The sequence below is a fragment of the Eucyclogobius newberryi genome, unplaced genomic scaffold (assembly GCF_026437365.1).
Source record: "Eucyclogobius newberryi isolate DKJ021-1_F unplaced genomic scaffold, fEucNew1.0.hap1 SCAF_2, whole genome shotgun sequence".
In the NCBI taxonomy this organism is placed as follows: Eukaryota; Metazoa; Chordata; class Actinopteri; order Gobiiformes; family Gobiidae; genus Eucyclogobius; species Eucyclogobius newberryi.
The window spans coordinates 31,926,914-32,215,271 of NW_027315834.1; the positions used below are offsets into that span (position 1 = coordinate 31,926,914).

Sequence of the window (288,358 nt, forward strand, 5' to 3'; positions counted from 1 at the left end):
TCATGTCCATACTATAAGTGCTCTCACTGCAAAGTGTAAGGATATGGTTCAAGGACAAAATCACAGTTTTTCAAAGGAGGTAGATTCCTTTGTTGCCAAATAAGAAACAGTTGGACTATTATCTGCCTTTAGCAGCCCTCCTTCATCGTCCTGCTGTATGCTATAATCACGTTAAACTATGTGACCTCATGACTCCAGACAATGTCAGAAACAGCTCAAGGATACAGCACAGTTTATTGGAATTCGATCTGATGTAATTAAACAGACCTCCCCTCCTCTTCCTTTAGCTGAGAGGCAGTGTATTATAGAAGAAGAAAAAAACAGGTCCCTCGGTTCCCCTCTCATTTCCGGCTGTGTGCCGAAGAAGGGTAATCCAGGGATTGTGCTGTTAGCTCGGGGTGTAAAAGTCAAGTACAATGTGAGCGTAAGGGTTAAAACGTGGATTTAAGAGACGATGACTTACTAGTCATGTTTGTATTGGAATCAGGAGACTTTGTTTCCGGCCAAAGAGAAAGAGTATTTAATGATTTGTTTTTCTTTCTAGTTAAAAGTACACAGATATTCCCATTGGCGCAGTGAAGGATGTAGAAACTACTGGTAACAAGAATGTACACAGACCTGGAGGCAGAAACACTGGTCTGACATTCTTGTTTTAAGTAGGACTCTACAGTGTATTCTGCTTCTGCTGGTTCATTAACAAAACAATACATGTTTCTGTGTGTTTGCTCAACGCTGGGTTATGACTGCAAGCTACCACTAATAACTTAAAGGTACAAAGGTGATGTAATGTATAATTCTTACATTATATGTACATTCATTGCCAAACCAAATATTTTTAAAAACATGGATTCTTACTGTGAGCAGGACCACCTCTCCACAGATCTCACCTGTATACCTGCTTGGCTTGCATTGACATAGATACGTTTATTGCCATATCGTGTTATATTCTTGGCAAAACAATGACATCACCTTGGAGACAAGCGGGTGAAGGCCCGTCTGCCAGAAAAATAACGTAAGCGTTCACCTTAAAGAATACAAAACGTAAATAATACAAATATGACTCTAACTGACAAACACATTCACATTGGGCACATTTTGGTAAAAAGTTTAGCAATTATAAATAATATATAAATAAAAATGATCCTGCTTCCTGCATAGTGACCATTGATGCCATGCTGTGACAGTACGGGACCTCTCACTCTTCCTCTGACTCCGATACACAGTTTGTGCTCCATCTTCTGCTGGACCACTGCCCTGTGAGGCAAAGAGCCACGCGGCCCCATCACACTGTGTGTTGGCCGCTAGACGTCCTGTGGTCCTCCAGGGCTTTTCCGCCACAGATTACGATAGCTCGATGTGGGCGTGCGGCTCCCGGTTTTTAAATATTATTAAGCCTCCCGAAGAAATGTGTGAAAGAACACTTTCATGTGGGAAAATGAAACCTGTAAAACCTACTCAGTCAAATGAATAGAACAGCTATGAAAATGAAAGGAAATTGTTTTTAAAAAGTCATAAGACAATTAAATAAGTAAATAACGGTTAACAAAATGGAACTGATTTCCTCTTTCAATTAACTTACCTGTGCGCCTTATGTTGGGGTTTATTTATCTTTCGGGATTAAGTTCCAATGCCTTTGTTCGGTTAATTTAGTATAATTTAGAGATTTTGATTTACTATGACAGCACTCAACTGGTCACATACGTATTAAACGTCCATTTCATTTGGACATCTTTCTTTGCAGTCAGTGACATCGACCGTCACAAATTAGTGAACAACCAGCCACCATCATTTGGACGAAATTGTCTGTCCAAACCTCTGCATTCAGTATCAAATGAAGGAGAGAGCGTTTGTGCTAGGTGATGCGACAACACAGTCACCACTTTCACCACTTGACACTATGAAATACTGACGGAAGAAAGCTTTTTCCAATAGAATAACTCATTTCACTGTGATTTTGTTCAACCATGTTTTCATTCATTCAGATCAACTGTGTGGAAAAGCACCTGCTAAATCTGCTCTGGTCTTGTGCCATAATGAGCTCTCCTCCTCTCCATCCAGCCATTGTTATCCCCAGTGTCACCAGCTGAAGTCAACTCAATAGCCCTTGAAACCGTATTGGAGATTGTCATGACAGCATTCATCACTGTACAAAGGCATTCTGCAGAAGCCATAATTGTGTGCTTATATGGATTAATGCGATTGAAGTCACACTATTCTTCATTATGCACATCTATTGTGTAAAAGTCCCATCAAATCTAAACTGGCCTTTTCAAACCAAACCCACTGATTAGAATATGGTGGTGCGACATATTAAACAGTCTTTATTTAATATGTTACAATTAAAGCCACACATTTTTTTACGTATTTTTTTATACCCAATAAAACATTCATGTCTCATGTTTGCACATCCCTTCTTTTTGTTGCTCCTTTGCAAGCTATTCCCTAAAACTGTTCTTTAAGTGCGATACATTGAAGGTGGATGATTCATTGGGAGATTTAAATTAAAAACGCAGAAGGCACTTTGCTAATACTGCCATGGTATGGTGCATTGAAATGGGGCTTTTAACACATTTTGACTGATTACCAAATATACATTTTTCTGGTGGACCTGCAGACCATGTGGCTGTGGGCCATACAATGAACATGACTTGCCTTGGAAATGGAGTTATGAAGGACATCTGTCATGACATTTCTTTTATTATAAATATTACCGAAGGAAACAGAATATTGAACTGTGCCATTCATTTTACTGCAGGGTCTTAAACGTCTTTGAAGTTGATTAATTAAATTGGCTAAAATTAAGCCCTTTGACCCCATTAAAGGCCTTTTATTGGGGGATTTAAATAACAGGGACACGCAGTGATTTCACCCTGCTTTGTCACAGTGCAGTACACATTTATCAGCTTTTCTTTCACTTGCATTTAGCTTAGCGACTGCAACATGAGACAAGGAGCACATTATCACATTTGACTGAGGTTTTAGTGGACTTTAGAAGGCGGTTGTCTGTCGTTATTCTTTATAATGTCCCATTATAAACAGGAGAATGAGGAATGAACGAGGAGTCACATTTTTGAGCACATCAATTAAGCTTCCAGATTATCACATTGGGTCCTTGTCATTTGCTTTCGTAGAAAACAAAAAAATGGCAATATGCAGGGCCTGACCATAGACAGACTGTTTGGGAGTTTTTATTCGGTCTCAATCCGTTTAGGGATCATTTAAATACAATGGGCTGGTTCATTCTCAGCGAGCGTGCTGACTTTTCAGATTGGTTCATTCACATTTTACTGTCAGCACTAGGACTAAATCAGACCTACTGTATATTTACTTGTCAGAACTTCAGTGTTGGTTATTACAATATGAAGTGAACAGAGACAGAACAGCAAGAGATCTTCAAGGTAATGAATGAAATCCTATTTAAGATTCAGCTGTAATTGACTGAAACATCAGCAGTATTATGTTTGGCAGGGAAGGTTCTGCTATTAAAGGTGTGCAATGTAAAATGTGCAATGTAAAAACATGCAAAATAGATCAGTTTTGGTGCCATACTTTCAAACACTTTGGGCAAAACAACTCCTTAGAAACCAGCAGCGGACCCCCAGAATATACATAATATAATACTATATTACATAGTGCACATTAAATATAAAGAGGATTTTTCCTTTCTCTATTTTGCTCTAGGCTCCATAGAGGTCTGCACAGCTGTGTGATGCTTTAATTGAAATATAGGAACACTTTCTAAATAGACTTAACATTAGGTGCATGAATGAATAGAGTAGGCAATTTAGTACCAAAGCCCACCAAAAGCCATGATTCACAAGTCATCCAGCTATAGAATACTGTAAATCACTTGCATACATATTACTTGTCTCTCAACAGCATGTTTTCTAGTCATTGTGACTTTTAATTTCCTTCTTTGAGCTTGCATGCTGTGCTTAGATGTAATTGTGCTTCACCAGCTGAGCACCGGAGGAGCAGGACCTGCTGGTGTAATGGAAATGCTGAGATATAACCCCAATGACACACTGACTTTGACCTGTTGTTCCAATGGCTAAACAAGATGTTCAATGTATACTTTAATTTACATTTTTTTATATTACTATAATTAACAAAATATATAACATTGGAGATTAATTAAGTAATTTTAACCAAAAATTACTTACCTGACCTGCTGGTTTTCCCTTTTGGAATGTCATTTGATTGTGTGTCAGAAAGTGCTCCACTGGTTTCCATGGCACCTTCACCAGACTTGTTTGGATCACTTCAGCATTTAAAATGCTCACACCAAGATTCATCTCAACGTAAACGTGCTATATTTAACATTTCTGCATTTTCATTTATTCAATTGAAAAATCATATGCTGAAAAACAAAACATACATTATTACTGTGACCTGCATGTCCCTACTGAGATACGTTTAATGCCATTCTGTGGAACATTCCAGGCAAAGTAATAACATCTCCATGGAGACAGGCAGGTAACAGACCCTCCACCAGAAAATGTATTGTACCTTTAGCAACTATTATAGTACTTAGCCTTGTTTTATTCCTCAATTCCTCAATTCCTTTTGTTCCTTTATTCCTCAACTGCGTCAGCTGTTAACCATGAAACTTTGGTAATAAATTCTAAAATGTGTCACGATAAAAATAAATAACTCTGATCATTAATTCATTGCATAGCGTAAATTCAATTCAGCTTTATTCTGGACTCCTGGTCCATTTTAAGTCTTACCACATGGATTGAAAATATATTTTTGTTAAAACCTGGACAGGTATAGTCTTTTTACTGACTAAATTAATATCTCAGGAAACATTGGAAAACTGAGATCATCTGAATTTCCAAGGGGCATTTCTTTCATGTATTTAATTTATTCTTAAAATATTCCATAATTAAAAACGTAAATGACTGTAATACTTAAGCAATGTGTTCTTCCGCATCTCTTGACTTCCCATATCTAATCTCTGCATCCTTTGTAGATTTCCCCGCCCCCATTTGTGCAAACCAACACCAAAGCACAAAAATAATAAATTAAAGAGATCAAAACCCATAGAGAGAGAATGAGTCAGTATTCCACACCGTGTACAATACAATATCATAGCAAATTAGCAGTTTTCAATGGCTTCCACTGACTACCATAGATTTACAATGTTCAGTTGGCTGCATACCAGTCCTCAATAAATTTGCTTTTTTCCGTAATTGATTTGATAGACAGTGACTTGAATGGATATGGAAACAAAGCAGCTACAGAGATGTGAACAAAAATTAAGTTGGGACTACAATTCAGTGAGAACAACATTTTGCTCACGTCCTACTACTTAAAACTGCCATTGTGATCACGTTGTAAGTCCAATAAGCTTCTCTACAAAGGTACAACATATAAAACTGTTAAATATATAACTTTTTAGGGCCTTCCAAAATACATTTAATGACATTTCTTTACTCTTTCTACTCAGAATTAAAACTTTCTCTGAAGATATTTCTTTGATATGATTTCTTTCCGCCAACAAGTCATCGCCAACACCGCCGCAACTGATAAAAATGCATATTTTTTTGATACACAGTTATACATATGTAGTACCTATATCTTCAGTCTTCAAAATACAGTGGTGGGCTTAGTCTGACAAAAAAAGTCTGCAAAGTTTAAAAGTACTCCAGTTTGATTGGTTCATAAGTGTATCCAACTAGACGCTTTTTTTTTTTTTTCTTTTTTAGTTCTGCTGGCATCTTACAACGTCTTATCCAAAATGTCCGCATGGTTTTATGTCACATGGTGATTGCAGTTTATTTTTCTCTTTGGTCTATAAAAATATGGGAGGTTTTACTCCAGCAGAAGGCCTATTCACAGCAAAGAGCGCCCGCCTCAAAAAGGTGGTCCCACAATCAACACAATCCGGGTATTTCATAGGAATCCCTTTTTGTCCGAAGCCACATATCTCGGTGAGGCGTTTTTTTTTGTCGGGCGTGTAAAGGTTGTCCAATCCACTGTATACAAACGGAGCAAGGGCCACGCGTTGACCCCTCGACAGACAGCGAGATGGACCGGCCAGGACAGGTAGGAGGTGCAGTTGTGGAGGTTGGAACAGTTTGTCCAGTGTCCGGTCGAGGAGAGGGGGGGGAGAAGTGGAGGTAGATCCCTCAAACAACAGTCGCTCCCTGGAGATCCCACAGCCAGCTCTGGTTACGACACCTGTGGATCAGAACAGAGCAAACGTGACAAAAGGAAGACATTATTGTGGTGGTTTTTTTTAACTGTAATACAATGTTGGGACTAATGGACTAATGTGCAAAGTGTTGTCTAAATGACAAGGTTGGATGCGATGAGTAGCTGCAATGGTCAATAATACACACTTTTAATGATCCGCATACTGTAGTTGTGTCTTTGGGCATGTGTAATAAAATGTAAATATATATATTTGTGTGATATATTATCTGCATCATTAGTCTCTGAGAAAAAACGGCATGTATGAAAACGGTGTGAAGAATGTTAGGTAAACATTCCCCAAGCTCTTATCTCTAAGGAAAATACCAAGACAGTTGTAAAAAACAAGTGCTGGATGTCGGTTTAACCAATGAGAAAAGTGACCCGCCTTTTGTGTGTAAAATCCATAATGTGAAATAAAACCAGTTGCAAGAGGGAAAAACGCTGTGAGACTCGGAGGGTGGCTGGTCTCTCCCTTGCAAGCCATACAAAGTCTGACGTTTCTGTGTCTTTTTATATTCTAAATTGAATTATGTTCTCTGACTATTAAGGAATAGCATTGATTTATGTGTAATTTCTTGACAGCATGATACTTCCACGGTGCGTCCAGGTAGTTACTTTATGTAAAGTGGTTTGTCGCGAAGTTGATAACAAAAATATGTAGGAGTTTAATTATTAAACATAATATATTGGCTTGTGCTTTGTGTTTAATTACAATAATCAAGTAAAACATAAATATACTGCATCTAATGAATGAAGTTTCCGTTTGATCAAGAACATTTAACTTTCACCTATAATGTTTTCCGACAAATCCTTCCTCCCACTATGTGTTATAGATGCATCGTCTGAGCAGAGATGTCAGATAATTACAACGCCATCACAAAGGGAATGTAAAAAAATACTGCTTTCTTTGTCAATTTTTTTTAATTTGCGGACTGCAGAGTGGGTGTATGCTGTAACAATGCAACTATCCTAATATGAGGTGTAAAAAAGCATTTAATTAAATATGGATTGTTAGTTATTCCATCTGTTTTCCACCAGTCACACATGTAGTAGCGTAGCGTCTATGCAAAGGAAACTACTTCTTCACCTGTTGCAGATTGTCAAATAATGTGTTGGCGTTGGAGCAAATATGACGGTGTGGAATGATAATCCGCTCACTAAAAGAGTGTTTTTTTAATGGAGGTATTGTCACAGTTTTGCTGGAATCAAATGTGAAGTAACTAACCATTTTGGATAGGTTTATTTCTTGTGGAACTGAAATGTGTTAACCATAATTCACTGATTAGTCCTTGTAGGGGTTGTGTGTTGAAGGTGTACTGGGCCTAATGCAATGAAAAAACAAAACCAAAAAAACATAATTGAGTAAATGTTGATGAGTAAGTGTAAGGCCATGCCAGCTAAAGCAATAACACATGCACGGATACAAACATGTAGTGAACTATCCACCAACATGTTACAGAGTGCTTCATTAAAAACAAACTATGTACTGTATTTCACATAGACATGGTTAAATCAGAACTTTTTCCAACAGAGTTTGCAACACTGACGCGTGTATACTGTACTTTTGTTTTAAGAGCGCAACTTGAATATTTTCTACTTTGCATTCATTTATTCAGAGGAAAAAAGCCTCACAAAGACATTCAAAATATTACAACAAAACACAAACAGTTTTTTTTTTTTTTTATACCAAGGGTGTATTGCTTTTGTGTTTGTAAATGCTGAATCCATTCAAATAGACTCGACATTACCAGAACAATTGTAAAATACACCATTATGCATTGTTTGTGTGTTTTTATTTACCTTTTAACATGCTCTAGAGAACCTTTGGTATGTCGTGCCTTAGTACTTAGCTACCCCACCATTACTAGCAGCAGTGGGAATGAACCATGGAAAAAAACCAAGATTTCTACATGTGATGCAATAATATGAGACTCAGAGCAAGATGACCTAAACAAGAATAATGAAAGAAGTTTTAATGAAGCGAAATACTCCAGATATGTTTTTAATTAGTGGACGATGTTATATCATGGTTAATGTTGGGTTCATTGCAGCGTTTCGCTCAGCTTGTGCACTCTCTCCCGTGCCATCTGACTGTGACATCTTTGCAGAATACTCAGTCTTGGTACACCAGGTATATAATGCAGGACAGGAGACTCGTGTGTCGTTTTTATCGGTAGCCGCACTGTTCACTGCTCCGGTCCCGTGAGTGAAGTGAACAGGAGGTTCCGCCTTTATTAATTGAACAGAGAGTATCCCTACGCTGAACAATATAGTGCTTACATCTCTAACAGTTAAAAGCTCAAAGAAGTCCATTTTGCATCATATCTGTGCTTTAAGTTCACTTCTTATGAACCAAAGCCAAAATACTGTAAATAGAGTAATAAGCAGCACAACCCACTCTCACGCTGAACTATACTGTACGTTCACGAGAAAGCTTGTTGTTTTATGTAACACTGCATTATGTTAATTTTGTCTTCTCTCTTTGCACACTGCCGGTCCTTTTCTCTTCCTCGCGCCCACACTGTTACAAACTGTTCCCATAAATCTCTCCAGCTATCTCATCTCGGCAAAACACAAGTCTTCGATTAAAACTAGGAACCAGCACTACACAAATAAGAGAGGAAATAACACTAAGAAACACTCAAATGCACAGACCCTTAGTTATTCGCATTAACTTCTGTGTATCTGTGCTGCTTACCGAGTGGAGATGCCGGGCTCCGTGTGCAGTTGGCCGCAGCGCCTGAAGTTTAATTCTGGCTTCAACAATTTGTTGACTGTCCTTGACTATCTCACCACCATTTCACAGGTTTTTCAGAAAATATAAAAGTTGTAATTTTACCGCAAAATAATACCACTTTGCCAATGCCTGATCTCCTCCTTAGGCAAGACACTTTCCTAATATAATGGGTGAAATGCAGATTGCACATTTCCCTGCAGTACTTTAAAAAAAACCTGTGTAATAAAACAATCCCAAGCCTTAAGATGGTTGAGTCGGATGGGCAAAGGGGCAATTCCTAAAGCAATACGCAACATCACTGCTGACTTGGAGCAGAATGGAAAACATCTACATTTTGAAGGTGTCAAAAAACAAGGAAAACTCATTGACAAGTTCATCTTTTGAAACAAAGCATTCACTCAATAAAAATTGACGTGTAGCTCCGAGCACTGTATCGGAAACAAGGCAAACATTCGATATGAGGGACATTATGCAGCGCTTCCTGTCTTCGGGGCTAGCGTATAATGTGGAGATGAATAAATGAGATTGTTGTGCATCAGAGTAGAGGTGGAGGCAGCAGCATCTGTCAGTGCGAAGACCACTACATCTATAACACACATACAGCCAGCTGAGAATCACTGTGCAGGGAACATATGGCTCCCACAGGCCCCAGTGAACATGTGAGCAAATTGATTGGACGCACCAGGTCGAGGTTTAGAAACGTCAGAGATGGAGCTTGAGAATCAATGACAATATTGTACCTGCATTGGAAACATATTTTTGTTTCTTTTCAGTTTCTGTCTTTTTTCAGTTGTTTCATGGTTGAGTAAATTATATTCCTCTGTAGCAAATCTGTAATCTGAAGCAAACTCAATTTTATTCAGCAGAATCCCCCAGATGCCTGGAGGTTACTCTGACAATTCAACATTAAAACTGCGCATGAATTTATGTAAAAGCATGTTCCTATCTTCTTGAATTGAGATGACAAAAATACTCTTGATCCCGTCATAAAGGCTTCTGTGAAAAACTCTCAAGAGCAGTGATTAAAACGTACTGCTTAGATTCTAACTTGGAACCTTAATTATGTGAGATACAGACGCTACACTTTGCTGACGAAATAACATGGACAACAATTTTTACAATAAATCTAACATAGGTCTGTACACACTGAGGTGTGATTGAGCCATGAATGGACCGAGGACAATTTTATTATTACCCCCATTCCAATCCGGGAGTGTCCTAGTTTTGAATTTTGAAAAGCTGCTCACCCTATAAAGGCCGGAACATACTACAGAAGTTTTGAGTCTCAAGCGATTTATAAACGTGAAACAAAAGTTGTGAGCTAACAAGAATAGCGCACCTAGCATCCGCTGTTTCCCGTGTTCATAATGATGAGAGCCGTGCACTTTTAATCGTAACATTACTATTATTATGTCATAAACGTGGTTGTGTTTTCTGTAGCAAACATGCAGCAGCTTCATCGATCCATGCAGCATAAACACCGACACACATGGAGCTACATTCTCCTTTTTCTAATTGTTTTATGTTTAAACGATGCTAAAAGGACATGGACGGGAATGCTGCAGTTTAACTTTAAAGCTTTACGAAAGATGGGTAATCATTGTACTTTTTGCTATTTCCCGTGTCTGTATCTCGGTGTGTTAGTTACTCCATTTGCTCCCGAAGCTCTGATTTATTGACTGTTGCAGCGATGATGTTTTATGGACATGTACGACGATCCTAACCCCAGTCACACCTCCCCAAAGACAGGAAGAGGCTAATCGGGGCCGAAATTGGGGAAAATATCTTGTAATATGTTTCGGCTAAGTCATTTTCAAGTAAATATGAAGAAAAACATCTGCACAAATATTAGAAGTACCACAAATTGCACATTGTAGATTAGCTAAACACTGAAAACCTTTGGGAACCGACCGTTTCCCACCGTCAACCAGGTTTTGAGCAGGCTCCCTTCACAATTGACTGCCTTGTGAATATTCAGAAGTGGACTTGTAGTACATTCACAGGGTTCCGCAGGTTAATAAGATATGTGAAATCACTCATTACATCCTCTGAAGTCGGATAATGCCTGAGCAGATGCTTAGATCAAAAATATAGAAACATGTATGCACAGGCCTCCAGACACAAGCCCCCATTCCACATTAAGAGAGTTGAAAGCATGTCATTACATAAAGCGCTTCTTCAGAACATCAAAGAAAACCCTCTGCATCCTGCAAAGTGATCAGAAAACTATTACTCAAGAGGCCGCATCAGAGGACGCTCAGAAGGGTGCTTGAATGTCACAGAATTCTATAACAAAGCAGTGTGGTTAAACCCATGAACACTGTATGTGTGATTCCTTTCATCCTTGGTTGTGAACATGACTGCACTTGAAACTGAAAAGTAGTAGATATTCAATTGTGTTCAATCAATTGCGTTTCTCTGGTTAATCCACCAGTCAATCACAACCGACTGAACTCATCTTGGCTGGTCAGGGAAGTAAAGAAACGCCATATTGGAGCATGCACAAGATACAAGATACGAATCAAAGAAATAATGCTCTACGAATATACAGGAAAATATAACTGCACTGTAGCTGGAAGACGGTGATTACCAGACCATGTCCATAAAAATGATCAGTAGTTTTCCACTGTGTAATTGTGCGTATGTGTTGAAACGTAATGCTCGACTGCACTCGCCGCTTCCTGTATACTCTGTGCATTACTGGATCGAGTGTTGTGACAGTAAATAGACAATAAACTCCTAACGGGGGTTGGGTCTATTTATAGTTGAAATCTGCCGCAGACCTGCTCCCATCATAACACAGGCTATAAACTGACGTTATTGAGCGACAGAGACCACTGCTTTCCACCAAATGTACAAGACTAGGCATTTTTATGGCGCTGTATGTTAAATTTACTGCACTGACATCTCTCTATTTCCCAATCAGGCTTATTCCTTTTGGAGCCAGCGTGGCGCCTTGTTTCATTTATTTCATTTATTATTTATTCGATAGGGACAGATACAACAAACAGTAAGAGTAATCTGATCCGATGCACGTATCACAGGGTTTAAAGCCATGGCTAATTCACTACAACAATCCCCAGAAGGGCTTTTACGTTTACTGCACAGCAAGATGTTTTTAAAGAGGATGCACAAGCAATGCCATTAAAAAAATAAAACATGAAATGACTAAATCTAGAAATAAAGTAATGCGTTTTCCTGGCAAAGCAGCACACATATATTTTCCGGGGTTAAACACTGGCCAGGGAGTTGCTGATCTCATGGAAAAACGAGACGCTAAATAAATATCAAACAGACACAAGCCTTGTTCAATAAGTGTCTGGCTTTATGTGAGGAAACATGTTGTGTGCACGCTTCAGGCCTCACAGCTAACAGGCTAAACTAATTGATTTCCAGACAGATTTTGTGCACATGTCCAAGATTGTGTTGACAGAATATTGAACATTGTGCTGTGCTTGAACGTGAATTTCACCCGACTGTAAGCATGTTATGGTTTTTACAAAATATGAAACGCTCGCGATGGATACGGGCTGAACTAGACTGGCAGCCATGGATGTTGGTGTTGTATCTCTGGAAACCGAACATGTACAAATCAGTAGGTCACGCCGAGAAAAGCAGATTCACCCAAATCGCATGATCTGTGAACGAATATTTTGATATCGTTAGCTGCTCAGTGCATATACTCAATGGAGGTGTTTTCATTATGCAAACAAGTTCTTATGTACAAAGGTGCAAGTGTAGGGAAGTAGTCGACACAAGGAAAGAAATGCCCTTTGCATCGATTAGTCCAATAAAAGTTAACGAGGCGTAGTGCTACAAGAGCTCTCAAAACTTTTAAGAATTTCCATAACCTGACCATGACCCAAATTACAGCCCTAATCAAGTGGAGTGAAAGACGCAAATGATAAGTATAAAAGGACATTTGTGGTTTAAAAGTGCACAATAAAAAGATTCCATAGTAATGACACTGATGCAAATAGTCTTATTGTGAATGAAGATGCCTCTACACTTAAAATTCATCATATTGTTTGACCATCGAATGCGTGATGATGTTTTGTTGTCCTATAGGATGACCAGCTCTGTCCGTGCTGTACCTTGTTTTGGTGCGGTGGTTTGAAGCTGCCTGCGGTGCCAGGGATGGGGTGGAGCAGAGATGGAGCAGGTGGGAGTGTAGGTGCTGGTGGTTGGTGCTATTGGTTGGTCTGTGGCTGTCTGTCAAAGGGTCATCAGTGCTGTCCATAGTGCAAGAGTGTCCGGGGGGACTCTTGTCTCGTCATAGTGCCTGAGGGGCGAAAAGGGAGGGTCAAAATCAGAGAATCCAAACAGTTTGTAATGTTGATTGATGCACTGTTTCTATGTCTACAGTCACAGCACATTCACATTCAGTCAACATCATTGCATCGAAAGTGTCTTTTATGATAACATTTCAAAATCATCTTTCATCCATAGATTTATACAGTAAATTGTAACGTCAAAGGCAGTTTTATGTCCCTATGGGAGAAAGGCATTTTTCAGATAAATGTCCCAAATATGTGCAATGTTTGCCATATTTACACATAAAATGGCTGTTTCATATATACAATTGTCACATAAAGAAAAACGTGTAATATATTTTTTTCTCACTTTTATGGAAGTGAACTACAGAATAATTTATATCTCTAAATGCTAGTTTTTTTCCTAGTCACCTGTAGTGCCTCGCCTTTAATATGATTACAGTTCTTTGACAGAGCTGTAAAGGGATTTATTCATTAGTACGACATTCTTAGACGGTCCACTTTAATTGGGTTTGAGTCTGAAATAAATCAGGCTTTTTTACTCGGCCCCATGCTGTTTACACATAGGAGCCACATCTACAAGTGCACATTCCTTTTGGTCTAATCATTTGATTTTTTTCTGATAACTGAAAAGCTTCAGTGTTCATTAATAATCCTCTAAAATATTGCAGCATATAAGATCACTTCACTTATTTCTCAACGTGACAAATCTGCATTTCAAAAGCTCCAAAAGAAAGAGTTCATCACGTTAATACAAAATGAGACTTCACCATACAATACAAAAAAGAAATACAACATTTTTTTAACTGCAGAATCTGTGGAAGGACTCTTCATACCACCAGTGCATACTTCATTGAGAAACCCAAATCTATCAAATGAAACTGTGTATTCAATAATGCATCATTATTATATCAGCAGAAATGCAGGGGTCATTACCACACTCCTTGTAGTGACCAATACACAAACACACATTTTTGATAAGGTTCGTGAAACATAAACACAGAGGCAATAAGTAAAATATGTGTACAGTTTACACTACCGGTATATATAATGTGTTTTGTATAGCAAAGCTGCTTGGTAGCAGTTGATGTAATTAATCTATCACTTAGCTGACTTCTCTAACACTGTGTTCCAATCATGCCTCATCACTGTCAGGAGCACAGCTAATTGGTATCGTTTGGAGCGCACCCCGTATTTCCTGTTTTACATTTTGCTCTTACCGTGGAGCCAAATGTATTGTGCTGACAGTGAGCCAGTGGTCTGTGTGTGGACATTTAGACTGGACCTGGCAGCCTCTCCTTCACTGCTCTGGGTCCACTTAAGCAGCACAGCTCACTTACAACATCGACCTCCCGCTCCCAGGCCGGTTCAACCCGTCTTATGTCCATTTGGCCCCACTGTCCTTCTCTCCGTGTTTTTTTCTTTTTAATATGCTTTGTTAAATGAAATGCATATCATTTAAAGCTCCATGGTGTAACTTCTTTGCCAAAAATAGACTCAAATAAAAGAATGTACGCACTTAACTGTATGAAAACCTGTATCTTTACTACTTTTACATGAACAGAAAACTCTAAAAGAACCAACCACTATACTTCTGGCAGCAGGAGAAATGGATGACACAAACTGTGCCGACGATCAAGGACTGGACCTACAGTTTAATTGAAATACGAAAAATGGAAAAAAAATGAATAAAATCACATTTGGACTTAATTTCAAAATGGCTTTGGACTAAATGGGACGTTCATTTTTATTTAAATTTTCTTTATTATTTTTCTTTATCTTTCTTTATTGTATATTGTTTTCTCTATGCTCTTGTTGTGTTGTCTTGCTGTTCTCCGTTTAAAAAAAACAAAAAGAAACAGAACAGATTAAGTGTGGATGGAGCTGAGGGACATTTAAGAGCATCAAGTAATTTAGCATTAGCTCCAACACTTTGCAGCTATAATTGCTAATAAAAACAGCTCTCATTCACATAACCAGGCTTTTGATTAACATAGATAAGCGACATCCCATTTACTTTGAGCATTTTATTTTCAGACATGAGGAAATGCGTTATTTGCTCCTCACAGCGCGAATAAACAGCATTGAAGCTCCAGCAGTTTTGCACTTTCATCTTCACGCACCGGTTCAAACCACAACAACATGTGCTCGTCCGTTGTTTTTCCCCTGATCTAAAACATGTCCAAACGCATATCTAATATTTACCTGTCTATTTCTTATTTTGTGCAGATGAAAGCCTCTCCTCGTCTGCTCCTGTCTTTATCGAACTGTGCTGTTACAGATGAGTTATGTCTCCGAATGTGTTATTGGGATGTTTGAGATTTGAATCCAGACACCTCAATCATACGTCCTGAGTTTATATGCATTTTGAAAAACTGCTGTAAATTGGATTCGGTCACTTATTCGCTTTTCCTTCCGTGCATAAAATAGTAATGAATGCGAGCGGAGAGCTTGCTCCATGGAAATGTTCCTTTAGCTGTATTCCACAGCTATAAATACACATGTATCTACAAATGTATCCATCTCCATGTAGAAAATCAGAAGTATGGATTTAACTAAGATCCCATCTCCAGAAAGCTACACAGTGTCCCTTTAAATAGATTATTTAAAATTATGTATTTGCTTTTGATAAACATAAATAGTAAAATAAAATGACCAACCCCTATTTATTTTTTTCATTTATTTAATTACAGGATGGACAATGCATTGACATTTAGATAATATATTGAGTTTTAGGTATATCATTTATAATTAAAAAACCTACAAAAAGAGTCATGTTGTTAGCTATTTTTGCACTTTTGTGATTAATTTTACTGACATTTCACTGTTGTTTTAACACATATCTGTTGGAGTGCAGCGTGGATTTGCATATCATCTGACTATCTTTCTGAATATTGAGATGTTAATTTCTGCTAATCCCTATTTATGCATATCTAATTATTGCACAAGCTCTCAAAAGCTCTTAAATCAAAAACGAAAATCTGGAGTAAATTAGTTAGCTGTATTCACTTGCTGCTGAAATAGAAGACTTGACAGGGAATCCATTGCTGAGTTGGCTGCATGTAGTAGTGTGTAACTTTGGCAGACAGCACTAATAGCCTACAGTCTCTCTCTCCCCCATTGGCATGTCCACGGTGGCCAAGCAGCTGTCTTCTTAGTAGTGATTGTGTTAAAGCCACTGTTGGACTGTAGGTTGCATACATGGGGCCCAAAGGGATCAATTATCTGGGCCAGTACCGGACCTGATCCAAAAAAAAAAAGAGGCGCGGGATCCCATCACACAATTGCAGAAGAAGGAATTGAAAATGTGACCGGGGAATGTTACAAGACCCCAATTGAAAGTGTTTTTCTTCCTTCACTGAACACATGTCACTGGCAAATGTAGAAATGGCTAAAAAGCAAAGACTCAGGGATCGAACCGCCAACAAAAAAACAGGGTTTAATAACCACAAGAAGGGCATTGTTGATTTAGGAATGGTCACCTCATCTGGGCTTCAAGGAAAAGACTGCAGTAAACAATTATGCAATGCTTTTCATCATTAGCAGCATAATTGGTAATTGGTGATAGCTTTCATCAAAATCATTAAAGTAAGTCTGATGTCTCCTGTTGCCTGGTTGTCTTTTGTAATTACCATAATTTTAGTGATCTTGCTCTTGCTTCTGAATTATGTTACCTTACTACTCACAAAAAGCGAGTGTGGTGCACAGGCAACAGGAATTCCAAAGTACGTAATGAGTAGTTCAGATCGCCCTCGGAGCTCTGCAGAGGTGTGGTGGGGCTCCAGATTAATTCTCCAGATGAATCCCTCGTTTTTGCGGGGGTTTTTTATTCTCTAAATTACAGTTTTGTTATGGCGTCTCACGAGTGCAGCTCTCAAAGCCTGGGTTCGATTGCAAGAACACAGCAGAGCTCCTCTCTTCATATGAGGTGCAAGAACACCTCTCCAACTTAGGGAGGGAGGGACCCACGTTCAGGTTCAAGTCCGGATTCGAATCCAGAGGTTTAGGTTCAGGTCCGGACCTAATGAGTCCGGCTGAACTCATGCCATTTTTGCATAATGTTATAACAGCATAACACAAGCTACTTGGCTAAATTAAGTTGAAGACACTTGAACAAGGACGACTATCAAACACAAGGCTTAACTGCAGACTGAAATAAACTCAACTTATCTGGTTTATTCACTGTTTATTAACAGAAGTTACAACTTACAAATCACAAGCTACGAGCTAACACACATTCATGTGTTTTACTTGAGGAACAACTTCCGAACAAGAGCAAGTTGAGTATTGGTATTGGAGCAGCTGTTTCTGCTGATACTATGTTTGTCAAGTGTTTTACTGGTTTGACTGGGCTGTTTCCCACACTTGAAGTTTAATGCCTTTAGATACATTTCCACTCTTTAATTTTGCAGATCCATTGGCATCAAAGTTATGTAAAAACCTTCAAAAACTAGCATAAAAGTCAACTCGAACCACTATAAATCAATCAACTTAGCAGTATCAAAAATAGAATATTAAAATATTTTACACTACACACAATACTCATATTATATCATATTAACAGCATTAAACACCAGACCATATTTAACAACTGTAGAATACAAATACTATTACAAAATATAAGCTCCAATTAATGAATCCAGCAATTAAACAATATTACTTTGACATAGTATTTACTTAGATGTATAAATATGTATATTGCACATTAACCCACCTAAATAAATGCTACATCACACCACAACATAACAGTTATTTTATTCATATTGTAGCGACCCTAGTCTCTAGTGTGTGTGTGCGGTCTCTGGGGAGGAGCTAAGAGCGGGCTCAGGAGACGAGGTGGTTTCTGATGTTCCTGTTCCATCGCCATGGTTACGGCCAACAGTAACCAACTCTGTTCAAGAAATAAAGTGACAACTTCGGTCTCTCGCGTCTTTAAACTCATTGCGCCGGCTTCAACTTCTGCCGCGGGGAAGACGCGTGCGTCGCTGATGGCTCCGGGCCATTGACAGCGATGTCAGTGTTTACGTCTTTTCCAGCGCAAATTTCGCGATCTATGGAAGGTTTAAGATGGTTTAGATTCTAGAACATAAAGAATATAGATTGTGAGATTTTTAATGAGTCCAGAACCGAATCATCGGGGTTTCGTTTTTTTTGGACCTGAACCGAAACGTTTTTACAAGTCCGGATCCGGTCTGTCGTAGCGGTACACATCCCTATCTCCAACACAGCTGTCACCGTTGGTCCACATGCAGTCAGAGCGAGGTGTTATGTTCTATAATCTACTGGTGAAATGAGCGCTTCCTTCTCCTTTCTAATTAAAAGTTGGCCTTAAAGGTGCACTATGTAACGTCTGGTTGAGGATCTGCCACCTGCTTGTCTCCATCATTGTCCGGAATATTCCACAGTATTTCAGCAAACGTATCTTAATCACAATAACTTTAATGTCATACAGTTGAGCATTTTAGAAATAGGATCGCCATAGAGACAAGCAGATGGCAGAACATCCACCACAAAATGGGTTTGTGGTTCCATCCCAGCTCTTATTTCCTCGTCTGTCTAAATGTGGTGTAGTAAACATGGTGGTGGATGGAGAGGCCCACTGGCACAAAAAGGCAGTTCCTATCAGTCATCCTCAGGGCAGCTGTGGCCACAGAAGTACAGTGTAAATGTGTGGAGTACTTTGAGTGTTGAAAAGTGTTGAAAGTTTCTATAGATCCAAGGTATTTAGGCATTGCGTCTTACCACTTTGAACAGCTCCCTTGTGCATGTTTTGAGTTGTCAGCACCCGCTCCCTGTTTGTGTCACTTCGTCAGCATGTGTCAATTTGGTGTCCTCTGTCATCACCTCTTCTCTCAGCTGTGAAGAAGTCTTGATTACAGTAATCAGGCTGTCCCTCTCAGTCCGGGCCACTTGGGTTCATAGCGCCCTGTTCAAAGCTTAAATAGTCCAATCAGCAGCCGTCTAATGGAGCCTATCATTTGTACCTGGATAGATAGTTCACAAGTTTCTTTCTATCTCTGTTTACTCTTTCTGTTTAGAAGTGATTTTTTGGGGAATTTCATTGCAAAGAACTAAACCATGATAGCAATGCAGAACAAGGAATGAAATCTGTGAGAAAGCAAGCCTCAAAGAAGTAACATGCTATAATGAATATATTGGTGAAACTAAATATGACCTTGTGTATACTTTTCAGCGTGCATGTGGACTAAGAGAATCTATTTGCATGTGATTCTTTTTGAAAAGTAAGTGCTAAACCTTTTTGAAACAGCTTTTTGTATATATAATGCATTGTTTTGCATCATCAGCCTACATTGTCTTTTTTCTGATTTAACAATTGTTATGACTCACAATAACTCCTGTTCCATTCACGCTGTTCACCTCTAATAACCCTTTCCCTTCTCTCACTTCTGCCTGTGCTCACAATTGTTTCTGATTTCCATCACTATTGGAGCCCTCTATTTCTCTGTAATGGCACGTTGGCTCTGCCCCGCTCACTGCTGCTCCCTGTGGAGACACAGAGGGAGGTCACTGCAGGGAGATTTGATGTGTTAGTCCAATTTGGTACAGGGCACGTCCCACTGGAGACAGACAGGGCTAAGAAGAGGCAGTGTAGTAAATGACTGCTGTGACAAAAGAGCTGTTCAGATGAGTTAAGGGTGTAAAGAGTGTTTAAAGTGTATGCGTATAGGGACATTTCCCAAACTTGAGTTTGTGCTGCTCACAGAGTGTCAAATACAAGGCCCGCGGGCAACATTTGGCCCGCCCGACGTTTTAATCCAGCCCGCTGAACATTTCAAATTTATATTATAAAAAAAAAAAATCTATTGATTCATAGAACTGTAGTTACATCCGTAACCGTTTTTATCACTAAAACTATACGTCCCACAATGCCGCCGGTGGCCGCCCCTCCCCCTCGCGGCTCTGCCGAGGGAGACGTGCTGAGAAGTGCCGACGCGAGTTGCGCACTTTACAGCACTTTTGAGCAGACGTCTGAGCGAGCAAAAGAGACTTGTGGCTTTAGGAAACACGTGGAAGAAAGAAAGGAGACGGTTTTGTGGACGTTAGAGCAGTGCTAAATGTGGAGCTAACAACATGAAAACTTCTGTGATGATGCTCTGTGAGGAAAACATCCAAACCTCTACAAACCTGGACAGATCAGGACCACAGGTAAAAACACAGGTCAGAGTGTAATACAGTATGAACATGACAGTGTCCATAACCATTAAACTATGAAAATAGCGAGCTCATATTGAGTTTGAGCAGAAACATGTCTGTGATATGAACATTTCATATCAGAAATCACAACAAAAGTCCATGTTCCTGTTCCTCCTGCTGCATGAATATGGACTCTTTCACCTGCTGCAGATTTGTGCAACAGTGTACACAACTATTTCTAGGCTGTAAAAAAGTGATGTAAAAATGTTTTATTTTGTACATTATATTTGGCCCATGATTCAGCTTGAGCGTCGAAATTCGACAAAAGAGTTTGGTTTGATGGAACACTGTGGCTCATGCACTTATTCTATATTTTCAAGGCCAGAGGGGAAACTTAACCTCGTTACTTAAACACTCCCACTTGTATTTTGTGGTCAGTCAGTTCAGGTGTACAGATAACTACAGATAACTACACAGACGTGGAAATGTTGGTTAGAACATTTAAAAGGATTTTTAGATCTTGAGAAGTTTATTTTGTTATAACGTCAAATACAATATTTTTCAGTTCCAAATACCTATGACTAAATGTTTATCTCTGTAGATCAAGTCTGAAGTTGTAATGCACATAAACTGAAGCACAGTATTGGTAAAATTACACTTGTTTTTCTCAATACGTTTCAGTTTATGAGGACAAAAGTTTAGTTTTTTTTTAAAATATATCCAGTAATTGCTTCAAAAACAGCGTAGGCTATATACAGCTCTTTATTTCTTACATTTTTGATTGTCTAAAGCGTCTAAATTTGGCCCGCGGCCCAAATGAATTTGACACCCTTGCTCTAAAGTACTACTACTTATCTTACAAAGTAAGTTTTCTTTTTTCTTTGTTTTCACCCTTTTGATTGTTATCTTTTCAGGAGTTTCCACTCTGCAGCCTGTTTTCTCAAACCAATTAACTTAATGCCCACCTTCACGTCCATTAATGTACAATAACACTCTGCAATTACCTAATTCTCCACATGGATTTATATTATCATCGGCGCAGGGCAGCAGGACATGAGTGTATTCCACACTCAGCAAACATCCCACTGGCACTACTGTGAGTCATTATATGCAACTGTTTCTTTCTGCAAGACTGGGCTTTTTTCACCAAAGCAATTAAAAACATAACATTTCATAATGCAAAGTATAAAACATATAAATGATTGAAGATTATGAGCACATATTAAATCTCCTGATATTTGATTGTAGAACTTTTGTTGCAAGCCATCCAGAACATCCAGACAGCTTCTGATCTAGGAATCTGTTGTTACACGCTGCGCTAAACTTTTTGGACAGATTTGTGAGCGTAAGGATGTTAACAGTGTCCACATCAGACTGACTCATCGGCGCGTCCAGCTAAGAGAATGTGCACTGCAGCTGTTGCCCTAGCACCAGCTGTTATTGGTTTCTGCTGCTCAAATGTTATTTGTGCTCTACAGCTCAGAGAAAACACACTGCATCTCCGTTTTATGTCATTTTGCTTGTTCTACAAACTAAACTGAAGGCCTGTTACCATAGAAACTAAAGAGAGAGGCATCGGAGTGAGAGCAGGCAGAAGTCATTTAGCAGTGTGAGTGATTCTCCGTCCGTGCGCCGTGAGTGTGTGGGCTGCCATAAGTCACTCATTTTGGCAGACGTAGCTTTTATGTAGAACACAGTGAAAATAAAGCGGTCAGTAATGGACAGGCACAAGTGTCCGGGCACAATTAATGTTTCATTATGTGATCCCAGGGGCTCATTTACACTGCTATTGGCTGAAGATGGTTCATCTGAGGAGCTGAGAGGCCCCGGCTGTCATACAAGAGCAAAACCTTTCACAGAAATCAATTATAGGGCCGTGGTCCTCGACTTTTATACACTAAGTACCACTGCCAAAAAGATGAGCCAATTCAACTCATCTCAAAAACCCAACAAGCGCTACATTAGAACTCAACTACCAAATAAGACTCAGTAGGTCAATGCATTAAGGATTTTTTTGACTGCTAAAAAGCAATAACATCTCCATGGTGACAGGCAAGTGGCAGACCTCCCATCAGAAAAGATCCAGACTGCACCTACATTTATAAAGGTTATGCTATTTCACAGCTACCACAGATTAAAAACCATTGAAATGACCTGTGCTGTAACATGCCGGTGTGTGCCTTTGAGCCACTGCTATAAAGTCAGCTCACTCAAAACATCACTGTCAACTATAAGCAATGCACATATCAATCTTTCACCATCTATTCAGAGACATGGGAAAATCCATACACTGTTGTTATTGACAGCAATGACATGTACCTTTCAGCCATTGGTCAGCATAAGATGAATGTGAAGTCGAGAATGAAAATGTCAAATGAAGAAGATTTGAAGGTTACATTTACAAAATAAAATCCGAAAGGGGACGCACATTTTAACAAACATTATTTTATTTGCATTGCTATTGAAAAGGACTTTACTCCCAATCTAATTTATCCCCGTAACAGGAGGAAACTAAAACTCTGTGTACACATTACAAGTATTGAATTCAAATAAACCAGCTTGCAGTAAATGCAAATGTAAAGACAAAAATAATACATTCTGTTCAAATACAATACATTATAAGCAGAGGTAAAATGTTAGTGAAACCATGCTGTCTTTTACCTTGAGCACGTCCCATGATTGTCATGAGCCAGACATTCATTGTCTGGAGAGTGACATATGTTTGTGAGAGCTCTTGTAACACCAGACAGCAGACGCATGGGACTAGCACACACGAGGTGGGGCTGCTGCTTGGATCTAACCTTGAAAACGGCCTACAGGGAACCGGCCATTCGTTTGAGTTTATTTATAATTGAAGTAGGGGACTACACTGTTTTTGTTTTGCATGGAATTGTCCTCAGGGTGTGAAGAGACTTATGTAATGCTTCAAGTTAGCTTTAACCTTACAGCATTTTACAGTAGGTTACAAACTTGTCAGGCAACAAGGACACACTATGTTTGACAGTACAGTGACTATGCAGGTATTCTAGACCATTTCTTTATCGTAACAATGTGTCAATCCGGATTAAATGAAGTTTCAATCAGTTCAAACCTTATCAGGACAAATTCAGGACAACTACTAATCAGCTTCAGCTTTCAGTTTACATTACAAACATTTGAGAAGCAGCAAGGACATCCAACTGTTACTTTGTTACAGCAATATGTGCTAGCTGTGGAATTTATCATATATATATATATATATATATATTTTTTTTTTTTTTTTAAATAATGCATTCAAATTAATTCCAAATTAAGTCCAATGTCTGTCATGATGTCTGTCCAGTCCTTGATCGTTGGTGAGATTTGTGTCAGTGAACAGTGAAAGAAAACAGGAAAGAAACTGTTCTTATGGCGGGAGGTTCTGGTTCGGATGGACCGTGGCCTCCTGTCTGAGGGGAGTGGCCTCCTGTCTGAGGGGAGTGGCCTCCTGTCTGAGGGGAGTGGCCTCCTGTCTGAGGGGAGTGGTTCAAATAGTCCCGGGTGAGAAGGGTCGGCAGTGATCTGACCTGTTCGTCCCAGAGCCCTGGAGACAAGTCAGGTCCTGCAGAGTTGAATGTCTGCAGCTGTTTTGATTGGTCTGTGTTTTTTTTTTTTTTTTTTTTTCAATTCAAAAATAATTTAAAAAAAGGAAAGTCTGCAGCTGATCACCTTTTCTTTCACCTTCTGTGAAAGGAAAGGCATTGTATGCCACTTGTCTCTTGTCTCTATGCCTGTATGTTTCTTCTGTTGTTTTTGTTACTGTCTGTTGTTGTCTGCTGTTTGAATCATCTTTTAATCTTAAGCACTTTGGATTTGAAATGTGCTAAACAAATAAAAATGACTTACTTACTTCTCAGCAGAGACTACAGCGCATTGTGCGCTCTGCTGTAGTCTCTGTTTGTCCCTGGCTGTGGCTTGTCTTTGCTACAGCCGCCAATCCACATCTCTCTTGATACTGCTTTCATTCTTTCAGGGAGGGCATCTGTGTCTCTTGTGCACACTCACAACCCCCTCTTTTGACCATGCAGACCCCCGTGTGAACGTATCTATGTGCATGAACAGGGCCATTCCTAACGCACACGTCATTCTAACATAATATGCTTAATTGCGATAAGAGTCTTAAGCACAACGAAAAAAACAACAATATCTGCAAAAATATAGTGTAACTTACTAACATAAGTAAGTCTGTCATTTCAAAAGTCAAATGGAGTCACTTTTATTTGCCTTTGTAATAAAGCCTTTGCTGTGACGGTGTGTCCATCAAAACCCACTGATTATCATGTTTAGTTAAATATCGTTCATAAATCACTTTTCATTTCATTTTTTGGTGTTTTGGAGGTGTGAAGAGGGCGTGACCTGACATGGGTTCATCCAGCCGGATCCAGCTGCTGGTGGGATTTATAAAGCATATATTACGTGGTGAAGAGCACACAGTGTTTTATAAATCAGGGATTTGCAACAAAATATTAGTGTGTGACTTTTTTTCCCTGTGGTGTCTCTTTTGGACAGGCAGTGCAAATGAGGCCCCAGGTCTTCCATCCTTCAAACATACAGAACACATGTATGGCAATCCCATTGTACATACCATATCCAATGTCAAATTTGGATTGTTACATTTTTTTCCCTTTGCTCGACTGAGCTTGAGTTTCTGCAGGGAGCCGTTACATTCCCTGTCTGTCAAATAAATTAAAATTTTAAAGAAGCCTTGTGAACAGTGACCTGGTGCGGCTGATAGCCAGTGATCTGAATGCTTAGCAGTGAAGGCTGCTTGAACACACTCTCACACACAGACACAGATGAGTGCACTGAGCTGTCGGCCATTTTGACTGGCTGTCACCCAGCGCAAAGCGCCCAACGAAGCAAGCACAGAATACCTGTCACTTCCTGCATATGAGCGTTGTGCCGACAAAGGGAGAAGAAACATACATGCATAGGCCAGAGAGTGGACAGGGAGGATATATGGTACTACATAATGCTACACATGTTTGGGATTCATCCAAATGCAAAAGGGTTGCTGCCCAAAAGGTGTAATGGAATTGTTGCATTTATGTTCCCAGAAGGATTAGACCAAACACATCTACAAATGATTGTTGAAGCAAAGGTTAAAGCAATGAGATACCGCAATCCAGCCAAAGTCTACTAAACAGACTGTACTTTATGTATGTATGCATGCATGCATGTATGTATGTATGTATGTATGTATATGATTCAGCAGCTCATTCATGTTAGTTATAAACAATAGGAATACTCACAAGAGCCTTTTCCACACAGAAACACAACAGTGAATTATCCCACACATTACTAAAGCATGTTTTTTATTCATTTTATTAGCTCAAACCAAAATGCAATGTACTTTAATCCTTCACAAAACTGATTTATTTTTTCATTAGATTTTTTTTTGCCTTTATTACATTCAATGACATTTAATTTGGAAACTAAATAATGTTTTTAAGTTTGAACTCTTTATTGTTTCTAGCCCAGTGAACTGTAATTTATTCAACTTAAAAATACAATTTTACAATGTTATTTTTGTACTAATAAAAATATAATCAAACATAAAGCAACGTTTATTTCCCAATATGATCAGTAGTTTAAATATGCAATACTTTCCTGGAGGTGAGCAACAATGACTTAGATCCTTGATATTACTTCTCTTTACTGAATTGAGAAAGCCAGATTAATGCCACTAAGTACTATAAGATGTGAAGGCTTTAAGACATCTACTGGATACTAGGCGTGGCCAGTATATCTGCATCTAGGCCATGGCAGCTCTCCCAGGTGTCAGGTATAGTAAATGACCACATGTACATGTTGTGTCATATGTGCTTCTTGACGGTAACAACCGAGATGCAATTTGAACATGTAAACAGTCACTGCAGCCTGGACACAGGAGGACATATACTCAGGTTGACGCCAGGTTAAAAACAGAGAAGTAAATACACATATGGCAATTAGTTTATTTGTTTGGACAGTGCATTTTAATGAACATACACGATTCACATGCTGTGGACACGTTCAATTGTCATGGGCTAAGTTCCATTCCTTGTCCTGCATTCACTCTCACAACACACTCTCATTCATACATACTATACTTTTTAGTTTAAGTGGAAATTGGAGCAGCTGTAGGAAACCTATGCGGACACAGAGAGAACATGCAAACTCCACACAGAAAGGCCCCACTCAGGCCCCAGGAGTTGAACCCTGGACCTTCTTGCTGCTACTGTGCTGCAATCAACCAGCTTGTCTCGGTCCTGAAGCTAAACCAGTTCTCCAATAAATCTGAGCTGAAATGCAAGTTTTTAGGTGCAGGGTCCGCCAACTATCTCCATGGTAACATTGATGCTTTGCCAGAAATGTTAGTTTTATAGCTTATTGATACCTTGAGAAACATGTATTATTGCTGTGAATTATAACTTGATCTTGTCCCCATGGTATGGTCGTTTTAATGCCACACTGGGGGACATTCTACATACATCTATTATCTAGCATCAGTGACGGACTCTCGACAGAAATACATAGTTAAGTAGTGCCCCTCTAAATAAAAACAACAATTTTAAGAACTAGACCAAATCTGTACCAAATCTGGGCTGACACAGGTCAACCCAAAATGTCAAGTAAAATGAAAAAAGATAATTTATCTTGTTTGATCGAACATGATTAATTGCAAAGATGATACAGCCAGGTGGTTTTATACCACATATTGAGAACAGCGGAGGAGATATGGTTTACAATTCTGAGCCAAAACACCAGCGAATGCATAACCTATAGTCATAACAACTAAATATTGCACTAAACCTTCGGCTCAGCTCTCTGTGTTTCAGCAAGAAGGCAAAACAAGTAAGTCAGAGGATGATTACATCTTGACAGATGCAAATGCCCCTCCAGTCTACAGTGACATTTACAGCCAGGGCAGCTGTGTCGCCTGCCTCTGGAGTGCAACATCACCAAGACCCCTTTAATTGCGACACTGTACAGAGCAGACAAGGAGCCAGGGCTGTTTACAAAACTTCAACACAGTCAGAGAATGTGAGACTCCAGGTCAACATCCAGCCAACACTTTTATTTCCAACACCAAACAAACTGAAGAACTAAAATAACTTCATCGTAGACCGTGTATATCAGTGGACAAAGTGACCACATACTGTCTGGCTCCAGTCAACTGAAGTCAATCGTTGCTAGCTATAGTTATTATTCAACTGCGTGTTTCATGACAACCAATCAATCACGCCAATCAGGAGCGAGGTTGTAGAACGTACACTCCCCTTCCCGTCCATGCCGCTGCTTTCCACGGGGCGGGTACTTAGCAACAAGCCCTGCTGGCTATCCGAGTACGCTTGGGCCAAATGCTTTATCTGACAGGAAAGGGGCCTTCAAATTGGACAACTGAACTAAATCTGAAGGCGTTTCACCTTTCATCCAAGAGAAAATGTTGAACCTTTTTATTTAAGTTTTACTGCTCTCCACACTTTTATTTTGCTCGTCAGTGCCCTGTTGTACCGGCCTCCCACTCCGATGGTTCAGTGGTGGTTTTATTGGAGCCTGCAGTAGAGATTAAAGGATGCTGGACTCACCGTGGTGGTTTTGACTCTTCCTCCGGGCTGTGTACAAGTCCAGCCAGATTTATTGACTAACAGGTTGCAACCCTCGTCCTCCAAACACGGCACCATCTCACACCACTGCCTCTTCCGAACGATGCTGGCTGCAGGGGAGACACAAGCACACAGGAAATATGTGATTATAGCTGAGCCAAAAATCCAACATGTGAACAAAACTGAGAAATAACCTTTGGACTTCAAAAGACAAGGAGCATTTGGACTGATTCATTGTGCAAAGTTGATGGAGAAAACTATTTAGAGCACAGAATATTGCAATATCTTCATTATGTTTTCATTCAAATAAAAATAAAAATATGAAATCAAATAATAAATCCAAAACCAACAGGGTATAACAGCTATAAATATTGTGGCAGCTCAGAATCATACATTAAACATAAGATTTAAATCTTTCTAATTGTAGGAGGGGGTCCAGAAAAACTCTACAACCAATAATATGATTAATTTTCAAACATTTCATTGGTACATCCAAGATGGCGGAGCAAGCAAGAAATAGAGTCTGACAGACGGAACATGTTATGATTAAAATAGTGAAATGACAGATGGGGCAGGACAGATATGGCAAAGAATTTAACACGAAAAATGATGGGGAAATAGATATGATAAATGCCTTGAGCTATATCTAAATGGCGTGAGCGGTGTGGAAGGGGGTGGAGAAGATGAGATTTTCAGGTGGATGGGGTGCAATGGACTAAAGAGACAATTGAGCGATATGAGTGAGGATGGCAGAGAGACGAGGGGAAGATGGAGAGGAGCGGAGCCGCAGAGGTGAATGGAAAGCCCAGTGATCAGTCAGGTAAATAAAATCCAACGTTACAAATGCGAGATGGCAGCTTGGCAGACATTTTTGCATTCAGCAGCATTCCCAAACCTGGTAGCAAATTCTCACTGCTGTGTTTGTCAATTCATCCCCAAAGAGACAAGAACTACCATATGTCAAATGCGGCTATATTAATCTGAAACGTTCAATTCATTTTTGCAACACAGTGTAATGTGCTAAAGCAGAGTATGTCTTGTTTAGGGAAGACGATCTATCCACGAACAGTATTCTATTTTACAGTCACGCATGTACAGACTTGCAGGGAACCATGGCGATATAAGCGGACGGGGATGTGGCCCGATATGGATTTTTGGAGTCGATACCAATATCCATTATTTTGTTTACTGCGGAGGCCGACCAATATTTGCAAATCACATGCACATCATGTTGTGGTTAACAGTTGGCCTGGATTGGTGATGCTGTGAGCCGAGCCAAGCCAAAAAATCATTCTTGATCTAGACTTTGTTATCTGTGCAGCTTCTCTCCACACTTGGACCACAGTTGTTGTGTTTTTACAGCAGGGGCTTCTCTATAGGTGGCTCTGTGCGCATATAACTCCAGCTTTATAAGTGAGCGAGAATGAAATATGACATTCTCTCTTCTCCTCAATCGGCATTTATCATTTTCAAAGCAACCACAAAATAAATATTGTTCTATAACATCAGACATGTGGAATATTGCTTTTCATCAAGGCAATGCAGAAAGCATCAGAGAGAAAAAAATGAGATGAAAAAAATGGTTGGGCATTAAAAATAAAATAACATTTGGAAGCAAAGATTTTATTTGATGGTTGTGTGTGGAAAAAAAGCTTTTGTCGCTTGTAGATTTACTCACAGAGCGAAGGAAAAGCAACACTGTTACTTCAAAGAAAATGTTTCTCAAGTAGGAGTAGCAGTACTCATACTCAGCGACACATAGATATTAACCTGTGCTAGTGACAAAAACATGTGCTTTAAATGCATCTTTATTCATGACACAAAATGCCCATGTGTCTCTCACCTCAGCGAGATCTGACACAGATCGATAATGAGTGTCACTTCACTTCATGAGCAGGAGGCTGAAGACACGGGCTTGTCTAAACGTGTTGTGTTTATGGCCTAGATTGTCTGTTTGAGAATACAAGTGGAACAGATAGAAAACATGTTGCAGTAAGCAGCAGTATTATCCTGCAATGTTTTGCTCCAATCTCCCTCATTATGAGGCCAAAATAATTAAAATAATTGTTAAAATAAAAACAGCCTTAATCAATGTATTTATATGGCACAGATAAGGCGGTAACTGGTAAAGCAAGGCACTTGAGGGGGAAGGGGCTTGAGGCCCACCCTCTGCACGCAGCTGTAACTGGTGGTTAAAATGTTTAATCTGTAAGTGGTTATAAACTTTAATTTGCCAGATATTAATGTTTCAGTAAACTATTGCTGAAATGTAAATAAAGACAACCACTAAAAGTATTATGAATTAAAGGCGGTATGGACGATTTTTCGGCGATTTGAGAACGCAGGTGGAAGTGCTCATGCGCACTCCCCCGTGCGGACTGATACAACACACACGTGCGTTTGTTTATTAGCGCAACGGAGCGCATCGCATCTCTCGTCTCCCGCAGATTTCTGTCCACTTCTGCGTCAGCTCAAACTGTCTTTCTCCGTTTTCATTTTGCCCCGTACACTGAGGGAACTATATTATGATAGATCCATGCGCTTAGGCACGCGGAAACGTGGGGACGAGCCTGACGTGGCTGCAGGTGAGCGGTAGGTGCGTTTTATGATTGATACGTGGCAGGACAAATGATTTATCCACGCCACGAGGAAATATGATAAAAAAAAATTGCTGAAAAAAATCGTCCATTCCACCTTTAAGTGGAGAAATAGTGACAAAGGCAATAGTGGACTGATGTGGGCCAAGCAACAGCGGGTGTACATATTCTGTGCAGTTACTTTCAGACTGCCTGTTACACCAACTATGGACAGTCTTTGTGGATTGTTTCCGCTGACCCGCACAGCCTCAGGATGCGCCCTCGCAGTGCTCTGAGATCAGTGTAACAAGGACGCATTGATTTGAATCAGTCGCAAGTCTTGCAGGTCTCAAACCACACCCACCTTGCAGTCAGCGGACACCCGCCGTAATGCTACTAAAGAAAACCAATGTCTAATATAAAGGCAGACACATCACTATAGCATACCACATTATTATGTGTTTCAGGAAGTAGTGTTAAAACGTTGTATTCATGGGTTTCAAGTAGGGTAATGAAAAATAAGGACCGCTACCAATGCAAAACGAAATAACAACATTTTTAGGCCCTCAAAACGGCATCCATAACCGTCATTTAAAAGAAATGAATCTACTTGTATACAACTTCGTAGCACTGGAGAGCACTGTAGGCACAATTGAATGCAGTATTAACAGTAGATCTACACTGTACCATGTGTGTGTATGTGTTTTCTGATGCTGAGTCTCTTAAAAAAGATGCAAGGCCCTGTTTCACATCAATAAATCTGCTCTGGGGGCACACTCACGAGCAGCCATAACCTTGCATATGGATCATCAGCAGGCACACTACACTGTTATTATCTCCATAAAACAACATCTATATATCAAGCCATGAAATATGTATACCCTCCCAAGTGCTACACAGCTAAATAATAAAAGTGCCGTGAACACAGTGTCAGCACAGTTAAGTCACAGAGCCAAATTGACACTAGTGTAAAGCATTATTATTGTTGAGTGCTTTCTGCTGACAAGCTACTTGGGGTTGAATTACTTTGTGCTACTATAGCAGGCCTCGTGGCTAGCGATACTAACAGCGGAAAACGTACATGGCTTTGACCTTGGGTGTGCAGGGAAGAATGGCTTTTCAGAAAAAGGATCATGTTATTATTTAAATCAGTTTGTCAAACAGCTTACTCCAGTACTCTATTGTATGCTTCAACACCTGAAAGAATAAAGAGTAGTGTAAATATATGAATTGTTTTTTGTCAGTCAGCGCCACAGAGAATCCGCCGGACGCGCTTTCCACTGACCGGCGGACTGAAACAACAGTACTTTTTGTATTATATTGCATTGCATTATTGGTTCACTCCATATCTAGTAGTGGTAAGTCATTTCTGTAGCCACAGCAGCCCTGGGGCAGACTGACAGAAGCAAGGCAGCCAGTCTGCGCCTGCAGCTGCTCTGACCACCACAAATCAAAGGCGTAAACCGGACATTCGTTTTGGGCAGGCTGGGTGAAGTGCCCTGGACACAACAGTGTACAGTGGTCCAAGCGCTCGTCCACCACCCTGAAGGTCAGAGGATCAATTCCAGTTCGGACCGAGTTCTGTCGTGTCCTTAGGCAAGACAAAAGTTTCTTCCCACACGCCGTCACTAGCTTGAGCAATGCACTTTAACTATTAGGATCTAGCACTTACCGATTAAGAATTATATTAACTTGATCTTTTTGGCTTGCTTGTCCACTTTTTCTTGGTACTTTTAGTGTTTTGTAACTTACGGTATGTCCATTGTTTGTGTGGTTGTTGTTTAGGTGTCTTTCCGATCTGGTTTTTAACTGTAAATGGCAAATAAACTAAACTAAACTAAGACACTTAATCATCATATGAATGTGTGTGAGTGAGATTTGGCATTTTAACTCTGTAGTCAAGCTATTTTCACATTTTAGAATGCTGCTGTTCTGCAGTACAATATACAGATGATGTATATTTCCTTTGGAGTTTTATATGTGTTTACTCACATACATGCTATACTATGAACATATACATATATTCTAAATGCTGTGTTCATGAAACTCAGTCAACGTGGGAGAAGAAAATCTATTTTTTACTCTACTACTATGTTGGTTTTTGCAAAGTTTTTACACTTTTAGTACAAGTTGTCTTCCTGGCACAACGTCCTTCGTGAAAAAATCAATATTGAGTCAGTGTTCCCCAGGGCATTTATCTTAGTTCAGCGTTCTTTTTTGAATTTAAAATACTTCAAAATTACACAAAAGGTAAATAGTAATAGCCATTCACAGTCAGTCGACCTTCAATAACTGTCCTACGCCAGTCCTTCTAAAGAAAACAGTTCAATACCTGCGTGCGACAAGTGGCTTTCAAATCCAGACACAATGGTAATGTCAAATAACAGCTCCCCTCCCCCACTTGTCGACATATACAACATATTTATTATTCACATTTGTTCCGTTTGCTGAATGTGACTTGTAGAGCTCGGCAAATGATGAAGACAAATTTCCATTTTATGTAAATCAAAGGACAAGAAGTTGCTAGGTGTCTGATTTACAACCACCGCGAAACCTCCACTGTTGTAACTGCCGCATAGACACAAGAAGATGTAAAGCAGGGTTTGCAAATGAAAAATGGAAGCCGGAGAGGAGAGGCAGGAGAGAAAATTAGAGGACATATTGAACGCACACCATTCTTGTGGTGAGGAGAAAACTTGTCAGATGTAATAGCCTGCGGTCTGGCTCAGTTCGCGAAAATTTCGTTCTCAATTTTTAATACAATCCATTAGTCTAAATGTATCAAGTGAATGTTGTTGGCAAGGTCATTCAAACGTTTTGTTTGGCCTCTGAATTGCAATCCATGGCAGTGACCCTCGGCTGATGAAGATGTATAGCAGGGTCTGGTAAATATAAGTACAGTAATGAGAAAAGAATATTGCAGGACTCATGTCTGCTTATATGTAATTGTATCAAACTTTTGTGTTACCAACTCAATAGCGTTTACATCCATGACGGGTAAACATACTATTAAATTGACTGTGTTTCTGTCTATACGTAATGGCAAACTACAGTAAATTGCAGGTTTTTTAACACATATATTAACACCTGCTGCAGGGGGAGGCTCATTGGCTCATTGCATTGGCAGCTGAGCCGGTTACTTTGTGCCTGCAAGCCGCAATTGGTCGGCCAAGTTTGTCCAAATCACCGTGATTTTCACTAAATTGCAGCGAAATGAAACAAAAGCAAAGAGCGGCTTGGTGGCAAATGGAAGTGTTTTAATATGTTTGGCAAAGTGGGGTCTTGTGACAAAGGTGGAATGAAGAAAAATAAAATAAATCAGAATAACATAATCAAGCTACAGTGAAAACACAATCACATTGTGCCACGGCTTACAACTATTATTGATTCTATTACCAAAGACATGTGAGTGTGTTTGTGGTTTCAACACACATATCTTGTTTTCCCAATGATTAAATAAAATAAAAAGATATACATGAAGTCAACCATAAAAATCAAGTAATAGTAGTTTATTTTTCCCTTCACTGGTGGTTCTTGGATCGGTTGAAATGGGTCCTGGATCCATATCACGGAAAATACACTGAAAGACACATGCAAATTCTGACCTCTTACAATATTTACCATACGTTCTGTTCTTTCTCTGTTACTGGGAATTAAACGGAGGACTTGCAGAAATTGAGAAATAATGAGCAAAGTAATAAGACGTAGAAGATAGAAGAATCATAGTAGAAACATGCACGATTTATTCAAACCTCTATATGTAGGAGAAAATAAAATAATACAACACACATAGGTCCAAACACAGTTCCCTGAAACGCATTTGTTGCTAAGTCTCAGCTATGTCGAAGTTATTGGCATCAGCAGGAGATAAGCAAGGACTCAAAAAGCAGAGAATATTATTACACCCTTTAAAGGACACTTATCTGTGCAGCAAATGGTACATCAGCCTCATGTCAACAGCCAGCATCTCAGCCTAATGCAGTCTGTCTGAGGGCTCGCCCGGCCTGAGGAATGGCAGAGCAGAGAAAGCAACAAAGCAACAAAATGGACCTCGCGATAGATGAGATCTTCAGTAATAAATGGTCAAAGGCTTCATATGAGATGATGTTCAGATAAGACATAAGGAGATAATTTCACTCCATCTGATACGGGAGGGTGAGTGCAAAGTCAGCACAAAGGCAAGGGCATGTGTAGACGCTGGAAATGGGAGCACGGGACATTTATTTTGACAGATTAATGTATTCACTGATTAGAAGTGTATTTGAAATAGCCATTGTGTCAAATTAAAACAATTGTCATATATAATTAGGGCTAATTGATATAGCAAAGAAAATAAAAATGAATTTGAATTAGGACAGCATAATAACTAAACTGAATCTGTTGTCCTACATAACTTTTATTCACTGGCATTTAACTCGGCATGAGAATTGTGTTTTATATGTTGTTTTTAATACATTTTTATTTTGATTGCACATATTTATTTACTTTTTTATTGTATTTATTTATTAAAAAAAAAAAAATGTACTCTGTGCAGCACTTTGGAGACTTTGTATTGGTAAAATGTGCTTTACAAATAAACTTGGATTAGATTAGATTGGATAACTGGACACTACAAGACAATAAACCTAATAGACAACAGACACATAGTATGTCCACTGAGCTGAGGCTTTTCCGCAATAACAGAGAGAAAGTAAGAGCCATAGGAAGCTACGGGTGCATGACTTGAAGTTTGAGGGGTTGCCATAGTTTCTGATGTGCTCTGCAGTGTGTTCCATCATCTGTGCCTCTGATGCTAAATATAGTCCCCTTTAGAAACGTTATAAAAGAAACAGGAATCCAGGAACATCTGATACTGATATTGACCAACCTCGACATTTTCTTTTTTTTTCAAACACAAAATAAAAAATTCACTGTGAATTTCAGGAGCTTAAACAATGATGATGATATTTAACAAAAAAAATGGTCAAATATACTCTGCTCCAAACCAGATGATTTTAGTGAATTATAAAAAATATATATATATATATATAAAGAGACAGCATATCATTGACAATTATACGTGGCTACATCTCGACTTCGATGGTAATATAACGTATCGTCCAATTTTTGAAAAGGAGCAGTTTATACAAATTAGATGGCAAAGAACTATGCTGGGATGCGTGAGTGGTCAGTATGGAGGGTGTGCATGGGCCAATTGCTGGTGTTTTAATGAAAAAAATAAAGACAGAATGAAAATAAATAAATAAAACAACACAATCCATACACACCAATGCTAATTTCTGAATAAAACATGCAGATACCTTCAAAGCGTTCCCTTTCATCTCTTTTTAATTATTTCTGGTTTACCAAAGTTGTGCAAGATGTAACCTTTGCTCATTCAAGTCAATTCAATTCAACTCAAAGCTATTTGTGGAAGATGGACACCCTCAGACAAACTATATCTACAACCATTCTTTAAAACGCCAAAGTTAGAATGTTCTTTTTCAGTTGTAGCTGGAGTTTAGTTCTCCAGTCATTTAAGTGAATTAGAGTTTGTTAAGAAAGTTTCATTAAGTTTATGTTTAATAAAAACTCATTAAGTCATTCATCTATCGTTAGGTTTATTAACAGTTTCACCAACGTTGGGCTCGTATTTAACTTAAAATAAACATAATATCAGTCATATATAGCATGTAAAGTGTAGTGTGTCCACCTGCGTGTTGCTGCCTGCAGCTCTGTTGTCTGATAGTCACATGGGTTCAAATATTCGCCTTGTGAGTTTATGCGACTAAATTAGTTTCCACCTTTTCAAAATTTGGTTCAATTGTTACACGCATAAAGCAAAATCCACCTCAATCAAGCATATACACTTTGATGCAAATTAAGGTTTCTAAACGTGACAGAGTTACGGTTGCCCTGCTGTGACTGTGGCCCCTGGTGGTCCCGGTGGTCTCCCATCCAAGCACTAGCCAGGCCCAGCCCTCCTTAGCTTCTGAGATCAGTGAGTTTGACAAAGGTTTTGCCAATACTTTGATCGCGAACTACCAGTCGATCTTGGAGGCCGTGGCAGTCGATACCAAAGCAAAGTTTATTATCTGGCGCTAAGTGACAGTAGATACACACGCCGAGCGACCAGTCCGCACATGGAGGTCCCCAAAAGTGAATTATGAGTTACAATCAGCGCGAGGAGCCGACAGTTGTTATTGTGCCTGCTTTCTCAGTGAGTTTCGGCAGGAGCACACGGAGGCCGCTCATCCCAAGCTGTCGACACAAGACAACAGCGGAGCCATAGAACTCTCACATGAAGGAGGAGAGAGAGGAGAGAGAGGAGAGAGAGGAGAGAGAAGAGAGAGAGGAGAGAGAAGAGAGAGAGAGGAGAGAGAGGAGAGAGAAGAGAGAGAGGAGAGAGAAGAGAGAGAGAAGAGAGAGAGAGGAGAGAGAGGAGAGAGAGGAGAGAGAGGAGAGAGAAGAGAGAGAGGAGAGAGAAGAGAGAGAATAGAGAGAGGAGAGAGGAGAGAGAGGAGAGAGAGAGGAGAGAGAGGAGAGAGAAGAGAGAGAAGAGAGAGAGGAGAGAGAGAAGAGAGAGAGGAGAGAGAAGAGAGAGAGGAGAGAGAAGAGAGAGAGGAGAGAGAGGAGAGAGAGGAGAGAGAGAGGAGAGAGAGGAGAGAGAGGAGAGAGAGGAGAGAGAAGAGAGAGAGGAGAGAGAGAGGAGAGAGAAGAGAGAGAGGAGAGAGAAGAGAGAGAGGAGAGAGAAGAGAGAGAGGAGAGAGAGAGGAGAGAGAGGAGAGAGAGAGGAGAGAGAGGAGAGAGAGGAGAGAGAAGAGAGAGAAGAGAGAGAGGAGAGAGAAGAGAGAAGAGAGAGAGAAGAGAGAGAGGAGAGAGAAGAGAGAGAGAGGAGAGAGAAGAGAGAGAAGAGAGAGAGGAGAGAGAAGAGAGAGAGGAGAGAGAGGAGAGAGAAGAGAGAGAGGAGAGAGAAGAGAGAGAAGAGAGAGAGGAGAGAGAGGAGAGAGAGGAGAGAGAAGAGAGAGAGGAGAGAGAGAAGAGAGAGAGGAGAGAGAGAGGAGAGAGAGAGAGAGACGAGAGAGAAGAGAGAGAGGAGAGAGAGGAGAGAGAGGAGAGAGAAGAGAGAGAGGAGAGAGAGAGGAGAGAGAGGAGAGAGAAGAGAGAGAGGAGAGAGAAGAGAGAGAGGAGAGAGAAGAGAGAGAGGAGAGAGAGGAGAGAGAAGAGAGAGAGGAGAGAGGAGAGAGAGAGGAGAGAGAGAGGAGAGAGAGGAGAGAGAAGAGAGAGAGGAGAGAGAGGAGAGAGAAGAGAGAGAGGAGAGAGAAGAGAGAGAGAGAGAGGAGAGAGAGGAGAGAGGAGAGAGAGGGGAGAGAGGAGAGAGAGAGGAGAGAGAAGAGAGAGAGGAGAGAGAAGAGAGAGAAGAGAGAGAGGAGAGAGAGAGGAGAGAGAGGAAAGAGAGGAGAGAGAGAGGAAAGAGAGGAGAGAGAGGAAAGAGAGGAGAGAGAGGAGAGAGAGGAAAGAGAGGAGAGAGAGGAAAGAGAGGAGAGAGAGGAGAGAGAAGAGAGAGAGGAGAGAGAGAGGAGAGAGAGGAGAGAGAAGAGAGAGAGGAGAGAGAAGAGAGAGAGGAGAGAGAAGAGAGAGAGGAGAGAGAAGAGAGAGAGAGGAGAGAGAGAGGAGAGAGAGGAAAGAGAGGAGAGAGAGGAAAGAGAGGAGAGAGAAGAGAGAGAAGAGATAGAGGAGAGAGAGAGGAAAGAGAGGAAAGAGAGGAAAGAGAGGAGAGAGAGGAGAGAAGAGAGAGAGAGAGGAGAGAGGAGAGAGAGGAAAGAGAGGAGAGAGAGGAGAGAGAGGAAAGAGAGGAGAGAGAGGAAAGAGAGGAAAGAGAGGAGAGAGAGGAGAGAGAGGAAAGAGAAGAGAGAGAGGAGAGAGAAGAGAGAGGCGAGGGAGTCAGGCCGAGGAGCAGGAGGAGCAGGAGGAGGAGACAGGTAGAGCTAGAGCGTTATCCTACCTGTTCACGCTGTTTCTGTCCTTCACAAAGCAGTTTGTTGTTGACGTGGCCCAAAGGAAAGCTGACTTTTTCTACGTCTCAAGCCCCTCCTCTTATTATAATAACTAATATTATTGTTAAAAAGAGCTGAGATGAGGTGATTTTAAGCTCAGCCTTCTATTATTCCTTTTCAAAATAGTATTAATGGGTCTAGTCATGTCAAATAACAGATTTCCTCTTCCCTGCTTTATATTGCACGTCCATACATAATTCAATATCATATAATATACATCTATAGGTAGATCTTCTGGCTTTGACAAATCTAAAAATAGCTTGCAACCCTCAAAAAGTGTGAGCACCCCAGTATTACCACAATACCTTACAAAATCCACAATGTCCAATACATCTGTTCTTTTCTTCTGTATCCACCTCTGTATCTACCGGCGTTGCATCAATGAAATTTCCCCATGTGGGACAATAAAGGAATATCTTATCTTATCTTATAATATATTTGTGTTTTTGTGATCCTGTCAATCATATTTATTGGAACCACTCGACCTCCGGGCAGCACGTATTTTCAATACCGTTTTGATACTGACCTTATCCAAATAACTTTTGTCTGTTTCATTTGGGCTATTTGCCCTTGCAAATATCCCCTGTCATTCCCCAATGTGAGTAATTTGCCAAATTTGAGTCCATCATGCCAGTCGTTAGCTTGACTCTATTTTCATCATTTCATTCTTAGTCTCGTGTGTCCGATATTGCCTCACTGTTAACGGTCAATGGACGGCCAGTAATAGCATCTCAAAGGTGAATGAGGAAAAGAGCCTTTAGAGCTCATTTCTACTCTCTCATTCAAACGGACTGCTGCTCTCCAGGTTTCTGCCCTGGTTTGGTGCACTGAACGGATACAGGATATTAAAGGAGTATTTCTCATAGGCCAAATGCGCTGGTTTGCGTTGTTGGAACAAGGAGGTATTCTGTAAACACACTGGATTTAAACATCGACCGCTCATGTTGAGGAGTGCAGTACAAATATTACAGATACATAAACATTTTTTTTGTATTAATTTGAGATTAGCATCACACCCCACACCTATACAGCAACAACATTTCAGTAGGAATTTATGGATCTAGCTTACTTTGTGGTGCACACAAACTCTCTCACTACTGCAGCACATACATGGACAATCTACATCTAAAGCAACATATATTTTATCTTTAAACATGCATATTTTAAATTTAATATGAAAACACAACATTTAAAACTGAGCAAACAATATTGACTATTTTAGTGTAGGCGATTTAATGTGTTTTATTACATCTGCTGCTAATGTCCAACCAGAAAGTAAATGTTGTAAATAATTTGATTGTAAAACTTTGGAAAAATAGGCAATATATTTTAGTAACATATTTACTCAACACTAAGTATAATGTGGGACAATAAAGGATTATCTTATATGAATCATGAGCAGCACTTTATGCGAGATGACATAAAACCTTATGTCTATAGCGTCAGGCTGATTCAAAAGAGCAGGGTACGGTCTGCATCACTGGAAACATATGGCGCAGGAGAACAGGGACCACAACAACATGCATCACGTGAACTATATTCTGTAGCCACATGATGTACAGCATGTCGTCATATCACACAGTCCTAAAGGGCGCATGCTAAATAAAGACGACAACGATGACGAAGAAGCCTCCACTCTGCGGATGTAGCACATTTGCAGCGCACTCACTTATCACTGGGCCGTCCCGTTCCCAACAAAGTCTAACGTGTCCAGAAACAGCCGATCAGGGAATTCTCTGGTGTTTCCACGTGATCTGGACTCTTGGTGAACCACAGCGTAACTTGGTGCTGTGGATGCTTGATCTAAACTTGCAGTGGTCAAGCAGGAAATAGGAAACAGCTAAGCGCCAACTCAAAGAAAAGACACAAATGGGGCCTTTCTTTCTACGTCTTCTTCCGCTGATGAATAAATTACTGAATAAATGCACACAAATCAAATTAAATTTAAATCCGGTTGAACATTTAAAGACTGGCCCAGTGCATCCAACAAAATAATGATGGTGATATCATTTAGGGGACATTGAGTTGGGTATCAAAATGCCTCTTCCTGCTGTTCAACTGTTATTTTTCACACTAATGTTTGACCTGTTTCTGCTCCATCCTTCCCGGTGCATTCCGCCCTCTCCCTGTGCGTTTCCTCTTCTCTCTTTACCTCTTTTTCCTCCTTGTTCTTTCCAGTCTATTTCCCCGGCTGATTCTCATAAGATTATTCCACCCATTTGACGCCCTTGATGAGTATATGCACTAAAAGCTGTCAAGCCCTTTTTCAAAAAGGGCTTGACAGCAAGGGATTTTGGTGAAGTGAATATGTGTCCCAAATAGCAGTTCTGTACTCATGAAACTTCAAGAGAAAGAAATAATGAGATAGCACGTTGACTGACATTTCCAGAACTCGGCCTTGTGTCTTTGTGCATGCAAATATGTGCATAAGCAAAGCCCAGAACCTTATTATTTTACTCCTACTACACATAAAACGTATTATCTACAGCTCAGAAGATCAGAGCTACAATTCAAAACCTTTCATAAAAAGCGGCATTTTAAATTATCCAACTGTAGAAGGGGATTTTGAAATGTGATTTTCAAAGTTAATAAAAGCACAGATAATTGCCGCGTACTTGTTTCAGGTGATGAAGGTACATTCAAATGAGACAGAAATGTTTTACAGGCAGCAGCGCATTGATGATACCAAGTGTGTCCATGTTTTTTTCTTAGCAGTGATTGTTTCATATGTTTTCTTATTTCACATGGCTGGCGGTGTATTTACAGCAGCAGTTCTGTATTGCTAAAGTAATATATTGCATGTTTGCACACACACAATAAGTCACGGAACTTAATTTAATTTTCTGTGCATGTCAACTCCCTCCTTTAATTACAATTCCAGTTTATTAATCTGGTTAATTAGTAGTAGACAAAGAGTTTGTTATCGTAAACTGGCAGCCATGTTCTGTTTATGTGCAGAGTGTGGCTGAAGAGTGAAGGGATTAGAACATCTCAAAAAGACCATTATAAATCTCTTATTATGATAGTTAAATGTACCACCATTTAGAGTTTGGTCTATTATGGTTAGTGTATTTGTTATTTCTTAGTTATTTAACAATGTTTGAGGCTAACATATTCAGCCTATGGTAAATGTTACTTATAAGTTACTTACAGTATAAGACGCACACATAAAGTATAATGCATAATGTATTAGTAGAATCTTGATGTATTGTGTACAAGGTCACATGTGTAGACATTATTTCTCCTGCAGCCCTCGTTACACTGGTGCCATTCTGTGGCTAACCAGCAGCTGCTATGGTGCGCTGTTGCTATGGGCTTGTTTCCCTCGGCCTGCTGCACCTATGTGTGTGTGAGCGCACCGCCAAGACCAGCACATATCGTTCATCCACAGACATTTCGTGACATTTCACAGGCAGCCACTGATTTGCAGACCCATTCACACATACAAAACATACAGTCCACCTGTGTATAAGAACCGAAACGAGAACAGCGGCGAGCCCAAAGGCAGCAGGACGAGGGAAATGTCAGAGCAAACAGGAGTCAGAGGGAAGGAGATCATTTAGACCTGTCTACAGAGACCCTCGCTACACCACCAGTCAACACTTCAGTCTGACTATATACAGCATAGCACCAAGAAGAACCCGTTTGCACAAGCTTATGGACTGGAAGGCTATTGATACTCAACAAACAAGATATTTCACTAAAGCACCACAACATTTCAGAAAATTACTGTATACAAAAGTACAATGTGTATGATGAAGATATTTTTGGTAGCAAACACAAATGATGAATTATATTGCTAAAGACTTGGATAACATTCCATGTCTTAAGTATTATATATAACTGCAAATCATACATAAATCAAAGTTACAATATGGCCTGTTGTGTGTGTAATCTTCAGTGACATTGTTCAAAGTTTGCATATACAGTAAGTCAACTGAGGCAGTAAAGTCAACAGTAAAACACTGGAACTAAAATAGCTTTTCCAATTCAGTTCCAAGTGGCAAAATAAAATGTAATTCTGTCAAGTGTCAACTGTTTCATCCTTGTCCAGTTGACAGACCTCAATTTTATTTCGCCCTGGAGCCCACCTGAACAAGTGAGGGACTAATTCCAACAAATTATATATTTCAGCAAGCCACCGATATATTTTCACGCAAAACAGTACATGTGACTTTGGGCATGGAAGCAGCAATTTGCTTGGCTAATAATGAAGAAACAGCATTATAACACGATTAAAACTACATTTTTGCACATACGTATCTTCTTCTAGCTCCATTGTATCCACAGAACATGTTTCACAGCTAAAACCTGACAAACAAACGTCCTATGGCGCTGACACTGCCCCCTCTCTGTAGCATCTCTGTAAGTAATCTCCATGTGTTGTATTGTTCTACAGGGAGCTCAGTGAGGGCCTGTCGCTCCCTCCTACAAATCACTGCACACTGACACATGCACGTTTCCTCACAGCTCTCCCACTCAGGTGTAGAGGCGGCCCATATGTACGGCACTCTAACAAGCTCCGGGCTCCTGCTGCTGCAATAAATATTCTATAGAGCAAACTGTGCGGTGTGCTCTGAAGAGAAGTAGTGTGAAACTTTCTGCAAAACACCTTTAGGACGAATCACAATATAGTTCACGATGTATACTTGATAGAAGTAGAGGTGCACTTTTTTTTTACATTGCCGTCCCACAGGATTTTAGAACTATATGTACTGCACGTAGGCCTCTAAACTCCTGCCATGGTAACTGTGGTGGATACATTCGGAGTATACTTATCTTTATAACTATAAATATAAATGGACAGACTATGGACAAAATGAGACTTCTATAATGATTTGGGTGTGTCGTGATTTTTTTTTAAAAAAAATTTAGATGCTACGTGTTGCTTGTATTCTTTTTACCGTATTTTCCGGACTATAAGTCACACCGGAGTATAAGTTGCACCAGCCAAAAAAATGCATAATAGAGAAGAAAAAAAAATATATATAAGTTGCACTGGAGTATGAAATAAAGTTGCAAGTGTGAAAATAACAAATATTATCACATATAAGTCGCTCCGGAGTATAAGTATAAGTATATAAGTATAAATATAAGTATAAGTCGCACCCCGGCCAAAACTTTGAAAAAAGGTGTGACTTATAGTCCAGAAAATACAGTACTTTGTTCTCTGGTCTTGTTCTGTGTTATGTGATTTGAATTTAATTTCTTTTTTTTTTTTTATTGAAAACATTGAAAAACATTTAGATACAGATGTGTAATGCCTCAAAATTTAGATAATGTTGTTTTTAACAGATGCACAATTTGAATAGGGAGTAAGAATTATACAAAAATATCTGGTTAAAAATAAAAAAAATAAAGGGCATGAGGTGATATTTTTTCACTTCAGTTTTGTGATTAATTTGACAGACATTATTAATCTTGATTCATTTTTGTGTGATTCATTTGACAGATAAAACCTCAACTAATTGGTCGGATTGACTTATTTGATTGACCATTGTTAAGGATACTCAAAAATATATTAATTGTTGTCAAATTATAATTAAGGCTTTTTATTTATCATTATTTTATCAGAATTAAGTTTGGTTGAATGGCAGACATTACATGCTCCAATCCTCTACTACATATCTACTATTTGTTTTTAAAAGTCATTATAAAGTTAGCCTACTTGCATGTTATTTTTAGAGGTAATACAAAAATAACTTCCATAAAATCAACCCAACAATATGCAACACATAAATAGAAATAGTTAGATGACAGTTATTGTAGATCTCAGTACACAGAATATATTGCATAACCCTGAATGCACAACAGCACAGCAATTTCTACACAGTGCTCCTGATTAAAAGCATATTCACACATTATTTCCAGTTGTGCCTCGCGTGACAACTTTGGTCCAAAGCAAGTCATTTGTGTAAAATGGTTGTTTGCTCTTTGCCTTATTATCATCCGCGGCTGAGTGAAGCGAGACAAAACCGCGAGTGAGTGTCCGCTGCGTCACGTCACTTTGTTTCTATTCATGTCTCCTGCCTTTGTGATGCGCGCCTCTATAACGGAGGTGACTATGTTGAAGCTAATGCTAAACGACACAGTGACATAGTTAGCATAAGTGGAGCACTGCCTCGCGGCTCCAAACAGAAATAAACACGTGGATATAATTGGGTTGTGTATTGTTGAAGGTGTGCGACAGCAGCTCGGGCTGGTAGTGTAGACCTTTTCCTTCAGCCGGAGACGAGTAACGACAGTGTTAGTTACATTGAATTTAATCGTTGTTTTTTTTATTGCGTTGTAATAAAACAGTTACATATAGTTATATTTATTTATTCTATCACTTTTTAATGATTTTTTATTTTATTTTATTTCATATTTTTTTAGCTACTATTTATTGTTTTAGGGCTTTGTTCTTATTTGTATGAGTACTCGTAGTAGTTAATGTGTTTATTTCTTTGTTATGTAATGGTTTTCGGAGCAGCACTTTGGAAACAGTTTGGTTCAGTCTCAGTTGTGTGCGATATAAACAAAGTGGATTGGAATTAAAATGTGTTTAGTTATTCACACAGTTATAAACAATACTAACTGAATAATTCAAAATAAACTTAATATACATCCATCCATCTTCTGCAGCTTATCCGGGCCAGGTTGTGGGTCCGGTAGTTTTTGCAGCTCCTCACAATAAAACGTTTTCTGGACAATGTGTTGAAGTCGATGTGTAAAACCTTTTGCCACTTTTGAACCCTTTGAAACCTTTTCACCCCTGGTCAAAAGAGGGATTACATCAACTTTATCATTTGTATTATTTCCGCCAAACCTGTGCTAATATATGAATTACTGCCGGTGATCGCAGTAGGAGTAAATACATTATGACTGCTGGTGCTTAGACCCTGCTGCCTCCTTTAATTTCTGGATGTTGAGAATTCCTGTCTACTTAGTCTTATTGACCTCTACATCCAGGCTAATCCTCTTTAAATTATGCATAACCTTTTACTTGGCGCAGCTTCCTATAAATCTGCCTATTCCCTGTTTGCTTCCTTGCAAAGCCTCGCTAAACAAATTCCAATTAAGCAAAACAGCAATACGAGCGTGAATGATAATACAGACTGGGTCCCTGAAGAAGATAAGCGCCTAATAATTGTGGTTGTTATGCGTAAGGCGGCTTTCCTCAAATCTGGTTAGTGCATATTACTTGCAGTGCATTTGGTCTTTGCAGGCTGCGTGTTCTCGACTCTATGCACATGTACATCGTCTGTATATTTCAATCACCGCAAATTATGCTCATTACAAGTGTCTGTTAATTAGCATAGGCTTTTCAGATGCTTGTGGTACATTGCCTTTTGTCACTCATATGCAAATGGACCTGACGGGAACCTGGCCCTAAACTTAGTGTCTCTGGCTTTTGTGAAATTTGTGTCATGAAAGGAACAGTCACATTTAAAAGAAAAATATTGTTCATTATTGTATTGTTGATGATGCAAGGCAAGGCAAGGCAAGGCAAGTTTATTTGTAGAGCACATTTCATACACAAGGCAATTCCAAAGTGCTTCACACAGCAGGAAAAATGCATTCAAATCACAAAGAAATTACAGAAATACAATAAAATTAACTAAATTAAAAATTATCAATCCAACTGATTTTCTAAACTAATAAAATCACAAACAAAAGAGAAGAGTGCAAAGAAAAAAATCCTTTCAGTCATATGCGCAGCTAAACAAAACTGTTTTTAGCTTAGATTTGAACATTGTCAGAGTAGAAGCCTGTCTCACATCTTCAGGAAGAATGTTCCAGATTTTAGCTGCATAAAACTGAAACGCAGATTCCCCATGTTTTGTCCTGACTCTGGGCACCAGCAGGAGGCCGGTCCCTGAGGCCCTCAGAGTCCGAGATGGTTCATATGGCACTAACATATCCAAGATGTACTTTGGTGCTAGGCCATGGAGAGACTTATACACAAGCAGAGCTGCTTTAAAGTCTATTCTCTGAGCCACAGGAGCCAGTGCAGAGACCTGAGAACAGGACTAATGTGATCATACTTCCTGGTTCTGGTCAGGACCCGAGCAGCAGCGTTCTGGATGCACTGCAGCTGTTTTACAGCTCGTTTGGAGAGACCAGTGAGCAGGCTGTTACAGTAGTCTAATCTACTGGAGACAAACGCATGGATAAGTCTCTCTAAATCTGGTTTTGACACTATATTTTTGATTTTGGCAATGTTTTTTAGATGGTAAAAAGCTGCTGATGTTATTGATTTGACGTGGCTATTAAAGTTCAAGTCTGAGTCCATTATTACCCCCAGATTTCTCTTTGTTTCTGTGGGCCAAAAACGATTATTTCAGTCTTGTCTGAGTTCAGCTGGAGAAAGTTGTTCTGCATCCACAAACTGATCTGTTGGATGCAGTGACAGAGTGAATCTACTGGTCCATAGTCACCTGCCAATAGTGAAACATAGATCTGAGTGTCGTCTGCATTATTGTGATTGGACACATTTTCACTGCGTATGAACTGACCCAACGGCAGCATGTAGAGGTTGAACAGAAGGGGACCCAGGACTGACCCTTGGGGCACTCCACAGGTCAGGGTCATGTGGTCTGAGACACAGCTACCAATTTCAACAAAGTACTTCCTGTCTTCCAGATAGGACCTTAACCAGTTTAGGGCAGTGCCAGTGATGCCCACCCAGTCCTCTAGTCTCTGTAAGAGGATCCCATGATCGACAGTGTCAAAAGCAGCACTCAGATCTAACAGAATTAAGACTGAGGCTTTGCCCGTGTCAGTGTTCAGGCGGATGTCATTTGTCACCTTGACAAGAGCAGTCTCAGTGCTGTGATGAGGTCTAAAACCTGACTGAAAAACATCAAATGAGTTGTTTATTAAGAGGAAATCTGTGAGCTATTGGTAAACAACCTTTTCAAGGACTTTGCCCCAAAATGGCAGATTAGAGATGGGCCGGTAATGACTCAGTACTGCGGCATCAAGACTGCTCTTCTTTAGGAGAGGCTTTATGACCGCAGTTTTCAAAGACATTGGGAATGTTCCAGATTGAAGCGACATGTTAACTATGTGAGTGAATGGTGCTAACAAACTGTTCAGCACAGACTTTAGAAATCTGGTGGGTAACACATCAAGGCAGCATGTAGATGAACTCAGACTGGTGATGATCTCATGGACAGTTTTGTCAGTTACTGGTGCAAAGTGAGTTAGCTCTAAGTGTCTTGGTGGTTTTAGGGTAATTTTTTGCATTGTGGGATTTATAGCATTTTTAATGCCCTGAACTTTGTCATTAAAGAATAATGCAAACTCATTACACTTGGATGTGGAAATGAGTTCTAACGGCAGCTGAGCTGGAGGGTTTGTTAATCTGTTTACTGTGGCAAACAGGACACGCGAGTTGTTACTGCAGCTTCCAATTATTTCAGAAAAATATCTTTCCCTAGTTCTACATAAGATTAGGTTGTACATGTTCAGCTTTTCTTTGTAAATCTCTTTTTGAACCTGGAGCTTTGACTTGCGCCATTTCCGTTCGGCCCTGCGGCACTCCCTTTTCTGTGCCCTGACCGAATCATAATTTCTCCACGGCGCCTTCTGCTTATTTTTAACCATTTTAGCCTTTATAGGGGCAATGGTGTCCAGAACATTCAAAACACTAGATGTAACAGAGTTCAACAAATCATTTACATTAGAACATGAGACATTTTCAAAGTTTATCATTTTCATAAACAGTGCACCTGTGCCATCACTTATGTGTCTCCTCTGAACAACTGCAGGACCAACCGGAGGTTTGGGAGAAACAGACAGGTCAAAGAAGACACAGAAATGATCAGACAGAGCAACATCGATCACATTAACATTTGAAATATTTACCCCCTTTGTAATTATGAGATCTAGACTGTGTCCTTTGCTGTGGGTGGGGCCTCTCACATGCTGAGTAAGACTGAAGGTTTCAAGGACAGCATCAAGCTCTTTAGCGTTTCTGTCACAAATATTATCAACATGCACATTGAAATCACCTGTGATGACCAAACCATCAAAGTCTGTGCATATGACTGAAAGCATCTCAGTAAAATCATCAATAAAACTTTGGCAGTGCTGGGGAGGCTTGTATAAAACAATGAAGAGAATGGATGGAGACCGTTTTAGCTCCATTTTAAAGGATACATACTCAAATGATGAAAACACCCCAAAAGACAACCTGCGGGTAATTATTTCATATCTAAATTCAGCACAGACTCCACCCCCTTTTTTGTTTTCTCGTGTTTCAGATTCAAACTTAAAGTTGGGTGGAGCAGATTCTATCAGAACTACATTTCCTGTGTTTTTGTCAAGCCATGTTTCAGTTAAAAACATAAAATCAAGATTATAAGAAGAAATAAAATTATTAATTAAGAGATATTTGTTACATAAGGATCTGACATTTAGCACAGCAAGTTTCAGACTAGTTTCAGTGAGACTGGGCTTTATCTTTTCACAGGGAATATGAATCACATTTCTCAGATTGGGCCTGACTCGCATTTTGTTTTTCCATCTCTGTGATGATGTGACTACAGAAATAGCACTAGGGGGGGCTCTTTTTACATAGGGCCCCGGGTTGGTTTGATTTTTAATGTGACAATAAGTCCCGGCAACGCTGAGACCCAGTGCATCCTAGCTCTGGGAGATACCAGGTGAAAGGCGAGGTTGGATGGGTGGTGGGGCTTTTGTAGCCAAGGAGAGTTTGGGACCAGGTGAGAGGCGAGGGGGGATGGGTGGTGGGGCTTTTGATGTCTCTCAGGAAGTTTTTTGTATTTATTTAACTTAAGGACCATCTTTTATTGTAATTGGGTACTTGACGTTTGGGGATATAACACCTTTTTTCCATATTCTTTATTTTAACCCTAAGCCATTTTTTTATTTTTAAAATTAAGAATTACATAATTTTGTGTGAACATCTTTTAAGTTTAAATAGTTTAAAATGTCAAACTGCTAAGCTATTGTGTAACTTTCACATCCTAAAGCTTTCACTCCACAGAACATCACAAAAAGAACTGTTTATTTTGACCTGCAGTTCAAACCCTGAACTCTAGAGCGTTTTAAACTTTTTAAAAACAAGGTTCACAACGTGCTGCAAACAATAAAATCATATACAGTAAAGAAACAAATACAAAGAAGAAGCAGCAATCAAACAATAAAATAAAGAAAGAAAATAAAGCAATAATAAAATCCAATGACAGTCAAAGGAAAGCCATTCCATTAAAGTGAGTTTTAAGAAGATATAAAAGATGAAATTTATAGTTCAAGCCTTATCTCCTCAGGCAGGTCGTTCCAAAGCCGAGGAGCCACGGGCAGAAAAGGCTCAATCACCCTTCGTCTGGAGCCTCGACTTTGGAACAACCAACAAGGAAGTGTCTGAGGCTCTGAGGCTATGGGGGGCTCACAGGGGGGCTCACAGGGGAGTAACATTTCAGAGAGGTAACTTGGTGCTAGACCTAAACAAGCGGACCGGGAGCCAGTGAAGGAGGCTAAAACAGGAGTGATGTGTTCTCGTCTGTTAAAACCAGTGAGAAGTCTTGCTGCTCTCGCTGCTGCTGCATTCTGAACCAGTTGGAGGCGAGGACTGGATTTATTGTCGAGTTCGGAGTGGAGGGAATGGCAATAATCAAGACGGGAGAAGATGAGAGCATTGACGAGCATTCACGTCGTGAAAGGACATGTTTGATTTTGCTGATTGTACAGAGGTGCAGGAAACAGGATTGGATAACTTTTGTAATCAGCTCCTTCATGGTTTTTGTAACTGTCTTTTTGAATAGCATTACAGCATTACAGCATTACATTTCTTATATTGTTTTTAGATGTAATTTAAAGTAGACATAACGTGTTTAATTTGCATAAAGAATGTGCCGGTATACAGTTATGCCAACACCTTTCTTAACCCTCTTAGACAGAAGTGACTCATTTTACAGTTACACAAGGCATTTGAGTGCTTGCTGTTAAAAATACAAAGAAATTAAACAAACCTTCTGTGTAAGCTCAAAACTCATCTAAAAGCCTACATTGTAAAACATCTTTGAGTCTCTTGAAAAGCTCTATATAAAACACATGTATTATTATTATTATTAATTTATAGGAGACTTAAATAAGGCCCAAAGTCACTGGGATAACCTCCAGTCACCCGCAACCCCAAACAGGAACAAGAATGAATACGAGAGACACTTTAGTGCACTGTAGAGTTGAATTTCAGAGGAAGAAAAATAATTGTACAATGTAATACAAATTGAAAAATGAAACTAAAAAATTGTCATCAAGTAGCCAATCGCATTCCCTCTACTCTGAGGACATACTGTAAGCCACCCACCATTGTATTCAGACCTCCTGAGAAAACTTAAATTGTGTAGTTGTAGTTGTGTGGGAGATCATATCCAATGAATAGCCTAAAAAGTGCATGAGCAGAAATAGCCATGTAGTGAATGGAGACGGAAAGAAAGCGTTGCACAAAGCAAATGACCCTTAACGAGCTGTGATGAACGGTGACTATGGAAACACAACAGAGACAAAACATGCACTGCAGAATACCCAAAACATACAAGCAGACTAAATATAGCTCTGGCGTAGCTATTCATCACACAAAAAACAAACTTGAACAAACTTTTTTGAATCAAGTCTAATTCTTGTGTAAAATACCAGTCCTGTGTGTAGAATATCAGTGTGACTCAAGATGCGTAATCTTAAAAAACAAAAAAGAGCCTCACTTGAGCATTGCCGCACTTACAGATGCTTCACTCATCTTAAAAAAATCTTGCGTCTGCTGCTCTCATAAAAGTTCTTTTTGTTTAGTTCAATTGCTTTATCAGAAGCTTTTGTTATTAGCGGCAATTTTTCATGTAGCATCGGGATTATGATAACAGAGACAAATCAGGCTGTATTGTCTCTCTCTTGATGAAATGGAACGGTAAAAGTGCGTTATCTTGATTCTGTCGCTCTTTTGTTTTAACTACCAAGCGTGTGGAGTTACACAGGTAAAAATGCATTTTTTCTACTTTAAGTTGTTTTTGTTAAGATTATTACGAGAAACTTTTCTATTTTCAGAACCATAACATTTTATAAGGTTCATTGACTTATTGTTGACTCCACAGAAAGGTCGCTTGTGCCACTTGTTGAAAGCCTCTACGTAGTAATTTGTCATACGTGGAGATTTACATATTTATTATTTTTATTGTTATTACTATTATTACACATACGCAGCTGACATTTGTGAATGAAAAAAATAACGTATTTTTTTGTGTGGGAAGACAATGCAAATAGAGTCTAATGGAGAATGATGATTTGTTGTGGAAAATCTTAAAAGCAAAAAGCATACAATTTAAATTCACTTCAAGCACTGGATTGGGACCGAAAGGTGCTATTGCCTGTAATGAAACCAAACTGCCCCAGGTGTTCTTTAGTTGACCACATCTGTGCTTTTCAAAAGAATAAAGGCTCCAAATAAATCCATCCTGCTCGTCTGAATTTAGTTTGGCCTGACCACCCCTGTTAAGTGTGAGTGATAGTGGAGCCACAGCTGTGCTTCCCGCGCCCTCGCACCTCACTGCTGTGCCCTCACCCGGTCAGGACCCTGTTTGACTGATGAGTACGCTCAAGCCCTGTTCAGAACTTCAGCACCATGGTCAGCGACATTACTTATCCTGAGTGGGCTGGGATTTGCTTTTTTGCTTTTCTTCACCAATACAATCTGCGTGAAAATACATACAAGAGCAGCAGCGTTAGTGGCAGAAGGAATAATAGTTGTAGTAAAACTATTGGTGGATTATTTTTATGTATTATCATACACACTACACTCAATTGTCCTTGGGTGAATTGGAACACAAACATGGAAGTAAAATGCACATTTTGTATTTCATCAATTAAATCCACAAAGTAATATTTATTTACTTTATTTTTCCTCCATGTACAGTTAATCCATGTACCTGCAGTCAGTTAAAGAACATATGACTATGAATATTTATCCTTTAAACAAAACACAATTCGTTTTGGCTCTTGATAACATTATGGTTGATGGTTAACAGTAAACTCCCCAAGAATAAAAATAAAAACTAGAAAAACATGGAAAGATTGTTTATTTAATGATAAACATAATTATGTTTTAGAGAAATTAGTTATCTAACCTGTCATGTGCACTTTAAAGAACACATATTGTAAATAATTGATTGACTTTTTTGAACTTTTAACCATGTTCTAACATTGTTGCCTCATCAGAAACATACCTGAGGTTGTAGTTGGCTTCAGTCATGCTAGTTTGATTAACTCTGTTCAGAAGGTCTCTCTCCTCCGAGCGTCATGTTTGATATTATACCGGCTCCGAGATCTTCTGCCATAAATTATCATCAGATTTAAATCGCAATCATTACAAATGCGTGGCTACAGTATCTAGTATTTGTTTATCTCACCTATGTTATTCCTTCTGCAGCCCATAGATGGAGCAAAAAGTCTGTTCTTGGCTTTGGAAACACCAGAGTGACATGAAGTCTGTTGTTTTATTTTGTTGTCCTTTAAAATGAGTGGCCAAAGTAAAGGCACTGAAGAGTATGTTTAAAGGCCAATTACGATACAAACAATGCACAATATTTGTCTCTTAAAAGAGTCGAGAGAGATTTGTATAGATGTAACATTCACAGAAGTACCAGTAAAAGCATTTGAATAAGCAGCTGTATCTAACTTAGCAAAGCTTCTGTTCTTTTCTTGTCTTTTGTGTTTCTCTGAGTGCCTTTACTTTGTTCTTTTCACTTGTATTCACTGATGTCACTTCCTACCACCAGCCGCATCAGGAAGCAATCTGCTGCTCGCTCCCACGGGCTCACAACGCCCCCACTAACTCACTGTGTGCCAGGAAAGTGCTGAGTTACAGATCAAATCCGGCCCAATCTGCCTCTACCTTTGATTGTATCTGGGCTTTTTCCTATTTCTATTGGCCAAGTTTAGATGAATGTCCAAAGTTTCAGCACAGAGATGCTTTTGAACTTCCTTTTGAGCCTCGTAATTATGCAGTTTTCTTATTGCTGTACCTGAAATGTTCCACCTTATGACATTTACCTTATGTAACTTTTGTATCTCTATGGAAACAACCAATTCAATCCTCAAAATTTGGGGGAAATATCTGAACGCAATTTTTCCGACTTTTTGGGTGAATGCTGATGTTTTCATAAGGATTCCGGTCAAAGTTTACAATTTAAATGCATTGACCAAAAAAAGAAATTTAAAACCTATAAACTAACATATTCATTAAATAATGTAATGTATTTCAGAACATGTTTTTACGTATCCTTATGACAGATATAGCATTTTTTTTTATGAAGAAGATGTTTGTGAAGGAAATTATAGCCTTTTGCGATTCGCTAATTCTGTCTATTCAAACTGTGAATTTGGATTTGATTGCGATCCATTTTGCAGAACAATTTCCCTTCTGTGCTATTATATATTGTCAAGTACAGTGCATTTGCAAATGATATTATTCTATTGCAAAGAGTATGCCAAGGTTGCTCTTCCGCATCACTTCCTTCTGGGTCTGGTGAGGTTCCTGCCTCATTTTCAACATCTCTGGAAAGAGTAATGACCTGCGTCTAGTTAAAGGTTGTCCAGGAATTTGGATCAGAATGAAAGCCAATTTTTACAAGCACATTATACATATTCTCTTTGTAAAATCTAGTTTCCATAGCTTTACCTCCATCTAGTTAAACATACTGAAAATAACCAAAATTAAAAGGTCAATTTTAAGTTTTTTCATATTTGTTTTATTTTAACTGTGGCATTTTCTGTTGTATTATAACTAATAAATAAAAATAAAAAAAACACCAACAATTGGAAAAAATGCTTGCCATACAATTCCGGGCAAAGTAAATTCATCTTCACGGAGACAAGCAGGTGGCAAACCTTTAATGCTTCACTGGACTTTTTTATCATACATTTGCTCTGCTTACAATCACCACCAAACACATCCATGTAGGAAAGGTATGAAGGCCACCTCTAATGTACAAACGTTCATAATCTTTTCTTATATGAAATGGCATTGCTTTGTGCCTATGCAAATGTCTCATTGCAAAGCGTGGGCATACATAAGGAGGACGAATTTATAAAGAGCCTTTTTTCACACCGAGTCTGGGCAAAACAGCCAATAAAGTAATCTCCCTTTTACAAAAGCCTACCGATGGTAATGAACAGTGTATGAGGACACAGAAGAATAGAGAATGATTACAAGCCTGCGCACTTTATTTTAGATTACCAGACATCGCACGCTACACCAATAACCGGCATAATTAGACATTCTCGGCACACAATAATGCTGTCTTGTAATTACATTTCACATTGTAAGTGGGTTAAATATCTCTCTTGTGCTTCATTTGGGGGGGTGTGCGGATGAGTGTGCTGGGGTTTGAAGTGCTACTCAGACGTCGCGCGCAGCCTTCAAAGCTCATGTGTGCATTTGTGGATGTTCTAGTGAGTTCAGGGTAAGAACGCTAGACTGAAGCCCAGGACATATCAGTGTGCAGTTTGCATGTTCTGCCTGTGTCTGTCTCCCATCCGCCGAAGACATGATCATGATGAATCTAGTGCAAATATCTGGAGAAGGATCATTTTCACGTTGAGGACACACACTGCTCTGCACATTTTGCTGCAAACATTTGCCTATAGCAGATTTAAATTGTTTTTCTTTTTGACTTTATATAGGTTGTTTTATCATTATCCATTGTTTTATGTTGCATCCAATCACCAAAGCAAGTGTTTGTTATTTCTGTTCATTGGCAATGGCATGATTCTGATATGTTTTGAAGGGTGGGCCAGCGAAACGTTTTCATCACACGTTAACATCATAATTACCTAAGCACTGCACTTAATTGTTTTAATTATCATGTCTGATGTTACTGGACACCTATATTTAAAAGGACACTACTTCCTTCTGGCACACTTATTTGTGACTTTATTCAATATATTCCTTATCTTTTCAGTTTTGCAGCACTGTGGGATAAGAGGGCGTATTCGCTAAACAAAATGGCTGTTCCTCCTTCCTCTCGATGAGCATTTGTTTCTAGTTGTCACATCTGTGCGGTCTTTATTTGTCACCTCACACTGCACCGACTCTAGCTCTTGACAATAACAACAGTGTGCCATTCGTGCTCTATATTATTTCTGCCTTCCAGAGGGCTGTCACTTTAACTCAACACAATGCACGGACCCCTCGGAGAACACGGCCATTATGAGGTCCATCACATGCACGAGCGTGTGGTGAAGGGGGTAAGCGGCACCCCGCATCGTAAACAACTAATCAATAGCTCAAATTGTCATTTTGCTTTGGAAGGAAACAAGTTTTTTGGAGGGAGAGATCCACTTTTCCAATCCAAATGAACCGATCAATCTCTGCACTCTCCTGGGGCCTTCCCTGGCAGCTGAGTGGGCCGAAGGAATCCCAGGAAAAGCACCCCGTCTACATTTTGCCACTCATTCCTTATCTGCGCCGGCTCCTCGTCTCTCTTCCCCTCCTGCTAATACTCCCAGCGCTGTGAAAGAATTGCATGTGTCTGTCTGTCTTCCAGTTTGTCTCTCTTTCTCACCACTTCTCTTTTTTCTGCACAACACCGCCCACATAGCGTTCCCGTGGTGCTTTTGTAATCGGGAGAGGATATGGAGGAGAATGGTTTCTACAGTTGGACGCTGATGCTGGTTTGTTGTTTAAGTGGGGGCACAGTGCACTGATGCTGAACAGGACTGGCAGGTGGATTATACCTTGTGCCGCTTTGTCCCTGGACAAATTTAAAGGCAGCCCGACTACAGCACCAAGGGAAAAGCCTTCGCTTCAGGGGAAGCGTGCTCCAGCTTTCTCTGTCTCCCCTGTATTTTAGGTCACACAACTTTTATTGCAACTTAAAACCCAGCTACCTTACCTTAAGTCTCCTTCTCGCACAGTCCTCACACCATCCTTCAACCAGTGCTACATTTGGTGCTATTCATGTATTTTAAAAAGTAATGTGCATTCAGTTTCAGACATGTAAGTCCTACCTAATATAGCCCAAATATCAGTACATATACAAACATAACAGCAAAAAAGAAAATAAAAGTGTTCAGTTTTAAAGCTTTCCTCTGGACTATTTATCTTTTTCCATTCTTGTTTTGTGACAAGCAAACCTTGGACAATCGGCATCAGACTTCACAATACAACTTTGATCAGTTCCATTCTCCACAAGGAATTTCTGATCCACATTCATACAAAGTGATTCAACTTTGATGCCAAAATCACATCCCACATTCATTTTTTATTTTTTCCATTACAACATTTCTGTAATTTGCACATGAATATCTGCCTGGTCCTCTGCACAAGAGCCTGTGGAGGATGAGATCAAGTAGCTGAGTGTGATCGGTAACAAATGAAGACTGGAACACTCTCAGGGCTCTTTATACAATGTGTCCTCCAAGCCAGCTCCACTAGCCCATCATTACACTGCTCTAATGGAATTTAGCTATTCATTGTGCTCGGAATTTGAAACATCAGAACAAAATTGTCACAACGCGTCTTGAATCAACACGGAATTTTCTGTTTAGTGCATTTAAATTATTTGATGCGCCCACTACTGCTGGAACATCAATTTTGATTATTTAGTGACATTTAAAGCATTAAATCCTACTGGGACATTCTGTTAGTATTGTGTTAAGTGTAATCCACAGGAGAGCAGTGATAAAGAGCCACTTTCGACTGAATCACTGCAATTAGAGGCTTTTAAGTGGCACATAAGAACGCCACAGTGTACAGTGTCTTGAAGTACTTTGCAAAGTGGCTCGTGTGAGTTGGTACGTATAAAGTAAGAGAAGATTTAGATGTCTTACTCTTATAAATTTGGTCTACATTTTTAGATGGTTTGAAAACCTAAGAAACAATATAAAATAGATTTAACCAACACATTTTTTCATCCTTTGATCAATATAAGCGTCCATGGTTCTGTTTAGGAGTTTGATTTACCACCGATTGTGTTGAAAACATAGCTCAGATTAAAGTTTGAGTAACAGACCTTTAGACAGAGCAGTGTCTTCAGTTAGCTTAGCAAGGAATGGCTATCACATGAAACCCACAAAGGTTTAAACTTCTTATTATTTGTTTGGGATTGGATTGGCTCCACAAACTTGGTTCTTTCAACTGACAACGATCATGCCTTTGGGGGTGAATAATGGAAAAAAAGTATGAACCATGAACCAAGTCAACAAATCCGCAATCTGACAGTTCAAAAGCAAATTCTACCTAAGAATTCGGACCAGTTCAGTGTTAAACTACAGGAGTCAAGGCTGGTGTGTCTCGTGATCGGTGTACATAATATGCTCCTCTATTGTGATCGCATTCTGGTGGAAATTAGCATAACTCTATTTTTAAGAAATGTCCAAACTTATTATGTAGAATGTTGCGATATCACATGAATACAAGCTAGTGGTAACTCCAACTTTGCTTCCGGCTGAATTTGAGTGAAGCGTGTGTGCACATTATGCCCGTGTGTCATCTGACCCTCTACATGTACAGTGATATAACTATATGGAATTATAAATGTGAAGGTGTTTTTTAACCCTAGTGGAACGGTAGAGCTAATGTAGATAACTAATAAATAAATAAACACATAAACCGTGGATTTGAGTCACTTAAATTCCTCCAACTTTACATATTAGAGTTGCTGAATGGTTCATCTCAATACAAGAAATACAACTCACCTTCCATTCATTAAATTATAGATACGTTATTTGTCTGAAGGACGCTAGTTGTTTACTGTAAATTGTATCTGTTGTTAATTCCATTGAACTACCATAAGGTGTGAATTTGATGAGTATGAAATAACACATGGCTGGAGTACATTTCAGTGGACAATTTGCACACTACAGCCCATACATTCCCAGATTATTACCGTGTCTCCGGCCGGTGGGAGGAAGCCAAGTTAGTCACAGAAACACAGGAAGGACTCGCAGACGACAGCCCTGTCTTTGCCGCTATTTGTCTCCAAAGTGTGACTCAGCGCACCATCCTTCTGCCCCTGTGTTGTGTCGCGGTGGTCTCAGTCACACGGTGTACCACTCCAACACGCCGTGGGATCTGTCTGTCTCCGAAGCACAGGCGCTAACACTGTGCTACAAAAGTGCTTGATTAAATACATGACAACTTAGCACCAAGACAAATTCATCACAGCTAGGCGTTTATGTAACCAACAGCTGTGTGTCCCGTATGCGACGGCCACCACTATTACTATAACCGCCCTGCTTTCCTTTAACGTCCCGCCCGCTGCCCTTGTGCTCGGCTCGTGTACTATATAGAGGGAGGGAAAAGTCAAATCCTCCACTCTCCATCTTTATCGGGACTGGTGTATGTGTGCACCCTGGTGGCCCGCTCCCTTGGGTGCGGGGGAAACTCTGCAGATTGACTTTGTCCTGCCTCCAGAGATGACGTGTCCCACTGGAGTCACATCTTTTTTATGCATTTATCTAAAGTACGCACACTTTTTCACACACACAATGGAGGAAATGTACTATGGGTGTACACTCACATGAATTTATACAAGATAAATAAAAGATATGAATTTGTATAACATTTTGAATTTTGCTTTTTTTATTAAGGACATTTACCGTATTTTCCGCACTATAAGGCGCAGGTAAAAGTCTTTAACGTCCTCAAAAGCCGTCCGTGCGCTTAATAGTCCGGTGCGCTTAATATATGGTTTATTTAACAATCTGCTTTATAGTCTTTTTTTATGATGGTCGTTAAATATGTTTTATGTACGGGGTTTGTATCCATTATGTTACTGCTTTACGTAAATTGTTCGACCGTATGACATATTTTTGTGGCTCAAAAATGAAACATGGATTTGTCATTTGGTCCGGCAGCTTCCCCCCCGCTTGTCGTCATAGAGACAGATAGTTTGAATGTCATACTGTGGAACATTCCAGGCAAAGCAATAACATCAATATAGAGAAGCAGATTGAGGAAAAGTTGCACAGTGCACCTTTAAGTTGGCGGTCACGACACAAGGTCACATGATAGAAAATCAATAAAAACTGCCTTTTGGAATTGTAAATATATTTTGCATTATGACATTATATTTGTATTGTAAAAGACACATAAATATAGTTCATTAGTGTGTACAGGGTGTGCATTTTACATCTTGTTTATTTCCTGGTGACCTTGCATTATTTTCTTCCACAACATGGTCGAATTGTTCATTAATTGCAAACCCTATCATTATGCAAATGACTGTGTTTATATTAATGAGTGTTATTAGTGTTGATGATGAGAGGGTGGGACCATTAGCTTTGTCCTACACAGCTGGTGTCCACTTAATGTTACTGTTAATATATGCTTTACACTTTTCTTCAGTTGTTTCCTTCTGAGCACAATATCTTAGTTTAAATAAAGAAAAGATTTAGATGCACTCATTAATCAAGCTAATTATTTGTGAAAATCAAGCAGAAACGTTTAGTCAAGCAACAATAAAATTAATCAATTCATCCAACAATTTTCACAAAGTTTATAAGGGTAAAATTATTGATAGTAAAATTATTTCCTCAAAGACACAGACTTAAATTAAAGGGGAATAATTAGTACTGTGTCTTGTAATGTGTCTTGTTTTCCTCAATGCACTTGAAAATTGCTCATAAAGTGAAATTAATCCATAAATAAAATGGCATCATTTCACATTCAAAAGTACTACAAATGTGTGTCCTTGGAGTAGAAATGACTTGTATTTTAAGTAACCAAACAGCGCAGAAAAGGAGCAAAAAGAAAACAGGTAACACGCGCATCTAAGTGAAAAAATATATTAAAAAAACGACAAGCCTTTTCTGTGAAGTTATGTAACAGCGCTAAAATAAGATAGCATATGCTCACACTCGGGTTATTGATCTGTGATATAATTACCGAGCATTCAGCGAACATTTAGCCGCCTCACTTACTTCGCTCCATCTCCGATCAAAAACGTGTTCACATTGAGTTTCTTTTGGGGCGGCACATTAGAATGCGAGCGGCGACTGCGATCGGAAGAGAGAGAGAATAAGAGCGGCAACGGATGATTCAATGAAGAGGACATTAATTGTAACCTTGGCATATTTTTTCAGCTAATAGCCAGAACAAAGCACTTCTGGCCGTGATTGTATAGCGTGCGCTGATTTTATTAGCAATAAGGGCATAGCTTGTAATTTCGAGACATTTGAAGATTTCAGAAAGACAATAATTAGTTAAGTATTGTGGACTTATCAAGCATAACATGACCATTTAAGCGAATTAGATATCTCAATTATGGCACACGTGAGAGGAATATACAGTGATGTTAATGCTAAGCAAGCAAAAAATGTAAATATTTGAATGAACTTGGACTGGAATTATGGTCTGCAGTATAACAGCATTTGTCTAGTAGATATAATTCTCAACAAGTTATGTGGTCCTCCTTTTTTATCTATATTTAATTTGTTTTGCTTATTTATTGCTATTTTATGGTTTCATGGTTTGCTTTGATTTGACTGGATTTATTATTTGGGACTAGCTAAATCGAATTGAGCTCTTATTACCGTGTAACTTTTGTTGTTTTTATTGTTTTGTGTTTGTGCAGCACTTTGGAAAGAGTTTTGTTCATAAAATGTGCCATATAACTAAAGTGGATTTGGATTGCAGTGATTTGTTTCATCTAAAACTACATTCCCGGGTTGCTTTTCACACACAGCAGTCGTATGCATAAAAATATCTCCAATTTAAGCTGTGAATTGGGTTGATCATGTGTATTTCTCGCCAAAATGCAAAATTTAATAAAATGTAAAGAAGGTTTTACTAGAATATATAAATGACTAAACAGATGGATCAGTATAAGTCCAAGGGGGCGCTGTAATCAGATTTGTATTTTATGAATGTAACTGAAGTTTGCGACAGAGGTGTAATTACTCAGAAAACAGGGCGGTGTGGTGTGCTGGTTTGACTCGGCCTTTAAAGTGCTGTATCGGCTTAAGTGCTCATACAAAGTGTTGTTCCCGGAGAGAGCACACCTCTGGCCCTGGGTCGGACTCGGACAGATTTGGGGGAGTGATTTTGGGTTGGCCGGCGTCGAGCGTGCCACACACAGCCCTGAGATTTTAGCGCTGCCTCCTCAGTCCTCCATCTATCAACGTGGACATGGCCTCTGCTCTCTCAAATGCCTGCAGCCGCCTCCCATTACAACACAGTTTATCCACTCCTCAGCCCCGGGACAGGTACCGCGCAAGGTTTCCACTTTGGGTTTCGTTTGGAGCAAATGTGGTACAAGTTTTTATGCAATTCTACTGTGATTTTTACCCTTGAATCATGAAAACCAGAACTAGTTCATTTTAAACTCTTTGCAGCGGTACACATGTTTTGTTCACTTAAGTATACAAATTATTCACTACAATGAGTTTATAAACGCTTTTCACAACTTTCTGAGGCCAGGGGGATTTTTGCCGTCACATTAAAGCTAACAACAGCGTGCTAACAGCACACTTCCTGCATTTTAGATGCAAATAGAAGACAATTTTCTCAGTTTCACCCAAACAGCTGTTACTGAATCAAACAGTATCCAGGCAAAGCAAGGCAAGTTTATTTGTAGAGCACATTTCATACACAAGGCAATTCAAAGTGCTTCACACAATGCACAAAGAAATTAAAGAAATTACTCCAGAAAGAAATAAAAGAGGATAGTGCAAAGAAAAACCCTACAAAGAAAAAACTATTACATGACCAAAAATTGGGTACAGCGCATTTAAAATTAAACCCATGACATTTAAGATTGTTAGTTAGATATTCAAATTAATCAAACTCTTATATCTAGAGACAATTTGAAATGAAAATGGTATAGGGTTGTTAATGTCCTCATTGTTATTGTAGAAAAAGCTTCAGTTGTAGTCATCTGAACACTGTTTGATTGCAGATCACAGCGAGTAATGCGAGTTGTAAGATCTGGATCAAGTTCAGCGTTTATGAATCCTTTTCACGGCAAAGTACAGTATAGTAATCAGGGAAACTGGCTCTAGCCCCACGTCTGGAAGAATCACATCACATTCTCCAATCTGAAAACCACCAATCGTCCAATTTATGCTGCTTACACAACAGCAAGATACGGACCTAAGATCACTATCAGTAAAGAGACAAAGCTTAAAGGTGCAATTTATAACCTTTCACGATACGAGGGATCTTATTGATGTGCCTTAAATCTTCCACGTTAAACTTATCTTACTTCTGAATGCATGTTTTTCAGGGTGTTTTTGAGCAATACAAATGTAATGTGATCAACGTGAGCTACTGCGGAATATTCAAAGCAGATCAATAACATCTCCATATTGACAAGCAGGTACTGGACCCTCCAACAGAAAAGATAAGAGAATTCCATTGGCTTTACTCCAAAACCGATGCCTTGGTCGGCGCTACTGTATAAAGACTATTTCTCCACTGCCTTTGTTTGTTTTAACTATGTATGTAAATTCGTCAAAATGTGTGAACTTACGACCCCAGTGATGCAGCTGTGTTTTATTCAACAACGGCGAGACATCTGCAGGTGCTTGTGTCAAGATAAAGAGATTCATTTAAATATCTCGAAAACATTTGTGCAAAGTTCATTTCATCACCTGGGCTTGAAAGTAAAGAGATAACAGTAAACAAATACCTTGCAAATCTAAGCGAAAGGCAGTATTTTAGCGAATATAGATGGCCTTTGAAGTAATTATAGTACCATAAATCTCCATAATTATGCTGCAAAAACAAACAAAATGCTTCATTACACTTATAACCTTGATTATCGCCAATAACTATTCAAGACGCAGCGATCCAGTAAAGAAAGTAGAAGACAAATGGGCAGGAAGATTTATTCTTACGACTTGTTAAAGTAATTGTGGGAGTGAAACAGGATCATAATCAAGTTTACTTTTCTGCCTTATGTGTTTACAAAAGCATTGGCTGCAAATGCTCATATGATTTGATGTAAGGCAAATACAAATGAAATAGCACACGTAACATTTAGCCAAAAGTTATGCCCCTTTGCCAAAAATTCTGATTGCTAAAAACTACAATCGAGCAATTTTTTAGCTTCTGACAACTTGCGTAATCACTGACAAACAGGTGCTATAGTGAAGATCTATCCATTTGTCTCCTCTGCTGTAATCACGATGCTATGGTTATGTCTTCAGAGTCACACTATCTCACAAGCTTTGCCAGTCATTTTCCAAGTCTCCTCAGTTCAATGTGCGACCAAGTCTACGGGGTGTCCCTGAACGGCCTCAGAGCTTTTTGGCTGGGCTCCACGGCTGCATGTTCAAAGTGGCACCAGGAGATGTTTAATCCCAAACAGTAACTTTAGCGCGGGCCGTAACCCAGCGCCGTTCACCAGTTCATTACAAGGATCAGGCGCGGACAAACGGGACGCGGAGGTCGTGTGGATTTACTGGATTACAAGTGAAAAACGACAGGACAGATTGTGCATGCTTCCATGGCAACTTGTACTCATTAAGGTAATAATAATTTCACTAAAACTCACTCAAATCAATTTATGTTCTGCTGTTTCAGTCTTTTTTTTCTGAGGTGTCTGTACAGGTTTTGGTGGTATTCCGAATAGTTACTTGTCTAAAATCAGAGGAATTAAATTTAAGCTTCAAAGTCACTGAATTAGTTAAAAATGTTTTTTATTGCAGCTCTTATAGTCAATGAATGTGCTATTTCCCCTCTATAAAGTGTCATAAAAGTGCTCTTACATATAAATGCATAACAATGTAATTTCACATTTCACAAAATTATATAATACAATTCAATGTGAAAGTATTCTAAGTATTCAAAATACTGTTTAGACCAAGTAACAGAATATGCTCATTAATTAAAAGTAAAATGGTTATTACAAAACAGTAATAGCTGTAACGCAACAAGCCATGCAGTAAAACACTAAATCAGTGGTTGTTGAGTTTCTAAAAATATAAACGTGTTCAAGGTTATTATGCTGTTAATACTACATTAACAAATTAAAGACACTAACAGTGTCCTTACATGACTTCTTCATGTCAGCCTTTCACCTCGAGCACTGGTTTCCTTGTGTGTCTATGTAACTACCACACTCAACAGCAGCCATCTCACTGTTACATCAGCACGGAGCTTTCATGAGCATCAGTAAATGCCTCACCTCCTGGACAGGGTTATTAACACAGAAGGACACTTTTCAGACTTAATCAGATGAAGAGAGAGACTGTGAAATGGAGGGGGCCAACAGCACTCTGCAGCACAAATGATTTATGCTCCCCTGGCGGGTGAAGGAGACACCATTTGTATTCATTTGGCTTTATTTTTATCCCAGATTCATCTTGCCGTCACGTGCCTGCCACTATACTAATATTATTTTGGCCATGTAATGCCCTGTAACCTGCTCTTATAAAAATAATTCCCTAAACTGTGGTATAATACAATGTTTTTTTGTGTGGAATTTCTTCTAATGCTATACTGTGGTTAAATGCATAAAATGTCTCCTGTAATTTATTTTCCGTCTTTAGAATTGTTTAATTATTTTTCAGGAGCTAAATCTTCTTAAAGTAAAAATGATAACAACTTTTTCATACATTGACAAAATACAATCTATGAATGAAATATACAAATTATTTATCTAGTACTATTATAATTAAGTCCTCCAAATGTCATGGAAAACTGAAAGGCAAAACCCTAAAAAGGTCATATGACAGGTTCAACTACACATTTCACTAAAACATATAGTGAACATGATTATCTTTATTATTCTTTATCTTTTGTACCAAAAAAAAATCCAATTTTCAGTGTGAAAATGTTGCTGAAGTTTATATTGTTACTTCCTGGTTGGACATGAGCAACAGATTTGGCAGAGGTAACTGTTACCTAGCAACAATGTTGTAAAGGGCCAAATCCATATAAATTACACAATAGTTATGATTTGATGAATAATAATATCTGATAACACCTTTATTGTGTTAAACGATTGTTCAAACTGTCAGAAAATGTGTCAGTTGCGTGTAAATTGACTCTGATTTTTTGATGGATTGACATAGACTGAGTAATTCTGTTATAAAGTGTAATCTTCAACTTTTATGTACCTTTTTTTTCACAAACTGCAAATGATGATAAATTTACCACAGGGACTAACGCACCAAACAAATCAATCATCAGAAAAAACATGATAACCAGTCGTATGATCTTTAAATTGTTTTAGTTTTGTTATGTTTAGGGTTATCTATCTACCCATGTAAAATGTAAAATGTGTTACCCTTCTCTTTGTGAGCATGGCAGTGATGTGTATTCTATTGTAGACCAAACGGGCACACAAACAGACATCCACATCAGATTTTAAGGGTCACACTAAACCAAAAATGCTCTGCTTTTTATGATTATTGCTGTGAAGGTGAGCGGGCGGGGCAGCAGCCCAAGGACACATGGAACAATTAGATCAGAGCCAACTGTGACCAAAGACATGAGACACAACACACTGCAGAGGACAGGCACTTCACTATGAGCAGTCTGATTGCAATTATAAAAATGTGTTATATATTTAGAATCTGGGCCATTCAATGCACCAAATTGCTTTTAATCCAAATGCAGCTAAGAAAGTATGTGGGGGAGATTAAAAAAAAAAAGATAATCAACACATCCAAGAGTAATTGAATAATCTGAAGCCATCACATGGACTGAACATACTCATCATAATTGTTTCTGCTGTGCACTTTTTAATGAGGATTGTGTGACATGTTTTACCTCTATTTCTAATATAACGAATGGAAACTGTCAATCACTATCTGTACATAAGACTGTAGGTAGTTACAACAGTGCTTATGATTGTATCTCTGGTCAAAGTCTCCAATCAGTTTATTTTTTTAACTTTTTTGACCAGAACGTTTTCCTTTTTTTTTGTTGGCAGATCAGACTTGTGCTTCTCAGTTTCAATGAGAGCTAATCCTACATTCAATGATGTCGATCGATCAGTCTAGACAACACATTAATCCTTTCCATTGCAATGTTTGCTAGAGTTGTTGCTAAATTGTCTTTTAAATTGCGTTAATCATCATATTAGCGAGTGGGGGAGCTGCTAGTACATCCTTCCACCTGAATGCTCCCAGCTGCAGCCATTACAGGTGGAAGCGCTTACACTGTTCAGTAGAATACAACACCAGACACATAAATTATTAAAAGAACAAGCGTTCAGATGAAATTGCCTTGCCAGCCAATAAAGGTAAATTACCAGCGACAAAATGCGACGGCAAGACAGGGGAAAGGGCTGGAAATCACATTGCAATAATGAACAACATCCTTTCTGAAAATGGAGACGAAACACAGAGCTGCACCTATCAGCGCAAGACAGAGAGCGCGCCGACACAACATTGACTACCTAATTATGCATTTTATCATCTCAGTCACAATAGAATGCATTCCTTCTTTAGTCGCCCAGTGTAGCATTGCAGCTGTTCACCCCTGCTTTAATGAGGAAGATAAAGAATAATCACGAGACGCTTATATTTACATCCTCACACCACGAAATAACTTCCTGCGCCGCATACACTCGCCTAATGATACCGCAGACGTGTTTTTGTATATTGGGCTGCAGAATGGGCGCAAACAATGTGCTTTGGCCCAGTCATTAAAATGTGATGGTAATTTAGCAACCTGTACGAATTATATTATACAGAACAACAGATAATTACTGTCTGCATGTCATGGCATGGTACTCAACAAGATGTTCCTGTCCTAAGTTCTCGTAGTTGGAACTATAATTTAATTGGCGTCCATATTGAGTTGGTGCAGAAACAGCAAATAGTGTTTAATCAGTCTGCGGCATCTTGTGTGATTGGTGATTAATACAATACAGGCATTGAAGCGCCAACAAGAAGTTATTAACAGGATCGAGCAATAATGGGGAAAATGGAACCACTCGCCCGTATTGAACAAATATGAATATGTTTATGTTAAGATTTGTTGGAATTGTGATTTAAATGCCATTGTTATGTTATGTTTTCGATGATTGTCTTGATGATTGCATATTTCAGATGGAAACAAGTCCCTACATTAACAGGAAAGACAAACACACACTGTTTTTTTGTAAACTGTTGCCAAAATGTCAAGCAGCGATGTAAAGATGACTTGGTTAATCGATAACTGTCATTATTCAAGTCACAGCATAATTCTAAGAACTAAAAATATATAATTGTGAACATTTTAGAAGCAAACGTAAATAACTGCATGAACCTTTTAATTTTCTTTTTTTTTTCCATTGAGAAAGTTTGATTTCATTACAATGGGAAGAAAAGTGAATAAAGAATCTCGTTTTTTAATGGTGGCAAGGTGAATAATTGTTAAAAAAAAAGTTATGCTTCTTCGCACAATAATACATTTTATTGAATTGTGAAGTCACATTACGGTATGCTTTGTACATGTCTTGCAACAAAGACTAAACTCCTTTTCATAACTCGCTGAGGCTTGTTCAAATTGATTCTTTTTTCCCACGATTTCACAAAAATGTTCCTCAACTGCGTGTTCTCTTACAGTTTCTGCATTTGCGCCCTCAGAGAGCTCGAAACAGCCCTGATAACATTCCTCAGAAGTAAACTCCATCGTCAACTCTTTTCATCCATCTGCACATGCCCATAATATATAGGCAATTGTCTACGAACCAAGAGGTCAAGTGTCTGTCTCCTCCAGGGCTCTCAGCTCCAAAAGGGGAGTCAGTGTAATCACAAGGAGATGAAAGCTTGTATAAGTGTGATCCAGAGAGAAGTAGTGCTCTGCAGGACCCCGACACCTATCATATGGAATCAGCACCTTGTGAGTAATAGGGGTTAAAAAGAGAGTGTACATTTTCTCTCTGCACCAGATGGGATTTTGTGACTTGGACGGCAGCTCGAAGCCAAAGAGTGTTTGACAGAGTGCGCGGACGAATGTGCATGTTCTCTGGCAACTCTTTCAGTCCACAAATGGCGTTTGGGAGAGAGAAAAAAAAAATATGATCGAGAACTGGCAAAGGGTAGCAATGTGAGATTGTAGACATATTCTGGGTTAGAACAGACACAAAATTAGTCAAACAAGATGTGTTTATACATTTCATTCTGAGCGTCAAGCGTGATTTGCAAAATATAAGCGTTATTTTTGTTATTGCTCGTTTTAATATTTAGCTATAGTCATCTTTTCATTCATTCAAAGTTGTCTTTTCAAATTATGTAAGGACGGTTTTCTAGTATCTAGCTTTACAATCGTTCGCAAATGCAGTCGAACACAACCAAAACTGGGACAAAATTGGGGACAAAATGGGTTCAAAACATGACCAAAATCAAGTCCACATCATGACTAAACTGACTCAAAACAGGAAATCATAGTGTGTGCGTGGCCATAGTAGCATACATACAGTGTAGCTCAAGAAGATCATTATGGGGACATTTTATTATGTCAGTTTCAACGAGTACACGGACACTGTCATACATTCAATATTGTGAGGACAGCATCATACCTACTCACACGGAAGTAACCTTCAACAATGACAAACCCTTATTCACACCAAAACTGAGGCAGTTAAGGCAGCAGAAGGAGGCAGCGCGCAGGGCCGGTGACAGAGAGCGCTACAAAAGTGCGAAGTATGGATTTAGCAGGGAGGTGTCGAGAGCTAGATCACAGTACAATCGTCTGGAGTAGCAGTTCTCTGCTTCTCACCAACTACAAGCCCCGAGCCCCCCCACGTTGCAGATGACCGGACATTGGCTGAAGAACTTAACACATTTTTTCCAAGGTTTGAGACCACCCACCCCTCCTTCAACGTGGTCACCTCCACCAACCCCAGACCCCCTCACCTCCCCCACCACTTTCTCCATTCAGAGACAGGATATCCATAGGGCTCTTCTCCCTGTACACAAACTGCAGCACATCCAGCCACGTAAAATTGTAAAACCGTAAAATCCAGTCTGTCTACAGGAGGGAGGTGGACCGGCTGGTGTCCTGGTGCCCCGCCTGGTGCAGTGGTAACAACCTGGAGCTCAATAACCAGAAGACAGTGGAGATGATCGGGGACTTCAAGTAAGTCACAGCCCCTCAGCCCCCCCTCACCATCACAGACTCCCCCCATCACCACCGTGGCTGCCAGCGCAGACGATGGCGCAGATTTACACACCATCGTCTGTTTTGTAGTCTTTGTTTGTCCCTGGCCACAGGATTCAAAATAAATATATTTTTCAGCTAGCATTTGGTGATGACTCAAAACCAGTAGAATTTTGTGCTTGAAGGAAAATGATCTGCACAAGTACATCCAGCTCTTCTCAAAACAGCTATTTACTTCTTGAGATGATAGAACATAAACATTATGGTAATTAACAGTACTAAAAGGAGCTGGTAAACACAATTAACTGTGTGGTGTTGACTTGCATTTGTCAATTGCTGTGACACATTGTGCATCACAGAAGAGTTTCTAATGCAACACAAACATTCAAGCTGTATTTTTAGATGTGCAGAGGGGAAATCAAGGCTACGCAATGTCCCGTAATCAAAAACACGTAGCTAGCTTGTTGCATGCTCAACTGTTGAAAGTATGCATTTGAATAAAGAGGTAGTATGCAAGTGTCTAAATAATAAATAACAATAGTATTCTTTAGAATTATGTTGCAGCATTGGCATTGAACATTAATATTTCAACAGGTAAAAGTTGGTGTATGCATAACTTTGCAAACTATACCTAAATATGGCGAAGATATGTCTTTATGAACTGTGAGTTGAAACAGTAAGCCACGATAAAGTTTTTTTGCAACAGCGGTTTCAGTCTACTTTTTTATTTTTTATTGTGCCCCATATTTCCCTTTTGTTGAATTTTCCGAGTGAGTTGTGTGCAGTGTTTATTGTTGATCCTCCGCTGCATAAAAGAAGGCTTTGTGGTTTATGTCAAGCTGCTGACAGTAAAAGGAACAGGAACAGAAACAGCAGAAACACAGTCGAGGAAGAAACGTGATATTACAGCGATTGAACCAGAGAACCAGCGCTCACAGAGAGATGTCCAAGTGTTGAGCTTTTAAAACAACTCGTTTTCAGATTATCACAAAAGCCAGTTATACAAGAAGTGACACGATTTACCCGTGTATGGAAAAGGGATTAACAGTGTAGTACAGGCCCACCTAGGCAGACGGTGGGCACGGTGTGGGCGGAATTTTGAGTGGCAAACGCAGCAAAAAAACAAAACGCATTCCCATGTCCAGCTGCGCTCATTGATGCATCATAACTGCCGCACTCTGCAGCTGCTTCTGTGACTGTCCGTGTTCATTCAGCTTCTCACTCTTGTGCCCGCAGTGGAATTCCCCCGGTTTGTGTGCGAGATGGAACCGCGAGTGACGGTTTGGCGTGGCGCGCTGTGCTCTTTGAGGTGTTAGTCTTGTGTGTTTAAGCGGCCCTTTGCAGCCACACTGTTGTGTCCTTCTTTCTGTCCTTATCAGGAAACGTTATGACTTTATCCTGGACCTGCCCAAAGCCATGCTAAATCAGGCTGGCATTACAACGTTGTGTGTCATCACATTTTTCTCTTAACGCCGGCCAAACATTTCAAATTACATAATTGTCTGTACTGTGGCTGCTAAAAGAGTCTTATCGTGAAAAGGCCATTGAGTATTAAAGAAAGAAAAGGCTATATTGACATGGTAAGAAGAAGATAAAGTGCAGGTTTCACATCTTACTAAGGCTAATATCTGATAATATTCAGTTCCAAGTAAAAGGGAATAAATAAATTATATTATTATTTCTGTAATCTAAAGAAGATATGTTTCAGGAATAAATGATGAGGAATATTTTATGGGGAGGAAGCCTGCAACTGAGCACCCAAAACAAAAATGTTGTCAACCCCTGTAGTGTGTGGAAATCTGAACTAATTCTGGTATAAGACTTTTCACTTGCTGGTACACTCCAACAATCTTTAGATCGGCTGTTAGAATTGAGACCGCTGAGTTTGGGATTGTGTCATCACATATCAGAGAATCTTAAACCAATGGAGATGTTTGTATGCTGTGTTCATGTGGTCTTGAGTTTATGAGATGAGAAGTTGGGTTATAACTTGCATTCATGTGCTTTTTGTCTCAGAAGATCACTGAGTTTGCTCTTTAACAGTGTTTAATAGAGCAAACACTAAGATGTGTTGTTGTAAGCCTTGTCAACTGCTAAACTAAAACTGCTAAAAACTTGTATATATTTTTTTGTTTTATTTCAAATGAACTAGTTTATTCAATTTAAAAACTTGTCTGTTTTGACCAAAAGTCGAAATATTTGTTCAAAAGGCCAAAAAAAAACCTAATGGCATTTGGAGACATGCAAAGTTAGATTTGAAGTAGTAAGAACAAGTCCAAAACTGAAAAAAGTTACACACATATCCACAAATTGGATTGTTCTAAATAATATTACTTTTTAAGGTGGCAAATCAGTTTATAAATCAGAACAGCTACTCATTGCCATAGGTGTGCAATATAAGGCAAGGGAATGTCTGTAATTTGTGACGTTGGCCTACTGGGGTCCCTCTAAACAGTAATTATGGATTAATTGCTCAGCGCCCAAAGTCTGAACAGACAGAGCCCCGTGGACAGGCTTCGGGCAGGGGGAACATTTCTCTTCCAATTAGAGCAGTGAGGTGGAGCAGGTGAGGGCACGGACCATCAGGCACGTCGGCCCGAGTGAGCAGAGTGTGTGTGTGTGTGTGTGTGTGTGTGTGCAGTGGGGGCGTAACTAAGAGGGGAGCACTGTGGTTTGGGGGGGGGGAGTTTAGACTGAAGTTCATGTACGTAGCCCGCGGCGTAAAACTGACAGTTAGAGTGTCCAGTGTAGACGTAAAACACTAGAGTACAGTTTAAAGGTAAGTGCAATGTCTTCAAGATCAGGTCTAATTAAATTGGCAGGTTCATTTAACAAAGACAGATCCCCTCGAGTATTGAACTATAACATATGTAGATCATTATTTTGTTCTTTGTAAAGAGCAATCCAAAACGTCTTAATATTTTAAAGCCCATTGACCTCTGTTGAAAAGTGCAGGACTGATAAGCCCCGCAGCAGATTTTGTTGTTGAGAATGGTTACAACACTTTGAAATCTTTAGAGGAGACAGATGAAAACAGAGATTTTCTGAGTCCCAAATGCAGGACATAGCAGGATTTCTTAAACATGCATGAATCAATCAATCAATCAATCAATCAATCAATATATAACCTTGGGTGAGATAATGAACACTAACATCGGTGCAAGCTCTAAAAAAAATTATTTAGCATCATAATGAATGTGTTGTTGAATTGTTTTACTCTACTCAAACTAAACTAACTAACTTTTACCTCATCCATCCGATACACTTCTCATTATTACAGAAGCATATTAAGCATTTAACCATGTTTTCTGAAAAATAAAGCATAGAGTTGTGTTTTGTTTCTTTTGCAGATTCTGCATATTCATTGTTGGTTTGTCTCCCTCCACAGAACTCAAAGCACCTCCCTGTGCAAGTTTCATCTTCAGGATTTCTTTAGAGAGATTTGATTTGGAGCATGGGTCAGTAGCATTAACATAAACAAGACAAAATGCATATAGAACATATATTATGTAAACTATGTTCAGGTCACTCAGGCTCAAAATATTGCACAGTCGGCCCATGTTTTAAATGAATTGAATCGACTGGGGATTTAGAGAGTATTTATGTTTGTTGCTTTTACATAAGGGGATACTTTAATGCAGGGAATACTTTAATGCATGCCCTTTTTGATGTTATATAGGTTGTTTTATCATTGATCATTCTTTTATGTTGCATCGAATCACCCAAGCTAAACTGCATCATCCTGGGGGTTGAGCACATGAACTCAAGTGAGATCGATCTTCAGATTCTGTCTCATCTGACTGTCCAAAGATGATCTGTGGAGCACTCAGAGTGGACACAGCCTTACCAGCTCTTTTCCAATCCAAGGATCTTTGATTTACATCTTACAGTCAGATTTACAAATCAGCTGACTATTCCACACAGCACAGACTCAACATTAGCCCTAAGGTCAGTATAATATTTTGGCTGACTCCAAACACTCATAATCTTCTAAAATGAGGGAGGTTCAGAGTAGTTTAGCATTTGCAGACTTTTTATAACTATGTCATGAAGGCAGGATGTATTTATCGCTGCATATTTTATTATTTTAAGATGGACGAATAGAACATTGCAAGGTTAGGATGGTTTAAGTAGTATAAAAATGTCAAATATGCATAATGTAGGACCTTCGCTGTTAGCCATGTCACTTTTTGTTTGCCCTTTAGAGGCTGCTGTGTGATGTTGCGTGTTTGGTGCATTTGTTGTTACCGAGTTGCTCTCACATATTAGCTCCATCGGATTTATGCAGGCGATATATGTGAGGATGAGTGTGTCAAGCCTTGTGATTGGTGCTTTGGCCTTGCTGAGGACGTCACCCCGCAAACAAATGGATTGGCAATACTTCAGCACAAGTGGCCTACGATGGCTCATTACAAACCCAGGCAGAGCATAGCAAGTCAATCCCACGAGACAATTTAAGGTTTAATGGACTTTGTTGTTTGTTTTTTGTTCCAAAGCTTAGTGAAATTACAGGTGATTCATGGCTGTTGTGCATTTAAGTCTGGGATTATTTAGTCACACTTGTCAGAACAAACAGCACAGAGTGTGTCAGAGGCTGCAGGTAGAAGGGTTCATAACAAGTTTATGTAGCAGCTAAAACACACAATACAAATTGCATACGATATGGAATTGCTAGCCTGTGGTTCTTCCAGTTCAGGAGTAAATGCTCATTTATCTAGACACAAGGCAGTACTTAAAATAGTTTGCTTATAAACTCATTTCCCTCCATGTTTATAGGTATGAATAAAGGTTACACTAAATATTCAACAGCCCTCTGAAATGATTATGTAATTATTCCACAATATTAGTGAGGAGAAAAAAATGAATGGCAATCTTGTTATGGAAAAACAAGGCCACAGGTAGCTTTGACCTCGATTTAAGTGCTATTGTAACATTGTTGAATGCTGAATGTTTCTTGAGCACGTTTTAAGCCTGAACTTCAGTGGCCTCCTTCTCATTCAGGCCAAATGAATCAGAATGAAACCACAAGAAAGAAGTGGATGCACAATAGCATCAATAACCAATTACGTTATCACCACTCTGAACCTGGGCACACCTGGGTCCACTCCATCACCGCACGCAACAGATTTATGAAGGCATTGGGCGCTGGCAGCAGGGAATGCTGGGTAATTCTGGTTCATTAGGGGAGAGCAAACTGCATGCTTGAATGCATTATGGCATCTGCATGAGGTCTATCATCTGGGATATTAAATATTTACAGTCAATGTATGCATATGGTATTACTCGTGCTCGCCACACCACTTCTTCATACTTGGTGGCACTAGCATCCATCAGAAGAAGACAAAATAAGCAGCGGCAAATGGTGGTGTTCTGTATTTTGTAAATAATTGCAGCATTCTAATAGGGACACAGAAGTGGAGCCATTTGGGGTCCGGGCTGACAGAGTGGGACCAGTTTGGGAGATTATATAAGACTGTTATGTCTGTACAGTTTGTGATGAAGAAGAGCAGGAAGAGAGTGAAGTGAATTTACTGATCGAAAACTCTCATTTTTTATCTAAAGTAAAATGATTATAATTACATCACAGACCACTCCCCCTGCAATCCTCCATCACTCTAACTTCCCATTTTTTGGAATCACATATTATTTACAGCCAAGTCAAGTTGTGGTAATGATAATAATAATTGCATAATAATAATAATAATAATGGCATGAACTGTAACGGAGTGAAAGCTTCCCAATGATGACCACATGTTTTATTGAATTCAGTTGCACGCAGCAACTTCTTTTTCCCTTTTCGTTATTAGTCAAGTTGACGGACACAAAGACTTTTAGATCCTGTTGTGTACCCTTCACAATAACATATATGGTATTTCAAAATAAAACATTACAGGCACATGATACATTTCACTGTATCCCTTTAGTTTTCATGCAATAATATTACTCACGCATTACAAAATATATTACTTGTAACAGTGTAACGTCTAAATACAAATAGTTACAACTATGTAAGCTGAAACCTCTTACAGAGTACAATCTATTTTCAACGTATAACTATTTTTTTTTTATAAACAAGAATTTTTCAGAACAGAAACCTACATTCTCAAGTTACTGTATTTAATTGTCACTTGTGCTTTTCCACTTTTTGCCCCACATACCGTTTCTTGTAATATAATGAATATTGCTTTTTATTAATTTGATAAAACTCATTATTCGTCTATTTGTTTCTGCAAGTCTCTCTTAATAACATTCCTTTTCTGAACTGTGAAGAAGAATGAATTTCAATTATTAGTCCCCGAAGAGACGGTGGAAAGAAACAGAATCCAAGGTTAATGGCTGGGAAACTTAGTGTAACTTTGCCACAGCACAAAAGCCAGAGCATGGCATTCTGCATTCTTTTTATGCTAATGTGCAGCAGCAGCAGTCAGCTTTTCACCCCACAGGGAAAAACACTGGCACTCTTTGTATTAGATTTCTGCTTGTCATAGAGCAGCACGCATCCGGCTCTATTTGTGTCTGTGTGTACTCCCACAAAGGAGCTGTTTTGATACCAGTCACTCCAGAGGAGCGCCTGGCATTAATAAGCTGCAAATTCAGCTCCCAAAAAGGAGAAAGTGGGAGAATTTTATTTCATTTGGGACTTTGGTTGCCTGTCGACGAAGCAGCGGCAGTTGGAGGAAGTTAGCAATGTTTCTGATGTGTATAGTGAAAGAAAATACTGCTAGATATCTGAGCTGATCTTATTCAGTAGAGTTTTGAGAGATTTTGAAAAACTAACTACTAACAATTGTCAATCGGAAAAAGTCTACAGACATAGAGTGCAGATTGCAGCCTTTTCATAGTAAAATTAACATAGATTCTGTGGAATGTTCCTCTAATACGGATTTGTATCAATTGCACTCAGAATAACCAACAGGAAAAAAACTGAATGCCAGAAGCTGAATCTAAAATAAGAACATTTGCGCCTTAAGGCTAAACCATCAAATCTGTCATCAGCAGGGATATGATATAAGTGAAACATTTATTCACTCCATTCCTTGACTTGCAGAAACACAAGAATATTAAAGCTACACATTTTGCTCATAAACAAGCATTTGTTAATTGGTTTGATGAACATTACTTTAACTGTATTTGGCACTGATTGTCATTTTTGTCGCATGCTTTTATTGTCCCTACCATGTAATTACTCATATTCACGCTTGTCACACAGAGCCTTTTGTTGATTTAGTTGGCACTATTCTTGCTAATCACTCAAATCAAAATATGCCTAAACAGTCTTCTAGATCACAGTGTAAAAGGTAACACCTGTGTCTTTAACAAAAAGAATAATAATCATTGGTTTAGGTAAAGATACTGTATGTTCTTGAGAAATATGGAATGGTTTCTGTCTTGAGTGTGATGTAGAAGTCGCAGCCTTTGCCTCAGTGAAGTGGATCCAGAGCACTTCAGGGTCCGTCCCATCTGCCGTCTGCCACAGCTTCTTCACTCTCTGCAGCCCTCTCTCTGTCCCAGCTCAGACACCAGAGCAGAGGGAACGGCCTCAATAGCAGGAGAATGTTGATATTTGTCACAAAAAGCAACATTCTCCTTTCAATGTTGGGTCAATCTTTAAAAAAAAGTCATAATCAAGGTTTTCTCCATTGATGGTTTACGCTGACTCCAATGGTTTACTGGTCCTGGTTTTGGTTTTGTCATCATTTGGAAAAGTCAATATATTAACTGAATAATGTTGTGACTGTTGAGTTAAACATATGCAATCCAAAATCAATGTATACTTTTAAACCCAAATACTTTTGAGTATGGCATAGTAGCTTATGCCCTCGTATGTTTGGATGCTGAACAACTGGCAACTTGTTTTTTCTCCTATAGATAAACTATTCTAATAAAAAAAACAGAGTCCAGATGACTACAATCTTTGCTACAAGAAAACAGGAACATATTCTTAATTTAATTATTAACTTTAACTTCACGGATAGCTTTACAATGTTAAATTCAACACTATTTTTTCTGAAGCAACCTGAATCTGTTGCAATACAGAGAATATATATACTTGAGGCTTAGACCGCGAAAGGGCTTATTTCCTGGAGCCTAAATGACTTTCACCACAATGTATCAAATTATTCTATTCAGTCACACACAGGACGGCGCTGTAAAATACCTGTAATTTAGAATTCTGAGGATTTATGAAGTACAAACAATAATAAAGCATTTACCGTGCCTTTCATGGGCTGTAGTCGACTAAAGAAATTCTGGGTTGACTAAGGACATACTCTGTGCATCGATGAATAAACTAGAGGATGCATAAGCTCTCAAATCTATTGTGTATCTATAATTTGACCATGAATCTGGACCCAAAGTGCAATGAAAGACCACGGGACTACAGAAGATCAAACAATTACAAATATTTATACAGAAAACCACTTATAAACGGTTTATTATTCTGTAAAAAGACAGATTTAACTCTCAAATCTTAAGGTATCTTGCGACACACTTTCTCCTTTCTGCTGTTGCTAACAAAAACCCTTGAAAATCCACCAAAATATCTAGTCAACTCGTAAAAAATGCAACCAAGACTGAACTAAACAATTAAAAAACTACAGCGCTAATGCCTTCCATCTCATTCAGTGACAGTATCAGTATGCATGGCCAGACGGCACTATTTTGACACTGTTTTTCCCATGTCCTCTGATAACCACAGGGCTAAGCTGCAGCAGCACATGTAGCCCCAGTCCCTTCAGGAAAGAGAGGCCATTGATCAGCCTTTGATCAACGTCGGCATCAAAGCTACTGCAGCCCACAAACACATCCACCTCAGGCAAGGACTACCCGCTGAGCGATCGCTACAGCTGCAGCTACCACCGCCCTGACCCACAAGAATCCCCAGTCACCATTACTTATACGAGGAGCTGGTCATTTCATTGTGATACTCCGAGTCTCTAACCCCTTAATGCAAATCAATACCGGCTCTTAAAGTCATCAGGAGCAGAGGTAAAGAGGACCCAGAGCATCAAATTAGAGACGATGGAGAGGCTGCTCATTCAAGAGAGACTAGACTGTAGTTCATACAAGCAGTTCTGATGGTGGTGTTTAAACTGGGTTATTTTCTATGTTGATATGATTAGAGGTGGGCGATATAAGTTATTTTGTATGTACAATTTTATAGCAACAATATTGTTATTTTTACATAGATATAATTGTGATTTATTTTAGAGACATTTTATATTTGTCTGACAATTAAACCTCAATTTACACATTTGAAAAACATGTGACGTTTCTCAACATTAACACATTTCTTCTGTTGGATCGTCATAATATTGTCTAATTATCATTATCGGAATGCTAAATAAAGATTGATATATGCTTTTTTGTCTATATCATCCACTCTTACATATTTAGCAGTACCAGGCTGGTTGTCCTGGAAGGGTTTGTGTCATTTTGTGAAAGTAAAAGTCTCAGTTTATTATGAGGGCCCCACAGTCTAAACTTCCTGGCTCTGCTCCAGCTCCAGCGTCACCTGGAGCCCTTCTCCTGCTCTTGTGCAGAACAGATCGAGTCTCTAGAAAACACTACAGGCTGCAAACTATTGAGGCTTTCTGTAACATTTATAAAAACACGATTTAGAAATTTGTAAGAAGTGAACTACCACCGTGCGTATTTGGAGTGAGGCCTACTTTTTTGTTTTAAAGAATTATTAATCTAGCTACACAATTTAAGTTACTTATTATTATTATTATTATTATTATCTTCTCAAGCAGCCAGAAATTGTTCCTTGATGAACAAACTGTCCTAAAGTCTTTTAAGCCATTACAATGGCTTGTTAAAGTATACTCCATGGAACTTTGCCAGTCACGTCACAACCACAAACTTAAATAAACTGTATTGGCATTTGTGTGTGTGAAAGAGTAACACAAAGCAGCACACAATTGTGGTGGAAGGGAAATTATACATTTCCAAAATCAAATAAATATAATAAAAATGAAGAGTGCAGTGTGCAAAAGTATTCAGCCTCTCTGAGTCAATATGTTTTGTAACAGCCGTTCGCTGCAATTTCATCTGCAATACTTTTGATTATATGTCTCTACAAGCTTTTCACACCTACAGTCTGACATTTTTGCCAATTCTTCTGCAAAACAGCTCAAGCTCAGTCAGATTTGATGGAAAGTTTTCATCAGATTCTCTATTGGATTTAGGTCTGGACTTTGACTGGGCCGTTCTGTTTGAAACCGTTTCCATTGCAGCTCTGGCTTTATGTTCAGGGTCGTGTCCTGCTGAAAGTGAACCTCAACCTAGTCTCAAGTCTTTTGGAGACGCCAACAAGTTTTCCTCCAAGATTGCCCTGTATTTGACTCTATCCATCTTCCCATCCACTCTGAACAGCTTCCCTGTCTCTGCTGAAGAAAAGCAGCCCCACAGCCTGATGCTGCACCACCATGTTTGACTTGAAATGTTGCACTTTAAACTGCACTGTTAAAATAAAAGTTCAAGTAGTGTTATATTTGCGTACATCTTTCATAAATATTGTAATTGAACATTGTTTATTTAACTATTCAATACTTGTTGCATTACTGCTATGTTTTTTATGCATAAGAAAATCGGCCTTGAAAATCGGCTTTGAAAATCGGCCATCGGCTGACACAACTTGGCATCAAAACATTGGCATCGTCCATAGATAAACCCATATCGGTCGACCTATAGGGTATAGAGTCCCTGTCCACCTGAGCTGTGGATCTCGGCAGCTCCTCCGGAGTTACCATGGGCCTTACTTAGCTTTAAAAATACTTGACTATGCATGTTAATTTTGTCAAAGTGTTACAGAGACTTAACAGAACTATTTGAATCAATCTTCCAAAAATATTTTCACACTTTGTTGGTGTCATTTACAATGCGCTCCTGGAAAGTACAGCGTGTCGTTCAGTCATGGTGCAACACAAAATCTTATTGGCATATAAAGTTTGGCTGCTAGGTTTGCTGTTATGCCCTGTTTGTGCCTTGTAAACATTGCAACAAGATTTGTGTTTATCAAAGAAAATAAATATCCATGTTACTAACGCAGATATTTCCAGTCTAAAAATCACACATAGATTTCTTCATTTGATGAAAGCCTTGCTAAGCCCTGGTGCTGGTGGTGGGATTATGGGCCCCCCGCAGCCACATGTTGAAATGACTCACTGTAAATTTGTTTGGTTTGTGCTTTTCAGGCAGCACAAAGCAGCTCTGTGATCCAGTCGGCTCCACACTGTAGGCTGAGCCACCTTAAGCCTGTGCTTAAAACCAGGCCGACCCCAAGTGCCCCTAAACCATTAACACCAGTCAGCCCCTGGAGATGGCTTAATTTCCACACAACTCCACTTCAGATGTCAAGATTTACACAAAGGTCAAAGTACTCTTTTAATTAAACCACTTAATTAAATGCATTTGGATGGTCGGCAGCAGAAGAGTGGCACTTTTCCCCCATACAGGTTCTGATTCCCAATATAATCTTTGCATGCTAAGAACATTAAGACATTAACATTTTCACAAAGATCTTTTAAATAGGAGCTGAAGCCACTGTGATGTTGAATATATCATGTAGGTCTCTGCTGTAATGTGTTTCAATGGGTCGGAATAGTATGGTGGAATTTGCTGTTTTACAGTCAGATTGTAGATTTGTTGACCTGGTTTATGAGTCATATATCTGTCATTACAAGGCCTATCAATATGAAACAATAACTGGCACAAAGTTCACCATCTTTTTGGCCAGCATAAATAATCAAAAGTTATTTAATTAATATATTTTTCTTCCAAGGGTTTCAGAAAATGGTGCAATATTAAACTCCAAAAGCGTAAATGTTGTCAGTTGATATCAAGGGTGTGATCAAACTTGAACATTCATCACATCAAAATTTGGATTAAACCTAGACCTGGACTAGATCAGGACTAACAAGGAGTTTAAAGGACATATGTTATGCTAAATCGACTTTTTTGAGATTTTAACCATTGTTTTTCATCAAAAACATACCAGGAGTAGCATTTAGCATCACGCTAATCTGATGAATCACGTCCTCTGCCCTCCTGACTATCAAACATGTCCAGTCTGAATTTCCCCAATCAGTGAAATTTCTCAAAATGTCTCCAAATCTGTGCTATTTCTGTGCTAATCCATAAACCATCGTCGGACTTGCTCTGTACAGTTCCCCCATCTAATCACGATCAGTGCAACTGCGTGGCTACCTAGCATCTCTGACAAAACGTTCCGGTTGTTTTTTATTAACCTGTATAATTCCCTCTGCTGCCAGTAGATGGCGCTAAAACACAGTTAGTGCCTTGGGAAACAGCAGAGATGGTCATTTTATTCTCAATAAACATCTTTTAGGCCATATTTTTAGGACATTTAAAGGTAAGATTCCAACAAGTCTGTTCTCACTCACCCCAAATCCTTGAATCTCAGCTCAGCCCCCACCTACCAACCAGGCCCCCCCACCTCTCAACCCCTCAACCCCTCAGACTCTCGGCCTCTTACCGTCCACACAGGCTGGTCTGGCTCTCGTGGTCCCGGCGATCTGGCCCTTCTTGCAGGCACAGCGAGCGGTCTGCCTGGCGATGGTCCTCCGGGGCTGGCTGCTGTCCCGGTCCAGCGTCACTATCTCACATGTGCCCGCTGCCAGCTGGCCTGCAAACGACACGGCACCACATGACATGAGGTCAGAGGAAGGCAGGCCGAGACACAGCGAGCAAGCAACACACTCTGTAATGTCACTGCATGTTTACAACGCATTCATCGTTATGTGTCTTTTTCCAACAGGATTTGTTCTGATATTGGGTACATTTATATGGCCAGTACAAATCAGATAACTAGAATAATCAGATAACCCAATTATATATATATATATATATATATATATATATATATATATATATATATATTTTCCCAGCATGTCATCCACCTGCACGATTGCATGGAAATAGAAACCCCCTCTTCTCTATATGCCATGCTGTGTAATATTGGAAACATGTAGGACGAGGCATTCCATTGGCCACATACGAGTCACTTTTTAGTACAATAATAAATTCAAATGAAACAAACATTTCAGTCTATTTTTCGGCTAAAAGTTACATACGTGGGGTTTAAATGTGTTTTGTTTTTCAAGGACCAAATACAAAACTCAGGTGGTAAAAGCAAGTTCAACATGAGACTGTGATTGATACTCCTGATAATGAATCCTTGCAGCCCTCTGTCCCCTTGTCCTGTGAGAGCAGTCTGTACTTGTGCTTAATTCGTTTTGACGACAGTTGAGACAGAGTGTAATTAAAGCTGGACTGAGGACATTTAGCAGAGGGCCTTGTAGGCAGCTGTGCAGCTCACAGGTGTAGCCAAGTGTGTGAAATTACCTTTACACTGTGGCTACCGAAATACTAGCACCGTGCTATTTCCCATTAAGGGCCCCGTCTTATTAGCACGCACCACTCTGAAGGTAATGTTCCCATTAGCCACCAGCCGAATACTGATGAACTTTATAATTGCAGACTTGCCCCCCATCAGGAGCACTTCGGCAACCTCTCCTCCTGCATGTTTTCAATCAGCTGACCCCTGGCCTGTAGCCGGACCCTTGCTGCTCACAAATTAGCCTGGGTGAAAGAGTATAGGGGCCTCTGGGTGGTGTCATGTGGCGGTTTATTTGGAGCTGATTGTGATTGGCAAGAGGAGCAGAGCTGTGATTAAATCTGGACATTGAGGTGGCCTGGCTTAATGAACTGAGTGGTGAGAGGTCACTCCAGGGGTAATGGGGATCTATCAGGACTTATGTACAGGCTACAGCCATAAAGACACTGGCACTGTTTGTACTGAGATTATGCACCGACTTTAGATGCCTATCAATAGATTTTGGAGCTTGGTTTAAAGATACGTTTGAGGCCATAGAGTTGAACATTCTCAAGCAAAGCGATCAAATTGTCATGAAGACAAGTTGATGGTTTGAAAAGCTACATAGTGCCACTTGAAGACAAAAATCCAAACAATCAGGATTCGAACTCACGACACTGCGGCTCCTCCCTTTCCTTTTTCCCTCTCCAGCATATAATCCTAGCTAACGAAATGTCATAGATTGGTCTGTTTGTATCCGTGCATCCCTCCTCCTCCCTTCTGATGCTTAAAACTTCCTGGTTGGCATCCATCTTGCTTGTCAGTTCCTCAGTTGCAGCTCACAGACTCTTTAGATGTCTTCTATAATGGACGAGATCAGTGCGGCGCTGAGCTAGCATGTGTGAACGTTAACAAGCTCAAAGTTGACACTCGCTCCTTCTGTTGTTCGTCTTGTCGCTGAAGCTCGTTAATTGCAGAGGTTGTCATACACTGTCGTAACTGCAGCCCCAGGCCTTAAATTTAACGTCTCCAAATATATATTGTCTTCTATTGATCATTGTTCATGAAACTGCCGCGGGAAAGTCTAATATTAAACATAATGAGTAGGGGAATAAACAATAGATGTGGCATCAGAAGTGTCTCAATTTTTAATACTTTGAAGTTCTTTGACTCCTAATTATTGCCTCCGTCAATACAGGGAGTAATTGGTCTGTAGCAAGAAGTCCACGTAATGTTTTATATTGCTGATAAAAAAAACAAAAAACATGAAATAGTCTGGTAGCACAATGACCAATGAAGGAAAAAATATGATTTTCTTTAATTCTGTATTTCAAATAAATCACTCAAGAACCAGGCCACCCAAGTAAGATTAAGTAAGTGTTTTTATAATGGACATATTTGTCAGAATGGGACACGCACGGATAAAAATGTAATAACCTCCTGAGAAGCTTTTTTTTTTTTTAATGAAAAAAATTAAACTCAAAACTATTACAAATGCTACACTAAGCTCACTGTATATCTAACACTCAACTGTTGTGTTCAAATGTAAAAATAAATAAATCTAATAAATAAATTACTTTAAACATATTTTCTTAAGTAAGCCTAGAGAACATTAGACAGCAGTGCTCCATGTTGACTATTATACAGTTAATTACAGCTTGATGAAAAGTATACAGCTGAGTACCATATACAGTACTGCCAAACGAAGAGTAAAAACATACCACCAATTGTATGTATTCCTTATATAACTAAAGCAGAATACAAGGACGTTTGAGGACACATTGGTTTTAGACGCTCGATAACTCCAATCCAAACAGCCGGGAGCGTCCCTGTGGCCCTGCCTGGAGACTCGGGCTCCATGCAGCTCACACACACCACCACAGAGTAAATAAACACACACAAATCAGATCTGCTGCTTTCTATTAACCTGAGGGGAATTGTCAAGAGCTATGCGAAACCCAAAAGGATCGACTAGAATGGTTGATGGTCTGGTAATTCTATTTCATTGGACTACTGATTAATGCTTTGCCATTAAGCAAATTAATAAATGGTCCAGCACAAATATGATTAAATTAACTAATTAATTAAGTCATGACATAATCTGACAATGGCACGTGTCTGTATATATTCATCATTAGTATGCTTTATACATCCATATATCCTCTACTTGGGATCTTTACCTCAAAGCCTCAGTACAGCATTTTTTATAGACTAAAATAAAAGTGTGTTTGTTTGTCTTTTATTGTGGGAGCTTTTACTACACTAAATAACTGTGCTTATTATGAGGGGGCTTGCAACTCCAAAAAATTGTCTAGTGCTTGGCCTGAAGGAGGAGCCTCTTCTTGTTTGTTTCCATGGAAATGTTGTTCTTTTGGCTATACTATTCCATTCCATCTATCTCCATGGAGAATGTTCTGAGCTGGTCCAGTTCATGTTCAAAATACAATTTATTAATTGAACCAAATGTGCAGAAAGACTCTTCTCCCCTTCGCCTGTAGAGGTGCTGTGAACAAACATGAGGAAGAGACCCAGAGCTCTGCCTGATCTGTGTCACAGAAACAAACTTGGAGCGGGACTTTTGTATTAATTTGTTTGCCCCACATGTGCACAACCTGCCTCATATGTGCACAACCTGCCCCACATGTGCACAACCTGCCCCACATGTGCACAACCTGCCCCATATGTGCACAACCTGCCCCATATGTGCACAACCTGCCCCACATGTGCACAACCTGCCCCACATGTGCACAACCTGCCCCACTTCTGCAGGCTCAGTGTGAGCTGCAGCCGAGGCAGGATAGATCAAAATGCCCAGGGTATAGAAAATGTGATAAACATCGCAGCTGTTTTATAAATACAAGCTCTGAAAGGTACAACATCATCACATTTACAGCTTCATACTGGCTGAATATAGGCCACTTTTACCATGTTAAAGTTACTTTTTTATGCATTGTTAAAAATTATTTTAAAACATTGTTACGTTTGTAAATATAATCACTGGAAACTGTGATATTTATACATATGGATATGTTTTTTTTTTGCTTTATTTGTTTTATCATGAGCCTCACATGGCTCACTTCATGCTCACTTCATGGTCACTTCCTGGTTTTGTTCTGCTCTCTGGTTTGTTTGCGTTCACAACGACTCACACCGGAGTTTGATTCTTTGGTAAACAAATCCTGATTCAAATCAAAACTGTATTGTGAATGCGCCCTTAAATTCAGAGTGGGTCACAATAAAATGATTATGGTAAAAAAATATAGTAAAAATAGTTTTATTGTTGTAACAAATGTTACAAATAAAAATAAAATATATACTTAGACCCAAGACATGGTCAAATCCCTCCAGAGCCAGTTCCTTGGACTGTGAAGAGAAGAAACACTAATCCTCTTTTCTGGACTGGCCTGATGCATTGTGGGAGAAATGTAAAACTAGGCGCAGCTCTCCTAACGGGGCCCGGAGCTTGTAGTTGTGGTGCTATGATTTATCATGGGCCTTATCTGCCCGCTGTTGTCGAGCGGTTGTCAGCCCGGCCGGCCAAATGGCTGATTAAAATGTATGTGACCACCCTAGAGTGAAATGAAAGCTCCGACAGCGCCACAAGATGGATTCGTGTGGCAGAACATAAAGCCTTAATACCACATAATGTTATTGACATGCTCCTATGCTTTATTATTCCTCTGCTCGCTTCTCGGTGCATTACAATTGCTCAGCCATGCGCGGCAATTTGACAAGTGTCCAGCACATCAACGATTTTCAAATACTATTTTTACCTTATTTCAGATTCTCACTGTCAGAACCAAAAAATTCAATTTATTTTCATTTTACACCGTGTCTATCGCCAACATCTCAAAAGCAAACTTAATAAAAACATAAAACTCAAATCAAGGGAAAATGAAAAAGCAAATGAAATCACATACATTATTGTGCAATGTATATATAATAGCCTGAATGCTATAAAATAAATAAAATAATCCAACGCAACATCTTGACTTTATATCACTTGACCTAATATTATGTTACATACTATGATCGAACTAAGGTCTCCATGTTTTTTTCCACTCCAGTTGTCTGAACGAGGCTTCATAATTATACTGAATTGGTCAAACGTGTGCAGTGTAATCAACCATAGCTAATGCTAACAGCAGCGGTTAACATGCATTTACCGGTAGTTCAGTAATGTAATTACTTTTATTGAGTGCTTTATGATAATTAATTGTCAATCAATAAAATTATGGTTTCATTAAAGTCCATGTAAGTAAAGCTTACAAATAGTGTCTTCATTCTATCTAAAGCAGTGTCTCTAGTGGTTGCAGTGGAAACCAGTCAACTGGCTATAGTTTGTTATTAGGCAAAACATAGTTTAGTCCTGGTTTGGACTGCACTCAAGTCATCTTATCTCAACCTGGTTTAGTCCTGTTCTGTCAATAGTGAGGTTGTGTGTTAAAAAAGAAAACATTTAGTAAGACCATTTGCACAGAGTCCGTCCTATAAGCAAATAGAAGTAGTGTAGGGCCGTGCCCTGATTCATTCTTGTTAAATGTGTTTGTATAACACACTACAATGCCGAGCTTTGGCTCCTCCCTTCTCCCTCGCTCATAAATACATCTCAGCATCAGCATGAAGACCACTTGATGTAAGTGAGTTGTGAGTCTCCGACTGAGCAAAAGCTCTTGTGGCACAGAGCAGATTTTTAGCTCTTTGGAAGTGTTTGTCTCAATCTGTTCAAGGATCACTTAAATACAAAGGGCAAAAGCATGTTAAAAACGTTAAATTAAATAAAACATAGGATAAATTTGCCAGGAGTCTAATCAGTGATCGATTACGGCGGCACACAGACTTACATACAACATATTACATATTAGTAAATTAATGTTATTCTCTGTAATTATGAAAGAAACAGCTGTAATTGACTGAAGCTTCAGCAATATCCTATCTTTTATTAGGTTCTTATTTGAAAAATGCATTTTGTAACTTTTCTGGTGGAGGATGTTTGTCTCCATAAAGCTGACCCCTTGTCTAGAATGTTCTGTATGGCATGTTATATCTCCATGGAGACAATCAGTAGCCATCCAGACCCAGCTACACGTCAAAGGTCTCATTTATAAAGGACAACTTGATGTGGGATTGTGCAGTCGGGTCCACCATATGCAGCTTCTCTTACAGAGTTTTCAGAGACGAGGCAAAAGGTGATCAGCCCTCAGAGGAGAGAAAGAGCCAGTTTCAGGAAGTTTGTGTTCAGTGTACAATGCATTAGATCCCTTTACTTTATATTTGCAAGAAATATAAAAGCCTAGCCTATTACTCATTTAATCACAACTGCTTGTGTGGAATTACAAGGGTGTTTCCGATTCATGTTGATGTTTCATCATTGCGAACCACACAAGTGATGGCTCATTTTGTTTGATTTAAGGAGAAGCTGGACATAAAGTTCCCCTTCCTCTGCCCCACACACACATCACAGTCCCTTTGCACACATCACAGTCCCTTTGCACACATCACAGTCCCTTTGCACACATCACAGTCCCTTTGCACACATCACAGTCCCTTTGCACACATCACAGTCCCTTTGCACACATCACAGTCCCTTTGCACACATCACAGTCCCTTTGCACACATCACAGTCCCTTTGCACACATCACAGTCCCTTTGCACACATCACAGTCCCTTTGCACACATCTCAGTCCCTTTGCACACATCACAGTCCCTTTGCACACATCACAGTCCCTTTGCACACATCACAGTCCCTTTGCACACATCACAGTCCCTTTGCACACATCACTGTCCCTTTGCACACATCACAGTCCCTTTGCACACATCACAGTCTCTTTGCACACATCACTGTCCCTTTGCACACATCACAGTCCCTTTGCACACATAGAGCACACACCGTGGCAGCGCAGTTCTGTCTTTCCACACACACAAACACACACAGCCACACATCCTCACTTTCATTGTCCTTACTTGGTGAAATGGAGGAGTGGAGGAGGCGTGACATGAGGTGAACTCATCTGTGCAGATTTCTGCTCCAGGTGTGATCCGTGAGGAGGAAATCACCTGCATAAAGTATGTTTTATAAATCTGCATATTTTTCTAGGTATGTGAGGTTTGGGTTTTGCCCCCATGTTCTCTTCTAATCAGAGTTCCACTGTTTTAATTACCTCGATAACCTGAATGCAGATTTTTCATGGACCTTTTGACCAATAAAGACATCTGTAATTGAATGAATGTTGAACGCCCTATTGTGGAACATTCCAGGCAAAGCAAACATCTCCATTGAGACAAGCAGGTCGAGAACCCCACCAGAAAAGTTGCATTGTGCAACTGAACAGGATGTGGCTTTTCTTTATTCTGCTCAAAAGGCTCCACTGAAGTCTGCACAGCTCTGCAATATTTTAAATTAAATATGAATATTTTACAAAATAGGCTTAACAATGGGTGCATAGTTTAAATAGACTTGGCCATTGTTATTATTTGTGGACCTGAGGTCCTGATCATGTGCATGTGAATCAATAGTTGAGCCTGAGTGGGAATAAGAAACATGCCAACTTTAGCTCGGGGCCCTCTAAAGGTTAGATCTGCATGTCTGTTTCAAGCCACTCGATGCAATGCTTTCTTTGTTTTATCTTGGTTAGTACGTGGCTTATTTTAGTTACACTTTTAATGAAACGCACTGGTCTCTTTCTTCCTGTTTGTAAGTGAATTCCTTTACACACAGCATTGGGCCTGTGAGAGTGTGCACAGAGGAGTGTGAAGAACGAGCAGGCCACGGCAGGGAACACTGCTCTTTCCACTCCACCGGACCACTGACTTTTGGGTCTGACTTTGGCGTTTGCTGAGGGCACAGTCTCGCTAGCAAGGCTAAAAATATGCAGTGTTAGGCGAGACGAGTTAAACGCTGAAATATAAAATATTGATTTGTGTATTAAGCAAACAATGCTGCCACGGTGCGTCTCTGAGGAGTTGTGTCCGGTCGTAGTCCGGGTGTGATTTATTTAAGAGGACAGCACATGGGCAAGGGCGTTCCCTCACTTCACTACAAAGACCTAATGGCAAAGGCTTGCTAACCTAAAACCGATTCCTTGCTTGGATCTCACTTAACCCAGAAACATGACTTTGAAGCGTGATGAAGCTTGAAAAGAAGCTTTACATCATGTAGAGAAAATATCGTAAGTGTTAAGACAGAAGTTGAGTGTTAGAAGAACATACAAAATCAGATAATGATGTTTTAAAGAGACTTTTAGGTGAAAATGGAAATAGTAATTGGTGCTGCTTTTTGGTACATGATACATTCTTAAGCCATAGAAGCAGTTAATAGTATACATTTAAATAATGTTGTACTAGTATTGTTTCAAGTAATGGATTATTTGCTGGATAGGACATTAAAAGCTATGTTCATTTGAGAGAAAGACAACACTAAACATGTTATACATATTATCATCAACCATAAACTGATGACTCTGCCATGTGATTTAATGTAAAGAATCAACATAATAATGTACATACACTGCACATGTGCCGTTCAGGGCGGCAGCAGGTTATATCCTGTTTGGACAATTCTATTTTCTGATTCTGGTTCTATCTATCTACTTTTTTTGTCAAATTAAAGTAAAACTCCTCTTAATAAAGTATCATTGTGCTGAAAAATAACAAATGCTAATTGTATGCTGGGCAGTTGAAGTGAGAGAAAAAGAGAGAGAAAAAATATGATATTGCAATATTATTTTGGAGATAAAATAAGAATATTGAGTGTATTGTGGTTTGTAACAAAAACTAGTAAATAAGAATCAGAATCAGAAAGGAGTTTATTGCCAATGTCACTGAACAGAATTCCCAAACTAGGAACATTGGTGCAATATACAACAATAGATAGTAATAGTAGCAAAATATATTTTAAAGAAAGCCATGCCTAACATTTAGAATTTAAGAAGGGAGCAAAAATTACAAATAAAAACTAAAACAAAACAAGGGCCTATATTAATATCTATGCACTTTTGATACTTTCACAGTCTGTTAACTATTTGTCCATACTTGTTTTGTGTTTGCTCATTTATGATATTTTATTGTCTGGATATTTTAATCTCAATTACCTCAAAAATACCATGTTGAAATATGTTTTTTCCCTAAATGTCCCCCACCCCTTTTGGGCAATGCCTAAACATGTTTTCTTTGTTATAACAGTGGAATGGGAGAACATGATGAATTGTTTGAATCTACCATTGTACATCATGTTATAATAAGCCTCATAAAATAGGCATAGCTAATACTGGACATCCATTTACAGCCAACGTTGATGGAGTGACCAAAATTAGTCATAAAGATAAAAAGCCCTTGGATTATGAATAAGATATGACAACTCTCATTGAGGCTACTTTTATAACATACATGATCAGCCATAGGAGTCTCAAAGTCTCAAAGCCAAGCCATGCAGGCCAAATGGTTCCATCAAGATAAGCAGCCAGCTATACATTTGATTGGATTGCATTTTATTTGACAGTTTATGGAGAAAGCCAACAGGAAAAAATATTATAAAGTCAAGAACAATCAACATTATGACTAAAAGAACAGTCTGTAAACACCATAAATGCCAAATAACTTCTGACAAAGCTCATCTCCTCTGTGCTACTTCAGTACAGCCCCTCTTACTTTACTGTTCAACTTCTTTATATTTAATTGTAGTCAGTTTGACAAGCCCATCTTTTTTTGAGCTGATAGACTGCTGAAATTTGTTTTGTCAGCCATGTTTAAAAAAAGTATATTGTATTTTTGTTGTAGAGATGATAAATAGATTTACAAATGTATAATCAACAACATTTTGATGAAAAGGCAGGTTTATGTATAGAGCCCAATACTTACACCAAGCAATTCAAAATTAAAACCACAACCCAAACAGATAAAAACATAAATATAGCATTGCATTAAAGGTGCACTATGCAACTTTTCTGGTAAGTGGTCCAGTCGCCTGCATGTTTCCATGGAGATGTTATTGCTATGCCTGGAATGCACCACAATATGGCATTCAATTTGTCCATCTTCTTAGGAACAAGCAACTTTTATGGCCTGTATCAAGCCATTAAAACATCCATAATGAAGGTGAAATAAATGTTGTATATATGTTGTATAATGCCATACTGTGGAACATTACATGGCAAAGTAATGACATCACAGAGACAAGCAGGCGGACACAATGCACCTTCACACAAATCAACAATAATCTATAGAAAGAACAATTATAGTCGCTGCGTCTTCTGGGACTTGGATCCCACGAATGCCAATGCTTTTGTCCAATCGTGCCTGTGTGATATTCTGCTGCATTCAGTTGTAATTAAAACAAAATCAACTTCCTGCGCGGCTTAATGGGGTTTTCATAATGACGCTGGATGCCCCCTTTTCTTTACTCTGACCTTGCACGAGGCACAAAACGAATGGCTTTTTCCCACGAGGCGCAGCTTTTCCCTGGTGCTACTGTTTTAGCATAATAAACTCTCCTTAATAACAGGATGTTGGCTTGAAACAATGAATGATCATCAATTAAAACGGCGAGAGAGAGGCAAAACAAATGACCCCTGTAACCCACGGTAACGCGGAAAAACCTCCCGCACACCCACCCACGCGCACATCACAGACCAATGCTACATCACGGCTGCAATTAAGCACATTTGGCTTCCCCCGGAGGATGTAGCGCAGCGGGGTAATGATGATAAGGTGAAGTTCGGTAAATGTTGCGGTGCTTTTAGCGACTAAAGACCTCTGGGTGAAACTCCCATCATTCCTTGCTGCGTGCACCCTTGGGGGACAGGAACACGGTAGGGTATGTCAGAGCCAGTTAGGTGCTTGATCACGCCTGGCTTTGGTTGAATGGAGGAGAATGTGAGATAATAAAAGAGATGTTAGTCAGGGTTTGGTCTGTGTGCTAAAAAGCGTTTATAATGCAATTCATAATGGAGCAGCACTTGTATTGAAATATGGTCAAGTCAAATGGTAATGACTGTGATGTTAAATATATCTTAAGTAATTAAATGGCGTTAAATGGCACACAGTGGACATTTGATCGTTGTCCAAATTGTAACTGGGCTCATGTAGATTAGTGAAAGGATTCAACCAATACATTAATTAATTTACATTTGTTTTGTTCAATCCAATGCTGTTCTTGACCAAATCATTATAATGGTCTGGACAATACTTTCAGCACAAAAGATTCAAATTAGAGTTTTTCGAACCGTAGGAACAGTTTTGAGCTTCTGGTCCTTTTTTTATTTTTATTTTTTCACTTCCCATTTGATGCATGTTCACACAGAGTATAGGAACTAGGAATTGGGGCCACATTTGAGGACTTTACAGTTAGACCAGGAACGTTTTTGGTATGTTTCATTCATTTTCAGATACAAAGACATTTTCTTTTTTACAGAAATGAAAAAAACTAAAACCGTAAATAATTGTGTTTTATTGTCAATTTCTTAGTTTAATAGCTTTTTGTGCATCTCAGTTTAACAGGGTTTACAGAGCTCAGAAGGAGGAGGATGAAGGAAAACAAATTATACTTTTGTATTCCTAACTTCACTGAATATGTAAATGTTCTAACTTTATAGTCGTTAGACCCACTTTCAACTATTGTTGCCGTAAGAACATAAGAAAGTAAGTAAATGGGTGGTTCCTCTGACTAAATAGGGACTTAGTCATTAGTACTGTCCTATAGTTAACAGTCTAAGTTCAGTACATGTATAAATACGTCATATAAATATACAAATAAGCATACGTTGTTATAGTGGATTTGTTATGGTGGGCTATGTCTGCGTTTTCTTAGCTGCCTCACATTGAAATCTTTATACGTATGTAAAAATGTCCTCCTCCACTGAACCATTTTTCACCGAATGGTTCCTTTCTGTTTGCACCTCTCCTTTCATGGCGCCCCCACACACAGTCTCACAGCGGGAGCGGCTGTCTCCACGACCAGCTTTTCAACCACGACATCAATTGCGGCAAATGGAAAACTCTACTCACCGGTATTTTTTGGAATGTGAGAAATTGGAAATTGGACAAGAAAACGAGCAGGGACTGGAAAGCTTTAGTCAATGGCACAATCACTGTATAAATTGTTTTTGAGAGTTATGTATTGCAGCCACTTTTTTGTGACTTTTGAAACAGTTAGCGTTAGTGTGAGCGACGGAGAAATCAATGGGGGAAAATGTGTAAGACGTATCATAACTTCCATGCTCAGAGACGTGCCATCTTACCCCCTATATTTACCCAAATTACTGTAATAATTGAATTGCGAATGATAAATGAACACACATCCTAAGGTTAGACTGCGCCCTACAAATATAACTGTGATTAGTGTTATTATAATGATTGCATCTCTCTGCTTCCTAATTCACACTAATTAATGATACTGAATAATGTTATCTGAAGTGAAATTACTTTGAGATAAATTGGCATTCGACCTCAACCAATTCGTCACCTGCAGAATATGCAAGTCAATAAGACAAAAGAACGTAAAATATGCTGACAAATGTGTTATTACTTTAGAAGCCGAGCCAAATGCAAGTTCAGGCACAGAATTTGTATCCTTTGCGAATGTTAATGGATTAATAGAGAATAATGCGATGTTAATTTAAAGCTTTTCTCTTCTGGCTTACCAAAGAAATGTCTGTTCATTTTGGGGAACGTTAGATAAATGTATAGCTTTGAATAAAAATGATGATGTAATCGATAGGGCTGGCAGTAATGGCAATACATGTTCAATTGTGACGTCGTCCCTGCGATGAGCTGCCATTTTGGTGATATCGTTAATTCAGTGCTTTTCTGTTTTCTATGCTCAAAAACGGACACCTCCCATTGTATGGGATGGCGGGTGGCGGGTGGATTTAACCAATCACTGTGATGTATCAACTCTCTCAAAATCGTAATGTGTGTAAATGATGCCATGGAAGATATACAGTGCTTTATACGTCCCTGTTGGTTTTGTAACTGTAATTCAGCAATAAGAAGACCATTTTAATGACTGTCCCGCCCATGTGTGGTGGGTCACACTGGTCATTTGGCATACATTGAGCAGACCGCACATATTAAATGCAAGATGATCAGGATGCAGGTCAGAGATCGAGGTGGCATTGGTCCTTATCGCATAAATCCTGTGCGTTTCCTGCTTCTGGATTGCTTTCTGTTTACACTGAAATGGACACACAGGCCACTGCATACAGTTTACACAAATTAGACTGTCCCAAGCTTTGCACAAAGTCCTAATGAATGGGTATTGAATGTGCTATTTTTTTCCTGTTGGCAGTGTTTTTTTCACTTTCACCATTATAGACCCTTGCTTTAGCTATGATGCCTGTGTCGTTAGCTTGACCCACACTGTGCCGCTGAGGCGTGTAAATGTGCCCACAACATGGCCACATTTGCCTCAAATCTGATCAGACAAATGCTGTAACCACTAAGATATTCCGGTCAGTGCCCAAAGATCGACAGGCTGCATTTCAGTGTTTTACTTCCCACTGACCTGATTATAACCTCTTATTTTCTCTGCTTGTAAATGTTAAAGTTATCCAAATCCACTGCATGTGAACCTTACTGAAAGCTTGAAGGCGACCAGAAACTTTGCTCTTCCATCTTTACAAAAGTATTTTTATACAATAGGTAAAGTGCATAAAATAGGTAAAGTGCACAGTGAAAATATATAAATGGATTCAAAGTACTGTTAACAAAGAAACTAAAAGCACCATGAATGTTTTAGAGATTAAAGTCATAATGTTTATGTTTGCAGTGTTACAGTTATATTATCAAGGTGCACTCTAGTTTTTAAAATATCATGTTATTATTTGGCTTATTTGTCTCCATAGAGATGTTATTACTTGCCTGAAACGTTCCACAGTGTGGCATTAAACATATCTCTATGGAGACAAGCATGGCACTGCCAGGTCATGTTACAGGTTAGATCTGTGGAGAATGCATGTTCATCAATGTTTTTAAGCAATAAACCTTCAGTATAATTTAAAAAACAGAGGCTTTTAATGCCATGCTGTGAAACATTCCAGGCAAAGCAATAACATCTCCGTGGAGACAAGCACGAAGCGGATCTCTCACCAGAAATGTTCCACTGTGCACCTTTAAGTTGTTTACTGCCTAAAGGCTTGGTTCGTCCAACAGCTAATTACACTATAACACAATGAATGGAATAATTAACGTGAAGAGGACACGTCATTTTACATGAAGTCCCAAAGCTTTACAGATTTGCCCTTTTGACTTATTTCAGAATTGCTTAGCCAATGTGAGCAGTGCCTGGGATAGTGGCTTTTCACTGTTTAATTATTTAAAGTCCTGAGTCGATATACAGAGGCATCCCCAGTATGACAGAGAAAAACTCCGCATTTTTTTTCTTTTTTACTGTGTGAATAGAAGGACTTCAGTTTTCTTTCCTGAAACTGCAGATGAGAAAGTGGAGGACTCTTGTACACTAGATTGCACACTCAAACTAAAACTCATGCCAAGCCATCAAGGAGAACATAATAACAACACACGGGTTTGGCTTAACTAGACACGTGTGTTCCGGCCTCTACAGAATAGCCTCATTTGCCTCGAGTGGTCAATAACCGTCTGAAGAGGTACAAGAAAGGAACATTGAAGAACCAATAGCTAAAGCTGGCTGTCGAGCTACAGGAGTTACAAAAAAATGAATACCAATAAGGCTACCCCAAATAAATTGTCTGTTTGCTGTAACCCGAGTCAACATTTTTCATCTGGGTCGGTAGGTAGGCAAATTCTTTTTTTTTTACTTTGAAGGCAAAAAAAAAGATCCAAATTTTGTCATTTTTTGAGTCGGAGTGACCACCAGGGGTCAGGCTTCAACAGTCAATGACGGAAAACGTCTCTATCAACCCTATCAGGAGACTAAAGCTCGCGATTTTAAGATATTTCAATCGACCTTTTGCATGCCGCTATCCTTTATTTTGGTAGCTAAGATGAGCGGGGGGAACATGCGGGGGACACGGGCGCCGCCATGTTTGTTGTGATGACGCTGCTGGGCGTGTTTCAATCCCAGAATGCATTTGCGTAAGTCAAATTTCACACCCCGACAGAGAAACACATGTCCTATGCAGACGACAGTGGTGCCGACAAAGGCTAACCAACTTGTTAAAGGCAATATAACGACTCCTACACGCATTCTGTTTTGTTACAGACGCATGTGGAGGTCTGACTTGCATGTGTTATGCGGTGCGTTATCAGTCCGTTGGGATGATAGACAGGTTTAATAGCGTGGTAAAAATATTCAACACGGTCAGTGAGTCGGTGAAATAATTGAAAAATAAAAAAGATTTAGATGCTTTTTCAACAAAATGCTGATATTTTTTTTTCAGTCGGCTAGTTTCAAAACGGGTTGGTCGGGTTACGGCAAACAGACATATTATTTTGCCTAGCCTAATAGAAGCATCACAGTATGGTACAATGTTGATGGCAGAAGTGATCTTAAATTAAAAAAAGAATAATAAACACATCGTTGACTTTAGTTTAGAGACGTGATTCAAGAGTATATGATGGACAGCTTATGCCTGAGGTGTGTGGCGTTGGCAGACACAACCAGCTGAAAGCTAATATTTTCTTGTGTGGTAAAAACAGAGATGGTAAGCAGTTGTGTGGATAGACGAGATGAGAAGAGAGTGACGAGGCCCACGGGGAGCCTCACTCTCACTGATGGGTGTCAACGTTTGGCTGCTGTTCAGGTCAACCATTCCCTCTGAGAACCGGCATCAATAAGGAATGAAACGCAGGGCCAAGAAGATTATGTAACAGTTTTACAAGCCTGTTATTTTTGAATGTTTCGAGACTGTGCCGCGCTGCTTGTGGTATACACCTGGTCCGCTTTTTCCCAGAAGTGTAAGTAATTTGGGGCAACTCGATGGCTCACCAAGCAGAGCACGTAGCAGGAAATTACAGCGGTTCAGCCTGATTCCCGTGCGCAGGTTTACTACCACGAAGAAATACCCCCCCAGAAATGTCCACCCTTCTAATCCAACTGCAGCAGGAGATTTCACTTTGAAATGCAAGATTATACACAGATAATTTAGCATGTCCATTGTAAAAAGATGGTACACTGCAGTTCTGTACAAAAAATTCACAAGCCAGATAAAAAGCAAAGCAGACAGCAAATATAGCTTGGCCTTTGCATCACAGGGGAAACATAAATGCAACACAAAACTTATTGAGAAGGGGGTCTGAGAGTTTAAAAAATATGTATAAAACAAGTTATATATTGTTCTGAGATACTTCTAGTTGACTCGGGGTCACATGAAAACTTTTTTTAATACACTTTGTAAGCTAAACGTTTGTTTTTTAGATGTCAAATGTCAAAAGCCAACAAGCAAACAAAAAAAATAGACTGAGAGGAGTGAACAAATACAAGTGTTTGGCTCTGGGATTGTGGTGAGGAGCTTACCAAACCAAACCTAACACGTCACTGATTTGAAAAAGTAACTTGAGGAGCACTAGATTACACGGGTGCACAAAACTAACATGCAGATTATGCATTCATTTTCCACCACTTGTTCCAGTTAGTGCTCGAGTGGTAAAAATAGATAAAAATAAAGTCTCACTTCTAAGAGATTCAAAAGCATGATCGTATAAAAGTTTGTCTTCTGAAATCAGGTGAAACATTCTCACTAATTGGCTGATTCGCCGCAGAAAACGAACCAACTACCAGGGAGCTTGTCATTTCGTCCCAAACATGAATTCAGCCATTGTAACTGTGTGAGCCGTGTGCCGTGATTAGCAGCTTAGCCAATTTCATGTGCCACATCAGAGAGCTAATAAAAGCTAGTCAGACGGCAAGAGAGGCATGGGGCTGTCGCTTCATCCAGGCTTCACGGCGTAATTTGGGCTTGGAAATAAGGATGTCACTATGTTGGAGCCGGAGAAAGGCATGATGGACACAAAAGGCCTTCTCCTAATCATGGCTAAAATGTGGCTGACAGGAGACTGAAGACGAGGGAACCGCACCAGCTTCACACCGCGGAGTTGTTCACAGGTGGCGCTCGCACATTTTGACGTCCTGTGCCAGGGAGACGCAGGAGGAAATGACACTAGAACTCACTTTTAACTGCGTCTTGAAGCGAGAGAGGTTCTGTTGGAAATGTCGTCTGTGCTCGATATACACTCTAAAATCACCCGTGGTCCCGTTACCTACTTGCACTTTGAAAAACATCAGACTGGATCAATTAGAGCTACTTTCTTCTGGTCTGTTTCAGAAAGAATCAGTTACCCCAGCGTCTTAATTCATCTATTTGTGTCTGAGGGTTAGGGTTAGGGTTAGGGTTAGGGTTAGGGTTGTCTTAATCCTCATTTTAAGGTGGACGGTTCAAAATCTCTCTACACGCAATGTATAGGATTATTGTTTTGCGGTGTACTTTATCTTCCTTCCCGATGTATTTTCCAATCGCTCTGACACAAAGGTCTAAATGGCAAAATTCCAAAACTTGCCACTCGAGGAGCAAACACTCATATTGGCACATCCTTAAATCTCTTTTCAAGCTGCAACAAAACACTTTTAGCAGCATGTAAAACACAATAATCACTATTACAAAGCAGATTGCAATTGTGAAACTCTCTTTGCATGTAATACTACTACTACTACTACAGTCTGTCCACCTAAATACTGCACACTATGAAGTCAGACTATAGAAGATTCAGATACAGACTCTATTGTCCAAGTCTGATAGAGTTCTTATATCCAGTACTAAAATGTTTCTTTTTTATTGTTTCATAAATTATTTGAGTCATATTGCACACATGTTTGCATCTTATACCTCACTCTCAAACCAATCGAAACAATGTGACGCAGGTACTATAGGTCTCTAACTCCCTCACAGCACACGTCTTGCTATTTAAGTTAATATTTTTTGCAAAGATTTACCAGCCTTATCACATGACAACACAAAAATGTCCCAAACCGATTAAAAACAACTGTTAGAATGTGCGGCTGTGATTGGTGCAGATTTGGTTTTGGCAGATGCATTTTTATCTCTACCAAGCATGAGCCAGGAATGAATGAATAAAGTTCAAAGTTGAAAAGTACAAAAAGTGCTTTGTAAGAAGCATTATTACTCCCAATGAATAAATGAGTGAATGGGAAAATGAAAATGAATCTGCCTTTGTTTTGTCCTTAATTGTCATGCTTTAGATTAATTATGTTGGTGCCTGCTGGGCTCAGTTGCATGTGAAAGACAAGCTGCCACACTCATTTCACTGCTTCTCTTAGTCTTAATTCGAAACCAGGGAGTCACAATTGCCCTTGTGCTTTGTGGCTAAATTAGACCATGTGGCTAGCAATGTGATGTCCATTATAAAGGTCACATTTAAAATCTAAATAAAGGACCTCTGTATTGCCAGCTGTTCCCCAACAAAGTCCCATCCATCTGAATTAACTATAACCTTTACCTTTTATATGTGGTATGGAAATAGCACCGTGCCATGAGACAAATATCCCTACAGCCCGACAGATCTGCATGCAAGATTAAGTAGCTTCAACCCAAAAAGGTGCATATAATGTGCTTTGTCATGAAGGAATCTGCAGGCCTTTCTTCTATTGCTCCTTGAAATGACCTCCCTACAAACTGAAAATATTGTCTTCTTTTTTATATCAAGATCACACATTCATTAAAGGTCTGAATTGTACAATCAGCCACTAAATTGTCTTTTTCTCAAGGAATATTGAAAAAAAAAAGTTTCATGTGGCTGTGAATATTGCTAAAAAGAGAGCCATTCTGGGTTCACACTCTGGGAACATTGCACCCTAAAGGTCCCAATGAGGACTTTGGTCTGAGCTGAGGCAGAGAGCGCTCTTCTTCGTCGCCTGAACACCTCGGACTACAGGCCCTTTGTGTAAAAACGCAATTAGCGACGTATAGCAGCGCCATTGTTTCCTCTCTCATTGTATTACAGCCGCATAATTATAGTCAGTGCATCATGAACATGCTAAACGACCATAGTGTACACCACCGTGTTACAGGCGGACATGAAAATAAAAGTGCAGGAAATAGTGAAATTGGTGGCATATTAAATATCGGCTGAAGAAGGAGGCCATTAATAGAAGTATTCCCTCAAGGCTTTTCCTCCGCAGCGTCTGTAATTGGTTTAGTTAACAACTACCTGAATCTTATAAAGACGAGCGCTTTGTTTGGCTAAACTTGAATCATCACGTTTACAAACAGATGCTCATTTATCGTTTGTATAAAGCAGAAAAAGCAACCTTCCAAGAATAATCAAATGATTATTACACTTGCATCATATGGAATATGATAAACATAAAATAGTTTTTGTTTTGTTTTATTATGTATATGTGAAAAAAAGTTAATAATACAGTTTATTTCTGTAAATACATTTATTTTTATTTTAGAACAGTAACACGTATAGCGTAAATGAAAATAATGCAGAAAAAAACTGAATGTTATTCAGGTGCATTTTTAAAATATGAGCACCAACAATGAGATTTGTATCAATTCCCTTCATTACATTGCACGACTCATGTCAGCAAAATTAAATTAAATTGAATGAATAGAAATGAAGGTTTTGTGATTTCTGTCATATCTTTGTGATTTTAATGCATTGTCTTCCTGTTTTGTGAAACACTTTGAATTCCCTTGTGTATGAATTGTGCTCTACAAAAAAACTTGCATCTTACTAATAAGATGCTGCAATGACTTTAGGGCCACATATATTTGTATATAATTATTTCATACAGAACACTTCTTCCCTTGATTTTCTGTGAACATATTTCATACTCCAGTTATACTGAAACAAAAGATGGAGACAGACGAGCCAAGTAGGTTTACCACATTCACTTTGTCTTAGTTATTCCTTTTATTTTATCAGATTTATTCATTTATATTCATGCAGGTAAACCTTTATGTGTTTGCGCACAAAGTTAAAGGGCTGATTTGTACCTATTTTCCATGCAATACATAATAAATTATACATGAAATATCAAAAGATCCAGCATTCGTTTAAAAAGCTTTGAAAATACATTTAATAGAAGTGTGTGTCAGAACCATCAGTTGTCCGTTTAGGCATATACTGTAAAAACATGCTACATTTAATGAAAAAAGCATACACAGCAGGAGTCTGGCAATCTCCCACAGTGAATAACAACTCAGCACCACTTTCCGTTCTTCTCTGCTGCAGCCATCAATCCACTATCAAGGCCGTCATCCGCGGAGTAACACGCTGAATAAATGGGAAGAAAGCACTCCACCTGTCCAAGTTTTCTTCCTCTGAACTTAGAGGAAGGAATTGATCACAACTGGAGCATAAAGCTCTCACAAAGGAAGTCTTGTAAGGCCAGTAAAACATTCTTCAAGGAGCAAATCCAGTTCCGAACAAAGATCATGAAAGCTTATAAAATGCTATCGACTCCAGCACTTTGGGCAATTCTACAACATGCTACATTTTTTTTCCTATCTGAAACGGGCGAGCTAGAGATGTGACTGTATTCCTGTCACATGAAATCACAATATATCGCTACATTACACACCCCCAGGCACCACTTTTCAATAAAAAAGTTGTCGCAGAGGACTCGGTTTCCAATAAAAAAAATGCTACGTTTATGGTTTTGTTTTGGTTGTAAACAAGTGGCGGCGACGCATCGCTAATTTGCATGGTAATATGTCATTTATTGTTATAACTGTGATATATGTTTGCGGCCGCTGAAAAATAAACCTATCAAAAGTTGTAACCGCTCATTTTTCAGCTTCAACAACCAACCTCTGAGACAATTTCACAAAAACCACAAAGCGTAGTCACGAGGGAATATAGGAAACAGCGCTGAGGAATCGCACGTGTTGCCGGGAGAAAACATATGCATTGTAATTCTTTCGGTGACATGCGGATACATCACTGGATTCAAAACGCCCCCCCACCCGTCGCCCGCAAATGCGGCAAAAACAAAAACATAAAAAAGGCAAAGTGTGGTTTATATTTCACAATTCTAGTGGGAGAGGTTGTTTGGCCCAGACATTTACTCATGAATATTTAGACAGTTGTGTTATGAATATGCATAAGTGACAGACCAGGGCTATGAGCGCACAGATTTATGAGGTAGAGGATGGTGATAAAGCGGGGATAACCTGTATACTGGTGTGATATAGCGGGAACAGAAGGGGAGAGGAGGGAGGGAGTTTGTGCCAGTGGACTCACGAGAAGGCAAATGAGCAATCTGGGAAGAATTAGGGAGGTCCTTATGTGACAGTAAAAGTGCAAAGAAAAAAACATGTAGCTGTGAGTGCGGTTGAGCTTGTACAGTTTTGATAGACTGCATTGCACAAAAATGGCAATCGAAACAACCTTTTGGCACGTGTTTGTTCCTTTCTTCTTCACTTCAACCAATCTTACTAGAGAGTTTTCATGTCCCCGTAACATTGTTAACGTGACAGTGTTACAAACGACGTCGTTTTTACCACCATCAGCTCTTTCGTTGGTATTTTAGGAAGCGAAACAAGAGCGATACGAGGCATTAGTGACGCTGATTGGCTAAATTTGCAGTAAAAGTATGAGAGGAGCTCAGATTGAAGGCCTGCAGTGTGGTCGTGCTTGCGGAGGTGATGCTGGAGATCTCCGCAAGCCTTTTCTCAACGGTTAAATGGTTACTGCCTGTGACTGCAACAGCATCGCAGAACGCCGGTTTTAATGCGAGGAACAACTCCAAACACGGCGCAGCAGATGAGCCGGGTCTGTGTGTGAGCGAGGCGTTATTCTACATTTCATCCCAATCATCAATTCAAAAATAATAATGAGGATGTTAGGAGGATAGCAGCTACAAATGTACACGTATATACGATCTTCAAACTTCAACAAACTAAGCTCTTACTTGTGACTTACGCGTGACTTTGACAGTATCAAGAAAAAGGCGTGTAAAAAAGTGTAAAAAAAACGTACAATAACAGGCACCTTGGCTGTTAATTCAAACATTTAATTTTAAGAAAGGAGAAGTAGCATTGAGCAAAACAAAAACAAACCGAACTGTCAGCGAGGAGCAATATAAAAATGGCTGGTGTGACTGTGAAGCTTGTCTCGGCTGCGCCCCTGGGTACACTGTCGAGGAGAGAGAGACACAATCCGGTTTATCTGCGCACAGCCATACCTCACCGTGTGTGTACGGCTTTTAAAGTGTGTCAAACATGATAGCACACGTATACTAGCATCCCATGTGTGCCGCGGTATCGTAATCTTTTTGCCTAAGGTACACAACACCGGAAAAAGCAGAGCAGGAATATGTAGGTATAATTGACTCCCATTGGAAAAAGGTGATGAGATTGGCATGAACGCCGCACACGATTTCCAGGATCCAATTTCAATTCAAACAGAAGTTTTGCGGTGTACATTTCTAATTTTCCAGGTTGCCAAAGTGCTGTGAGAGCCGACTAAAGTGGTGCAACACAATTTATTTGGGTGGATGACATATCACAAACAAATAACAATTCTATGAAAGCCAAGTGTTCCTGGCACGGCTCTCGGGGTAGATAAGCTTTTACGGTAATACCAACCGTCACAAGTCACAATATCAAAGCCATGCATTTGGATAAACTCCATAGGGACCAAATAAAAATGACTGCGTAATATGTGACAGAGCTAATTAAAGTCCAACCATTACTCAGAGAGAAAATGTCTTTTATGAGTCACTGCAAAAGTATTTCATTTAGCTTATGTAACCCTTTTAGAAGCTGCAAAAATGTTCATTTGACTCTCAGCAAACATCATATTTTTGCACAGAGCTAATACTAATCACCGGTAGATCTGCCCTTGAGCGATATACAGTCAAAAAGCAGAGCACTGGTGTAAAAATATCTCCAAAGTGAGTGTAAACAGACACAGAGAAGTCAACATGATTAGCAATGTTAATGAGGAATGCTAATGTGAGCTGCTCGGCAAACGCATACTCAAAATCAAGAAACAAAGCAGGATCGCAATTATCACAAGAAAGTATAGTCAAAATAAGCAAATACATTACGGGATCAAGCCTATGTTTACTGCGGATGAATGAACTCATTTAGCAGCCTGCCACCTGTGTGTCTCCATGACGATTTTATAGCTTTGCCCGGAATGCTCCAGAGTATGACAAACTGATCTATCTCCATGAAGTTAAGAAGGTGACACAACCAACCAGGCCAAGTTCGGGGCCAGATCTGTGGAGAGGCGATAACGGTAAGAAAGCATGTTTTTTCAAGGATATTTGAGCAAAAAAAACACAATGAATTGAAGAAATGCTTGGTGGAACAATCCAGGCAAAGGAATACCATCTCCATGGAGACAAGGAGTTGGCAGACCCCTCACCAGAAGAGTTAAAGTACATATTTAATACCAGCAGATACAAAAATAACTCTGAAATGAATAAAGTGAGTTCCAATCCTGCATGTCCTTCCTTCTCTCTCATCCCCATTTCACGCTCAGCTGTCCTGTCTATTAAAGCCTACGTGCCAACAAATTAAACTGTACTTAACAAAAATGCAAATACCAATACAATAACTTCCTGTTGAACCTAAAAGCACCAAAAGCATTGAGTCAAAACCAGGGTTTGACGCAGTTGAAAACGCAATTGTGCAATCACAAAGGTAGTAGCTTGCAATTGACTCTCTTTATTAAAAAAATGACACTGCCATTCAAATGAGGGAAGCAGGAGGATGAAAAGAGCAATAGGGAAGAGGAAAATGAGTGCATTGAGCTCGGCCATACAAAGAAACTGCTTTGGTTGTTTAAGTGCACTGTCTCCTCCAGCTCCTCTTGAGGACAGAGCGATGTTCAAGGACTTATTTTCTTTATTCAAGACACAATTACCATCATGACTTGAGTCCATGCCGAGTGCTGTATTTACTCTGTGTATATCTTGTAGTTAAAGGCAAGAGTCGAGCGTATGGTCTCAACGTTTAGCATGACAAAAGACAGTGAAAAGGTTATATTTTATGTGATGGAAGAGTAAAGTCATTCTAAATAGTGTCCAAGGGCTAAATAACTGTGAGTATGGGATACAATGATATTGAGAATCTGTAGTTGAAGTTAATATTAAAGGTGGTATGGACGATTTTTTTTTCAGCAATTTTTTTATCATATTTCCTCGTGGCGTGGATAAATCATTTGTCCTGCCACGTATCAATCATAAAACGCACCTACCGCTCACCTGCAGCCGCGTGTGGCTCGTCCCCACGTTTCCGCGTGCCTAAGCGTATGGATCTATCATAATATAGTTCCCTCAGTGTACGGGGCAAAATGAAGACGGAGAAAGACAGTTCAAGCTGACGCAGAAGTGGACAGAAATCTACGGGAGACGAGCGATGCGATGCGCTCCGTTGCGCTAATAAACAAACGCGCGTGTGTGTTGTATCAGTCCGCACGGGGGAGTGCGCATGCGCACTTCCGCCTGCGTTCTCAAATCGCTGAAAAATCGTCCATACCACCTTTAAGGCAGATTTTTTGATCAAAATTAAAATGTGTCAATGTGAAAGCTTGACACACACAAAAAACCTTTCAAAAGCACTGTTTTAAAATGTAAATATACAGTATGCATGCTGACAGTAGCATGTGCATAATGGCTGAGAGCAGAGCAGCCAATGCACTTTAAAAGAGTCTGTGTCGCTGAATCAATGATAAATTATTCATTGGATTCAACAATGGAGACTCATCAGGCCAGCGCTGCTCTTACCTCACCACAGTCTGTCGTGTCCAGACAGGGGCGTGGAGGGTTTGTGAAGGGTGTGCACTGTTTAAACGGACACTACTGAAAGGAGAGGTTTTCACTTTTTAGGATTAGAATTGTTGTTCAAAATGTTTTGCTGCTTTCAAAACTGCTTTTGTCCAAGCTTGAGACATATGTGTGTATCAGTTTCACAGTTCCTCTTGTTCACTAAATTGTATTGGTTTATTTAAACTAATTTTAGATTTTACTGGTTATACACTGAAATTACTTTTTGGATAACTTTTTTCACTCGTACTTGGGAATTAAGGCTGCTAGGCTAAATCTACTAATTGTGACTAGGCAAATATAAAAAAAAAACATCATTTTGATAATCATTGTTATCTGGACAATACAGACACATATGAAAATACCTTTCCATAACAAAGAAAACATTTTTTAAATAAAAATATAAAAATAAAATGTAGTAATAATACACATCTTTTAGTTAAAATAAATTATTTGACTAACTGATAATTGAAAAAGTAATAGGTGACTAAAATAATCGTTAGTGGTTCAAAACCAACACATTGGTACAACTTTAACTACACCTTAATTTGCTTTGACAAAGTATGAACAAAGACTTAATTCATAATGCACAGTTTATTATGCTTTATTCAGGCTTAATAACAACTTAATTAAGAATAGGGTTAGGAATTAGGGTCAGGGTGTTAAATAGTCAATAAGCCAGAATCATTCTTATTTAACTACGGTATTTGTCCACTATGAATCAAGTCTTTGTTTAAGCTTTATTAAGGCAGGAATAAGTGTAGTCATTATAAAGCGTTACCAACACATTTTCTGTTGATTACCCTGCTCTGCCAACCAAATCTCTGTGCTTTAATGATTTTTTAAACCAAACCAAGTCAATTTAAATAGTGAAATACATTCCTGTCTCCCCTCTTTCCTCCTCTGGGTCTCCCCTGTGCTCTCACTTTATAGGGTCAGCTGCTGTTGCATTCATCTTGCTTCTTGCTTCTATGGCGGCCCCTGTATGTGCTGCACCAGGGTCTGTCTCTCTGGTAGGAGATGTGCCAGCTCAGTCTAATTGGTATTCAGCCTCTGTCAGCACCAATGCAGAGCTTGTTAGGAGAAGAAACCCGGCTTCCTTATCTGGAGTTACACAGTGACCGGAGTGAGGGCTGCTGGAGGTCCTAAGGCACTCTTAATCGTGTTATTTTTAATTTCCTCAGATTTCTACCCTTATTTTCTGTGTTAGCTTTGAACACAGCTGATGTTTAAAGACGTATAACAGCAAAGAACGTCTATGGAAACACAATAATCTTCCATTACGCAGTAGAAGTACAGTTTGGGAGACAGGTCGTCTTTCTTTACGTGAACTGTAGTAAAGAAATTGTACAATGGGGAATAACTTATTTGGTTTCAATATAGCATTGACATGGAAACAAACTCATTGATATTTATATAAGGTAATTAAAACATGTACCAACCAAGCCCACTTGTCTGATAAGGGGTGAAATACTTGCCAAATATAGTTTACAATGTATTGAGTGTCTTGTTTATTTGTGGTAATGTTATCTGTAAAATGTTGCATTGTTTTCTGGCTAAAGACTTTAGTCATTTCTATATTTGCCCACATCTGTATTGCTGAATCTGAACACTGTATGACTTTTTGGACCCAGCATGCAGGTACATTTCTAAACTCACAAAGGTTGATACACATAAATAGAAATTTGATAAATGCACACACCAAAGCCCATTTTCACCACGGGCATCCCATTAGCCGGCTCCTAGAATTGCCTCAAAGGGAACATACTATGCAAAATCAGTTTTAATGAGCTTTTAAGCTTGTTACAACAGTGTTTTCTCACATTTATCTTACCCAAAGTTGTATTTTGATTGATACACGCATATTTGAGTAATCATGTATCGTCCTGTAACATCTACCCCCCACATCCACGCCCACATCCCTGTACTTAGTGATTATTTGGGAAAATGTAAGACCTGTAGGATTCTAAAATATCACATAGTCATACCTGAAAAAGCATAATACGTCTCTGTTAATGTTACTGAGGCACAACACACAGAGATACACATATACCTGCCTGTTGTTCACTGCATTATCTCACAGTCTATAGCCCCCCGTGGAGACCGCCCATATCCTGTACATGACTCTATACATCTTCTGCTCTTGTCCCAGTCCTCTCCTGTTCCTCCCCACATCCAGAGGCCACCACAGGGAGACACACTCCACTGCTGCCGCGTCGGGAGGATATTTTTAAGGACAGTGAGTAAAATGCTACACCAGCAAACTAAATGTGACTCCATACAGAATGAGAGTTAATTAAGAAGACTATTTATGTAAATGCACTTCAGCACCGAATTAAAACAGCTAACTCGTTTCAGTGGCTTTAACGCTTGAAGGTAAAGTAAAAGCACAAAATGGGATTTATGTTTTGTCATTTTCCTGGTGACAATTTGAATGCATTGTTTTTGACTTGTTTTGATCTTGGTGTAGACCGGTTTAGAAATGATTTTTGTTTATCGCTGAGGTTTTTTTATCATCCTGTATCGATGCTTTTACTTAAGTAATACAATTGAGTCATGGCTTTAGGTTTAATTTTGAAATATAATTTGTATAACAGTTTAAAGGTTCACTTATAGTAATAGATATAGTTAGTTATAGTATAGTGTTGATGTTTTGGATATAGTTAAGATTTTGGTTCATTTTAGTTCAGTAATAGTAGAACTTTACGTGTAAAGAAGTGGGACTGCAAAACATGGAGCAGAAATTTGTATGCGTGTGCTAGTAAAAAAATAAATGTATACTGTAAATATATTCATACGGACCGTAGGCTATTCAATGCACGTCTCCTAATCTCCACACTTTCACACTTCTTAGTAGGACTTTTCAAATAATGAGGCAGCTACCAGGAAGAAGCATAGTTAGCATAGTTGACCTTCGACCCCCTCTGTTGTGAGGAATTGTATAGAAACAGCTACTGGGATTAAAATATGCAAGACTCAAGAGGGGCAGAGTATTTAAATCCAATTCTATAGATTTATTAAAACATATGCAAATGTTGTTTCGGTACAATAGTATTTATTAAAGGACAAAAACTTTGCATTCTTTGTATTGTTATAGGACGTTAAACATGCTCTTGAGTACCTTTACTTTGGTATCTAATTTTTACACTAATTAATTACTGTCACTATGGCTCTTCCTATGCCAGGAACTGACCTTTAGGCTCTAACTACTGGCTGAAGAGGGAATTACATAGGAGAGAGAAACAAAAGCAGACATGATCAGAACAAGTCTGGAGATGATTCAAGAACTTAAAACAGTGCAGAAGATCATGTCAATGCATGGAACTACTATCATATCTGGATAGGGTATTGCTAGTTTAAACCTGTTGTGTTTTGGATTAGTGGCCAGTCCATTGGTACTGCAGCAGATAAATCCTCTACAGGCCGGAAAGTATTTTTTCCATGGAGAGTCATGTAAAAACAAACAGATTTTGTAGTGATTTGGGCTTATTTTAAGATGATTACAAATAGGCACATAGGTTCAAAATCCTTCACTTTTCTGCACTGCTGCAAATGTTCGGTGGACTGAAAACTACCAGATGTACAGTAGCTAGCCGACATGAGCGCCGCTATTGGCTCATAGCGGCGGCTTGTGTCTTTTGAGGCCTGTTTATGATGCATAATGAACTGGTCAGTTGATGCTGGTCCTAAAGTTTAATTAATGGGAAGGAATTGGAAACGTACGTGTGGAGTGTTAACAGGGCATTCCATTTTTTCTCTTGTCATTAGTCCATTATTGGATTCTATAATTATGTTGTTGTTTTTTACTGTACTTCAGTATCATTACTTGTCTCAAGTAGACACAATCAGACTATATTCTATTTTTACCTGAATTATTCTAAAATAGGTCTTAAGTTTTCAGACCTGGATATTTTTGTGCACTTTGTTCAACTCTCTACTCATATTAAGTGTCTTAACATCAAATCCTGACAAGGCTGCTGACCTTTGCCATGTCATTCTCAAAATAATGAACAGATACGAGGATCTTAAGCCCCTATTAACTCACACATATTAAGTTTCTGTCAGCTGGAAAATGTGTCACAGCAAAGTCTTTTCCTCAGAAAATAAACTGAAACTTGACAGCAGTGATTTTTTTTTAAAATCTGACAATGCAAGACACTGAATATGCAGAATCCCCAACATTGTTATGTCTTGCAAATTTATAAAAATGTATTTAGCCTCAAAGCGCATTGTTATGGGCAATTTCAAATGTCTTTTTGTCTTATCTAGGGTGTGAATTAATTGTAATTACATACTGCAAATCAAGCCTTGGCCTTATTAAACTGTTTCAATTCAATTCAATTCATTTTTGTAACGCCCAAAATCGCAACAACAGTTGCCTCTGAGGGCGACAGTAAAAAACGGATTAAACAATGTCCGAGGGGACGAGGGACAATAAATCTAAATGAAAATTAATGAATGATGCATTTTGCAGCCCTTTTTCCATTTAATTACCAAGAAAACCACATTTCCAGGTAATTTCCCGTGTTCATGCTGGGCTGGAGTTAGAATCTGTATTTATGTATTGCCATGAATTGAAGAAAACTTATAGATAAGATACCATAACCTGTATTTGTGCCACAATGGGGAAATTCCACTGTTGCAACACAGATTAGGCACAAAAGTATAATAATAAAAACAGATAACTTAGAAATAACTCTTAAAATCTTAATAATAATAACACTCTTGTTTACAGCTGTTATATGGACAGAAAATATTGCACCAGGGATGATTGACATTATGTCCCAGTATTCCACATGGGCATGACAGTATTGCACATGATTATGAAGATGAACTTTCATACTTTGTGTTGCTTTCCACCACTGATAATAACCATGCACTTATAGTTACCATCCAATGCTCATTACCGTGCCGTACAATGTTCAAGCAGCTGCATTTGTATAACTAATTACTCATTCTACAATTTGCATATATTTTTGTCTAGTTCCGTAGCCCAAATGAGGACTGAGTTTGTTGGAAATGTCTCGTCTCTTGTTTTTGCAGAGCTTAGAAGGCCTATGCGCGCAGCCAATCCCGGTTCGCCGTTACCTGAGTTGCCACGGCAACCCACCCCCAAAAAGAATTTATTTCAGGAAGCAAACCCATCGGCAGCAGCAACCTGTGACTGCTTCTCTGCCTGTCTCATCGACTCGTCTTCTTTCACTCTTTTCTTCTCGACTCCTACACAATTTCGTATTCCGTCTCTGTGTTTTACCCTTCTGCCCCCTTCCACGGCTCATTTGGTGTCACACTCTGCCGATATTCAGGCTTTGTGAGTGTAAGGTACCAGAGGAAATGGTGCGTCAGGTCTCTTCACTGCGGGCTGCTGTCTGTGGTCAGGGTTGGGTAAAGATACTATGTCGTTGTTCCTTTGGGAGAGGGAGAAGGCGTCTAATCTTGGCCAGTCGTAACTAAGCACCTTGGTTTCGATGGGGAATTCTAAGCTCAAATGACATGTTGTCAAAATGCTTTTTTTTCCTTCCCACAGACATTTCAACGTATAACCTGCAGATCTAAATCATACAATATCCACCCGTTGTACACGCTTTTGCATTCAGTATATGTAAAACACAGGAATATTAAACCTGGCTCTATCTATTATTCAGATGATAACACTTTATAACAATCAGCATTATGGTGTCACAATACTTTTTTCAACACAAAATATTACGGCTTAAAACTTTTTTAAAATATTTTTTTGTATCAACACTACATATATCCAGTTTCAATACTAATTTCAGTATTGATTAGGCTTTCGATACATTTGACAACCCTAATAAAGCATGATCAAAGACATAATTCATAAAGGAATAAATTTCAGAATGATCCAGGCTTGATGGGAAAATGAAAAGCAACAATATACGTACGCTTTTATATCCTGACAGGAAAATAATGAACAGAATCTCTTGGTTTACTGTGAGCGGGGTGAAGCCAGTGTCGTAGGGTTTACCTCCATTATTTCATTAGTGGCAGATGGATTCCTCCCGCCAGTGTCTGTACTCTGCGGCGCAAACCACAGCAGTCTCGTGCACGCCGTCTCGTGCTCGCCAACCAACGCAAGTCCATCAATTAAAGAGGCAATTCGCTCAAGTGGCTCCACCTGGATAAAGGCAGGCGGGTGGCTACGCTCTGTTTACCTATCAGGAACTATTAGGCCCAGGACGTCACTCGTTACGCTGCATGCTCTGCTTTTAGTATCTAGTTATAAAGCAAGGACTGGTCACTGGAACACTTTGTACTCTTGTGCAGGCAGCTCAAATGAGAACATTTTCAAAGATCCTCTGCAGTTCGATGAAATGAGAAGACATTCAAGCGCAATTTCAATGGTCACAGCTTTCAATGGTCACAACTGGCCACGTCAACTTGTCAATGCTCGAGCGCGTCAGATCTGGGAAGCTGAGCAGAGATGGAACACAGTGGGGCGGTGGTGCATACTGTCAGCGTGTCCTTGGGAAAGACGCTTCTCCCGCTCGGCCTCCAGTGTCCATGTATGCAGATATGTGGACGAGAGCGTGTTTGTGAGAGTGAATGTGAGACTATGGATGTGAATTAGCCCATAGCTACAATCTGGCATCTTTACAGGGTGTGTGTCATGTGTGCTCATTAACATGCACTGTCCCAACCAAACAAAAAGAACAAAAAAAGCTTCATTCGTGCAAGTATTGATTAGTCCAGTTTGGTAAGTTCTCTCCCTTCGAGCCTCAGAAAACACTCCATTCTGAATTTCTCAGATTTGTGACATCATACATCGAGCTCCATGATCTTTTGTGCTGTGTTTTTAGTTCATAAATCATCACTATTCTGAGCATTTTTGCCTCAAATCAGGATCATTACAACTGTGTGCTTATATTATCGGGAGAAAACTATAGCATTGTTTTTCTCACATATGTAAAAACATCTGCAGCCTGTGTGATATGCAATTATGTTGTATTTTGTAAACAATTGCTTCTTTTTTTCTAAGAGACATCAGAATCAGAATAATTTATTAATGGCCACACAATAAGTTGGTGAAATTTCTTTTCAGTACAGCAAGGAATTCTCACCTCTTCTGTGTCATTTACGAACAAAACAGGCAGACAACACACATGTGCAATACAACACACATGTACAACACAACACAACACACAACACAGGTAAATCGACAAGTCTGAATGTCTAGATGAAAGAAATCATTTTTGAATCAGACTGATTTGGACGTGATGAATGCGTAGCGCCTCCCAGAGTGCATGGGCGTATACAGATGGTTAGCTGGATGCATGAGGTCTGAGGTGATTCCACTTGTGTGCTGTGGGATACATTCTGTGATACTGTGATTCTGTGTCTATAGAGGAAAGAGTGTTGCGGGTAGTCTTTATTATCCCAGAGAGTGGCCAGAGATTTTTAATGACTTGTTTACGATGCGTTCGAGTTTGTTGCATAAGTGAGAGTCCAAATTACCGTACCAGACTATTATTGATGCACTGAGGATGCTTTCAAAGCCTGTGTAAAACTGGAGAAGAATGTGTCCGACTCTGAATCTTTTATTGGCTTTTTTGAATAGATTTTACTTTGTGTTGTTTTGCTATGTTGTTTCCATTTTAAGTTAAGTCAAGTTTTTGATGTGACTGCTGAGAAATGTGAAAGTTATGTGTTTGTTGTGAATGGAGAGTGATGCTTTAGGTTAAAAAATCTAATGAGTTCCTTGGTTTTAGATGCGCTTTGGGTGACGATAAGGAAGCCGTGCTCACAATAGTATGGTAGTAAATACCAAAGTAAAGGTACTCAAGAGCATGTTTTAAGGCCAGAAAGATTACAAATAATGCACAATATTTGCCCTTTCAAACTATACACAATCCGAATGCTGGTCAGAAAAACTGCAATTTGATATTTTCCCCAAAATATTTCAGCCTCAATGTCTGTGTTAAAAAAAATGAGTTAAGCAAGATAAGCAGTGCTCTTCAAAAAGCTATTACTTGTTTCTCACACTCTTCTAGCACTTATACATTTGCATGAACCTCTTAAATACATCTGGATACATTGAAATGTGTTTTAAAGAATGCAATAATTTAACAAAATGCTGCATGGGGATAAAAATAGGTGCAGTAGACTCAAAAACAATAACAAGTGTAGTAATTCCCCTTTATGAAATATGGAGTATTGCCAGTACAGCACAATAAACCACATCCCTCAGCAAATGTTTGGAGATTATCCAGGATAGTGAACACGGCAGAACGGGTCGACTGGTTTGAGACGCATGTGGTCAGTTAGGCAATATCGTGATCCTCAGAGCCATGATCAAATGCTAATACAGTGCCTCGGGAGTGAAAAGGGGCGGCGGTTATGTGGGAGACATATCATGAGCGTGTGACGATGTGTCAAGTGGCAGCAACAGCGGCGTATGGAGTCTGTCACAGCATGGTGATGTGTGACAGATGAGGAACTGTTGTGCGGATCAGCGTTTGCATGTTAAATGTCAGGTCGTGACACGCTCTGACATATAGAAGATGCTTTTACCGCTCACCCGAGGTTCACGTCAGTAAGAAGTGATGTGCTGGTGCAGGTTGTGTCTGTTGAGTGAGTGCTTCAAATGTGGATAAACGGCATTGCTGTGAAATGTGTTGAAGGGGAAATGTTGTGCAAAATAATCTTTTATAAGCTTTTAACCATGTTTTAACACTGTTTTCTTATGATATTCTTACTCAAATGTGTATTTTGATGGATTCTTGCATGTTTGAGTAATCTTATGTTGTCGGTTAAATAATGTCTAATTGCCTTTCTTCAAAAATAAAGAATGGCTCTTGTTACTGTAAAATGTCACTGTGAAGAGGCAGGGCTTATCAGCTCAAGTCAACAGAACTACTAAGCCCTTTCGATGAATATTCTAGTTTATAACGTAAAATGGTGATCTACTTATGTTCTAGTTTAATACTACAAGTACAAGAGGGAAAAAAAGCATAATAGTTGGATTGCTGCAGAACAAAAATGTCATCAGAGGTAGTACTGATAGTAGTTGTATTTGTAGCAGTAGCAGTAGTAGGAGCTGCATTATAAAATTAACTAATATAAGCCTTTTTTGTCCCACAATGGGGGACTTCCAGTGTTGCAACACACAGTTGGTACAGAAGTAAATAAAAAACAGATAACTTATAGAAAACACTCTTATACTATGTAATAATAACAATAGTAACACTCGTATTTACAGCTGTTATATGGACAGAGAATATTAACTGTAACTTTATTTGAAAGGTTGAATCCACAAAAGTCTAGAGTCAAAATTGACACTGGCATTTCCTTTTTAGAATCAGAATAACAAAAGGTTTATTGCCATTGTCAATGAACAGAACTCACAAACATAGGAACTTGCTTTGGTGATTTGGTGCAACATAAAACAAATGAACAATGTTAAAACAACCTATATAATGTCAGAAAGAAAAACAATTTAAACTGCTATAGGATAAAATAAAAATAGGCTTACTATGTACACATAATACAACCCTAGGTCTATGAAACAAGACTGAGGGTATGTCAAATGAAAGAAAAAGAGCCAAACACATCCTGAATATCTCCCTAAAGATACAAACTCCAGCATGTTGATTCATCTCGCCACCAACTCTGAATTCATTTCCTTTGTACGGCGCTGAATTTTGAACGCACTGCACGCCACACACCATTCATTTGCAGTCCGCTTGATACATTTGAAGCTATAATAATAATATGTTTTGCAAAGTAGTAAATGATATGAAATGCCATGTCACGTTCCCCGTCTCTATACGCCTGTTCCTGTATTTGTATTCGTCACCCGAGACTCGTGTGGCATGCAAGGGACGTCTTCCTCCAAGTTTATCTTCAACACACCTCTTCAGAAAGCAGTATGTTAACACGCTCACCCCACTGTACACGGGAGATAAATGTGACCAACATGTCAACATTTCCGCTCCTTTCTTTGATTTAAACAAGGACACTCTCTCTCTACGCCTCCATCCCACCCAACATCGTATTATACTGGGCTTATGTGTCGGTGCATGAGGTTTAATTTATTGTCTGTTCAGCAAGGCAAATGTGCAAGCTTGGCATATTTCATTTGCTGAATGCATATCATCACTATGGGTTTATGGGTATGGGTCACGTTGTGTGGCGAAACCATATGCTGTGAATTCCTAAACTGACTAAACTGTCTAGATACATTTTTGCAGCATTTGGCAATGAAGGTCTGGCTAGGGCAATGTTGAAAACCTAAAAATCTCTGTAGAATAGTCCGGGCACATCAACGCATACCAACTGGAGGAATGTGCATTACTTAGAAGATGAATCTTGCTTTGAGGAATGCACTGAACCAGCTGCCCCCTTACGCACACTTCTATTTGAGTTTGAGCAGACAGATAGCACAGCCTGCCCGCCGCAGCAACCATACCTGCAAATATGGAGCATAACGTGTAAATTATTACCACGCGCACATCCCGTATGTATTACTTTTAAGTGAGGAATGTGCCTCTAAAAATTCCCTATAGCAGCAGTGTTGTAAAGAAACAACGCGGCATGGAAGAAAGCATTCTGTATTCATGAGTTTGTTTTTTAACAATCCCTGCCGGTGCAATAATGAAGTCGCCCCCTTCCATGCACAATGGCCTGTAATGATTATGATGATGCAGAAACGCCTCTTTTCTTCTTTCTCCCTGTCTCTGCAGTTGTATCGACAAAGCTGTAAACATGAGCATAAAGTTATATGTAGAATGTTGTAACCATAAAAAAGGCCATTAACGGAAGGCAAAGCAGTGCAATGCAGCAGCGATGAGGAAATACTCAGCGTTAGCAGTACGGCTACATATGCACAAACCCAGGCCATTGATAAAAATAATTATGCTTTTTGTGTATTTTTCAATCACTACTTTAAATCATTCAAAGGCATGCTCTAGTTTATTTGTTCAATTGGTCCTTAATTAAAAGATGAACCTGCATTTTTCATTCACACTTTGTGGTGGTTTACACTCCAAGTTATGGTACTGGGACAGATAGGTAAAGTGTCTTGCCCAAGGGCACACTGACTGTACAAGCCAGGAGATGGGAGAGCTTGGTTTATTACCATGTATCACTGATGTGGCTCACATACTGTTATAGAATTCATGACCTCCAGAATATTGCAAATTAAACATTATAAGTAATTTTCCGCTGCAAACATTGCTTGGTAACCTTTAGACATAATATTTTAGGTAGAAACTAATTCAAGCCATGGAATCTATACAGGTAATAGCAGGGTTTCATTATGTGCCTCAGTGATCTCCTTGATTCCGAGATAACAAAGCAACTATGTAAATACTGCTTTTCAGACAAATTGGAAAAAGATTTGGCTTGCCAGCTAAATCAATTACGCCAATGACGAGGATCATAAGTGTTGAGTTATCTCACTAGCTCCATGACTAACAGCTACATCAAGACCTTTAGCTCTGCACCAGATAACAGTATTAGCCGCTAAATGAGTGACACCGCTTGTTATGGCCTGTAATGTATGGCTTTGGCTTTACAGTGAGCTACGCCCATTTACTCCGCAAGCCAGAAGGAATTGGAGGAACACAAGCAATCTATTCAGAGGTGCAACCAACTAAACGGATGTGACGTGCCAATGTTTTCGAGTGATTTTCATTATGTGATATTCTATTCTAATTTATTTTCAATTGGGCTATAAGAGCCACTGAAGCCATGAGCAGCACAAAAGGCAAGCGGCGAAAGAAAGAGGATCTTGTTTGGCTGCGAGACATTCCAAGAAAGAAAATAATGATCTTTATGAAATTACTTTGGACACAATCTGACAAGCGAGACAAAGCAAGTGGCTGGGCTTGTTCGAATCGATAAAGCCTCCATTAGTTTTCTAAAGAGTAACACACAATTTGTTTCAGCCAAGCGCCGGCGCATCAGAGCATCGGTAATATCGCGCCACTTTGACATGAGAAGCTAATGCTCTATAGCCGGCGCAATGTCAGATTAAACCTACTACCTTTTTCCTGTTGCAAGGGAAAATGGGAAAAGGCGCTTCGCTGGATCCATAAAGCATGACCAAGCTTGTTATCGCACGTAGTATGCTGGTGTCACAAAGGCCTCCGGGGGCAAAGCTTTTGTGACGACGGAAGAAAAACCTCATTTTCACAGCTATTCAAATGGCTGTGATCTCATGCACAAAGCAGATCAAACTCGGTAAGTAGGTATCGATCGGCAAGATGAACACAGGAGGAGCAGTTGATCGAACGAGGGAAATGACCTCATCTCTACCTTTGACACTGCGGTGGAGCACAAATTGAATTGGGGGAGGGTTAAGCATTCTTCGCACCCATCATTTCCTGAGAAATGTGAGGCGGACATGAGGCAGGAGCACCCAGTGGTCATGCAATCAATACCATCTCCTGTGAAGGGGGCTGACTCGGATCCCTTAAACCGGAATGGTGTATACAAGTTGATAAATACAGCGTGGGCTCGGGTCGCATCATCTCCATTATTTGCAGTGAGCAGGGCGGTCCATCTCGGCTCGAAGACATGACGGACATGTTGCCAATGCTGCAAGAATGGCCCCCTGTGGAGACTGCCCTTCTCTGGACTAAAATGCTGATCTGCAGGCATCTCTCTCCAGTGGCTGACAAGATGATGGACAAATCGGTGCTTGTCTCTAACCTCTCAAACTACAACAGCCCTCCTACTCCTTGTTCTATTCCCCGCTCTGGGTCTGTTGCCAACGCATGCCGCTTCCTAAAAATCTGCTTTGCGCGAGGCATTTTTATCATCTCGGCTTCTGGCAGGAACGAGACGTTGCCTAATCTTAAAAGTTATGTCCACTATCTATAGAGAATGGAAGATAGAGTAGTGAAGTTCTTGATACAGTATGAAATCTGTGTTCATCATCCAAAAGTTGAAACTAAACTAAACACAATGAACAGAAACATCTATAGTGTAATCTTCCAAATAAAAGTATGAAGTGAAATCATTTTGTCTGGTTCATATGCGTTTTATGCAATACTTGAACCTCATTCAAGACATTTACACTTCAGTACATCCATAATGTTTTGCTAAAATATTGTCTGACTATTGCTATTGAGATCATGCAAAAATAGTATAAAATATTCATGTTCATCGCCAAATATCTACCCATCCACCCAATTAGGTGCGGTTTGCTGCCTTATTTTTATTTTTGCTCCTCTTTAAAATGCTCACACACACACAAGACGTGATTTGTTCCATTTCGAATACAGGAAGTGAACCGTGCAAAAAATAAAATAAATTGGACCAATTATTAAAGATACATTTTGTTTCATGGAGGAGCTGTTTGTCTCAAGAATGTTATTGCTTTGCTTTTTAGTCCACAATTTGGCGTGATCTATTTTACATTTCTTCAGATATACAAAATAAAATAAAATACAAAAAAATTCTTGGCCTGGTGGCGTTAACTGCTTGTCTCCATGGAGATCGATAGCTTTTATACCACACTCATGCCAGACTTTCCAAGCAAAACAATGACATATTTTAGACAAGACGGTTTCGGAAAAAACTATAAAGTGCATATTTATCTGCTTATTGCATACGATTAAATACATGTACCAACACAATTCCACAATATTAGTAGTGGTATAACATTTGTATCATATCATAGACCTCTCCCTGTGCATGACTAATTTGAGATCCGGCTCTTTTTATATAAATTCATCATCTTCAACTGCCAAAGCCTGTCGGTCCTCACTCCTCCTTCCTACAGCCTCACCACAGCACTCACATGACTAATGAATACACCCGCTCTATCAGATCTCAGTGACCAGACTCATTCCCAGCCTATTGCACGAGCTTTTAATTAAAGATACAACTGCAGTTATTCAAATCACTCTTTTCTTTATGGCTTCTCCCATATCACACATCGACGTGCGCCCCAACGATGTCTGTGCTAGCTTATTGCACTCAGTCTGCACCACAATATACTCCGCGTTTATCTGCAGCATCTGTTAATGTGCCCAAGGATAGCAACCCCACGTCTTTGCTAATTTAGGATTATGCAGTCTTCTTCAAGCTCAGCGCTATTGTGAGGCCCAGTGTAAGCGCTGATTGTAGGTCGTGTACGTTTGTAAATTACCAACAACGTCGTAAAAATGGAGCACATTTTGTTTAAACTATTCAAGAGCCACAGTGGACAAACCGTGTTGTGATTTGTTATTTCATTCACCATATTGTGTGAGGACGAAGGGTTAACTAGCCTTTGTTATTCCAAAGCATTAGAGTAAATAAATCACAAAGTAAAAATAAAAATAAATTAAAAATCCACCTTATGAAATGGTTAAAAAAATTGCACCAATAAAATATAAAGCTGAAATAAATTAAAATCTGCAACAATTAATCAGCTTATTGTGAAAAGTCAACTATTAAAAAAACATCTTAATCATATTGTGATAATCATAATTGTTATCTGGACTATACATACTCCAAAACACGTACAAAAATGCCTTTTTTAAGAAAGACAGCCACGTTTAAAGCAAAATGCAAAAAATGTACATCAATAATACAATTTATAATAATAGTCTCAGTCCTTCAGTTACCATACTTCAACCATTAATTTGAGAAAGATTAATTAAAAAATCCAAAAATAATTATTAGTTTCCGCTCTATTTTAATATGATAGTTATAAGTTAGTTATTTATTATTTCTAAGATAGTTGAACAAAAAACAATAAAAAGGCAGATGGTGTTTGGCTGACACACAAATATACTGCCGACCACTGAATCAATTTGTATCTCTGTAATTCCAAATACTATCTTCAGACTCAGATTGGTGGGACCTCTGGGACCTCAGTCATCTCTTCACGGCCGGAAGGGCAGAACGAACAGTATTAATCCCATCTCTTTTTGACATCACAATTTCCACTGACCAATGACCGCTGCCCTGTAAAACTATGGACGTCCACTACAGGCTTTTCATTAGAATCCCACATTTGTCCTCTTTATTGTCGGGGAGCACTGCCAACCCGCAATCAATAAGACTTTAGGCAAACAGGGGGCGATAGAGCGCACTTTTTACTGTCCCACATGGATTCAGTTCAATCAATGGCACGGAGAACAGTGCCAGGAGTAAATACTGGAACGCCCCGATGAAAAGTGGTCCCACAAGGCTCCAGGGGGTCGTTAGGAAGAGAGAGTTAGTTTACATTGAAAAACAGCTCAGGTATCTACTCTGATTGACAAAGTGATGCAAATTAATGAACCAAACTGTTAGGTAATGAATTAATTATCTAATAGATAATTGCATTACCCTTATAGATTACTGTTGATACTGACCATTAAAGAAAATCGTGCTTGAAATTGGTTGACAACTAATTACATGGACCTGAGGCGAAGTCACATAGTTATATTATAAATGTACTTTTAATTGATGTATTTGTTAATACATATTCATAGTTACTTTACTTGGCAGTGTAGATGAATGTCAGTGCTTTCGAGCAATATATTGTGATTGAAGCATTGGTTGTGACAGTAATAGTGCCTGTGTCTTGACTTTTTGCTGTAACTTATGTACAACAGCAGACGCAATAAACGTAGTACAAGAAATAGAAATTTAATAGATTTGAGACTTTAGGGAACAAAAATTATACTCTGTCTGATGGATTTTTTTCCTTTTAAGGGTGTCTGCAGTTACAAGCCTCTATTATGTGTATTTTTGCCAAGAGAACCTAACTACAGTTTAAATAATTGCTTGAATTGCAGAAAGACAATCATGAATAATACAAACGCAATATAAATTCCCCTGAAATCAGCAGTTCATTGAAAGACTTCACTCAGTTTGTCTCTGTAATTAAACAATCCGCGTTTTGCACTGGCAGGTGAGGTTTGGCATCCGCTCTGTTTGAAGTGCGTTCACTCAGCTTCCGACACACAACGAAGTGTAATACAGCGACAGGAATCTGGAGCCTCGCTATCACAGATGGTGCAACGGAATTGAAAAGTTGGACCGGGATCGAGTAAACAATAACAAACAAATAAAACGTTGTGGAGCTAAACTGTCAAGATCTGGGAAGCAACAGTTGTCTATCAGCTGTCTGTTTACAGCACATGGGATAATGGGAAGGGAAGAAAGCCGTTCTATAAGAAAGTAACAATAACGGTATTAAATATTGTATGGGTAGCATTTTTTTCTGCAACTACGTACTGTTTACTGTATTTTTGTGCAAAATATTGTTAAGTGCACAGCAAAATGGAAATAAAACTGACAACTATAGTCCAGCACTTCCCGTGTTGGTCGTTTTGCTGATTGAATGGTAATGATTTTCTGAGGACGCAGTAGGTCAGGTGTGTGAAGGTTGGAGCTGAGGGCGTCACACTGCAGTGATAGAGCAGCAGGGCATTCTCTCTCTGCGACCCGGGTTTGAGTGGAGGGACTTTTCTTTCTTTTTTTAAAGGTGACCTGATTAGACATGGTTCCAGAGGAGCTCTTAAAGCAAAAGCTCACCTTACAAAAGTGTTATGTCAATGCTTTGTTGGGAAGCCTCTCTTAAACATGTTCGAAGAGAGACAATGACTGGCAGTTTTGGGGGAATAATTAAGTAAAATCACTAGTAGCTGGTCACAGTAGGTCTCTGAATGACAATAAAATAGACACAGCACATAGCACATTTTCATTATCATTATTAACCCACTACAGTCTGTTAAATGCATTAACAATTGACAACAAAACACATGCTAAAGGTTTTAAATGCTTCAATAAAAAGGACAAAAAAACAACAACACTTTTTTCAGTCCAGTGCACAAGTAAACTATGTGGGAGATATGTGTCTCTTTTTGCTGTAATTTTCAATAGCTGAAATTATAGTCAAAATGCTCAATATTGTATTTTTTCTCCAAAACATTTGTGATAATTGAGAATTGCGATATTACATTTTTTACATTTTACACATCAACCTACAGGGGCTTCAATTATACAAAAGATGGCTAAAATTAGACAAAGCATGGTTGATTTTATATTTTTACTTGACATTTGAATGATGGATGATTGTGTCATTATTTTATCTTCAGAAACTAGAGCAAACTTTTGAAGGGTTGCGGAAGTGAGCTTATAATTAAAGTCTTACAATGACCAGACTTCTATCATAGCAGCCAAAATAAGCCTTCATAATATTCCAAAAAGCAGCAGGGGATGAGGGAGACCACAGACTTGAGAGCCTTTCTGCTCCTAATGCATGGCTTAAGATGAGTCGGGTTTCCCTTTCTTCTCTCTGCCTGAACATGTAAAGCATTTGTCACTGTTTGACCTAAATCTGCCTGCGGCTCACAGTAGTGTCACCGAGCAGAATGCAATTGTAATCCATATCATAAAAGTAAGCAGGGTTACCAGCGCCGGGCCTCTGTCTGCGGTAACTGAATGGACCCCTATGTGTGAGCTTTATGTAACTCCCTGCATGTGGCTCCAGCACATGGTCAATAATCCTGTTTGATGGCCTTTTCACGACGGAGGCTCAAAGGTGAGACGCGGAGCAGCAAAGTTTCATCTATGATTAATCATTTTCAAGTGCCAGTATCGCCTGGTATGCTGCCTGGTTCGAGTTTGAGGAAGTTAAAAGCAGTTTGACTCGACTATGTAGAAACAACAGCATATACGTCATTAAATGTGGTGTCAAGTCGTGCTAAATAATACTACTTGTCTAATAAAGGTGGGTAATATTGTCAACATTTTGATAATTTTGTTAATGCTGTTTCAAATAACTTGAATATAAACTGTCATGCTAGAAAATGCTAGAAACAGAGCAGCTTAAAAATAAGGGTATATGGTGATATTCCTACGCTTTAGCACTTAATTTTTAAATTTACCTCAACTGATACATTTAAAAAGACTTGTTATAACACATTTCTGTTGATTGATATAATATCATCTGGTCAATCACTGTCAGGATTAATATTGCCCACCCTTACTGTATAATCCAACAAAAATCCTAAATTGGTTGCACAACAGACATTTTCCTAAATAAAAAGTGGATTTTATTACAATCTGAAGTTTGAAGCAGCCCAGCGTAAAATGAAACCGCACCTCTGTATTCTTAAAGTCATATTTTTGAGGCGAAAGTAGCACTAACACATTTAAATCTCTATATGCAGCCTCCATTTCTCATCGCTATTTATTTCTAATATTGCCTTGAATTTAGCGGTGAATTCCCATGCCAGGAGCGGGTCCCTGAACCTGTCAGCCTCTCTATTGCCATGTGACAAATAACTCGCCGCACTACGAGCAAAATGGGATCTGCTCCACTGCTTGAATTATTGAAGTGGACAGTGTGAGAAATGTACGCCACAAAATTCATCCACATTGGCCATGCATAATGTTTTAATACGTTTCCAATCCCATTCCAGGCCATTCATTTCCCTGCAAAGTATCTTCCTGTGTCATATTAGGCAATTTTGGGGCTGACGCGATGAGGTGTTCTACAACTCAACCCGAAAATAACCCGCGTGGGCAATCTGGGGGCCGCAGACGGGTGACAGTTTGGGGGGGTTTGTCAGCTGTCTTATTACTAAAATCAGTATGTGCCACAGTCGCTCACACGTTGGCCATTTCCAGTCGATAATCCCATTCCGATGTCACTCACAGCGTGCATGAAGAAACACATGAGGCCGATCGATGTGCTGTGACAGGGAGCAGGCCAAGAAGACGTCAAGAAGTGTGGCCCGGCCAAGTATGTAGTATGTGGAGTATGTGCAGTTACATATTGAAGATTATGTGTCTTTAATTTCTTTAACTGGATATTACATTTCAATAAAGGGGAAAAGTCAATATAGAAAAGAATGAGTAAGTGTGGCATGAAATTGTCTTGGGACTGTATCTGTTGTTGCACAAAGCTAATTCATAATCACAGGACTGATTTAATGTTTGTGGGATCCAGGGTGGAGATTAAATTGACATTTAGATAATATTGTGAATTTTGTTTTGAAGATATGCAGATGTTGAATATCGACTATATCATTTGTGCAAAAAAGATCTGACTGAAAATAAAAATGAAAGAAAGATGTCTTGTAAACGTTCAAATAAGGGTAGATATTTATGTAGTTTTGTGATTAATCTAATTTCACATTTGTCTTATAATTAAATCTCAATTAATACGTTTAAAAACATGTTTTAACACATCTCTTTCGAACTGACATAATATTGCCTGACTATATTTATCTGAATAGTCCAAAAACATGATAATTAAATCTCAATTAATACGTTTAAAAACATGTTTTAACACATCTCTTTTGAACTGACATAATATCGTCTGACTATCATTATCTGAATAGTCCAAAAAACATGATGATATTTTCATTTTTGTCGCTCTCTCTATGGGCACTATTGCGTTTTAACCATAAATTATGGCACTTAACACATTTTTCATCACTCTTACGCTCATGGACAGTAAATACTTGGTAAAAGATAAGTCAGATAAGATGCAGTGAAAAAGAAAAGCACACTTCCACGGTAAATAGTTAATTATGCTCAGGATGTGATAACTGGGAAATACATTCAGACCACTGCAAACCGTTTAAAATGTAGCTTTTTAATGTTTTTTAAACTTAAAACCACGTTCACCGTGTTTAATCTGCTTTTATACCGACTAACTTTGACGTGCTATTCTGTTTAACGTACCCTTACATAAAACATTGCCCATAAAACACGCATTTCTTCTGCCTATACACGCGACAAAATGGGTCTGTTCTTTTTTAAGACTCCTTTCATTTTCCTCATCTCCCAAACGACAGCCACTAATGCAGTCCTCCTTTGAATCCATTTTATCAGTACGTATTATTAGCCCTCACAGCCGCCGTTGACCTTGGCCAGTTTCGTAGCCTGAAGTGAGCGTATATTCTCGACACTCCTTTGTGCTCCTCCTTCTCTCCGCAGTAGATTTCAATGGGGACCTTATAAACCGTAATGAACTCGAAAAGCGCCTTCTTCTTCCCGTGCCACCGCGCAGTGCGTCGTATCCCGGCACAATGTCGAAAGCCATTTGAGGGCAGAAAATGCGCGCTTAGGAGAACGGCACCTAAAAGCACAACATGATACGGACAAACAAAGCCAGCGACAAAGGTCAAAAATATTGCCTTGCCAGTCAACAGGCTCAACAACATGCTGATCGCCCGAATTCGACCACTCGCTGTCGGCGCATTTTCAAAACAGTCCTTTTAGTGACCTTTGTGGGGGGAAAAAAGAGCTTGCATCTGTGGTAAATTAAAACGCCAACGAACAAGCTTGAGGACAAATAGTACTTGCAATTCAAAACGGACTTTATTGTAAATATTCGTCATCTTTTACTTCTGTTTTCTTTTCGTCTTTAGTGCTTTAGCCTCGCAGTTGTCCTTCTGGCCACGGACAGAATGCAAAATGTTTAACCTCGACTACTACAACTATACATAAACTATACATATGCCACTATAAAGCAAAGTATTATTCTTTCTTTTAAGAAGATGGATGTGCTGATTATCCAATTCTGCATAAAAAAGTTTAAATTTAGACTAGGGCGGTAATTAATCGAAATTGTAATGTGAATTGACCCAATTTGCAAATCAACAATGCTGCAATTTCCTCCAGAAACGAGAACACAATTCTGCTTTTTAAATAAAACAACTTCTAACCCTGTAGTTTAGATCTTAAATACATGATTGTTTGTGATTATGTAATTGTTGGTCAGTTTATGTTTCTTTTTGTGGCATTTAAAATGTGAACTTTGAACAGAATCTTACTATTAAAACATACACCGCAAATCCGCAAAATTGTTTATTCGATGTTTTGGCTAATTTAGACACATAATTAAATGAGCCTCTAAGTCTTTTTAACGTACGACTGGACGATATGCACAAAAAATTATATATATCATGATTTTCTTGGGTCCAAATCACAATGAAGCATTTGTTCATAATTGTTCATAAACTGTTTTATATAATATCTTAAAAAGAGACAGAACCGTCGAGTAAAGAGTAATCTTTCTGTGCTTTTGGGGTCAATTTTATAGCCCAGACACATTTTGTGCAATAAACTTGAACTTGAACCAAGACATTTAGAGACACATTTTGCAAATTTAAGAGAAACTCACTGTCGATTTTACCAAAATGGCAGAATGAGGAATGAGATCGTGATTTGATTTTTAGCACCATATTTCCCCGCTCTATTTGAACTAATACACATTTTTGGCTATTTTTCCTACTTTCTTTAATACTTTTAATCATATTCATTTTATTTTGTTTTAATTTTTTGTTCGGCCTATATAACTGTCCCAAACTGACTTGAATGCGGAGCCACTGTTTGCCATTGCTTGACCTGAATATTAGCATCCGTACCCAGGAGCAGGCGGAGGATGGTGGACCATTGCAAGCCTGTAAGAGCAGCACAAAGACAGGCACGGTGATCCCTGAGTGGAGCCTGCTCGCCTCGGGCCACGGACATGTACAAAGTGCTGTTTCTTTTTGTGGCCGGATCACGCGGCGCAACAGTGAATCCCTGGGTGACACCATTTGACTTTCATTAGGAGTTTGAGCAGTAAGTGTACTCAACCCCGGCGTGAAGACCTCCCAACAGACACGTACCATTAGTATTTATTAGCCACTGTTGTAGGTGGGATTAATGCTTGGGTACGTGACTGGAGACATGGCTATTCTTTAAGCACTGACAGTTACTGCAGGTGCTATGAGAACCCATTTTGTCAAAAGTTTGCTCTAATTTCTTTGCCATATTCAGATTTATGTTTTCCTTATCCATATTTTCTCAAAATGTGTACCATAATGCTGCAGTTAATTACTGACATTTTAGCTAATGTATTATCTACACTCTAAGCCCGAATTAGATGTGATTAAAAAATGTTTGTGAGGACACTGGTTTCCGAGGAAACGAGATTAGCGTTGGATATTACAGTAATAGTTCAAATGACAATATTAGTTCAAATTACAACATTAGTTCCGTTGGCGTGGCTGCTCATTGGTCTGTTGCAAAATCCCCAAGTGCCTTCAAATTGTTAATCAATTAAGATAACACACTGAAATAAGATAACACACAGAAATAAGATAACTCACTGAAACATGCCTTCAAAGCTTGAAAAAATGTTATGTTTTTTTTTTATTTCATCTAATACCAATAACAACACATTTTACCAAGCTTTAAATTGGTTACTTCTAATTAATCTGAGCCATAATCTTAGCTCACAAATGTGTGCAGTGATAATAGCATCGACTCACATTAACTTGACTGCTAAGTCATGGTCACTAGGCTCTGTTGTTATAAGTCAGTTCTGTTAAAACACTAACACACAACACCTATTTGCATTTAAATAAGTGAAAAGCTTAGTGAAACGCAAGCACATTCAGCCTAAAAATGTCAACATTGCTCACAATCTCCTGATACGATCTTGAATGGACCAGAGTTACTCATATCCACAGCACAGTGGCTTTCCACAACACCATACATTAAACATCATCAAATGTATATTCTCTGCAATTGGTCTGAAGCAGCATCTTTAGACAACATACATTTCCCATCCACTACCAAATGCCAAGCAATAATAAGAACCATCCTAGTGTAAAGAAAATAGTCAGACCATTAAACACGAACACCAGAATATACCCAAGAGATGGCAAAAGGATGAATACATGCTTGACCTCAATGTTACCCTAAAGCAAGACTCTAGTGCCATCTATTGAAAACAACAAATCAGATTTCTGTACAATCAAACTTGCTGCATTGGAACTTGATCAGAGAAATCATACAATGAGTCTAATACACAGGGGGGAAAGTGCCTCAGACTGGAAATGTGTGTAAATAAATCGTCATTGTAGACTTTGAACTGGATTTGCTCATAACTATGTGAGATATCAAATGCTGGACACCGGAAAGACCAACTGGTTACCTTCTTTGAGGAGGCGGGAGTGGAGGAGTAGGATGAGGAAGCAGCAGATCGCCGCTCCGGTCAGTGCCCACGCAACTCGGAGCAGCTGCATCGTGGCGTTTGCTGGGCGCTTTGTACCGCGGGGCGAGCGAGCGCGTGAGGCGGGCGTGCGGCGGCGGCGGGCGGCGGGCGCGGGGGAACGCTCTCCGACTCAGCTCACGCACACGAACTGACTCATACTGACGCTCAAAATCACTGGTTATCCTCGTTATGGCAAATCCAACTTGATAGTCCAATGTAACGGAGGAGCGAGCGCGCGCGCTTCTGCCGCTCCTCGGTGCGTCAAAGTGTTTCCAAGAGCGGCGGGGCGATTAACCCCCAATCACCGGCTCAAAGCTTGTCATCGCGTCTTCTTCTTTTTCTTCTTCTTCTTCTTCTTCTTCTTCTTCTTCTTCTTCTTCTTCTTCTGCTTCTTCTTCTTCTTCTTCTTCTGCTTCTTCTTCTTCTTCTTCTTCTTCTTCTTCTTTTCTATTATTTTTCTCCTTTTCACCCCCTAGATGTCGGCTCGTCTCTTGCCCTCTTGTCCGGACAGAGGCGCGCGTAAAAGCTGCGAGTGCGCACACGGCGGTCCACGATGCGGCGCGCGGCAGACGATGATCGCCGGTCTCCACTGCATGTTACGCACGTCGCGCGCTTCTCCCGCCGCCGCTGGTGCTGATGCTGCTGCTGCTGCTGGAGAGGCACAGGCGGAGAGCGCAGTGCCAGACCAGTCTCCTCTCCGAATCCCCCTCTCTCCCTCTCTCTCCCTTCCTCTCTCCCTCTGTCTTGCGCCACGTCGCTCGCTCACTCTCTCGCGCTCTCTCCGATGGCGTTTCTCTCCTTCCCCTCTGTTCTTCTTCTTCTTCTCTGTGTCTTTATACTCTCATCCAACAGTTCCAAATCGCGTTCAAAAGCCACCCGTTTTCGCGTTTCTGTTTGATGTAAAGTTGTCAAGCCGGTTTGGCTGTATGACAAACGGGAAAGGAGGATGGATAATATATATATATATATATATATATATATTATAATTATATTATATATATATATATATATATATATATATATATATATATATATATATATATATATATATATATATATTATATATATATATATATATATATATAATATAATAGGAGGAAAAAACAGAATATACTTCAAAAACGCAAAAAGCTGAAAATGTTGTAATGAAAGGATAGGAAATGATGCTTATGGCTGGTCATATTCATGCAGGTTTTTCGGGCACATGTAGGTTAGAAAAAGCAAATCAGATCTAGATGATGAATGTGCAATAAGCAGAATAACAGTTATTTATGTTGGCCTAAATTAAACCATGAGAACTGTGTAAACAATATGCTGTTTCTTTTTATTGCATAAGGCTATTACTAAATACTTTACTATCTCCCCCAAATTATGTCCAAAGGGAAAATGTTAAACTATAACAAATAAACATAGTGTATTTACCCCAAGTAAGGTCAATGCATTTCAGCACAGAACATAACAAAGGCCAGCAAACATTATGCTACTTAATTATTGCACTTAAGCTCAATGATGTACCTGGAATCCATTAATGGGAACGATGCTAGGCAGTGCTTTTGTTTTTTTTCTATAATAATTTGTCAAGTGACAGCTCCAAAAGGGCAAGTAAACAGTATACATATGCAGGAACACTTAAGGAGTTTTCAGCATGCTGCCATGGGAACAGCGCTCCATATGGTCCACGGTTTAACTGGAGTTTACTCACAAATGTCCTAATTCTTGTGCACACTATCAAATATTTTGCAAGAAAAAACAAAACAAAAATAAATCTCCATCAACAGAAAAAAAAACATATTAAATTGAATGTTTCCATCTTTGTCCATGTAAAATAAAGGACTTTGAGATTGAAAACTGTTTTAATGCCTGACCGCTCTCGACCCTAGCAACAACTCTTAATACCACGTCACAAAATAGATTGCTATCTATTATAGGATTTTCCCACCGTAGCAAAAACAACAGTGTGCGATGTGAATAGGTGGACATCATACGGCGCCAAGACAAAAGCTCAACAAACATTACGCTCAATAATAACCCTAATTGTGCTTTCAAAGCCAAAAATTATACAGCCGTTTATCACGAGGCAGAGCGTGACTGGTTTAGCAAGACCATTTTATGAATTTTAATAGGGTGTGTGGAGAAAGGCAGTGCTGCTGTATTAGCCGAGCCTCCTGGATATTGAAACAAGCTTTAGGTTGTGGGTGGCCAAGCTCCCGGCCAATTTTGTGAGAATATTCAGATTCTATTACACATGCATTCCAGAATTTCATCATTTCACCGTCAACATAAAGAATTAATGCCGTAACAAATTCTTCAAAAGCCGCCACTGCCTTTCTCGGTGTGATATCGTGGAAGATATGTTTTGAGCGATGATGATGTTGAGCAGCTGAACAGTAGGTTTCATAATCCCCCCTGCTGACGGCCAACACTGCCATTGTTTCATGTACGGTTTATTTGCATAAAGAGGCGTGTTAATTCTAATATTTATTCAGAAAATAAGCTATGTGTGCCCGGGTGGGGAGCGAAACAAGCATTTTTTTATGTCGTCATGTGGCGCAGAGATATTACGCCCCTAAACCAGCCTCAACATTTAAGCGATCCACTAAATTACCGTATTTTCCGGACTATAAGTCGCACCGGAGTATAAGTTGCACCAGCCAAAAAATGCATAATAGAGAAGAAAAAAACATATATAAGTTGCACTGGAGTATGAAATGCGGTTGAAAGTGTGAAAATAACAAATAATATCACATATAAGTCGCTCCAGAGTATAAGTATGAAAAAAGGTGCAACTTATAGTCCGGAAAATACGGTATTCGCATTGTTCTTGGATTGGACCATGTTTAAATCGCCATACCAACAACTGCAGACCAAGACCACCAGAAAACGTTTTTTCGTTGTAACGATTAGCGGTAGTTCATTAAATTAAGTTAAAACAAATAGGTGCAGATTGAATAATGTTGTTGTTTCAAGGTGAGAGTTTGTATGCTGAGAGAGCAAAGTGACAAACAGGAAGTAAGAGTTTTGTCTGTAGTGTCTCGCCCATAGACTTTATATACCATATTTTCTGGACTATAAGTTGCACCTTTTTTCATAGTTTTTGCCGGAGTGTGACTTATACTTATATTTATACTTATATACTTATACTTACACTCCGGAGCGACTTATGTGTGATATTGTTTGTTATTTTCACACTTGCAACCGCATTTCATACTCCAGTGCAACTTATATATGTTTTTTTCTTCTCTATTATGCATTTTTTGGCTGGTGCAACTTATACTCCGGTGCGACTTATAGTCCGGAAAATACGGTAAGTGGAAGTAGCAAAGCTGCCGCGTTCCAAACAGGAAGTTGGTCTGGGCGTCAAGCCTGGATCCCATTCACCATTTCTTCAGACCCGCTGACGTCAGGACTTAAAATGCTTGTTTTAAAACTGACAAAGTTTTAGAGAGATACACAGAAAGATATGAACTTGATCAGTATAATCTTCCTGATCACTTTTGAAACAATGACATTATAAGTGACAATGCGAGTCAAGCTGTCATGGGGTGTAGCTGAGTTTGGCCCCTGCAGCTACAGACACTAATTAGCTACTAAGTGTGTTGCCTGTTTTATAAGCTGTGGATTTATGAGCAGATGTCCACATGCCACTCTGTAGATTTGTACAATTAGTGGCCTTTATTGACATCTCTAATTGTCTCCACTCCTGTATGGATCTGGCGAGAAAGGCAATTAAAATGACTTAATCCAACACAAATCAAGTCTTTGGAAACAGTAAGTATCTTTAATAGTCTCATTAAAAGCACAGTTCTTGTGTATCTCGTGTCATGTGTGTGTTTTTCCGTCCCAAAGGCTTTATTGGACAGAACGGATGTTGCATGAAAATGGGAGAGAGAGATGGTATGGACATTCGGTAAATGGTCAAGGATCAGAATCGAACCCACGGCGCCGCTGTGGAAATATAAAAAAACTGCATTAATTCCATGGATTGTTGCACAAAGCCGTGGCAGTAAGTATTGTGTAATGACATTTGAGTACACAGTATGTTTTTGGGTCCCTCATCTGAATATGAGTCACATCTAAATGTTAATGCATTCAAACTGCTACAACGACACCACATTGTTCTGCTGGAACCACACTGAACACTACTGAACACTACTGAGCACTACTGAGCACTACTGAACCCTACTGAAACACACTGAACACTACTGAACAACACTGAACACTACTGAACCACACTGTACACTACTGAACCACACTGAACACTATTGAACACTACTGAGCACTACTGAACACTACTGAACCCTACTGAACACTACTGTACACTGCTGAGCACTACTGAACCCTACTGAACCACACTGAACCACACTGAACACTACTGAACCACACTGAACACTACTGAATACTACTGAACCATACTTAACGCTACTGAACCACACTGAACACTACTGAGCACTACTGAGCACTACTGAACACTTCTGAACCCTACTGAACCACACTGAACACTACTGAGCACTACTGAGCACTACTGAACCCTACTGAACCACACTGAACACTACTGAACCACACTAAACACTACTGAACACTACTGAGCACTACTGAACACTACTGAACACTACTGAATCCTACTGAACCCTACTGAACCACACTGAACACTACTGAACACTACTGGGCACTACTGAATCCTACTGAACCACACTGAACACTACTGAACCACACCGAACACTACTGAACCACAGTGAACACTACTGAATACTACTGAACCATACTGAACACTACTGAACCATACCGAAAACTACTGAACCAAACTGAACACTACTGAGGACTACTGGGCATTACTGAACACTACTGAACCCTACTAAACCATACTGAACCACACTGAACACTACTGAGCACTACTGAGCACTACTGAGAACTACTGAACCCTACTGAACCACACTGAAAACTACTGAACCACACCGAACACTACTGAACCACACTGAACACTACTGAATACTACTGAACCATACTGAACACTACTGAACCACACTGAACACTACTGAACCACACTGAACACTACTGCACCACACTGAACACTACTGAACCACACTGAACCACACTGAACCACACTGAACACTACTGAACACTGCTGAACCACACTGAACACTACTGAATACTACTGAACCATACTGAACACTACTGAACCACAGCGAACACTACTGAATACTACTGAACACTACTGAACCATACTGAACACTACTGAACCATACTGAACACTACTGAATACTACTGAACCATACTGAACACTACTGAACCACACTGAACACTACTGAACACTACTGAACACTACCAACCATACTGAACACTACTGAACCATACTGAACACTACTGAATACTACTGAACCATACTGAACACTACTGGACCATACCGAACACTACTGAATACTACTGAACCACACTAAACCATAATGAACAATACTGAACCATACTGAACCATACTGAACCATACTGAACACTACTGAATACTACTGAACACTACTGAACCATACTGAACACTACTGAATACTACTGAACCATACTGAACACTACTGAATACTAATGAACCATTCTGAACACTACTGAACCACATTGAACCATACTGAACACTACTGAATACTATTGAACAATACTGAACACTACTGGACCAAACTGAATACTACTGAATACTATTGAACCACACTAAATTATACTGAACACTACTGAACCATACTGAACACTACTGAATACTACTGAACAGTACTGAACACTACTGAACCACACCGAACACTACTGAATACTACTGAACACTACTGAACACTACTGAATACTACTGAACCATACTGAACAAAACTGAATACTACTGGACCATACAGAACACTACTGAACCACACTGAACCATACTGAACACTACTGAACCACACTGAACCATACTGAACAATGCTGAATACTACTGAACCACACTGAACACTACTGAATACTGCTGAATACTACTGAGCCATACTGAACACTACTTAACCATACTGAACAATACTGAATACTACTGAACCATACTGAACACTACTGAACAACACTGAACACTACTGAACCACACTGCACACTACTGAACCACACTGAACACTATTGAACACTACTGAAAACTACTGAACCACACTGAACACGACTGAACACTACTGAACAACACTGAACACTACTGAACCATACTGAACACTACTGAATACTACTGAACCACAATAAACCATACTGAACACTACTGAACACTACTGAACCATACTGAACACTACTGAATACTACTGAACCATACTGAACACTACTGAACCACAGCGAACACTACTGAATACTACTGAACACTACTGAACCATACTGAACACTACTGAATACTACTGAACCATACTGAACACTACTGAACCACACTGAACCATACTGAACACTACTGAATACTACTGAACCATTCTGAACACTACTGAACCACACTGAACCATACTGAACACTACTGAATACTACTGAACCATACTGAACACTACTGGACCAAACTAAACACTACTGAATACTATTGAACCACACTAAACCATATTGAACACTACTGAACCATACTGAACACTACTGAATTCTACTGAACAGTACTGAACACTACTGAACCAGCCCGAACACTACTGACTACTACTGAACACCACTGAACACTACTGAATACTACTGAACCATACTGAACAAAACTGAATACTACTGGACCATACAGAACACTACTGAACCACACTGAACCATACTGAACAATGCTGAATACTACTGAACCACACTGAACACTACTGAATACTGCTGAATACTACTGAACCATACTGAACAAAACTGAATACTACTGGACCATACAGAACACTACTGAACCACACTGAACCATACTGAACAATGCTGAATACTACTGAACCACACTGAACACTACTGAATACTGCTGAACAATACTGAATACTACTGAACCATACTGAACACTACTGAACAACACTGAACACTACTGAACCAGACTGCACACTACTGAACCACACTGAACACTATTGAACACTACTGAAAACTACTGAACCACACTGAACACTACTGAACACTACTGAACCACACTGAACACTACTGAACCACACTGAACACTACTGAACCATACTGAACACTACTGAATACTAATGAACCACACTAAACCATACTTAACACTACTGAACACTACTGAACCATACTGAACACTACTGAATACTACTGAACCATACTGAACACTACTGAACCACAGCAAACACTACTGAATACTACTGAACACTACTGAACCATACTGAACACTACTGAACCATACTGAACACTACTGAATACTACTGAACCATACTGAACACTACTGAACCACACTGAACCATACTGAACACTACTGAACACTACCAACCATACTGAACACTACTGAACCATACTGAACACTACTGAATACTACTGAACCATACTGAGCACTACAGGACCATACCGAACACTACTGAATACTACTGAACCACACTAAACCATACTGAACACTACTGAACCATACTGAACCATACTGAACACTACTGAACCACACCGAACACTACTGAATACTACTGAACACTACTGAACCATACTGAACACTACTGAATACTACTGAACCATACTGAACACTACTGAATACTAATGAACCATTCTGAACACTACTGAACCACATTGAACCATACTGAACACTACTGAATACTATTGAACAATACTGAACACTACTGGACCAAACTGAATACTACTGAATACTATTGAACCACACTAAATTATACTGAACACTACTGAACCATACTGAACACTACTGAATACTACTGAACAGTACTGAACACTACTGAACCACACCGAACACTACTGAATACTACTGAACACTACTGAACACTACTGAATACTACTGAACCATACTGAACAAAACTGAATACTACTGGACCATACAGAACACTACTGAACCACACTGAACCATACTGAACACTACTGAACCACACTGAACCATACTGAACAATGCTGAATACTACTGAACCACACTGAACACTACTGAATACTGCTGAATACTACTGAGCCATACTGAACACTACTTAACCATACTGAACAATACTGAATACTACTGAACCATACTGAACACTACTGAACAACACTGAACACTACTGAACCACACTGCACACTACTGAACCACACTGAACACTATTGAACACTACTGAAAACTACTGAACCACACTGAACACGACTGAACACTACTGAACAACACTGAACACTACTGAACCATACTGAACACTACTGAATACTACTGAACCACAATAAACCATACTGAACACTACTGAACACTACTGAACCATACTGAACACTACTGAATACTACTGAACCATACTGAACACTACTGAACCACAGCGAACACTACTGAATACTACTGAACACTACTGAACCATACTGAACACTACTGAATACTACTGAACCATACTGAACACTACTGAACCACACTGAACCATACTGAACACTACTGAATACTACTGAACCATTCTGAACACTACTGAACCACACTGAACCATACTGAACACTACTGAATACTACTGAACCATACTGAACACTACTGGACCAAACTAAACACTACTGAATACTATTGAACCACACTAAACCATATTGAACACTACTGAACCATACTGAACACTACTGAATTCTACTGAACAGTACTGAACACTACTGAACCAGCCCGAACACTACTGACTACTACTGAACACCACTGAACACTACTGAATACTACTGAACCATACTGAACAAAACTGAATACTACTGGACCATACAGAACACTACTGAACCACACTGAACCATACTGAACAATGCTGAATACTACTGAACCACACTGAACACTACTGAATACTGCTGAATACTACTGAACCATACTGAACAAAACTGAATACTACTGGACCATACAGAACACTACTGAACCACACTGAACCATACTGAACAATGCTGAATACTACTGAACCACACTGAACACTACTGAATACTGCTGAACAATACTGAATACTACTGAACCATACTGAACACTACTGAACAACACTGAACACTACTGAACCAGACTGCACACTACTGAACCACACTGAACACTATTGAACACTACTGAAAACTACTGAACCACACTGAACACTACTGAACACTACTGAACCACACTGAACACTACTGAACCACACTGAACACTACTGAACCATACTGAACACTACTGAATACTAATGAACCACACTAAACCATACTTAACACTACTGAACACTACTGAACCATACTGAACACTACTGAATACTACTGAACCATACTGAACACTACTGAACCACAGCAAACACTACTGAATACTACTGAACACTACTGAACCATACTGAACACTACTGAACCATACTGAACACTACTGAATACTACTGAACCATACTGAACACTACTGAACCACACTGAACCATACTGAACACTACTGAACACTACCAACCATACTGAACACTACTGAACCATACTGAACACTACTGAATACTACTGAACCATACTGAGCACTACAGGACCATACCGAACACTACTGAATACTACTGAACCACACTAAACCATACTGAACACTACTGAACCATACTGAACCATACTGAACACTACTGAACCACACCGAACACTACTGAATACTACTGAACACTACTGAACCATACTGAACACTACTGAATACTACTGAACCATACTGAACACTACTGAATACTAATGAACCATTCTGAACACTACTGAACCACATTGAACCATACTGAACACTACTGAATACTATTGAACAATACTGAACACTACTGGACCAAACTGAATACTACTGAATACTATTGAACCACACTAAATCATACTGAACACTACTGAACCATACTGAACACTACTGAATACTACTGAACAGTACTGAACACTACTGAACCACACTGAACACTACTGAACCACACTGAACCACACTGAACACTATTGAACACTACTGAACCACACTGAAAGCTACTGAACCATACTGAACCACACCGAACACTACTGAACCACACTGAACACTACTGAACACCACTGAACCACACTGCACACTACTGAACCACACCGAACACTACTGAACACTACTGAACCACACTGAATACTACTGAATCCTACTGAACCACACAAAATCATACTAAACACTACTGAACACTACTGAACCATACTGAACACTACTGAATACTACTGACCCATACTGAACACTACTGGACCATACTAAACACTACTGAATACTACTGAACCACACTAAACAATACTGAACACTACTGAACTCTACTGAACCATACTGAACACTACTGAACCACACTGAACACTACTGAACACTACTGAACCACACTGAACAACACTGAACACTACTGCACCACACTGAACACTACTGAACAACACTGAACATTACTGAACCATACTTAACCACGCTGAACACTACTAAACACTACTGAATACTACTGAACCATACTGAACACTACTGGACCATACCGAACACTACTGAATACTACTGAACCACACTAAACCATACTGAACACTACTGAACCATACTGAACCATACTGAACACTACTGAACCACACCGAACACTACTGAATACTACTGAACACTACTGAACCATACTGAACACTACTGAATACTACTGAACCATACTGAACACTACTGAATACTAATGAACCATTCTGAACACTACTGAACCACATTGAACCATACTGAACACTACTGAATACTATTGAACAATACTGAACACTACTGGACCAAACTGAATACTACTGAATACTATTGAACCACACTAAATCATACTGAACACTACTGAACCATACTGAACACTACTGAATACTACTGAACAGTACTGAACACTACTGAACCACACTGAACACTACTGAACCACACTGAACCACACTGAACACTATTGAACACTACTGAACCACACTGAAAGCTACTGAACCATACTGAACCACACCGAACACTACTGAACCACACTGAACACTACTGAACACCACTGAACCACACTGCACACTACTGAACCACACCGAACACTACTGAACACTACTGAACCACACTGAATACTACTGAATCCTACTGAACCACACAAAATCATACTAAACACTACTGAACACTACTGAACCATACTGAACACTACTGAATACTACTGACCCATACTGAACACTACTGGACCATACTAAACACTACTGAATACTACTGAACCACACTAAACCATACTGAACACTACTGAACTCTACTGAACCATACTGAACACTACTGAACCACACTGAACACTACTGAACACTACTGAACCACACTGAACAACACTGAACACTACTGCACCACACTGAACACTACTGAACAACACTGAACATTACTGAACAATACTGAACCACACTGAACACTACTAAACACTACTGAACACTACTGAACCACACTGAACACTACTGAACACTACTGAACACTACTAAATCACATTGAACACTACTGAACCACACTGAACACTGCTGAACTACTCTGAACCACACTGAACACTATTGAACACTACTGAACCACACTGAACACTACTTAATCCTACTGAACCACACAAAACCAGACTAAACACTACTGAACACTACTGAATACTACTGAACCATACTGAACACTACTGGACCATACTGAACACTACTGAATACTACTGAACCACACTAAACCATACTGAACACTACTGAACCATACTGAATACTACTGAACCATACTGAACACTACTGAACCACACCGAATACTACTGAACACTACTGAAACATACTGAACACTACTGAACCATACTGAACACTACTGAATACTACTGAACCATACTGAACACTACTGAACTACACTGAACCATACTGAACACTACTGAATACTACTGAACCATACTGAACACTACTGATTACAACTGAACCATACTGAACACTACTGAACCACACTGAACCTTACTGAACACTACTGAATACTACTGAACCACACTGAACACTACTGCACCACACTGAACACTACTGAACCACATTGAACCACACTGAACACTATTGAACCACACTGAACACTACTGAACCACACTGAACACTACTGAACCAAACTACTGAACCACACTGAACACTACTGAACCACACTGAACCACACTGAACCACACTGAACACTACTGAACCACACTGAACACTACTGAACACTACTGAACCACACTGAACCATACTGCATACTACTGAATACTACTGAACCATACTGAATACTACTGAACCATACTGGACACTACTGAACCATACTGAACACTACTGAACCACACTGAACCACACTAAACACTACTGAACACTACTGAACACTACCAACCATACTGAACACTACTGAACCATACTGAACACTACTGAATACTACTGAACCATACTGAACACTACTGGACCATACCGAACACTACTGAATACTACTGAACCACACTAAACCATACTGAACACTACTGAACCATACTGAACCATACTGAACACTACTGAACCACACCGAACACTACTGAATACTACTGAACACTACTGAACCATACTGAACACTACTGAATACTACTGAACCATACTGAACACTACTGAATACTAATGAACCATTCTGAACACTACTGAACCACATTGAACCATACTGAACACTACTGAATACTATTGAACAATACTGAACACTACTGGACCAAACTGAATACTACTGAATACTATTGAACCACACTAAATCATACTGAACACTACTGAACCATACTGAACCCTACTGAATACTACTGAACAGTACTGAACACTACTGAACCACACCGAACACTACTGAATACTACTGAACACTACTGAACACTACTGAATACTACTGAACCATACTGAACAAAACTGAATACTACTGGACCATACAGAACACTACTGAACCACACTGAACCATACTGAACACTACTGAACCACACTGAACCATACTGAACAATGCTGAATACTACTGAACCACACTGAACACTACTGAATACTGCTAAATACTACTGAGCCATACTGAACACTACTGAACCATACTGAACAATACTGAATACTACTGAACCATACTGAACACTACTGAACAACACTGAACACTACTGAACCACACTGCACACTACTGAACCACACTGAACACTATTGAACACTACTGAAAACTACTGAACCACACTGAACACGACTGAACACTACTGAACAACACTGAACACTACTGAACCATACTGAACACTACTGAATACTACTGAACCACACTAAACCTTACTGAACACTACTGAACACTACTGAACCATACTGAACACTACTGAATACTACTGAACCATACTGAACACTACTGAACCACAGCGAACACTACTGAATACTACTGAACACTACTGAACCATACTGAACACTACTGAATACTACTGAACCATACTGAACACTACTGAACCACACTGAACCATACTGAACACTACTGAATACTACTGAACCATTCTGAACACTACTGAACCACACTGAACCATACTGAACACTACTGAATACTACTGAACCATACTGAACACTACTGGACCAAACTAAACACTACTGAATACTATTGAACCACACTAAACCATATTGAACACTACTGAACCATACTGAACACTACTGAATTCTACTGAACAGTACTGAACAGTACTGAACCACACCGAACACTACTGACTACTACTGAACACTACTGAACACTACTGAATACTACTGAACCATACTGAACAAAACTGAATACTACTGGACCATACAGAACACTACTGAACCACACTGAACCATACTAAACAATGCTGAATACTACTGAACCACACTGAACACTACTGTATACTGCTGAATACTACTGAACCATACTGAACACTACTGAACCACAGCGAACACTACTGAATACTACTGAACACTACTGAACCATACTGAACACTACTGAATACTACTGAACCATACTGAACACTACTGAACCACACTGAACCATACTGAACACTACTGAATACTACTGAACCATTCTGAACACTACTGAACCACACTGAACCATACTGAACACTACTGAATACTACTGAACCATACTGAACACTACTGGACCAAACTAAACACTACTGAATACTATTGAACCACACTAAACCATATTGAACACTACTGAACCATACTGAACACTACTGAATTCTACTGAACAGTACTGAACAGTACTGAACCACACCGAACACTACTGACTACTACTGAACACTACTGAACACTACTGAATACTACTGAACCATACTGAACAAAACTGAATACTACTGGACCATACAGAACACTACTGAACCACACTGAACCATACTAAACAATGCTGAATACTACTGAACCACACTGAACACTACTGTATACTGCTGAATACTACTGAACCATACTGAACAAAACTGAATACTACTGGACCATACAGAACACTACTGAACCACACTGAACCATACTGAACAATGCTGAATACTACTGAACCACACTGAACACTACTGAATACTGCTGAACAATACTGAATACTACTGAACCATACTGAACACTACTGAACAACACTGAACACTACTGAACCACACTGCACACTACTGAACCACACTGAACACTATTGAACACTACTGAAAACTACTGAACCACACTGAACACTACTGAACACTACTGAACCACACTGAACACTACTGAACCACACTGAACACTACTGAACCATACTGAACACTACTGAATACTAATGAACCACACTAAACCATACTTAACACTACTGAACACTACTGAACCATACTGAACACTACTGAATACTACTGAACCATACTGAACACTACTGAACCACAGCGAACACTACTGAATACTACTGAACACTACTGAACCATACTGAACACTACTGAACCATACGGAACACTACTGAATACTACTGAACCATACTGAACACTACTGAACCACACTGAACCATACTGAACACTACTGAATACTACTGAACCATACTGAACACTACTGGACCATACTGAACACTACTAAATACTACTGAACCACACTAAACCATACTGAACACTACTGAACACTACTGAATACTACTGAACCATACTGAACACTACTGAACCACACCGAACACTACTGAATACTACTGAACACTACTGAACCATACTGAACACTACTGAATACTACTGAACAATACTGAACACTACTGAATACTACTGAACCATACTGAACACTACTGAACCACATTGAACCATACTGAACAATACTGAACCACACTGAACACTACTAAATACTGCTGAATACTACTGAACCATACTGAACCATACTGAACACTACTGAATACTATTGAACCATACTGAATACTAATGAACCATACTGGACACTACTGAACCACACTGCACACTACTTAACCACACTGAACACTACTGAACCACACTGAACACTACCGAACCACACTGAACACTACTGAACCACACTGAACACTACTGAACACTACTGAACCACACTGAACACTACTGAACCACACTGAACCACACTGAACACTACTGAACACTACTGAACCACACTGCACACTACTGAACCACACTGAACACTGCTGAACCACACTGAACCACACTGAACACTACTGAACCACACTGAACACTACTGAACACTGCTGAACCACACTGAACACCACTGAACACTACTGAACCACACTGAACACTACTGAACCACACTGAACACTACTGAACACTACTGAACACTACTGAACCACACTGAACACTACTGAACCACACTGAACCACACTGAACACTACTGAACCATACTGAACACTGCTGACCCACACTGAACACTACTGAACACTACTGAACCACACTGGATACTACTGAACCACACTGAACACTACTGAACCACACTGAACCACACTGAACACTACTGAACACTACTGAACCACACTGAACACTACTGAACCACACTGAACCACACTGAACACTACTGAACACTACTGAACCACACTGAACACTGCTGACCCACACTGAACCACACTGAACACTACTGAACCACACTGAACACTACTGAACCACACTGAACACTACTGAACCACACTGAACACTACTGAACACTACTGAACCACACTGAACACTACTGAACCACACTGAACCACACTGAACACTACTGAACACTAGTGAACCACACTGAACACTGCTGACCCACACTGAACCACACTGAACACTACTGAACCACACTGAACACTACTGAACCACACTGAACACTACTGAACAACACTGAACACTATTGAACCACACTGAACACTACTGAACACTACTGAACCACACTGAACACTACTGAACCACACTGAACCACACTGAACACTACTGAACACTAGTGAACCACACTGAACACTGCTGACCCACACTGAACCACACTGAACACTACTGAACCACACTGAACACTACTGAACCACACTGAACACTACTGAACAACACTGAACACTACTGAACCACACTGAACACTACTGAACCACACTGAACACTACTGAACCACACTGAACACTACTGAACACTACTGAACCACACTGAACACTACTGAACCACACTGAACACTACTGAACCACACTGAACACTACTGAACCACACTGAACACTACTGAACCACACTGAACACTACTGAACACTACTGAACCACACTGAACACTACTGAACCACACTGAACACTACTGAACCACACTGAACACTACTGAACCACGCTGAACTCTACTGAATCTTTCTTCATCCAAAACCGTCAAATGAAACAAATAACAGTCATGTGTGACACATGTAATGCACTTCACAGGTTCATGGAGCCTCTCAAAGCTCTTCACTCGTGTCATTATTCTTGCTATCCACACTCAGAGGTGCTGAACACTTCTGTTGCAGCTCTACAGCACTTTACTGACTCATGTTTGAGTATGTGCAGGATCATACACAAACTAACAAAGAGTGAACTAGCTTTGTTGGATACAATAACCCAAATGTAAAGCGTCCTATAGTTTAAAAAGTGAGACAGCCATTGACCATTGTATTTTTAGCTGTTAAAAAGTACGTTTTACTAATGCTGCCTTCTTATTCAGCATAAGTCCGCTCAAAGTAAATGCCTGGACTCAAAATCCTGGTGCATGATTTAAATGTCCCCATTTACCGCAGTAAGCATTTGCCACTATTTACCATGTTGCCATCTCTTTGCACCTGGCCCTGACACTGTGCCCGACGCATTTACTCCTGTTAAAATGCTCCCAGCGCAGCCCGGCCATATGCACGCCGTGTGGACCATCATTTTTAACAACACAAGGAGGCGGCCCGACCACAGAGGAAGTGTATTACATGACTGCCGCTTCTTAACAGTAGTTTCTCTTTCTGTTGTATGCTTATTTCTTAAGTAAGTTTTTGTGTGCTGATGGACACAAACAAGACCTAAAAATAACCTAACATAACCAATTTTTCACTTTGTGCTAGGCCTAAACTCTAATTATTTGGCATTAAAACAACAATAACAACTACATGCACGTAGATAAATAAATAAATAAGAGTGAAGCAGTGAAAACGATTCTTTCATATCAACAGACTATAGAGAATTTTCAAGACACATCTTACAAAGACATAATCGTGGCGTTGGTCCTTGAATAAATACCTTCAGAAATAAAGACTTCCATAACTTATACCACAAAACAGTTTTCCTTTTAACCTCACTCCCTTAGGAACATAAAGTCTGTCTGGACCCCATTATAAAAAACACTGTCAGATACTTCCTCACAATTTTATATCACACCATTTTTATATCAGAGAGCAAGTTTTTAACAAGTGTAGAATTGTGTTTTGTCTATAAATTATGAATGTCCTGCCTGCGCCTGTATCCTCACAGCAGCACCTCCAGCCCTGCCACACTCCTCCCGCAGCTGACTTTAAACTTAAACTCCGAATATAGAGGTGGTTTTGTCCTCTGCGAGTCGCTGGGCGCGTGCCAGACACCTCCCATGCCAATAAAAGACCTGAGTAATGGCCTAAAACTCCTACATTCGCTGTGTTTCCCATTATTTCCCATGGACAATAAATCTAAAGAGGGCTTAATCAGAGGGAAGAGCCCCAACATACGGTCTGCGTCCACCTCGCAGCGGCTAAAGCAAACATACACAACATTTAATCAGACACTGAGTCAAGGTGTCATGAGTACGGCTTGTCTTTGTAAAGTTTCACCCCCGACTGGTCTTTCTTGTTCATGCAATCGCTTCATGAAGGACCGCGTGTGTCTTTGTGTACAGCGAGTGGTAGATAATCTGATTAATTTGATGGTAAAATTATAGATACCGTATTTTCTGGACTACAAGTCGCACCTTTTTTCATAGTTTTGGCCGGGGTGCGACTTATATTTATACTTATATACTCACATTTACACTCCGGAGCAACTTATATGTGATATCATTTGTTATTTTCACACTTGGAGTATGAAATGCGGTTGCAACTGTAAAAAGAGTAAAAAGTATAAATATAAGTTCAAGTCGCACCCCGGCCAAAACTATGAAAAAAGGTGCAAATATGTTTTTTTTCTTCTCTATTATGCATTTTTTGGCTTATACTCCAGTGCGACTTATAGTCCGAAATATACGGTATATGCAATTTGGAATTAAACAGAAACAGGCATGACTAGTGGGAGAGTGGGCACCTAGAGAGAATCACTGCAAACAAGATTTTGGAAAAGCAAAGGCGAGAACAAAACCCGACATTAAATGTACATATTATTTCTGTTTTTATTTGTTTTTGAACACACCAAAACTCCTGACAACCCCAAAACCATGTCACTGTCATCTCTAAGGTAACGACGTCCTGCACTGACACAGGACAAGGCTGGAGCAGGGCCTCATATTTGCGTTTCTAGATTGTGCTTTTCTCTCTGCAGTGCAATGTAAAAGTAAAAAAAAAACATGCTTTCCATTGTTTGGCCTCTACAAAATCCCGAGCTATTTCAGTTTGTTACGTTGACCTTTAGCACTGTGCGCTTCAAAACAGCGAGCGAAAGTCCAAGAGAGAGCGGTGTTTTGTGGAAATTGAAAAGGCAAACTGATTTAATAAGGCGCATGTTTGCTATAGCAGATGACGGAGAAATGCAAGTGCACGGGAAGAAAACCGGACGCAATGTTTGTTTCTGAAATGATTTCGCTGATAGGCCCATGTCCTATAAATCATTGCAAAATGCGCGGAGCCGCTAAACATGCGGGCCTGTGCTTTTTGTCACGACAAGAACTTCCAATTTTTAGGACAAAGTACTTGACGCGGCTTTGTGTGGCTGTCTTTTTAATCATAAGTTGCTCTTTTGAAACTTCAGGGTTGTCATTGTACAGGCATTGTACGTCTTTACCCACAATGCCAATCACCTGACACCCGCAGGCTAACAAATCGTGTGTGCCAGGAAATAGTCAATCAATGAGATGTCACCTTACGCATCTGTCACGCTAAAGATATAGGCTTTGGGATGTTTGTGGCGCCGAGGACGCACTGGACTTCATGTGGTGTCAACAAACAACATTTATTCTTAGAACGGATAAAAGGAAGACAGTACAACGCTATAAATACATACTAACGATTGATGCATCGCTTTGATTCGATTTTAAGATGAGACAAACTGTTTTGACTTATTATGTATGCGCGTAGAAAAAATATTGTTCACACTACAATCAAGCTAGATATCAAAGATTGCGTTCAAGTAAAGGTGTAACTTTCCTTGTGGGGGTCTGCCACCTGCTTGTCTCCGTGGAGATGTTATTGCTTTGCCTTGAATGTAGCACATGTGGCATTGAATTGATCGATTTTTGCATTTATTACGTCAAGGTTATTGATAAAAACATGCATTCTTACTGTGAGCTGCTTGAAAACCTTGGATTTTGATCAGTTTAATTGATTTTAATAGGACATTTTCGGCACAGCAAAAACCATGAGATGTCAGATCTATTTATCTATCAATCTATATTATCAATTCATTATTTTAGTTTTGGAGGGTGTGAAAGATCAATTGGATAGATACAGTACATTTACAGCCCACTTTAAGCACAAGTGCACAAGCCAGAAGTTATTTCAGAGATTTTGGATTGGGAAAAAAATAGATTTAGAGAGAGAAAACAACACTTTTTTGGACAAGCAGACTTTGTTCCTCAGTACAGGAGTATAATGTGTTTGTTAATAGCCATAACTAATTGTGATTTAGAGCTTATTATTGATGAATAATGTGAAAACCTGTGCTGAACTATTGTAAAATTGACTGTACAAGGTATGGAATTCTGGAAGTCCATTTTCCGGTTAACTCAAATATTATGCAGATTTTATGCGGCGTAGAAAACCCTAACATCAGGCACTTTTTAAATTAGAGGCTTTGTCACTCATGATATGGTTCATTATACCAACACACTGCGCTAGTCCTATTATAGGAAACGTAATATATCGAGGTGACATTACATTAGCTTTGGACTCATCCTCTGGAGCCACCCGCTAAGCTCCTTAAGTCTGCTTTAGTCATCGCGCAAACAAACAACACCAACATATACACTTGTCCATTTACCACCCCAATTATCAATAATCCCATCTGGAATTATTTCACCAAATCACAGCCACCACACCGCCATGGTTCATTGACATTAGGCGTCGTACAGTCAATGCAGTAATTACATAGTCTATTTATTGGCATTTACAAGTGTTTGTCCAATGTCATTCATTGACAAGACTCTTTTGTACGAATACAGTGGTGTAAATTAGCGAACGAAGGGACGGATACAATCACACGGGTTAGACCGATAAAAAACGAAGGTCTGGCGGCGCCGCACTGTAGAGGCAGGTTTATCTTCTTATCTCAATAGACAAAAGACCAATAAAAGCAGTCACATTTACAATTAAATATTTAACAAGTCTTTAGAAGCGGTGAACCAAAGCCCTGGTGGCTGTTTCTGCTGTCTGCTTCCATCGGCTTCACCAGGAGGATGTGGATAATGAAACCCCGGGGACCAGCGCCAACAAAAGGAAAGTATGCGAGCACCAGGAATAGGGTTTCTAACAGCTCAGTTTAGCTGCTGAACGCTGTAACGTGCTCAACACGACAAAGTTAGCATGAGCGGTGGGAATATATTTGACATTTTTATTTTGCTTTATGTTGCTTTCAATACAGTCACAACTGACTATTGATGATTGTTCGACTACAGTCCCCAAAAATTAAGGATTACACTTTTTAATAGCATTAGTAGTTTTCACCATACTTTTGCTTCTTAAGTATTATGTATTTTACAGTATAACAGTAGTCTTACTAGAGTAAAATATTTAGTTAAACTTCCAACTGTGAAGTGGGAGAAGCTTTATGTTGACATCTTGTTGTTGATCTTTTTAAAGCAAGACTTTTCGACTCCCAAGAACTCCCAAAACAGTGCCAAAAAACCACAGACTATTGCTACAATGGACCACTCCATGACAAATACTGGATTACACAAACTACTTAAGTAACCGTACCTTTAGAAGATTTTAGGCTGCTCTACCAGCTCTGGTATAACCATGGTTACATTTGAAGTGTTCAGGTTACTAAAGGTTGTTATACCGTAGGTTGCGTTCGAATTGCATATATTTCAAGTGCGTTATTTTGTACTTAGTGAAGCACTGCTCTCCTGCACTTGTAGGCTGCAAACACAGCACCCAAAGGCTCTCTTCCTCGTCTCTGGTGACTTTAACCACGCTTCTCCCTCTTCTGTTCTACCAACATACACCCAGTATGTTACCTGTCCCACCAGGAACAATAGAACATTGGACTTGTTTTTTGCCAACACCAAAGAGGCTTATTCTTCTTCCCCCCTCCCTCCCCTGGGCAGCTCGGACCACAACCTTGTACATCTGAGGCCTGTGTATGAACCCATCGTGCGCAGGCAGCCTGTGGTGTCCCGTGAGGTGAGGATGTGGTCTGCTGAGAGCGAGGAGGCTCTGAGGGACTGCTTCAGCACCACTGTCTGGACTGAGCTTTATGACCCACATGGGGAGGACATCAACACCATCACAGAGTGCATCACGGACTACATCAACTTCTGTTTTGAGAACATTGTTCCCTCCCGGACGGTGCGGTGTTTTCCAAACAACAAGCCATGGATTAACCGTGAACTGAAGGCTCTGTTGAAGGAGAAGAAGAGAGCCTTCAGGTCAGGGAACTTCAGGGGCTTCAAAATCCCCCCTGCCCAGACAGAGGGGGATCTACAGTGGGTGAATGATTTAAATGCTCACTTCTTGAGGTTTGATCGGTCACCCGCCCCTCCCCCTGCACAGCTGCATGCTCCCTCTTCCACAGCTGGACAATGCCCTGCATCTGTTCCTCTTCGCTTATCTGCCCCGGACCATCAGCTCCCCACTTCGCCTGGACTCACCCATCCCCCCAGCACACGGTCCTCCTGCCAACCACTGACTGTCACAGCAGCACAGGTGAGGAGTGAGCTGAAGAGGATTAAAGTGAGGAAGGCAGCAGGACCTGACGGCATCAGCCCCAGACTCCTTAAGTCCTGCGCAGATGAACTGTGTGGAGTTATGGAGCATGTCTTCAACATGAGCCTGAAGCTGAGGGTGGTACCACAGGTCTGGAAGACCTCCTGTCTGGTACCTGTGCCCAAGACACCGCGCCCCAAAGACCTCAACAGCTTCAGGCCAGTGGCTCTCACGTCCCACCTGATGAAGACACTGGAGCGGCTAGTCCTGGACCACCTCCGCTCCACCGTGAGCTCAGCCATGGACCCGCTGCAGTTTGCATATCGGCCTGGCATCGGAGTGGAGGACGCCGTCATCTCCCTGCTGCACCGCTCTCTCTCTCACCTGGAAAAGCCTGGCAGCTCTGTGCGGATTCTGTTCTTCGATCTTTCCAGCGCCTTCAACACCATCCAGCCGCTGCTCCTGAGGGACAAGCTGGAGACAGCTGGTGTGGAGTATGACCTGGCAGAGTGGATCCTGGACTACCTCACAGACCAACCCCAGTTTGTGTGAGCCCGGAACTGTGTGTCTGACACTCGGACCTGCAGTGTGGGGGCGCCCCAGGGCACTGTCCTCGCGCCCTTTCTCTTCACCCTTTACACTGCAGACTTCAGACACGACATGGACAGCTGTGTCCTGTAGAAGTTCTCTGACGACCCTGCCATCATCGGACTCATCACGGACGACGATGACGCGGAGTACAGAGGACTGGCGCAGGACTTTGTGGACTGGTGTCAGCGGAACCACCTCCTCATCAACACGGGGAAGACCAAGGAGATGGTGGTGGATTTCCGCAGACGCCACCCCACTGCCCCCTCACCAGTGAACATCCAGGGACGGGACATTGAGAGAGTGGACTCATACAAGTACCTGGGTGTTCATCTGAACCACAAACTGGACTGGACTCATAACACAGACGCACTGTACAGGAAGAGCCAGAGTCGGCTCTACCTCCTGAGGAGACTCAGGTCTTTTGGAGTGACAGGGCCACTCCTGAAGACCTTCTACGACTCTGTGGTGGCATCAGCCCTCCTGTACGGTGTGGCCTGCTGGAGCAGCAGCATCACAGAGAGGGAGAGGAAGAGGCTGGACAGAGTCATCAAGAAGTCCAGCTCCGTCCTGGGCTGTGCTCTGGACTCGGTGCAGGAGGTGGGGGACAGGAGGGTCCTGGCTAGATTCACATCTATGCTGGACCATGAGTGTCACCCCCTGCAGGACAATCTGTCCGCTCTGGAGAGCAGCTTCAGTGACAGACTGATCCACCCTCGCTGTGTGAAGAAAAGGTTTCGCAGGTCTTTCCTTCCTGCTGCTGTCAGACTTTATAACAAACACTGTTAGTACTGAACACTCGCAATACTGACCTAACCATGTGCAATTCTGTCATATGTGCAATTGCTGTTGGAATTAATGTGCAATTCATGTGCAATTACTGTGAAATTCATGTGCAATCTATGTGCTGTCGTGACACATATTCATGTGCAATTACTGTCGGGATCACATGCAATGGTATTTATGTTTTTATTTATTTGTCTATGGGAGTTTTTTTTTTATTTTTATTTTTTATAGGAGATCTTCTACTGAAAGTGTTTTTCAGACTTCCTATAAGTGATCTGTTCTTCTGTATCTACCTCTGTATCTACCTGCGTTGCACCAATGAAATTTCCCCATGTGGGACAATAAAGGAATATCTTATCTTATCTTATCAAGTGTAGAGTAAATGCAAATTATCAAAATCATGTATTTTCCCCCCCTATTTATTATTTTTGCAGCAGCAATTTACATAAAACAAACTAAAAATGTAAAGAAAAAGAGAGAAAAATGTATAGACACATATACTCTATCATCACAATCAATGCTGTTGGCCAAGCTACATTTGTACTTAATTATTGACACAGTGCGGTTCATGTTTAGTTTAATCAATTCACAGACTGAATCTAATCGAATAATGAACAACATTGTTACAAGGATGTCATATTCAATCTGTTAGCATGTAATTAATAATAAATGCACAGTTAACATGAGCTGAAACACACTTTCTCCCCATTATGCATTGACCAGTCTGTTAATTAATTCATGTTGATTACAGTATGACACTACTGGCTTATGTTGAGTATTATTGTTCAGGGGGAGACACATGTATGGTACACAGATCTCTACAAGGTCTCATGAATTCAGAAAAGCTCTTTTAGGTGGGATTTAGAACATAATAGACTTCAGTCGTTGCCATGGCAGAAACAGAGGGAGCATTGGAATTATACTTATGGATATATATAATATTGAACAGTATGTGCAGGGATGTACATGTGTGTTATGTTACGATATGAACCAGGTGGTCTTTTTTGCAGTGTTATGTTTTGTTTGTTTGATTTTTTTTTTCCCTTATAAAACAGTTGCATTTTGTTTCACTCACACATGTTCAAATAATGTGGTATGTTTAGTCCGTCATAGTGTAGTGTCTGACATGTTTGGATTAATGTGCTTTTTATCTTGAAAACCTGAAAAAGGATTTTGATGTCACAAATTGCAATGACTAAATTCGCTTTTTAACAGTGTTTAATCCAATCCAACTTTATTTATTTGTATAGCACATTTTACCAACACAAGTCTCCAAAGTACAAAACAAGCACAAGTAAAATATGTTAAAAACTAAATAAATATATACATATTTTTTAAGGAATATGTAGAAACCAAATAAAAACTAACTAAAAAAAACTATATAAAATAGAAAAAATCTAATAAAAACGAATTAAAACAATAGAGCTATCAGTGAGATTTGTTATTATTACGGTAGTCCTTAAAAGCAAAACCACAATGTGTTTCTATGTTTCTATAGTTTTAAAATGGGAAATAACAGAGCTATTGGGGTCCAAACAGTTCTGAAGAATTCATGAGGACTTTAAAGCACAATGATGTACACAATAAACAGTATGATGCGCTATAACTGTAACATTAAATTGCTTGGCCTGAAACAAACAAAGAAACACGTTTGTAAGCATGTTGCATAGTGCAGACTGGCACTGTCGGGGTTGTCATCAGCACTACTGTCGCACTTGATCAGTCTTTAGGCTACAATTGTGAGTCACATTGCCAGTGACACAAAGGACAATTGAAGAGTTAGTCCAGAGAGAAGGACATGCATTTACAAGTTTAAAAGGGGTCTATGGTGGCCTCCTCTGACATTGGTGAAATACCCCCTTTCCACCTTTCCACCTGTTAGGAAATCAGTCGACACATCCATGTTCATCAATCCTGTGATTGGCTGACAGAGTTCTGAGTGAAACTGGGTCTGAACCCACTTGGCTTCAGAGCTATGTATCTGGACCTCGAAGCTCCTGCCATGGACACAATGAATGGATACCTTTGGAGCATACGTCTGGCTGCAGGGAAAATGCAGGGAACATTTCCATAAAAATTACTATAATGCTATTTAACTGTCATGTACATATTTTGGTAATAAATAATAAACTTGAACCAGGAAGTACGATCACATGAGTCCTGGACTCATGTCCATGGACTCAAATAGACTTTAAAGCAGCTTTGCTTGTGTACAAGTCTCTCCATGGCCTTGCACCAAAGTACATATTGGGCATGTTAGTGCCATATGAACCATCTCGGACTCTGAGGACCTCAGGGACCAGCCTCCTGCTGGTGCCAGAGTCAGGACTAAACATGGACTGGCCTCCTGCTGGTGCCCAGAGTCAGGACTAAACATGGACCGGCCTCCTGCTGGTGCCAGAGTCAGGACTAAACATGGACTGGCCTCCTGCTGGTGCCAGAGTCAGGACTAAACATGGACCGGCCTCCTGCTGGTGCCAGAGTCAGGACTAAACATGGACCGGCCTCATGCTGGTGCCCAGAGTCAGGACTAAACATGGACTGGCCTCCTGCTGGTGCCAGAGTCAGGACTAAACATGGACCGGCCTCCTGCTGGTGCCAGAGTCAGGACTAAACATGGACCGGCCTCCTGCTGGTGCCCAGAGTCAGGACTAAACATGGACCGGCCTCCTGCTGGTGCCAGAGTCAGGACTAAACATGGACCGGCCTCCTGCTGGTGCCAGAGTCAGGACTAAACATGGACCGGCCTCCTGCTGGTGCCAGAGTCAGGACTAAACATGGGGAATCTGCATTTCAGTTTTATGCTGCTAAAATCTAGAACAGTCTTCCTGAATATGTGCGGCAGGCTTCTACTCTGACAATGTTCAAATCTAAGCCAAAAATATGTTTTGTTTAGCTTTGCATATGACTAAAAGGATTTTATTTGCACTCTTCACTTTCATGTCCTAAACTGTGATTTCTGTCTTTGTGATTTTAATGCATTTTATTTTGTTCCTGCTCTACAAATAAACTTGCCTTGACTTACCTTACCATCCATCCATCCATCCATCCATCCAGACATCCATCCATACATACATACATATACATACATACATACATACATACATACACAATTTACTGTTTAGTCTTACTTTAAATCTATGATTTAATGGACGATAGAGTTTACAATATAGCTGCTCTTTTTAAGCACAAAGTTACTGTAAAGGAAAAATAACACGTATACTGTACATAGGTATAATACTAGAACTTGTGGTGCATTGAGATCATTATGAAAATGAATGAGAAACAGTTGAGTCATGCAGTTTGCCTTAGAGCATCCTGGACCCTGACACGTACCCTTGATCGCTCTGACAGCACTCTGCATACTCTGACTACATTGAATGCCTCATTCTTCATTTTGCGTGTATAATGGTTTATTGATTAACATGTCGCTTTGGTTGCAACATTATGTATATTTGCTTTACAGTGCTTGCATACAGATCATGTGGGGGGGGGACACTTTTGACATAACTATTCTTTTTATGTTTAGTTTTTTTGGTCAGTTTGCTTTCTCAACATAAACACTGTCATGTGGAAACAACAGCATTGTTCTAGTTTTCTCCAAAAGATGTTTCATTACTTCACTAAATCCACTTGCATTGATACTGTAGATATCGAGGGCTGTTTTCTCCAAACACATTTTTCACACATAGACCCATACAATTCCCCCCTTAAAGTAGCACCTACACACACCAATCTTTTAAATCTCATAACATACAAGATTTGGATAGATCGTACCCAAGGATTTGTTGATATCTATTCTCAAGCCTAATTGAATAAGTAATTTATTTTTTTAATCTGAAAAATAGCCACAATTTGAATTTTTACACAAATTTTCAGTAAGATAGTTTACTAAAAAATCAAATAAGATATTCAAAATACCTTCACTTTATTTTTGTGTATCTAATGTGAAAACAAAGTGAAGCAAGGAATTTAAAACTGTTTCTGTACATGTTTCAGATTATTATGTCCCAAATATGTGCAACTTTTTTTTTTTTCGTAAAATGCTTTATGCTTTATAAGAAAAACTTTTTATATAAGTCTCAAATTGCACTCTCTAAGTTTAAGATGTTTTTTCCTATTCACCAGCCGTGTCTTGCCTTTGGATTTTGTTGACCTATGAATCTCACTATCCCCCCGGCACATATAAAACAAACAGTCTGGTCTATCTGACTTTAATGCCAAAATACAATAAAACATGACTAGTTGCTGTCAGAGTTCACATATATTTCTGTTACAACTATGACACATACTAAGAAAAAGCAAACTAATAGGTCTTATTTCTCAGATGAATAAGAGTAGTAAGCAGTATTTTGTGGCAGCAGTTATATAAAACGAAATGTAATCAGAATGGAAAGAAAAAGGCGTGAACTGAAAAGGCTATATTGTGGAAAAGTGACGATAATATTTAAAGAGAAGAGCAGTGTCATCTAGATTGCTCTAACCTTGAGCCACATTGTCTGGCCTGCCTCCATTTCAAAGAAAAAAAATGCTGGCAAATTGAAAAAGAAATGATTATTAGACGAGGGTTTAGCGACAGAAAGACACGTTTCAAAAGCGCGGGGGAGACAGCAACAAGGCGAAAAGGTCATACAAGGCAGTATTTGAATTTGGTTCATTGTAGAGGCCAGGGACTATGAAGCGACATGAAGAGCAGAGTGATTCACAATGGAGTGGTAGAATGGCCCAGTGGAGAGTTTGACAGGAGCGCTGTGTGTCCATCTGTCCACACAGGCTGCCCACAGCTCTGCTCACGTACAGATAAACCCTTGACCTGAGTACAAATAATATGAATGTATTTCATTTTGGTTTCATGTTTGCGTACACATATCAGGTGATTGATAAATGCTTAAAAAGGTATTAAATAGGGCTGCACGATTTTAGAAATAATATCTAATTTTTACTTTTTCTTTTTGGGTTTGGAGTTACACATTATTTTTTATCATTATTAAAATTAATAATAATGTTCAAAGTTCACACTTTAAATGCACTGACAAAAAGACTATGAACTGACAAACAACTAAAATAATCACATGCATTTCAAAACATACAGATCCAAAGAGTTAGTTGTTCAATAAGCTAGGGAAATACTTTTAAATTGCAGCCTTTGCAAATTTGGAATAAATTGCAATTAATATTGCAGCCCTACACTTAATCTAACCAATCACTGTTCAAAATTAATGCTGAACTTTGAATTAATATCATTGATGAAATGTTTTATTTAAATTTAAATTAAAGGTTGAATGGACGATTTTTTTGGCCCAAATCTGAGTCTTGTTTCCTCGTGGCGTGGACTGTCGATTTGTCCTGCCACGTATCAATCATAAAACACACCTACCGCTCACCTGCAGCTTCATGCGGATCGTCCCACATTTCCGCGTGTCTAAGTGCATTGATCCATCATAATATAGTTCCCTCAGTGTACGGGGCAAAATGAAGACGGAGAAAGACAGTTCGAGTTGACTCAGAAGTAGACGGAAATCTACGGGAGACGAGAGATGCGATGCGCTCCGTTGCGCTAATAAACAAATGCACGTGTGTGTTGTGTCAGTCCCCACGGGGGAGAGCGCATGCGCACTTCCGCCTGCGTTCTCAAATCGCCGAAAAATCGTCCATTGCGCCTTTAAATTTGAGCTAAATTTACGAGAGGACCTTTGCAGACAAAATAATTAACTATTGTGGTCCATGGACAGCTCCATTTGTATATGCACCATGGCAACATGTCCAGTCTGCCAGGCTAGCCGCTAAATCCGGTGTTGCATCAATGAAATTTCCCCATGTGGGACAATAAAGGAATATCTTATCTTATCTTATCTTAAATACAAGTGTAAAAATTTTAAACTTAGACCAAAGTGTACAGTAAAAAGAGAATCAAATAATAAAATCGCATTAAAAAGGTGATAACTAATGACGTTCCATTGAACAGCTCCTTTTGCATATGCACCATGCATTTAAAAAAGCTTCATTTTAGTTCCATTGAGTACTGTAAATAGGGATTTAAAAACAAACTTTTTTAAGAGCATTAAATAATGAATAAACAATGTAGTACCATGGACAGCACCTCTCTGAATATGTCTGGTATAATTTCTATGTATAAAATGCAAAGCATACCTTTTTTTTCCCTCTCTCATAAGCTTGTTTCAGGAACAAACCTTTAGATAGATGTTGGAATGGTAAGATTTTTTTTATTTTTGTTCCAGTAATACTGCCTCATTCTTTTGAACATGTAAACAGTGTCATCATTACTGTTTTTCTAAAAACAGTGTCCAGATGACTACAACTGAATATCTTTCTACAATGGAACACTCCTGGACTAATGCGGGATTACACCGACCTGTAATCATTAGAATGATTCTATTATATAACATTTTCATTATTATGCCCTATACACTCTAAAATGCAGCTATTTACCACAAATATATTTTAAAATGGTACTGTATGAAAGCCCATATACACAGCAAAATCCAGACAAAGGCCAAAACATGACATGAAACATCTCCCAATGCAACAATACAGTATAGGAATGAGGTGGCACATAGTGAATGAAGGTGGTGACAGGTGTATAGAGCGAATATAAGATTCATCATAAACAGTGGAGTGTCCTGCGGCTTCTCCATGCCTCAGTCTGACTCTGACAGCATCACAAAGACCCTGGATCAGACCTGGATCCGCACAAGCTTTGTTTCTTTACACCGTAAAAATATGGCCTGGAATCCCATTATCCGCGGCTATAGAGTTGTGAGAGAGGCTCCTTCATCTCATTCCACAGTCGTGAGCCACTTCTGCAGCGTCTCGACTATAGTAATGTCATTTCATTTAGCCATCTGGGTGAAAATGATCTGAAATTCATCATGTATTAAATAACAGTCACGTGATATGGAATTAACAGGTCATTTAGGAGGGTCTAAATTTGGTACAGCTTTTAATGGCTGAACAGAAGAACATCAAGAAATCCATAATCTTTTGAAATTACATACATTACAATACATTTTAGTCTGTAGGACTAATCCATGTAAATGAGTTCGTGCACCTGCGAGCCATTTGAGTTTGGTTTTGAAATGGGAAATCCAAAACCAGAAAATGACCCATTTCCTGTGTTTTTGCTTTAGGTTTTTAAAACCAAAATCGGAAAACAACATATTTTCCATTTTCTGATCTCAAAAATAAATAGAAAATTGGGTAGCCGGTATTTGTTTAGTTTTTTTAAAGTGGAAAATGTCATTATCATATGACATGTTTTCTATCTATTGTTTTGAGATCAGAAAACAGGAAACAAGTCGTTTTCAGAATTTGGATTTCCTATTTCAAAATTAAAATGGCAAGCAGGTACATGGACCCTACTGTTTGCAGAGAGCTCTATGGCTCTATGCAAACGGAGCCATTGAGCAGTTACTTATTCATTGTTCATTGTTTTATTGTTTTGTGTTCCATCGATCACCAAGACAAGTTCCTATGTTATTGAATTTTGTTAATTGACAATGGCAATAAACCTATTCTGATTCTCATTCTGAAGAGGTTTAGTATTTTAAACACTAAATAACATGATTAAATGAAATAAAATAAAACAGTAAGGTAAAGGGAAGTTAAATATGTTAATCAACTGGGGGATTTTTATTCCGTTAGCTTTACTTAATAATAATCATAATGATGATTATGAAAATGATATATAATGAAAATATTATATATCATGCTGAAGCATGCACCCACCACAAGAGCTGTATTAGATTGCATCTCAACATTCTATCAGCTCATAATACATAATACAGATGTGATCAGCGCAAATGAAAATTGTTAAAACGCAAATGTTTCTTGTAATACAGTGAGTTATTGGGTCTAGTCACTAAGAGAAATCATCAGGCTCAACATTTGTGTATTTACCCTTGAGATATTTCATGGCAATGCAGTCAATTTTCTTTTTGAATATAAATTCTAGGAAAACTACTACTACTGCCACAACCCCTACTATTACGTAATAACAATAATAACAGTTTTATTTCCTGTAAATCTCAAGAGCTACTTAACCGGAAGGGCAAATAGAAATACAACAAATAGTGTCTGACACTAGTATAACGCTCTATTCAGACCTATACAATGAGTTGTCCCTGAATACATTTTCCCCTGTTTAATGAGACACACACACACACACACACACGCACACGCACGCGCACGCACACACACACACACACACACACACATTTACACGTGTATGTTGGTCTGCTCATAAACTACAGCTTACTCAGAGAATTGATGCAATGACAAGGGCTAGATTTTATTTTATGTCTGGTTTGGGCTCCATTTCTCCTTGGGCCAGTGTTTGTATATAGCCCCCTGTAACACCCTGGAAGTCTATGATAAAATCATAGAACATGAGTACCCTAAAACCAATAATTTATGATACCTATAAATATGAATGCTTTTCAAGATCTAATTAGTATTATTTAATGGCTGAGTCCTGGGTTCAATTCCTTAACCTTTCTGTGTAGAGTTTTCATGTTCTCTCCATGTTTCCTATATATTCCCATCTATACCTGCAGAAACCTGCAGATTGGCCCACAGTGACATCACACACAGTCACAGCAATAGCCCCGGTCTAACCCTCCATCTGATCGGACATCACACTCAGTGTATTCCTCACTTCCGGGTTCAAGTAACCACGGCAATTTAAAAGCTGATTTTGTTTTGTTTTTGGCACTATGCCACAGTGCTGTGATCCGTTTTGTTCGAGTAGATCAGCAATCAATCTCCACGGGATATGAATACAGAAAGTGCCTTGAATTCATCACGTGAGTTGATGTTAATTTAGTCTGCGATAGTCTTTTTTTTAACTCTTGAAACAATGAAGTAGTGTTGTCGATATCAGGGCCCGGAGACAGGCCATGGTGGGGCTCTCTCTGTGTGAGGAAACATTCAAACATTCAAACCAAGGACATAAATGATGGAAATGGAGAAATTGTGGGCACTGCAGTATTTGATTCAGAACTGAGGTTTGACAAAAGCGCAGATTCTGATGTAAAGAGAGGTCAACAAAGAATCCAGTTGCTCCACCTTTGATGACTCAACATTGTATGTGCTTTTTACCATTATTTTATTGAAAGTATCTTAACCTTTTCATGCATCTGTTGATTTAATGGCTTTTCAGTCAAATATCAAATTTGGCTAAACAGCATTGGGAATACCTGTTCAAAGAGAATAGGTGTGCAGATGGCCGTCCATAACTCTTTATGGAGCAGGCCAAACGTGTCGTTGGCATTTCAGATCACATTCTCCCTGATGCCCTCTGAGTGGCTCTACCTCGCCCACAACATGAAAACAAATCGATCAAATATTCTTTCTGCCATTCCCCTGTTAAACACTGCATGAGGACTGTAATTATGCAGTTAGTTGTCAGCTGTTGTTTCGTTTTATGTTGTGGCTAGATTTGTCTAATCTCTGTTTTTTCATTTGCACTTATGCTAAATGCTAATCAGCGTCTGAAGTACATTCTATTGCACTTGACCTGTGTGGAATGTTGTGTGAGATGTTTTTGTTTTATCTAATGCTGATCTGTGACTGCAAATGGACTTGCTTCTTTTAGGATAAATACAGTTTACTGAACTGATAATGGGCACTGTTATATAAAGTAAATAATTCCTTAAAGATGCTGTACCTGATGTTTACCGTCTTAAAAACAGAGCTAGTTCATTATAAACTGTTTGCAGTAAAGTTATTGCTCACTTACCTACTTATTACCTACTTATTACCTACTTATTCACCGAGAGGAGTTCATCAGTGCTTTTCAAAACTTTCAGGGCAGAGTTTACAGCCAGAGTAATGCTACCCACAACTAGCATGTTAACGGCGCACTTACAGTATTGCGGAGAATAAATGCTCTTTAATTTGACGCAGACAACACACAACGGTCTCACAGAGCTGCTTTTACAATATTTATACTGGGACAAAACTGATGATACATGCTGCGAGTGACTTCATCACTTAACAATCCCATCGGTCTGTGTGAACAGTTATTTTCATTGTTAATAGCTTTGAATTATGTATTGATGGTCATTGTTAGTATTTTTTGTCACTAGTGCAGATAATGTAGGTATTCCACACACAGATGTTATAGATGGTTGCTCCGGCTGCCATGTAGAAGCAGCTCTCACAAGGTTGCACCCTGCAGGAGTCAAAGCAGCATATACATCATAGGATTCATACACATACACACATCTTATCATGTACTGTGTATGAGGCTATAGCACACCCAATCCCTGATAATCATCTCACTGTGTGCAGCAAGGGCAAAATGTCTGTTCCTCCTTTTACCCAAGGAGCTGATCCGGAAAGGAGTCAAGAGGGAGTCAGACTAGAGTCAAGCGCTATCCTTGGTACGGCTTACAAACACAGATATACTGCACAGGGCATAAATACTATATACGTTGATGAATCTGCAGGTGAAGGCGTGTATAAATAGGAACATATTTTGTTTCACTACACAAATGATTTACTGTAATGCTCCGATCGTTGTAATAGTAGTAGTTGGTATATTTTAGGAAACGTAACATAGAAAAGCCGCAATCAACACTGAATGAAATAGAGCATTTAGGGCTAAGGTTATGGAGGTTAGAAAAACACATAAGTTTGCATCTGTTTATACATATAGTAAATTGTCTATTAAAAAAAAAAAAACTGTTCCTAACACTTTCAAAAATGTACTTAAAAAAAGGTGTTGCTTGCACTGTCACTGTCGTTAAAATAATTGTGACGCGTTAATGGAGGGCTTTGTTTGGGTGTTTTCCGAGGAAGCAGTAGGCCACCAGCTGTCAATCAACCCAGACGTAATGCTCGTTCCTGTCATTAAAAAAATGACAGTACCTTTATTCGTGAAAGTCCGTGTAAATGAACAAAATAAACTAAAATCACTTTAATATGTATTGACAATGCATTTTGTCCGTCTTTGATTAGCTGTCAGGCAGACTCGATTCTCACTTTGTGCCAATCACTGGGTTTATCACTTCTATCATCTGCAGCTTCAGAGGTACAAGATGTCGTACAAGAACAACGTAATTGGAGGCATATTGAGTAAGCGATGATTCCATCTGAAGAGCAGGCGATCCATTAATTGAAAAAACAAAGCTGTAAACAGGCAGAGTGACGGGGAAATGTAGATGGGTTGAATAATTGAAAGTGAAAGGAGCAAATTATTAAGTATAAATAGAGAATGAGGAGACGTATAGAGGTGAAAAAGAGAGTCTGGAACCTGGCCCTGGCTCTGTTTATGCTTTCTCAATGTTTTCTCTGCTGACACATTGCTCGATATTGCCCCAAAACACTAAAGATGTCCAACTCTCTTCACAACCGAAAAACGACAGCAAATACAAAGAAAAGGAATGAAAAAAAAAAACGAAGAAAGACTATTGCACCTGATTGCAATGATGATCAGGGAATGAAAAAGAAAGTCCAAAAGAAACGTCCAAAAGCAGCAGAGAATATAATGTCATTTTAATTGTGGAAAAAGTATGTCAATTATTGGTACATTAAAAAAAAAAAGGTTACTGTATTTTCCGGACTATAAGTCACACCTTTTTTCAGAATTTTGGCCGGGGTGCGACTTATACTACAGAGCCACTTACATGTGGTATTATTCGTTATCTTCACATAGGCAACCGCATGTCACATGTTGATTATTTTCACACTGACAACCACAAGAGGGCGCTCTAGGCTCTAAGCAACGCAGAAGAAGAATTGTTTAGAAGTGACACAGAGGATTTGGGGTAATACTGATGCTTTGGTAAACTTGTTAGCATGTTCTTTATGCTATAGTTATCTGAATAACTGTTAATATGTTACGTTAACATACCAGACACAGACGACAGTTGGTTGTCTGTGCGTCATGTAGATGAAGGTGTTAGCGTTAGCATACGTACACCTATTCACCATGTTCTCTAATCTGTTATTATTTTAAATTGCATTTCAAGATTAAATGTCTGTTCTTGGTGGTCTTGGATTTTATCCAATAAATTTCCCACAAAAATGAGACTTATAGTTCAGTAAATACGGTAAATTGTAAAAAATCTACAATTATGCCTTTTGGTGACATGGTTGATTTTCCAAACACATGAAGAACAAGAATTAACCAATTTGAACAGAAATGATGATAGTGGTGGTTTAGGATTTAAAATTTGACAGAAAAAAGGAATAAGTAAGTACATAATTAAAACGGAAAATTGGGGAGGTAGGTGATTAAAAAGCCCCAGTGCATTAATCATAAAATCTTGAGTGAGAGGAATCCCATCAAGCCGTGCTCTCACTCATGTGTTTGCATGTAAATTAGCTCTAAAATGCTTCAAGGGCAATGGAAATGTTTCACGCGGGCACCACGCATTTACATATTTATCCACCAACAATTTTCTGCACATTTTCTTCATCCATTTTCTTACCCACGTTTGCTTTATTTATTGATTGATTCGAGCTCAGTAAGCGTAAAGAAAAAATGCATAAAAATGAGCTGAGGACTGACTTTTCTCTTTTCAATATCATTTGCATTCCGAAGAGCCTCGTCCTCGTCTTCATATTGTATAAACAAGAACTTCCCACATCTGCACATTCACATAGGGCCACATATGTCGTATGTCTATACCTGCCTAGCCAAATAGGTATAATTACTGAGGTGATTAACATGCTTCAGATGACAACGTGGTATTCAATCCCCGCGGATGAACTAAGTAGCTATTTACTCACACAGCCGTTGCATATACCACTTTGCATTGCTGGTTATGCAAAGTACTACACTCAACAACAACAACAACAACAACAACAACAACAACAATGAAGGGCACTGGTGAAACGGGGGTAGATTGGTCAGGAGACATTTCTATAGATCATACAGGCAATGCATTATTATGATTATTTCATGAAGCAATGGGTGACACTAATCATGGGATTCAATTAAAATGTTGTATTCCAACTGAATGGACAGGAAATAACAAAGGTATGTAATCATTCATAAAAACCACTATGATCATAAGATATATATTCAAGAGTAAAATACTTGAAATGTAGTGTGGTAATACACCAGTTCGCGCTCTCTGCTGTTTGGTATTATTATTATTTATTTTTATTTTCCAATTTTTAGAACATATACAGAACCCGAAAACATAGAACATGAGCAGTAAACAATATAAAAAGAACACAAGTAGCACAGTACAAAAGACAACACATTAAACTCAAAAGAAAAGTCCAAAGTCTAAAGTTAAATTTGTCCATTTCTAAATTAAGTCTGAATGGGGGAAAAAATAGCATCCATAGATTTATATAGGACATTGTAACTTCAAAAGCATTTGATTCATTCAGGCATTTTCTCAAAATGTATTTTAGGGATGAAATATCAGCTCTCAAAGTGGCACACACCAAACATCACAATCTTCTATACTTAACAGTAACACATGTAATACATATACTGCATAAGAAGTTCCAAATGTATATCTCTAATTGTAGTAGAGAAGATTTCTAAGACACATTTGCATTTACTAGTGAAGAACAAGAAGTCATTTCAAGAAGTCATATTTTCTTTTTATGTAATTTAATGTTATCCCATATAGATCATTGTTTTAGATCGTGTTGATTTAAAGTTTAATATCGATCTATATTAACTTACTAAAACAAACAAATGTGTTGACTGATTGTTCAAAACTGCAGAACCCCTTGAATGTGACAATTAACCATATCAAGCATCAGATTTTCATGTAGGGTCTTTACTTTTTAAAATCCCAATGGCTATGGGGCATGTTTTAACCAATGACCTTCAAAAAAAAAAGCACTATAACATTGCTTACAGTAGGTTTCCCACCACACGTCTGCTTCAAAGCTGTTGTTGATGTAGTCAGATGTGTAGATTTGTGGTAATGAACACTCCTGCCCCACTTTGAACTGTCTCTCCAGCACATTCTCATTCACCATCCACAGTGCTCTAGTTGGCACATGCTCCACAAAGGGCCAGTACGTGAGGATGAGGCGCCTCCATCTGTGCAGTGAAGTCAGGTTCCTGGCAGTGTCCCCGGTCTGCTCGCCCCCCCCCCACCTTTAAACCATCCACCACGAGCCCTCCCAGCCTCCCGCCCCGCTGCCTTTCATGTGCGAGCAGCGGAAGTGCGGTCTTGCATCCGCGGATGTTTGTTTGATACCGTGTCCGCGTTGTTGCCCGAATTCCTACTTTGCCTTCTTCCCCCGCGCACAAATAACAGCTTCACCATTAGAGACCTCCTAGTGAGCGGAAACATATTGGAAAGGAACAAAACGCTGGCAGGTTTTTAACAATAGCGTGTCAAATACAACAAGAGCCCGGGGGGGGGGGAAGCTAATGCACGCCGAATATCAGAAGTACGCGGGAGGCGGCGTGTGGAGCGGTTCCCGGCCGGAGCGCCCAGCGAGAATGCCAAACACCCATCTGTGCCAGCATACGGCTACATTTACATGGCTTTGATAGCACACTCCACCTGACCTAGCATACGCTCGGCACGCAGGGTGGAAACCAACAAGGCTGTGGTTCAGGACATTTACTCTATGTGTTTGTGTTGCTTATTTATAAAGGCAACTAATGGTGCAATAAAAACAATAAAACAGCTAGATCATTCTTGTCATCCGTTGAATCCAATTGTATGTTTGATTTATGAGAGAACTTGAATCATTTATTTTACCGATTTTAGATTTAAGTTGTACAGTACTGTCTGAAGTCATTTTTTACAGTGGATACTTTTTTATTTTACGTCGCTACATTAAAAAGCCGGTATCTGTATTCTCTACTCTACTAACTGGTTTAACTGGACTGAAAAGAGGTTATTTTAGCACACAGATGGTGACATTTTGCGTGAAGGTTTTGAGTTCAAGCCCCAACTTTGAGCAAACAAAAGAATAGACACGGAATTCATACAAAAAAATTATTTGAATTGCAACTGTTTGCCAGACCAGCACAATATTTGATCAAAGTCACCCCATTTAATCCTTAAACAGTTCTTAAAATCCGTGTGAAAAGTAGCCAGCCAACAGAGAATAAAATGAAATCAATTCTTTGTTGTGTTTTTCAATCACCAACTTTCTGAAAAGATGCTTTGTGAGTATAAATCTATTGGCATCCATCTTGTTCTGCGGATGTCTTATGTTAGTGACGAGGAAATGCATTTACACTGGTGAATAAAACATGCTGTCTTTAGATCTTAGATCTGATATACGTACATCACCTATGTACAGAAGGCTTCTAATCATCTTCCCTGTATAGAACACGTCAACATGACTGCAGTCATGGATTAAAGCAACTGGTCTCTGTATACAGGCTGTGGGGGTGGTGCAGCTGAACGAACTTCCCTTTGAAACATTGGCTGAGGAAATTGACTAAATATAGTTCAATATAATGCCCTGCCTCATTCTATTCTATGTATGTTGTGCTGTTGTCATTGTCTGATTAAAGTGCATGGAGTGTGGTCGTGTTTTTCACATAGTGATACTCGAAATGTACATGATTGTGTGCTGTATGCTAATTTACAGTGCATATAGGAGAATTCTATAGACCCTTTAAAGGTTTGTGAACAAAAGGTTTATAGATAGCGGAAAATGCACCTTTGTAGTTGGCTGTCAAGACGCCATTAAAAGCAACAACAACAACATCAACAACAACTTTCTAAAATCTGGAGTGGAGGCAAAAGTGAAGTGTAATGTAAATAATGTCAGTGAGGAAACTTGGATTACCATCACAGAATCAATCAATCAAATTGTATTTATAGAGCACAAAGTCCTTTACACAATAAATATGGTAAATAAAAACATAAAAACACATTAACATGGTATTTAAAATAGTAAAAACCTCTTTTAAAATGAAAAATCAAGGTGGTTTTGTCAAATGAAAACCACTCAAAAACATGAGAGCCATCTGTAAACACATTAAAAAACACATTTAATATTGTGTTTTACATGATTTCTTTATTTAATAGGAAATTATGGTGGACATTTTTTGTATTTTTGTTGGCAATAGTTTTATTTTTTTCCTACAGACATATTTCACACTTTCACGTCTCAAATTCTACTTCTAATCCAATTATGAAGCAAGTAAATGGTAATTATTCCACCCTCTGTAATAGAGAGGGAAACTAAATTACATTCCTAACCTACTCTAAATGGTTGCTTATTGTGTTTTAAAGGATCTATTTGTGAGTGAAGTACAAAATGTGAGGCAGTTTAATAGATCATCGTTTAGAAAGTCATTTTTGTGCCACTCACACTCAGTTCTGTTTGAAGTTAGCCTTACTTTTTAATCTTGTTGATTATAGCAATTAAAGGCGCAATGGACGATTTTTCGGCGATTTGAGAACGCAGGCGGAAGTGCGCATGCGCACTCCCCCGTGCGGACTGATACAACACACACGCGCGTTTGTTTATTAGCGCAACGGAGCGCATCGCATCGCTCGTCTCCCGTAGATTTCTGTCCACTTCTGCGTCAGCTCGAACTGTCTTTCTCCGTCTTCATTTTGCCCCGTACACTGAGGGAACTATATTATGATAGCTCAATGCGCCTAGACACGCGGAAACGTAGGGACGAACCGCACGCGGCTGCAGGTGAGCGGTAGGTGCGTTTTATGATTGATACGTGGCAGGACAAATGATTTATCCACGCCACGAGGAAATATGATAAAAAATTTGCTGGAAAAAATCGTCCATTCCACCTTTAAGTCTTGGACAGGTCTGGCTATGAATACATTTTATTGTCTATGGCAATCCTCTCTTTAAATGCATAAATGTAAATGCAACACCTCAAAATTTGACACTAATATGAGTCAATTTGACATTTTGCTTTCATAACAATGTTTATTTAAATGTTTTAAATATACAGTATATACGTGACAATTATAAATGTCTTTGTTGTATTTCTATTCAAAAATAAAGCCAGTGATGCAGAACTGTTAGCTTGTTTACAACCTGTACAATTGCCGCTCCTATTTTTAGCAGTGTTTCCATGTTCCGATATGTCAGCAAATACTTATTGCTCAGCCCGATGCTATCATAGTCCAGAGAAACAAAGTAATTATTCTTATTTGCTCTCGGACCATGAAACATCACCTATACACAGATATTTTAGGACTTGGCGAACACATAAAATAGGCCATATATTTAATAATCCAATGGCATAAAAGCATTTACTGTATTTAGTTTACCAATGCTGAATTTAAATGACAAACGTCAACATGTGCAGGGGGCTTGTATTTTAGCAGGAGACGAGAGCTGCAGATGAGTCGCCATGGTGATGCCTGCTGGGTCAAATGCGTGATCAGATTCCTCTATAGGAGGTAAAATATGCAAAAATACTAAACAAAATCAAGCTAAATACATCTTTTTGCTCTTACACCGAAGCAAATCGTAACATTAAGGTTAAGTGTATAACTAGAAACCCTTTATAAGCCCAGCAAATGGACCAAATCTGGCTGTTACTTATAATTCACTATAGTCTTCCTTACAACCTGTCAACTCGAGTGCCCGAGGGAACAACTAGGGTCCATAATCAAAGTAACTAATGTGAGATTTCCTGAGCCCTGGGGCCCACATCTGCTGCCTGTAATAAGGACCGCTTACAAGACGTGCGGCTGCTGAAGATGCATTTCAGGTTGAGCTTCCTGATTTTAACCCTTCCAGGTGCTGCAGAAAACAGTTAATCCAGGCTACAGTTCTTTCGGTGCTGAATTATGGTGATATTATATATATGCATTGTACAGCAACAGACTTGAAACCTCTGAACTCGGTTTATCATTCAGTACTAAGGTTCATTACAGAAGGAGGATACAGAACTCACCACTGTCAATTATACTCTAATGTAGGATGGCAATCATTGGTTATAAGTGTCGGTGCACTTTAGTATAAGTGTGAAAATGTGTTTTTATGTATTTGTTAATTTAATTGACTGTTTTATTGGTCTTTTATTTGGATCTATTACAATCCTGTGTGTTTCTGTGTTCTGTGTTGTGGTACCCATGAAAACAAGTACTTTTCTCATTGGGATTTCCCTGTCTGAATAAATCCATTGAAATGAATCAAAATGAATGTTACCATTGCCTTGTGTAACACCATTATGTGCCTTAGATAAGATAAGATATTCCTTTATTGTCCCACATGGGGAAATTTCATTGGTGCAACGCAGGTAGATACAGAGGTAGATACAGAAGAACAGATCACTTATAGGAAGTCTGAAAAACACTTTCAGTAGAAGATCTCCTATAAATAAATAAAAACTCCCATAGACAAATAAATAAATAAATACCATTGCATGTGATCCCGACAGTAATTGCACATGAATATGTGTCACGACAGCACATAGATTGCACATGAATTTCACAGTAATTGCACATGAATTGCACATGAATTCCAACAGCAATTGCACATATGACAGAATTGCACATCAGTATTAGGTTAGGTCAGTATTGCGACGGGATAATGTGACGATCTCCGGGTAAGACGACTGTTCTCCGCAGTTTCATGAGTTCCTCCTTTGTGTAAACGCGGTACGGCGCCGGCCGGGGGGCGGGGCCGGAGCCGGGGGGCGGGGCCGGAGCCGGGGGGCGGGGCCGGGGGACTCAGAGCCAAGACACATCGCAACGACACGACGAAAACACTCAATCCAGCCGAATAAAGTCAAAACAAGTTAATTTAAAGCGATTCCAGTGCGTGTCCCGATCGTTCGTGAAGTTCCTCTTTCATATAAACGTGTATATAAACGTGTACCGACGACACGCCGTACTTTAGCGCGGCCGGAGGGCGCGGGGGGGGGCTGGTGGGCTCTCTCGGAGCTAGCTCACGTCACAACAACACAACGAACGCAACGAAAAACGCTCAAATCCAGCCGAAAAAAGTCAAAAACAGTTGAATTAAAAAACTATTCCAGCGCGTGTCCCTATCGTACAGTAAAGTAGAAAAAATATACTAATTATATTTACAAAATATAGGAGATAAAGCACAATAAGTGTGAGAAAGAAGAGAGAGCGTTTACACCGGGCTGCCAGCTGTACCAGCGCCTTATGACGTAAGTTTGGGGTTGAGGTCAGAGCTCTTGTCAAATAAAGGAAAATAAAAGCACTAGCACTAGCAATAGAGTAAATGTAATATTACTAAAATTCCAATGCACAACATAAAAGTAGGTATGGTCCACTGATCCAGTGGTTGGTGGTTTGACACCAGCTCCCACTTATGCGTACTGCCGTTGTGTCCTCGGGCAAGACATTAAACCCACCTTGCCTCCAGTGTCAATACACTGGTGCGTGAATGTGAGTGTGCATGGGTGAGTGGCTCCTACATATAACAAAGTGCTTTTAGTGTCCAATGGAGGATGAAAGACATTATGTAAATGTGACCATATGTGCCTAAACGTAATTATCTTAATTTTTAGATAATTGGGATATTTCTGCCAATATCAACAATATCATGATTAACTGATTTACAATCATTCAAACTAGATTTATTCAAATCATGGAGAACTGGGTTTTACTACTTGCTTATTTATTTATTTATTTACCTTGATTTAACCATTGATAAACCCATTGAGATTGAAACCTCTTTCTCATGGGCCAAAGTATGGCCTATAAAATAAAAGTCTTTATTTGAAGGGACAATGTGCAGAGATCTTAAAAGACAAAGCTGTTCCACACCAGATAGTAGCTAAGGATCTCCATCTCCATCTGCAGTCCCTGGTTTACAGGAGTAAATAATACAATGACTTGCAGCACACACTTATAAAAAACATTTACACATTTAAACAATATAAATTTAAGAACACCTTACATGGAACCAGAAAGTAAAAAATGTGGGTTCCGGGAATGGTTATAGCTCAAGAATGTTAATCAGCTCTTCTTGTAGCTTTTTTTAAATTTGTTTTTACTATAAACAATGACCTTGACATCCACATTTTTCATATCTTCAAAACAATATTCATAATTATCTAAATCTCAATACATTACCCACCTACAACTGCAATTACATCTTCCCGAGCACAACAAATCATGCCGTTTCTGGTAAAAACTGACAGTCCTCAGTTTGAACTTCAATCTTTTCTCCTCCATCCGACTCCTCCATGTCCACCTCTTCACTCTCAGGGCTGAATGGCGACAGGGAGAATGAAAGAGGTCGGCCCAGATCTAGTCGATAATAGGTAACTCCTGCGACATTACCGGGCCAGCCCACCGGAGTCGCGATGCAGTCCCCCCCCACTCATCGATCCACTGCTGGTTTCTGGTCTCTCATTCCCTGCTTCCCATGTCTTCCATTTAAGCCCCTTTGCACTTTTGTACTTGTTTTTCGCGCCCGGCTCCGTCTCTATTTGTGTGAACGTTTCGGCATTGCTCTTAATCTCGTCTGGCGGGCCAAGTGTAATCAATCCTACCCTCTGCTGGTGTTAATGTACAACAAACATTTCTTCGCTTGTGGTCTGATGAGTGATGATCAGTCAGCACCGAGGAGACGGATCCATTCCAGAGCTTATCAGAGCATAATTCAGATCCACTTCTATCTCAGCGACTACGTGCACTTTTTTGTGGTGAATCTGCCTAAAACAGCTATACTTAATGATATACATTCACTGTATCAAAGCCACTTTTACAATTTTCAACAATATCTCTACACTGGCTTCACTGCTGGATTGGACTACAAAAGAAGAATAAAGAGGAGATCTAGAATTGACTCCTAGGCAAATAATGAATCGAGATTTGATGGAAATAGACATCCAATAATTTCAGGCTGTCAAAGATCAGCTTGGGCCTTTTTAATCATGAGGTGTTCAGCCAATCCTATGACAACTGTTTGGAGCAGTACATATTTTGTATTGAGTGGCACAGATTTGAAGTCTTAGTTGTATTCATGAGATGATAAAAACTAAAATTCTGTAAAAAATCTGGATTGATCAACAAATAAGACGCAACATTTTCTATCACACCACTCTGCCCTGATGAAATCCATACACCAAAAATCCATTTTCCTGCCCATTTTCTTTGTTTCTGGGACTTTGCCTTTGAAGGGAACAAGATAAATTGTCGTAAAACCCAAACACAACCAACTAATCGATGTAATAATGAAGATATGTGATTGATGTTAATTTACTTTGCTGTTTTTCAGTGTAATCAATCCAAATCCAACATGCTTTTGTGTGTGGTCAGATGCAACGCACAGAGACAGTGTAGGAACTTATATCAAGGAATCCTAATCAAGACTTAATCCACTACTACAATCGCAGGCCCTTTCATCGAGTAAGACTAATCAACTAGGATGCAAAAACTCCAAAATACAGTTCAATAAATCCCACTTAAATAAGCTTGAATAATTCTGCCCTCGAGCACACAGCCAATACTTCTAATTGCCAGTTTGCAAACTCAAACGGCTGGAGAGTGTGTGAGTTTTGTAGGAAAACACTTAATACAAAGAGACTATTTCAACAAGTTATTTGGCATATTTCAAATGTCGTTCAGTGCTTGAAGCTCGAACATTCAAGTGCACTTCTTGGAAATTGTTCTTACTGGGGAAGTATTGTAATAGCTCCAGCTTCCGTTGAATGCAGCCGAGTAAAAGACTGAGAAAATGGTGTTGAGATGTTCAAATGCACTTGATGCACTCACTGTGGTGGTGCCGGATGCTTTTATTGAATCTAAATAGAATGAAAATGATCTACATTGACAGATAACAGCAGCATTTTGCCAGTGCAGTTTGGTAATAGTATGACAGCATGGCAGGTACTACAATCACAGCTTTTATTGCAATTTTTATGTCATATAAAAGTGCTGGCGTTGATGTAGGGTTTGTTGCACGGCGAAAGCCTTGATATTGTTCTTTGTTGTTTCTACAGAAAAGTGTTCCCTCTTTAAGCACATCTTCAGTTTTAATTCCACTCTAACACTCTAACAATAGATAACCTTGAATCTTGTGTACAGTAGCTTATGTTAGTTGACACACATAGCTTATATATAACTTGCATTACACAGTCAGTCAGGTTGACAAAATTCTTCCATCTTAAAAAAGCAGTTATTCCTGTGAAGTAAGAAGACTGTGGAATTGGACTGAAAGCAATGCTCAAGGTTTAATCAATTTAGTTAAAATTTTACAATAAATACACACAACCAAGGTTTGACAAAACACGCTTTAGAATATATTTATACTGTAGATGGATGTGATGAGACCAAAACCATAAGTGAAGCTTAGCCCCAGTTTTACCCTCTGTCATTTGTCCGTTTGGCCCAGCATCAGTTCACACTGGGAGTTTCTACCCATTCCTTTATCAGCATAGGGCCAGGTGCATTCTGGGAGCTCTCTGTTTGCCCTTTATCAGTCTGGGATGTTTGCAGCACACTGAGGTAGATCATATTTTTGGGTGCTTGATTGAGGGAGGGCAGATTATGAGGATGTGTGCATCCTGGCATGCCTGTTTGAACAGAGGGGTCCCCAGCTGCTCCCCGGAGGCCAATTGGAGGGGATGGGTGCCGTCACTTCAAAGGGATGGGAGAAGCCGTTATGCCAAACCGACCTGCCACTGGGGGGAAAATCCGGTTTATTTGGTTGAGGCTTGGCCCGGCAGGACCATAGGCTAACACCGCTGACTGGCACTCTCTGCACTATAACCACCCATACAGCATCAAATCCCAAAATCCACAAGCCTCTCACCTCATCTCAGGGTAAAGCACTGCCCAATCCTGCACCTGCTCTCTTTGACCAGGAGTTTTTATGTCACAGATTATTGTCTTATTTTCATCCAGGGAAAGAAAAATGAAGATGAGCACCATTACAGAAAAATTGCAGGGAAACAAGGATCATTGTTTTTTGTTTTTTGGCTCAGCCTTTAAGTTTGCTGGACATTGTTTTCAAATGGGCTGTACCCTTTTTTTTTTTTTTTTAATTCATGTAATAAATCTATTTCGCACCAGACGTACTTGTAACTTGTAAAAGACCAAGTGTTTAACTCTCTGTGAAGCAGGAAGTGCGCTGTTAGCATGATAGTTATTGTTAAATATACCATGACGGCAAAACTCTGCAATTTGTGAAAACAATTATAAACGCATTGTGGTGAATAATTAGGATGATCAGAAAGCAATTACTTTTTTAGACTGTAAAAATCTGGTAAAATCTGTTAAAATATACATGTGAGAGTTAAAAACAATGTTGTCAGTCACGGTGTCTTGAATCTTTTGATAAACCCTTGACTCTTTCATGCTTTAGAACAAAGAAGACGGCATAATTATCCTTTTGAACTTCTGATGACACTTCTGATGACACTTGACCCGATTTATTTTCTCATATTCTTCTCTACATAGCCACTAATTATTAAAAGCACTATCATTACCACGACCTGTATGTGACCTCTTGCTTCCCTTCACTCATCCTCCTTTGTGAACACATTTTTATGCCTTTATGATGGGAAATCAGGAAGCATCAGTCCCTCAAAAGACCCTGCAGAGATAATAGGTCATTACAACCACTCATATAAGCTCGTATTATATATTCAAATTTCTTCTGTACTGATTCAAACGGTGCAAAACGTTTTAGGAATCACTCGAACTATAACTATGCAATCAATCGAATTTCAATCGAATGAAAATCCACGCAATGCAAATCACTAATGATAAGCATCAGATTTTGTGGGATGAAAGTAACATAAAAGTTATATTCAGAGCAATGTCTGCGTGATTTGAATCAGATAAAATGCTGTTGAAATGAATCAGTGTAATCACACTTTTGATATTAATCGCATAAATCTCACAGCAGACTTACAGTAATACATTACATAAAACCTTATAATTTAAAGATTTTTTGCACATTTTCTTCAATATGTTTTTTTTTATTGTTTGACTGTTGTGGGCTTGTTTTAAAAAAAATGCTATGGCCCAGTCAAAATCCAGTTTTGTCATTTATTTCAGTGCAAAAACCCAATGAAGAAGCATAACAAAACCCCCGTGCTATTTACAAAGCGTCTAAACAAAAAATATATATTTACTCTCGTCGTCCAGACTTTAAAGTTCTCACGTTCTCAGGTGCTGCCAGCTCTGCAGCCACACTCCATCTCTAGCTTATTTAAAAGCCATATTTGCTATAATTTGGTTATAATTTCATAATAAAACTATAGGTCAAGTCAATTTATATGATCAAACAGGCTTATCGGGGATTAAGGCTTTTCATTGCCAATGTCTCTTAAAGTGACAGATGTGAGATTCTGGTGTTGGCCTAGTGTTTAAAAATAACCTGTAATAGTTTGATGGAACATTTGGCCCATATTATTGGTTTTAGCACTCCCACATGAGCTTTATCTTCCTCACGGAGCGCATGTTGTTCAACTCGTTCAACTCAGGTTCTACGTCGCGTGTCTGATTTGTTTTGCCGTGTGGAGCAAAGTCGCACCGCTCTCCACCGCGGTGATGTGAAACATCAACCGCAGCACTTGTCTACATGAAGACTTATGAACTGTATGTGTAAATGTAGGATATCTACTCTGCTCGTGTACCTTTCTCCTTCTCTCTGCTGCCTAATCTAAAGAGCGTGTTTGCTCTAAACAGACCCTGTGATTAATAATTCATGTTTAATGCATACATTAGTTTCTATGATTAATCGCCTGAGTTAGCACATTAACTTTGACAGCCCTAATTAAAAACACATCAAACACAATAAACAATTATTGATCATGTGGCATATGGAAAAAAAATATGTAATACTTAGATAATTCGATTTGTTTTGTCTACTTTCTAATACAAAAGAGCCCCTGGATCAATTGTATGTGCAACTGTCTGAGACTGCACACTCAACATGACCTTTTTTGGCCTCTTGCTGTTTCATATACTGTGCACACCAGGCTTTATCGGTCTTCCATGTAGTCAACAAAGGATGTAAGTCCAAACACACACACGCACGCACACACACAATCCCAACGCCTTCAAAGTGGCTGGCTTGGGAGTGGTGAGGGAAAACGCTTTGGCTATAAAACGTTTTGAAACACTTTTATCTCATCAAGCCTGACTGATCACAAAGAAAATTGATCGGTACCAGCCAAGAGGTACTTGAATAGACTTTGTAGTCCTGGGTGATTTGCTTGACAGTTTCCTGCAGAGCGGCTCAGTTTAAAAGGGATTGTGATGGAGCCAGTGAGTAAATGAATGATAGTGACGTGATGCTATTGTGTCTATCTTGATTTGGAATCAGCTATTTAATAGTGTCTGGCAGGTATTTGAACTGATGAGTGTGTGATAGTATACACATGTATACCAGTGAATTACCCATAACTCGCGTTTCTCAAAGACTTCTTTCCTATTTGTAGTGAGTATAAGGCTGTCGAGGTAACCGCAATAAACCGCAAAAGGGTTCAAACATCTGCTGAAACCGTTTTACATTTTAATTAAGATTTGTGTCCATGCTCTACATTATTAAACTGTTTAATGATTAACTATGTCATGTTCTGTCATCGAACTCGCCACGAGGCTCGAGCAGACGGGAGTTTTTGATGCCAACTTTCGATGCATTGGCTTTAAATGAATCCCGTCAATGAGTCAATCTGTACACAGCACAGACGTAACGTAAATGGCTGCTGTTATTTTTGGTTGCTATAATTTACTTACTTAGCCATTATTTAGTGTATAGCTCAGCATCAAAAACACTGCTCCATAAGCTGGATGTTATTTATCATACAGCCATCCACTTCGATACCGTGCACCTTTCACCACTCACCACCGCCGCCTTTACTCTCAGGTGAAGTGGCGCTCTCTCCAGACAAACTCACCAGTTCATTTTCAAGTAAAACCCCCTCATACCTCGGCTCTTTACTGCACTAAAGCCACAGCTCCAGACGCACACTCTGTTCCAATAGCTGTATAAAACTTCTCAGTTTTGTGTAGCAACTTACTAGAATCAACTACAAAAGACTTTAAAAATCTGTTAATTTGTTCCACTCTCTATTCAAACAATCAACTATTTTACTGGCTCTGTGCACATGTTCTTAAAAGAAATACAGTTTTCCTTTTGCAACAACTGTTTTAATCACTGATGATGATTGAATAATTGTGTTGTTGTGCTGGTTCTTGGCCAGGTCGTCAATGCAAACAAATATGACGCAAGACAAAAGTGGGATGTAAAGCGTCAGCACATAAGTCTCCCACTATCAGCACCAGTCACTTAATATAAATGTGAGAAGACAACGTGGCACCTTTTGGCTCTCCAGGGCAAAAGATCTGCAGACATAACAAACAGTCTTTACTAAGGCGTCAACTAAAATGACGTTACTATGTTACGAGGTTGAGGACAATGTACAAGTGAATTGCAACATATGTAGTTTATATTTTCTTTATCTTTTCATGTATTTACTTATTTGAAACGTTTTATTTGGCTGTCAAATGCAACATAATTCTCACGAGCCTTAAAAGTGTCAACATAAAGTGGCAGTTGCGCGAAATTACGTCAACTAGGTCAAATAAAAAATAAATTATATTACTGAAAATAAAAATAAAAAACAACAAAGCCGAAGGATATTTTAACAATTTAAATATACTGTTTAATTACACCATTTATAGTGTAAATGATCCCTTTTATCACGTATAAGCCCCCTAACTAAATTGCGTGTCTTTATTTTTAGTAATATTTAAAACAAATCATACATACATGAGGCAGTGGAGCCCCCCTAGGTATTTATTAATAGTATGACCCAGTAATGTCATGTAATTGCAGGCAGAGTGGAAGAGGGGGAAGCATAGTTTGAAATAAGAGTATTATGCAGACCAGGGCGGAGCTGGAGGATAGGAACATGTCTGTGTCTGTCATTCAACTGTCATCGTGCGACCTATCGAGGAAAAAGAGAGGCTGAATCTCTGAAGTTAATATACCATTAGATATCAGATGGCTGCTGGATTATTACTATTTTACAGCCAGAGGGGTCAACTGGGAATTTGTCTAAATCCTGTGTGTGATTTCTACCTGTCCCCTCGCTGTAATAAATATGCAAAGCACACAAGGACACTCTCAAGGCAAAAACCATAAAATGAAGCTGTTTTTTTTTCCTCCCCGTTCCAGTGTCTCCTCTGTCCTAAACCAATCCTCTCCGCTCCTCCACCCTTTCCACCCCTATTAACACAGGGACGTCGTCAAGAGCCAGGCCAGCTCTTTGTTTTTGGCCGGCTTTGTTAAACTGGGCCACTTGAAGGTTATAGTATGACACTAGAAAATGGTGTGTGTGGTACTGGGCTCATTGGGAGGGTTGAAATGATTAGCATGACGCCGCTAGTTCTGCCGCTAGTTCTGTAATAACGGAGCAATTCTGGAACCAGTCCCCTGTTTTTCCCCCTATTGTCGTTAGAATTAGCCCGCAAAAAGTGAAAGATATGACTTATCTATAGAGTTTGGGCTGGTACTAACCCATCGACCAGATTTACCAGATGTCAAAGCAGTGATAAAACTCATTGTAACTCATTATAATTAGTGTGCAAAACTAAATCAAGTTGAGTTTTCTGATCTTTTGCACATCTGATAAGGATCTAGTGAGCACTGATCATCCTCTTTTACATTTCACTGGTGAGGAGAGTAGATAAATGACATAGATATGTTGAAATACACATTTAACTTTACCATGTTTATACCCGCTAATACAATTGGCTTCACCATTCATTTGTGTATAGGAACGTTCGATTTGGACGATTTTTTGTCAGTGAATTTAACAGATTTGAACTAAATTAATACTATTAATTTGCCACTGACTATATTGCAATTCAAATATTGTTGTTTCATGGAAAGATCATGGAAAAACATTTAAAAAAAACGTAACTCTGAAATTCAAGCCGTTCAAGCCGCAACAGAGGGCAGAGGACTGAGCAGCATGAGGGCGCTGTCATTCCCCAATTTGATTTAATTTGCCCAATTTGAGGGCCCTTTGATTTGGTCGAGACTAAAGCGGTTCTGTTCCAAGTGGACTCAGTGAGGTTTGTGTATGGTGTGAACGCTAACCGGCATCAATTCGGCCCAACTAGAGTTTAGTGATTTAAACAAGCTTCCGTATCACGTTGAATATGGCCAAAATAAACCCCAGTGTGACGATCAGTGAAGAGGAAATGATAAATCACTATCATTTTATTTGATAATGCAAAACTATATGAAAACTTCAGGCACAAATCACAAAAAGAGATTTCTGGCTAATAAGTAAGAAACAAATAAAAGACATTTCAGTTCCATCTAAACTCCAAAATAAATAAATGTAAAGTGCTTTTTATCTGGCTGTTTTTGTCATAATAGCATAACTTTTCTATTTATAGGTTTTTATTTTTCTAAATTAAAGAACATATAAAAAACGTACACAGAGAAATAGAAAGACGACCAGAGAGAGCAGCAGATATCCAACAAATAAATGGGAAAATAATTGAAAAACAGAAATCATGGCCTCGAGAACCCTAAAAAACGTCCTATTTTGACCAAAGTCAGTAACAATTGTCCATTTTCAATTTGTATTTTATTTTACAAATGTCCATGATAATGTTAGTACAGTCCTTGATCGTTGGTGCATTTTGTGTCATCCATTTTTTTTTTTTGTGTGAGGGCCTTTTTTGCCGCTGTTGCTGTTGGTTGTGTCCATGGCAGGAGTCCGTCCTGAAATATCATAACTTTGTGTTTTTTTTGTATTTGTTTTGAGTTACAGCACACGTTTTTGGTTAAAAATATTCCATGGCACAACATACTACTAAATCACACCTTTTAGAGAAAGTTTTTTAATGTACCAAATATTGTCCAAGCTATATTGTCTAGTTATTTCAATTTGGCATTAAATAAGATTGTTTTGCTTTCTTTTTTGTATCTAAAGTTTGCCCAGGACACTCACAAAATGTAATGTATTTAATTGAATCCATGTTTGGACATTTTTAAGGGACACCTGACAACATCTCTAGGCATTTGACAAAGGCATTTAAAATTAAAAAAAAATCTTTAAAAAAAATAAAATAAGGATTCGTTTGGTCCTGGTAGGAATACATGGAGTTAATATGTTATCTGAGGTTCGTGAGTAGGACCCCGACTCCACCTTTGTCTTCGGACCACACCTCTATTACCCAGAAGCCTTTTTATACCAAGCTAATGCCGTAGTCACCGCTTGACTCTGTTCCCTCGACCCGCCCTCCTTCCCCTTGTAATATGCTTTCTTCAGCATTAGTCTTCTGAGAGGGGGGTCTGAGACAGATGTCCCACCTTGAGTCTCTCGTCCCGGGCCATCGATCTACAGTTCGAGCAAGAGCAAGTCTTTGTGGTTTCATGGTCCTTGCTAATGAATCATGGAGAATCGTAAAATCAAGATATTTCTTCTCACAATAATCGTTAATCAAAATGTTCATATTGTCACATCACGACTCCCGACTAAATAAATGTGCAGTAGTTATTCATTTCAAATCAGGTTTATCTCAAAATGTGCAGATGTACGTTGCATAAAACACCAGGCACATATCCTCTCATAGTTTCCAGAGTTTATCAATCTGTGGATGGCTGAAACGTCCCTAACGGGCCACTTGTTTGCTGAAGGGAGAAATGCGTTTGAAATAATGCACCAACCCTCAGGAGGATTGGCATCTAATTGAATGGGAGACAGTGTCCTTCAGCTGTTGAAATAATGGCAGTGCTGAAAGTGACACAGATTCTACGAAGAGCAACGAGGCGTTAAATTAACAGGAATATTTAAATCCATCTGTGTTAAGAAACTGCTTTTTATAGATAAATAAGACACATGTTTTTGAGAAATCCAAATATTGTGGCACAGTAACACTACCCAACAGTCTTGACACAGGCTTTACTGTTACCTTAAAGTAATGCCAGGTTTCCAATATTCTACAGCGCTTTGTTTTTGCACGTTTTCACACACTGATACGACACACAGACTACTTTTTTATTCAAATTGTTTACTTCCCAATAAAACAAAGCAATAACCGCGCTCCGTCACACTTCCTCCGAGCCTAGATAAAATTGTAACCACTAAATTTGACAGCTATGTTTTGGACAGCAGTGTTAGCAGACTGTATTTTCACCTTAGTAACAATCAAGCCATCTACAATGACTCAGCGACTTCCAATCTTCTCCCACAAAATGAGTGTGAAGTATCTTGGCATAGTCTAAGGGTTCTTAAAGTGTCATGTCCAACGAAAGTTTGATTTTAAACAATGAATCCCTGCTACCTGCAATGAATCCAGTCTTGATGTTCAGAAATGTCTGGATAGTTGGGTTCACGCTCTAGAATTGTGTGAACATCATTATTGGGATCGTCTGTCTACAAACTTGCAATATTAATTTCAAATCTTTTCATCTGACAACAATTACGCGTTTGGAGTTGAATAATGGCAACACATTCTGAAGACATTTTTGGATTAAACACGATAATTTCACATTTGTTGATTTCTGCTGACAGAGAAGACGTTGAATATTGTGCTGTTTTTTGTCTCATGTGGATGGGCCCAGTTATTAGCAATATGAATCATAAACCAGCTCATTTTACTTGAGAGTTTATTCCACCATAGAGTTCAGGCCTGTCTCCAGCTCAATTTTAAACTGTAGAAAGTTGTGATGTCACGTGAACGCCAGCTATTGGTCCGGTGGTCAAAATGGCCGCCATGCACAGGGAGTTTGTTAAAAAAAACGAATAATTCTAAAGCTTATTATAAAACGTTGCTGCTCTACTTGACAGTTTTAGTAAAAGGTCGGCGGTTCGAATCCCGCTCTCTCCTGGTAGAGCGGTCAGATCCACTGGCCCCCAGGTCGGCAGTGCGATCGCAGCTGCCTCAGGTGAATACTGCCGTTGTGTCCTTGGGCAAGACACTTGACCCAACTCGCACAGTGTCTGTGAACAACTGGTGTGTGATTGTGTGTGTGAATGGGTGACTGGTTCCTTGATGTAAAGCACTTTGAGTACCTTGACGGTAGAAAAGCGCTACATAATGTGACCATTTAAAAGTACTTTCAGCAAATGTATTTCTATTCATTTTAAAACACATTTCTGAAGTGCTGCAGGTATATATTCTGCCTACACTCTCCCAGGGGAAGCACTTATGTGTTCTTTAATACAGCAGAACAAGCTGCGTGTTGAACATGTGTGAGTAAATAACAGTGGGCGAGTGGGTCAAGGGTCCGGCACACTTTTGAATTTTTACACGAAGAAGTGTTTCACCACCTCACTGTCTATTCTCAGGACATGATGCTCCACTGTGTAAAATGTGTTCGTCGGGAAATACAAATATTTTTAGAACTCCACAACATCTCCAATATTAGAAAAATGAAGAGACTTTTTGCTCGTGTTAAAATACGCACTTTTTGGCAGAGGGTCCACCACCTGCTTGTCTCCATGGAGATGTTACTGCTTTCCACTGAATGTTCCACATTAAAGGGCAAATATCATGCTCTCAGCACCACCACCTTTGCACACAGCACCACCTTTGCACTCAGCACCTCCTGTGCATTGTTAGCCGTTCCCTCAGTGGGTCTAATCGCCAAACCTAAGTAAAATGTATATTTGTTTATCATTCCTCGTCTTGTATCACATATTTTCTTTGAGTCTCTCGAGGTTGAAATGTGTCTATAAATACTTTTATTTATATATCTTTTTAATATATATTTATTTTTATTTATATATTATTTTATAAGGCATTTACTAGCATTTTTCACTTGGTTATTGTAAACTGTTTAGCTTGTTAATGCCCTTAAATGTGTATTTATTATTTTTGGTTAATGGTTTAAACATCACATGATCTCTCTGGGTGGAGTCTGCATGTTCTCCCCGTGTTACCGTGGGTTCTCTCCGGGTTCTCCGGCTTCCTCCCACAGTCCAAACACATGCATGTGTTAGGTAAAATTGGTGACTCTAAATTGGCCCCAGTGAATGACTGTGAGAGTGAACTGTCTGTAATGTCTATGTCTCTGTGTTGGCCCTGCGACAAGTTGGCCACTGTCCAGGGTGTACCCCGCCTAAGGCCCGAAGTCACTGGGATAGGCTCCAGTCACCCGCGACCCCGAAAGGGAACAAGCGGTAGAAAATGGATGGATGGATGGATGGTTTAAATATTTAAAACGTATTATAAGCCATCTACAAATTATAGTGATTTTCTAAGTGCTTATAAACAAATAACTATGTGCTTATTAATGCCTTATACATAGTTTACATAGAAACCTTATTTTAAAGCAGTAACCTTTTTTTTCTAACGTTAGTTTTCAACAAAAAACAACAAAAGCTGTTCTGTTCAGCTCTGTACCTGCTTCTTGTCTGAGCAAACGTTGCCGCTAACCCTGGGTCATGTGGTTATTCTCAGCTGGCCATCGAGCTGAAGAGCCTCTTTTCCTGATGCAAGTTTTAAAAGGCTAGAACTCCCATTTCAGTAAAGCGCTGCAGATTACAGCGTTCTGAATTGGTTACCTTTGGGAATAGCTTACCAAGTGCTTTTGCAAAATCCAAATCATTCAAGCGCTCTATGTGGAAAAAAAAAAGTGTCTTTAACGTTACTGATTTGCAGGAGGTTCAGGGAGTGGACTCATGATGTAAGTTATTACCCATGATGCAACAGGCACTAAATCCAGACTCAAGATACAGCTATATATAGTTCAACAACTCCAGAGTTATATATTCAACTGAGTAGACTATTTTAATGCCAATAATTTACATTTTCAATTGCATAATACTATTTGTAAACTTTGCAATTTTGCACATCAGTCTTTACATAATATATTATACATTTCCTTTGCACTGTATGATTTGTATATAAAGTCAACTTTTTAGGAGTAGTAAGTAATAAAAGACCTTCAACTTGAAAGAAATACTACTTTACTAAATAAAATCTAAAAAATATAGTGCAGAATAAAGTGAGCTGCATTGGATTGATACGTACATCTCACAATAATGTCCTCAATCTGAACAGGGGTCTCATTTAACAGTATGTGGAACTCAAGAGTATGTGAGGACTTCATATACATAGAAAAATATGCAGATTTATAAAACATACTTTATGCAGGTGATTTCCTCCTCACGGATGACACCTGGAGCAGAAATCTGCACAGATGAGTCCACCTCACGTCACGCCTCCTTCACTCCTCCATTTCACCAAGTAAGGACAATGAAAGTGAGTTATGAATGAGATTTATCTAAACATGAGCCAATAATGAGCGGATTAGATTGACACAGAGAGACAAAGAGGAAGAGGCAGAGAGTCGCTGCAGCAGAGACACAGGCGCGTGATCTTTAGAGAAAACTTTTTTGAACAAACCAGTAATGTAGTGCACAAATGCAGTGACCTTTAGCCTATATTTACCTGTGTTTAACCTTTAATGCTCTCAAAACCACAGCCTATGTTTTATTTCACATGATGTGTGCACTGTGCATGCACGTGGATGTTTGAGCGTGTCAGGAGGAAACGAAGGGCAGAGGACTCAGGACGCGTGGCTGTGTGTGTGTGTGTGTGTGTGTGTGTGTGTGCAGAGGTCCACGCCTATCACAGCAGCATTGTGATGGCTGGACACTTGCTTTAGACAAACTTTATGTCCAGCTTCTCCTTAAATCAAACAAAATGAGCCAGCACCTTGTGTGGTTCAAAATGATGAAACATCAACATGAATCCGAAACACCCTCGTAATTCCACACAAGCAGTTGTGATTAAATGAGTAATGGGCTATGATTTTATGTTTCTTGCGAATATGAAGTAAAGGGATCTACAGGAACTGCATTAAATGTGTTTGATTGACACAGAGACCAAGAGGGAGGGGCACTGAACACAAACTTCCTCAAACGGGCCTTCTCCCCTCTCTGATCACCTTTTGCCTCGTCACTGAAAACTCCTCAGGTGAAGGAGCAGAGTTTAAAGACACAGCAGCACAATCCCTAATAAAGCCATTTTTTTCCTTTTTTTTTTAAAGTTGTCTTTTTATTATTCCAAACTTAACGCTTTATAAATTAAGACCCCAGATCCGTTATATATGTTTATACATATCATTTTTGCTTGATTTTATTTCCTGATATTGATATATATTAGATGTATGCTTTGGGGTTTTTGCACTGGCCTTCAACAGCTACGAGCTGTGTCACAATGTATGTAATATGTGTTCTAATATGTATGGTTTGTACTAGCTGGTTCTTGTCTTTTTACGTTGTATTTCAGGATTCTATGTCACTTCTGTGTGAAACATTTTGGGCACCGTTGTTTGTTGTAAAATGTGCTCTACAAATACATTTGACCTTGGCCCTTATTTAAAACTAAAGAAAATGGATTTCAATTTTAATTTCCTAAACAGAAACTGCAAAGACTTTAAGCCAATAACACTTAAAATTAAAATGTCTACTTCTTAAGCTTTAATTCTGCTTGATTAAAGACTCATGAGATTGACAATGACTAGATTTTGATCAAATATGATTGATTGCACATCCCTACAGTCTTGTCACGTACAAGACGAGTCCAGTTCAAGAGATGCTTGCAGACAGTGCTCCGATATAGTGTGTGGTACATTTTTGTGTTGAAATATGTGGTTCAACGTAGGGACACAAGAGGCTGATAGAAAATAAGTGGTAGAAACCTTGTTTATTTATACACTGCACATTTGAGTGTTTTCAGCAGGGCCTGTGGACGTGTCGGTATTTTGACTGCTTTACCTCTGAGCCTCTATTGGCTTTTGCCGGCTGAGATGATCCCTTCCCACTTCCCACTTTCCTCTTTACAACCTTCAATAAAACAGCATCAGGGAACTGTGCAAAGCTGGACAAGAAAATAAAGCCAGCATCCATTTCTGCCTGAATTATTTCCAGGGCTTGTGCTCTTGCCCTGATAAAAAAGAACAGAGAAGGAAACCTGCGGCATATTTAAATAAAGGACCATCTTGCTCTGCTGCGGCTCACAAAAAGGGTCTAGTAAATTTTGCCCGGACGTGAATGGACTAATATAGTTTGGTCCATTTCGGAGTGTTGAATGTGCGAGTTTGAGACATGACGCTTGATTGATGTTCTGTGTCCTCATGTGAAGGTCAGTGCTTTCTAATCTCTCTATTCACTACATTCATTAGGCCTTACAGTAAGTCAATAAGTGTCAGTTTAGACAAGTGCTAGAGGTGGAATGCATGCTGAGGGAGCAGAATTTAACATGGTCACGCCACACGGTTACACTTTATTAATAGGAGGATGCACGTGGCAGAGTGGTTAGCAAGTCCAACATGACTGTGCGGCAGGATCAGAATGAGTAGTAAAGCCTATAAAGACCCTTTAAATGTAAGCAAAGACAATTATTCAAAATTGAGGAATGAAACACAATGTAATTTCAATGGAGCGAGTTATGAATAATCACTGGCAGCATGTTAAGACTTTTACATGGTGTAAATATGTCCCCAGAGGAAACCTGTTTATAAAGGTATTTTTGTCTCCAAGCTAAAGGCTAACATACATGAACTTAAATACAAAACAGACAAACTATATAAAAAGTAAGAGGGCAAAGTCAATTGTTTTTGTAAACAGATTAGGTCAGTTCGTGGTGTTATATTACCATTATTGATTACATTTATTGTATGTTAGCATTTGCTTGGAAACAGAAGCACTTTTATAAACATATAGACTTTCCCAGGTGAAGTATTTACATGGTACATACAAGTCTTAACATGCTGCCTGTGATTATCCATCTGAAACTCAGTCTGCTTTGTTGTTCATTAATTATTGATTCGCTCTGGGTTTTAAAATGCCCCCGGAACTAGCCGGTTGGTTTTGTGAAAAGAGCCTATTGCGAAAAAACACCAGAATCATGTAAAGACATCAGCAGTTGCAGAGTAAATGTTTCAATAGAAAGTGAGAATGTGGTATTTATTTTTTTATTTCTGGAAAAACTACTTTTTATTTAACCCATTTTTAAGCACAAATCCACGGGAACATAATATTGCAGTGACTATTTTCTCCCATGCACCAAAACATGGGATTGAAAATTGTAGAAACCAAAGCAACCAGGTGAAATAATTTGCATGTTGGTCTTAGCTCTGTGACTGGACATGCAGCTTTCAGATAAAGAAAGTTATGAATAAAAGTATTACTACAATGAACAAGTTTAAGGCTAAACTTTCGATCTCAAATGCTGAGAGAAGACAAATAGCCACTAACAGGTGTTTGAAGTGACACTTATCGACTTTATGTTGGATGTAATGAATGGAGTCTGAACTGACATTTAAAAGCTCTGACCTGTTCCCAAGGACGTAATGTATCAATCATTCCTCCATCTTTAAACAAGGCTGTGAGAATGCCTATCAGAGCATAAGTGTGTTCAAGCGTAAAACGTATTATAATTATTCCAGTTCAGCCATTTTACCCTTTCTATTTTTATTTATCCTGTATTGTACCTTATGACTTCACACTAGGAAATGTCAGAACTCTTACCGAGTAACTATGTTGTAGACTGGGCCAAACAGAAATTATGATTTGACAGATAGAAATACATTAGAACACCAGAAAAATTTGTTTGTTGTGTGTAATTTTTGAGAAGAATAAAGTAGATCCGTTCAGCAGTACTTTGGTGTCCCAAAATGTATTTTCAGTATCAAAATATATTTGAATTAAAGCAGTACTGTGTGCCGGATTTACTTTATTTCTCTCAGATTTGACTCTTTGGACCCAGCATGCCGGTGCAACAGTCATGGATGTATGTCTCTGTCTACTTTTTGTTGTAAATTGCGCCAAAGTTTTGTAAGGAATTCTGTGCATCGCTAGTTTGATGTCATCAATATGTTTTAGAACTCCACTTCCTGTCATCTTCAACAAGTGATTTACACTTCATCACAAACTGCTATGTGCTTGTTATAAAACTATTTTTAATGATTAAAACATGTATTATTTCAACAAAGTCAGAATTAGTTATGGCATGTATGTAGTACAATCACAACTGCTGCCACTGCCTTAATCTGCATATTAAAGACACAACCAAAAGTCCAGATCAGAACAAGTCATTTTAGGAGTTGAATAATCAGCTTGAAACCAAAATAAACAGATGACAACATCAAATACTTGAGGATCATGCACAATGTAATGAATGAATCAACGTTATTTTTTTACCTCATGAATGAAATTTTGAAAATTCTACAAATCAAGCAGATCTACTACCAACATAAGTTGATGTGGACATTAGTTTGAAAACTGTGACAAACTGTGGCAAACATTTTATATGATTTAGCATTTTATAACCTAACAAAACAAACTTCCAGTGCACATAATTGCAGATAATGCAGTAGCAGTCGTTGAGGCATAATCTAAACACAGGGGCTTGTGGTGATGACACAGCAGAGAAGAAGAGGAGTTAGAGGAGGGCAGGACGAGGAGGAAGGTGCACAAAACACCACAGATCAGCTCTTTATGGCTTAAAAACACCCCACCATTTACACTAAATGGCCCGTGCACACCAGTGATGTATAACAGTGGATCTTGCATTTAATTAAGCAGCCTCCCTTTGCCTCTGCTCTTTTTCTCCTCCGCCACAGCCAGCATAATCATTTCATATACAGTCTGATATCATCTGCTTAATGTGCTATTTTACCATACAGTTAAAGCGGGGCGATAAATCTGGCGGTGGGCTACGTTAATAGATGCGGGCCCTCCCTGAATAATGCACATTAGATTAGAAGCACGACACCACAGAGAGAGAGAGAGAGAGAGAGAGAGAGAGAGAGAGAGACTTTGTCCTAATACCATTGAGTTCCCAGAGGAGGGGAACTCATTGACATTTACTGTTGGATAAGGTGGTGCCTGTAGCCAAACATCTGGTTATCATTTCCCCTAAAAACTGTATTTTAAGTATTTTTGAAAGAAAACATGTTGCTGTACATTTTGGCGTTCTGTTTATAGATGTTACATGATCCTCCTTATGATTTATTAGAATATACATATGCATTTGTCTTATGTGCTACTACAATGATATTATTGTAACAGAAAAAACAATGCCTCTTCTGTAGCTATATATACAGAATGCCTTCACCCAAATGGACAAATCCTTTTTGGGTAACACTTTATAATAACGGTTAAGCTTTAACAAAGCACTGGAAGATACTTAAACAAGCATTCATAAATAATAATTAAATTCTTCTTCATAATGAATAAAGTATTGGTCATTGCAGTTTGCTAATAGTTAGTATAACATATAAGTAACAACCTTTACCAAGCATCTGGTTAGTAAACGCTCCGTGACTAATTTTCCCCAAAAATCTGCAGGAATCTGTATTATTAAAGGTGTATTAACTCTTTATAAACGTATTGCTGCATAAGTAAGACGATTCATTATCCTTGCTGATATTAAAGACACTTAAAACATCTAGGCATAAAAAGTATATACAATAACAGTACAATAAAACACAATATATACAATTAAAAATGCTTCATAATATGTTGGTTGTGGCTTTATAATGACTTCAATTTTGAACCACCAAAATCCAAAACGGGTAACAGTTTTGAAAGAGCACGAATATTATCTAAACGGACAAAAAAATCCCAAATCAGTCGGTGCTTTATCAGTTTGATAAGACCAGACGATTCACTGCCTCAAACACAAACAGAACAGGTGGAAGCTGAATGTGGAGTGTGTGAAAGACGGGAAGATTAAAAGAAAAATAACAAAAGCGTTTGTTGAAAAGATGGGTTCCTGTGATCACTTGTAAGTTACTGAGAACTCTTTTCACACAAAGCTTGCACCGTCAGCCCAGTGGGGCGCCTGACCAAAACTGCTTTCACACACAATCAACATTCAAACGAGCTGCAACAAGTTTCCAAATACAAATACACGTCTCCATCGCTGCAATATATAATACACAAATACAGTTTATAGGTGTAGGATGTAGAATGACTTGACCATACGAAGGGGCAATCACATAAAAACACAGCACTTCCCAATCACATTTCTAAGCTTCGGGCGATTCGTTTCCCTCCAGTAGTAATGTGATGCATTGTTAAACTCTGTCTTGGAATTGTGTTAACAACTTGCAAAGTCTGGATTTATGGATTACTTAAATAGTACTTAAATACTATAGAAGATTGAGAAAGTGAGGTATGCTGAACTTAAGGGAACGGGTTGTGTGTCTGCAAGTGTTCATAATGCAGTCAGAGCATCTCCATTAGGATTGTTGAAAGGTATTGAAATTAGAGAATCATTTGATCAATACAGAAAAAAATCACATGAACAGCACAAATTAAAACCTTTCCTGAACAGTTTTGGAATGATCTGGAGCTTTAGATGGACTAGTAAAAGACCACATGGAAACAAAACAGCATTTTTATTGTAATTGTGGTATGGAAATCAATATCAAGTATTAAGCTTATTTCATAGTGTAATAAACAAGATTTTTTATATTGTGGCAACACTAACCTCCCTATTTTGCAGCTTGATACAAATTGTAGCTACAGTTACTTTTTTTTCTTTCTTTTTTAACTTTTCTTGAAAACAAAGCTTCATTTACTTCATCTATTCTTTGAAATCAGTGTAAAAAGCCATTTATGCAATTCCTTATCCTCAGGAATAGAGGTGATGCCCCTTTCAACAGCCTCTAATCTCCAATTATCTTTGAATGAAAGTGCACAGAGAGGACTGCTGGGAAAATACTAATAGTTATGACATGTCTCGCTGATGCAAAATGGTTGAAATGTTAATAATTCACTTGTGTGTGACTTATCAAAGCAAAAATGTCACGCTCCTCTGCAGCTGACGACACACACAGTCAACAGGAAAGAGGAAATATATCATTGCATCACCAAACCATAATTGGCTAGACACAACACATTGATTAATATGATCATTATTTTAACATCATTAAAATAAATACAGGAAAACAGGCACTTGACAGCAAATATTCTGATTGAACTATTTTGCGACATATTTACGTGGAATCACAGGAATCACATGTCAGACTTTCACTGTGTGTGTGTTTAAAATCATCACTTTTGACATAAATCTTTAAGGTGCACGATGGAACATTTCTGGAGGACGGTCCACTTCTAGCTCGACTCCATGCTCGGAGATGCTAACAGAGTGACTTTAACTTTAATGTAAAAAATCCCTAAATAAGAGAGGCATTGGTCACTTCAGGCTTCTGGGGAAACGTTGCAGATGAGGTCTCATTTAGTTTCGACAATATTAGGCCTATTTTTATCAACAACATCACCTTAAGCAGTTTGTTTTAAAGGTCATATTAGGCTAAATGTTTTATGAGCTTTTAGCCACGTGAACAACATTATTACCTCATCAAAAATTCTATTAAATTAATTTGTAGCGCTCGAAATCATAACAACAGTTGCCTCGAAGGACAAAAATGAAAACATAGGAATTTAGCAATATCCCTATGTCCTAACATGTCCTGTCCTTAGACCCTCTCGACAAGGAGAAACTACAAAACCTCTTTGGGATTAAGTAGAAACGTCGAGGAGTTCCACAGTGAAGGAGAGATCCGACTCCCTCAGACGGACAGGTGGACACGCTTCAATTTGTAGATAAACTCCAATATCTGCTTTTGAGTTAAAAAAAAACACCAGAACAGACTCATTCGGACCATGTCTGCCATTCATTCACGATCATTACAATTGTGTGGCTGCATGAGCATGTCAGAGGAAAGCTCGGATTATTTTATTATTTAACTACCTCTGCAGCCAATAGAAAGAGGTAAAGGAAAGTAAAGACACTCAAGTGCATGCTTGAACGTCAATAACAACACGAATAATGCACTCTATATGTCCTTTAATGTCTGTTTTGAAAAAATAAATGCTGTGTATTTTTGGCTTGATTGTTCATGGTGGGTGTGCAAGCATATTCAGTAATATATAAATAAAACATGCAAAAAAAAAAAAAAACATCCCTGCCTTTTGTTATTTGAACAAATAGCACCTGGGCACCACAATCCTAAAACACAATATGCTGCAGTTTACACAAGTCAAGGACAAGATGAATTTATTGATGGCACATGGCCCAAACATGACGAGAATAACAAGTGTCTGTTTATGCTAATTCTACCCAGAGTGAATTAGTGCAGGTGAATTAAAAGCTCACAACCACACTGATGTGTATCTCATATCCCTCTTGAAACATCCTCCAGGCCAAAGGGACTGGATGAAATGATAACTTGCACTCTTATGGAATCATTACCTCTGTCATTAGGCTATAGTGTGGACTCGAGATGAAGTTGGCTCAAAGTGCACACTGTCAGTCTTATCGCCGGAAACCTTGGGGTATGCACAGTTTGATGTGTTCGCAGACATTGACAAATGAAGTAATTACATTTATGTGCGTCTGTGAGATTGATTCACCAACACGTGCTCCCCAAGCTCCTGATTTAATTGGGGAGCGGGTGACACATCTCCCCATGATAAATAATATTTTATCAGAATGAAATCAAAGCCAATACACAGACAAGCAATTCATTTAAAAGACGTGGGTCTTTTGGTACACATAAATGAATCACATGTTCATTTACTATGCATTGACAAAACAATCAAGCAAAATGCATGTGCTCTTTTAACGCGGTTCAAAGTTGAGTTGCCAAAATGACGTATGAAACCTGATGGTGACAATAAAAGTAGCATTTCTTATTGGACATAGAAGATACTGTGACAAGACTGCACAGGGTTTTGGTTCAGATAGGTGAGGGAATTTAAATACGAAACTTGCTCTCTCCATTTTTACCTCAGACAAGACTAAAGTCATTGTCTTTTGCCCACAGAAAGAGAAGGTGTCAGCAGTCACCTCCAGACTCTTGCTCTAAACCTACAAATCAGGTTAGGAATCTAGGAGTAATAATGGATTCAGACTTGAACTTTAACAACCACGTCAAATCAATAACATCCGCAACTCTTTACCATCTAAAAAGCATTACCAAAATCAAAGGTTTAATGTCTAAGCAGACTTGGGGAGACGTATCTCCCTACGGTCTCCAGAGTGCGAGTCGCGAAGCATGAGCTGGGGGTTGCAAGATGATTTTAGGATGTAATTGGAAATCTATTACACTGTATTTTATCTCTTTTTTTAATTGAAAACTGTATGTTTTAGTGGAATTGGGTCAGATAACACAATAAATTAAACACAATTTTAAGTGGTTTAAATCATGAAAGTTTGCTGTGGGGATCCCACTGTTTCATAGTTATTTTTAGTTTGGAGAACTGTAACGGCCTGCTTTATGGCCCCGAGAAATGAGTTGTAAATCCAGACCATCCAGAACGCTGCTGCTCGGATCCTGACTAGAACCAGGAAGTATGATCACATTAGTCCTGTTCTCAGGTCTCTGCACTGCCCCCTGTGGCTCAGAGAATAGACTTTAAAGCAGCTCTGCTTGTGTACAAGTCTCTCCATGGCCTAGCACCAAAGTACATCTTGGACATGTTAGTGCCATATGAACCATCTCGGACTCTGAGGACCTCAGGGACCAGCCTCCTGCTGGTGCCCAGAGTCAGGACTAAACATGGACCGGCCTCCTGCTGGTGCCAGAGTCAGGACTAAACATGGACCGGCCTCCTGCTGGTGCCCAGAATCAGGACTAAACATGGACCGGCCTACTGCTGGTGCCAGAGTCAGGACTAAACATGGACAGGCCTCCTGCTGGTGCCAGAGTCAGGACTAAACATGGACCGGCCTCCTGCTGGTGCCAGAGTCAGGACTAAACATGAACTGGCCTCCTGCTGGTGCCCAGAGTCAGGACTAAACATGGACCAGCCTCCTGCTGGTGCCAGAGTCAGGACTAAACATGGACCGGCCTCCTGCTGGTGCCAGAGTCAGGACTAAACATGGACAGGCCTCCTGCTGGTGCCAGAGTCAGGACTAAACATGGGCCGGCCTCCTGCTGGTGTCAGATTCAGAACTAAACATGGACCGGCCTCCTGCTGGTGCCCAGAGTCAGGACTAAATATGGACAGGCCTCCTGCTGGTGCCAGAGTCAGGACTAAACATGGACCGGCCTCCTGCTGGTGTCAGATTCAGAACTAAACATGGACCGGCCTCCTGCTGGTGCCCAGAGTCAGGACTAAATATGGACAGGCCTCCTGCTAGTGCCCAGAGTCAGGACTAAACATGGACCGGCCTCCTGCTGGTGCCAGAGTCAGGACTAAACATGGACCGGCCTCCTGCTGGTGCCAGAGTCAGGACTAAACATGAGCCGGCCTCCTGCTGGTGCCAGAGTTAGGACTAAACATGAGCCGGCCTCCTGCTGGTGCCAGAGTCAGGACTAAACATGAGCCGGCCTCCTGCTGGTGTCCAGAGTCAGGACTAAACATGAGCCGGCCTCCTGCTGGTGCCAGAGTCAGGACTAAACATGAGCCGGCCTCCTGCTGGTGTCCAGAGTCAGGACTAAACATGAGCCGGCCTCCTGCTGGTGCCAGAGTCAGGACTAAACATGAGCCAGCCTCCTGCTGGTGCCAGAGTCAGGACTAAACATGAGCCGGCCTCCTGCTGGTGCCAGAGTCAGGACTTGGGGAATCTGTGTTTCAGTTTAATGCAGTTTAAATACGTATTACAGGCCTTTGCATATTACAAGCCTCTACTGAAAGTATTTTATCTACACTCTTCTCTTTTAATTATTATCATTATTAATAATAATAATAATAATAATCATTATTATATGTATGTTTTTATCTGTTTGTATGAGTAATTTATGGCATATTTTCCTGTTATGTAAAGCACTTTGAATTACAATGTGTGCTCTACAAATAAACGTACCTTCTTTTGCCCTACCTTTTATGTGCACCATGATTTCATCACATTGACTGTACATACAGGGCAAGTCATGACAGGAGATCTGTGCAAAGGTGTATGGTGCACTTAATTCCTTTTTTTTTTTAAGAGTTTGTTTAAAGGAGAGGACGGCTGAAATGGGGGAACGAGAGAGAGGCAGGACATGCAGTTAATCGTCAGAGTCAGGATTCAAACTCATGCCACTGCGACCGGCTGCACTTGGAGCCTGACGTACGTGTGCTGTGACTTAACCACTCGACCACTGGGCAACACAGAGCCTGTTATTCTTATAACTAGAATATTATAACGCTCAAGACTGTGAAATGCTTTATACTTCACAAAGCTCTATATGTGATTATATTCTTCACACTGAAAACCCATGAGAAATTAAATAACAAGCATAAAATAAAAAATAAAAAATCCCGCCTGCCTTTTCTTGTAAAGGAAGGTCACTGCGCGCACCATGGATAGATGAAGTATTCCATCAATACAAATGGCACAAAGGGCTAATCCAACAGTATAATTTATAAGTGGGAGCGTATGCATGCTTTCACTGATTGTGTCATATGCACATCACGTAAATTGTTGCCTATAGGGTCCTGCTGAGAAGTCATAATGAGCTCTTCAACACAGAGAAGGCAGGCAGGGCTGCGTGTTGTGTGACAATAGAGCGCTGTATCTCTGCCAGAGGCTTTAGTTATGGAGAGAGGGAGAGAGGGAGAGAGGGAGAGAGGGAGAGAAGAAGAGAGGGAAAGAAGGGAAAGAGAGCGTGTGAATGTATGGCTGGTGGTTTTATTACTTTGCAATATTGTGTTTTTCTGGTTTGTTTTTTAGGGCTAAAATAATAGTCTCAATACATTTTTTTTAAATTAACTAATCCCAAAGGCTTTGATTATTTAAGTACTAGACTTTAGTTTAAAACCCGTAAACACTGTAGTTTAGACCTGACCAAACTGGTTCTGAGACGTTTGTATTCATATAAGTTCATAACACTAGGATTTATCAAATGCTGTTTCTCTTGGATGTGTTTGAAATGTGCACTGAACAGGATCCTAACTCTAAAATCTAATCTCAATTGCAAAAAAAAATTAAAAATAAAGCAATTAGATATTTCCCCCCAAATCATGCAGCCCTGCTCCATTTCCTGTTGTAGTAATGCCCTGAGAAGTCTTCAATTTAGCCTGAAGATGGTTATTCTTGCCCTGGTGAGTCCACATTAAGTTCTGGTCATGCCTGGTTAAAAACCCTCATATTTCCGGCTGATTTTCTCTAAAATGCCTGACTGCTCTTAAATGACTGATTAAACCACTACTACTAAAACTTCTCTCAATTGAAACTGAAGCTGTTCCTGAACGCTTTGGAGAACAAACGATTGGCTGGACTTTTTGTGGAGCTGAGGCTCTGTATTGTTGGCTTCTGATGATTACCTCGAATTAGAAGTGGAAACATGCTCTGCCCAGAGGAAAATGAACCCCTGCCTAGATTTTATTTGGTATTGACTGACAGTAGAATGTAATGATGGGCAGATCGATACCAAATATTGATATATTGATACTAACAGAGGTATTGAAAAGTATTGATACTTGTGCAAAAATTGATACCAACTATAATTTTTAGATATATTATTGTAATACATTGCTCATATTTTACATTTTCTGCACATATATTTACTATTATATTAGTTCAACCAGAGGTTGAAAGAAAATAATGATGGCAACGAAAATGTTCATAGTTGAGGAATTTCTATGCATTTTAGTACAAAACTCACTGGTATCGGATCGATATTGCAATATGTGCCATAGTATTACTTGGTATCAGATCGAAAATTTTTCAAAGATGAAGCTTTTTTTAGCTGAAAATTATATTTAGGGACTTTCAATGAATAAAGTTAAATAATAATAATTTAGGTGGAATGCCTTTACAATGCATATTCATTTGTTTTGAATGTTAGGGTGATTTCTTTTATTTGTGGGTTTGGAGTACAACCTGATCTGGACCCCCAAACACCAAAGCAGCATTGCAGCATATGTGTAGTGATTGCTTTTAACTCTACCTGCCGCTCAGATTAGGTCAGCGTTCTAATTTTTCAGTGTCAATAGACTGTAACATGACTGTTCAGTGGGGTCGTGTTAGCATTGCATGTACAGCTCAGTGTATGTTCTGTTTTATCCTCTCCAGAGCAGAATCCCTCTGTTTTAAAGAGCATTTTCAGTGTGTGCCGCCTCAACTCTCCCCAAAATGTGTCACAACATAAAGGCAATAAGAGACGACAGCTGCACATGTACAAGTCTACACACAGCATAGTCGGATGAGCTTCAATACTAGTTTCAGGATCAAAATGTCACTCTTTGAAACCATTTATCCAGACGCTGTGATGCCTGTCATGCCCTACTTTAAATATTTTTATTATAAAGAATTTCCAAAGCATGGCAATGGATTTAGAGTTTCAAAAGAAGTCTTTGATCTTCAAAAAGTCAAACCAGTGTAAGATTTGATTAGAGATTCACAACAAAAACGTTTTTCACAGTACTAAGCCATGCAAGCAAAAAAAACACTTTAAACTATCCATCCATCCATCCATCCATCTTCTGCCGCTTTATCCGGGGCCGGGTAGCGGGGGCAGCAGTCTGAGCAGGGACTCCCAGACCTCCTCTCCCCAGACACTTCCTCTAACTCCTCCGGGGGGATCCCGAGGCGTTTCCAGGCCAGCCGAGAGACATAGTCTCTCCAGCGTGTCCTGGGTCTTCCCCGGGGCCTCTTCCCGGTGGGACATGCCTGAAACACCTCCCGAGGGAGGCGCCCAGGAGGCATCCGGAACAGATGCCCGAGCCACCTCAGCTGGCTCCTCTCGATGTGGAGGAGCAGCGGCTCTACTCCGAGCTCCCCCCGTGTGGCCGAGCTCCTCACCTTATCTCTAAGGGAGCGCCCAGCCACACGGCGGAGGAAACTCATTTCGACCGCTTGTATCCGCGATCTTGTTCTTTCGGTCACTACCCAAAGCTCATGACCATAGGTGAGGGTAGGAACGTAGACCGACCGGTAAATAGAGAGCTTTGTCTTTCGGCTCAGCTCCCTCTTCACCACAACGGTCCGATGCAGCGACTGCATCACTGCAGCCGCTGCACCGATCCGCCTGTCGATCTCACGCTCCATCCTTCCCTCACTCGTGAACAAGACCCCGAGATACTTGAACTCCTCCATTTGGGGAAAGGACACCCCACCCACCTGGAGAGGGCAAGCCACCTTTTTCCGGTCGAGAACCATGGCCTCGGATTTGGAGGTGCTGATTCTCATCCCAGCCGCTTCACACTCGGCTGCAAACGGTCCCAGTGCATGTTGCAGGTCCGAGTTTGATGGAGCCATCAGGACAACATCGTCTGCAAACAGCAGAGATGAGATCCTGTGGTCCCCAAACCGGACACCCTCCGACCCCTGACTGCGCCTAGAAATTCTGTCCATAAAAATTATGAACAGAACCGGTGACAAAGGGCAGCCCTGGCGGAGTCCAACATGCACTGGGAACAGGTCTGACTTACTGCCGGCAATGCGAACACAGCTCCTGCTCCGGTCATACAGGGACCGGACAGCCCCGTACTCCCGGAGCACCCCCCAAAGGACACCCCGAGGGACACGGTCGAAAGCCTTCTCCAGATCCACAAAGCACATGTGGACTGGTTGGGCAAACTCCCATGAACCCTCGAGCACCCGATGGAGGGTATAGAGCTGGTCCAGTGTTCCACGACCGGGACGAAAACCACTCTGCTCCTCCTGAATCCGAGGTTCGACTATCGGTCGGATTCTCCTCTCCAGTACCTTGGAATAGACCTTACCCGGGAGGCTGAGGAGTGTGATCCCTCTGTAGTTGGAACACACCCTCCGGTCCCCCTTCTTGAACAGAGGGACCACCACCCCGGTCTGCCAGTCCAGAGGCACGGTCCCCGAACGCCACGCAATGTTGCAGAGACGTGTCAACCAAGACAGTCCTACAACATCCAGATACTTTAGGTACTCAGGGCGGATCTCATCCACCCCCGGAGCCCTGCCACCGAGGAGTTTGCGAACAACCTCAGTGACTTCAGCTTGGGTGATGGATGAGCCAGCCTCCGAGTCCCCGGTCTCTACTTCCTCTTCGGAAGACGTGACTGAGGGATTAAGGAGATCCTCAAAGTGTTCCTTCCACCGTCCGACGACATCCCCAGTCGAGGTCAGCAGGCCTCCACCCGCACCGTAAACGGTGTTGGTGAGACACTGCTTCCCCCTCCTGAGGCGCCGGACGGTTTGCCAGAATTTCTTTGGTGCCGACCGATAGTCCTCCTCCATGGCCTCCCCGAACTCCTCCCAGGCCCGGGTTTTTGCCTCTGCGACAGCACGAGCCGCGGCTCGCTTGGCCTGCCGATACCCCTCGATGACCTCCGGAGACCTACAAGCCAGAGTGGCCTGATAGGCCTCCTTCTTCAGTCTGACGGCATCCCTTACTTCCGGTGTCCACCACCGGGTTCGGGGGTTGCCGCCACGACAGGCACCGGAGACCTTGCGACCACAGCTCCGAGCAGCCGCATCAACAATGGAGGCGGAGAACATGGTCCACTCGGACTCAATGTCCCCAGCCTCCCCCGGGACATGGGAGAAGCTCTCCCGGAGGTGCGAGTTGAATACCCTACTGACAGAGGGCTCCACTAGATGTTCCCAACAGACCCTCACAATGCGCTTGGGTCTGCCAAGTCTGTCCGGCTTCCTCCTCCGCCAGCGGATCCAACTCACCACCAGGTGGTGATCGGTTGATAACTCTGCCCCTCTCTTCACCCGAGTGTCCAAGACACGCGGCCGGAGGTCTGATGACACGACAACAAAGTCGATCATTGACCTCCGGCCTAGGGTGTCCTGGTGCCATGTGCACTGATGGACACCCTTGTGCCTAAACATGGTGTTCGTTATGGACAATCCGTGGCTAGCACAGAAGTCCAATAACTGAACACCGCTCGGGTTCAGATCGGGGAAGCCGTTCTTCCCGATCACCCTTCTCCAGGTGTCACTGTCATTGCCCACGTGGGCGTTGAAGTCCCCCAGTAGAACAACGGAGTCCCCGGTCGGTGCACTGTCCAGTACCCCTCCCAAGGACTCCAAGAAGGCCGGGTACTCTGCACTGCTGTTCGGCCCGTAGGCCGCCACAACAGTGAGAGACCTGTCCCCCACCCGAAGGCGGAGGGACGCGACCCTCTCGTTCACCGGGGTAAACTCCAACACGTGGCGGCTGAGCTGAGGGGCTATCAGCAAGCCCACACCAGCCCGCCGCCTCTCCCCGCGGGCAACACCAGAGAAGTGGAGCGTCCAGCCCCTCTCGAGGAGATGGGTTCCAGAGCCCAAACTGTGCGTGGAGGTGAGGCCGACTATATCTAGTCGGTATCGCTCAACCTCCCGCACAAGCTCAGGCTCTTTCCCCCCCAGCGAGGTGACATTCCATGTCCCCAGAGTTAGTCTCTGTGTCTGGAGATCTGGTCGCCGAGGCCCCTGCCGTCGACTGCCGCCCAGATCTCTCTGCACCGGCCCCTTATGGATCCTCCTGCGGGTGGTGGGCCCACGGGAGGGCGGCCCCACGTCGCTCTTTTGGGCTGTGCCCGGCCGGGCCCCGTGGGGTAAGACCCGGCCACCAGGCGCTCGCCATGGAGCACCCATCCCAGGCCTGGCTCCAGGATGGGGCCCCGGTGACGCCGATCCGGGCGACGTAAACTGCCTTGTTTGTGTTGTCATCATAGGGGGCTTCTGAACCGATCTTTGTCTGACCCGTCACCTAGGACCTGTTTGCCTTGGGAGACCCTACCAGGGGCATGAAGCCCCCGACAACATAGCTCCCGGGATCATTCGGGCACTCAAACCCCTCCACCACGTTAAGGTGTCGGTTCAAGGAGAGTAACTATAACCACAATTAATGTTGTATTTAAGATTAGGCAGTTGTCTCTCAACTCCTTTCTTTCTCTTCTCTGTGTTGTTTTAAGTTGCTTTTTCTGTGGATGATAGAAAGTATAATGTCTGTAGGATCCTGAGTGCCATTTTAAATGGGATAAACCTTTTTCATTAGAAAGAGTGTTTAATAAATAATATTAACAATTGCTCTATTGCAGTGTTATCACTGTGACACACAGAGCCCTCCAATTGTTATGTTATTCACATACGATGTAAATAAAATCCAAGTATAGGTTGCAGTGGCATGCGGTGACTTTTATGGGTGGGCAAGCAGACCTGGGGTGTTCAATATTTAGTGGATATTAGAAAAGTGAAGAAAAAAGCCTGGTCAAAACCTGCAAACATCCAAGATTCCACACAGGTTTATTCAGCGTGGTTTGAGCACAGATCTATGGGTTTGAGGCTGTGTGGTCCTCAGAGCACATGCACAGACCTCTAAAAGAAGCTGCTTTCTGCTCAGGTTCTAAAAGCTCATGTTAGAGAGCGGAGCATGAACGGGCCTCTGAACACGGCCACAGACTGCTCCACTGTGGTAAAAGCAGAACCAAGCTTCCCGCAGTACTGCCCAGCGGCCTGTAGTGGCCACTAAAAGACACTGTGAGTTCATCCAAGCTTCAGCAGCAGAAATGAGGGGAAAACGGGCTTATTTGGATATAATTTAGAATGATTCATATAAAGTTGTGACACTGTAATTTTAGATTTTATTGGCCAATCACTGATTGCCTTGATTGCTCTGACCGCACACCACTGATAGGTTGTCATAACCTAGGATGGGGGCCAAGAGCCACTTCTCCCTATTGATTGTATTGGACTTTGCCATGAAATATCTCAAAGGTAAATTCACAAAACCTGATCTTTATTCAACCAGCAGAATCCAACCGAGATTTAGGGGAGTACTGGCCCTAGAGGGGTGGAGCCTTTATTAGTCCATGTTTTAGTAGTAGGAGAAACTGGAGCACCCATAGGAAACCCATGTAGACACAGGGAGAATTTCTAGATTTCTAAGAACTTATCGTATTACAAAAAAATCTGCATTTAAAAGATATTAATTTTAACTGCCCACCATCTGTATTAAATATTATTGGCTGTTGTGATCTCACATGAGTGCAGTGTATTAATGACAATATAGGCGTCGCTCATTTAAAGCAGTACTTTTGTCGGGGGGCCTGAAATAACTCTAATGCATCCAGGGGACAAATTAAGTATTTGTATTTCCTTCTGCAGTTAACATCTCTAATTAGCTGTACCGGGGCCCTCATGATCGTCTTGGCTAAAGTCAAGTATATCATAAAAGAGAACTAGTAAGGTGCTCTCTCATTGGTTTACAAGCTAGTTTACAAATTGCTTTAAACTATCAGAGAGCTTCATGCAAGTTCCCTATCATTATTCAATACGAGCTGGCCCCTGTCCAGGGTGTACCCCGCCTAGGGCCCAAAGTCACTGGGATAGGCTCCAGGCACCTGCAACCCCAAACAGGAACAAGTGGTAGAAAAATGAATTTACATTAGCCAGGAGGACCAGCTAAAAGCTAATCAGAGAGGCTAAAACTCTCTGACAGAGTATTGATAACTCTTTTACTAAAGTATTTATCAAATAATTTAGTAAATGTAAAATGTAAAATAGATTTACCAAATCGCATTTACCATTTAATGTAGTATATCATCTTTGGAAAACACTTCTAATACATGCAGATGATGATTAAAATGTTATGCTGTATTTCAAATGAGGTTGACAGTTCCTTTTCACATGTTCAGTCTTTTAGTGTTGCTCCATATATTACATTTCTAATACTGACATTTTCCTGCTTTCACCTGCCTGTGTGCGTCATTTATGCAGATGAAATTTCCTGATTTTAAGCTCTAATGCCTCAACTGACAGCTAAATATAGTCTCGCAACCATCTCATCAAAGTCTAATCTGGTGCTGTATTAGCCTTAGATTTCAAAGTCATTCAGATCTCAATAAAAATGCCGCTGATGGATCTGGACAAAATTATAGAAGCCATTTGTCAAACTATTTGGTTTGGGTTTAGAAGGCTTTGTGTTTGTAGTGACCTTCTGAGATGAGGCGGATCTGTTTCATGGTTTAAATGTGTTTATGCTAGACTGCAGCAGCTGTATTTATAATAATATTCAGAGAAAATGGAATATGTGGTGTAGGCAAAAATGCATTATGCACCCTAAGTACTATGACCTACAAAACAATAAGAGGAGGAAGATTGAATGTATAAATGTATGGTCATGGTCAAATGCGAGGTAAACAATACAATGTTCATACATTTCACTAGTTAGTTGTGTTAATATTGGAGAGTTGTACAAAGTGGCTGCTAAACATTTGACACCCAGTTAATAATCAACACTAGAACTTGATACTGAGCGGGTACTGGAAACAATCTAATAAATAGGATGGAATTGATCTTTAAAATGGACTTGATCAGAACTAGTATAAGACCACATGGTAATATTAAATAAAATACACATATATATAGTATCCAAATTGGTATTGGGCCATTTTCTTTATAGCAAATTTATATTGAAACAGTAATTCAAAGTGAACAAAAGCAGAGGCAGAAAACAGTGTAGGATTTAAATAAGACATTTTGGGAAATCGACTTGAAATGGCCATTTTTTTGGTCTTTGTGGACACAAACACTGTATTTCTGATTGCAACATAAATACATGTATGTTTGAGCAAAATCACATCTCCTATTCTCCGACAGTTTCTGTTAGCAATCGATTTTTATAGATCTTGTGCTGTCAAACATTCCAAAGTACACCATCCATTTTCAACAAGCAACACTCATGGGAATCCCTAATGCGGCAAACCCTGAGCCATGTAGGGTCTCAAATCAAATCTTTACACTACAACCCCCTTTGCACTTTACAACTGAAGCCACAAATCTGTCCATTGTGTCTGCATCCCAAAATGGTTGTTGGAGCAGCAAGAAGCAACAGTGAAAGATGAATGAGGGCAAGCGCATTATAATTTCCATATCAATCACAGAGAGTGTCGGCGGCTTAACTTCGGCAGACAGAAAGAAGGAACATGGAAAGAATGAAAAGCAAATATCCACTGGAAGTTTGCGTATGAATACACAACTGAAGTCCATTTCAAACTGAGAGAAGGGTAATGTGACACTTAGTTAACTTCCATGGTTCCATCATTTTCCAAAAAGTAGAATGATATTTTTACTATTTTTATGATTAAATATGGTCACGGTTGTCTGAACATTGAAGGGGCATTATGTCATTATTATAAAGGGAGATAAATCCATGCATCCAAACTGTCCTATAAACAGGCCCAAACCAGATACTTTTCCAATTTGATAGAAGTTAACAAAAGTAACAGTGTATTTCTTTTCAGCACTGTAGGCTAACAAACTGTCACAGCGCAGTAGAGCCCTCAATCCCAGCTTCTCTCAGCTGCGATGATTTTCTTCTATTTTCTAACGAAATCACAACAGTTAGAGATAAACTAAATGAAATTACTCCCACTATTGGCACTGAGCAAGCCCAAGCTGTAAAACTAGTGTCCCATAAAAATCCATCAGTATTAGTATAAAGGTTCACTGCTGTTGATCAAGCAGAGATAATATCAGCCATTATGTCAGTTTGTATCCTAGACCCGATTCCAAGCAGACTCCTTGAAAAAATTCTCCACCTAATTATAGATTATTTTCTTAATATAGAAAATACCCCATTAGAAAGCGATTATGTTGCACAGTCTTTCAAACATGCAGTCATTAAACCACTATTGAAAAAGCCTAGTCTTAATCCTGACCTGCTATTATAGACCAATTTAGACCAATTTCAAATTTTCTCTTTGCCTCCAAAATCCTTGAAAGAGTTGTACTTAAACAACATTGTCACCATGTACAGGACAATCATTTATTTGAAGTTTTCCAGTCAGGGTTCAGAGCTCACCACAGCACTGATACTGCACTAGTTAAAGTCACAAATAATTTGTTATTAGCTGCTGATGATGGACTGGTCTCAATCCTGGTTCTGTTGGACCTCAGTGCAGTTTGGCACCATTGACCACAACATTCTACTGCAGAGGTTAGAATGCGATGTAGGTGTTGGAGGAACAGCCCTCAGCTGATTTGAATCCTATTTAGAGGCTAGGTACCGGTTTGTTAATGCAAACCAGAGCTTCTCACCTTAAAAGAAACAGGATAAAAGGGAAACAAAACCAAGAAGGACTGGAGTCTATCCCTTATGTGTCTGGACTGTCTGAAAAACTACAAAGGATTTTTAGACAGCACAAAATTTCTATTTATTTTAAACCAGGCAACACTTTAAAACAAAATCTGGTTCACAATCTGGTGGACAAGATGCCCACTCAAAAACAGAGCAATATAGTAAATTGAATTAAAGGCAGTGAGGAAAGTTGTTGTATAGGTGAGACTAAACAGCCACTGCACATGCGGCTGTATCAACATAGAAGGAACGCAAATCTAGGACCGCAGCACGCAACTCACTCTTTTGAAGACAATGAGGTGAAGATTCTTAGATTCTAAGCAGGGAGATAGAGGAAGAGATAGTTTGAAAGAGGAGTTGAGGAGAAAAAAATGAAATGGAGGTTTAAAGTTCAATTTAGCCCTGGTCATTCAGATGCTAATCAGGCACTAATTTGTGATGAGGGATCTGCAGCCAGCTATCAATAGGATTTCATCCATTACATGGCTGTTAGAGTAACAAAGAAGATTTGTTTCAGGGGAAACTGTTACCATCCACCTATTTCGCCCTGTGCACAATGGTTGGACATACCCAAATGGCATTAAAAGAGGATCTTATGTTCCACATGCAAGTGTGATGCATCATTAGAAAGCTTAGGCCTTTTAGTTTCTGCAGATGTGCACATGAACACTGTGAGGGCTTCAGAACTTACACTACTGAAGCCCAAACATAAACAAAACATCCTTTTTTTTAGTCTCGCCTGAATATTGTCAATTTGTAATGGTCCTGAGCAGGACATACTTCATTGTGTGCTTATACTGTTCACTGTACATGCTGTTTATCTTATTGACAACAACTGTCAGTGTAATCCCTCATTCGTCCAGGCGTGTTCCATTGTAGAAAAAGCTTCAGTTGTAGTCATCTGGACTCAGTTAGAAAAATTAGACGTTTCGACTCTCATCCAAGAGTCATTGTCAATAAAAGAATTTAGGTCGAGAACTCCGATATTTGTACTCTTCTGTGGTAAGTCCAGCCCATTGGGCGGAGCCTTCCTGAAGTAGAAAGAGTTGTTTGTTTCAACAGAAACTCCCCCCTTGTATCTACCGAGCTAGCCTATTCAGAATTTTAATGGGCTATTAGAATCCTCTTTGTCTTTGTGAGACCCTGGCTCAACCACACTGAGTACCTGATTAGCATATAAATGTCCTGGTCCTAGTCCTCTACCTCTCCAGGGGTTCAGTATACCATTATGGATACTATAGATACTGGTATCTATAATGGTATACTGAACTCCCATATAGAGGTTAAAAAAATAAAAATAATTATAATATTTTGTATTTTATTTTTGTATTGGTATAATAATACGTATATCTAACAAAATGTGCGTCCAAAAGGCTAATAAAATCAGAAAACGTGATGCGCAAAATCTAGCCGCCTCCTGCGCAAAAATCTAGGCTCTGACAACCTTATGCAGGAGGATGAGGAGGATACAGATGATTGTGTGAATAAACCTAAGTCCCGCCCACCATTCTAAAGCCATTCTTATTGACTATAATAATATGTCAATCAAAGTCTGCTACGTCACTAGCATGGGGCGCTATGTAGATGTAAACAGAGGAATCCATGTGCATCGCAAGCGGCGCATTTTTTTTGCGGCGGCTGTAGCAAACCAACCCGTGGACAGAAACATTGGTGGATGGTCTCAGACTCACAGTCTGAAGAAAAGAAGGATGCCAAACATGATCTTATAAGTCAAACAGGTCATTTGTTATGGACGGAGAAATGCACCGGACGAGCCTTAATCCTGACCATCGTCAACGAAGAAAACTTTGTTTACTTGACAATATCTCGAAATCGGATAACTTCAGGAAAAATGCAAGTGGATATTGTTGTTTAATGATTCCTTACGGACAGACTGAGTACAAGGATGTACAGAATTAAAGCCGTTTCGTCCGTCATAAACAGCAAACAGGTAGGACATGCGTTTGTAAAAGTTGAGACTTTCTCACAAACTATTGGCAATTGCTTCTTAGGGCATATTATTCAATGTAAATCAATGACATATTCGTTTTGTTGAGAAAATAAACTTTAAAATGATGTATGGCTTGCTGGTATTGACCACGGAAATAAAAGTGATGATGTAAGAGAGTATTTGAGATATGGAAAATGCTCGCCGGCAAGCAGGTGGGTGGTACTGCAAACAAATAGATAAACATATAAGGAGGTTCCGCCCGGTAGGCAGGGTTTATGCAGCTCAGATTAGGATAAATATCTGAGTTCTCAGACTAGATCTGCAGATTGAGAATAACTCTTGGATGAGAGTGTCCAGATGACTACAGCAGAACCTTTTTATACAAAGCTCCTCAACTTGTTCTAAAGTAACCGATGGTGTGTCGCAGGGTTCAGTACTCAGCACATTTTATTTCCTTCTTTCTTTACATGCTGTCGTTAGGTAACATTATCAGAAAGCATGGTATTAACTTCCACTGCTAAGCAGACACACAGCTGTATGTATCAATGAAACTCGATCAGACCAATCAAGTAGAGAGACTAAGTGCTTGTGTGAAGGATATAAAAGCCTGGAAAACCCTAAAAAACCCAAAGTCACCCAAGGGCCCAAGGTGTACTAGGCCTTAAACGTCTGCCAGACTGTTGATTCGAGCAGATAGTCACACTGGACAATTTCAGTGTTGCCTTCAGTTCTACTGTAAGAAAACTTCGAGTCTTATTTGACCAATCACATATAAACCAAGCCTGTAAAATAACCTACTTTCATCTGCTTAATTTAGCTAAAATCAGAATTTTTTTTACCTAAAAGTGATGTTTAAACTTAACATGCATTTGTAATGTCTAGATTAGACTACTGCAACCCTCCGTGCTCGCGGCGTGTCCTAAAAGCTCCATTAAAAGCTTTCAACTGGTTCAGAATGCCACAGCACGATTACTAACAGGATCTAGAAGAAGAGAGCACTTTATGCCGATGCTTGAGTTTTTTTCACTGGCTCCCTGTAGAGATAAGAAAGATTTTTAAATTTCTCCTCCTGACTTTCAAAGCCATAAAAGACATGGCTCCACCCCACCTCAAAGATGCTATAGAACCATATCATCCACACAGAGCTATTCACTCTCAAAATGCAGGACTTCTGGTGGTCCCAAGAGTCTCTAAAAGCACAGTAGGAGGTAGAGTGTTTATCTACCAAGCTCCTGTGTTATGGAATCAGCTCCTGTCCATATTAAAGAAGCTGACACATGTTTCACACTTTTCATTTAAGACCAGGATTAGCTTATGGTCAGGCCAGTTAGGAACAGAGATAAAAAAATTCTGTTTCCAAGCGACACTGCCCTAGGAGCAACTATGAGGGAAGTATGGCTGTGGTGATTTTGGGCATTACAAAAATAAATTGAATATAATTGAATTAATGTAGGGAAGACTTGTGTGTGAAAATAGCCAGAAAATTGCCAGTGCCACTGCTTGTTTATTGGGGTTCAAGCTTGATTTCCATATTTACACTATGCAGTTAAGTTCTATTTGCTTTCAATGTATTATATATATATATATGTTTTTTAGAGGATGATTTTCTTAAGGATTTTGTCACCAAACAGGACAGCCCAGCGTGAAATGGAGATGAGAAAGAAGGAAGGACACGCAGCAAACTTACAACACAACGGCCGGCCACACACGGAGCCCGGCATTAGCGCCACTGTCCCAACCACTTGACCACCGGGCAGCCCCATATTAGCACATAGTGATAGAATGCAGAGTCAAATGCCAAAAGTGTCAAAAGTGTGAACAAACTAAACACAGCAATGTTCTATCCATGTGTGAATGTGGATCTGCTCCTCGCAATTTACTGGGAATTATGTGTGAATAAGGCTTAAGACCCCGGACAGACAACTGACTGATAATATTTTTTACTTTTTCTGGCTGTTTAAATAATGAAAATAAAGTCAAGCTAACAACAAGCATGATTTACTCAATGTGGGAATGACACTCTCTATAATACATCAACACATGAATGGCAAAAGACTTTGGATGAAGAAGCAGCCAAGGTCAGGAATCAAATCTAGGTTGAATCGTCTATCGTGGGTCACATCAGACAACTGGGACATACTGTGGAGGTGCAAGCAGAGTGTAGCTGTCAATTGGCCCATAACTGTCCATAAGATTTATTTGCTCCAATCTTAGCAGTGGACGTGGCTGTCAATGAGTGCATCTCTAGGCCCTGGTCCTGGCAATGAAGGTCCTGCCGCTGTGACAGAGACAGACAGGCAGTAACAAAGTACGGATGAAAGTGCCATAAGATGTCTAGACTTGAGATGCTCTGGTGAGATGAGCGCCTGCTTTAAAACAAAGTTCACAATGAGGCCGTCTTATTGACCTTATTCTGCCCGCCCACTTTCTCCTCTTATTCCACGGATCAGCACTTCCGTTGTAACGGCACTTCGGGTCCAGCGGGAACGCCGTTAGTTTAAATGGAGTACGAGAGAAAAGTCTCTCCGCTAAAACATGCTTTTAAGTAGATTGATTTGTGTAAATGTCCAATTTTCATGTGCACCAACAAGTCAACAATGCACAGATTCCTTGGGTGGTTCCCTGAAGAGCCCTATCTTAACTAATCCAACCGGAAGAAGGATTATGTCATATGGCGGTGCCCGGATGGGGTTCCGAAATAAGGTGAATAAATAGCATATTTGGTAAGTTGGGTCATCGCTAAGTCTTTCTCATTCCCCCAACCGAGTCCCCAGTTGACCGGAAGCACAATTACTGAAATGTTGAGCCATGGCAAAAAGAGGCAAAGTAGGCGGGGCGTCATAAGGTCAATTACGAATCAGCAGGAGCCACTGACATTAAAAATATCATGTGAGGGGCCCGTTAAACCACTGGTGCGGACTGCAAACAAATCAGCGGGAACCTAACAAGATGGATTTTCAAGGATTTGTGAGAATTCATTTTGCTGGCAAGGTTACCTCTCCAGCCCCTGTGTGACAAATGGACTCTGTCTCTTCTAATGTAATATTTGGTTCTACTTCTAAGAACCACTCTGCCTCCAGTCTGTCGGCCACAGCGTCATCGTGTTAGCTGACTCTATTCCCCAATCGCCTGTCAAATGCTGCTTGTCCAAATGTTCTTGTCTGTCTTTTGTCTCATTGTCTGTGCAGAACACCCCCCCTCCCCCCGCTTTTCCCCTAGTCAACCCCATCCTGTGTCTCTACCACTCGTCTATTGGAGGAAGTTCGGATTCAGAAGTCTGGTCTGTTTCCAATACCAGGCCTTCAGAGAGACTCAAGGATGTTATAATTAATGTAACAAGAAACAAATTATTGAAGAGGTGCAAAGAAAGCAGAACTAGAATACGGCTTACATCTCCCACCACGGAAAGACGGAATTTAATAACTTTTTTTATAGTGAGGAATTAGAATTAGGTTGCAGGAGGCATTACAAGTGCACTTCGGTACTTTTCCGTGGTAGAGTCTGCCATATGCTTCAGTCCATGGAGTAAATCCCAAGTGATATAAGAACATCTTCATGGTTACTACAAAAGTTACATAGTGCACCAAGTTGACAAAATTAGTTAATAAAGTAATAAAAAATGAAAAATAAAATAAAGTTAATAAAACACATGATGGAACCCAATAAACTGTGAATAAAACAATATAATTTGACATCTGGTTTTAAGTAATGAAGTTTTAAAAAGCAGCAATTTTAAATGATTGGCGTTAAGTAAACCATTTTGCTCTGAAAACTGCCCAGGGAAACTTTGGCCTTTGTGTGTCTTCCACTAACTCTACCATTCCTGTGCTCTTTTGTGTCCTCGTCTCCTCTTAACTGTCCTACTCCATTCTTCCTCACTCTCTCAAACCTCACTTCCTCTTTCCACTTTAGTTCTGTGTTTTTGCTCCAGATGCTAGCTGTCTCGGCTCCGTGGTCCATGTCTCAGTGATGGGCCCCTCCAGGAATTCAAAGCACCATTCTGGCATTTTCTTCCAAGCAATTGCTTTTTTGCAGTAATAAAGGGGGAGTAGCTTTAGCATCTCTCTGAATGGGCTTAGTGGCCGCGGGCAAAACAAGCATCGGAGCCCATCACCAATCCTCCGGAGGCTCCAGTGCACCGCACCACCACCGCTCACATCCCGACCCAATTAAGCCGTCTCGCACAATTTAAAGGATTGTTTGTAGAACTTACAATTAATCACTTTTCTTTGTCACTGCCTCAGAAGTGGGTTAATTTGCATTGAATCATGGAAAGTAAATTATTCTAACACTTGTAGGTTGCACTTTGAGATTTGATTGCCTGCAGATACATTTCAAATTAATAAGCAGGACAATGTTGTAAAAGTGCATTATGTTTCTTCTGATGGAGGCGTCTGCTTTTCTTGATGACTTCTTGATGGAGATGTTATTGCTTTGTCTGGAATATTTCACTGTATGGCAATAAACCTGACCTACGTTTTCAAAAGGAAATAGAGCAGCCCAAAGGATAACAGTAAAATAAAAATAAATAAAGACAGTTGATTTTGGGCTTTTAAAGATTATTGAAATAAACCAGAAAACAAAAGGTCAGTCCCCCAATTCGCCACCAGTATCTCATGGATTTGTTCATGTTTAAGTTCAATGTAATGCAATGTGTATGTCCATCTTGTATGTCCAAAGTTGTTTCAGTTCAGTCCTTGATAATAGGCTCCGTTCCTGTCATACTGTTCTCTGTTATTGCCTTTTTTGCTGGTATCCATCAATCATCTCCATTGTTGGCGTTTTACATTTGCAAAACACTGTGAAGACAGTCTGCAGTGCCTCATTAATCTCAGTTATAAATAACAGGACAGTCCCAAAACACAGTGAGTATTGATGAGCCACTTGACAGTCACAGATTTTAATTTGCGATTGCAGATTTGTTTTCTTCCGGGATTTTTTGGCTTGCGCGTCCCCTGGTAGGCAGAAAGTTAGTGCAGGAGGTGAGAGTGACGTCGATTTTGGATGTTACTTGACGTTTTATGGCCAACATTTTCAGTTAATTTTATTTTGTACAATAGAGCATATCACATTATCTCTGGAACTGTTCCAAAAACAGATAGGAAGAAACATTTAAAAGTGAGCAGATAAACTTGTCACTTATGACTCTGATGTTAATCGCAGCTCCACATTATCTTAATCTATCGCCAAACCACGGCAATTATTATTGTAAGCAAACAAACAACAGGCTTTAACATGTGACCGTGGCACTGTGAGGACATGTTCTGTCTAAAGCAGTCCGACTCGGACATAAACTGCTAGTTTTATCTGAAGTGAAGTAGAGACAGCTGCCACCGCCATTCGACAAGAGAAGCAGCTTCTTCAGTGAATTTCAAACTTTTATTACACCTGATTTCCCTGGATAACGCTGTTATGTTTCTAAGTGCAAAGTATGTTTTAATAGTGCCATTTTAGGGGCGTTGTTGACTGTACAGTCGAGTCTAATGTGAGGCTGTGGCTTCTCTTATTCCAGTCAGTGTGTTTACATGTGTAGTGGTGTGGTGTCGAGCGCATTTTATCTAATCAGTAGTAGCACTATAAAATGGGTCCATTTTCCCTTCCCTGACCTCGCCCCTCTCTGACGTCACATCCGCTGTGCAGCGTTCGTCGCAGGAAGCAAAATAGTGTAAAGTTGTGAGATGCGTCGTGTTGGAGTGTCAAGCCTGCGGTCGTAGGGCGTAAAGCCAGCAACTATCAACAACTAATAATATTATGCTCTGCGGAGGGCCGATGCTGGGCCGACAGCACCGTACAGCTGGACGGAGTCAGACGTTCGGGGTCTACGGTGTGGCTGTCGGGGGTGTCTGGGTCTCCTGAGTTCCGACGGCGCTGCCGCTTCCCCTTTTTCTGGACCGTATCGCGGACAATCACTGCCGTTTACACTGTGTCACTGTGGCTGCGGGTCGGCTGCAGTTGGACAAACTCACTCCGGACAAAAGGAAAAACTGATAAACTAATGTGAAACGAAAGCCAAACTTTTGGAACAGGGTTGAACGAGACGGCATGTGTAACTCATGTGGAACGGAAGCGGCATAACAAATTTAAATGATTATCGCAACTTTAAATAAATTGTCTAGTAAATCTATTGCCTCTGTCTTTAATGCCACATTACTTTAAGGACAAATATGATGCATCATTTTTATTGTTAATTGCCTTTAAAGGTCCCATAACATGCAAAATCGACTTTTCAGAGCTTTTAACCTTCTTACATTGCTATTTGTCCTTCATATATGTACCCAGAGTGTTTTTTTGATTGATTCCCGCAGTGTTTAGCTATATTACAGACTATTTCCTTTGCTCGAATCTCCAAACTGACGGGGGGTGTCTACAAGTCCGTGTCATACCCACAGGCACGCGTCATCATCCCCCCTCTCCACCCGCCTGCCGCCTCCCGCCTGGGACAATAAACGGAGAGAAGTTCTATCCGATACCGAAAAACCAGGAAATAAGAGCTCACTCAATGATAGATCTGAAGTTCTATCATTTCTCACTCAGTCACGCGGCAGGAGCGGCGCAGCGCGGAGCTGACAGCTGTGGGGCTACGTCACGGGTGGGCGGGGCACACACGCGCTCTGAGACTACGTCACGGGTTGGGCGGGGGTGCCAGATCGCTCTTCGCAAGGGTGGGGGCGAATATCAAACCAAGCCGTCTGCATTTCCGGGTTGGTGAGGGAGTCCAAGGTCTGGGTGATATTTCTTAACTATTATGTTAAGGGTGTTGCACAACCCTTATTATTATCAATTATACACTTAGGATAGACTACGCAACGTGAAAAAAAGCATGTTATGGCACCTTTAAACATACCTTTAGTTTAGCACAACAAAATGATTAATTTGTCCTGTTTCCAACAGTGCTACTTGAGTTTTGCCATCTACTGGCTGCAGAGGGAATTACAACAGGTTCATAAAAGGTGAAATGCTAATGCAAGAAAATATGCAGTTGTACTGATTCAATGGAAGAAATTTGCAGAACGAGTCTGGTGATCATTTATAAACTTAAAAAAACAGCAGAGTAGTCACAGATTGACAAAACATCTGTTAAAGGAGATTCAGAATGGTCTGTTTTTGACGGCCGGAGGGGAGGAGATTTTATAACCACGATTCATCAAACTAGCATGAATGAAGCAAAGTGCTACTCCGGGTATATTTTTGATGAGGGAACAATGTTAGAACATGGTTAAAAGCTAAAAAAAGTAAATGTTGCATTAAATAGTCCTTTAATTGTGCAACCACTATTACCATAAAATGTCATTAGCAGCTCAATTAGCATACAGTATTTTTATTTTTCCATAAGTAACAGTTATTTTTGATTGTAACCTGTTTGGGCCTGCAGCCATGCAGTGCCATGTGTTATGTAAATATTGTACATGCTGTTTTAGTGGTAATTAAAGTCAGTGACATCAGATTAATTCAGGAGACATGCAGCATTTAAGGTGCAATTAACCATGGCTGTGGCTATGATTATACCTTGCCTAACTGCATATACTAAACACTTTGCAATTTGTTTTCACATTAGGTAAATGTCACAGCATATTACCTTGCTATTATGATGGCCATGTTGTTTTATTCTTTAACAGGTGTGGAGCTATGAAACTGCACAAACAGGAGAAATGGGGAGGAACAAACATGCCCATTGAAAACAGGTGAGTACATTAACTTTTATTTTGAATAATATTTTTCTCTTTTAAAGGTTCAAGGGGACACATCTTTGAACGTTTTCTAGCACAGATGATAAGGACATACACATAATTTAGCCTTTTGTTGCTATTCAAATTTGGTACAGAGAGCCAACCGTTGTGGATATAAACTGAGGCCACGGCACAGCAGTGAGCGAACTAACTTCAGACAAATATGCAATAACAAAACTGCTCCACAGGCCCCATGCTGACTACTGGGCTTTACTGCTAATAAAAACAAATATAGTGTCTGCACTGTGGGTGAGGGCAAAGTTAACTCGTTTTTGGCTGTTTCTGTGGAAAACTACACTCAGACATGAGTCTCATGGTGTTGAGTGTTTCAATGGCACGATTCTGTACAGCAGGAGTGTCTTATACAGAGCAGAGGCCCACAAACAACCCGGCAACAAAGTGAATCATTAGACATTTTCCATTTGACATTTGTTTGGAGGAAGCCGGAAGCCAACAGAAATAGGTCTGAGGGCCGCATTTGGCCTCCGGGCCGCAGGAGATGACCGGGAAAAAACGCAGACTTCAAACTGTTGGACAAAAAGGATTGTCAAAAGGCCTAATACTGAGATCCTGGATGTGTTTTTAATTTTGCAAATGTTTTGGTGGTCATTTGAAGCAAAAATATATTATTAAAAAGGTTTAACAATAAAATGCCAATATGCCAATTGATATTTTAGATCGTACAACTAGAAAACCGATGTGCAAGGATGTGGGCAAGATAGCGGGTAGGTGAAAACAAATATTTCCTTATCACTATAATTTCAAATGCAGGACATTGCAGGATTCAAACATCGTTAAATCAATGAAAATACAACTCCAAGTCTCCTCAAATTGATGTTGCATCGCATGACTTTAAATGTTTGCTCATGTTTATTGATTGTAAGCCCATCAACAATATCCAATATGAACATTCATGTATGTATTATTTCTGTATGTCTGTAGCAAGATCCAACCGCAATCAATCGTTTTAACAAGAAGCAGCTTATACTCAAAAGAGAAGAGAATTTCAGAGGCAGTAATTAATAGCAAACTTGCATAGAAGTGTTGTGCACATTAGGCTTGTCGACTAAAAGGCCAACACTCATCGATCCAATATGCGACTGCACGGAACAATAGAAATTGCCAATTTAAATTCAAAATAACTCTTTCTGACTGTTGTGTTTGTTTGTTTGTTTGTTTGTTTTCCTGAATGAATGCTGCACTGTGTTATAGTGAAGAAAAATTAAGGAGGTTACGGTTAATGTTATTATTTAGGAAGAAGTCGAGTATCTACAGTGGCTCGGCTGTATTCATCGACACAGTATACACTTGCGTAATAGTATTCATGTGGGATCAGTTAGTAGCAGTTGAATTACCAGAAGAAAAAGCACTTTCAAACCCTGGAAATTTGATTTGTGCATTATTCATTCACTTGGAACTCAAAGTCAGTGATGGAAATTACCCCTTCAACCACCTTAATCACACTTACATTAGCAAATGGCAAGGTTAATGTATATTGGTAATTGCAATAGAACAATAGAACTGAGAGGACATAAACTTGTGTAAACTTTAGACTCAACATAATAAATATTTTTAAATCACTTCAAACAGAAATATACAGATATCCAAAGGAACAAAACACTTAAATTCTACAGCATTTTGTAGCATCTGTTGGTAGCCTCCAAGATTACCTGAATCTAACACTTACCTGAGAGTCTGTTGCGCTCTGTTCTTCCCTGTCACACCAGTCTCACACACAAATGCAGTGCTCAGTCAAATCTATTGCCTGTGGCCCTTTTTCCTTTCACAGGCACGTGTACCAGCGCTCGCATGAAATGACTCCCGCTGTTGAATACTTGATATTGCTTAAGACTTTTTTCCTTTTTGGTCCTGCACCATGGTGGTTTGACAACACTGAACATAACACATTTGATGACACCCATTACAGTTTTTAAATTTTGCAAAGAAATGCTCTATAATGCTGCTGAAATATGCATATGCTCCCTGGCCTCATTTCCTGGGGTCCATAAAGTAGCTCTCTCAACAAGTGCAGTCCCTTTATGAACGTACGTCCGCAGACCAGTGCTGCATCTCTGCCTCCTGACAGCGGTCCCCTCCCTGCAGAGGCACAGCCTCCAGGCTATTCTAAAATGGGATAAGATATTCAAATAATGTGCACGCCTTCACCTGCACGTTGCATTTTTGAGGTCAGTCAACTCACAGTTTCTCAGCAGGTGACTAGTACTACAACTAGTAGTACTAGTGGTTCAAGTAATACTTGGACCTCTGTCTCTTCTGACTCAGTGTGTTTACATGAGAAAAACACTGCACTCTATTCAAATCTGTCTCAGGAACATTGTTGCCCCTCTCAGCACAGTGTTGAAACTCTTAGTAGACTCTTAGTCTTTACTCTAGTAATGACAATATTATATTAGTGTCCATCATATCCATGTTCTTAATAAATAATTAATTTAATTGAATTGAATATGCAAAGTCAATCCCCAAACCGTATGACGTACAAGTACAAGAATCAAGAAAAGAATATGCATCAGTGGCCCAGTGGTTTGTGTGCTGTTTGCATGTTCTATGTGTCCACATAGGTTTATGCTCTGGTTTTCCTGCCACTAAAACCATGTAGACTACAGCAGGGTCCCCTCTGAGGTCAGGACTACTCTGAAAAGAAGAATATGGAGTGTTTAATTCAGTCACTGTACACAGTTAATATACATAACCACTCTAACTCTTTCATTCAGTTGAGTTAGTATGCTCCACAAGCATACTAATGAAGTCTATTACAGCGACTGATGCAGAGCACAACAAACTGTGTATTATTGGGACTCACAGCCCGTGAGGACATGCAGTGCAAATGATCTCTGTGTAGGGCACATACAGAGGCGGAGCCCGACATTCTAAACATACGGGGCCCAAAAAAGATGATAAGCATTGCTTATTCAGGCCGATATGATGTGGTTTTAGTGCCTCATTACTGTATTTCCTGTACATAGAGTAACAACTACAGGCCTTTTGCCTTGTGAGAACAGAACAGCAGAGGTAGTATTTAGTTACATTTACTTGAGTAACTTTTTCATGAAATTGCACATCTTGGTGTAACTCTCTGACACAAAACTTTTACTTGAGTAAAATTCAGTTTGAAGTAACAGTCTCACAGTCTTACTTTATGATTGATACATGATTTGAACATTTGTGTTTCTTGCACTGCTCCTTCTGATATGATTTAGTTTGTATCATTTTTGTAGAAAGGAAAAGTCAGTACCTTAACTTACCTTTAGCAGACTCTTGCCTCAATGAGCTCCTCTTTGTCCTGTAGTTGTTCTGCTTTAGCTTTGTAGATGAATAAACCCTAAACTACAATAAATTCACAGTTTGAACGATCATGTTGTTTTCATGTCAATGTCTATTCTAGATAAGAATTACTTTGTTTTTCAGCACATGTTCTAGATGCCTCTTTTTTCCAGTCCATCTGCTCCTTATTTATGCCCTACAGTGTTTGTAAAAGTTCGGTGAAATGATGAAAAGGCCTTTTTGTCAGATCCATGGTCAGATCGCATGGCACGCTCTTCTCAGTGCTCCTGCTGTGAACATTGCGCGCTCACTACATCTACGCCCACTTTCTACATGCAGCCAATCATTCACCAGTTCAAAAACTGACCAGAGCAGTAAAGAGAGCCAGCATCATATAAGAGATCGAGAAGAACGAACGTGACGAACAGCCAGAGCAGCCAATCAGTGCTCAGAGCGGGGAACGGCGCAGAGCAGGTCAGAGCAGGTCGGCCTCAGCTCTGCACAATAACACGTTTTCACTGTAACAAACACTACAGACAGTGCAATCAATGCCGTTAAAAAGTTTAAATATGAAAAGAACAAATTGATTAAATTAAGGTCAGTGTGAGTTTTGAATCCAGATCACCCACACCCCAAACTATTGTTATACATGATGAGCTAAATCGCCATGTAATTGTAATTTATTATTTAAACTAAGACAAGAAATCATTTATTGGTATTGTGATTTTGTTATATTATGCAAATTACCAAATTCCCCTTTTTTAAGACTCAAAAAGGCTCTTCCCCCATTTGATGTGATACAGACCTAACATGAATGTTCCAAGCCTTAAAGGTGTGGTCGCTCAGTTAAACCGACCACATTTAAGTATTGAAATAAATTGTATGGTTTTATTTTAATTTATCATTACAACAATTACATTTTATTTCTAATTTAAATGACGTACTTCTTCACTTCACTTCTCCTTCCCCAGCGTCTCACTTGATCATCTTATATTTAGAACAGAAGCACACTCCTCTCTGATTAACTGCGTTTAGTGGGTAGATGTTTCTCAGTGACCTGTGTGATTTTTGTGTCTTTGTTCGTTTTGTTTTTTTGCATCTGCATTTATGCTTTTCTTCATTGGCTAATCAATCTGCCAATCAGATCTGGCCTCAGACTACACATGTAGAAAAGGAAAATCATAAAGTCTAGGCTAACCAAGCTATTTTTGTTGTATTCATGTGTAGCTTAGTAGTGCTGGTGGTGTTAAGTTGTGTGGTGGAGTAGGTGTGATTGCCTGAAGGCTGCAGCGTCACAGCGCTGTCTCTAAGGACCCCCTTTAGGCCCACGCTGCTCAGAAACAGTCAACAGGCCATCGATTCAGCCAGAGCCTCTCATAAACCAACAGCACACAGAGACACAGGAGACCACACCAGGAGAAGCTGCTGCTTTTCTCTCCCTTTTTCTCTCTGTGAACATGCAACTAGGTCATTCAGCTTGTGTTGCACGTTTGGCTATGACCCTGGATATATGGTTCCAACCACAGAAACTGAATAAGCATAATTCACAGCAGTTTTATTTACATGTATGTATACATTCTATACACATTTTAGATATTCGACTATTCATTACAGATGTTATAATGGTCCTTGATTCTCAATGGTGTGTGGACAAAGTATAATACAGTTTTGCTTATTCAGGTTGAGAATGGAAGTGCTTGTTGTCAACGTATCATTCTTCAACTTGAAGAAAGGCACTTAAAAAGTAAGCATCCAGATGTAAACAAACATTGCTTGCCTTCAAAATAAAAGCAGTGAAGATCATCAATAACAGTAAGTATTTAAATACTAACATCAATGATGAATAAAACCGGGGCAATGATCACCGTTCTGATTTTCACAGTGAGATGCCATGCTAATTTTGTCAAGTTATTTATGACTTATAGAATGATACAGCTCAGAGGTGGAGCGCTCTTCTGATCCAAAAGTCGATGGTTCGAATCCCGTTCTCTCGTGGTAGAGCAGTCAGAGCCACTGGCCCGCAGGCTGGCAGTACGATCGCAGCTCCTCTTCATGACATGCTTTTACAATAGGGTATAAATGTCTTTCTGATACTCTGTCTAAAATACATAATCTTAGACAATAGACAACCAAGATAAGCCCATGCGTCATTGTGTACTGCTCCACTCCACAAACTGCTACTGTTTGGATAAATCAGATGTACAAAAGTTATCCAAAATTTCTGAATGAACTGTGATTAAGTGCAAAGATAAAGGGTCCAGGTTACTTGCTGCAGACAAGCCGAAGGGTCTAAAAAGTGGACAAGATCAAAGCCAGAGCAGGTCATTGGTGAATTTCACGGCCTGGCAGGACTGTCCACGGGTGTAGGCCTACATGGCTCAGAGCGCCAGCAGTGCTGAGACCTGCTCTGACAGCCCCAGGGAACGTCAAGTTTTGCTGGCCTTTTTCTGAGAAGGACTTGGTCACTCCACAGTGAAAATATGAAAGTCTGATCACAATTCATTTACACAAAATCTTAATTTACCAAATGTTCACTTTAAAGGTGGTATGGACGATTTTTCGGCGATTTGAGAACGCAGGCGGAAGTGCGCATGCGCCCTCCCCCGTGTGGACTGATACAACACACACGTGCGTTTGTTTATTAGCGCAACGGAGCGCATCGCATCTCTCGTCTCCCGTAGATTTCTGTCCACTTCTGCGTCAGCTCGAACTGTCTTTCTCCGTCTTCATTTTGCCCCGTACACTGAGGGAACTATATTATGATAGATCCATACGCTTAGGCACGCGGAAACGTGGGGACGAGCCTGACGCGGCTGCAGGTGAGCGGTAGGTGCGTTTTATGATTGATACGTGGCAGGACAAATGATTTATCCACGCCACGAGGAAATATGATAAAAAATTTGCTGAAAAAAATCGTCCATACCACCTTTAATTATTCAAATTGCCTGTGATTTTCCCCACAAATACATTTGTAACCTACATTCTAAAGAATGTCTCTTTTGTCATAATGCTGTCTTCATTGTGTTTACGTCTAGTCATGTCTCCAGTTGAAGAAGGAAATAAGGGAATCCCTCTCATTTTCATTCTCAACTTGGTTTCCATTTTGTAGAATTGTAATTGTAAACAAAAAAGGCTTCATCGAATACAGAATATTTATCAGAATTAAAAGTTGTAAGTTTAAAATTAGAAGTTTAAATGAATTAGAAGTTTAAGTGAATTAGAAATTTAAATTAATTAGAAGTTTAAAAATAATTTGTTGATTTGAAAATGTTGTGACCCTTCGAAAAATATATTTTTAGGGTTAGTGCCACATTTTGTAACAACGCTGCTGTTGTGGCCCTGCATTAGCGCTTTGAAGCTTCCCTGCAAGTGTCTACTTTGATGTAATGTTCAATAATATCTTTAATGTATGTATCTGCCCTTGAGTGTTTACACGTGTCTTCTTATGTACGGTAGGTGGCTTTGGCTTTGCACATTCATATTATGGATGTAATTAATCAACCGTCTGTGTGTAACTTTGAAGGTCAAAACGAGGACGTCTCATTTCCTCCCATGTAATTTCCTGGTCTGTCTGCAAAGAGAAGTGCTTTACATACTGGAATAAAATATTGGGCGTTAGAATCTAAGATCTGCAGAGGTGAAGATGTTGTCGAGCCGAACTGGTGTAACTGCCCTTCACCAGAGAGAGGGGAAAACTAATGGTATGATGCAACTGGCTCTCGACAATAATTATTTTGGTGTTGCTTGAGTGTGAATAAACGCACCGCTACGCTAATTTAAATGCGTATTGCATTTGTTTATTTCTGTTGCCGTATCATTGGACTTGCATTTTGATTTCTTATACACTTGTATTCCTCAAACTCGCTCATTTACTCTAAGTGAAAATCCTGTCTCTCTGAGCCACGTTAAATGTTGTGAAGCTTTAATTAAAGAAGCCTTTAAAAGATTATTTAATACATAACTTAACAAGAAGCTTTGCTAGATGAATTGGTAAATAATTTTATTAAAGAAACTTTTAAAACATGATTTGGTAAATCTTTTAACAAAAACAATTGAAAAATAATTTAACAAATACTTTTTGTTAAATTGTTTTCAAAAGTATATTTAGTGAAACAATTACTTATGCGTTTAAAAAATCCTTTTACGAAATGTTCTACAAACTGTTTTAGATTCTCGGTTTAGCTTCTCTCTTCTGGTCCTCCTGGCTAAAGGAAAGAAAACAATAAAAGTTAAACCTAAACCTAGCTGTTTCACATTAGAGCAACGTGTGAACTGGTAGACCAATCAGAGAGCCAGGAGGAACAAAAAGGAATTGTAAAGTTTTTACAAATCCATTTAATCCATTTTGTTTTTTATTAATTTAAGATTTTATTAAAACGTATTTTCTAATCTATTTTATAAGATAAGATAAGATAAAATATTCCTTTATTGTCCCACATGGGGAAATTTCATTGGTGCAACGCAGGTAGATACAGAGGTAGATACAGAAGAACAGATCACTTATAGGAAGTCTGAAAAACACTTTCAGTAGAAGATCTCCTATAAATAAATAAAAACTCCCATAGACAAAAAACTAAATACATAAATACATAAATACCATTGCATGTGATCCCGACAGTAATTGCACATGAATATGTGTCACGACAGCACATAGATTGCACATGAATTTCACAGTAATTGCACATGAATTGCACATGAATTCCAACAGCAATTGCACATATGACAGAATTGCACATGGTTAGGTCAGTATTGCGAGTGTTCAGTACTAACAGTTTTTGTTATAAAGTCTGACAGCAGCAGGAAGGAAAGACCTACGGAACCTTTCCTTCACACATCGAGGGTGGATCAGTCTCTCACTGAAGCTGCTCTCCAGAGCGGAGAGAGTGTCCTGCAGGGGGAGACACTCATGGTCCAGCATAGATGTGAATCCAGCCAGGACCCTCCTGTCCCCCACCTCCTGCACCGAGTCCTGAGTACAGCCCAGGACGGAGCTGGACTTCTTGATGACTCTGTCCAGCTTCCTCCTCTCCCTCTCTGTGATGCTGCTGCTCCAGCAGGCCACACCATACAGGAGGGCTGATGCCACCACAGAGTCGTAGAAGGTCTTCAGGAGTGGCCCTGTCACTCCAAAAGACCTGAGTCTCCTCAGGAGGTAGAGCCGACTCTGGCTCTTCCTGTACAGTGCGTCTGTGTAATGAGTCCAGTCCAGTTTGTGGTTCAGATGAACACCCAGGTACTTGTATGAGTCCACTCTCTCAATGTCCCGTCCCTGGATGTTCACTGGTGAGGGGGCAGTGGGGTGGCATCTGCGGAAATCCACCACCATCTCCTTGGTCTTCCCCGCGTTGATGAGGAGGTGGTTCCGCTGACACCAGTCCACAAAGTCCTGCGCCAGTCCTTTGTACTCCGCGTCATCGTCGTCCGTGATGAGTCCGATGATGGCAGAGTCGTCAGAGAACTTCTGCAGGACACAGCTGTCCGTGTCATGTCTGAAGTCTGCAGTGTAAAGGGTGAAGAGAAAGGTCGCGAGGACAGTGCCCTGGGGCGCCCCCACACTGCAGGTCCGAGTGTCAGACACACAGTTCCGGGCTCTCACAAACTGGGGTCGGTCTGTGAGGTAGTCCAGGATCCACTCTGCCAGGTCATACTCCACACCAGCCGTCTCCAGCTTGTCCCTCAGGAGCAGCGGCTGGATGGTGTTGAAGGCGCTGGAAAGATCGAAGAACAGGATCCTCACAGAGCTGCCAGGCTTTTCCAGGTGAGAGAGAGAGCGGTGCAGCAGGGAGATGACGGCGACCTCCACTACGATGCCAGACCGATATGCAAACTGCAGCGGGTCCATGGCTGAGCTCACGGTGGAGCGGAGGTGGTCCAGGACTAGCCGCTCCAGTGTCTTCATCAGGTGGGACGTGAGAGCCACTGGCCTGAAGCTGTTGAGGTCTTTGGGGCGCGGTGTCTTAGGCACAGGTACCAGACAGGAGGTCTTCCAGACCTGTGGTACCACCCTCAGCTTCAGGCTCATGTTGAAGACATGCTCCATAACTCCACACAGTTCATCTGCGCAGGACTTAAGGAGCCTGGGGCTGATGCCATCAGGTCCTGCTGCCTTCCTCACTTTAATCCTCTTCAGCTCACTCATCACCTGTGCTGCTGTGACAGTCAGTGGTTGGCAGGGGGACCGTGTGCTGGGAGGATGGGTGAGTACAGGCGAAGTGGGGAGCTGATGGTCCGGGGCAGATAAGCGAAGAGGAACAGATGCAGGGCATTGTCCAGCTGTGGAAGAGGGAGCATGCAGCTGTGCAGGGAGAGGGGCGGGTGACCGATCAAACCTCAAGAAGTGAGCATTTAAATCATTCACCCACTGTAGATCCCCCTCTGTCTGGGCAGGGGGGGTTTTGAAGACCGAGATGGTTTTCAGGCTCCTCCACACTCCCTGAATGTTCTTCTGCTGCAGCTGCTCCTCCATCCTCCTCTTGTAGCCGGCCTCAGCCTGCCTGATCTTCCTCCTCAGCTCCTTCTGCACAGTCCTCAGCTCCTTCTTGTTCCCTGACCTGAAGGCTCTCTTCTTCTCCTTCAGCAGAGCCTTCAGTTCACGGTTAATCCATGGCTTGTTGTTTGGAAAACACCGCACCGTCCGGGAGGGAACAATGTTCTCAAAACAGAAGTTGATGTAGTCCGTGATGCACTCTGTGATGGTGTTGATGTCCTCCCCATGTGGGTCATAAAGCTCAGTCCAGACAGTGGTGCTGAAGCAGTCCCTCAGAGCCTCCTCGCTCTCAGCAGACCACATCCTCACCTCACGGGCCACCACAGGCTGCCTGCGCACGATGGGTTCATACACAGGCCTCAGATGTACAAGGTTGTGTTCCGAGCTGCCCAGGGGAGGGAGGGGGGAAGAGGAATAAGCCTCCTTGGTGTTGGTAAAAAACAAGTCCAATGTTCTATTCTCTCTGGTGGGGCAGGTAACATACTGGGTGTATGTTGGTAGAACAGAAGAGGGAGAAGCGTGGTTAAAGTCACCAGAGACGAGGAAGAGAGCCTGTGGGTGCTGTGTTTGCAGCCTACAAGTGCAGGAGAGCAGTGCTTCACAAGCATATTCAGCATTGGCAGACGGGGCCACATAGACTGCGATCAAAATCACATGTGAGAACTCCCGGGGCAGATAATATGGCCTCATGCCAATAGCCATAAGTTCAATATCCTTTTTACATAGCTGCTCCCTCACTGTGCAGTGTTCGGGTTTGGACCAGCTCGTGTTCACATACACCGCCAGACCTCCACCTCTTTTCATCCCGCATTCTCTCGTTCTGTCCGCCCGCAGCAGATGAAAATTGTCCAAACCTACAATAGAGTCTGGCATTTCTGCTGTTAACCAGGTCTCTGTGAAAATCAAGACGCTGCTGTCCCTATAAATCCTCTGGGACCGCATGAGGCTCGCTATTTCCGTCATTTTATTTTGAAGGGACCTCACGTTACCCATGACTACGGCGGGAACCGACTTCCTGTTTTCTCCTCTCTTCTCTCGGAGTTTACGTCCAGCCCGTCTGCTTCGTTGCGTTTTCCTTAGGATGTCCGCCGGGATAACGTGACGATCTCTGGGTAAGACGACTGTTCTCCGCAGTTTCATTAGTTCCTCCTTTGTGTAAACGCGGTACGGCGCCGGCCGGGGGGCGGGGCCGGAGCCGGGGGACTCAGAGCCAAGATACATCGCCACGACACGAATAAAGTCAAAACAAGTTAATTTAAAGCGATTCCAGTGCGTGTCCCGATCGTTCGTGAAGTTCCTCTTTCATATAAACGTGTATATAAACGTGTACCGACAACACGCTGTACTTTAGCGCGGCCGGAGGGCGCGGGGGGGGGGCTGGTGGGCTCGCTCGGAGCTAGCTCACGTCACAACAACACAACGAAAAACGCTCAAATCCAGCCGAAAAAAGTCAAAAACAGTTGAATTAAAAAACTATTCCAGCGCGTGTCCCTATCGTACAGTAAAATAGAAAAAATTTACTAACCATATTTTTTCACAAATGTATTTCCTAATGAACAATCTTTTGAAATTGGTTTAATCAGAGGATTTGCAAATAAATAGTTTTTTTTTTTTTTTTAAATCTGACAAAGCATTTGTTATTTGATCTGTTAAATATCAGTTTAAAGACTTTTAATAAAAGCATTATCCCATTCAACGTGGCACTAAGGGTCCTCAATATGTGACCTTTTGTCCCCACTGGCAGTGCTCAGACTTTTTGGACTAGATCACACGTTATAAAGTTGTATTTAAATAGTTCAGACATTTAACAAACATAACATTATGTGTACGTGCAAATCCCACATCCGTGTTTTAAATACTATTCTAAGCAATATGCAAATGCTTGACAAATACATTTAAAGTTAAAATTTGGAACATTATCATGGAGCTGTCAGATGGGTGATTCCTGCCAATAAAGTTACATAAAAGACCTTTGAACACGCCATCCAACATCAGGTTGAAGTTAGTTTTCAATAGGTTCCTTCGTGTAACGGCTCATACAACCTCATTATCCACTTCCACTTTTGCTTCATGACCTGCTGCTTTAGAACCTCTTCTGATTGAATTCACCCTCTCTCTGTCTGTGTCTCCTCTCAGAGTTGGGCACAGGACCACAGCACATTCCTCAGCTAGCTCAAGCCCACATTAGCATACTGATTAGCCCACCGCGCCACTTTATGGGCTTCCTCTGCACGTGTGAATACATTACACCATCGCACAAACAAACAAATGCACAACTACGAGCTTCCAGTGGAGGGAGCCAGTGCAAACTTCACCTTAATTATAGTCAGTACAGGTAAAGCAGACTACTTTCTCTAGCATTACAAATTCCTCTGCATGGGTGTCTTGCTGCTGCCTGAGCCTTATTGAGTATTCCCTGCTCGATCTTCTTCCCCGGGCTTGTTCTTGGGCCTCAGCATGGCTCTGGGCTGATTCCCCACATCTGTCCACATCTTCATTTCATTAAAGTCTGTCTGTGTCTGCCTCTGCTGCTTCCCTGCTGCTTCATTTCTCATCAAAGCATTAGCCCCTTATAAAGACACCTTCAGCCTTCGCGGGCAGCAACCTCTTTATCCCTGCCTCCAAACATCTGTACGAGGTGTCAATGTTCAATTATTTAAAAAGTTAAGCCACAAAATTGAAAAAGAAAAAAGAAAAGAAACTAATGAAAACACAAGTTGTAGGGTATTTAACCAGCACTGGCACATAATGGCCTTTCAACCTGCTTTTGTTAGTTGTAAACCTCTCGACTAGCCATGCTTTGTCATCTAAAATACAAAAGGTTTGTTCAATTAGAAAATTAAATACAGAGGACCAAACTTAGTTGAAACACGTAGCAAAAAATAGTTGGGCAATTATACAAATTAATGCAGACTCGCATTTAAACAGCTTTGTTAACTTGTGTGTGCTAGTTAAGCCAAATACAGTGATATATTTGAGTCAAGCTTCAATTTATGAACAGATTTAGCACTAGCGTTTTCCAGTTGAAATGTTTTGCAGTAAAATTATCTGATTTGCAAAATAATTTTACGTGACATCCCAGGACCTTCCAGATCTTTTATGTTTCTGAAAACTGACATTGTGGTCATATACGGGTTGGCAATTTTGACAAAAAATATTATTTAGATCTTTTTTGGAGAAACCTGATCACAATATTCAGATGATATTATGTAAATCCAACAGCAATGTGTTAAAATATTACTTTTAGTGTACTAGTTGAGGTTTAATTATTGAAAGAATGTTAAATTGTTAACAACAGTTTACTCTATATTCAAATATTGCATATCTTTAATCCATCGTTCACAATATTATTTTGATATATTATCCACCTCTAGTGAATAGCTGTTTTTATAGCCTATTTTCTTCTTTCCAAACCAGCTACTTTCCATACAAGCCTCTTTTGCAGCCATAACCTGTTTTTGCATCACTTTCGCCCCTCTCCCTCACCCCCTCAGCCCAAGTGGAGAAGGCAGATTGTGTGAAGTTGGATGTTGATTCTAGGTGACAGGCTCCATATGAGTCATGCTATAATCACAGAGCCCCCTGCCTTTAACAGCAAAACAGTGGCTCTGCACGCTCCTCCTGATGCATGGAATGGCCACACAGTACAGTGCATGACTCAAGCAATAGTTCTCATGCTTTGCACTTTTTCAAAGCCCATCACATACTTTGGTCTTTTTAAACTTAGGCTATAACATATGTATTAATACTGGTTTTAACGTTCAGTAATGTAATGTTGTTTTATTGTTTGCACTGTTAATTTTATTAGATTATGTTTTAATACTTTGTTTGATTCTTATTAGAAAGCACTTTGGTCACCTTGAGTGTTGTGAAGAGCTATATAACATTGCACATTATACACACATACACATTGCAATGCATTTTAACCACCACCAAGGACATTCCCAACAGTGGCATGATGCACCTGGGTTCACACCAGCTGTAATATAAAATGCAGAAGGTATAGAGAGGGAAACAGGTCAATAGTCAAACAGAAAGGACAAAAGATGCCAAGAGGAGGCCAGAACAACTGCTGACAAAGCAGAGGCCTCATTCAGAACAACACGCAGGGCTGTGAGGCCATCAGACCGGTCCAAAACACCTTTAAAGACAAAATAAAGCAAGAGGTATGATAATGCATCTTGACACAATACGAGACAGTGTGCCAGACAGGTTGGACACTGAAGGAGAAACACAGATGGAAAGATAAATATAAATAAAGGACAAACCTAGGAGGAGACGGAAAGGACTGCTGCTTGTTAGAGAAAAGTATAGTACACGTGGATGAAACTGTATCAGAGAAAAAGGTAATGAATTATAAAATCAGCTGAACATGCCGAGGATGCGCACACTTTGGTTTATTTTTAAAACTATATCTTTATAAAGGTGTTTCAAGTGTTTTGCTGTCTTTGGTCCGATTCCCCTCCTTATATAACTTCACAATAATACACTTTGAAACACTTTGAAAATAATAATATTTAGACAAATTTATGCCACTCACACCATAACTCTAAAGCAGAATAATCCCGCATAAAAAAGAAACAGGTGCTGCTCTGTATCTATTATTATTTTGTATTTTTTACTTTTTTGTAAATAAGCCAGAAATAGCCCATCAGCCCCAGACTTCCTCTGCGGTCCCTGGCAGGTTAGGACAGGAAAGAACATACACAGGGCACACGTTCAATACAAATAACAACATTTGAGTCAAACAACACTTCAGGATCAATAGACCTGTTTCTTCTGGAGCCAACGTGTGAGGATGTCTTAAATTTGTTTAAAGGTGCCATAACATGCTTTTTTTCACGTTTCGTAGTCTATCCTAAGTGTATAATTGATAATAATAAGGGTTGTGCAACACCCTTAACATAATAGTTAAAAAAGAGAGGGGGGATGATGACGCATGCTTGCCCTTATGACGCGGTCTTGCCCCACCGCCCGTCAGTTTGGAGATTCGCGGAAAGGAAATAGTTTGTAATATAGCTAAAAACTGCGGGAATCAATCAAAAAAACACTCTGGGTACATATATGAAGCACAAATAGCAATGTAAGAAGGTTAAAAGCTCTGAAAAGTCGATTTTGCATGTTATGGGACCTTTAATGTCAGACTGTCTCTGATAGCGGCTGATGCTGTTCCAAATCTCTAACGTGCCTTTGACTTGTTGACTTGTTGACTGAAGGCTGTGCGTCTCAACTGCACAGTCACCTTAAGTAGAAGCGCTGGTTACTATGCCATTTGATCCAGATCTGAATTTAATAAACTCATTCAGAAAGACCATGTAAACTTTTATAATGTATCTTTAGTCCTACAAGTTACTTTTTCGCCATTCTACAGCAAGAATCAGGTCATCAGACAAAAAAAAGTGCAAAGAAAAGCTTCACACGGAACTGTAAACAGAAAGTGAATAATATACCAGTATGAAGCAATGTGTGGTAAAAAGAGAAAACCTGGATGAATCAAAGGCTCGTGGAGGTTGGGTTAATAGGTCCGATCAGGGTGAGGTGTTGCTGGGTAGGTGGTCTGGGTCTTCGGGGTATAGCTGCAGACTGCTGCCTGAAACAAACACCAGGCTACATTGATTGGACAAACGCACAGAATCAATTGACATGGCCGCGGGCACCGTTAGAGAAGAAAGAGATCCCTGTGAGCCTGAACTCTTAGGCACAGAGTCCCAGTATTGATCACTCTGACCTGTGTGACTGTCAACACCGAGGTAAAGAAAGACTGAGAAAAGATGTAATAGTAGAATTTTCTTTTACATATTTACTATTATCTGTTTTTTTTAATTTATTTATATTATTATTAATGCGTTTGGTCAGGACAGTGCATGCTAATGAACATACTTATAACATATGATGCACGTGCACATTTATAACAATCCAGTTTCCCAGTTCAGTTCCAACAGCCATTAAAAGTAACACAACAACAGCTTTTCCTTCTTCTTCCACTTTCCCGCCGGGAGTGAAACAGACTCATCGATGACCTGTGGATCCAGATGCTCCTCAACTGCCTGGAGAAACGGTCTCTACTCCATATGAACAGTTCTTCATCTGCCTCGAAGAACTGGTTCTCCTCCTGAGAGGGTCAAGCTCCACAGTTTATCTGCAAATTGAAGCCGTCTGTCCGTCTGAGGGAGTCAGATCTCTCCTTCACTGTGGAACTCCTCCAGGTTTTTCCCAAAGAGGTTTGGTAGTTTTTTCCTGGCCGAGAAGGAGGGTTTAAGGACAAGGGATGCTGGGACATTTGTCTAAGGACACAGGATGCTGGGACATTACCAAGTCCCTATGAACACTGTTTTTCCCTGTCGCCACTCGAGGCAACGGTGATTTTGGGGCGTTCCAAATATAAATTGAATTGAATGCTGCAAAGATGCCAGATTGTCCACCTCCATTGTCCTGCATTCACTCTCAGAATACACTCTCTTTTAGACACATGCATACATGGACACTGGAGGCAAGGTGAGTGAAGTGTCTTGCCTAAGAACACAACAACAGTACACACTACCGCCCCCCTGTGGCTTCTGGCATTCCAACGGTCTCCCATCCAAGTACTACCCAGGCCCATCCCTGCTTAGCAAACTAGCATAGTTTGGGCAATGGCAATTTGGTATTATTCTTAACTGTTTGCATTGTCTACTTCATCTAAGTAACTCGAATTAGTTCAAAGTTTGAAACTGCTTGCGCTTGAACAAGACCACGCTGCCATTACAAGGACTTCATCTGTAAATCGTTCATTCAGTGATGTTATTAAGACATAAGATGTATGGATTAACCTAACAGTGAAAAATTCAATAAACAGCAAGTGTGTGTATTATAACAAGGACAGATGTAAATCAAAATCTCCTCAGCATGCAGCTGCTGGCAGTCAATTAATAATTCAATGTATGGTTGGCGTGAAAGAATGACTTTGCAAACGCTCTGCAAAGTATTACTATCCTAAACCCTCTTAGTTTAAACAAGATTTTAGCAAGTTTAATAGGAGCCTCTGGGCAAAGCAAGGTTCAATGTAAATTTTCAAGAGGAAAAAAAAGTATAGCCAGTAACATTTGATACTTTAATGCAGGGTGCAGGAATGTCTCTGTATCAAAGGCCCGGTCTGATGTTTTGAATAATTGTACACTCAAAGCATTTAATCAAGCTTTTTACAAGCCCTTAGAAGCATAAAATGAACAATAGGAACACTTACAGATGGGCAGACCTAAAGGCAAGTCAATTCAAAGTGCGTTGTACCTATATTTGATGATCATTTTGAATCTTTCTGCAAATAATGGCTGTATGATGGCTTTTTTCTTTATTGACCTTTTCTCAAATATTACTATGGCAACAAAACTAGAAGTATAAAATACACAAACATAGGGAAAATAACAGACCCAAAGTACATAACGACGCCGTAATATGGTTGGCAAAAGACCAGCGCAAACTAGGTTAATCAGCTCTCATTCAGTCATTATCAGAAGCTGCAATAATACTAAAAATCATAATGATATAGCACATATTTTCAGATCTACAGATTGTCATGCACTGCAGATGTAAAAGATTTGTTTTGGGTGCTTGAGTAAATAATTTCTGTACGACACAAGCGTGGCTAACGTACTTAAAGACGAGACGATTTGATTAATCATTAGCGCCGCACTGAATGAAGCTGCTCAGTTTTAATGAGCTTATATCGTGGCTACTGCGTTTCCACATAGAGAAGCCCATGTGCCAGCTGGATACCTCCTTAAAGTGACTCACATGCCTTTGTGAGGAAGAGAGAAGGTGTTATGGAAGAAAGAGGAGAGGCACTGCACACATTTGCCTAATAGGCTTTTCCACAGGCAAAGGGAAGCCATTCTATTTGTTCAACTAACAGGAGACATTCACAAATAAAGTGACAGATAATTTGACTTTTGATTCGTGCTATGTATGTTTGATGTTCAGTAACAAGCCGGAGACAATATGACAGAAGTATGACCTCAGCCGTTATAATGCAGCCGGAGGATGGGAACGTGCGCATGACAAAGGCAAATTAAAGACACTCACGCAATGCTTAATTAGGCATGTGGTACGCAGGAGTTTGTTCCCCCCAGCTACTGTCTTTTCCTGCATATCACACTCAATAAGACATTTACCCTAAAATGAGCCGAGCAATTTCTATGTGAGATGGAAGCACAGGCGACTGCTGGGACCTGCCCAAACCAATAATTGGAGAGGGCTGCATTGTCTTATGCAACATTTGCCTGAAAACAAACATCCATCACTGGATATGGCTCTTTTCAATTAAATTAACAGTACTAACCGAATATAAGATACCAAAACTATATTCAAAATGAACAACTGGCCACTAAGCTGTGCCACATTGATTCTGACGTTTTTAAATGCAAATAAGCTGTATGTAATGCAAGATATATGAGTTGTGTTCAGTATTTATGTTTAAGGAATACATGGGATTAAAAGATTATTATAGTAGCAATTGCTCAACCCAATAATAAGGAACATTATGTCCACACACAGTCCCCATGGGAAAGGAAACACAAACACATATAAAAATAAATATGCAACTTCAGTAATTTGTGAGACAGAGGGAGGGAGAAAAGTAAAGTGTGATGTTGGACGTTCTCTGGCCAATCAAAGCTGCTTCAAAATGTGTAAATTCCTTTAAAAGGTCATGAAAAAGAAAAGAAATAGGCACAAAGCACGATCACAGTGACAATATATTGCCTTAAGCATCTTAGAACAAACGGTGACATTTAAATGAACAATACTTTTTCTCTGTGCGTCACTCAGACACAATTTATGAACGTAATTACTGAGTGTGATTGATTAAATACAGTGGGATTGGCACATCATAAAAACTTTGGTATTGCAATATGTACATGGGGAATATTGTACAAAATGACTCCGGATAGAGGAGTGCACCCCAGCAATGCCAAACTGACACCAGGACGTGGCGTGTGCGCACAGCTGTCCGCACGTCTCAACTGTTATTCTCTGTAACTGTTGAGCGGAAAGAGCAGCGCTGACACCGCGTTGACAACCGGCGCGATCGATGAGGCTAAAAGACAGCTTGCCAATATCACTTGCATTATTTCCATTCCCCAAAACCGTCACCTGTAAAACCCGCTGTGCGCCGTCCAGTCTGCCCGAAAAACGCCGTCACATTATTTCTAAGGCGCGCGCGTGATCACTTACCGCAGTAGAGGAGCAGCAGCGCAGTGAGGAGCACCACAGCCCAGAAAGTTGACGACATCCTCGGCCACTGGTGCGCGTCTCTGCGTCTTCCCAACCTTGACACCGAAGCCATTTAACAGAAAAGACACTTCCTCGCTGTGTTGGAACGCAAAACGGGCTGTGCAAGAATAACAGAACCTTGTATCTCCGCGCGTAATCCTCCCAGAACGACAGCGCAACTCATTGGAAAGAGCTGTGCCTTGTGCGTAAAACGAGGGTCACATTCTCCAAAGAAATCCCAGGTGGGAATAAAGCAGTGCGATGGATCTGAGCCAGAAGACAAGTTTGGTTGGTTCGGCGTGATCTCCTTTTTTTAATTCCGCGTGGCTGGTTCCTTTGCTCGGGGAGGCGCGTTCTGCTCTTCACTGTTCGTGGAGATGACAGTCAACGCTCAAAGTGTTCAATCATTTATACCGCAGCGTCGTAAAACCGGCTTTTACCTGCGCGAACGTTCCTCGAGGTTCTCTTGCGACGCACTGGGCTGACAGGGAAACTGCTACTTCAAAATCCTGAGCATGAAAGGGAGAAAGGCGCTGCGGGCTTGATTGGATTCGGAAAAAAAGTCTTCTTCTTTTCCCCCACTCCTCTCTCCCGGTCAGTGCAGAGGCGAGCGGAGCCGGAGCGAGAGGCAAAAGTGCGCTTTTTGACTCTGCTCAAAGTGATACATTCAAATAAATCGATGTTACGTCAGCAACAAACCACAAGAGGTCTGGGCTCGGGATAATGGTGGGGAAATAAGCTCATAAAATTAACGTGAATGCCTTATTGATTGTTAATAACCCATACAGAGCGCGTTTGCTCAGTCGATAAAAAGTGATATTTTATTACTGTAATATGTTCCCTAAGTGGGCTAAATGACACATCAATCATGCTCTAATTAGTACAAGGGGAAACCTGTGGGAACAGTCAAGGTGTTTATGTTCTGGATTTAGTATATGTAGAGTACATATCAAATGTGCATCTGCAAAGACACATTTGCAGATGCAAATGAATAGAAATTTAGTTTGGGTAATTATTTTAATTTACAGTTACAGAACCCCAAAGAAAGTGAAAGAGTGCAATAACACACCTGACATGTAAAATGTCTTCATATACATGATTGATTTATTCAGTTGTATAATGTCCTGTAATTTGTGAGCTAACCTATTGGTCTCGTATGCTCTTTACCACCAGAGCATGATAAAACCATGAGCAATAAAACATGTAATAGTCATTTTACAGTGTTTATGGTGCGTGCTGGTGTTTCTTATTCAGTGCAAGACTTTACTTTTGAATAATGAGCCCATTAACAAGTAAAATTGACCTCCAATTTTAACATTTCAGCACTTATTTTAAGTACATTGAGCCCTATTAAGTATGTAAATTATTAGTGCAAGCCCATCAGCCAGAGTTTCTCTTTTATGGGATGTTTCTGGCTACCTCACACTTCGCCATCAATAGATGATAAAGCATTTTATAAAATAGGCTATTAATTGATGGATTTTCTTTAGCCAAATACCTCTATGAGTGTGTTCATGTCGTTGTGCTTGTTGTTGTTGTTGTTGTTGTTGCTGTATTGTTTGCAGCACAACCTTGACACCTTGAAATACTGTTTTTACTTCAGTGAAAGGGCCAGGACTCCAAAATAAAATAAATGAGTTGATTAGGAATATGAATTAATGAAGGAATTGGAGTAACAATGTAAATCCTTTTCACCTAGATTATAAAGTAAATATAACTAGATTCAGAACCATGGACAGCGCCACAGTGTACAAGCGCAAACACTTCAGAAACTATTCAGAATCATAGACAGCACTATCATCTTAGTGTTTTTTTGTAGATTCGCGGCTTTGTATACTCTGATAAGAGCACAAAGAATTCGCTTTTCTTCCCTCTCCCTGAATTTAAACTCATTTTGAGAAGGATTTTAAATACATGCTATGCCTAAGACAGAAAAAAGGTGGAATCAGAGCAGTACCAAGAACAATTCAAGCCAGACCATCCAATTTATCCCATATTTTTTTTTCAGGCTTAAATATGCCTCAGAATCAAAAAAAAATCAGGAGGGAATAATTTCCCTGAAACCCATGAATACATTGTAATTGTTGTTATAAAGACAGAACCAGTGCTGAAACCAATCAATGCTTATAACTTTATTTGATCCCTGTAGGATAAATTAAGCACAGTGAGCAATTAAAATACAAGAATAGCAATCAAACAGGGGTCTCTGTGAAAGCCTAGGAGGACTGGTCAGGGAGTATCAGCAGATTGTGCCCGGACAGTTTGAGAAGGGTAATAGCCCCCAGGACAAAAGTGTTGCTCTTCTGTGTCCTGCAGCCCAGGCATCACTCGAACCCCGCTTCCCTTGATGCCGTTTGAAGTGCACAATCTGAATTTTAATACTTGGCTAAAATCCCTAATTATTATGTTAAAAATGGCCCTGTAAAAAAATGATCTTAGCAACCCCAGATAGTCCCAATGTATGACATTAGCTGCTTTAATGCTATAGATTATTTTCTAACAAGAGATGGTGTCCTCTGCAGCCCTACAGTAAAAGGCACTAGACTGAACCTTGTAAACCGCACTGTAACCCCACAAGGCCATAAAAGAGTTAATTATTCTGAACATCTACTCATGTAATCCTCTAACCCTGGAGGCAATGGGTCTGCCTTAAAACACAATTTAAACCATTCTTTCCCCCAAAGTAAATACATTGACTTCACAAGATTGGTTTTGAAATTGGACTCAGAAAGGAGGGTCACTGCGAGAGCTTATTAATCGCATAGTCATTTCAGCCCTCCACTCTGCAAAGAAGCATTCCCTTAAGTACATTATATGTGACCTTACTGTAACAATTTATACAATATAGGTACAACAATGGAATCAAAAGTGTCTAGTGTTCCATTGGTACAAATCCATCACAGCAACAAGACAAGATTTAAATAATTGGCAGTTGAAACAGAACTAAACTATAGCCTTAAAGCCATAACTGCTCGCTTTACCTCCATTTCACTTCATTTCTAAACTCTGAAGTAAATGCAGCGGTGCATTTGAGGAACACGCAGATTTGAACCCCAGTCTGAAGCTGTAGTTCAGCGGGACACAGTGAGTCATTCGCTGGCTTGCAAGAAAAAAAATATGATCTTATTTCTTCTTTACATGAATCAGCAACAGCGGCATTGGTTTTGTCGGATGTGTTCACTGATGCCGAACAGAGGCCACTGCCGGAGTTCACCAGGATTTGACAAATATGTGCGAACTAAATGGGGTTTTAAAATGCATGTAGTGAAACATCCACACTTTGCTGCCAAGTGCACCAGCTCCGAATATCAGATAAACAGTTTTCTAGTCCAAATGTGAGCCTTATCTCCGTGGTGATTTGAGCAGCAGAGGATATGGGATGACTCAATGAGAGAAAGCGAGCATTGAGCTATTTCTAACGCATGATTCACACCCAAAAAAAAAAAAAAAAGAACGTACACATAAGTGGAGACAACTTTTCATGCCTCCACAGGTCACATTTGGTGGTTATATTAGTTTAGAAACTTCATTGGGCTCCACCCTTATGCTCAAGATGTTCCACGTGTTGGAATCGATTCCATTTTGTACACATCTGATAAAAGTGAACTTAAGCTGCTTGATATTTTGTACTTACAAATAAAGCTTTAACCCACTTATTTCCAATCAAATTAATCATGCTGGGAAGCATCGGGGTCAGTCTTTCTCCAAACCCACAAAAAACTAATTGTCAAAACCAACAGAAGCTCAAACTAGTGTCAAATAGCCATTCACACCAGCTTTATTCATTCATATATTTCACAAAGAAAACCTAAGCAAAATTTAAAATCCGATTTCCTCTGCGCAGAGCTTATTTCTACTTATAATTAGAGGTAGCCAGACTTCAGAATACAAAAATACAGAGTGTCAGCTTCACAAAAAGTCCAATTTATTGAAAAGTGGGATACTTTGCGACCCAACATTTTGTCACAGTTGTGCAAAATCTGACCCTTGGGAAACGTACGTTGACTAGATTTCAGAAAAGGTTGATTTTAGGCGAAAGGGTGCAACAAACAATGAACATTAAGAAAACAAAGTGTATAAGATTAAAAGGGCATGCATTAAAGAATAACAATTAAAATGTACTATTAGATCAAAATAGGCTCACTATGTACGAGAGCGATTGATTAAATTAGTTGTCGAATTAACCCTGGGTAAAATCAAGGTATTGAGACTTAAAGGAGAGGACCGAACTATACATATTAGAACTTATTGGACATAGTGTTAAAAATAAAGTCAATTTCAGCAACTTTGGCTTAGAAACTGGTGGCGTAACAAAAAGTGCAATTTTGTAATTACTTGTACATTTAATTGTGTTATGAAAATTACCATGAAAAAATTCAAAAAGCTGTGTTAATGGAAGACCTCTAAATGACTAAGTGCTAATATAGAAGGCACATGAATGCAGGCTATTGTGAGTACAAGCCGCAAATGCATATTGTTAATCACACTACATTTTCTGTCCGACAAAGAAAACAAAGAAAATGGGAAAGAAAATTAAGGCTAATTAAAAGAGAATGACAAAGACATGTTCCAGCTTTTTGGTTTGGAAATCTAAGAACTATTAATACAGTAATGGGTAAATGGCTCAAAATTGCAAATTATTTTATTGGACATCATTTTTGCACAACACTGTACCAAGATAATGACTTTAACCATCTGTATTAATAATTCTGAATAATTAAAAGTAGATTTGTGTAGTTGCATAGACTAGTGTTGATCAATACTGCTCCATTTCAGCTCTACTTTGTACAGAATGCAACTTTGTGTCTCCGGCGACCTAATATTGACCAGGGCATCAAAGCTTCTCTAAATGACTATTTGTGAGCACTATCACTGTTCTTCATTGATTCAGAACATTTTCACTTCAGGGAAATCTTCTCAGGCGAGAAAAGAAACATCAGTGTAAAGTAACTAATATACATTACAAAGAGCACACAATTATTGTTATACATCAGACAATTATTACATAGTGGGGTGCTATTTTCTAACATTTTAATACTGTAGATCCGTGTTTGGGTTGCACAGCTCTTTTAATATCTGCTTCTATTCAATTAAGATACATAGACAATGCTATTATTGTCATATATATACATAAATTAGCTACATAAAATACAAGAAAAACAGTTAATGCATGCTTTTAAAACAATCCATATTGTATATGAAACTTAACTGAGTTCCTTTAATATTGGCAAAAAATTGACCTTTTTTGTACTACACTTTTCAATTTCAATTAGTTGTAAATTGGCTTTGAGACCTCCCTGACATTCTTTTCCATTTAACAGAAAATACACATAAAACAGCGCTACTGGTGTTGAAGAAAAGTTGACATGTTTAGACCACTTAAGGGCTTAATTTGATTCACTAAACCATGTCAAATGCATTAAGTTTGTTAGCATGAAGAGTGCTGCCATCCTTGTGTGAGTATTAGAGAGGTGTCGGGAAGCTCGTGGAACTTCACTGAGCTTTGGTCGGAGATTGTCTAAGGCCTGACCTTTCCCTGTGCGTCTTCTCTTTGATCTGTCCAGAAACTAGATACGACCCCTTTATTGTGCCACCGAGGAGAGCTTTGAACTGCAGCAGACACTCACTGATTCAAGCCAACACAATGCCATTTTATTGGGTCTTCCTCAGAGCTTTTTATAGCCATAGGAAAGAGAGAGTGAGAGTCACAGTCATGCAACAACAACTAGTTGGTTTGCAGAAGACACAACAATGCTCTAATTAGATGCATACGCCACACAGTGGTCTCATTTTAACCCCAAGAGCTGTTTTTACAATACATCTGCATTAAGGAAAAACATGATTGACTTTATTAAATGTATACAATCAGGTACAGCCCTTTTAACTGACTGATATGAAAACATGTTCATGATCAGGTGAAAGAGCATGGGCAAATTAATTTATGAGAGAGATACGCATTTTGAAGGACATTTCTAAACTTAAAATTCTAAAAATAATAAACCTACTTATTATTTGTCAGAATCTGGGTCTACAAGTATCATCTATAATCACATCTCAGTTCTCTCCTTTCTGGATGTTTTTTTTATAATTTTCTTAATTGATATTTTATACTGATTTTGAGGGTTTTGCAAAACAGTATTTTAATAAGTGAATTAATTTAACAATGAATTAAATCTGGGTCTTGATCTTGATCTCAATACCAAATTGAAGTTAAGTATTCAAACTACTTAGTGAAGATTCCTGCTATTGTTTAAAGCAAATGAACCTGATTTTCAAACCATGACAGAAGGTATTTATTTCAAACTCGTTTCCATCTCTTAAAAAGCCTTTGGCATATTTGGACATACATTATGGTTTGGACATGTGGAACAGCTTTTTCATTGCAAACACACTCGTTTGCCATCAATATAATTCTTTACCGTATATGCATCAGTTTGCATCGATCAACACGTGTATTCTCACATTTGACCCTGTGTTTGCTGTGATGACGACACAGGTGGATGATTTTGTTGTATGCATGCGCTTGTGTCGAAACAAAATTAACTTTTGCTCTCACTCATTTCACTAATGGATACGGGGCTTGTAATAATAATAACTCTGGCAGCAGCAGCAGCAGGGTGACGGTTGGTCCCTGCTAAACAATATGGTAGGAACACATAGACCCACCTGTTTGGCACTTTGCTCATCTCGCTGTCAACTCCAAATGAACAACAGGTGTCTCTGCAAGTGTCGCCTTCTACATCAAAAGCCCTGGAAAGTTGAGTCATTTGTTTTTTGCTGAACTTTAAAGTGGGGTTAACATTTTAATTCACACAACATTTTGATTACAAAGTATTCACCTTATCATTAAGACGGCACACAGCATGTGAATAGGAAAACATTTAGCTAAATCAGTTAGAAACTTTTCATCATACAATTTTGTTTTTATATTAAAAAGTCAGGTGAATATTGTTAGCATTTAGTATTTGAGCAAAACAGATCTTACCAAAGAAAAATCCGTAAACATTCAAATTTCATTTATTTCTATGCAGTAACAGGTCAGGTTAGTTTGCTTCATGTTGCTTAAAGGTTAAATTTGTGGTTGTAATATGCATTGTACTTACTTGATGAAATAGGTACGTTGTAGTGTAGGGTAAAACAATGTTTTGTCAAAAGTATTGAAGTGTAAAGTATTTCGCTCAGGTTTTTCACAACCATAAAAGAGTGAAATGTAGTCTTGACAAAGATCACTACATTTTCTAAAAGCCAAGACTTGAACTCGAAACCTTCGGGCAGAATGTCACCATGAATTCACAAATAATAACCCCTCAGACCATACGGGAAGTACTTTCCAATTTTCAGTCCAGTTGAAAAATGTGGCAGAGAAAGGACAGACACTGCTCTCAAATGTTGTAAGTAAAAGTAAAAATAAAACGTATCCACAGTAAAATACACCAAAGAACAGATACAAAAAGGACTTTCCAACACTGCAATTCTGTGATCAAATATAAGTATACAGTTAACGGAATGTTGTAACTCAACATAAAACAAAACAAACATGTTCCAAACAGTGTTTAATCTTCGTACATTTGTTGTGGACTGGAGTCATGTCTGGTCTGCCTTGGAAACACCAGGGCCCATGTGTTTGTCCTCTGCAACATTTGCTAAGGCTGAGTACACACTGCATTTGTCCACTGACTCTGTGTTTACTGTGGGCTGTTTGTACATCTCCAGACTGACCCTTATCACATCGGATCATGGATTGCCACCAAGATCCAGTTAGGTTGTTACATGTTGTGGCAATAAAGCATCGTGAGCCCTCTTTTTTCATGTGTGAGCCCGGATTCTCATTGGCCATTCATGCCGGCCGCCATTCATAAAAGTGCCTCCCTGTTTGTTCCTCTCCCTTTGGCCTCTGGCTTTGTGCCCGCTCACCGGCGTTTGGCTTCTGTGTTCTGCCCCGGAGCCTCACGGCAGGTAAGAGGAGCTCTCGGTCTCCTATCTATATCTGTGAACTCTCCTTAATTTCAAACATATCTTTTAGGACAGACAGTCAGTGAGTTAACAGTGGGTCCACGTTGCATGTGGATCCAGGTTGCTCACCACTGAAGTTTAGGTAAGCACGTTTGAACATTTGCGATTGTTCGGTTGCCGCTTAGGCTCTGTAAGTATGCCTGGGTCAGTGGTGCATGAGCGGTGTGTTTTGCCACATTAATGCGCTTGGACGCGCTATAGACTCTGCTTCCGCTGCTTGGCGTTTGGCGTGGCTTTGCTGCTCATCCACCCGCTATCCATTTACTGTATGCCTGAACGTAAAGGGGCTTATTATGAGTTGAACTTTGAACGGACTTTGGGTTATAATCCGAATAACCCCCTTTTATGTGTTAAGTGTTTTGTGCACTCAACTCAAATGACGTACCTATTGTAATGCATATTTCTGTGTTATAGGGGCTGAAGGTCTGACCGTGGTGGATTCTCACCTTAACCTACGATTATCAATTACACTTTTAGCTATACATTTGTGAATAATAAATCTCTGTTAATACATGGAAGAGGCTGTGGTTTCTGCCTCTTCAGTGAACCTCGGCGTGTCCTAGGCTCATTTCCCCAGGTTAAACTAGGGTGGAGTTGTAGGACAATATTTAGTATTGGTCGAAGTACCATCTGCTCTACTGCCACAATGTCAAGAATATGTGTTTGGAGACATATGGATCCCATAAATAAACACATTGCTTTTAACTCTGTTTCATATTTTCTATTGGGGATGAAATGTGACATGGACCCTCTTGACACTTTTTGCACAAAGAGTGATTTGCATTTTCTCCTTCTGTTTCGGTGTGAATTACTCTTTTTTCCCTTTTAGTTGTTACAGCTGCATGATTGACTTGAAACTAAGCTTCTACTTTTCAACATTCTTTTGTCACTTTGAGTATGAATTTCCTGTGGCTTATGTCTCAGCTGGGCTCTGCAGGTAGCCCACTTTGCCAGGATTGTTCCAAGAACGGTAATTGAATGGGGTGCAGTCAGAAATCATGTTGAGAATCATTTTGTGTCGCTTTGTTACAAGTAGAAAGTATATTCACAAAGGATAGAAGAGGCTTTATTATCCCATTATAGGGCCTATGTAGCTGTGACGCAACACCTCGCGTTTACCCTCTCAGCGCTATGTTTTACTGCAGGGAGAAACTTTTTAATAGGATCTCGACAATGACAATTATCTGAAGGCAATTCTCTTTTCTTGTGAACGAAACCCCATTAATTGCATTTATAGAGTCTGAAATGAAGTATGGCAAATTCTTTAAGTCACACGTTCCCAAACTAATTTGCATGGTAATGATTACATTTCTCCAGGAATGTGAAATCATCCCACATGAGCTATTTGAAGCCAGCTCAGAGAGTGGGAAATAGAAATGTGGGGAAAGGAGGTGAGCGCAGATGGACGCTATTGTGTGGACATTTCGCATTGGTTTTAATTCAAATGAGACTGCGCTTGAGTCTCAAATAGAACTACAGAGAGAAAATAGACCTCAGGGAGTGCACATCGGCGCATTTGCAATTAGGTTAAGCATGTACCGTAAACTGTTAAACCATGTGATTAGGGTTGGGCGAGAGTATTTTTGTATGACTCTCCGGACTTAAACCTCATTCCTAAACTTTTAATTTTGGCTATTTTCAAGTGGCCCAAAACATTCAACTAGCATTAAATTGCACATATTTTTTGATCTTCCTAATGAAACACAAACACCTTTGATTGAGATACGGTGGTGACTGGAAAGTGCAGTGAAAATGTTTCTGCACTTGAATTTCCATTTGACCCTTAATATATCTATACATCTAGTTGAGCTGGTTTGTTGTCATCAACCAATCTCCCTCGAGGTACCAGCAGTAGAATGCTGGTATATCACAGTTTGCATATTGCACAGATAATACTCTGCTGGAGGTGTTTGTGTATATGAAAAAGTAAAACGGTTGTGAAAATCAGATGTGAGCCTCTTGTGTATTTGTTCAATGGAAGACAGAGCAATCTCCCCCACGGCTCAGCCCACGCCTGTTCACGGTTGCCTCGGATTCCAGACTCTTACCTGCAGCTCCTTCTCTTACTCTGTCTCAACTCTTTCATTCAAACTACCGGTATATACATTTTCTTCAGGGCACCGCCATTCAGTGCCTCCAAGTCTCTCCTGCAGCTGTTTCAATAATCCCACTCCAGTCTGGACCCTCTCTGACCCTCTCTGAACTTGCCCTTGACCTTCGGTGCACAGTATTTCATATTGGCTGCCTTCTCTGTTAGATCAATTTAGCTACATCGCTTTAAGTTATTTTAAGTCCTTTTAAGTTCATATACAATTTAAAGAGGGACTAAACACCTAAACTCCACCCACAGGGACAGTGCCTGCGGGACTAAAGGGGGAGGAGGGGGCGGGGTCTGAACGTATTAGACAAGACAAAACTGGGTTTGTGTCATCCATTTCTTAGTGATGGCCTTTTTCCTGCAGTTTGAAGAATGTTCCAGAAGTATCCATTTACTGTATCGATGGCTGGAGATTTTAGGCTCAAATACATATATATGAAATCTGAAATCGAGTTGGATGGTGCTGTCAAAGACAGTCTGTGGTGCTTTATTGATCTCAGTCTAATATTTCTGAGCAACAGGACAGTCCCAAAAAAACCTGCACCAACATCTTAAATGCTGAGCCACAATGTCTCCAACAGTCGTTATATATTTGTGAATAGTAAGCACTTTAACATTTGAGATGTATTGATATTTGTTTTTCAGTCAAAAGAAAATGACCCTTTTTCCCAATTAAAATGATTATGATTTGTAGAGTTCAGTGTAATCCCTCGTTCATCCAGGAGTGGTTCCCTTCAGTTGTAGTCATCTGGACACTGTTTTGGGAACTCAGATGGCCCATTACAGAGCTGTTAGGATACAAAAGAAGAGTAGTCTCAACTTGAGGTTCCGCCCAGTGGGCAGGGCCTACTCAGAACATGTCATTTAGACTTTCCTTGCATTTCATCTTTAGACTGCAACATACTTCAATGAGTTTTGTTTCTGGATTTTTGTGTATTTGCGGAGTTAGCGCTCAAAAGAGCAAGAGCGAATGAAAAACTAGTCCATCAGCATCTTCTTGGAACCTTCAGACCACACTTTTAAAACACACCATTTAGAAGCACAAGAAAATACGTATTGTTAAGTTCAATAATGATTTCATTCATAAATTCAGACACATTTTACACACTAGAACAGAGGCTGAAACTAGTCATAAATCGCACAAACTCATTAGCACATTTCTCCCTGGTATTTTTCAAGTGTATTTTTATTCTCGCAGCATTGAGCAGGAAACAAGAGCCATCATGCATGACTGACCACTTGAAAGGCTACATACTGTATAAAACAACCCCTGGAAAGATCAGCCACATGTATAAGTGCTTGTTCCAGTTTTTAAGAATAGCCCTAAGAGTTAAAGGCAAAGGAGAACATGTTGTTGATGCATGTTGTCACTTCTCAGCCCCCAAGGCTCTAGTGCTCACAGTTTTTATACCCCAAACTATTCAAGTCAAAGGATTCACAATAACACAGTAAAGTTATACGAACATCAAAAACATGTGGGAAGTGCCTGTCAGCATGAATCAGCACAGAGCATGGGAGGAAATGGGTGAGGATAACTGCCACTGACAAAACTCAAATGGAGAGAAAACCACATTTGTCCCACTGGATTATGAAGAAAGGGGTCCACTATATTAGTAATGGATTTGAAAGGAAAAATCTAAACAGTCCAAAACACTCATGGATTTAAAAGGACAAAATAGAACATCATCTTATCGAAACAAGGACTCGTGGTGGCATGGTTTGTTTTACATTGATTAAGTTTAAAAAAAAAAAAAACTAGACCTTGTCGTGTCAAAGCTCAAATAGCTTTCTCCAAGTTGCATCTACAATATTTATCAGACGCATATTCTTGAGGCTTATTTAAACTGATGGGGGGCGTGAGATGATTTAATAATGTAATTTAAAACAAAATAAATTACATATATATTTTTTTGCATTATGTTTTAGTGAAATTGGGTCAGATAACATAATACATTTCTAAAATACAGTGATCCCTCGCTATATCGCAGTTCACTTTTCGTGGACTCGCTGCTTCGCGGATTTTCATCATGCATTGTGTTCTGCATTCTGATTGGCTAAACAGTCTCTCTGCGTCTTCTCTACCTGTGTGTCAATAACGTTATGGATTAATATGTACACGTACGTAAAACCGCTTGTCAAATTGAAGTTTGCGAGGCCGGTGAGAGCGGCGTGTGTGAGCGGCGGGAGAGAGCGGTGAGAGTACAGTACAAACGTTTATACAGTACTTTTATTTGTTAAACAAATGCTTGGGCCTGTAAAAAGGTTTTGTTCCTTGTTTTCAATGTTTTATGGAGTATTTCATTGTACAATAACTGTAAAAAAATAAAGGTTTCTACTTCGCGGATTTCGACTCCCGCGGGTTCTTCTTGGAACGTAACCCCCGCGATAAACGAGGGATCACTGTATATACAAATAAACCTAATTTTAACAGATTTACTAGATCTATTTAATTGTACTGTCAGTTGTTCCTTTGGGGTCCTGAGTCAGTTGTTCCTTTGGGGGTCTTGAGTCAGTTGGGGGACCTGAGTCACCTGAGTCAGTTGTTCTTTTGGGGTCCTGAGTCAGGTGTTCCTTTGGGGTCCTGAGTCAGTTGTTCCTTTGGGGGTCCTGAGTCAGTTGTTCCTTTGGGGTCCTGAGTCATTCATTCCTTTGGGGGTCCTGAGTCATTCATTCCTTTGGAGGTCCTGAGTCAGTTGTTCCTTTGAGGGTCCTGAGTCAGTTGTTCCTTTTGGGGTCCTGAGTCAGTTGTTCCTTTGAGGGTCCTGAGTCAGTTGTTCCTTTGGGGTCCTGAGTCAGTTGTTCCTTTGAGGGTCCTGAGTCAGTTGTTCCTTTGAGGGTCCTGAGTTAGTTGGGGGTCCTGAGTCAGTTGTTCCTTTGGGGTCCTGAGTCAGTTGTTCCTTTGGGGGTCCTGAGTCAGTTGTTCCTTTGGGGTCCTGAGTCAGGTGTTCCTTTGGGGGTCCTGAGTCAGTTGTTCCTTTGGAGGTCCTGAGTCAGTTGTTCCTTTGGGGTCCTGAGTCAATTGTTCCTTTGGGGGTCCTGAGTCAGTTGTTACTTTGGGGGTCCTGAGTCAGTTGTTCCTTTGGGGGTCCTGAGTCAGTTGTTCCTTTGGAGGTCCTGAGTCAGTTGTTCCTTTGGGGGTCCTGAGTCAGTTGTTCCTTTGGGGGTCCTGAGTCAGTTGTTCCTTTGGGGGTCCTGAGTCAGTTGTTCCTTTGGGGTCCTGAGTCAGTTGTTCCTTTGGGGGTCCTGTGTCAGTTGTTCCTTTGGGGGTCCTGTGTCAGTTGTTCCTTTGGGGGTCCTGAGTCAGTTGTTCCTTTGGGGTCCTGAGTCAGTTGTTTCTTTGAGGGTTCCGGCCTGAAAAGTTTGTGAACTCCTGGTCAAACAAACATGTTTTAAAAATCCTATTTAGACCTGTTATATTATTTTATGCAGTAAAATACAAAATATAAATTCTAAGAAGTGTAGGGACCTGCAGATGACCACTGAATGTTGCCTTGGTGACAGGAATGTGGGAGTAAGGTTGTACCATGGTGGAGGAGATTTATGGAGTCTCTGCAGGAGAACAAATTTCACGTTTTGAATGTTGAGAAAAAACTTTTTCCATTAAAAAAATACAAAGTAAAACTATATAATCACATATTAGCCTGAAATAACAGTAATAATTAGAGTTTAATGGGCTAAATAACATGTATTTTCAGTGTCATTCTCAGTGTATTTATTTGAGTAGTGCTTTGAAGAAGTAGCACAACACAGCCTCATTGCTCTACATATATGAGCCTCTCTGAGTGCTCTCCTCTCCCTCTGTCTCTTCTCCTGCCAGGGCAGGTCGGGCACCAGTCTGTGGTGGGACAGCACAGAATTGGCACTTCACTGCGGTGAATGAGACGTTTCTAGGAGAAGACACAGTCACATTACATGTCATAGACAAACTGCTTTTTGCGCCGAGCTGACTCGTACCGCTACATTTATGTTTTATATTTAACACAAAAAGCACAAAGGATCAACACAGAAGGGAAACTAATGCACACATATTCTTCAAATATGCTTTATATTGCCAAATGAACATTTAGAAGTGAAGCAAGATTAAAACTAGACTTGAAAAGGGGAGGGAGGAGACAAGTGCAAAGGGAACCAGGACAGAAGCACATCCATAGCGACAGGAGGGACAGTAGCGCAGAGGGGTCGCGGAGGGATCGTGTTGGCACCGGGCATTTTTCTGGGTGTCTGTCACTTAAAATGTGTGCATATTTCTCCAAATGTCTCGCGCTCCACTTGGCTCTCTCTGAAGAAGCTGCCATCTCTCGTCTACTGGTGGTGGCATCAGCAGGTTATGTCCGACTGCTTTTAGACAGAACATATCCTCACAGTGCCACGGTCACATGTTAAAGCCTGTTGTTGGTTTGCTTGCAATACTAATTCCCGTGGCTCTGGCGACATTAGATCATGTGGAGCTGCGATTAACAACACTCATAAGTGACAAGTTTATCTACTCACTTTTAAGTCTTTATTCCCATCTTTTTTTGGCAGAGTTCCAGAGATGAAATGTAGATGTTCTATTATATACAGCAAAATCAACTGAAATTTCAGCCATAAAATGGAACATAACAGTCCTCGCCGACTGTAATCACTTTTTGCTTACCAGAGGGCGGGCGAGAGCCAAAATAACAGCCCTCGCTCGAATAGGATATCTCTTCTTACAAGAAATGCAAATCCTGTTTATTGTGGCAGCAAATGGTTCATTAAGTTCTGCACACAGTTCACTCAATAACCAGGAGGAATGCTGTATGCTGGAGCATACTATTGACTTTTAGAACCAAGTATTTGTTTCCCAACATGCTGCAAACATGTTTTATCCTTCATTTGTAATGGTGCCAAACACTAAGCAGTCTGTTGGTTTTCTGGGACATACCTACAGTATTATAAAATAATACATAAAATATGTGGCTGTTTTTTCAGCTCCAAAACAAGAAAACTGGATTATAATTCAAACTAACCCAAACTCTGAAGTTCTCACAGTGAGCACAGTGAGCAAGAAGAAGTCCTGCACATAATTAACCCTTGCAAAATAAAACTTTATTTGATACAGTGCAACGTTTGTGCCCTCTGACCTTCTCCAGTCTTGCATGCTCTCAGGTGCACAACGTTATTGTCAACTTATCCCTCTTTGTGTACACTGGGGTATGATTGTGTGAATGGGTGGGTCCTTGATGGAAGTATATGAATGTGACCAAATATAAGTTACTCTAGCCCAGTGGCTCTCAAACATTTTCACATGAAGAAAATACCTAAGAAAATATTTGGCCTTCCGAGTACCACCAGATCGAAACCAAGTCTAAAACAAGACATTTCTAGATCTTAACTATGGCTAAAAGAAGGTCTAAAACGACTACAGAATTGCTATACTATTAAACCAGGCCAAAAACATTGACTTTATCTTCAGCAAATATTCGAACTGCAGAGGAATCCACGTACCATCTGAAAGAGCCACCAGTGGTACATGTACCACGGTTTGAGAACCACTGCTCTAGCCAAAGAATAAGCAAATGTATGGCTGCAGTGTGCACTAAAACCATCTCCCAGCTGACTAAATAAAAGTGTGTTTTGATCCGACGGCCGTGCCACCGTGCCGCTGTGTATCAGCTGTGTAATGTGAAGAGGCGAGGGCGAACAGCACAAGGGAATGGTTCCATAATCTACCTTCTCCACTCAGTCTATAATACCCCCAAAATGGCTTTCACTGCCTGCCTCAAAGCCCTCTGCACAGTCCCATTTGGATGAAAAATGCTCAACTCCAAACAATGCTATGGATGCACACTCGCACACAAGATGCAACAAAGTGCTGTCATGCTGAGGAGTAATTAGAGAGGCTTGAGTTGGTAAGTATCCCTTTTGGCATATCAGTTGACTGAATGGAGGCACTGTATTCTCTCAAATTACCTGCCAATGGCTCTCCCATTTACTAAGCACACGCACAACTTCACAGGCAACACAAAGGCAATGGAAGAGAGTGGAGAAATTAGACATTACCTGCGTGTGTGTGTGTGTGTGTGTGTGTGTGTGTGCGTGCGTGCGTGTGTGTGTGTGCGTGTGTGTGTGTGTGTGCGCGTGTGTATTTTTCTAAGAGACTTTATGCTAGCTTTCTAGTGAACCTCCAGTGAGCTAAACTACAAGTGTACAGAAACTGGGTATCAAAACCTGCACCAACATCTTAAATTATGTGTTGCAGAAAAATAAAACATTACAGTCTTGTGTCTTGCCATTCTGCCAATGAGAACAGCTTCTATCAGCACTTGGTGTGACATGAAATACTGCAAAGGCGATGACATTTGTTTCCCATGATTTTTCTAATCATGCCTCGCTGTTATTGACATTGGGCCCAGAGAAACATGAACCACTGAAGATGCCTTGTTTGAGAAAAGGAAAGCAGGTTATTAAATGGGATCATTTCAGAGAGTTTGTTTGTTCACTGCAAAAATACAATACAATCCCTCCTGATAATTTGGTGATTTGTAATTTTCAGAAGCACAGTCTCTGATTTGTATTCAGACCTACTGTCTGCCACTTTGTCATCAATCTCGCTGAATGCATTACATTCCGTTAAGAAACACAAATATTTTATCATTTATAGAACCTGGTTTCAGCAGATAAACATCACTTTAGTACAAATGATGCATGGTTTGAGTAATTGGATTTAGTGGCACTAAACTGCAGCTTTGAGCTTTGCATTCAATTTGTCATCAGATAAACAGAAGATCATTAAGAATTCTTGTGATGACTTTTGTCAGATTCACTCCAAATGTGGCGTTCATTCATTGGACTGCAACATGTGAATGCTTTTTGGCTTGTGAATGTAGAGTCACTCGAGGTAAACACTTTGACAGGTTTTACTCACATGTTTTACTGATTATTGCAACATTTATTTGCATGCATAAAGTTATTTACGTGTTGGGGTTTCTTTAAACCACATAGATTATGTCTTAAAAGCTATACTTTGTGACAAAATCACACAGCTGTCTGCATCTAATTGTAAAACAATGTGTCGATTGCAAACACAGACCTGACACATCACAATATGTCAAAATATGAAAAAAGTAAAACAAAAAAAATGCTAAAATTATTCACTTCAAATCCCTAGCCTTAAAAATAGACTTGCTTGTCCTGGCTGAATGCAGTATGACTTTAGATGGCAGTAGATGCTCTACACTTACCTTTCTGGCACGCTGTCACCTCGTCTCACCTCACCATTGTTTGTTTTTATTGACGTCTGGAGCTCTGTCAGTCGCCATCATATGCTCACTTCGACTCCGGTAAAAGTGACAAGTCTGTGCCTCTGTCCCCAGGTGAGGCTCCAGCTCGATCCCATCTGGAGGTGGACAGGTGATGAGATTCTGCGCCCACCTCAGCAGAAGGGCTTGTGAAGAGACTTGCGTGGGTGAGTTTAAGTGTGTAGCCATCAGTGGAATGTGGTGTGCAAACGCCTGACAAGCCAACGGGAGTATTGGTTTTGTGTGCCTGTCCCTGTCCGTCTGCGTGGCTTTGTGCGCAGCTGTCAGGCGCTGGGTTTCTTCTGGTGTGAAAAGCGATGTTGTCCGCAGTGCGAGATCTTTCTGGGCGGGAACACTCAACGGAGGAGTAAAGAGTCATTCTGGGAGAGAGGTTTTTACCAGTATTTTGCTTTCAGATTGTTTACGAGCAGAGGTTAGAAGTTAGACACACTGTATACAATTTACTGTATATACTTTTCTCTTCACCTGCTTCTTAGAACAAATCCTGGAATCCGGCCTGGTTCTCACTTTATTTTCTAATAAAGAAGATTTAGAAGATAAAAAGGATTGTCACCACTTCCTCTCTTTGTAAAATCCAGACAGAGCCGTGCAGGTTTGTTTATTTCAGTGAGAAATGGGAACTGGAGGAGCTCATCGTCATCTATCATTTTAAACAAATCTAACTTGTCTCTACGGTGGAAGAAATGCTCAATCTTGTTACTTAAGTTAAAGTACAAATACATGGGCAAAGAATTACTCAAGAAAAAGTAAAAGTATCACATAAAAAATCTACTCAAGAAAGACATATTGAAATACCAGTTGACAAATGTATATTGAGAATTTTGTGAAGATGTTTGATAACTAAAGAGCGAAAAGTGGTGATCTAGAAAATGAATTGTCCTGTTTTTAGTCAATAGATTTGTCATTGTTTTTTAGACCTTTTTGTTTCCATTTGACTTGAACTCTAAACCTCGAGGCAAAATCTCACCACGAACACGCTAAAAATAACCCCTCTGACTATAGAGTAAGTACTTTTACTTTTCAGTTCTGTAAAAAAAATGTAGAGCAGTAGAAAGTACAGATAACGTAAAAAGGGCCCACTGTAAAAATAACTCAATAATCTAATTTATAGGTTATGTGGCTTAAGTACAATACCTTTACTTCTGCCTCTGTCACTTTAGATTAACAGCATTTAGAACGTCACCCATTGATTCTACAAAAGTCTGCAATGTTTTTCATTTCTTTGTTATTTGTTCTGCCTATCATTTCTTCGTATTTTTTTTTCCTCATAAGCCGATACTGTTTGTTTTAATAATTTCTTTGACTGGCCTGTCACCCGGACTACACGTCTTTGTTTAAAATAGAAAAAGCGTGTCTTGGCTGGTCAGGTAAACTTTCACTAAATGCTTCTGGCTTTGGATGAACTGCTTTTGTGCACAAATTTCTGCAAATTTCTGCAGCATCTGTACTTTCTTGTACTGTGCTTTTTTTCTTTTCTTCTAATGACTGAACAATGAAAGTACTTTATGAATGGTTTGTTATTTTAGCATGTATATGGTGACATTCTGCCTGAACGTTTTGAGTTGGCTTTCAGCAAACAAAATTATAAAAAGTCTACAATCATTGAGAAATTGGCAACAAATCTGTATCAAGATCACCACACTCTTTTGTTTTCTATCAGCCCTGTAATAGGCTATCCACATCCTATTGTAACCTGAATGAGTACCTGATTAACATCAGAATACCCCGGGCATCTCCCGCTCCAGGGTTTCAAAACACTATTATATACAACCGGAAGGTTGAGTCTTAAACCTCCATTTCGGTTTATAGTGATCCCTCGTTTATCGCGGGGTTACGTTCCAAGAAGAACCCGCGGGAGTCGAAATCCGCGAAGTAGAAACCTTTATTTTTTTACAGTTATTATACAATGAAATACTCCATAAAACATTGAAAACAAGGACTCTCACCGCTCTCTCCCGCCGCTCACACACGCCGCTCTCACCGGCCTCGCAAACTTCAATTTGACAAGCGGTTTTACGTACGTGTACATATTAATCCATAACGTTATTGACACACAGGTAGAGAAGACGCAGAGAGACTGTTTAGCCAATCAGAATGCAGAAAACAATGCATGATGAAAATCCGCGAAGCAGCGAGTCCACGAAAAGTGAACTGCGTTATAGCGAGGGATCACTGTATAGAAGGATTCTCTTTTTTAACAAAGATTGCCTCCTTAACTCCTCTGAAGTAAAGTGGCTGTTTAGTCTCACCTATGTATCGCTCTTTACCATTTTCTTCACTGCATTGGATAGAGTAAACTACATTGCTCTGGTTTTGTGTTGGCATCTTGTCCTTAGGATGAACCAGTTTTTGTCTTAAAGTGTTTCCTGGTTTAAAATAAACAGGAATTTTGTGTTGCCTAAAGATTCTTTGCAGTTTTTCCGACAGTCCCGAGACATAAGGGACAGAAACACCCTTCCTTCTATGTTCTGTTTCCCTTTTGTGGCTTTTGTCCTGCTTTTTGGTTCTCTTCACTCTGTTTAGAGCCCAAGCTGGGTATCCACAGGCCGAGAGATTTCGGATGTGTTCTTTCCTCTTGCCCTCTGAGCTGGTGAGCACTGCTTGTGCTCTGTGTTGTCATGTTCTGATCACTCCCTGCTTGTGCTGTAGTGGGTGGTCGGAGCCAAAGAGCAGGTACCGATCCGTGTGTGTAGCTTCTCCTCTGATAGTGAAACAATCAAGAAAGGCCTAGTGGTTCTCCTTATCATCTTTTCTTGTAAACCTGATATTGCAGAATGATAATGTTGCAAGGATCTGTACACGATCCCTGACACGGCAAGCATACTCACCCATTGAGCATGTTTGGGCCGCTCTGGATCGGTGTATACAATAACGTGTTCCAGTTCCTGTCACTATCTAGTAACTTTTTTAAGTAAAGCAGGCTTGCTGTGACACTGACATTTATCATGATACAACCCAAATAATTAAAATGTCACCAAAGCAAAGCTTTAAAAATATGTTTTCAAGTTTGGATGTACCTCCACCACTATATACTTTTGACTAGAATCTCAAAATCAAACATCAATAAGGCAGGTGACATAGAATATAGGAGTGCAGGGGCAAGAGTATAAACTCTTTGGCATTTTTGTCAAGACATTTTTTTTGGCAGTTTACTAGCAAATTATGTCATTGACTTCCAAGCTATCACCCCAATTTTAAATTCTTAACTAGAAACAATGTTAGGGTGGATAAACACATCGCTTACTTTCTGAAAAAATTGAATACACATTTTAAAAACCCACCAAACCTCAAGCAAGAATACTGTGAAGGCTGCAAAGCTCCGTATGAAACGTATCTTTTGTGAGGTATTAGCCTAACCAGGCCTTTTGCATCACAAGAGACATAATTTATCTCCGGTGACGTCATTTCCGGTGAGTGTGTTGCGTTTTCAGAGCTGTTCGTTCTTAGAGCCTTTTACCGATTAATCCACGAATTATACACACTATTTACTATTTATCATATACACGAAAGTGGACGTTTGATTTCTCCGCAAACAATCCGGAGCCTCAAGCCGCTCGCTTTTCAGTATTTCGTGGATTAAAAAGCCCTCCTCACTCTCTAGCTCCAGCCTGAACTAGCCTAGCGTAGCCTAGCCGCTAGCGTCATGGCTGGATCTACCTTTACCTGTTTGAGCTGTCATATGTCGAGTCAGAACCCTGGCTCCTTCTCTGATCATAGGTGCGTGAAGTGCAGTGTAGTGGTAGTTTTGGAGGCCAGGGTTACGGAGTTAGAAGCGCGGATCCGCTGTTTAGAGGAGCTTAAGTCCAGTTATAGTTCGGTTTTAGCGCGAGGGCTACCGGACCGCGCTGCAGGGCGTAGCATTAGCATTAGCAGTAGCAGTAAGGCCGAGCTCAGCCCCTCAGCGTCTCCCGTGCAGCCGGGACTAGACCAGGAACAGAATAGGGACCAATTTGTGACAGTTCGGAGGGGACAAGGCGCTAAACGCCGAACCTCAGAGCGCCGTGAGCTTCACGTCTATAATAGGTTTTCTCCTCTCAGCGATCACACGCCCGCTGAACACACGAGAGAAACTCTTGTAATCGGGAGTTCTATTGTTAGAGACGTGAAGCTGCCAGCTGCTAGCGTTAGGTGTTACCCGGGGGCCAGAATGGGTGACATCGAAGGAAACCTTAGGATCTTAAAGCGGAGTAGGACCCGTTTCCGGCGAGTCGTGATTCACGCAGGCGGTAACGACGCCCGGCGGAGACAATCAGAGGTGCTCAAAGTTCAAGTAGCCGCGGTGTGTGACCTAGCGAAGTCGATGTCGGACACTGTAATATTTTCTGGTCCCCTGCCCAATCGGATCAATGCTGAATTGTACAGCCGTCTCTCAGCATTCAACAACTGGTTATCCAGATGGTGCCCTCAAAACAACGTTGTCTTTATTGATAACTGGAGTGCGTTTTGGGGAAAGCCCGGGCTCATACGCAGGGATGGCATCCATCCGACTTCGGAGGGTACATCCCTATTAGTTCGGAATTTGACCGATAGTCTTAGTCGTGTTAAGTGACCATCTAGGGATGAGCCCCAGGTGCAAAGCAGCAGTTCAAGACGCTCCTCTGTCGCTGAACTCTCGCCCGTTCTGTTACATGTGAAGTGTTCAGATTCAAGACAGATAGAGACTGTGTGTGTCCCTCGTGTTCCTCGTACAAATAATGCCAAAAAGTCACATCTCAGAAAAAATATTTCAGGCGTCAGACCAAATAACTTAAGGAAAATAACAATCACAAATGACACAAATACACAAATGAATAAACACGTAAAATGTGGACTGCTAAACATTAGAGCAATTTCCTCCAAATCGCTCTTAGTTAATGAATTAATTAGTGACTATAACATAGATCTTCTAGCTCTAACTGAAACGTGGCTTCAACAAGACGACTACGTCAGACTAAATGAGTCCACCCCACCCACCCATGTTAACTTTCAGACTGCCAGGAGCACAGGCCGAGGTGGTGGTGTGGCAGTGATCTCCCACTCAAGCCTACTCATGAGCCCTAAAACTAACAATGCATTTCACTCATTTGAAAGCCTTATGCTGTCAATCACATGTCCAAATATGAAAAACCAAAAAGGAGTTTTGTTCATAGTTCATATAGTTCATACTCAGAGTTTTTAACAGAGTTTTCTAACTTTATATCAAACTTAGTGTTAGCCTGGGATAGAATAGTTATAGTTGGAGACTTTAATATCCACGTGAACATGAGTGATGACGCTCTCAGTAATGCCTTCAGCGCCTTGTTAGACAGCATTGGTTTCACTCAGAATGTAAATAAACCGACTCACACTCACAAGAACACTCTGGATCTTGTCCTAACGTATGGAACAGAGATTAGTGACCTCATTGTCCTCCCTCAAAACACTATATTGTCAGATCATTTCCTAATTACCTTTCAGTTTATTCTTAAAGATCATCCAGTCCCACAAAATAAAGTTATAATGAAAAGGACAATATCTGAAAAATCTATCTCAAAATTCAAAGAAATAATAGAGCCAATATTCAGTGACATGTCATGTGATCCTGCTGAGAACAGTTTTAGTCCCAGTTTAAGTGATCAATGTGTCGACTTGACCATGAATTCTCTGAAGTCTGCTCTTGACGTTGTCGCGCCGTTAAAACAGAAGGTCATTAGGCCAAAGCGCGCCTCCCCATGGTACAACCAAGAACTGCGTTCACATAAACAAAGAGTTAGAAAGTTAGAGGGATTATTTCGTCGCTCTCACACCGAAGAATCCCTAAAAGCATGAAAAAGTTGCCTGCTGTCCTATAAGCAGGCTCTGCGTAAGGCCCAAACCAGATATTATTCAAATCTAATAGAAGTCAACAAAAGTAACACTAAATTCCTTTTCAGCACTGTAGCTAGGCTAACAAACTGTCACAGTGCAGTAGAGCCCTCAATCCCAGCTACACTTAGCTCTGATGATTTCCTCCTATTTTTTAATAATAAAATAAAAACAATCAGAGATAAATTAGATGAAATTACCCCCGCTATTAGCCCTGAACTAGCCCAAGCTGTAAATCTAACGTCCCTTATAAATCCACCTGTAAACTTAGAAAGGTTCACAGCTGTTGATCAAGCAGAGATAACTTCAGCCATTATGTCCTCTAAAAGCTCAACTTGTGTCCTAGACCCCATTCCAAGCAGACTCCTCAAAGACATTCTCCCCCTAATTATAGACCCTATTCTTAATATAATAAATACTTCACTCGAAAGTGGCTATGTTCCACAGTCCTTCAAACATGCAGTCATTAAACCTCTTCTGAAAAAGCCTAATCTAGATCCCGACCTATTGGTAAACTACAGACCTATTTCAAATCTTCCCTTCGTCTCTAAAATCCTTGAAAAAGTTGTAGTAAAACAGCTTTGTCGCCACCTGCAGGACAATAACTTATTTGAAGTTTTCCAGTCAGGGTTCAGAGCCCACCACAGCACTGAAACTGCACTAGTTAAAGTCACAAATGATTTGTTATTAGCCGCTGACGATGGACTGGTCTCAATCCTGGTTCTGTTGGACCTCAGCGCAGCGTTTGACACCATTGACCACAACATTCTACTGCAGAGGTTAGAATGTGATGTAGGTGTTGGAGGAACAGCCCTCAGCTGGTTTAAATCCTATCTATCTGATAGGTTCCAATTTGTTAATGTAAACCAGAGCTCCTCACCAAGCTCTAAAGTAATTTACGGTGTGCCACAGGGTTCGGTACTCGGTCCAATTCTGTTTACTCTTTATATGCTGCCATTAGGCAACATTATCAGAAAGCATGACATTAACTTCCACTGCTATGCAGACGACACTCAGCTGTATTTATCAATGAAACCTGATCAGAGCGATCAAGTAGACAGACTTAGTACTTGTGTGGAGGAGATAAAAACCTGGATGACACTAAACTACCTGCTTCTTAACCCTGAAAAAACCGAGGTCATTGTGCTTGGCCCTAAGCATCTACAAGACTCTCTATCTGAGCAGATAGTCACACTGGACAATGTCAGTGTAGCCTCCAGTTCTACTGTAAGAAACCTTGGAGTCTTATTTGACCAGGAGCTCTCATTTAAAGCTCATATAAATCAAGCTTGTAAAACAGCCTATTTCCATTTGCGCAACATCGCCAAAATCAGAAGAATCCTGCCTAAAAGTGATGCCGAAAAACGTATCCATGCATTTGTAACGACTAGATTAGACTACTGTAACTCCCTGCTCGCAGCGTGTCCTAAAAGCTCCATAAAAAGCTTTCAACTGGTTCAAAATGCAGCAGCAAGATTACTAACAGGAACAAAAAGAAGAGAGCACATTACGCCGGTGCTGAAGTCTCTTCACTGGCTCCCCGTCGAGTCTAGAATCAAATTCAAAATTCTACTCTTGACCTACAAAGCCATAAATGACATGGCCCCATCCTACCTCAAAGATGCTATAGAACCATATCATCCAAACAGAGCTCTTCGCTCTCAGAATGCCGGCCTTCTGGTGGTCCCAAGAGTCTCTAAAAGTACTGTAGGAGGTAGAGCGTTTAGCTCCCAAGCTCCTGTGTTATGGAATCAGCTCCAGTCCATGTTAAAAATGCTGAAACAGTCTCTTCATTTAAGTCCAGGCTTAAAACGTTCCTCTTCGAAATCGCTTATGGTCAGACTAGTTAGGAACAGAAACATAAACCCACAGCTTTAGCTACGCTGCCCTAGGAGTAACTATGCTGGGGGAAGTATGGCAGCTTGAGCACTATCCTCTTCTTCTTCTGACTACTTATGCTATCAAACAATATTTATTTTTTGATTCCACTTGCAAACTGTTCACCGCCTTCTCTTCTTTCTCTCACTCCTGAGGACCTGTGGACCCAGATGCCCCTCCCCTGGTGAAGTGGTCCCTGCCCTGTGTGGACGGTCCCTCATCTGCCTGAAGAGTGGGTCCAGCTCGACTCCGACAGTCCCTCATCTGCCTGAAGAGTGGGTCCAGCTCGCCTCAGTCGGTCCCTCATCTGCCTGAAGAGTGGGTCCAGCTCGACTCAGACGGTCCCTCATCTGCCTGAAGAGTGGGTCCAGCTCCAGTCTCCTCGTGTCCGTCTGTCCGTCTGTGAGAGTCGGATCTCTCCTTCACTGGAACTCCTCCAGGTTTCTACGCTTTTTTCCCAAAGAGGTTTTTTTTGTAGTTTTTCCTGGCCGAGAAGGAGAGTCTAAGGACAGAGGACCCTGGGACATCGTCCCTCGCCACCACAGACATTGTCTGACTCCATCGCCACCACAGACATTGTTGATTCATTTCTCCCTGTGGCCCTCAGAGGCAACTGTTGTTGTGATTTTGGGCCTTACAAAAATAAATTGATTTGATTTGATTTGATCATTTATTAGTATTTGCAAAACAGCAACACCTTGCAACAGCACAGCTGGAGGTAGCATGTGCAGCTGAAACTTTCCAGAGTTTTGGGCGAGAACGGAGCCAGCTCATTTCAATAGCCGTAAGTCAGTGGACGTCAGCTGACTCAGGCAAACACTTTCCTGGCTGTAAAATGTTGGCGGAAACAATTCACTTTTGACTCACCAACTTGAATAAATCAGAGTTCAGGCTTCAGCTCTCCTGCTTAGCCCTTCTTATGTCTTTCTGCAGAAGAGCACCACCTGCATATCACAGTCAAATTGAAAACATACATAACAATTGTATGTGATATCTTGCCGTATTTTCTTGTCCTGTTCCCTTCTAGAACTAATGGAATAAAATGTACGGCCTCGTGTAAACAGAGCTGAAATGGATATAGGCCATGTTTGAAATACAAATTTGCAAATGGCTCAACAAGCCCTTTGTGACCAGACTTGGCAAAGGTATTTGTCTCGTAAAAAAAATCCAGTTGTGGGGTTGGGTTGAAATTTGTGCCCTGGGAAATGCACCAACCACCAACAAGAGGTCACATTGCACTAAAAACACCGTACAGCATGTGAGTGACAGGGCGAACAACCGACCAGAGATTTAGATTCAGCTCATTGAGAAACTGAAACGACTGTTGGTAATAGATATCTGTGAAACATATGATTCATGTTTTTCAAGCACTGTTCAAACCACCCGTAATACTCCTTGTTGTATTGGCTTTTAAATTAGCAGCTCCACATTGTGCTTTGTAAGAATACAAAATCCAATGGGTCATTCAGAAAGCCTTTCAGCTTCAGTCCATAGTTGAGGAGCAGAGATGAACCACTGAATCTCCAGAGCCTGCAAGAAACTTAATCACTTAAATAATTGTCTCTGTAAAATACCATTTAACAGCAGTTAAACCTTGGATTCTCTATTAAATACTACATGAAGAGTTGCTTTGCAAAAAAAGATAAGTGCCATTATAATAAAAATAACAAAATCTTTGGGAACTTGAAATGTCTTTGTCTTGCAGTGTTTTTAAAAAACACAATTATTTTTTGGGAATACAAATATTATCCAATCCTCTCTTCTCTGTTGATAATATTTGTAGAAGATGGTAAGAAAAACAAAAAGGTGACATTTAAATAGAGATATCTGTTTTTTCCAAATGAACTCTTGAATAATAAAAGAGCTATCAACAGACATAACACAGTTTTTTTTTTTCAGATCACCTTTTAGACATTGCATCATGTTCTGTAATACCAGCAGTGATTGTTTCTGAATAAAATAACCTAAAATATCTATTACATGAGGTGAAAGTGCTTCACATCCTGTTGTGTGATCTATTGCTGATACTTAATAGCAAAATTATAAATCAGTTAATACCCAACACCCACTTGTAACACCCACAAGGCCGTATGTTAGGAGCCACAGGGAAACTGAGTTTAAGACCACAAAAGTGAATAATAATAATATTGAGACGATGATGAATTTGTTACATTTGTATTCCTCCATACACACTTGGCAGGCCCCTCAAACTGTGACTGTTGACAGCTGCCCACAGGCTGCACCGCAATCCTTGTGACCGCCACCAAGCACTTGTGTTCACACTATCTCTATATAAAGACAAGGTGGGTGTTTTGCCCAAGGACACAAAGACAATTGTATTTATCCAAACTGGGATCAAATCATTAACCGCACTATAATAGTATGTCTTCATAAGCCATACCTGATAATGGGTGAAACAAATCAGAAAGCAAATGATCCTTTTTCCTCAGGTTGATGTTGGGAGCTTTGAAAAGGGTAAGAGGGATTAGGGACTATTTTAACTCCTTCTCAGGAGCAGGTAGTTTCCACTCAGACAAAAAATGTTTGCTCGTAGAAGCACAACATTACAACATTTTGTGCATCAGTTTTCTGTGCATGACTTATGGTGCTCAAAAGGCGTTAGACAGCGCTTGTTTTCCTAACCCCATTTAAATAGTTAAATGTACAACACTATACAGATGCTAATGTTCACAGCCAGTTTCAGAGCGACGGGGTGGTTCCTCTCTGACTAAATAGGGACTGGGAGTGGCAGTAGCTCAGTTAGTGGAGTGCTCGTCCTCCTTTGGCTGAATATTGCTGCAGACTTTCCCTATCCAGACATAAAAAAAACCCTTTAACTACACTGAGATCCAGCCCACACATGTTCTGCAATATAAGTCCAGATAAGTCTGATCTCTGCAGACGCTGATACAACCTAATCCAATGCCATCTCCAGCTCATTTGGCCCCGTGTGCTGGAGACATGTGCGCAGATAGCCAACGAAAATGGAATTAGTCTAGATTTAATAGAGCTGCATTGCCCAATAGAGGAGCCTATCCAAGAATTAACCCTGGCTTCATTGTCCAAACGGAGACAGGTGCTGGGGAAAGACATTGCCTGCAGATGTCATTAAGGAGAATGCTGTAGAGGGGAGAAAATAAAAAAAAATGCAAATTGTATCTCAAGAACAGGAGCAATCATTGTACATGAATCAATACGATGCACACAATCTATTCAATATTATAATGCACACAGGGATTTAAATTCAGTTTCAAAAGCACTTTTACAAATTAATACATAAGAAGCAGAAACACATGCAGAAAATAGAAGCGGACCATTAGATTGCATAATGTCTAGAAGGTATTATTTGTAGCCTAAACTGCAAAACTGTTTTTGCAGCAATATGTCTCATTATTAGAGCTACAATAATGTATATAATTGTGCATTATGTAATTTAATCAATAGTATCTATATATGTAAAGTGCTGTTTCATCTTGCAATTTATGTGCTCACTTTACATTATGATTCAGAAAGTGTTATTACATAAAGCTGCTCGCATACATAAGAGGAATGGTAATGTACAAGAATAATGAAAGATAATTAAGGATTTCACTGTTTAGTAATTGTAATATAAGAAAATTGTGATGCTTCTTTTCATAATAATCATAACACTAAAATATGATTTGATATTGTGGCATACAGCGTACACTAGGGTGACCAGACGTCCTCTTTGTTCCGGACATGTCCTTCTTTTGGGACCAAAAAAGAAAAAAAAAAGAAAGGTCTGGCCAGAAATGTTTAGAATTTTAAATCCCTACCAATCAACAGCTTTGTTTGGGCCCACCAAAATCAGTAACCCCCACCTGGTCTAACCCAGATTGATCTGTTTTTCACATTGAAAGCCTCTAGGATGTAAAAAAAAAAGGTTAAAAAAAGAATTCACGCTGATTGGTCCAAGCTACACAACAGTGGAAGAAGCAGAAAAATCATGAAAATGTACAAAGTGCCATTGTGTGCACGTAAAAAAAATAAATCTGAATTTCTCCTAAAATAGACCGATTGCAAACGAATCAGGTAGAGCCTAACAAGATGCAAGTTTGTGAACTCACAATTGAGAATTCAAGGTGAGTGAAGTGTCTTGCCGACTGCAGAAATACAGGTCCACCAACTCTTCAGATTAGTGTGTAACTGTTACTGTAAACATCCTAGCATCCTACACAGCAAGCCCATGATTCCACTGAATGTCTGTGGGATCCGAGCAGCATGGAGACGTGCCTAGTCCAGACCAGGCCAGTTGATTCGCCCACTCCTCTCTGTCCTTTCAGTGGTCCTACCTCTTCTCATTCATGCCACGTTGAACCGAATCGATGGGTGAGCCAGAGATTCAATAGGAACCACATTAATCCACCACTGAGCACAGACAGACAGCCATTCTCTCTACCTCTGTACAGCCGCATGGGACCTCTATTGGTTTAGTGCGAGTCAGAGGGACGCAGAGATAAACGAATGACTACAAAGCTCCCAAAAATGTCGCTCTGTTCCTCTGGATGCCCTTTGCAAAGACATCCGGCTATGAGCTCAAAATCGACCTACTCCAGGAGACCGAGTTTGGGCAATTTATATACTTCCCTTCCTGTAAATCATGAGCAGGGACTGTCCTCTGTTGGCCCGGGTGACATATTTATGTGCGGGACATTAAGCGGTCAGTGGAGTTATGACTTAGGCTGCGTGGAAGCAGAGGATAGCCTCATTTGTTGTCTGGGCGAGTGGATAGGTCAACAAAATGTCAGATATGAGAGGCAGTGTGATTCCCTGTGGGCTGCGACACTAATTCAACCTAACCTTGACCAAGATAAAAGCGTGTAACATGCACACACACAAAAATCAGATGCGAGTATATTCTCGATATTGTAAATAAATACATTTACAAACTGCATTATTGTATAGTGTTATTATGGGTTTAGTAACATGCACATCAAACTTGTTATGAAAATGAATCCAACCTTTTCACATGGTTCGGACATTATGTGGAGGAGACGTTCAAATATGGATGTTGAAGTTAGAGCTGTCAGACAGGAGTCCAAGAGGAAGGAAGATTTATTATTGCAGTTTGAATCGGATTGTACTGTAAATTTGTATTCATTTGGACTTTATTCAAGATGTACTTCATGTGATTTTGGTTTAATCTCTTTTCTCCAGCCTAACCCTGTTCCCCTTGTGTGCATTGCATTAGAGCAGAAGTTGAGCATGGATTAGCTGGGAGAACCTTATTACAGTTGGGCTAACTGTATCAAAGCTACCTTTCTTCCTCATGAATCACCTTCCCAATGAAAAGAAACTCTCTGGATTCACTCAGGAGGACAATTTACAGCTGTGTGCCAGCCGCCTGTGTGAGCTGGCAAACACTTTAATGAACCCATTACAGCCAATACTCATTTCCCTGATTGCATTCACAGAAACCCTGCTCTTCTGCTGGAGAGACTCTCTGATTCACTCATTTTCACTCTCAGGGTCCAGCTCCTATAAACAACTTGATAGAACATACTTAAAGGGACTAGAGAAGGAGAGCCAGTTAGAGCCACTTCTATGTATCTGATCTGCCTCCCCCTGCTACACTGGCTAGGAGAGGCATTCAACTGCACACGGTAAGAAACAGCTAGTTATTAAAATATTATACATTGTCAAATTATATTGTACAGAGCCCAAAGCGAGTAGCTTATGGGCGCCTACCCAAAACTATTTCATGTTCATAGCTGCAAGACTCAAAACAGAAATAAGGTCTAATACAATGCTTATATAATACATTCTCTCCTTAATTGTCCATGTGCCATCATTTAGGCATTGTCTGTGACTACACTTGTTCATATTGAAATGACTAATTTCCATACTCAAGCACACACACAAAAGATGTGTGGTGGTTTATGTGGCACCGTTTGAATACATTCCCAGGCACATGGGATTGTATGTCAAACTACAGTCCCTCCACTGCGACATGTTGTTTTGGTGCGCTAGGTGGAAGTCAAACTGCTGGAACTTAAACTTAAGAGAGAGAGAAAATAACTTGTAAGCAATGCAGATCCTATTCAATATAATGAGATGCCAGTGGTAGAAAAAGTTTAAAGGTTAGTCATCTGGACTATGTTTTAGAAAAAAATCAATCAAAACAGATAACTATTTTAACACCATCTCGTTTATATCGCATATGTTTCTTAAAAGCATAGCTGTCTATTATCATCAATTAGAGATTCAAAGTTTTATTGCTAATGCAAATTACTACGCCCCTGAATTAAGGGCTGGGTAATTAATCAAACGATCGAGAGATTCCGTGAGGTCGACTCATCTTGAGGTTTTTGAATGGAGAGGTCCACAGCCAATCCTCTGGTCTGACTGTGGAGGAAGACATTTAGTTATTTTTTTTTATTACATGACACAGATTAAAAGTGTGTATAGTTTATGTTAATAAAAGCATTACTAACACATGATTCACATGATTTTGCACCTGTTCTGCAAAAACAGACTTTTTGCGGATTCTTTCCACAGACCCGCTCAGCTCTCGAACTTGCGGCCGCAGTGCCCTGAGGTCAATGTTACAGGGAGCATTTATTTTTATCACGTTCTAAGTCTTGCGCTCTCGAACTGCACACGTTTTGCAGTAAGTGTTAAAAATTAAAATTTAAAGGGCCTATATCATGCAAAATTGACTTTCAGAGCTTTTAACCTACTTACAGTGCTATTGGTACCTCATATATGCGCCCAAAGTGTTTTTGTTTTGGATTGATTCCTGCAGTGTTTAGGTAGAGAACAGTCTCTATCCTTCCCCTCGGATGAGCAGCTGAACGGGGACGACTCACCAGGATGACGCGGCACACTTCCCTGTTTCAGCCCCTCCTCCAGGAAGCTGCCCCCTCGCTCGAGAGGATCCGCGGCTATTTAGGCAGAGTTAGCTTCAAACGCTATTTCTGTGTATCTATTTTTGTGTAGCTGCAGCTGCTGACACAGCTACACTCTAGGCTACGTCACGGGGTGGGCGGGGAACGCACAGGTCATGCTGAGACTACGTCAAGGAGGCAGATCACTCTTCACGAGGGTGGGGCCGAATCTCAAACGAAGCTGTCTGCATTTCCAGGTTTGTGAGCGGGGTCCAAGATATGGGTGATATTTTGTAATTATTATGTTATGGGTGTTGCACAACACATATAATTATCAACTATGCCCTTAGGGTAAACTATGAAACGGAAAAAAATAGCATATAGGTTTGTTAAAGATGGAGGACATTTATGTTCTGTGGCCGAAAAGACTTTTGATCATTGAAAACATTTGATAAAATATTTAGATCTGAATAGTTTTTATTGATTTTTTGTAACACCTAAAATCAAAACAGAAGTTGCCTCCTAGAGTTGTTGATTCAACCAACATAAAGTTAATGATTCAAATAAACATTGGTCAGTAACAGAGAATCAGATTAAAAAATGTTCACAAGAATGAAGCAGATGACAGTATTAACATTAGCATTAAGCTCTGTTCCAAAGGAGTCCTCAAAAGATCTTTTGCCTTTGCGCTTTTCAGTTCATCAGACAGTGGAATCAACTGCAGACAGTCTGACATTATCTTTAGACCTTAATAATTTCACTTGAAACTTGAAAAAGCACATCCTAGATAAGGTGTGTCAATAGCAGTAAAAATGCATTTATATATTTGTGAAATATCTCATCCAAACATTATTATAACAAAAATGATGACGTATAAACATGTGGAATGACCTTTTTTTTCTGAATGTGAAGTACTGTTCCACTCCCACTCCTCAAATATCCGTTTGTGTATTAAATGCAGCATATGGACATGAATTACAACACATCAGAACAGCCCTGAATGGATTGCATATCTTTAACTGAATTCACTGAAGTGGGTTTATAAAGAGACAGTACCAGTACATTACATTTTTAAGATCCTCAGCTCCGCTTTCATGCATGAGTGGACTTACACTAAACGTGTGATTTCATTTGGAAGGATTTGTGTGTTTTTCTTTTTGTTGTGACTCTTGTGTCCTTCCTGGTACATGTAAATCTGTGCCCTGTGGCTTCATGGGAAAACCAACCTTACCAAGTACACAGCAGAAGACACCTCTGTTAGCTATTGCAATAGTTTTTTCCTCCACTAAACCACTGCTTTTGTCTTTCCTCTGGGAGTGTCACATTGTTAATTCATGCTGCATGAAACATTTAGCAGCCAAACTCCTCTGCACTGCTCCTTTCTTAATCAATGCAATGTAGGAACGCAAACAAAAGCTTCATGACTGACTCCTCCAGTAATTTACTCTATCATATCCCTAACACAGTCCTAGCCTCCGTCACGCCAGCAACCACTAATATGGAATGATGTAGAAGTTCCTCCAAGCTACTGCAGGTGTTATGGAGATTACAAATCCACAGTCGTACGATGAATGCCTTCAAACCGATTTCAAATTGGAAGGAGTAATAAGGCTGTGATGTCTCATATTTACTCTTGCTTTAATTATGCATGTAATAATAACTGATATGATCCAACATGTTTCTGCATTTGTCCATTTGGAGAGTCAAATAACGTTGAAGGAGAGCATAATTAAGTAAAGGGGGGTTAAGGGGGTTTTAAATGACATCTTAGGTTGTGTTCCTAAAGTTACCTTGTATAAATGAGCCAAGTAAAACAAAACAAAAATGCATATATTACAAAGATAACAAAACTAAACTAAATACAAATTGCTTTAGCTCAATTGAAGCAAAAGCATTTGATTGGTCTTATAGCTTTCCTAATATAGTAAACCATCCACTGAGATGGTTTCTCCCTATAAGAACATTTATTTTGTGTGTGGCAATCCAATGGTTGCTGTTACCCCAAGTGCTCGTATTTGGATGACTGATGTGCATATAAAATCTAGAAGCTGCACATTTGAGATAGAAAAGTGAAGGAATTTCTGTCTCTGTTGTCCCAAAGGATTCCTATCAGAGCAGGTTGGTGTGATGGGTTTCAGCACAGTGTGGCCTGTGCACATTCTGATAATGAAATGGCTTGTATTCTTGGAACTGCAACTACACACACACACACACACACACACAATATTTTTACATATATTATACACTATGAGGACAGCCGCAGCCAAACCTGTAAATCATGAGGAATACATCAGTACCGGTGAATATAGAGGAGGAGGATGGCAGATAATGTCAGAGCTAATTTGAAACTTTGAATGTTTACAGAAACAATGATGATTAAACTATTTATTTATTTCCAGTGCACATTGCTGTTGTGTCATTGGGCAAATCATTTTACTCTACTTTACTTTTACCTTTCACCTTCATCTCCCTGGAGTCATGCCATGTCCCAGCCTGTTTTAAGTCATCCACCATCATTCCTGTCCCTAAGAATCCACTTGACTGAATGACTACAGGCTTGTGGTGCTGATGTCTGTAGTCATTAAGTCATTTGAGTGCATGGTCCATGTCCCTCACCTCCCCTTCCTGGACCCCTCCAGTTTACCTACAGAGCCAACAACCTGGCACTTCACTTCATCCTGCAGCACCTGGACTGGACTGTTTCAGCTCTGCATTCAACACCATCCTCCCTGCTCTGTTTCAGGACAAACCGTGTGAGGCAGTGTGTGCAGCTCACTTTACGCCAACTGCTACACCTCCGGCCTAAACTCCATAAAAACGGTAAATCAAATCAAGTTTGTGTAAGGCACCACACTCATCATCAGGCTTATTTCTGACAGTGATAGTCTGCTACAGGAGGAAAGTTGAACGGCTGGTATCCTGGTGCAGCGGCCAGTGCTCAATGCCCAGAAGACAGCGAAGATGATCGTGGAATTCAGGAATATCACAGTCCCCCACAACCTCTTGGCTCCACCATTACCCAGAAGTGGGAGCTCACCATCAACTCGTCATCAGTCAAGTCCAGCCAACCAAACCTGTGGCAGCTGAGACAAGACAAGCGGCCAGTGCAGATGATGGTGCATTTCTACAGGGCCATCATTGAGTTCATCCTCACCTCCTCCATCACCGTGTGTTACAAGAGCCAGTGCCAGGGACACAAACTGCTGCACTGCATTGTGCAATCTACAGAGAATGTGATCATCGCTGCCAGACCTGGACGTCTCCAGAACTCTGGGATAAGCAAGTTCGATCACAGCGGACCCTTCTCACTCTGGACACAATTTGAGCCACACATCTCGGCTAGGAGGCTCAGACCATAACTTTTTGCTACAAGAACAGTTTCATGGTGTGTTTTTTTTTTGTGAAGATCGGCAGCCATTCTTTCAACCCCAAGGCAGCTGTGTTAACAGTATATAGTATGTAGTATACCACAACCCAAGTATGGGAGTAAATGAATAATGCCCTATACAAGTTGTCAGTCTTGTGAAGTACAAGAAAATCTAAGCAAATGTTTTTATTACTATGCATTACACTTTGTAGGCATTATACAACCTACAAAACTCACTAATTTAAATATAATTATCAGATTATTTGTCGGTGTTATGCCTGATTGTTGTCTTTCTTCGACCCATTGCTGGTATAAGAAAAAGTATCTTCTTATGGTGGGGCCATGGTTAAAGGCCCCTTGAATCATTGTGAATCTTGTTAAGAGCTGTATAGGATGACCTTTCTTGGTTTTTGTGTTTACCTGCAGGCACTGGGCCTATTGTGTGTAGTTTATAGGGCATGGAGCTACTACACCACGTCAGACCAAACTAAGGTCAGACTGAGTCAGAGAGAGAGAGAGAGAGAGAGAGAGAGAGAGAGAGAGAGAGAGAGAGAGAGAGAGAGAGAGAGAGAGAGAGAGAGAGAGAGAGAGAGAGAGAGAGAGAGAGAGAGAGAGAGAGAGAGAGAGAGAGAATAAGGCAGTGCATTGACGAAACATGAGGCAAAACCTAGAAAAGTGATAACTCATTGTATTCTTTAGTTACTGTATATCAAGAAATATGTCAAAGGAATTCTTTTGCAAGGTCCGTATTTAAAAATACTGATTTTGTGGGTTAGTTTGATCTAACTGCAGCAGTGTATTAGACAGCTCTTGAGTCAAAAGGAACTAAGACTGTGATTGCTCGAGGACACATTCAGACACTAATAGAATATGCAATTGCAACATAAAGTTAAATCTTCACAAAAGCAAAACATAGTTCTGTTGTGACCTCAAGCATCAGGTGAAGTGTCTTGCATAAGTACCAGAAAGTGAATGACTAAGTATAGAGTTTTCCAGGGGTCAGTAGAGCAGGTATACAGTACATTTAGTCAAGTCTGTGCTGTAGAAGACATAGAGACCATTTGAATATAAATGCTGCATTTCAATTATGTAAACAAGAGTTTGACATTTTCAAATAGTTTTCTCTGACATTTTGTTAAAAGCTTCTACTCGAAAAGATTATCTGTTTAAATGTAGAACTATGAAAGCCCCCGATTCAAATAATTACATGAGAAGCTTCATGGTTCTGCAAGTGATTTTTTTTTCATGTGCAAAAAGGCAGAGGTGCAATTTGGTGACATTTCTGTGCTCATTTTTCCTTCATTTGGTACATGTTTGTTCAGTGCTGGCTGCAGTCATAATAATAGCATTCAGAAAATAGTTTGCATTCGTTTTGTTTCTGTTGAAAGATCTCTTGTCCTGACAGGCAATTTACAGCATCTGTGACAACAGTCACTTAGGCTGTGCAATAAATCAAAAGATTGACCAATTGAGATCGAGTCATGTGAAATCGTCAATTATTTAGGTAAGTTTTTGAATCGAGAGGTCCACAGACAATCCTCTGTCAGTAAGACATGCGGTTTTGAACCGAGGTCAGACTGTGGAGGAAGAAATTGACTATTATTTGTGTTAAATGGCACAGATTTAAAGTCTCTTTAGCGTTTGTTAATGAAATCCTTACTAAAAGCCATTTTTATTTCATTTTTGGAAAGAACAGATCAAATCAAATCAAATTGAGATGGATCAATATGAGGAAATAAATCTTGATTTATTTTTATTTTCATATTGCCCAGCCCTACAGTGACTGCTCTTGGCCAGTCAGGAGCAGCTTTTCTCTTTCCATCAACAAGAGAAGATGTGGCTATTGTGGAGGGGCTCAGGGAAGAGGCAGCTCAGTCGTTTTTGTTCAAATCTGTCTACTCTTGTTTCATTGGAGGTCAACATGCCCAAAAGGCGATCCCTGCTCCTAACAGTGCATATACTGTCGTCCTTAGGCAAAACTTCTTACAAGCTGACCTCCAAGTAAGTACGCTGGTGTATGAATGTGTATTCATGCCCATATATGCCCTGCACTGTGTTTGGTCATTGTTGCTGAAGGGACTTGAAAAACACTTTTTTTAATCTATATGATATTCATGAAAATTATGTTACGTTTTTTTGTACAATCACCAATCAAAGCTGATGGCCTGCGGCTCCATTGGAAAACAGCCCGCATCACAAGCTAACGAGGCTATCATGGCTAACAGGTCCGGCACGCATGAGACACATTTGAATGACATTGAACATCAAAAACTAACAACATTTTTTGTACAAAAAACATATTTATTATCATACAGAGGCAAACACAAGAGGGAAGCTTTAATGTTGATTTAAAACTGAATAGCTTTTGAAGAAAGTTTTGAATGTAAATACATAGAAAACAGGTATGTACTGGTTAAAGGAACAATAATGGAAAGGTTGTTTACTCTATTGAATGTGTATGCTGAGGAATATATGTATGCTTAGTAAACAAGTCTCTAAGGTGTAATCGGTGTAATTTCCTAGTGAAGTTTATGCATATATTTTGGTTTGCTCAAAGCTGGAGCTTGAGTTTTGGAGCTCAAAACCTTCAGAATGAACCTTAAGACAGGATGGTACCATGAATGTGCTAAAAATATTTCCTCAAACCATATGAAAAGATCTTTCTACTTTTCGGTCCAGTTAAAATGTGGTGGAGTAGAGAACAGATACCTGCTCGGAAATGTAGTGAAGTAATATCTAAACATTTTTACTAAAGTTGTACTTTGTTACTTTCCACCTCTGGCAGGAAATGTCTTCTACTCTGTGCACAATAAAACAATATATTTTTCAAATCCAGCAGTGACCCAGTTTTTTGTCTGGGCATGTCTGGGAACATTACACGCTGCTATATCCCTCTAACTGACCTTGGGTAGCAATGTTTTGTTATTGAAAGACCAGGGCTGGAATCTCTTAGACGTTGTTGGTAGTGTTGGCAATTTGGATTTATGTTGAAATTGATAAACTGACATTTAATAAACTAGACTGCTGTTAAATATTAAATCTACATCTACATTGTTGTTTGGAAACTTCCCCACCGTAGAAGGCAGCAAGAAACTGTGTGCATTTCTGTATTGTCTTCCAAAATGTTGAATACATTTAGTTTTCAAATTGTATTGTACCAAGGTAGAGTTAATCCTCCAGTAACTCATAATATGGACAAGTCTACGTATATAATTTATACATTTTCATTTTATTGAACGAATAGAAATTAAGGTTTTCTGTTTTCTGTCATGTCTTTGTGATTTTAATGTATTTTTTTTGTGCGAATTTGTGTACACATTGTGATAAACTTCACTTACCTATAATATTAATTAGGAGTTTATGACACAAGCAACGTAGACAAAAAGTGTTGACTTCATCTTAATGCATGTCTTGTCTTCTCACCTCACTGCATGCTTTAAAGTCTGGGGCATTCCGGCATTGATGAGTGAGCAAGAGGAGGCCTGATGACCATACCAATGTAACACGTTCTAGAGTTACACTTACATATGCTCTACCGCAGTACGTAACATAGACAAAGCTGCATACGCGTACAGATTTAGAAGAGTTAACTTACATCAGACGTCTGTGCCTCTAAATACCAAACTATTGCTTGAATATTAAATGTTGGTCAGATGAAGGAGGTTTCAAAATGTGTAAAAGTTGATCAGAAACTTTACACAAATAAGTCATGGCTGCCATATTTGCTTTCATTAGGTTGCTTCCATCAGATTTTGGGCTGTTTCAGCCATGTTTTCTCCTGCCACAAGTTATACTTGTTTGGCATCATAAACATGTTTCTCCAGTTTGATGATAAACTCGTCGTAGTCCTTCATGAATCATTCCCCAAGGTGCATACCAGATGTACGACGTCCCAGACAGGCTCAAGATGCAAGGTCAGGATGTTTAATGTTATTGTGTTAAAATTAAAGTGATTCCTGTGCGTACCACTTACTCACTTTTACTCACAGTTTCTGTTTTGGTGCCATATATTGGCTGTGTACTTTGGAAAAGAGGTTTGGATAGGTTTTTGTTTGTCTGATGTGACGGAGTAGCTTCGTCAGCCAGCCTGGGGAGATTGCACACACAGATGCACACACACCTGTACCTGTTTCTCTTACCTGCCGTTTACCGTCCCTGGTTTCCTCCGTAGTCATTGTAGCAGTCACAGGCAGGTGCACACTTGATTGCTTCTCAAAAATATCTCTAGCCATAACACTTCTTCCCATCACAAACGTTCTCAGTATTTATCGTCCTCTCCATGTTTTGGTCGGCCAACCTACTGATGCATTTTACTTCCATGGGCCAACAATGGATCTATTCAATTATCTGGATAGGGTATTGCTAGCTTAAACTTGTCGTGAATTGGCCCCTGTAGCCAAATAGCAGTTCTCGCTCTGATTGGTCCGAACGGTATGCAAGCCGTGTCACTTGATGCTTCCATGCCATACAGTTACGGGCTGTAGCTAGCCGCTAAAGGCTAAAATAGCAACATTTCACATTTCACAAGTATTTAAAATTATAATTTCCTAGATACTACACACAGCTGTTATTGTGAAAATATTGTTTTTGTGGTATTTTTGAAGTTTGATTTCACATTGGTAGAGAAATAGCAGTTTTCTGTCTGTTAATTGATTTGGGGAGGAGCCTTGAGCTATAAAATGGGGTATAAAAATGGAGGAATACCATGGGCTCAGAGAAGAGCTTGAGAAGGCGTATAAAGTGAAGGTCATAGGAGCACTCAGGGCAGTGACCCCCATTCTGGAGGAATGGCTACAGCAGATCCCTGGGAAAACATCAGACATCTCAGTCCAGAAAAGTGCAGTGCTAGGAGCATTAAACAAATCAAGTTTATGTGATAAACACTAGGTTCAGAAAATAAATATGTCCACAGGACCCTGAGCTGTTACTCGCATAAGAAAAATCCCACAAAGGCGATCACATAATTTTATTCAAAAATGTTTTATCCCTGCAACTAAACAACTTTATAAGGGGCACTATGTCTAGGAGTCTAATGAGGAAGTGAATCTAGACGCGGCAAAACACAAAGACACACGCAGAGCACGGACATGTGATATACAGCGGTCTGCTGTTTAGAACCTGCCACATTGAAATGAGACTTTCTTGGCCAGACCTGACCCACGGGTAAAAAGACAACACTGCATCACTACCGTGGACCATCTTTCTATTTCGTGTAAATATCTCATGTTACAAGGTAGCACTCACTCGCAAGCTCAGGATCAGATAAACCAGATGTGAAGACAGGTAAATCAGCTCACACAGAGTAATCACGGACAGAGGGGACAGTAGAGACAGCTCAGACGTGTTCTCTGTATGTTAAACGTCAAAATGCTGTTTTATTACAATCCAACTCATTAGTCTAATGAGAAACTGAATATGGACTCGCCAACATGTGATACAGCGGTTGGCATTTTATAACCCGCCCCGCATTGAAATGTGAATTCACAACCATGTACCATCTTTCTGTGTAAATATCTCATGTTACAACATGCGCACCTTGACAGGTGCGGCCCATATGTATTATTTATTTTTTCTTTGTACATTTTGTTGGTGCGGCTTTTATTCTGGAGCGTTCTATTCCCCGAAAACACGGTATTTGTATTTCCAAAGCATTGGAAATACAATTTTTTCCAATTGTGAACAGTTGGTGACAGCGAGCAAAGATTGATGTGGCTTGGTATGTCGGGAAGATTGTGTTCAACATAATCAGATAATTACTATCACATGGATGGTTGCACAGCAATGAACATATTAATGAGTTCTCTTTTCAATCAACGCTGTATAAATGCACTTAAGATAATTGAAGGTTTACCAAAAGTAATCTTATATACATTTTTTGAAAGGTTTTTCTGCACTATTTTTATCCTCTCTAGCTCAACTGTTGACAAGGAGAAAGGTTGATTGATGAAAATATCATAAACAATATATATATATATATATATATATATATATATATATATATATAACAGTATGTAGAGAGCAAATGATGAAAATGGTGAAAAGTGTTTTTGTTTTTTCGATGAGACGTAAAAAGATAAGATAAAACTGATTTGCAAACTCATACAGTACCGTGCAGTCAAATGCGAAACAGAGGAGCTCATTGGTTTCCTATCATTTTTTACTAAATTAAATTTCTCTAACCTCAGATTAACAGCTGTTTATGCTTCAATCATCGATTCTGCAGGAATATGCAATTGTTTCAGTCCTTGTGATATATATATATGTATATATATATATATATATATGTATATATATATACACACAATTCAACATAAATGTGTACGTTGGAAATTAGATATTGACTTGTATTACTGAACTACAATCGTGTCTATATGGTAAGCTAAACAAAATTTGAGGGAAGAATAAGTAGCTGGAAATAAAGATAATACACATTTCTTTCTTGATCTTAAATTAGATCTTGGTCTTAAATTGGCATAGTTGTACATGTAACTTTGAATACCTTTAGTTATTAATTGATTGTATGTGGTCAGCTGGACCTCTGGATCTCTTTGACCTGTTCTATGCCAGGACCTCTCTCTGTGTCCACATACAGTTATGAGCTGCTGTTCGCTGGACGTTAGCCAGGTGCCAGCTTGTTTTCATGTCCCACTGGGGCAGGGGTGTTGAATGGCTGTGCTAAAACTCAAATGGGACACTAAATCGAATTGACGCTGCCAGAAATGTGAGTTGAAAGAAAACACGGCAAACAATAGTTGAGCCAAAATGTCATATCAACATCAGGATACATCAGTGGAGCGTGAAACTGATGGTGGACAATACATACACTCTGTAAAATGTACGTGTAGGAGAGGGGTGTCATTCCCCAAGGTGATCGAGTCAATCACCGAATTTGTGCCAACGATGATAGGCCGTTTGCCTCACTATATTTTCATTATTTTACATGCCAGAAATGGTTATAAAATATTATTTGTCAGTTGTAACCTTGGTTTGCTGAAATGTAAGCTAAATAGTGTCTGTAAAGAAAGTTTCATAGTGATGATGTTTGGATAGAGACACCAACATTTGTTTACCTGCTCTAATAATCACGAAACAAATTAAACATAAATAAGTTGACCTCCATGTTTCTCCGCACTTAACTCTTAGCTCAGGTTTATTAGCAATGAAAAATCATGTTTTATTTAACATACATTCCAGATGTAGTATGTTGTTATAGGTTTTGTGTTGCCGTAGTAAATTGACCATTGGTAATGTTTGCGTGCTTTCCCAGTAGCTAAGCATGAGCAGATTGAAATTTATGCAAATTTTGGTTCTGACTCAAATTAGAGAATCCCAGTGGATGTCGTAATTAAGGTGTAACATTATTGATTCAAAATGGTGGAGAATCGGAAGGGAATAAAATCAAACTTTGTCTTTTTCATGAATTCATTAGCACAATAAAAAATAAAAAATGTACGCCTAAAAAACATTTTTATTTGATTTCTGTGTGTACAGTGTTTACAGTTTTATTCTTTTAGAATTTCGACTGGAGAAGAATTTATTTCAGTTCAATTCAACATATTTTTATAGAGGAGTTCTCTCACAAAGCTCCACAAAATTGTTGATTTTAGTAACAGAAAGTTGGAAAATCAAACAATGAAACAGTCATTTGTCAAAAATAGAAGCTGATTAATCAATGTTCACATAAAATAAGCGAATGGATAGCGCTCAGAAAAAGTAGAGAACTCGAGGACAATCGCAGTGAAGAGATGAAGTGAAGGATTCTACGTGCTTGGACAGACGGTAGATGTAGATGGTCCTGGACTGACGCACAACCATTTGCAGATGGACTGTGTGGAGCCAGAAACACTAGAGACAGAGGATAGAGGCAGGTGATGTAGTAAACAGGAGAGGTCATCCAGGCAGGTGAGGAGCAGCCAGGCAGGTGAGGAGCAGCCAGGCAAGTGAGGAGCAGCCAGGCAGTTGAGGAGCAGCCAGGCAGGTGAGGAGCAGCCAGGCAGGTGAGGAGCAGCTAGGCAGGTGAGGAGCAGCTAGGCAGGTGAGGGACATCCAGGCAGGTGAGGGACATCCAGGCAGGTGAGGGACATACAGGCAGGTGAGGAGCATCCAGGCAGGTGAGGGACATACAGGCAGGTGAGGAGCATCCAGACAGGTGAGGAGCAGCCAGGCAGGTGAGGAGCATTCAGGCAGGTGAGGAGCATCCAGGCAGGTGAGGAGCATCCAGGCAGGTGAGGAGCATCCAGGCAGGTGAGGAGCATCCAGGCAGGTTAGGAGCATTCAGGCAGGTGAGGAGCATCCAGGCAGGTGAGGAGCATTCAGGCAGGTGAGGAGCATTCAGGCAGGTGAGGAGCATCCAGGCAGGTGAGGAGCATCCAGGCAGGTGAGGAGCATTCAGGCAGGTGAGGAGCATTCAGGCAGGTGAGGAGCATCCAGGCAGGTGAGGGACATCCAGGCAGGTGAGGAGCATTCAGGCAGGTGAGGAGCATTCAGGCAGGTGAGGGACATCCAGGCAGGTGAGGAGCATTCAGGCAGGTGAGGAGCAGCCAGGCAGGTGAGGAGCATTCAGGCAGGTGAGGAGCATCCAGGCAGGTGAGGGACATCCAGGCAGGTGAGGGACATCCAGGCAGGTGAGGAGCATCCAGGCAGGTGAGGGACATCCAGGCAGGTGAGGGACATCCAGGCAGGTGAGGAGCATCCAGGCAGGTGAGGGACATCCAGGCAGGTGAGGGACATCCAGGCAGGTGAGGAGCATCCAGACAGGTGAGGAGCATCCAGGCAGGTGAGGAGCATCCAGACAGGTGAGGGACATCCAGGCAGGTGAGGGACATCCAGGCAGGTGAGGAGCATCCAGGCAGGTGAGGAGCAGCCAGGCAGGTGAGGAGCATTCAGGCAGGTGAGGAGCATCCAGGCAGGTGAGGGACATCCAGGCAGGTGAGGGACATCCAGGCAGGTGAGGAGCATCCAGGCAGGTGAGGGACATCCAGGCAGGTGAGGGACATCCAGGCAGGTGAGGAGCATCCAGGCAGGTGAGGGACATCCAGGCAGGTGAGGGACATCCAGGCAGGTGAGGAGCATCCAGACAGGTGAGGAGCATCCAGGCAGGTGAGGAGCATCCAGACAGGTGAGGGACATCCAGGCAGGTGAGGGACATCCAGGCAGGTGAGGAGCATCCAGACAGGTGAGGAGCATCCAGGCAGGTTAGGAGCATCCAGGCAGGTTAGGAGCATCCAGGCAGGTGAGGAGCATTCAGGCAGGTGAGGAGCATTCTGGCAGGTGAGGGACATCCAGGCAGGTGAGGAGCATCCAGACAGGTGAGGAGCATCCAGGCAGGTGAGGAGCATCCAGACAGGTGAGGGACATCCAGGCAGGTGAGGGACATCCAGGCAGGTGAGGAGCATCCAGACAGGTGAGGAGCATCCAGGCAGGTTAGGAGCATCCAGGCAGGTTAGGAGCATCCAGGCAGGTGAGGAGCATTCAGGCAGGTGAGGAGCATTCTGGCAGGTGAGGGACATCCAGGCAGGTGAGGAGCATCCAGACAGGTGAGGAGCATCCAGGCAGGTGAGGAGCATCCAGACAGGTGAGGGACATCCAGGCAGGTGAGGGACATCCAGGCAGGTGAGGAGCATCCAGACAGGTGAGGAGCATCCAGGCAGGTTAGGAGCATCCAGGCAGGTTAGGAGCATCCAGGCAGGTGAGGAGCATTCAGGCAGGTTAGGAGCATCCAGGCAGGTGAGGGACATCCAGGCAGGTGAGGAGCATCCAGACAGGTGAGGAGCATCCAGGCAGGTTAGGAGCATCCAGGCAGGTTAGGAGCATCCAGGCAGGTGAGGAGCATTCAGGCAGGTTAGGAGCATCCAGGCAGGTGAGGGACATCCAGGCAGGTGAGGAGCATCCAGACAGGTGAGGAGCATCCAGGCAGGTTAGGAGCATCCAGGCAGGTTAGGAGCATCCAGGCAGGTGAGGAGCATTCAGGCAGGTGAGGAGCATTCTGGCAGGTGAGGGACATCCAGGCAGGTGAGGAGCATATTTCATGTGTAATATTCTGTATTGCTGAAGTCTATTAATTACACCTTTTTGTATATGTTTGGTATAATTTAATATGTAATAGATGTGCAATGCAAATGTCTTGTTGCAAATAGTAAAACATTTGAAAAACTACATGCAAAATAGAGTATACACATATAATAAACCAGAAAATGCAAAAGCAATTTTGCAAAACTATATTTTTGGTATAATGCAGTCATAAGATTGTTGGTACGTGTTAAATTTAAGGGCTAATAGAAAACTCAAGGTCATTATCATGTCTCAGCGCTCTTATTAAGGCCTAATGTTTGTTTTTGCAGCATTAATTTTACCTCCACATAAATCACAAAGACTTTTACGCCTGAGCAACATCTCCTTTTCCTATGAACCTGTCACATGCATAATAATTAGCTTCAGCCAGTCGTAAAACTGCACAGAGGGGGGAACGGGACACTGGACACATCTGTCATTGGAGACAAAGGCTCTCATTAAAGCGATGGGTTTTCACACAGAGACATACACTGATGGTTATGACCATAAAGAATCTATGTAGTGTGAAGTAAGGTGAGCCGAGTAGAAGGCGGGGCATATGAGGTGATGTCAAAATGTGATGTATCAGGTCGTGGAGACACAGGAAGATGACACCAATGTGAAATGATAATTGTGAGCATTGGAACTCACTAGGTATTTTAACATAAAGTCACTTTAGTGTGGCCTCTGTATTCAGCCACATGTCGTCCTTTTATATGACCTGTACCGCAATTATACACTAGATGTTGTTGTTTGTTCTTGTTTACTGGCAAGGACCACAAACATAGAATACAGTATGAATATGAAGATGATCGTGGTAGATGATGATTGCCTTGGGGATTCTGAGGAGGCTTTTTATACCACTAATACAGGAAACGCAGGGAAGGTGCGAGAGGCAGGTAGACGAGAAGACATAGAGAGTTGGTTTGAATAGCAGGGAAAGGAAGAGGCTTGCAAGAGATGATAACTTAACTTATCTTAATTTATAAAGCACAAACAACTTACCAAGCTTTTAAAAAATATATACCAACTGATTATTCTCTCATCATTAGTTTTCTTTGGGCACAAAGGTGGGACACTTTTGTCCTGAGGGCTGTTACTGTCCTAATACATGATCTTTTGACTCTACCTGATAAATCCTCCTGTGAAACTGCAACTGAGACCTTTGACTGAAACACTAAGGCGACTGAGAAACGCATTGAAAAATTTGAATTTCCTTTGGGAACAATAACGTATATATCTACTCATCTTCTCAGAATTACATGTTTGATTGATTGATTGATTGATTGATTGATTGATTCATGCATGTTTGAGCAATCTTGCATAATTTAGCATTTGAGACTTGAGGGTTTGAGAAATCTGTGTTATGACCTACCCCTACAGCACCTACACTCCAGTAGCCTTTCCTGAGATTCAGACTCTAACTAGGTCAAGTTCTCAAAGAATTGTATCATATTGTGTCATATGCTGATTATGCAATAAAAATCAATGCTCTGTAAAAGGACTAAAAAGACAATTATGGCTGAAATGAAATGCACTTCATGGAGCACCAGTGTCATAGCTCAGGTCGCCCTTATTGGACCCTGGGGCAGCACTGCAAACACCTCAAGTGAAGGATGTTTCATGTATTTAAAGCTACACAAACAAATCTATCAATATCAGCAGGTGAGAAGTGGGAACTGTCTGTTTTTTTGTGTCTGTCAGATACAAACATGCTCACATTGACAGCCAGTGGATGATTTTAATGACTGTGAGCCAAATGACAAAAATAAATTGCACCAATTTATTTTCTTTTGGATGAGTAGAGTCTGCCAAATTCACCCATGCAACAGTTACTTCAAACTGAATTTTACACAAGTAAAAGTTTTGTGTCAGAGAGTTACACCAAGATGTGCAATTTCATGAAAAAGTTACTCAAGTAAATGTAACTAAATACTACCTCTGCTGTTCTGTTCTCACAAGGCAAAAGGCCTGTAGTTGTTACTCTATGTACAGGAAATACAGTAATGAGGCACTAAACCACATCATATCGGCCTGAATAAGCAATGCTTATCATCTTTTTTGGGCCCCGTATGTTTAGAATGTCGGGCTCCGCCTCTGCCTCCAGTTGTCACTGCACCAGGACGCCAGCTGATCCACCTCCTGTAGACAGACTCATCGCCATCCAAGATGAGCCCAATGAGGGTGGTGTCATCTGCAAAGTTGATTGGTTTTACACAGTTGTCATTTCCGTAGTCTATATATATAGTATCAGCCTCCACGTTCTCTGAATTGTAAGGGTAATGTTTGGTTACAATATATATGAATACGTTCTCATTTAGAGCATTACATATTGATTTGGCAGAAGTCTCCTTGTTTGTCTTGATACAAATAGACCATTCACTTGATCTGCCTGTCAGTCATAGCCTTCAGCCCTACAGGAGACAAGACCCGGTTCCCGCCCGCATACATATTTCTAAAGTATATGAAATGTGTGGCTGGAACACACACATATCTGTAGAGCATTTTTATTGACCGTGATCAAAGAAAGGTGGTCTTGGCGTGTCCCCCAGGGTGGTCCACGTCTGTCAAAGCCATGCATGCATCTGAAAACAGGATATAATCAATGAATGTGGACAGGGATGTGTAGAGGGATGTGTAAGGATACAAATTGGTAACGTGGCAAACTCCACTACTTCCTCGTTTCACCGATTGAATTTTCTTTTTTTCTTTAAATAAAAGCTAAGATTTGCCATACTTAGCTTCAATGTATGTGCCAGGAAAAATACTCTACTATATTATTCTTAAATATATATGTATTGTGGATACAATAAAAAAATAGAGACAAAATCTAGTATGCCTTTTTATTCCCCACAGCCCAGACCAGCACATCTCAAATGTGCATATGCTTTTTTATAGTATACTGAGTGCTGCAAGATTATTTTTGTGCTTAAATAGACCATATATCAAACCGGATTCCAGTAACTATGCAGTCTATGCCTTCACCACTAGAGGTTATTACTAAATGTACAAAATAATGAGCCTTGAAACAGTGGTTCTCAAACAGTGGGAGAGGAACCAAATTGACACATCATTTATTAAACTCTACGGATTCAAACCTAATTATGGCCAAATTAGATTAGATTATTAGATTTATTTTCTCCTCAAATTTACATAACATTGTATGACAACAGGTCCAGCCCTCAGGGGAAACGTTTGCCCACTCCTGGTGTACAACTGGTTTAATTTCTTGTTTTTCTTGTTTTTTAAAGTTAAAAATCATTTAGTTCTCAGATATAACATGCCAACGTTTGTTCTATTAAGGAATAGTTTGATACATCATGGTTGATTTCCTCAAGGCTGATTTCCAGTATGATGATCTGAAGAAGGAAAGAAAGTGTCTAAATTAGGGATAGAATTTTACTGACTACGATCTACAGTAAAATCCGCTCTGTGCACTTTAGAAAGTCAAAATGTTGACATGTTGAAACACTTTTTTCCACATACTCTACATTTCTTAATTGCCTGTTCCCTCCGTCAGATGCAAAGTTGAATTTAGTCAGCAGCGCGATCTCGGAGCTTCGTTAAAGCACACAAATCCATCCGACCACTACACCAAATTAACTTCCTCTATTAATTACTGCATTTAATTGGCCATAGAGGGTTAAGGTTGTTGACAGGTGTGGTTTCTTCTTGATGATATCGATGCCTCTAATTGGCTACCTGTGGCCTCTGCACACGGCTGATGCAAGAACAGAGTTGTAGCACGTCATATTTATTGAGATATGGGCAGCGTGATGCAAGTCTTTCTGACAAGTACAAGGCGAGCTGATGCTTTCATCCATTGTATCTCACAATATCATGAATTATAGGACCACGCATTATTCATCTAAGTCCATTCGGATTCTCGTTTGGACAAAATGCACAGAACATGACATACGAGGCTCATTCTTGTCCAGTGTGTTTTTCAATAATACATTTAAAGTCATTACTGTTGTAGTCAGTTATATATTATTGATATTTTGTGTAGAATTACCTGTCAGGAGATGCAATACATTTGAACCCCTTAAGTGCTGTGACCACTCTATTCATTAGCCAGAATTAAAAAAACATTGTAGGATAAATAATGTATTACTCCATTATTTTAGCCCAGATTACACTTTAATTGAGGTTTTCTCATGCTATTGTATTTTTTATAAGTGCCCAAAGGATTTATACATCTTCACTTGCCCCAGTGCCATGTGATTTAATCTTTTCCGCGTGGAGTTTGATGAAACTTTTGTTCATTTTTTGTGTTGCTCGTTCAAATTCAGGAAATTTGTTAGCATTAACTAGCCTCTGACTGTGGCTGAAGTGGGCTCAGTTTGTAAAGAGACATGATAACTCTCACAATTATTCACCTGGAGCAAATTGGAGTCACAAGTTCAACTAATTTGGATGAATGTTTGGATGATGGTAGGAGTGAGAGCCAGTAAAACCTACAATACAAATTTGACAAGCAAATCGTGTGAAATGTGACTCATTGGCTCAACAACCAGAGATTGTGAAAATATGAAGTTACAAGATGTACCCAGTTGAGAAATACACATCTTTTAGAGTATCATGACCTTGCAACTAAAAAAAATGGGTCAACATAACTTATTTTTTCTTTTGGTCTGTAAACACACATTACATTTGTGAACATAACTATTGAAACGTGTTGGATTCTCCTGACTCGAGATTTCACAAGGATTCGGTTAATTGATTAATTGTGGTTATTCATGTCTAAAATTACAAAAACGATTATATTTTGTGTCCATTTTATTTCAATTCATTATAATTCAATATACTCCTCCCCCAAAAAATAAGACATTTACTTGATTATAAGGTTCTTTATGTTACAATTTTAACATTCAGGAAGTTTGATTACAGATTGCAGATGACATACTTGAATATTGTTTATCTATTATATAATGTGAATAATAATTTGCTCATGGTGTCAATAATCGTGAATAATCCAAAAAATTGTGTTTGTAACAATAAAACAAGATTTTGTGACATTTCTTCTCCCTTCTGTTCAAATCCATTTAACACCGGTCCAACTATCTAGCACTTTGATATGTGTCTTATATTTTGGATTGAGACATCGTCTGGCATCTGCTCCTTCATTTTAGTGTGGTACATGAAGGCTGATGATTACACATTGATCTTTAATGTCAGTGAGGCATGCATGTGAAAAATTACTATTGGCAAGCGAGTCGCATAGTAATTTAATGAAACATACCTTGTCTTTATTCCACTCCTTGTCCTCATTTTACTTTTCACAGTAACGATCACTGTTTGAAGTAATACATACCAACGAACTTCAGTATTTCTACTCAAGAAAGATGCTAACGCTGAAAACAGTCCTTATAACACACAGACGATCACTATTGTACATTTGTTCACTGTGAATCTCAGCATTGATCTAGTGGAATTCATTTAATTGTTGTGTTTTTATGTGTGGCCGTACTATCTTGAGAATGCCCAAAGCGAAGGGCAGCAAAGCAGGGGTGGGCCTGGTTAGTACGGAGTGAGAAAACACAGGATTACTCAAACGGGCACACATCTACTCTATCAACATATACATTCTGTCCTCTTTAAATCTCATTGGTTTGTGGGGCTTTTGGGTTCTCTCTATCTCCATATATCTGCCCAAAAACATGCTAAAATGCAAATGATTGTGTTTTCAATTCGACCATGAAAAATTAGATGAATAGTTAAGGCTTTCTTGAATACATTTCTCAGTGTGCGGAATATCACTACAGAACTACACTATAGCTTTCAGTAGATAAAATGTGAACAAAAATGTAGCGCACGCCAAAGCGGCTAGAATTCAACTCTCCGTCTGTTAAATAAGTACAGAGAGTCCCATTCAACATGACAGTCCTTGACTGTCATGTGCTACTCAGCTACATAACTCAGTTTAGTAACAAATCTATTCAATTACTAAAATATGTACTTAACAGTAAATATAGTTTTTTGTAAAGCAAAAACTGTTTTTCTTCCCTCCCTGTGGACTCCTGGCCACAGTAGTGTTTAAAATTTAATCTTGTTAAATAAAAAATACTTTGTAGAATTAGAAAACTCTGTGTAGATTGGCAGCCCAGTGGTTAAGATAAGTTAAATTAACCTTTGGTTGTCCCCCAACATGTGCAATATGAAAAAAATAAATCAAATGTATATAAAAAAAACTCTTCCTCACCCTCCGCGGGTGCTCTCTATTTCACCCCCTTCAAGCTCGGGTCCTCTACCAGAGGCCCCTGGGAGCTTGAGGGTTCGGCGCAGTATCTTTGCTGTTCCTGCACTGCACTTTTCTGGACCGAGGTGTCTGATGTTTTTTTCCTGGGATCTGCTCAAGCCATTCCTCCAGTTTGGGAGTCACTGCCCCCAGTGCTCCGATCACTACGGGCACCACCGATACCTTCACGCTCCAGGCCTTCTCCAGCTCCTCTCTGAGGCCTTGGTATTCCTCCAGTTTCTCGTGTTCCTTTTTCCGGATGTTACCATCCCATGGCCCTGCAATGCCCACCACCAAGGCTTTCCTCTCGTGCCGTACTCTGTGCATATGTTTCTGTACACTATGCCAGCCACCTGGTTATGGCGCTCCATGTATGCTGTCCCTGCCAGCATCTTGCACCCTGTAGTTATGTGCGGGATTGTCTCAGGGCCCTTTGCACAGCCTACACCTTGGGTCTTGTCTGGTGTGGTAGAGCTGGGCCTCCATTGATCTAGTGTTCAGGGCCTGCTCCTTTGCTGCCACGATCAGGGCCTCTGTGCTGTCCTTCAGACTGACTCTTTCCAGAATTTTGTAGGATTTCGTGATATCAGCCACTTCAGTTATGTTCCGGTGGTACATCCCATGTAGGGGCGTGTCCTCCCATAATGGTCCCTCCAGCACCTCATCATCCTCTGTTCCCCAGTGTCTGAGACATTCACTGAGCACGTCATCTGCAGGAGCCTTGTCCTTGATGTACTTATGGATCTTGGACGTTTCGTCCTGGATAGTGGCTCTCACGCTCACTAGTCCTCGGCCTCCTTC

General features: G+C 40.1%; 1 protein-coding gene across 2 annotated transcripts; it reads right to left on the bottom strand.

The window, feature by feature from the left end:
- Nucleotides 1–4,682: 4,682 nt before the first annotated feature.
- Nucleotides 4,683–236,491, bottom strand: tafa5a (TAFA chemokine like family member 5a). 2 transcript variants are annotated; one of them, XM_072455038.1, is made up of 5 exons: nucleotides 235,921–236,491; nucleotides 82,128–82,277; nucleotides 27,957–28,084; nucleotides 13,033–13,220; nucleotides 4,683–6,186 (listed from the first exon to the last, which is right to left on the bottom strand). In XM_072455038.1, exons 1-4 carry the CDS (start codon nucleotides 236,030–236,032, stop codon nucleotides 13,212–13,214), a joined length of 399 nt encoding a protein of 132 aa, XP_072311139.1. In that variant the 5' UTR covers nucleotides 236,033–236,491; the 3' UTR covers nucleotides 4,683–6,186; nucleotides 13,033–13,211. The 2 variants fall into 2 exon arrangements, with proteins under 2 accessions (XP_072311139.1, XP_072311140.1); XM_072455039.1 differs by lacking the exon at nucleotides 235,921–236,491 and adding an exon at nucleotides 129,575–129,746.
- Nucleotides 236,492–288,358: the final 51,867 nt, after the last annotated feature.

What these genes read in the sequence shown, in the direction of transcription:
- tafa5a (XM_072455038.1), bottom strand. Translation starts at nt 236,032, where the DNA reads ATGGCTTCGGTGTCAAGGTTGGGAAGACGCAGAGACGCGCACCAGTGG. An exon ending in GCTGCTGCTCCTCTACTGCG is followed by an intron (nt 82,278 to 235,920) that starts GTAAGTGATCAC and finishes TGTCGTTTGCAG; the next exon opens with GCCAGCTGGCAGCGGGCACA. An exon ending in CAGACCAGCCTGTGTGGACG is followed by an intron (nt 28,085 to 82,127) that starts GTAAGAGGCCGA and finishes TCTCCCCTGCAG; the next exon opens with CCAGCATCGTTCGGAAGAGG.